This window comes from Hemicordylus capensis, chromosome 1 (genome assembly GCF_027244095.1).
Source record: "Hemicordylus capensis ecotype Gifberg chromosome 1, rHemCap1.1.pri, whole genome shotgun sequence".
Lineage (NCBI taxonomy): Eukaryota > Metazoa > Chordata > Lepidosauria > Squamata > Cordylidae > Hemicordylus > Hemicordylus capensis.
Genome location: NC_069657.1, coordinates 97,064,568 through 97,352,925, shown reverse-complemented (window position 1 = coordinate 97,352,925; position 288,358 = coordinate 97,064,568). Strand labels below are relative to the sequence as shown.

General features: G+C 43.5%; 3 protein-coding genes and 2 long non-coding RNA genes across 12 annotated transcripts in view; 4 read left to right on the top strand and 1 right to left on the bottom strand.

Moving 5' to 3' along the window:
• LMO2 (LIM domain only 2) overlaps positions 1-9,272 on the bottom strand; it is a 12,349-nt gene extending 3,077 nt beyond the window's left edge. The window contains exons 1-3 of one of the 2 annotated variants that reach the window (XM_053286791.1): positions 8,955-9,083; positions 7,031-7,110; positions 2,802-3,017 (exon numbers count right to left, since the gene is read on the bottom strand). In XM_053286791.1, coding sequence (XP_053142766.1) covers positions 2,802-3,017; positions 7,031-7,032 — 218 coding nt within the window. In that variant the 5' untranslated portion in view covers positions 7,033-7,110; positions 8,955-9,083. Of the gene's footprint in view, positions 1-2,801; positions 3,018-7,030; positions 7,111-8,954 lie in introns of both variants that reach the window. The other variant, XM_053286792.1, reaches the window with a different exon arrangement.
• A 132,511-nt stretch (positions 9,273-141,783) lies between these two features.
• LOC128339883 (uncharacterized) lies at positions 141,784-146,562 on the top strand. The gene is made up of 4 exons (XR_008313311.1): positions 141,784-142,060; positions 143,328-143,363; positions 143,874-143,917; positions 146,355-146,562. It is a non-coding gene; the product is annotated as an uncharacterized LOC128339883 (long non-coding RNA).
• A 5,128-nt stretch (positions 146,563-151,690) lies between these two features.
• On the top strand, positions 151,691-223,997 carry CAPRIN1 (cell cycle associated protein 1). Of its 5 annotated transcripts, XM_053283980.1 has the most exons (20): positions 151,691-151,916; positions 152,331-152,543; positions 167,639-167,701; positions 168,547-168,633; positions 177,029-177,267; positions 177,388-177,470; positions 183,993-184,130; positions 185,123-185,175; positions 185,260-185,346; positions 196,195-196,350; positions 197,253-197,361; positions 197,780-197,841; positions 210,742-210,852; positions 211,383-211,532; positions 211,733-211,886; positions 212,336-212,383; positions 212,951-212,977; positions 213,475-213,575; positions 221,390-221,453; positions 222,829-223,997. In XM_053283980.1, the coding sequence occupies exons 2-20, from the start codon at positions 152,337-152,339 to the stop codon at positions 222,891-222,893; spliced, it is 2,004 nt and encodes a 667-aa protein (XP_053139955.1). In that variant the 5' UTR covers positions 151,691-151,916; positions 152,331-152,336; the 3' UTR covers positions 222,894-223,997. The 5 variants fall into 5 exon arrangements, with proteins under 5 accessions (XP_053139955.1, XP_053139878.1, XP_053140035.1 ...); XM_053284060.1 differs by lacking the exon at positions 212,951-212,977 and having other exon boundaries at positions 151,692-151,916; XM_053283758.1 differs by lacking the exon at positions 212,951-212,977 and having other exon boundaries at positions 151,692-151,916; positions 212,336-212,530.
• LOC128339935 (uncharacterized) lies at positions 168,667-170,284 on the top strand. The gene is made up of 2 exons (XR_008313355.1): positions 168,667-169,563; positions 169,596-170,284. It is a non-coding gene; the product is annotated as an uncharacterized LOC128339935 (long non-coding RNA).
• A 6,337-nt stretch (positions 223,998-230,334) lies between the features above and the next one.
• NAT10 (N-acetyltransferase 10) lies at positions 230,335-282,233 on the top strand. 3 transcript variants are annotated; one of them, XM_053285304.1, is made up of 29 exons: positions 230,335-230,452; positions 235,705-235,827; positions 236,817-236,908; positions 240,802-240,973; positions 241,695-241,817; positions 244,687-244,748; positions 248,970-249,084; positions 250,282-250,389; positions 250,526-250,659; positions 252,108-252,201; positions 254,074-254,172; positions 255,350-255,486; positions 257,847-257,971; positions 263,283-263,433; positions 264,569-264,665; positions 267,655-267,771; positions 268,500-268,601; positions 268,718-268,792; positions 269,989-270,105; positions 270,281-270,414; positions 272,250-272,298; positions 274,210-274,306; positions 274,625-274,735; positions 275,393-275,565; positions 276,819-276,938; positions 277,862-277,960; positions 278,907-278,980; positions 280,816-280,899; positions 281,813-282,233. In XM_053285304.1, exons 2-29 carry the CDS (start codon positions 235,720-235,722, stop codon positions 281,901-281,903), a joined length of 3,060 nt encoding a protein of 1,019 aa, XP_053141279.1. In that variant the 5' UTR covers positions 230,335-230,452; positions 235,705-235,719; the 3' UTR covers positions 281,904-282,233. The 3 variants fall into 3 exon arrangements, with proteins under 3 accessions (XP_053141279.1, XP_053141280.1, XP_053141278.1); XM_053285303.1 differs by lacking the exon at positions 230,335-230,452 and adding an exon at positions 230,487-230,552; XM_053285305.1 differs by lacking the exons at positions 230,335-230,452; positions 277,862-277,960; positions 278,907-278,980; positions 280,816-280,899; positions 281,813-282,233 and adding exons at positions 230,480-230,552; positions 277,492-277,851.
• The last annotated feature ends 6,125 nt before the right edge of the window (positions 282,234-288,358 follow it).

Sequence of the window (288,358 nt, the reverse complement as noted above, 5' to 3'; positions counted from 1 at the left end):
AAAAATCCCAACCCCAGGAATCTTGGGATTGTGGTGGACAGCTTGCTGAAAGTGTCAACTCAGTTTGCGGCAACTGTGAAAAAGGCAAATTCCATGCTGGGAAGGGGGTTGAAAATAAAACTGCTAATATCATAATGCCCTTATACAGATTTATGGTGCAGCCACACTTAGAGTACAGAACTGCGTACAGTTCTGACCACCACATCTCAAAAGGGACATAGTAGAACTGGGAAGTGTGCAGAAGAGGGCCAGCAAGATGATCAGGGGCCTAGATAATCTTCCTTATGAGGCAAGGCTACAACAACTGGGGCTTTTTAGTTTAGTTTTTTTAAGATGACTATGGGGAGACAAGATAGAAATCTGAACTATTATGCATAGTGTGGAGAGAGTGGATAGAAAGAAATTTTTCTCCCTCTCTTATATCACCAAAACCAGCAGTCAACTAATTGCCAGGAAATTTAGGGCCTACAAAAAGAAGCACTTTTTCACACAGAGCATGATTAATCTATGGAATTCTCTGCCACAGGATGTTGTAATGGTGACCAGTTTAAATGGCTTTAAAAGAGGCTTAGATTACTTCATGGAGGACAGGCCTATCAATGGCTGTTTGTCTTGATGGTTATAGGCAATCTCCAGGCTCAGAGGCCTGCATGCCTCTAAATACCAGTTGCAGGTGAGCACAGTGGTGGATTAATGGAGAGGCAGAGTAGGCATTTGCCTATGGCGGCAAAATTTGAAGAGCAGCAAATTTTGCCCCTCAAATTTTGCCGCTCCTCTCTGTGGGCAGCGGTGGCTGCAGCAAGGGTGGAGTGGGTGAGGAGAAAGTCCCCCTTTCACCTTATATTAAAAAGGCAACCCATTTTTGTTTAAGGTAAAAGGGTGACAAAAAGCTTAATCTGCCCCTGGGTGAGTAACAGCAGGCAAGAGGGCATGCCTTCATCTCTTCCCTGTGGACTTTCCAGAAGCATCTGGTGGGCCACTGTGTGAAAAAGGATGTTGGACTAAATAGGCTTTGGGCCTGATCCAACAGGACTGTTTTTATGTTCTTATGTTCTAGGCTAGCTCTTTACTTTAGCATTATCTCAGCAACACTAGGACATACCCATAAGCTACAGTGCTTGCACTAGGTAACATGCATGTTATACAGTATATTGACTGTGTAGTTCATATTATGTGTTATAATGTCAAGTTAATAAGCAATACACGGCTGCCTGCTAAATTTATAAACTAGTATAATCTTTCAGTAGCTATATTTTATCATACATTTACTGTATGATAAAACAAATGAAATGAGTATATTTTTGCAATATACAGAATATAACAATATAGCAGAAATGACAAAATTTGTGAGATGACATTTATTTCAGAGTGGGTTTGTCAGTTTTCAACACTGCTGCTATTGCTTATTGTGCCTTCTAAAAGCAGCCTGCTATGTTTGGAAATAATCCTTTGCAAAACAAAATCTTTGCTTCCCTTGCCTACCAGGAGATGTCGCTGTTATTTCTCTATAACAAAAATAATATAAATGCTAGCTGATGGGCTCTTTATGAGTGACACTAACAACACCTTTTAGTTTGAAATGCATCACTTGCAAGATGTTGGATTAAAAAAATGGAAGAGAGCCATATATATATTCCTAGCCAATGTAGGCTTTATATTAGAATTACAGATGCGGGAAATGCAGAAGCCAATTTAACAGCCTACGTCTATGAAATTCTTCATTAGCAGACACAGATAATTAACACATTATACTGTGAAAAGACGGAACGCATCCAATTACAAGGCACAGAAAATGCATTAATTTAACAGCTCATATTTTCTGCCATTACAGTGAGAAAATATTCAGTGAGTAGAACTAGGACTGAATCCTTTCAGGGAGTTGTGCGTACATGAGAGATTTATTACATATTACATTACACAAAACCAGCCCTACTAAAAGAAAACTGCTGTTGGAAAAAGCTCCAACATGGGATAATTAGGTGGGCTAACATTTTATTTCTTTCCTCAGAAAATGGAGTTTGAGTACGGCAACAAAGCTGTATCAAGCTGTAAATACAATGGAGTTCCCCCCCATCACTTAATAGTATCACAAAACCGAAGATCAATATCCCTGATCTGTAACAAAAAATAAAAAAAACCCCACACTCTCCTTATTAGCATCCTACAGAGAACAAAGTAGTATTGATATTGGCTGAAATCCTGACTAAATTACTGAACAGAAGTCTGATTGAAATTAAGCAGTCCTTTAGAAGAACTCCTGAGTAGTACTACTGAGTAATTTAGTCTGGATGTCAGCCACTGTTTCTGCATAGAAAACACAGAGTAACCGAACTCTCTGAAGAAACACAGGTTTAGCTAAAGTTTATCTTTAAACTGTTGCATTGGTATGTCTGCCTGTAATCATGGCATAATTCTTTCTTCCTCTGTCCCATACCATATTTTGACTTTAGTACCAGTGCTTGGCCTACAAAGTGGGACCTTGTATAAGAGCTGAAACTGTAACTTGTTTCAAGGACAACAGTGGAGAACAGCTTGCCAGGCCCTCCCCACGATCCTTGCCTTTAGCAGCATATCTGCAGACTTTGCCTTGAGGTTCTCCCTGCTCAGGCTAATCTCACAAGAGGCTTATCCAGTCTTGGCTTGGAGACTCATCAGTTTCAGCTATCATGCATATCCCTCCTGTGCAGGCATAAACCCACTCCTTGTGTCCTGTGCTACAGTTTAATGGCTAGACCTTAGCTTTGTTCTAAATATTTATGAGGAACAAAAACGAAAGGTGAAAGGATAAGGAGATAGTATACCTGAGATAGTCTCTTCGACAGAGTTTTCTTCCCAGTTTATAGTACAGCCTCCTTCCCACCTCTCCAAGTCTACACCCACACAAGTCACAGCTGAGACAGTCTTCGTGCCAGTACTGATCAATGGCTTTGAGGAAGTAACGGTCCCCAATGTTCTGCTGACAACCTCCACATGTTAAGAGGGAAGGGGGGATTTGGAGCACCTCATCCACCGGCTCCCTGGTAGAAAGAAACAGTCTTTAGAAAACACTTGAAAACCAACAAAAGCAAACATTCTAGCCCAGTAACAGATTAAGTAGAAGAGGAAAAGCTGTAATGACAAGAAGGAACTAAAATCCTACTCAAGAGACTGAATACTCCACAATCTATCATGCAAGTGGTGGAAATACAGAAAATAGATTTGAGTGCAGAATTCAATATTCTGAGTCTGAGAATCTCAACTTTAAACGTTTCTCCAGATGAAAACTGAAAATGTGTGGGGAATGCTTGAGAAAGTTTCAGATGTAAAAGGGGGTTGTGGTCTGAGTAGGCAAGAAGTGGCAAGAAGGCCAGGCTTAAATGACCTGAGTGGCTCTTTGCCATTTCTCTTACCAGCAGCAGCAGCAGACTAGATTATGCAAATAAGTAAATATATGCAAAATTGCTTACTTTGTATAGCTTATACAGGCTATAGAATCTAACCTTTCTCAATGCAGGGTTTTTTAAGGACTTCAGAACAGAGTATATATGCTGTACATACTGTATTTTCTTTTTATTAATAGAAGGATACATGTCAACAAGAATGAGAAAAGGATCTATTTAACAATAAATTCTTTAATTTTTGTTCCAAATCAATCCAACACATTTTGCTAATCTTTCCTGTGATTACCATTAACAAATTGCAAATGCTGTGCCCAGATACAGTAGTTTCATTTAACTCAGGTGTCATTGTCCTATGAGTCACAGCTTTGGCCAGTGTTGCTATTACTGATACAAGATTCCCCGTTGACTCAGTTTCTGTATGAGGTCTGGTGCTCTATTCTTTATTAGTGCTCAGATAATAAATTTGTGGGCAGTATAAAGAAAAGTTACAAGGCCAGTCTAAAGAAAAGCCAGATCTTTAATATTTGGTTTTCCTACTTCACCAAATATAGCAATGTTTTCATTGCCACTAATATTTTTTATCACTTTTAATTAGGAAGCATATTAGCAAACATGGTGATCATCATCATGTATATCACACTTCTAATGCTGTAATGACAGCATTAATTTACAGTCTTAGTCTTGTCTATCCCTGCAGCCCAGTGAGATAGCTAACTTTTATACCCGTTGTACAGATTAGTCAGAATGAGGCAGAAAGTTACTTGCTTGAAGCCATAAAGTCAATCCACAGCTAAACTGAGACTATGTCATCAAACCGTCTGGGGGAGAAGGACCATTTATTTTTAAGCATATGTCCCAGTCTGTGCAGGGTGGATCCTACAGTCCTCTTGGCCAGTACTCTTTCTGTTGCAGTCAACTTTGAGCCTTAGTAGCGGTGCAAGGACTGGAACACAGCCCACTTCTGGAGATTCTGAATGCTGCTAATCTTCCTTTGAAGGCCACCACCACACACCATATTTTTAAGAATATGTCTAGTATGTTTTATCCAAACATACAAAATGTGAACGTGACCAATAAATATCTGCAAACATATCACACAGGTACAAAGATTGGCTGCAACTCCCTGAAAATATAATCAGTAGCAAACCTGAGTTTGCCTCAGTATAATGTGTGAAATGTTTATGAGAAATGTTGTGAGTTTAAGGCAGCAGTGCTATGCACATATACTTGGAAATGAATCCCATGGAAGTAAAAGGGACTTTTCTGTGAGAAGACAGACCTAAGATTGCACATTTGATTAAAGTAGCTATTTAAAATAAAGAAAAAACAAAACAATAATTTATTTTAGATCTTCCTTTCTCTCATTTTGGCTCTACCTCCTCCTGAATCCCACTTAGATGTGATAATTTAAAGTACGGGAGTTAATTTTTTGACGTAGAAGGTGCCTCTGTTCAGGGGTATAGTATTTTCAGTGTTACAGCCCCCACCCCCATCATTCCAGCTGGTAGATAATTTTGTGTTAAGAAGAACTCATGCAATTAGCTTGGCCCATATGGCTCCTGGCCTTTAAGCATTGTATTCACTCCATGTAATGAACCCATGGATGGAAAAGCAGCTCCCCCATCCTGCTGTAATATTTAAATGGCCGTTTCAGAGGTGCTTCTGTGGGTTTGTCCCACATATTATTTGTCCAGATGAATTCATGTGCTTCTTATGAATTATTCACTCTTGTACAAATTTTAGCTTAATTAATACTATTCCTCTTTTGTTTTATTTCAGAGAACAACGTGAATTCCATCATATGAATGTGGGGAGATTCAAGCCCAAATAACTCATTTTAGCAATTACCATCAAGAAGTAGCACACATTCTCTTTCCCCAAGGCAAAACCATATTATTTGGGGGGAGGAAAAGCTAAAATAATGAACTGGATAAAATAATAGAGAGGAGAAAGCCATTTCTTAATGTAAATGTATTATCTCCCTGAAAGCCTCTTTGTTCCCTGGATATTCCATTTTGCAACTGCTGTTGAGAATTACTCCCAGCGAAACACTGACAGCCTGCACAGTCAGCAACTCACAGTAAGACATTTTAGCACATGTTTAACCTTAAGCTCATAAACACTGCTACTGAAGTGGGGGAAAGAAAGCCTCTCACATTTTCAAACTTAAGCATGTGATTTACATTATGTATCTTGCTCAAATTGTTCACTCCATCCTTTGGCCTGATTGCTCAGGATAGTTTTTCACATTAAATAAGTACATTTGAGTCTCTCTCACACCATTTGCACAAGTTAATGATTGTAATGGGAAACAGAATTTGGAAAATAAATTATGTTCTAGGCAATGTTGGAGTTACATTTGCCTTATAGATCCAAGCGCTAACTGATTTAAGCCTGTAAAAATGTCCAGTGGAAGGGCACACTTGAAACTTATCAAGTGACAAGGGTGTTGCCAAGAAAGAGTAACTCTAGTTAAGCTCCAGACAAGGTCTTGGCAAGCCCTGGCTTCACCAGGTCTTGCCTCACCTACTTCCCACTAAGCTCCCATCCTAGACTAGATCATTAAAAAAACCAAAAACATCTGAAATAATCCTCTTCCCCAAAATGATGTCCTACCCCAGTACCTTTAAATTTGGTAGCCTCACTCACTTCCTATTCAGCTTTGTAAAAATTCTGAAGCAAAGGACTGTCTTCTACCCAGATCAGAGACCTTAGGGCCTGGCCTCTAGTTGTGGTTCTGATAGGTCCCAAGAGTGAGGCGAGGAAGCCATACTCTTTCCAGGTCCATGCTATGGGTAGTTACTGCTGGCTAATGTAAAGGTGAGCAGACAATACCTCACCACATCTGAATGTGAGGGAAGAATGTGTCCCATCATGTTTGTCCCTGACATTAATTACATCCCTGGTTACCAACAGGCTACAATAGCTGCTGTTTTTCTATCATTCGTGATGATAATAATAGCCCAAGTACTGCAGCTGTGAGAGGGCTTATACCCATGCATACATTATGCTGAAGGGAAAAAAGTAAGCAGTGCTATTGGCTTTCTCCAGCCTGTGCATTCTCACAAGGAACTCACTACAATGAAAAAAAATTAAGCTGCCTCAAATTTTTATTTGAGGAAGTAAAACTTCCTCAAGCTGTATTTAGCTGAAAATCTTTTAGTCAAATTGTTTTCTCCAACACCTAAGAGATGATCATGTTCTCCAGGTGTTTTGCATTGAATCCTGTTTTGCCATTATGGAGAAATATCTACTACCAATTCCATATTTTTATAATTGTATGAAAGGCCAGATAAAATGTTTTACTCTTCACACTTCCTACTTCTATACTAATTTATTTGGCTGGGTGGGGGTGGGGAGTATGCTTGTATGTATGCCACCAATGAAGTCAGTAGCAACTTATTCCTGAACATATTCAAACTGGAATCCTCCGAATATAAACATCTTCACGTCTTGTCATGAAAGCAATCATTTACTTAGAAATGCATAAGACTGAGCAAAGCATTATACCAGCCCATGAAACCAATATTCAGGAACAATCTGCATGGTATCCTAGAGGTAAATATAAATAGCTAAGGAACAGGAAGAGACAAAGAGCTTTCTTCTAGTAAGTTTATTTTCACATTTCAGAAGCACTCCCAATAACTTACATTGTTAAAGTTTGTGTTTGTATATGGCTGTACTATGCAGCTTGGGGGTAGTTCTTTAAAATCAATTGCATGGCTTTGGCCTAAAACAATTAATACAAGAAGAAAGAAAGAAAGAAAGAAAGAAAGAAAGAAAGAAAGAAAGAAAGAACTATGAAATAATTGTTGATATTTGGGGATTTTGCATGCAGTAAGTATTTACTAGGATATAAATTGCTTGATTAATTTTGCACTTTTTGTAGTTGGCAATGACAAAAATCCTTATAAAGTGTGAATAGGATGACTAACATATTAGCTGTCAAAATAATAAGGGTGACAAATGTATAATGTTTTCATCTATGCATGTGATGTGTAGGTCTGTGTAAAAATGTTTTATCTGAATAAAATTAACAACTGATCCTAACTGAATTTACTCCTGAGTATACTCAGCTGAAATAATTTGCTTTTCAGACAGCTTAGGTAGAATTGGATGGTAAAGTTTACCAGGACCATAGTGGTTGCCACTTTCCGTCCAGTTATCCACACTTTTTATTTCAGTGTACTCAAGCTTGAATAACAGACAAGATCATATCCTACTTTTAACCTCATAGGAACAGGTGATAGATTTAATCATATCCATATGGTTTATTTTTTTAAAAGGGGGACACTGAAAATGATACGTTTGCTCTGCAAGATATCATGAAGCTACTGTGACCCAGGCAAATAAAATATGCCCATCATAAGCACAACTTGATCCTGTGCATTGATTGCTGCTTTACTGGTGTTGTCTTTGCCCTTGAACTTTAAGGTTGCAATACTATACACATACATACCTGCCTGGGAGTAAGCCTCACTGATCAATGAGACTGCTCTCCCATGCATAGTACTGCAGCCTTAAAGCTCAAGTGCAAAGACAACACCAGTAATACAGTGAGTTGATCATGTCTGTAACAAAACATACATGCATATGTTTTAGAATACAGCAGGCAATTCACATTCTAGAATAGCTTCAGATAGTTTTTACTAACATGACTAAAGAACTAAAGACTTTACTAAAGAACTAACATGCCAGCTAAGGGAGGGAAAAAGCCAACACTGATAGCGTTCTGACTCTTACAAAGCGAGTTCTTTTTTGCTTGACATTTTGTTATAAACTTCACTGGTGGTTTGCATTATGAAAACGTGGAAGTTGAGCACACATCTGATAAGAGCCTTGACCTTTTAGTCTAATCAGTCAGTTTAGCTGGGCAGGGAGGGGAGAGAGAGAAAGACTGACTAAACACAGCGTAGGTTTTTGGAAAGTACTAGGCTACCAACCCTATCCCTCTGAACGACTTCCATCTGCATCACCTAATCTCTAGATCAGAGGGAAATGTATCGATCCTAGTGGCCGATCCTTTCCCTTCCCACTCCCTCTTTCAACAGGAGCTTGATTGGGAATCTGATGATTCTGGCAATTTGTCTCCAACTCAAAATGGGGAACTTTGTGCGCCTCTGGGTTTTAGCTGCCATCCTCACAAGTGGCAGGCACGCACGCACACTTCAGAGCAGACTAGTCTAGGACAAGGCAAGCTGAATGAAATCTGCTAACACAGACAGAGAAACACAGAGGCACTGCACAATCCATCCATAATAACAGTGTGATCGCAGTCCAGGGGCTGGGATGGGGAAGAAGGACTCTCGAGCAGCGCATGAACACGTCTATGAGCCCGAGGGAGAAACGCAGCCTGATTGTATTTCTCCTCAGCCTGCACTTTCTGCGAGCGATCTCCCTAGAAGCTGGCACCAGGGATTTTTTTTAAAAAAACAACAACAAACAAACCCCAAGGTGCCCCCCCCTCCCCCGCACCCGCAAGCCCTTCGATGGCCGAGAATATCTATCCTTCTTCCGAAGGCAAAGTTGGAGATAGCTGGGAAATGAAAAGAGAGAGGCGGGAAGGCCACTTACTCGGAGGGCTCGAGGCTTTTCCTTTCGATGGCTGATGACATTGGCAGGTCTTGGTCCTTTGTAGTGTGTGCGGATGGTTTGGTCTGTGATGAGATCTGCCCCCGGGCGCTGCCCCCACAAAGGCTGCCTGCTCCTGAATGCCTTCTCACCACCACCCCCAGCAGCAGTGGCACCTCCACCCCCCACCCCCCACCCCCAGTGACATTCGCAGGATTTCCTCCTGTAACACCAAAGGAGGGAGCCAGAAAGGAAGAAAGGTGGGCTGTTGCTGCTGCTGTGTTGCTGCTACTGCTGCTGCCGCCGCTGCCGCTGCTACGTCTCTGCAAGCCAGGCTAACCCTTAGGATCTAACCTCCCATTCTTGCAATGCTCCTCCTGTTCGCTGGGCGAGTGACTGGGCAGAGGCTTCTGCTGCTGCTGCTGCTGCTGCTCTCAGCTGGGCTTATCCCGGCGTCTCTCCTCTGCCCGGCTTAGGTTTTCTGCTGATGCAGCTCAGGGCACGCTTGAGAGAGGGGTCCCTGCACCGCAGAAGCAGCTTCGGCCACCCTCCGCTCTTCCCTCACCATTCTTATGGTAGCGGCTGCTGTTATTACGATTATCCTTGAGCCCGCTCAGTGGTCTCCTCCGAGTCTCGCTGGTTTCACATCCTCTTTCCTGATCACGATTCAAATACAATAGAAGGAAATGACACTTAAAGAGACAGCTGTCTATTTCTTAACTGGACTCCTGGGGATTTAGCAAGCTAGAACTGCAGCATCTCTCACGACTGAGCTGGCTCCTTAAAGGGACAGTTCTTGACTCACACACAGCCAAGACTGGGAGGGAGGGAGCTGACTCTGCATTTTTATTTTATTTTAATTTTCACAAAATAGATTATATGTTGGTACTTTTAAAACTGAACCGTGTAGTCATTTGCTATGCAGCAACGAGGCAAGCGCATGGAAAGTTGCTTTATTGGTAAATCCAGTTTCAAGTGCCTGGTATTTCATTAAGTACAGAGCACTTTGAGATCAAAAGAAAACACCAAGAATAATTATCATCTTCCAGCATTACTTCTCATGAACTGTATTGTGCTTTGCTCAAAATACATGTTTAAAGTATTTGCACACTTCCCCTTCTATATCTTCATCATGAATAGCCATTTAACAAATCAATTCCTTGCACATAAATGAAATCTTGGAATGGGAAGCATTATTGATTGGGTATTTTATAGACAGATATAGCATATAGTAACAAGTAATGGAAAGAAACAGCGATCTCATCAACTTTTCTACTCTCCTCATCCCTCTTCACCTATAACCTCCCATCAAGGCAGGATAATTCAAACTGTGAAGTAATCTGCATGATCATTAAAATGAAACTTCATTTCATAAGTGCAGTGATAGCAGCACCAGATTCGCAAATGGACTTAGAGGTGAACCTCAACTAGAATGGCGAACAAGATGAGTGAACTGCTCTGGTGATTCCTAGATAAGTACAGACCCCAAAAGAAGGAAGAGAAGACTCAGAACACAAATGCGATATACAGGACATTCTCAATGTTCATATTTATTCCTTAAAAAACACACCAGACACTCATTTGTAATTGCCTAATTTTAACGACCTTCCATCCCCTGAGCTTCTTCCAGAATGAATGGGGAATAATGTCAGAGGTGGTGGCAGGACTTCCCCTAAAGGCCAGTGGCACCAGGTGTATGAAGCTCTCCTCTTGGCTTCGGTGGGCATCAGGTCAGGCCCTGATGCTTCTTTGTTCCAAACAGGATCATTAGGAAACAGCTGGCGTTTCACTTCTATAATGAGAGGTGTTGGGGCTCAGTGCTGTTGGAGGTTATACGTTCTGTCGTTCTGTCCTGTCGTGGAAACTCATCCCTATTAATTCCAGGCATTTGGTGGCTGCTGATGGGTACTACTCACTAGTGAGGAAAGGGGCATTGTTCATCCTCAGAGCTGCTATCATTGGTTTCATGTAACTATGCTGACTGTTCTTTGACTCTAGTCATCCACCAACGCAACCTTTACACTATACAATCACAGCAACGTTTGGAAAGTTCCTATTCAGTCAGTTCATCTGGTCCCATTGCAGCCTGTTATCTATGTGATTCCTTGATGAGTTCACCTTTCCTCCCTTGATCTTCTGAAATACTGTACTGAATGCTATCTCATTTCCTGCATGTTCTTTGCAATGACTTCTTCCAGCACCTAGGTTCTGAAAGTTAATTATTCAGTTAACTAAATAAACAATCTTTTACAAAATGATACTCCACAAAAATGATACACCACAATAATTACTCATAGTAAAAAACAACCCAAAGTCCAAACATATTCTGTTATAAGTCAAATGTTGGCATAGAGACCATTTACATATTACCTTTTCCAATACAGAAAAGGTACCATGCATTGGCTTTCTGAATCAGGGGTGTAACTATAATAGGGCAAGGGGAGACAGTTGTCTGGGGGCCCACTGCCTTGGGGGGCCCCACAGGGGCAAGTCACATGACTGACTCCCACAGCCGTGCACTCGCCTGGGTTTCCTTCAGTTGTATTCAGCCTCCAAAGTTGATGTGAGTGTTAAGACCTAGAGCTACCAGAACAGCATGTCTTTCTCTAGTACCATTAAATGACCTGCATCGTCCACAATTTGCAAAACCTTTTAAAAAATAATTTAGGATGATGTTTTATTGTGGCACAAAGGAGAAATTCTGATACATGTACCTGAAGCAAAAGGAGAAGACATTCTAAGATGCAAATATAGGCCATGTTCTCATGGCCCACACAATCATAGCTAAAGAGTTAATTATTATTGGCGAACTGGGTGTGCTTTCATGGTGTGTGATGTGAGAATCAGAATGTAGTTACTGACAGTATTTTAACCCTAGTTAACTACAATGATGGGACTATGACTGGTGCTAAAGAGCACATCTCACATCACGCTCTGCAGGAGTGTACCTGACTCGATGATAATAAAAACTAACTAAGATCACACAGGTCATGACATGAGGACACATCCATAGCGGTACAGGGTACCACTATACCATATAGGTGTTTTGACCTGCAGTGTTAATCCAGCTTTGCAACTTGTATTACAGACATATTTACCAGCAAATTCAACACTGGTTCAGTGAGTTGCTTCCCATGCTGACCTGTGTCAGCTAAGTCTTGTTCAAGTGCATTATCATATGCCTTTTTAAAGAAGGCATCACATACGCATTTATGTGTATACACCACATTCATCCTTCATCTTACCACATTCCGCAACAGCATAAACAATTACCATGTCCTTGGTGATTGAAGAGGTGTGTTGGTGACGCTGCAGGCACTAGGCAATAGGCGCACATCATAACTAGCTTTTCTGCAACCTGCTGCAAACTCCCTCCACCTTTTTTTGGAGGGGAGTAAAGGCTAACACTCTTAAAATTTCACATCTGATTTCACTCAAAGATACACACATACATATATACATTACAGAGCACACACAGAAAAGGTTACAAGAGAAATTTAGCATGAAAAGCAACCCCAAGTTCAAGGGGTGATTCACATGACCTACTGGGTGGGTGGGCAGGCGGGTGGGGAGGAAGGCTTAGCAAAACGTGCCTCACTGCCAGATGAGCATCCTGAGCTTGGTGGGACACTCCCACACAATCCCCACTGCTCTGTGCAGTGTGAAGCAGGGTGGGTCACTCTGAGGCCGGAACTCGTTATCTCAGCCTCCAGATATCCCACAGTGCACTCTGCGCCAAGCGTAGTGCACTGGGGATTCCCCCAGGGGATGGGTGCTCTAGGCTCCGGTCTCTGTGTCTGTGCACTGTGTAAGCAGTGAGGTGGCCAAATTTGCAGATGATACCAAAATCTTTTGGGTAGTGAAATCCAAAAGGGATTGTGAGGAGCTCCATAAGGATCTCTCCAAACTGGGGGAGTGGGCAACAAAATGGCAATTGCGGTTCAGATTTGGCAAGTGTAAAGTGATGCACATTGGGATGAAAAACCCCAACTTCATATATATGCTGACAGGATCTGAGCTGTCAGTGACTGACCAGGAGAAGGAACGTGGGGTAGACAGCTAGTTGAAAGTGTCGACTCAATGTGTGGCAGCTGTGAAAAAGGCCAATTCCATGCTAAGGGTCATTAGGAAGAGGACTGAAAATAAAACTGCTAATATTATAATGCCCTTATTTATTATTATTATTATTATTATTATTAATTTATTAGATTTATATACCACCCTTCCAAAATGGTTCAGGGCGGTTCACAACATGATAAAAACAATTAAAACAAATTAACAATTAAAATCAAACTATTAAAACATAATAAAACCAATAAAACAGCTAAAAGCCCTGAAAATCAGGGCAACAGTTTAAAACAGTTTAAAACAATTAATCATTTAAAAATCTGGAAGGCCAGGCTAAATAAGTATGTTTTAAGGGCTCTCTTGAAGGACAGCAATGATCTCAAATTACGAATTTCTGCCGGGAGTGCATTTCATAGCCCAGGGCAGCTACAGAGAAGGCCTGCCTCTGTGTCGCCACCAGACGAACTGGTGGCAACTGGAGATGGACCTCCTCAGATGACCTTAACGTGCGGTGGAGATCATGTAAAAGAAGGCGCTCTCTTAGATAACTCGGACCTAAGCCGTTCAGGGCTTTAAAGGTAATAACCAGCACTTTGTATTTTGCCCGGAAACATATCGGCAGCCAGTGTAGCTATTTCAAAACAGGCATAATATGGGCTCTCCGGCTTGCCCCAGAGACCAATCTGGCTGCTGCATTCTGAACTAACTGAAGCTTCCAGACTACGTACAAAGGCAGCCTCACGTAGAGCGCATTGCAGTAGTCAAGCCGGGAGGTTACCAGCTGATGCACCACTGTTTTGAGGTCATCCTCTCCGAGGAATGGACGCAGCTGTCGAATCAGCCAAAGCTGATAGAAAGCACTCCTGCCCATGGCCTCCACCTGAGATACCAGGGTGAGGCCTGGGTCCAGGAGTACTCCCAAGCTGCGTACCTGCTCCTTCTGGGGGAGTGTAAGCCCATCCAGCACAGGGAGATCTAACTCATCCCTCAGATTCTGAGTCCCCACAATGAGCACCTCCGTCTTGCTTGGATTCAGCTTCAATTTGTTCTCCCTCATCCAGCCCATTACGGCCTGTAGGCAGGCATTTAGGGAATGAGTGCCATTTCTTGAAGATGAAAAGGAGAAATAGATTTGGGTGTCATCAGCATACCATCATCATGCACCCAGCACCAAATCTCCTGATGACCTCACCCAGCGGTTTTATGTAGATATTAAAAAGCATTGGTGACAGAATGGAGCCCTGGGGGACTCCATATAACAGCTCCTGTTTTGATGAGCAACTGTCACCAAGCTCCACCATCTGGAATCTACCTGAGAGATAGGAGCGGAACCACAGCAAAGGAGTGCCCTCTATCCCCAACTCCCCCAGGCGATCCAGAAGGATACCATTGTTGGAGATGAACTTCCAGTGCATTGACCTTTTGCACCAACTGTCCTAATGACCACTAGGGGCATTGGGAGTAGAGACAGTGAGTCAGGGTCTCCCTATCTGTCCCTACTCTATGACCCCTGAACTGACTCTGCAGCACTTCCTGTGCTGAGTCACAATCCTTCCTTTCCTCCTAGAGAGCAGATGGAAACATCTCTCTCTCTCCTTACCTATCCACTATGTAGTCCTTTAGATTAGAGATAGGTCTTTCCTATCTAAGTGTATTTAACCAATAAATATTTAGTGTTTAGTCATACAAGGATCTCCATGTGTTTTCTTTAAATAGCTGCAATATCCAAACCATCCTCTGCTACCTACTCTGTAACTAGAGTGTGTGCTCATTCCTTAGTGCTCTGCTGTTTTACCTATTGTGGGTAAAAATCAACAACCTCTAACAACCATGGTCGATGGTACTGAACGCTGCCAAGAGATCCAGAAGAACCAGCAGAGTCACACTCCCTCTGTCAATTCCCCGGTAAAGGTCATCCATCAGGCCAACCAAGGCTGTCTCAACCCCATAGCCAGCCCTAAAGCCAGTTTGAAATGGATCTAGATAATCAGTTTCCTCCAAGACTGCCTGGAGCTGGTCAGCCACCACCCTCTCAATCACCTTGCCCAACCAAGGGAGACTGGAGATTGGCCTGTAACTGTCCATCACTAAGGGATCCAAAGAAGGCTTCTTTAGGAGTGGTCTAATCAATGCCTTCTTCAAACAAGGGAGCACCCTCCCCTCCCTCAGTGATGCGTTTATGATATTAACTAGGCCATCTCCAACAATCTCCCTGCTTGATAGAAACAGCCAAGTCGGGCAAGGATCCAGAGAACAGGTGGTAGGGTAGGCTCACCACCCCAAGCAGCTTGTCCACATCCTCAGGAGTCACAGTTTGAAACTGATCCAATCTAATACTGCAAGAGGGATTGCTGGATACCTCCTCCATAGACCCTGCAAAAACAGTGGAGTCCAAGTCGGCCTGAATACAGGAGATCTTGTTTGCAAAAAACCCATTAAAGGCATCACAGCAGAACGACCCCAGGGACTGATTTGAAGTAGAAGGAGCAGAAATCAAACTCCTCACAACCCGGGATAGATCTGCTGAGCACGAACCTGCAGCCGCAATGCACGCAGACCAAAAGCTCTTTTTTGCCGCACACACCGCGACCGCATAACTCTTCAAATGGGTGACATGCTGTATCCTGTCAGATTCTAACCGAGTTCTCCTCCACTTGCGCTCTAGTCGCCTACCCAACCGCTTCAGCCCCTGCAACTCCTCAGTATACCAAGGGGCCATTTTTGCAGCAGGTCGGAAGGGACGCTTAGGATCAATCATGTCTACTGCCCTGATGATTTTGCTGTTCCAGGTTCTCACCAGGGCATCGACAGAATCACCGGCCACACCAAAGTCAAAATCCTCCAAGGCCTTTTGAAATCCCACTGGGTCCAGCAGCCTTTTCAGACGGACCATCCTAATAGGTCCACCACCCCTGCAGGAGTGGATTGCGGCTGTGAGACCAACCTTAACCAAGTAATGGTCAGTCCATGACAATGGGGAAACCACTGGATCCCCCACCCACGGAACACCCCCCTGATCCAAACAAAAGACCAAATCGAGTGTGTGGCCGGCAACGTGAGTTGGTTCAGAAATTAATTGGGATAGGCCCATAGTTGTCATGGCCACTATGAATGCCGCACCAGACAAGCCAGTCCCAAAGTGGATATTGAAGTCCCCCAGCACTAAAAGTCTAGGAGACTCCAACACCTACTCCGCGACCAGCTCCGTCAGCTCAGTTATGGAGTCAGTTGGGCAGCGGGGTGGATGGTACACCAACAGAATCCCCAATCTATCCCTAGTTCCCAGCCGCAAAAATACACACTCGATATAAGTCAGCTGTCTCACAGGGGCTGACCTGAACTGACCTGGCATTACAGAGAAGCAAGGCCAGACTCTGCAGGTCGTTGGGGCTGCTCCCCGAGGCCTGAGAGTTGACAGCACAGTTGGAAGTGGAAACAGTCACTAAGTTACTAATTTCCCTTCCCCTGTAATGGCCAGCTGCTCTGCCTGCGCCAATTCTTCTATTCCCCACCACAACAGTAATAGCTGCTCCAGAAATGCTGGGTGCACTCCCAGAACCATCCCCCTCAAGAGAGCCTAAACACATACTTGATAAAGGCCTGGCACAACCCAACCCCCCAGCCCTCAGTCCCACCCTCGAAGGCCCAGCCCCAAAGACCAGCCCCCTCTGTCGGCCGGCTTTGTCGGCCACCTACAGGCAGCCCGATGGCTACGCCAATGGCTATGCCTTTGGCGAGCCTCCCTGCTTTTAAGCCAACAAGCCCTTAGAGCCACACTTCTCATGTGTAGCTCCCAGAACAGGCTCCAGGTGGATCTCCTCAACAGTCTGGGGGCTGGCAAACAGCCAGCTAGAACTTGGCAGCAGACAAGCAGGTTGCTCCCCATCTGGGCTGGAAGCTCCACAGGAGGCAGAGGGACCAGTTGGTAAGTCCCTGCAGGCAGATGGAATGGCCTTGCAGCTCCTTGTCCCTGCAGGCAGATGGAATGGCCTTGTAGCTCCTTGTCACCTCCGCCACACAAAACTATGGTGTGGCCACACTTGGAGTACTGTGTACAGTTCTGGTCACCCCATCTAAAGAAGCAGAACTGGAAAACACATTGTAGAACTGATTGAAGAGGTGTGTTGATTGAAGAGGTGTGTTGGTGACGCTGCAGGCACTAGGCAATAGGCGCACATCATAACTAGCTTTTCTGCAACCTGCTGCAAACTCCCTCCACCTTTTTTTGGAGGGGAGTAAAGGCTAACACTCTTAAAATTTCACATCTGATTTCACTCAAAGATACACACATACATATATACATTACAGAGCACACACAGAAAAGGTTACAAGAGAAATTTAGCATGAAAAGCAACCCCAAGTTCAAGGGGTGATTCACATGACCTACTGGGTGGGTGGGCAGGCGGGTGGGGAGGAAGGCTTAGCAAAACGTGCCTCACTGCCAGATGAGCATCCTGAGCTTGGTGGGACACTCCCACACAATCCCCACTGCTCTGTGCAGTGTGAAGCAGGGTGGGTCACTCTGAGGCCGGAACTCGTTATCTCAGCCTCCAGATATCCCACAGTGCACTCTGCGCCAAGCGTAGTGCACTGGGGATTCCCCCAGGGGATGGGTGCTCTAGGCTCCGGTCTCTGTGTCTGTGCACTGTGTAAGCAGTGAGGTGGCCAAATTTGCAGATGATACCAAAATCTTTTGGGTAGTGAAATCCAAAAGGGATTGTGAGGAGCTCCATAAGGATCTCTCCAAACTGGGGGAGTGGGCAACAAAATGGCAATTGCGGTTCAGATTTGGCAAGTGTAAAGTGATGCACATTGGGATGAAAAACCCCAACTTCATATATATGCTGACAGGATCTGAGCTGTCAGTGACTGACCAGGAGAAGGAACGTGGGGTAGACAGCTAGTTGAAAGTGTCGACTCAATGTGTGGCAGCTGTGAAAAAGGCCAATTCCATGCTAAGGGTCATTAGGAAGAGGACTGAAAATAAAACTGCTAATATTATAATGCCCTTATTTATTATTATTATTATTATTATTATTATTAATTTATTAGATTTATATACCACCCTTCCAAAATGGTTCAGGGCGGTTCACAACATGATAAAAACAATTAAAACAAATTAACAATTAAAATCAAACTATTAAAACATAATAAAACCAATAAAACAGCTAAAAGCCCTGAAAATCAGGGCAACAGTTTAAAACAGTTTAAAACAATTAATCATTTAAAAATCTGGAAGGCCAGGCTAAATAAGTATGTTTTAAGGGCTCTCTTGAAGGACAGCAATGATCTCAAATTACGAATTTCTGCCGGGAGTGCATTTCATAGCCCAGGGCAGCTACAGAGAAGGCCTGCCTCTGTGTCGCCACCAGACGAACTGGTGGCAACTGGAGATGGACCTCCTCAGATGACCTTAACGTGCGGTGGAGATCATGTAAAAGAAGGCGCTCTCTTAGATAACTCGGACCTAAGCCGTTCAGGGCTTTAAAGGTAATAACCAGCACTTTGTATTTTGCCCGGAAACATATCGGCAGCCAGTGTAGCTATTTCAAAACAGGCATAATATGGGCTCTCCGGCTTGCCCCAGAGACCAATCTGGCTGCTGCATTCTGAACTAACTGAAGCTTCCAGACTACGTACAAAGGCAGCCTCACGTAGAGCGCATTGCAGTAGTCAAGCCGGGAGGTTACCAGCTGATGCACCACTGTTTTGAGGTCATCCTCTCCGAGGAATGGACGCAGCTGTCGAATCAGCCAAAGCTGATAGAAAGCACTCCTGCCCATGGCCTCCACCTGAGATACCAGGGTGAGGCCTGGGTCCAGGAGTACTCCCAAGCTGCGTACCTGCTCCTTCTGGGGGAGTGTAAGCCCATCCAGCACAGGGAGATCTAACTCATCCCTCAGATTCTGAGTCCCCACAATGAGCACCTCCGTCTTGCTTGGATTCAGCTTCAATTTGTTCTCCCTCATCCAGCCCATTACGGCCTGTAGGCAGGCATTTAGGGAATGAGTGCCATTTCTTGAAGATGAAAAGGAGAAATAGATTTGGGTGTCATCAGCATACCATCATCATGCACCCAGCACCAAATCTCCTGATGACCTCACCCAGCGGTTTTATGTAGATATTAAAAAGCATTGGTGACAGAATGGAGCCCTGGGGGACTCCATATAACAGCTCCTGTTTTGATGAGCAACTGTCACCAAGCTCCACCATCTGGAATCTACCTGAGAGATAGGAGCGGAACCACAGCAAAGGAGTGCCCTCTATCCCCAACTCCCCCAGGCGATCCAGAAGGATACCATTGTTGGAGATGAACTTCCAGTGCATTGACCTTTTGCACCAACTGTCCTAATGACCACTAGGGGCATTGGGAGTAGAGACAGTGAGTCAGGGTCTCCCTATCTGTCCCTACTCTATGACCCCTGAACTGACTCTGCAGCACTTCCTGTGCTGAGTCACAATCCTTCCTTTCCTCCTAGAGAGCAGATGGAAACATCTCTCTCTCTCCTTACCTATCCACTATGTAGTCCTTTAGATTAGAGATAGGTCTTTCCTATCTAAGTGTATTTAACCAATAAATATTTAGTGTTTAGTCATACAAGGATCTCCATGTGTTTTCTTTAAATAGCTGCAATATCCAAACCATCCTCTGCTACCTACTCTGTAACTAGAGTGTGTGCTCATTCCTTAGTGCTCTGCTGTTTTACCTATTGTGGGTAAAAATCAACAACCTCTAACAACCATGGTCGATGGTACTGAACGCTGCCAAGAGATCCAGAAGAACCAGCAGAGTCACACTCCCTCTGTCAATTCCCCGGTAAAGGTCATCCATCAGGCCAACCAAGGCTGTCTCAACCCCATAGCCAGCCCTAAAGCCAGTTTGAAATGGATCTAGATAATCAGTTTCCTCCAAGACTGCCTGGAGCTGGTCAGCCACCACCCTCTCAATCACCTTGCCCAACCAAGGGAGACTGGAGATTGGCCTGTAACTGTCCATCACTAAGGGATCCAAAGAAGGCTTCTTTAGGAGTGGTCTAATCAATGCCTTCTTCAAACAAGGGAGCACCCTCCCCTCCCTCAGTGATGCGTTTATGATATTAACTAGGCCATCTCCAACAATCTCCCTGCTTGATAGAAACAGCCAAGTCGGGCAAGGATCCAGAGAACAGGTGGTAGGGTAGGCTCACCACCCCAAGCAGCTTGTCCACATCCTCAGGAGTCACAGTTTGAAACTGATCCAATCTAATACTGCAAGAGGGATTGCTGGATACCTCCTCCATAGACCCTGCAAAAACAGTGGAGTCCAAGTCGGCCTGAATACAGGAGATCTTGTTTGCAAAAAACCCATTAAAGGCATCACAGCAGAACGACCCCAGGGACTGATTTGAAGTAGAAGGAGCAGAAATCAAACTCCTCACAACCCGGGATAGATCTGCTGAGCACGAACCTGCAGCCGCAATGCACGCAGACCAAAAGCTCTTTTTTGCCGCACACACCGCGACCGCATAACTCTTCAAATGGGTGACATGCTGTATCCTGTCAGATTCTAACCGAGTTCTCCTCCACTTGCGCTCTAGTCGCCTACCCAACCGCTTCAGCCCCTGCAACTCCTCAGTATACCAAGGGGCCATTTTTGCAGCAGGTCGGAAGGGACGCTTAGGATCAATCATGTCTACTGCCCTGATGATTTTGCTGTTCCAGGTTCTCACCAGGGCATCGACAGAATCACCGGCCACACCAAAGTCAAAATCCTCCAAGGCCTTTTGAAATCCCACTGGGTCCAGCAGCCTTTTCAGACGGACCATCCTAATAGGTCCACCACCCCTGCAGGAGTGGATTGCGGCTGTGAGACCAACCTTAACCAAGTAATGGTCAGTCCATGACAATGGGGAAACCACTGGATCCCCCACCCACGGAACACCCCCCTGATCCAAACAAAAGACCAAATCGAGTGTGTGGCCGGCAACGTGAGTTGGTTCAGAAATTAATTGGGATAGGCCCATAGTTGTCATGGCCACTATGAATGCCGCACCAGACAAGCCAGTCCCAAAGTGGATATTGAAGTCCCCCAGCACTAAAAGTCTAGGAGACTCCAACACCTACTCCGCGACCAGCTCCGTCAGCTCAGTTATGGAGTCAGTTGGGCAGCGGGGTGGATGGTACACCAACAGAATCCCCAATCTATCCCTAGTTCCCAGCCGCAAAAATACACACTCGATATAAGTCAGCTGTCTCACAGGGGCTGACCTGAACTGACCTGGCATTACAGAGAAGCAAGGCCAGACTCTGCAGGTCGTTGGGGCTGCTCCCCGAGGCCTGAGAGTTGACAGCACAGTTGGAAGTGGAAACAGTCACTAAGTTACTAATTTCCCTTCCCCTGTAATGGCCAGCTGCTCTGCCTGCGCCAATTCTTCTATTCCCCACCACAACAGTAATAGCTGCTCCAGAAATGCTGGGTGCACTCCCAGAACCATCCCCCTCAAGAGAGCCTAAACACATACTTGATAAAGGCCTGGCACAACCCAACCCCCCAGCCCTCAGTCCCACCCTCGAAGGCCCAGCCCCAAAGACCAGCCCCCTCTGTCGGCCGGCTTTGTCGGCCACCTACAGGCAGCCCGATGGCTACGCCAATGGCTATGCCTTTGGCGAGCCTCCCTGCTTTTAAGCCAACAAGCCCTTAGAGCCACACTTCTCATGTGTAGCTCCCAGAACAGGCTCCAGGTGGATCTCCTCAACAGTCTGGGGGCTGGCAAACAGCCAGCTAGAACTTGGCAGCAGACAAGCAGGTTGCTCCCCATCTGGGCTGGAAGCTCCACAGGAGGCAGAGGGACCAGTTGGTAAGTCCCTGCAGGCAGATGGAATGGCCTTGCAGCTCCTTGTCCCTGCAGGCAGATGGAATGGCCTTGTAGCTCCTTGTCACCTCCGCCACACAAAACTATGGTGTGGCCACACTTGGAGTACTGTGTACAGTTCTGGTCACCCCATCTAAAGAAGCAGAACTGGAAAACACATTGTAGAACTGGAAAAGGTGCAGAAGAGAGCAACCAAGATGATCAGGGGCCTTATGAGGCAAGGCAACCAAGATGATCAGGGGCCTTATGAGGCAAGGCTACAACACCTGGGGCTTTTTAATTTAGAAAAAAGATGACTACAGGGAGACATGAGAGGTCTATAAAATCATGCATGGTGTGGAGAAAGTGGATAGAGAAATTTTTCTCCCTCTCACATAACAATAGAATCAGGGATCATTCCATGAAATTGATTGCCAGGAAATTTAGGACCATCAAACGGAGGTACTTTTTCACACAACGTGTAATCAATTTGTGGAATTCTCTGCCAGAAGATGTGGTGACAGCCAACAAACTTGATGGCTTTAAGATGGGTTTTGATAACTTCATTGTCTACTAGTTGGAGGGCTATAGTCCACCTCCAGCCTCAGAGGCAGGATCCCTCTGAATACCAGTTGCAGGGGAGTAGAGAGAGGGTATGCCCTCAGCTCCTGCCTGTAGGCTTCCAGCGGCATCTGGTGGGCCACTGTGTGAAACAGTATGCTGGACTAGATTGGCCTTGGGATCTAGCTGAGCTGTTCTTATGTTCTTATGCAGTGCACTGTATAAGACAAATGTAATGGATTAATTACAAATAACTGGATAATTAGAAAGCAAATAAAACTAATTATCAAGCTATTTGTAATTAATTTGATTTGACTGACCTATTTTTATCTCTAGGAATTAGGACTATTTTAATGCTTTTTGTTCAACTACTTATTACTAGCTACTTTGCTGTGAGCTTAAGGAGCATCTGGATTTTTAATACATTGCCACTGATCCAGTATGAGGATGCATTCAGATGTACCTAGCTACAGAAGTTACAGGGTTTTCTACTCTGCTTTGCCATGCCTTTGCTCCTTGAAGAGCAGGTGTACATGGTTCTGAATCCTACACTGGTTTTAACTCCTTTCCCTGCTCCCATTTCAGGCAGCCATTTGGCTTCCCTCCTTATTCAAAACCAGACACTTGGGATGTCTATCCATTTAAATGTTCATTAATGCATTAAAAAAAAGCTATAACCTTCACTCCAAACACTGAAGTGGGGAAGGAGAGAGTGGCTTAGAGAATGGCAGAAGGGTCAGCCAAACAGCCCTCTGTACTTCTGTCTTCTGCTGGAAACAGAATGTTGCTCCTGTCCTGAGCTTGATAAATCTGATAAAAGGGGGCGGGGGTGGGTGCTGAATGCAGATCACTCAAACTATGTATGTATGTCCCCTTAGTTGTGCCTAAGCTGGACTAGTAGCTGTGATGGGGCTGCACATTCCTATTTGCATCAGCAGACACAACAAGTGTTCAGAGGGCCTCAAACATTGCAATGCAAGTGTGTGCCTTCATCAACTGCAACGTGAATTTCCCTTCATGGACTGTGGCAATTCTATAAAACTAAAAGCCATCATTACTATAGTATAATCCTATGTTCCACTGATGTCCACTGGATAAGGATAAAATACAGGTAAGTTTCCTTCTGCTGGTGGATCCCAAAAGGATGCTGGCTGACGTGCTGTGTAAGGCAAGGGAAGTGGTAGGAGTCCTGCCTGGACTGCGGCACATCATGTGTAAACAACAGTGGAAGAGGTGCATTACAAGGCTGTTCCCCTGCAGTAAGGCAGCTCCCCTGCACTGAAAAGGCGCACAAACAAAGCAAGGTAATAGCTGGCCGGCATGCTTCTCTCTCACCGGCTGGCCGAACTGCATGCCTGCGCAGTTCAACTATGGATGTCGCATGCCCATGACACCACAGACCTACGACTTCCATAGTCGAAATGTGCAGGCACACAGTTCGGCCAGCCGGCAAGAGGGAGAAAGGCACGCTGGCCAGCTGGAGAGGCCCAGCCCAACCACAGCACCACACGGGGGCAAAGATAAGAAGCAGTGGCAGGGCAAGGGCAGGAACGGGGCAGGGGTGGGGAAGGGGCGTGGTGGGATGGTCTGCTTGGGAGCCCCCCTGACCTTCTGGGCCCAGAGACATTTGTCCCTGCTTGTCCAATGGACACTATGCCCATGCTTCTGATGCTGTTTATATCCATGCAGTAGCATGAGTTGCTTTGTGCAGTTTCAGCCACTGGCATCAGGGATGCACAGCATCATGGTTAAGCAAGCATTACATTGCACTGGTGTAACATAATACCAGCTCAACTCCACTGGTGCAAGGGCAAAAATAGGAAGTGGCAGGGAAGAACCAAAACATAATTGGAATTCTAGATGTACTCTGCTCCTGGTGAAAGTATAATATCATGCTGGTGAAGGAGGTAGAATAAGTTAAAACACTCATATTGAAATTAGTGGAAAATCCAAAGCCTCTTCCTCCCCTGCTTCCACAAATCACAACAGACAGAGGATAGGAGTCTAACTAACTCTTGCCAATCACAGCACACCAACAATGGTATATAAATCCCAGCCAGGATTTAGCTTTTCCTCCTACCTTGCTTCCACACAATCACTTCCACCCAGGTTTTCCTCCTACCTTACTTCCACACAAACCAAAATTGGGAGCACACACAGCTCCCAAACCTGGGAAGAACACTGTGCCATCTCTAGCTACCACTGAATCCGAAAGCTGCAAAAAAAAAAAGAAAAGAAAAAAAAAGAAAAAGAAAAAAGGGAGAGCCATCTAGATCTATCTCCTGGAGTAAAGTGAGGCTACTGCAAGGTTTTGCTGACTTTCAAGATTCCAGTGGCACTAAAAGGCCCATAGGTCCATGCAGTCCCAGCTTGCAGCAGCTCTACCTTCTCTGTTCCTTCTGCTGCCATACTAACTGTTTGTATCATATTAGGAGGAAGGGATCTACCTATGGCTGATGCAGTGCAGATTTTTCATAGGATCAGTTCACAAGTTTGCCAAATGATAGAGCAAGCTGATAAAACTTTAAGACAAGTGAGGAATGGAATACAAAATTGGTCATTATACAGATTATTAATAGTGTGTGCTGAGGCAAAATTTGATTTTTGAACAGTCCACCCATGTGTGCACATCACACAATATTCTATCACTGTGGGGATGGGATCACACTTATGTCCTGCACATGTATTCCTGAAGACAGATGCAATGCATTGTGTGCAACCACTGACCTAGCTATTGATAACTTGCAGTTACATGTGTATGCAGTATTCACTTACAATTATTGTGTCTTGAGAGAATATGAAACTTATAGTGTTTGGAGACAGCTCTTTCACATATACAAATTATTTTTTAATGTTGCAGTCATCAAGTGATGAATGTGCATGTGTGAGCTGAGCCTCAGGTCATGGGCAAATTGGCAAAAAATGCTAGGGTGTATATAGTCAAATAAAGGCTGTGGCAACTTTTAGGGTACTTCAGAATTCTTAGGGTATTTTCAAATATTGCAAAATCAGACTCAGAAACTCCCATGCAGTGGTCATTCGATGGCATGTGAAAATATCTTCGCCCATATTTTCTATAGAGACAGCTTTGCAATGATTGAGAAGGCTTTTTATTGCTCTCTTTACTTTGCAGGTACAATGCAACAAACTGAAAAAAAATGTGGTGCAAAACCATAATCAAATGGCCAACACCTTAAAGAATCAATATGTCATTCTGCTGTGTTTGGTACCTGAATTAAATCTGGTTAAACAAACAGTTATGCAGGAAATATTGCATGAAGATAAAAGTTGTCATGGAGCCTTAAGTAATCTGTATCACAGATAGACAAAGCAACATTTGGGTTTCATGTGGCAGGTGGGGTTTTAAACCACACACCATAAGGAGGGCCTTTTCAAAGAGACGCTGTTGTGAAACCAGAAGGTATGCTTCAAGCTGCAATGAGCACAAATAGAACTTTTCTGAGTGGAATTTCCATTCATATCTAAAATAAGCTCTTTTCTCTAGACTTTCAGTGGCGGCACACATGTCACTTCCGAATGGATTAAATAACAGGAAGCAAAATAAGCATTTTTACAGCATTCTAAAGCTGACATGGATTATCTGGCTACTCTTTTCATGTGGAGAAAAAAGGACACTGCAATGTAAGCATGATTCCCAGGAATAATGTAAGGTTTATCTTATGAGATCAGGTTTGTAAGTACTGTAGTAATTTTAGAGCTGTGTTTTTTCCTTATCCCAATCTTCACTTTTATACCAGTTCATGACTGGTATAAAATATGGGACTAAATTCTCCTTTCCCATCACTTGAAGAAACCAGTTATTCTGTCTCAAAACAACAAAGCAAGCATCTATCTTCCCTGTTGGTGTATTTTATTTTATTTTTAGATTCTGTGTTTGCGGTGGGTGGGTTCTTAGGCTGTAGAATCAACTAAGAAGAGTTTTAATTAGTATTCATTAAGATGGATGATACTGAGGCTGTGCATATGAGCAGCCCTACTCTGGTTAGGGTAGCCCTAGGCTGATCCCGGTGCTGCCTCCCCCAGCTGCCTGAATTTCTAACCTGGGCTTTTACACCAGGTGGGGTCATGTGTATACTTGGACTGCACACAGCCTGAGGATACACAGAGCTGGGTAGCAAGAGCACCTGGCTGAGGGAGGATCCCTCAATGCACTGTGTTCCTGGCGTAGTGCATTGAGGGATGCCTGAAGGTTCATGTGCTGTGGCAAGTGGCAGAGCAAACTTAGGAGGGTGATTATGACAGGATTGTGACAGGGGCCTGCCTCCCTGCCAGCCCTCCACCCCACCGGCAATTATGGTCATGTGCACAACCTTACTGTCTATTGTCTTTTGAAGCAAATCCTAGATCAGATCCTGGGTTATTCATTTGCTTTTCCACATGCATGCTCTGACCCAGCAAGGACAATCTATGAACAGAAACAGGACCTCCCCAACTGACAGCGGGCAAGGCATTTTGTGGGGGAAGCCCCCATATTTGGCACCCGGAGTATGCTTGCAGAGCCCCCTTCCTCTGCTCATCAGATCATCAAGAAAAAGAAGCTCTGTTAGTGCTGACTACTCTATTAGCTAGAACAAGAAATAGATGCTGACTTCAGCCAAACAGGTGATCAGAACTGTCCTGGCTGGTTAGGAAAAGGCAGACTAGAGTGACTGCCTCCTGCTGCTTTTCAGTTTTCAAATGAAGAAGCTAGTATAATGTCCAAACTAGAAACTCATGCAGCTCCCCTGTGGACATATGCACAACTTGTCCTCTTAACTGGAGACTCTGCATCTCAGTTTGATGGGGACACATGAGTTCCACTCTGGAGGACATTATATGGTCCATAGTGCCAAAAGCAGAGACATTGTAACTCACATATGCATCTGTTTCTTGCTGCTTCCTGTGAAGCTGTGAATGTGTGAAGCTGCCATATTTGAACTGGCACTCTTATTCACAAGATATCATATTCCCTGATAGAAACTGGAAATCTATTTTCCAGTTTCTGGAAAATAAATGTCCAGAAATAGGAGCTGCTTTTATAGCAAGTCTGTATTTAGCCTTTTGCACTAAAGTAAGAGCTCTGGGAGCCAGATATTTAAATGACCAATTTCTCTTGTTGAACCTACTCATCTTCTGAGAATGTCATCTGAGGTCCAGATATCCTCACCCAGGGAGATAAATCAGGCAGGGGGCTACCAGAGACAGGGTCTTTTCTGTGGCAACAGTCCAATTGTGAAACTCCCTGCTCCAGGCACATTCACTTGCTGCCAACCATGTCTGTTCTTGTGAGCCTTTAAAGGCAAACAAAATGATCTCTTTATAATCGTAATTATTGTTTACTACTGCTATTCTGTATATCGTGAATTTTATATCACCTTGTTTTAGTTTGTTTTAATGTGTACTTAGGAACATAGGAACACAGGCAGCTGCCATATACCGAGTCAGACCATTGGTCTATCTAGCTTAGTATTGTCTACATAGACTGGCAGTGGCTTCTCCAAGGTTGCAAGCAGAAGTCTCTCTCAGCCCTGTTGTGGAGATGCCAGGAAAGGAACTTGGAATCTTCTTCATGCAACCATGCAGGTGCTCTTCCCAGAGCAGCCCCATCCCCTAAGGGGAATACCTTGCGGAGCTCACATGTCATCTCCCATTTAAATGCAACCAGGGTGAACCCTGCTTAGCAAGGGGACAATTAACGCTTGCTACCAGCTCTTTAAAAAATTACTTTTAAAATGTATAATTGTTCTTGGGAGGAAAAGATATGGAATGAAATTTCACCAAGGCTGCTGTCAGAAATAATGATCGTTGAAATATTTCAACAGACCATTGGTCCATCTAGCTCAGTATTGTCTACACAGACTGGCAGTGACTTCTCCAAGGTTGAAGGCAGAAGTCTCTCTCAGCCCTATTGTGAGATTGTTGAAATTCCACTGCTGTGTGCCATCGCCTTTATGCAGTGGTGATGGAGTGACTCTCTTGGGATCCATCTAGATAAGAGGAGGCCCATGGAGGGCCGTTTGCTAAGAACCCACTGAAATCTGGAGCCAGCCCTTAATTTCATCATCAGTTGTTATTGAGGCCCATTGATTTCTCTTTCATGTAGGTTAGGGCAGAAGAAAATCAAGCATCTTTTAGGACTTATTGGCCCAATAATTGCATTTCATTGGTTATGTGATGGGTTACATCATAACAACAGCCCTGCTGGATCAGGCCCAAGGCCCATCTAGTCCAGCATCCTGTTTCTCACAGTGGCCCACCAGATGCCACTGGAAGCCACAGGCAGGAGTTGAGGGCATGCCCTCTCTCCTGCTGTTACTCCTCTGCAACTGGTACTCAGAGGCATCATGCCTTTGAGGCTGGAGGTGGCCTGTAGCACTCCGACTAGTAGCCATTGATAGACCTCTCCTCCATGAAGTTATCCAAACCCCTCTTAAAGCCAACCAGGTTATTGGCTGTCACCACATCCTGTGGCAGAGAGTTCCACAAGTGGATCATGTGTTGTGGGAAACAATACTTCCATTTGTTGGTCCTAATAAGAACAGTCTTCACATGTAGACTGAATTTTTTTTTTTTAGTATAAACTGCATGAGTAAAGGTACGATTATAGAGAAAAGTAGTGGGATCCAGGATTCTCCAGATTTCAACAGGGAAATGTACATATCCTGAACTGAAACAAACATCTTTTCCCTGAGCCTGCTCCTGTGCATGTTTATGCAAAAGAAAGTCCCACTGAATTCAGTGGGATTTACTCCCAGGTAAGGACTGCAGCTTAGATATAAATAATTCTGTGCCAGTGCAAAGAGGAAGACTAGATGACCCTTAAAGTCCTCTGGAATGCTATAATTCTAGTATTCTGTTGTTGGCTGTATACTGGCTGGGGTAAGTTATTACACCACCAATATCTCTCACATTACTCTGAACAATGCTGCTTTGGGGTCTCTCAAGTGTGAAAGGCAACACATAAAAACAATTCTTTCTTTTAAATCCTGCTATCTTTTTCAAGGCTCCTCAAAGCTCTTTTATCTGGTAACTTGGTGGACTACTACATCATTCCAAGTGCTCTTTCTTTCATATGTGGGAACATATACGTTTTTGCCTGCAGCTTTACAAGGAAAGAGCAGCTATGCATCATTCTTTACAACCTTAGTAGAAAAGGACAGCCTGTTATGGAACCTTGTCTAAGTAAGAAGAGTAGTATCTAACACTCATTGCTTTGAAATTTTTTGATGAATCATGATTCAGAGGATTTAGAAACTTTTCCAGTTATTTAATGATATATATATCAGTTTGTCTATTCATTTAAAAATCTATATCTCACCTTTCTCTGCAGACTCAAGGCAGGTAACAAATATTAAAATAATATCACAAATTAAAATAATAATAAGTCATGAAACCACCAAACAGCATAAAAACAGTGCCAAAATGATGACTCCTGATGATGTGGACAAGCTGCTTGGAGCGGTGAGGCCTACCACTTGTCCTCTTGACCCTTGTCCAACATGGCTTGTTCTATCTAGCAGGGAGGCTGTTGTAGGTGGCCTGGTAGAAATCATAAATGCTTTTCTGAGGGAGGGCAGGATACCTCCTTGTCTTGAGGAGGCAATTATTTAGACCTCTTCTAAAGAAGCATGCATTAGATCCCTCAGAGTTGAGCAATTATAGGCCTGGTTCCAATCTCCCATGGCTGGGCAAGGTAATTGAGAGGGTGGTGGCCTCTCAGCTCCAGGCGGTCTTGGAGGAAACTGATTATCTGAACCCATTTCAAACTGGCTTTCGAGTGGGCTATGGGGTGAAGACTGCCTTGGTCAGCCTGATGGATGATCTCCAATTGGCAATGGACAGAGGAAGTGTGACTCTGTTGGTCCTCTTGGATCTCTCGGCGGCTTTCGATACTATCGACCATAGTATCCTTCTGGAATGTCTGAGAGTCTTGGGGGTGGGAGGCACTGTTTTACAGTGGTTCCGCTCCTACCTCTCGGACAGATTCCAGATGGTGTCGACTGGAGATTGTTGCTCTTCAAAATCTGAGATTAAGTATGGTGTCCCTCAAGGCTCCATACTTTCTCCAATGCTTTTTAACATCTACATGAAACTGCTGGGAGAGATCATCAAGGGATTTGGAGCTGGGTGTTACCAGCATGCTGATGACACTCAGATCTACTTCTCCATGTCAACTTCTTCAGGAGTTGGCATATCCTCCCTAAATGCCTGCCTGGAAGCAGTAATGGGCTGGATGAGGGAGAATAAACTGAAGCTGAATCCAGATAAGACAGAGGTACTTATTGTGCGGGGTCGGAACTCTAGAGATGATTTTGATCTGCCTGTTCTAGACGGGGTCACACTTCCCCAAAAGGAACAGGTTCGCAGTCTGGGAGTACTTCTGGATCACCGCCTCTCCTTGGTTTCTCAGGTTGAGGCGGTGGCCAGGGGTGCCTTCTATCAGCTCCGGCTGATACGCCAGCTGCGCCTGTTTTTTGAGATCAATGACATCAAAACAGTGGTGCATTTGTGGTAACCTCCAGACTGGACTTCTGTAATGCGCTCTACGTGGGGCTGCCTTTGTATGTAGTCCGGAAACTTCAGTTGGTTCAGAATGCGGCAGCCAGGTTGGTCTCTGGGTCATCTCGGAGAGACCACATTACTCCTTTGTTGATGGAGTTACACTGGCTGCCAATAGGTTTCCGGGCAAAATACAAAGTGCTAATGCTAAAGCCCTAAACAGCTTAGGCCCTGGGTATTTAAGAGAGCGTCTTCTCCGCTATGAGCCCCACCGCCCATTGAGATCACTTGAGGAGGTCCGTCTCCAGTTTCCACCAACTCGTTTGGTGGCTACACAGAGACGGGCCTTCTCGGCTGCTGCCCTTAGATTGTGGAATGCGCTCCCTGCTGAGATACAATCCTCCCCATCTCTGGCATTTTTCAAAAAACACCTGAAAACACATCTCTTCAACCAGACTTTCTCAGCTTTTTAAAACTTGTTTTTAAATTCTTCTGATTATTTAATTTTTTTAAATGGTGTTTTTAATTGTTAAATATTTTTTGTGCTTTTTAATTTTTGTTTTAATTGTTAATTGATTTTAATGGTGTTTTAATGTAAATCGCCCTGAGCCTTTTGGAAGGGCGGTATAAAAGTTTTAACAACAACAACAACAGACCTTGAAGAGCACCTCAACACCATAGGGGTCACAGAAATCACCATCAGCCAATTACAGAAAGTAGCTTTACTGGGAACAGTCTATATTCTGCGACGATATCTATAACAATTGACAATAAGATTCAGTCATCCCAGGTCCTTGGGAAGGACTCGATGTCTGGATAAAACAAACCAGTCAATAACACCTGTCTGACTGTGTAAACAAGAAATAATAAAAAATACAGAGAGGGGAGAAACTGCTTTATCCTACCCTATCACCTCCACTTAGAGCAGTTAATATCAATTCCTTATTACTTTAAGGGTGTTGCCATAGGTAGCCTTTTCTGTTTGGATATGGGACACTTGAGCAGAAATCCCTGCTTCTGCATTGCAACTCATTGGATAGCCTTGGATAAGAGTTGATCTTCGTGTACACCCAGGGGCATATCTAGGATAGGGCAGGCAGGGCACGTGCCCTGGGCACCACTCTAAGGGGGGCGTCATTTTTAAAAATCACATATATTTAAAAATGGCCGCCAAAAACAAAATGGCCACCGTGCATGCTCAAATGGCCTCTGTGAGGCCCTAGACCATGCCAGGCCTTGCAGAGGCCATTTGGGCATGTGTGGTGGCTATTTTGTTTTTAGTGGCCATTTTAAAAAAAGACTATTTTAAAAACTGGCCACTACACATGCTCAAATGGTCCCTGCAAGGCCCTAGAGGCCAGTGTGGGGAGAGGGAACCTTTGCAGGATGTCCCCCCCACAACCGGCCTTTAGGAAGTCCCCTGAAGGTGCTACAGGTAAATTTATATATATATATATATATATATATATATATATATATATATATATATATATAAAAATATGTCAGTGTACACATATTTAGTTTGGCACTATGTACAGAGAATCAGGGCTTGAGAATACTGAGCTGAAGCTTATGAGCTAGGATTGTATTAATTTGCTCTTACTTTGCTTCTTGTGATAAGTGAGTTAAATGTGGTCTTAATAATATGGCTATTAATGATGAGTTTGTCTTTGAATCAGTGTGAAATCCTTGATATTAAGTCCTATTGGGAGTTTCTTGCTCTCTTTCTCTCATTTTAACTGTCTTTCTGAAATACAGTGGTCCCTCGACTTACGAACTACTAGACATCTGAATTTTTCGACTTATGAAAGGAAAAAGTGGCCGCACACTTACGAATTTTTCGACATCCGAATGGAAAACCGTTGGCGGTTTTAGATGTGGTTTCCTCGACTTACGAATTTTAGATGCAGTTTCCTCGACTTACGAATTTTGATAATGTGGTCGTTGCCCCATGGCGAGCAATGCTCCGTAGGAATTTGCAGAGTTTGTGGAGTTTGCATTTTGCATGCCTTTAAAGTGCACTTGATAAAGAGTTTTGCACATAAAACTGGGTGTCTGGGTCTTTTTCCTAGGCTCCGGAACGAATTAATCCGTTTCCAATGCATTCCTATGGGAAACCGCTTTTCGACTTACGAACTTTTCGACCTACGAATGTGCATTCGGAACGGATTAACTTCGTAAGTCGAGGGACCACTGTACTAGAATATATTCCAAGCAGTGGCACAGTTTACTCTGTATATCCTTTAATTATTTTCAGATTATCTGGGAAAAGTCAAATTCTCCATTTATTTTAAAAACTTATGTAATAGTGATGCTACACTGCATAGTAGAGAATTAGACAGGCACTTCTGTTTAGTTTTCCAAGTACACCTCCACATAGTATTTGGGTATTTCATGAGCTCCAGCATACTGAAATGTGTAGTTTTCCAACATTTTTTCGTCTGGCTACATCCACTGCTAAATAGTTTTTGAAATATTAAAAGATTAACGAGCTTGACTTGTATTTTTGAGCTGATATTATGGTAAAGTTATCCGAAAGATGGGTGTCAGATGTTTGGACAGGGGGTGCAATTTCAGTGTTTGCCCTAGGCACTATTTTCTCTACATATGCCTCTGTGTACACCACATGATAGAATCCTTCCTGCACTGGACTGTGGCTCTCCAGATGGTAGATGGGGGAATCCTCCTTCATTTAAAAAGGGTCTGTGCCTAGAGAAAGTGGTACATTAGGGCTAGGCTAGGCTAGAAGTAATGTGCTCATTTTCTACATGCACAGTTTTTTGTTTTTGTCTTTTAACAATTCAAAACTATTCAGCATTGCAGTTCTTCACATTCAGTCTAACTTGTACACTCTGAAAATTATATTCTACCATGTGATATTGCTGAATGTATAGCTGTGCTCTGGGTCACTATCTATTAACCTCTCTTACCTCTCAGCCTCTCTTACCTCTCATGCATGGTGTCCACAGTGGGAGCAAGGGGGGCAGTTGCCCTCTCTGGATTCATGGCTGGATTACATTCCTATATACAGAAATTATTTTTATGTATATAATTTGCCCCCACCGTACCCCAGAAAAATTATTGCAAATGCCCATACTCTCATGATGTCTTCAAATGTGCCAAATTCCAACACAGAAAGCACTTCAATGCAGGAAATAGAATCCAATCTGCATGTAATGTGTGACTGTGGCACATATGTGTATTTTTCTGTGTTACACACATTAAAAAGAAGCAGTTTCCCCATGGATGTAGACGTAGCATAAATAATACATGCATATATGTGTGTGACCATCATATGACATCTTACACACAGATTCCATGCCATTTCCTAGATTTCAGGTGGAGCTCAGTGGAAGAGCATCTGCTTTGCATGCACAGTGCCCCATGGTTCATTCTAATCAGCTAGCCACATATATGGGCTTTACTAGGAGCTAGGTTCTTTCTTTAAAAGAAATAGATGATAAAAAGGGAAAAGATAACGAGAAATAAAAAATGAAGATGGAATATTGTTTCTTTACAATCTTCATAACTTTATAAAAATAGTATATTATGAGACCTGAAGGCATTTATTGACTCATGCTGAACTTTACTAAAACAGTCTGTCTAGGTTTACAGCCAGGGGCGTCGCTAGGGGAGAGGGGGCCTGTGTTCAGTCCTCTCTCTGGCGGCCCCTCAGAGTGAGGGAGATAATGAAGAAAATAGGGATGGGTGGAGCTGGGGCCCCCTCAGGAGCTGGGGGCCTGTGTTCTTTGACCCCTTTCGCTCAATTATAGCTACACCCGTATACAGCCATTACACAGTAGTACAAAATAAGCACAGAGAAGAATAATTTCTCATTTTCCCTTCCTTTGTTATTTTTCTTCCAAAGAGTGGGGTAGGTAGTATTCTGGCAGCTGCTTGTGCAGTGACTTAGAATAAAACTCTCCTATGTCCCAGATTTAGTCCCTGGCACCTCCATGTAGGGCAGGAGAAGATTCTTGTCTGAAACCCTGGGAAGTTGTTGCCAGAGAGAGTGTATGCCCTAAATGGACCAGTTCTCTGGTTCAGTATAAGGCTTAGTCATGTGTTATCTGAAAGAGCCCTCACAGTATCATCAGATAAAATAAGATAAAGCTATTGGAATCCTCCTGTGTTGTTAAGATAGGGCATGGAATTGGAAGGACTCTCAGCAATGTACTTAACAACCCTGGGGAGGATGTTGTTTTACAAATAGGAGGACTTGGACTGAAAGATGGTGGTTTCAAGGTAAGCTCTGAACCCAGGGCTACAACTCACCTTACAAAATATAGGGACATATTGGCTGATCATGGCAGAGTTCTGTCTTTCAACAGTTGAAGAGCACCAAGATCACAAAGCTAGGGAATAGCACAAATACAATGCTAATACCACCTTTAGTATTGAAGAACTTAGCCTTCTGTTTAAGAAGACTAGTGTATAATGATTTAGGGCAAGTCAGTACAATCTGATAGGCCATCAGAGGAAACCTCTCTTTGGGTTATTTGTTCCACCAAAATTTGGTAGTCAAGATTTAGGTGGCCAATAGCCACACCGACCTTAAGTTAAACCATCTCTGCAAAATTTCCTACATTTCCCCCCTTCAAGGTGTATGTTAAAGATTTGTCCCTAGAATGATATTTGCATCCTGTTGCTTTAAGAGTTGTAACTTTCACACTTTTTGCCTAATGTGGGGCCAAAAGTATGCAGAATGACAGGATTAGATCAACAATACACCAAAATAATTAGTGGCAACTTCATTCAAGAAATGCAGAGATGCAATGCCTGTGCACAAGTCCTGTTAAAATGAATGGGAGTTGTGGAGGAGAAAATCTGGAGGGCTGAGCACCCAGTAAACAGATTGTTTGCCTTATTTCTTTCAACAGCCAACCAAGATGAAATCAGCCTGTTTTTATAACCAAGAAAGAGGATCCACTTCTGCCCACACTACAGATAATGAAAAGTAAGTTATAAGACCAGGAAAATGGAAGGATGTTTTACTAGTACCATATGTACCGAGTCTCCCCACCCTCATCTTGCCTTTATCTTGTTTCATTGATTTCTTTTGCTCCCATCAAGACCTTTCTGCCTTGCACGCAAGTGGGATCCAATTATTGCAGACTACCTCCTTCCAGAAGGCCATTGCTCATCAGTGTCAGCCTTCTAAGTGATTTGCACTTTCTTTGTGCCAATACTTTTACTCTTTTCCCATTGCCATCTCTGTCAATGAATAAGGGTCAGGTTGCTGGTTACAATTACCATACCAAGGTGTGAACAGGATGTCAAAGCAAGACAAAATATCTGGCTTCAAAAGGGCCACTAACTGCAAATACAGACAGTGGGCTTTACTCCAGGGGAAATACAGACAGGAATTATCAGGCAATTAGAGACTCAGCAGAACTTTTTCACCCTCTTGGGAGGTTTCTCTGCTATAATAGTTATTAGGACATATAAAGCAGTTTCCATTTTCCAAGTGCTTTATAAACAACTGGCTAATATTAATGCAAGAAACACCAGCAGAGTTTTTAACATATTCCTTTTACCAGAAAATAGATTTAAGGGATGATCAGGTTGTGGTTTAGTATTTTTGGACTACTGGAAGTGTGGGAATTGGAAACTGGAAATCAGAAGTGTGGGAAATAAAGAAAATGAATTTTTTTTCATGTAACTCCTATGATTTTCTCTTGTGGCAGGAATGGTAGACAATATGGACTGAAGTAATGGGTGCCTATGGACTTTGAGAGTTGTGTATACACTAGATGTACAACTAGTCCCTTTAAAGCTGTGATATGGATTGGTCTGCGTAACAACTTTTAGTGTACATAGGGCCCATGATGATAGATGCTTCTATTAATAGATACATCCTATTTTCATCTTGACTTCAGCAGTTTGGCATTTTAATGTTGTCATCATATGAAAGTAAGAAAATAAGAATTTTCCTTCTGTATCAGGCCAAAAATCCATCTAGTAAAATCCATCTCTCTATCTGCAGCTTTGGAATGCGAATGCCAGAGAGTTCCTGAAAATTCTCAAGTCTCATGGCAATGATGGTAGCCCCAGACATTTGTCCTCAGCATATTATTACTTCTGCACATAAGTTATATGATATCTCAAGTAAAATCTTGGGCACCATCACCACTTCCAGTTCATTAGCAATATATGAATATTTACATGCTATACTTAGGAATGTCACAAAAGAGCTTTTGTAAAGAGAAGAGATAGGTAGAATAGTTATACCAGGTTGCAGCCAGGCTCGGACTGGCCATTAGGTCAACAGGGCATATTCCCGGTGCGCCCTACCCACGCGGTGCCCCTGCGCCCCAACTCTCACCCTTAATTACCTATTCTGCTCAAAACCTGGCGCCCTCCCCATATACATTCTGGCGCCCTCCCCACATACATTCCGGCGCCCTCTCAGTGCCCCCAGTCCGGCCCTGGTTGCAGCACATGCTTACTGGCATTATTTTCAAAGCAGGATCTCAGTGGGCTGGTTAGCATGATCATTCCAATGTTAGTTCAATAAAAACTCAAGATCCCCACCATGTGCACATGCCCAGTCTGGCGCGAACTCAATGTTTTTCAGCAATCTTGGATGGCACCATGACCAACCAATATTGAGCCAACATCAACCAATTTCAGATCCTATATTATAGATCTCGGTTGAATGTTGGCTAAATGTCAGTCAGTCATGGCACCCATCCAAGATAGCTGAAAATCCTGAGTGCACACAACTATGTGGGAGGCAGAGATTTTGAGTTCTTGTTAAACTATAATTGGAATGATTGCGAGAACCAGTCCATACCCATAGTAGTAATTTAAGTTGCTTTTACTTAAATATATGACAATATCCATATTTAAACCAGATACTCTGAAATTGCATTTACAAAATAACACTTTTTGGTTCTGAATTAACTAATCTGGAGCCCTCCTGGTTCTAGCCTCAAAAAATATTAATACACATTGAATTTGCATTTTCCATTCTAAAGCAGATTAACCATACTCACATTACGTTTATTCCCCTGCTGCTTATGCACAGCTTTTCTTAGAAAATTTTCTGTTCCAATTTGTCCTCTTGTTGGTAAGGTGACAAGATATACAAGAGAACAAGGCTTTTAAAATTGTAATAGCTGCCTAGAAAATTTTGAAAGCATCCTTGCTATGCCACATTGCAACAGAGAGGAGAAAAGCTGCACGTGACAAGTTTTCCTTTTCTAAACAAATATTCAAAGTAGGAAATCTCAGAGCTCTTGAGTATCTAATGATTCTACTGGTTGGCTTCTTACTGGGAAAAATGTGGTTATATTTTCTACAGTTTGATTTCTGGTTGGCTTGTTTTTGACAGGGCAGTTTCAATTGTGCCTAGCAGGGGCGGAGCCACCATTGAGCAGATGGGTTCAATGTCAGATGCAGTGTCACATGTCAGGTGCAGGGGGCGTCACATGTCACATGCAGGGGGCATGGCTTCACTCCTAAACAGGGCCACATGGCCCTCTTTGAGAGCAAATACTGGCCAGCGCTGCATTTGCAGCGTGGCTGGGAGCTGTTCTCCCTGCCTTTAAACACACAGCTGTGTGGCCCCGTTTGGGAGCATATTCCAACCAATTTTAGGCTGCTAGGTTGCATATTGAAGTCCCAGATTAGCTTTCTCTGAAGTGCTACCTGTTCCATGCTCAAAGCCTGCAAGAGGTGGAACTGCTAAATTGGCAAAAATGCACCTTTTAACGTGGTGATTGTCTTTATTTAGCAGGGGGAGAATAACTGGCCCTATCCAACCACAGCACAGTACCTCCTGTGACTGTTGCTAGTGTCTATCATGTTTCTTTTTAGATCGTGAGCCCTTTGGGGCCAGAGTTCCATCTTATTTGTTTGTTATTTCTCTGTGTAAACTGCCCTGAGCCATTTTTGGAAGGGCGGTATAGAAACTGAATGAATGAATGAATGAATGAATGATAACTGAGGTGCCTGGAGAAGGAGTTTAGATTTGTTAGGCACTGGCATACATTTTGTGGCAAGCAAAGCCTGTACATAAGAGGCAGGCTCCATTTGAACCAAGATGGAACCAGACTGCTGGCGCTTAAAATCAAAAAGGTCACAGAGCAGCTTCTAAAATGATGCCTGGGGGATTGCCTACAGGACCTGGGTAGTAGAACAGATGGAAATACATGACAGCTGGTCAAAAAGGTCACGTGCAGTAAGTGACTTACTGCACACGCCAACACCAGGTAGGGACTCGGCATATAGGTGTTTATTTATCCAATGCCAGAAGCCTCCAAGCCAAGATGGGTAAGCTGGAGTGCTTGGTTGCTAACGAAAACATAGATATAGTGGGCATGATGGAAACCTGGTGGAACAGTGAGAACCAGTGGGACACTGCTATTCCTGGATACAAGCTCTACAGAAGGGACAGGGAAGGGAGGATTGAGGGTGGAGTAGCACTGTATATTAAAGAAGAGATGGAATCCAACAAACTAGAAAACCTAGGAGGACTGGAGTCCTCCACAGAATCATTATGGGTGACAATACAAGGAATTAAAGGAATTAGGTAGGACTGTAGGACAGGAGGGGTAGGTTAACTTAGGAGGGACAATCACCTGTCTCTTGCTTTCCCTTAGACTTTCCCCATTTGTTGCTCACTTCCATCCAAAAAAAGCCCCACCCCTCCATAAATCCTCTCTATTGGGAGGAGATTTAATTTTTCTAACTTCTGTGTGTACACTGTGCACTACAGTTCTATAGATAGCACTGTGTGGCACACTCAGCATAAAAAGACTATAAATAGACCACCCCAAACCCACACCTCTTTTTAAAATACCCATCTTAAAGGCACTTCTTCTTCCCCGCTCCCATCAGAAATAGGGCTTGGTTTTTAAAACCCCAAGATGTCCTGGGGTGTGCGCGGCAGAGCCAGGAGCAGAGTGGCAGGCAGAGGGAGGTGTGATGCTCGTTGTGGTGGACGACAGCAAGAAGGGCCTTCTCCCCAAGTTGTCCCCATTGTGCGCAGGCTCTCCTTTTGGGAGGAGCATGGTCCTGCATCACAGGTCTTGCCAGTGGCAGTTGAGCTAGTACTATGCAGGATGTCCTCCCCTGTCAAGGAAGCATCTCTTCCTGTGACAGCAGAGGAGATTATGTTGGCTGCTGCCCAGTCAACACAGACTCACCATCCTTCTCTCCAACCTTCCCAGTCTGAGACTGAGAAAGAGCAGGAGAGCAGGAGGAAGTCATTCCAGTTCCTGAACCTTCTCAGACATGGACTGAGGCTGGCGGTGGCGGCGGCCCCCAGAAGGAACCAGTAGTCTCAGTACCACCACCACCGAACAGGAATGGACCGGCGCTGATGGCAGAATGGTGTGGGACTACTTTTAGGTCTACCATGGTGACCCAACCCATGCTGTCGACATCTACTGCAGGGCACAGGTCAGCAGGGGGAACGACCCTACGTGTCGGGGATGCTGAAGCACTAGCAATGGCATCACCTGGGGCCCCTGATTCTGCTGGCAGCATTAGTCCTGGTGTGCCCTCAATTATCGGCAAGGCACCTGCTCCCAATGAGGAGAAGTTGTCTGCGTGATGGGTGCAGTTGGTGGGCAAGCAATCTGGTTGCCCAAAGCCTCATCTCATCACCCAGACCATTGCTGAGATGATCGCTTTTAATGACCAGTCATTCCAGGAGGTAGAGAATGCCAGCTAACCTCCTACTGTTTGCCCCCCAACTATAAAATTTCCTCACACACCAGCAGGCAGGTGGTGCCATTGTTGTACTGGGCATGCAGGGAGATCATGTCAGGGCTGCTGCATGCAGCAACCCCTGACACCAGTGTGCATTTCATTGCGGATCTGCAGACCAGCAGGTGTAGGCTGCATACTGCTTTCCTGTCCCTCATGCTGCACTGGTGGTGGCAGGAGAGCAAATGGACATCTGCTGCTGGACGTATGGCCAGCCCAGCCTCTCCCATGCAGCAAATCACAGGTGGGCAGTATTGCATGTGCAGGTGCTGGACACTGACCACTGACCACATGGCAGATGAACTGTTGGTGGCCATGGCTCACCGGCCAAAACTTAACTGAGAGTTCATGGTCATCGACAATGCTCTGAACATAGTAAAGGCAGCAGAGAACTTTCATTTTGTCTCCATCTGTTGTGTGGTGCACACTCTGAACCTGGTTATGTAGGATGCGCTTGGCCTTCCTGGGGCTAAGGCCAGGTGAGACATCCCTGCTGAAAGCGTTGGACGCCAGTCTGCTGCTGCCATGGCTGCTCTTGAGGACAGGTGCTGCAGGATCACAGCTTACTTCCACCGGAGCAAAAAAGCTAGGTGGATGCTCAAGGAGAGGGAGCTTGAACTCAGTCTACCACTTGCTTCAGGGCCTGCAGGAGCAAAAGCTGGCCATCCATGGCCTGGCCATAAGGCATGGCTTGGAAGTGTGCAACCTATCCACCCAGTGACTGGGAGCTCATTTCTGAGGTTGTCTTGACACTCAAGCCTTTCGTTGTGGGCACTAACAGCTTGTGTGCCGGGACAGCAATGCTGAGTCAGGCTTTGCCCACTGCTCTTCTCCTCAAGAAGATGATGAGTGAGCTCCAGTCCATGGTGACCACTTAGGAAGCAATCACCTTGCCAGTTCAGTTGAGTACTGGAGTGGTGGATCAGCTCAGGACACCCATTTGTGAATTGGCAGAGCATGTTTTTTTTTCTCCCTATGTGACCCAAGGATGAAGGGCAAAGCTGTCACCCCTGAACAGCTGCCCAGGTGGAGGGCTCTCCTTGTTGAATAAGTTAGGCAAGCCCAGGAGAGGAGACTGGGGTGCAATCAGGAGGAGGGTGCTGAGTGCCTACTGCTAGTGCACAGACCACCACTAGCAACAGCATCAACCCTGGTTCCCAGTCCAGCAGCATTGTGTCCCTGGCAGGGCCCAATGAGCTGCAAGTTCCACCAAACTTCATAGAAGGCTTCCTTGGCACTTTACCAGGGGTAGGGAGGAGGAGGAGCCTACCGATCCCTCTAGCAGTGCTGAGCAGTATGTTCTTCAATACCTGCAGGAGCTGGTGGCAGGCTGAGAGATGGAGCCGATCCAGTTTTGGGCAATGCATTGCCAGTTCTGGCCGGACTTGGTGGTGGTTGCCGGATGGTTCCTCTAATGCCCACCAAGCAGTGTCCAGAGCAAGAGAGTGTTCTCCATGGCCGGGGATGTGCTGACACCCAATCGCTCACACTTGGAGGGTGACTTGGTGGAACGACAAGTGTTCCTGAAGACCAACCTCCCCCTGATTGGTTTCTTGTCAGACTATTGGTCCATCCAGCTCATTATTGTCTGCACCAGGCCATAACTGCTTTGTCTTCCTGTCTCTCTGTGGCAGGCAGGATGGAAGGATGGAAGGTTCAATTTTGTGGTTTTCTTTTCTCACCACTGAGTATAATATGCTGTGCTATTGTTGCTATAACGATCTCGTTTTGCTGGATCTCAGATTGACAAAGACAGAACGTGGGTGCCTTCCTTCCTTGAATTGTGGTTTGGTTGTTTGGTGAGATAGTGTTGTGGCAAGAAATAGACAGTGATGGCTCTCTCTCTCTCTCTCTCTCTCTCTCTCTCTCTCTCTCTCTCTCTCTCCTATTTCTTGGTGGTTGCAGTAATGACCTCCATGTCTGGCCTTGAGTTGAGACAAACTTGTGCTTCGCTCACTGCTCTGGTGTGCTCTGCTATCTGCATTGCAAGGTGTACTCATTCAAAATGTGGCTGAAGTTGCTCTAGTTGAGCTTATGGCTGTGCTTGCTGCTAAGGATGCTGCTGTGGCAGCTGTTGCAATACTAGGAAGTAATGTATTAAGCGTCATAATTGTGTGTTAGAGAGCAACTTGTGCCAATGATGTTACTGCAGCGTAGGTGGTGTGGCTGGCAGTGGATTCAAAGTCAGTGATTCTTTTTTGACCATTTTGGGGCTGTGTTTGAAATATGTGCTGTGTTGGGATGGACAGATTCCTTTTTACTGTGTGCTTCTGCAGTGTTTTTTCAAGGCAGGATTGCAAAATGCATTGCAAATTGCAATGCATAATTGTTCCAGCCATAGGGAACAATGGGGAACTTGAAACACTCCATTGTTTCCCATGGGTAGGTCCTAGGGACACCAAAGTGAGTTGTGTGATAGGGCATGATAGGTGCTACCTAGCACAACCCACAACAGAAATGGTCAAGTGGGTGACCACATTTCTTTTGTAGGTTGGGTGGTAGGTAGCAGCCATCATGCCCTACCACCCAACCCACTTTGATGGCCCTTGGAGCTACCCATGGGAAACAATGGAGTGTTTCAAGTTCCCCATTGTTCCCCATGGCCAGAACACTCTAAATGTTTCAAGTTCGTTCTGTCAGAGCCGGCTGTTTCAACTGAACAAACTCAAAACATTTTGGTCATCCGTGTTTTGTTTCAAGCTCGAAACAAAATGTGAAATCCATTTCATGCACATCCTTAGTGCAATCCAGGCAGAATCAAATAGTCCCTTGCTCAGCACAGTCCTTTTACAATTATACAAGACATGTAAGTTTCAATTAATATTAATGCTGTCAGTTACAGTGTTTGTTTTAAATCTTCAGTGTACCCTACTTCTATATGAAATAGGATATTGGCATGTGTATCAGGAGAGTGTCAAACCAGAGGCAGATGGAGCAAGCAGGCAGGAAAGGAGACACCATTGATTTCACTCTTTCAGAAAAATAACAGGGGATTGGACTTGAAGCAACTTCCCCCTTACCACCATCACCCCAACTGCTATGAATGAGGTTTACAATGCATTCAAGCTGCCTGCAGCACCTGGTAGCAGAGGAAAGTATGCAGGCCACAAGACATAGATGGGACTGTGTTCAACTTGTCCAGGCTGGGTTAGAATAACCTTCCCACTCACAAAAATACTTGGAAAGACTGAGAACACCACAGCTGATTGCTGCTTAATTACCTTGACTGTATGGATGAAGCAGGGTGGGAGGAGTTCATGTGTGTGAGGAACTAATATATATTAAGTAGGTTTCTGAATGTGTCCCAAGCTACCTGCAGCAAAACAAAAGAATGACCTCTTGATTTTTCAGTTTCTATTTCCCATTATTTGCTCACTCATTCACCTTGTTATATAACTAGTAAAGAGCCATCATTATGACAGAAGATGGATAGGAGGTTGCAAGCAGAGAGTCCTTATACTGCAGCCAGGACATACAGTGTTGAGATGAGGGAGGGAAAGTTTTCCCACCCCTGCAGTGGTGTGGCCAAGTTCAATGTCATAATTTCCTCATAGGAATGGATTGCAGCAATTCCTATTGAAAAAAGCTAATGGGAATATCATTAGGGTAGAGCTAAACTCATTCCCCATACCTGGTGTCTGAAACAGGAGGCAGAATTCCTGCCCCCTCAGTTGTATCCCAGATGGTTGCCTGCTTACCTTACCATATTGAGCACAGTGACAGATACTGAGAGCTGAGGTTGTACATAGCTGCATAAGCCTACCCTTTCCTTTGAAAGGGGTTCCATTTCTTGTTCCTGCCAGAATGTGAGAAAAGAAAATCTAGGAACTTTCGTATCTGTATCATGATTCAGCTACTATATTTCTTTAATATAGTAGTTCTTTAAATTGTTTAAATTGTGTTAATGTTTTAATTGGTTTTATATTATAAACCACCCAGGGACCTTTTTGTATGGGGCGGAATATAAATGTACTAAATAAATAAAATAAACTATAAAACCTGACAACATTTTGGCCTTCGGACACTAGGTATAATCCCCTAGTTTTCCCCTCCCCCAAGTCCTTTCAAATGATCTTCCAGCACTTCTTAACAGGACAGAAATCTCCCCGCATGGGAACACTGGGTGCGTTATTGGAGTTATTTTTTGTACATAACAAGGTTGTGTTGCAGGCATTCCAATCCCTTAATTATTATCCTTGACCTTGGGAAAAATAACCGAAAATAACAACCCCAGCGAGATGAAGCAGCTTTGCAATTACATTGCATAATGTTGTCACACGAAGGGGGTTGTCAGGGAGATAATGGTAAACACCAGCCTGGGTTCTGTCTGAAAAATAATTGGAGTCAGCTCCCTTTGTGGCTGGTGTGGAGAAGCAAAATGGACGAGTAAATTAGCAGTTACTGGAGGCATTAGCAACAACATTGTACTTACCAGTGACCAGAACACTGGCTGCCTTTAACTACTGTGGCATGAAATTGCCTGCCTTCCTTTTTAATGACAGCCAAATTTTCAAATGGACGACCTCTCAGTTTAAGCAACCTGAAAGCTGGCTGCAGGATGGTCTTTGTTTCTTATGCCGTTATTTACAGCAGTTACAACATCTAGTGCATCATTTGACAGAGATTTCATTACCACCCAGAAGACGAAGAGATACATTCCTGGGATGGCTAGTGTGTATGATTAGGGACTGGCTTTTCCTTTCAGTCTGGCTGGGTGTCTCATGGACTTCCATGAGGTCAGACAATGTCCCTGAGGGGAGAATTTAGCTCTTGGCAATTCCCTGTTATTTTGCCTCCTTGCTTTCTCCCTAATTGCTGGCGTGCAACACCTGTTTCATCTCAAGAGACCCTCTCCAGCTGTTGTCAGTGCCACCACTCTGCTCTGCAAGCAAAAAGGAATGCTGTGTGCATACCAAAGATAAATGTAAGCACTCGAGGATTTCTGTCAGGGAGCAATGGGTCCTTTACAAGCAATACTTGACCACTAGCAGGCACTCCCATTCCTCCCCCCTTCTCTGATATTCACAGAACCTGGGCCCTCACATGAACATACAGAGCTGCCTCATGTGTAGTTTCACCATTGGCCCATCCGGCCCTGTACTCTCATTGGCAGTAGTAAGCTCTGCAGCAGGCACCTTTCCTAGCCCTGCCACTTGTGATGCTATTAACTGAAGATGCCAGGGACCCATTTCAGCCTAGGACCTTCTATGTGTAAAGCATGCGTTCTGTCACCAAGCTACTGTATGGTCTATGCTCTAAATATAAAGTCTAGGATAGGATGGGAGAGGGGAGACCACAATGCAGCAACTGTCTCCACTAAGAAAATTGCTCCGATATCACTGCATGAAGTGATATCACTTCATGCATGCAAGTGGCCTCAAAGATTGGCAGTGGGTCCTTCTGAGAGGAACCCTGGGCCTTCAGCTGCTGCCTGATCATGCCCACCCTGATGCTGCTGGCCCTGAACAGGAAACACAAGAAACTTGCACTTTTTGATCCCTTGGCATCATTATAATGGCCGAAGTTGCTCAGTTCTTATGTATTTATGTTTATAAACCGATTTCCTGAAAGCCTTCCTTACCCTTTCTAAGTTTCACTCAGGTTTCTAAATAGAGGTTACGGGCAAAAGCGTGTATGTATTTTTATCACATTTTTATACTGCCCAAAACAAAACACATTTTAAAAAAAAGAAGATTCCTAAGGGGGAAGAATTTAGACCAGAAAAGCAGCCAGGGAGACAGAGTGTGCTTAACCTTTTCCTTGCTTACCATTTCTCTATGCTAAACATCTCTCCTTCCTCCCCCACAGCTTTCCCTACAGAGTTCCAAAAGCAGCCACATACTGTAGTGAAAGGGCTAAGTACCACCTTCCTCTAACTTCCTCCCTCCCAAAGTGATTTTTTTATTTTAAAAAATTATGTCAGGACTCATTTACACGTATTTGCATGTCATGTGTACTTGTTGCCTCAAACAGAAAAACGGTGTGAAAGAAGCCCCTCCCCCTGCTGCTTTTCATACTTTTTAAATTAGCGGTGTCTGATTGTATGTTTTTTAACTTTTGTAAACCTCCTTGGGATTGTTTTTAATGAAAGGCGGTATATAAATTTAACAATAAATAAATAAATTGCTTCTGTACTGAAGTGCCACAATAGAGGGAATGCAAAGTGACTGAAGATTTGTTTTAAAACTCTAACATTTTAAAAACTTCACAAAATGGCACAGGAGTTGTTTCACTCATCGGTGATGCAAAAGGTACTATTCGGTCAGTGCCTGAACACTCAACCACATCGCTAACGGCAATAGCAATGAATGTGATGTCTGAGGAGTGGGGAGATATTTACATTTTTCAGTGGCTTTATTTATTTATTTGTTTGTTTGTTTGGCATATCTCTATACCACCCAAAACTCACATGTCTGAGCGGTTTATAATAAAACAACACAGATTAAAACAACATTAAAACAATTTAAAAACAATAGTGGATCATATTGTGGTTTGAGTACAGGGAAACCGTGATTCCACCAAGCAGAAGCACTTCATTGCTGTGCTACGAACGGAACATCCAGAAAGTCCCTAGAATTGCTTCCAAGAAATGCAGCCCTTCTGTATTTTCTCAGTCCATTTCTCACAAGCTCTCTTTCTTGGTGTTGGCAGCACTTGTTGGCACAAATACATCTTTCCACGCTGTTCTCTGCTCTTCTCAGCTACTGTCCAATTAGAAGGCTGTCAGCAAGAAGGCCATCACTCATCCAGCAGTGCCTGACAGAGCTGGACACAACTGTACTGCTTCAGAAGATTAAAGGACTCTTTATTTTGAATTATCCACACTAGTCAAAATCTAATGCCTTTTCCCAATGACTGTGTGTGAGTGTGACCGACTGTGTGTGCAAGTGTGAATGTGGGCTTCCCATAAATCATATCTTCAGGAACATTGCATTCAGCTCATGCAAATGGTCTATTTGCATGAGCCACAGAAACTCATGTAATACCTCCATGGCAACTTAACACGAATGGGCAACAGGCATGGACTAATTAAAGCTTATAAAACTGAAATACATTTGCATTTTACACAACCATAGTATGTGGCTTTTTTAAAAAATGCATTGAAGCAGTGGCCCACTTCAGAGTTTATTCTGGAAGCACATGGCCACAAGAGACCCAAATAATGCTCTGCGCAATCTGAAACCATGCCCACGCAGTTCGAACTGAAAGTATGTGAGCAAACCTCTCATTTTAAACTGGCCTCAATTATATGGAAACTCACTGGCAGGTTAAAGGAGAGGCAACTGAGGCAACTGCCTATGGCAGCAAATCTTTGACTAATCTTTAAGCTAAAGAGCTTAATCTGCCCCTGCGTAAACTTGGCCCAGGTCTTGCTTCACGTATGGAATGGTCCCTGTGCAGTTTGGGTCCCCAACATCAACCATGCTGTTTGCATAATGTATAAACTGGGCCAAGTTGTTTAAAATCTGAGGTAATCCAGAATTTAATAATCAAAAGCTGCCACACAATAATAGCCACCTAATGGCGCAGCAGGGAAATGGCTTGACTACCAAGCCAGAGGTTGCTGGTTCGAATCCCCACTGGTATGTTTCCCAGATGATCGGAAACACCTATATCAGCAGCGGTATAGGAAGATGCTAACAGGCATTGTCTTATACTGCATGGGACAAGGCAATGGCAAACCCCTCCTACATTCTACCAAAGACAACCACAGGGCTCTGTGGTTGCCAGGAGTCGACACCGACTTGACAGCACACTTTACTTTCACCACACAATAGCTGCCTCATTCACACATTATGTTAAACACTAGTATACACAGGTACAGATCTGTACACAGATACAGTTATTCAACACAGCAGTATACTTCCTATCTGTATCATGCATTTGAGGGGCCTGTACCCAGGATCACTTTTAAAATGAACACAGGTACAATCATTCTCACAAAAACTTGTAAGAATATACAGACATCTGTACACATTTGCAACATCATGTCTGGATGTGGCTGCTGGGAAAAGGAGAAGCTGGGTTTAACACTTTCTCTGTGCCCACAATGAATTGGGGGATCTGAAATGTAGAATATACTTTATTACAATAATACTCCAGAGTCAAAATGGCTCTGCATACTAGACAAGTTCAAATAGTATGGGAGGCCAAGTTTTCAGTATTGTATTGGCACTGATTTCTGCTGGCCACAGGTTGGTTCAAACATCACATGGAACCACAATTAAATCTTAGTTCTGTGCAATGTCCCTGAGCCTGGGAGCATGTGCTTTCCACTTCTCTGGCTGAGCTGGCTTCAGGAGAATTCTGCTAAACAAAGATCTGAAACCCACTACCGACCTTGGGTTCAGATCTCAATTTGTTTCAAGGAAGTTGGTTAGAATAAACCAAGATTGGTTGGTTCAGACATCACTACTGTATCAATGTAATCAATCAATCTTTATTACGGTCACAGACCAGCATAAAGTACATTTTAAAACCTAAGTAGCAATAGATCTTACACTCTAAGACTACCATAAGATGATTTAAAATAGACAATAAGAAATATAAAATACGCTAAAATACATTACTAACATACCATGATTTATGTTCCGTGGGTGGAGGACTCCTGTGATTTCCCCATTGTCATGGACGGACCACCATCTGGTTAAGATTGGACTCACAATCACGCCCCACCTTCACAGGGGTGAGGGGCCCATTAGCAATATGGCCACCTGAGAGGGAAGTCTAGGATGATAGTTCACAAAAGACCAAACTGGGTTGCAGAAGTGAAACATGGCTCGGCAATATTTCTCTCTCTCTGGCTCAGGCTGAAAGCTGTCGACACTAGGGATGACATACATTGCCTTCCAGTGGCTAACTGCAAGCTGTAGACATGCTTTATAGTCCAAGCTGAAAACTCTCAGCTGGCAGGGATTCAAGGCTTATCAGCCCTCTGCAAGAGGCGCTTACTTCTCTTGGGAACCGACTGCCGGGCTCTGCCCCTCAGGCACCCCTGCATCAGCTGAAGGGCTGTCAGCATACCCTTCCTCCTTGCTATCTGAGAGTGAGGGCGTGACACTTAGAATGGTCCGCCCGAGAAGGTTATTGGATCCAATAGGGTTCCAAGAAGCCTTGGAGGGATTTAGTGTTGGCTCTGCTGGTGATCCTGTTGATGCCCTGGTGGAGAACAGCAAGCTCACCAGGGCAGTAGATATGATTGCACCTAAGCGTCCTCTCCAACCCACTTCAAAATTGGCCCCCCGGTATATGGAAGAACTATGGGGGCTGAAGTGGCGAGGTAGATGACTGGAGAGCAAGCGGAGGAAGACTCGGCTCGAATCTGACAGATTACAACATAGAGCACGTCCGAAGATCTATGCTCTGGCAATACAGGCGGCAAAGGAGCAATTCTTTTCAGCCCATATTGCATCCGGAGGTTCATGTCCGGCGGAGTTATCCAGTGCTGTGAGAGGGCTAGTGAGTGCCCCTCCTCCCATGAATCAGAATTTGGAACCATCTATTACTCGCTGTGACGTGTTTAATGATTTCTTTGTGGATAAAATCTCTCATATTCGGGCCAACTTGGATTCAAACTCCACAATTACTGCAGTGTCTGAATCGGTGTCCAGCAACTCCTCTAATGTAGTTAGGCTGGGTCAGTTTCAGTTTGTGACTGGTGAGGAAGTTGACAAGCTGCTTGTAGCAATGTGGCCTACCACGTGTTCTCTTGACCCTTGACCGACTTGGCTAATACTATCTGGCAGGGAGGTTGTTGTAGAAGGCCTGGTAGAGATCATAAATGCTTCTCTGAGGGAGGGCAGGATGCCTCCTTGTCTTAAGGAGGCAATTATTAGACCACTTCTGAAGAAGCCTGCCCTGGATTCCTCAGAGTTGAGCAACTATAGGCCTGTCTGTCTCCAACCTTCTGTGGTTGGGCAAGGTAATAGAGAGGGTGGTAGCCTACCATTTCCAGGCAGTCTTGGATGAAACTTGATTATCTATTGTAGACCCATTTCAGACTGGCTTTCAGGTGGGCTATTGGGTGGAGACTGCTTTGGTCGGCCTGATGGATGATCTCCAGCTGGGAATTGACAGAGGAAATGTGACTCTTGTTGGCCCTTTTGGACCTCTCGGCAGCTTTCGATACTATCAACCATAGTATCCTTCTGGAGCGTCTGAGGGGTTGGGGGTGGGAGGCACTGCTTTGCAGTGGTTCCACTCCTATCTCTCAGGCAGATTCCAGATGGTGTCTCTTGGGGACTGTTGTTCTTAAAAAACTGAACTTCGGTATGGTGTCCCTCAGAGCTCCATATTGTCTCCGATGTTGTTTTACATCTACATGAAACCGCTGGGAGAGATCATCAGGAGATTTGGTGCAGGGTGTTATCAGTATGCCGATTACACCCAAATCTATTTCTCCATGTCAACATCATCAGGAGAAGGCATAACCTCCCTAAATGCCTGCCTGGAGGCAGTGATGGGTTGGATGAGATGTAACAAGCTGAGACTGAATTCAGATAAGACGGAGGTACTTACTTATTGTGCAGGGTTGGAACTTGGGAGATGAGTTTGATCTGCCTGTTCTGGATGGGGTCACACTTCCCCAGAAGGAACAGGTATTCAGTCTGGGGGTGCTTCTGCACACAAAACACTCCCTGGTGTCCCAGGTTGAAGCAGTGATAAAAGGCCAGAGGTGCCTGCTGATAAAAGGCCAGCTGATAAAAGGCCAGAGGTGCCTTTTTTCAGCTTCGGCTGATATGCCAGCTACGTCCATTTCTTGAGATAAATGACCTCAGAACAGTAGTACATCTGCTGGTCACCTCCAGACTTGACTACTACAATGTGGTCTATGTGGGGCTGCATATGTACGTAGTCCGGAAACTGCAGTTAGTCTAGAATGGGACAGCCAGATTGGTCTCTGGATCATCTCGGAGAGACCATATCACTCCTATCTTCCATTCCTGTCATCCACATGGGACTACAGGAGACAAAAGGAGTGGGGTGGGGAATACCCCTGTCAATCTATTGACATCCCCAGGAATCTTAGTTGCTTCTCTCTTTCTTATAACCATGATCCATGGTTTTGCACTTTCTTAAATGCAGTGATGATAAATCTCAACAATTCTGAACAGTAGGCTGATTTGTTTGGGCTACGGCTCACTCCACTTCAGTTAAATGAACATTTGAAGCTGTTCCATAGTACCAAGGCAGTTCATTGGTCTATCTTGCTACAGTATCTCAAATGACCTGTGGTCACTGTTCCATGGGGAGGGAGTGTTTTTATTGGAAGATTGCTTGAATCCACAAATGGGTTGTGCTGCTGTGCTAATGCTACAGGGACAGGCTCACACCTGCTGCACAATTCTCAAATAACTGTGCCAAAAAATTAAGTGTTGCTGTTGTTCATCATTCTCTTCACTCTTTCAGCTTGTTTATGTGGAGCTTCAGGGGCAAAACAGTGGGTTGGGTGGCACTGCCCCAAGGGTGGTGCACCCAGATTCCAAATAGGGCAAAGGGCTGATTTCTTAGGAATTTTTGAGGTTTACGCGTCTTTAAGATTTTCCTCCCATAGGGCATAAGGTAAGTTTCAGCAGCTCCATAACTCCACCTGGGGGGCACTGGGATGGCCCGAAGCAAGTGGTGGTGTAGTGCACATAGGATGCCAACCACCCCTTTGGATTGCTAACCCATTGGGTTCCTGAGGTGTTGAGTTTAGATTCTCTGGTAGCAAAGGAGATTTTTAATGAAAAACCATAAATCTACTCTCATATGCTACTAGAGAATCTACTCTCAGAACACCTCTAGAACAACAAAACCCTGTACTTCATGGGTAGGCAACCCATGTGGATGGTTGGCACCCTATGTGCACTACACCGCCACTTGCTCTGGGCCACCCCAGTGCCCTCAAGTAAAGTTATGGGACTGCAAAAACCTCCATTATACTCTAAGAAGAAAATCTGAAAGACGCGTAACTTCATTAATTCTTTAAAAATCAGCCCTTTGCCAAATTCCTCTGAAAAAAATTGTGGTAGCTTCCTTGTACCAACTGGGCACTACCACCAACCACACTCCACTCTGGGCCACCCCTCCGCCACGTGAAGCTATACTTTCCCTGAAATCTCCATCATACCCTATGGGGAAAATCTGAAAGACGTGCAAACTTCAAAAATTCACCAAAAATCAGCAGTTTGCCCAATTCCTTTGAAATTTTTGTGGTAGCTTCCACTCATTGGGCACTATAACCCCCACCCACTCTTTTGACCACGTGTCCCATTTTTTAATCTGAATTAATTTGGATTCAGATTCGGATTAATTCGGATACAAAACAAAACTGGGGTGATTCGGAAGGCTTAATTTAGGACCAAAAAAAATGGGGTTGATTCGGATTTGGTACAAATCAAAACAGAAAAAATACAAACACGCAACCCTACTAGGAAGTGCTTGTTATTACAACATGCAATAAGAGCAGGAGGGACTCAGATAGATGTTGAAGCTGATTTCTCTAATAAAAGACTTTTCTTACATATTCCTGCTTGATCCATTAATGAGCGCAAACTCCACAACAACTCTACAATCGTGATTGTTTTTAAACTTCAAGTAGAATTGTTCTGAGACTCGTGCAGGCAGGGGAGGGAGAAGTTCACACTCCTGAAGTTTCGGGTTGTTACATGGAACCAAGATTTAGCTGTAGTTCTATGTGATATCTGAACCAGCTGACTACAAGCTTCCTTTATCTGTGGTTCATATTACTAAAAGGACAGCAATAGTGGTTAGATCCTGCTAGCTTTGCATATAGCATATTTATAGGGTGGAGAGGATTCCATCAAAATCAGTAGGAGATGGAGGAAGACAGAATACTTGTACAGCTTGCACAACAGTATGACCTTGGATATCAGCTCCACAATTAATCAGGGGCCAAATTTTCATATTAATCCTAATTATATAATAGTAACCCTATAATAGTAAATTTGGAGTACTGCGTACAGTTCTGGTCACCATATCTTAAGAAGGGCATTGTAGAACTGGAAAAGGTGCAGAAGAGGGCAACGAAGATAATCAGGGGTCTAGAGCACCTTCCTTATGAGACGAGGCTACAACACCTGGGGCTTTTTAGTTTAGAAAAAAGACAACTAAGGGGAGACATGATAGAGGTCTATAAAATCATGCAAGGTATGGAGAAAGTTGATAGAGATAAATTTTTCTCCCTCTCGCATAAAACTAGAACCAGGAGTCATCCCGTGAAACTGATTGCCAAGAAATTTAGGACTGACAAAAGGAAGTACTTTTTCACACAATGCATAATCAACCTATGGAACTCTCTGCCACAAGAAGTGGTGACAGCCAACAGCCTGGATGGCTTTAAGAGGGATTTATATAAATTCCTGGAGGACAGGCCGATCAATGGCTACTAGTCTGAGGGTTATAGGCCATCTCCAGCCTCAGAGGCAAGGTGCTTCTAAATACCAGTTGCAGGGAAGTAACAGCAGGAGAGAGGGCATGCCCTCAGCTCTTGTCTGTGGGCTTCCCAAAGACATTTGGTGGGCCACTGTGCAAAACAGGATGCTAGACTAGATGGTCCTGATCCAGGCTGTTCTTAAATCCCCAGTGAGTTCAACTTGGCCAGATCTGGGGGTTCTGCCAGTGTGGAATTATAGATTTTTAGGGGAACTTACTGGAATCCCCAGAGGTTACCACTTAGTTTTGGGACTTCCCTCTCTTCAAAAGTCTAGTAAGGCTCTTATTGCCTAAGAGAAGAGATTCCCATAAGACCCCAGTTTCAAGAAGAACTTGGATTGTATTTAAACATTCTGTGGAAATCTGGCCCCCATGATTGGGTAAGGGGGTTATTCATGAGCAGAATTTCTCCTCTAGATTTTTACAATCTCATATGTTCTTGATCAGACACAAACATGAAATAAAAACAGAATCCCCGTATATGTGTATGCTGCATGATTTGGCATACTGCTTTTAGAATAAAGCAGCTAAGAGCAGACTATGTTAATTATTAGATTATTAATAAGTCTTGTGCAGAGAAATGGCTTGGCTCTCAGGTTAAATGAAACAGAGGGCAACAGTTCTATATATTAACTTTATCACACAGCATAAAAATCACCAGGTAGTGCAAAAGAAATGCCACTTTAATCTCCTGAAGCAAGAGAAAGACATTCTGCTTTGTCAGGTGCTGAAGAAGGCGTGATGATCTGCCTCAAAGCATAGATTTTAGTGGAACTGAGAGTTACCAAAATTCAGTTTGGTTTGTTCACTTTCAGACTATGAGCAGATTTGACTGGTAAAATAGCTGAGTCTGAAAAACAGGCTATATTGACTCATGTACAGAGCAAGTTGACATGTACATTGTAACATGGTGTCCACACAGTTGTGCAAGTGCACTCTTTCACATGTAAAAATTACACAATGATGCTGCACAGTTTTTGCATCTGCACAAGAGCGCATTGTACAACTGTGTGCATGCTATGTTACAACCATGCACAGCATCTTGTGCTGCGTGTGAGCCATTATTTGCAGACCAAGTCTGCCCAAGCTGTGACCAACTAAGCCCAATGCAGCCTAACGCTGCCGGACCACCAGAGGCTCAGTAAATTTCTTATTTTTACTATGTGCCTGTAACTGGGAATCACAATATGGGGTCACAAGCTGGGCAGGCTTGCTGCAAGTTAGTGCTATGTTGGCACCTGCTAATGTCCATAAAGTATGAATCATAGGTGCTGACTCCTGAGGACCACAACTATGGATATATTTGGAGTGTGGTGTGCTGTGGCTACTTTTAAATTCATTCTATGGCAGGTCTAACCACCTGTAGAGAAGAGCAATCTAGAGAAGTAGGGTTAGGGAGGTGGTAATGTTTCATTCAGAACCAGGGGCACACTTAGGTAATTTCGAAGCCCAGTCCTGAAGGGGCTGGGCTTTGGAGTCCCCCCCCCCGCCCAGCCACACTTGAGGGCTTGGGGGGCAAGTTAATTTTTTAAAAATTGCTGCTGTGTGGCGGGGAGGGCCACTCGAGGCGGAAGAGGCCAAGGCAGAAGAGGCAGAGGCGGCGGCAAGAGCTCCCTCCCTGAGCCACCTGCTTCCCAAATGACGGATCGGGCCTTTTTCAGTCCATTTCAGGCCTCTGCACATGTGCGAGAATGTCAATCATTCTCAAAATGATTTACATAGAAAAATAAAAATAAATAAATAAGATGGTTCCCTGTCCCAATAGGTCTCACAATCTAAAAAGAAGCATAAGGTAGACACCAACAATAACCACTGGAGGAATGCATGCGTGCGCCGAGAGCCCCCAAAGGACCCTAAAATGGCCCAATCTGTCATTTGAGAGGCAGGCGGGCTCAGGGAGGGAGCGCTTGCCATTGCCTCTGTCTCCCCCGTCTTGGTCTCCTCTTGAGTTGCTGTTCCCGCCATGCCAGTTAAAAGTTTTTTTAAAGGATTTAAGTGGTGCAGTCACAGCGGCAGTGGGGTAGTGGCAGGGCGAGCGTGGGGCAGCGATGGGGCTCTGGAGGCCCCCCGAGACAAGAGGCCATGGAGCTAATCCCAAAGGTCCGCGGCTAAATCCTCCTCTGTTCAGAAATTAGCCAGAGGATAAAAATGAAGGGAAAGCCACCACAAGGGGGGAGTATATGAATCTACCCATGGGACTTTTGCATCCAGAGATCTTTAAGTATTCATACATCATGAGCAGATGGCCTGGGGAGAACTCTCTTACTTTTACTTGTCATTGTAGAGCGCTATTTTCAATGGTAGAGAACATACTTTACACGTATAGGGTCTGTGGTTCAATCCACATAATTTGCAGATAGGATTGGGTAAGATCTTTGTCTGAAATTCTGGGGAGTTGCTGCCAGTCAGAGTAAACAATACTGAGGTAGATGGACTAATGTCTGATTCAGTATATGTCAGCTATGTTCCAAGATCTCCGCTGGATGATGACGAATAATACTTATCATATACTGCTTTTCAACAAAAGTTCTCAAAATGATTTACATAGAAAAATATAAATAAATAAATAAGATGGTTCCCTGTCCCCAAAGGGCTCATAATCTAAAAAAAAGCATAAAGTAGACACCAACAACAACCACTGGAGGTGATGCTGTGCTGGGGCTGAATAAAGATAGTTGCTCTCTTCCTGCTAAATACAGTATAAGATAATCACTCACTTTACTCACTCCTAATTACTCGCTTAGGAAAGGACTATCTCAAAGATCTCCCCTGTTGAAAGATCTCCACTGACTAGCCTTCGGATTGGACCGGAGCATTATAAAGACCCTTCCAGGTCACAGTCCTGAACCTTCTGTTGATGGCCTGTAAGTTTGACCTGCCGGACCCTTATTCCTCAACTTTAATCTTCCTTTGCCTAGCCTTCTGAGACACATCTTGTTTTGGCTACAGTTGTCCTTGCAACTGTACTTGGTAGAGTGCAGAGGGGATATTTGGGTTCAATCTCTGCTCAGCCATGACACATAGGGACAAATTAGATGTTATGGTACGTATGTCATTGTGTGTCTTCCCCCAACCCACCCCCAAAATAACAGCTGCAGATGCCAGGGATCCAGATCAAGTTGTAGGTGGAGTGGGGGTTAACTGCAGCCCCAATGAAAATTGCCAACCCAGTTTGGTATCATAGCAGCCTTATTCCAGGTCAGTAGGAGCTTGGGGAGAAGTGTTAATTGGGACCAGAGTCTGAGGAGTCACACTGTAGTCCTTATCTGATCCCCCTGATCGCTACTTTTAAAAAATCAAATGGAAAGATGATTACATGTTGTTAGAGATCCCCTGATGGGCCACAGGCCGCCGCAAGAGATTGGGCTGGCACTTGGGAACCTACCTTCCCAGGGTGGCCGGTGTCGGTCCTTCTCGGTCCTGCAGACCTTGAGGTAGTTGCTTACTCCAGCCAGGGAGCATCTGCCTGGCCCGCACAGGATAGCAACGTGCCATCACTTGAAGATGGCAAGTCATTGCAGGACGGGGGCAACTCATGCAAGATCTTGGCCTGAGTTCTCATAAGACTTGCCCCACCTGCCAAGGGCTGGCCAGCGATGAGGGGCCAGTCCAGGAGGAGAACTGCCAGGAGAAGGAGCTCTGTGACTCCCCTGGAGAGCTGGAGTCAGCGGTTCCTTGGGGCAGTATGTGAAAGGAACAGATTGACAGACAGTGGAATAGTGCTCCCCCAGTGGCCATAATTCTGAAGCTGTCTGGAACCCTCTACACAGGAGGAAGTGGGACCTTACACATGTGTAACATCACCTCTGCTTTGACACCTATTGGAGGTTTTAAGTAAGTTTTTGGGACCATTCACATGACCCACCGAGTGGTCAGGGGGAAGGCTTCCCAGACATTGCCTTCCCCCCAATCAGTTGTTCCTTGGTGGGAGTGTGGAGTGCGCTCTCACATCATCAACCCTGCTCTGTGCAATGCGGAGCAGGGAAGATTGATCTTCTATCACACACAGTCTGCACTGGGGGATTCCCCCAAGAGATGGGCACTCTAGGCATCCATCTCTGTGTGTGGCTAGACTGGAAGCAGTCCATGCTCACACACAAGCAGGTAGCCAGGGGTAAGGGAGCTAACAGCCAGGCTAAGAAGCGGGCCTAGGTGGTGCTACCCCACCAGGATTGGTTCTGATCCCGGCAGTTCTCACATGCAGCCTAGCCCAGGCTGGGTGTGCCTAGTTCAGGTTAGGCTTACACAGCTTCCATATCTCTTAGCTAACCTACCTCAAAGGGTGTTTGAGAATAAATTGGATAATCTCATATTTGGAAAGTAAGCAAATAAATGCAACTGCCAACCTCCACATCTCTGGCTCATAGGGTACCTCTTGACAAGGACTTCCTGATTGGTTCCATAGCAGTCACATCTCAAGTAATGTGCAAACAGGTACTACAGGGTGTTAGTACGGCGTGGTACAAATACTGCTGGGCCTTTCCCAGACGGTGGGCTTAAGCGTGGAATTAGGTGGGGTAAACTAGAGTGAGTTATGAAGTAATATATTAGCTGCGTATAAGTGCACTAAAGATAATTCTCTGAGGGAGGGCAGGATGCCTCCTTGTCTTAAGGAGGCACTCATTACACCACTTCTGAAGAAGCCTGCCTTGGATCCCTCAGAATTAAGTAACTATCGGCCTGTCTCCAACCTTCCATGGCTGGGCAAGGTGATTAATAAGGTGGTGGCCTCCCAGCTCCCGGCGGTCTTGGAGGAAACTGATTATCTGGACCCATTTCAAGCTGGCTTTTGGGCAGGCTATGGTGTGGAGACTGCCTTGGTCGGCCTGATGGATGATTTCCAATTGGGAATTGACAGAGGAAGTGTGACTCTGTTGGTCCTTTTGGATCTTTCGGCAGCCTTCGATACTATTCACCATAGTATCCTTCTGGAACGTCTGAGGGGGTTGGGGGTGGGAGGCACTGCTTTGCAGTGGTTCCGCTCCTGCCTCATTGGCAGCTTCCAGATGGTGTCCCTTGGAGACTGTTCTTCCAAATCTGAACTTTCCTATGGTGTCCCTCAGGGCTCCATATTGTCTCTGATGCTGTTTAACATCTACATGAAATCGCTGGGAGAGATCATCAGGCGATTTGGTGCAGGGTGTTATCAGTAGACACCCAAATCTATTTCTCCATCTCAACATCATCAGGAGAAGGCATAACCTCCCTAAATGCCTGCCAGTGTTTCTCTAAGGCGTGCACACGTGCGTGTACTCACAAATTTGTTGATGTCTGCTCAGTTAATTTTAGATCCCACTCAGGATGAAGGAGAAAGGCCCCACTCTGAATGCATGTGCACACACACTGCCTTGATACTGCTGCCCAGAACAAAACTCATTCCGCACACAGATGAAAAGTGATGCCTGCCTGGAGGCAATAATGGGCTGGGTGAGGGATAACAAACTGAGGCTGAATCCAGAGAAGACGGAGATACTTACAGTGCAGGGTCAGAACTCGGGAAACAAATTTGATTTGCCAGTTCTGGATGGGGTCACACTCCACCGGAAAGAACAGGTACGCAGTCTGGGTTGCTTCTGGAGCCAAACCTCTCCCTGGTGTCCCATGTTGACCTGGTGGCCAGAGGTGCCTTCTATCAGCTTCGGCTGATACGCCAGCTGCGTCTGTTTCTTGAGATGAACGACCTCAGAACAGTGGTACAAATGCTATTAACCTCCAGGCTGCACTACTGCGATGCGCTCTATGTGGGGCTGCCTTTGTACATAGTCTGGAATCTGTGGTTGGTACAGAATGTGGCAGCCAGGTTGGTCTCTGGGTCATCTAGGAGAGACCATATTACTTCTGTGTTGGAAGAGCTATGCTGGCAGCCGATACGTTTCCGGGCAAAATACAAGGTGCTGGTTATTACCTATAAAGCCTTAAACAGCTTAGGCCCTGGGTTTTTAAGAAAACGTCTTCTTCGCCATGAGCCCCACCGCCTGTTAAGATCATCTGGAGAGGTTCCTCTACAGTTGCTGCCAACTCATCTGGCAGCTCCTTGGGGACAGGCCTCCTCCGTTGCTGCCCCTGGACTTTGGAATGCACTCCCTGTTGAAATAAGAGCCTCCCTGTCTCTGGCAACTTTTAAAAGGGCACTGAAGACATATTTATTCACCCAGGCTTTTAATTGGTTTTATAGTTTAAATACTTTTTAATGTTGGTTTTTACCTGATTTTAATGTTTAAATGATTTTAATTGTAAACCGCCCAGAGACACAAGTTTTGGGCGGTATAAAAATGTGGTAAATAAATAAATAAATTAAAGAAACCTGGGGGCCATTCACATAGGGCTGCTTTAATTGGGTTCCTGTTGGTTTCTTCCAAATTTTTTCCAATCACTAAGCTAATGCTTTTTTTAAAATAGAAAAAAGTGAGGCTTTAAGAAAAGCATATTCTTATGTTCATCATAAAGTACCACTGGGTCAGGACGCTTTTCAAAAGGGAAAAAATAAAATAAAATAAAATAAAAGACGAAAACAACATACACCATGCAGGTGCATAGAATGATGTTCCGCAAGATCACTATGCAATTGTTAAATATATATATATATATGACAGAACAAGTGTGGCTTTAAGAAAAGGTGCTCTATCAGCATGGCCCCTCCATACATCTCAGAATAAACCGGTGTATATTGGATACTATCCCAAAAAGTCACTGTAAAAAGCATGGAGATAATGCAGGTTAAGCTCCAATGCATAGGGAAAAACCCAAAATGTGTATGGAGTGCTTCCCAATATTTCACATGGACTTCAACGTAAATCCGCCTAATGTCTGAATACACATGCCTGCACTTCCTGTGGTGAAGCAAAGTAAAATAATCACGAAACGGCCCTGGTCAGATGTGCAGACAACCTGCAGGAAAACCACAGCATACATATAATTCTAGATGAACCCCAAACAATAAAAATAAACATATATACAAGCCACTTTCAGAAGGAACATTTGTTATTAATTCATTTGGAATCAAATTCTGCTACAACAAGTCAGCTCCACCAAAGCCAGGAATGCACAAAGAAAATAAATGTAGCCTGGCATTAGAGCAATGTGACTGAGAATAGAATTTGGTTCAGGAAGATTTAACGTTAAATTTCATTTGGAATTACTGAAGTCTCTTGGAGGGGTGTGTGTGCGTGGGAATTTACTATATTATGGTATTCTCCAGAACGGATAGAAATCTTTGTCAGATCGCTTTTCTTTGTCTCATTTAATCAAATCCTTGCACTATAATCAGCTCTGATTCTAAGCTTCTATCCGTAAGAAACAGAGTAAGCTTAGAAAATAAAATGATTTAACATGTTTCCTTCCTCATTTCTGGGATGGTTTATTTCACAATTTTGCCACTCCTTTTTCTCTAGAAAGGTGTTGGTGAACATTCTATGTTGTTTCAGTTCAGTGGCTTGTTAGGGCCTTTCTGCAAAATCATTTCTGGGCGCCCATCTTCTTTTTATATTTCACTTTTATTGTGGGCACACTACATTTTCCAGCATTCAACCACAATGTACCTGAGAATGTGTGATGCGTCCTCCAGATTGCTCACACTTTACTTTATGAAATATGCATGTGTTAGAACCATAGGATTCTATTGGAAGGTTACCTGTCACATCATTAGTGATTAGTGCCACATTTTCCCCACTCCTCCGATGTCAGCACCACATAGTGAGATCCATCCTTTTTTCATTTTATCCTTCTTTTTGTGTTTTTTGGGGAGTTTCCTTGGTGGTGATATGCTCCCTCACTCTAAGCCAGGCATCCCCAAACTGCGGCCCTCCAGATGTTGCTGAACTACAACTCCCAGCATCCCTAGACACGATTTTTTGTGGCTGGGTATGCTGGAAGTTGTAGTTCAGCAACATCTGGAGGGCCGCAGTTTGGGGATGCCTGCTCTAAGCCATAACTGGAATGCCCATCTAATCGATTCGTACAGCTTAGTCCTAAACAAATTTCTCCAAAGTAGGTAGGATGGCCAGGTCCACATCACCAAAAAGGAGAACCTAGAAGATATTTATTGCCAAATTAGAGGATAAAAAGAATGAAGAGGACACTCATTTGCATTAATTTTGCAAGTTAATTTATGTTAATTTAATCTTTCAAGTTGATTTATATCTTTCAAGACCCTACAATATCTGAACACCCCATATAGACACAGATAACTAAGTTGCATAAATATCCTCTAGTATGATCTACAATTTAGCCTCATGGTCTCTCCCCCCCCCCCCGCCATGGTAATGGACTTGCAGGTCAGACCTGGTCCTCTTGGACCACCTGGCCCAGGTAAGAACAGGCTAAATCAGGGGGAGAAGGGACAAGTGCTCTCTCTTGCTCCCCTTCCCCCAATGCCCATGGTGGTAACATGTCCTAGATAAGATTATGGATCCAACAGACCTGAAACAGAGTAGAAATAAGCCATTACCAAATTATGGACAGAGTTAAAAATAGCACCCACTGTTAAATTAAGACCATGGAAAGGAAATTTTGCTTGCCTCTTTTGGGCATATTCATCTCCAGGATAAATTCAGCATTGAATTTTCTTTTTCTTTTTAGTTTACAAGTGTGCTATTGCAAGAATAGATTTCTCATGATCTTGCTGAGATTATGCAAAGGAAATTACTTTGTAGACTGCAACACTTCCTCTTTTTGGCGAACAAATTTCTCTTTGATTTATGACCAATATGAGATAGAGGAAAGGATTAGGATATCACTTCTTGTACAATCGCTAAGAAAGAAAGTACATTAAGATCTACAAGCTTTAACTGGAGAGAGAAAAAAACTCCAAGTTGAGTATGTCCTATAATACATTTGATCTGAGTAACAAATAATCCTTTTCATTCTCCTCAACTTCCTTTTTTAACAGTTTTATATCCTGTGACACTGAAGCTCACAGTTGCAAGAGACATGGAAAATCCCACAGGATCTAGAATAGAGGTAGACAGTACATTATTTTCTCAGAAATTTGAAGACAATTTGGAAGAAGAATTGCTGCTGAAGATTTACTTATCTCACTTTCCCCTCTTTGATATGCAGGGTATAATTTCAAAACATTGCAAAACTTGATGGATCAAAGGTGACAGTGGAGCAAAGGAATGTGTATGTATATCATGAGAAGCCAAGTATCCCTTAAAATTATTTCAAGCTTTTAAAACACTATTGTCTGTGTCATCTGGCTTTACATTCAGAAACAAGATAGACTAGATGTTCACCTTCTGGAAGATGGGTCTATCAATGGCTACTAGTTATGACTAAATGGAATGAACTTCCATGCTTAGAGGCAGTATGCCACTGAATATTAATTTGGAGGAGAGTTGGTCTTGTGGCAGTGAGTATGAATTGTTCTTTTTTTAAAGCAGGGTCTGCCTTAGTTTGCACTTGGATGGGTTACTACATGTGAGTATTGTAAGATATTCCCATTAGGAGATAGGGCCATAGTTCAGCTATGTATCTGCATGCTTGCATTGCAGAAGGTTCTGGGTTATATGCCTGGCATCTCCAGTTAGAGCTGGGAAAGATTCCTGCCTGAAACCTTGGAGAGCCGCTACCAGCCAGTGCAGAGAATCCTGAGACAGGTGGAGCAATGGTCTGACTCAGTATAGGGCAGCTTCCTATGTTTCTATGCTGGGGAAAAACATAGGGAGCAGGAGCTATTCACTAAGTCTTGCATGACTTTCTGGAGGATTTTGGCTTACGTCTTTTGGGACGTAAGATGCTGGGCTAGATGGATATTAGTCCGCTCTAGCAGGGCTCTTCTTATGTTCTGTTATTTTAAGAAAGCGGGTTCATTGGCAGTATGAATTCTGGCAATAGCTACACTTCTCCTGCACCAGTTATTTTCTTCTCTCCCCATTTCTTTCACTGCAAAAAGTTATCCCAACATTTTTTCTTTGATATTGTGATTTATGCAAAGCTACTTCTAATGAGTTGAAAATTCTTCTCTCAAGAAAAGGCCGTCATCACAGCATTTTAAACAAACTGTTTCAGTTCTGCATGAATATCCTGTAACCACACCCTACAAGAAATAAGCCAAAACCTGCAATTCATCAGGCTGTCTGCTAACATATTTCACATTCCATGGCAAATAATAGGTGATGGTTTTCAATAGGCAGCCTACTTCTGCCCCAAAATGGACTTATGGACAATGTTAAGGAGGAAACAGGAACAGAAAGTTATTTGAACATGCAACTGGCCAGGCATCAATCACCTCTGCTTGACTTCCTGTATGCCTGACTTCCTGCCCCCTTCCCCCTTCCCTAACTGTAAGCCACACATAGATAGGCGGGCTTTTTACAGATGGCTTCCTGTGATAGCTCTTCCTGGTCACCACAGCATGCTGGATGGAGGAATGTGTCTTTTTATTTTCTTAACACATTCATCCTCTGAAAACTGTGGTGAGTCTAGTGCAATTAATGTATCTAGAAATCTTAATTAAAATTCATCCAGTTACCTTTAGGAGACAAGCACTGAAATGTTAAAATGTGAACTTCAGAAAGTTTTTATAAGAAGTTCAGTCTTCTGTGACTTGTGCTTGCTTGGACTAGAGTTCACCCACACTCAGATAAATCTTTGTAATGTACAAAGTACCATATTTTCCAGGGTTGCTGTCATTCTGCTGCTTTCAGTCACAGCAATTTGAAAATCTGGAACAAACTTACCAAACTCACTATTCCTGACTTATGAGACATATATATTGTTATGTTCACTTCCCAAAGTTCCAGGGATGCAGTGCTACTCAGATTCTGGCTTCCTTTGGAGGAGAGATCACTGAAGACTTATAATATTCTTGTAATATTTGATTTATTTACAAATGTACAAGCTGAGCATTAGATGGAGCTGAAATAGCAGAGCACCTTTGCAAGCAATAGGCTACATCCAAAGAGAAAACCCTGCCTAGATCCATGGCAGGGGTGGGGGCCCCCCCTAAATTTTCCTGTGCCCCCCTAAAGTTTGTATATAGACATATTTTTAAACGGCTATATTGTGATGTAATGGAGAGCAACTAAGGTGGTAAAACCTGCCCCCCCCTTAACTTTTTGGTTCCCCCCCCCCATTAACTTTTAAACTTTATGGGCCTGGCCCTGCACTATAAGGTGCTTCAGTGCTCTGCGCAGCTTCTCCATTCCAGTCTCTCTGTCACACACCCAGCCTGTGTCACTCAGAAGCTTCCTGTCTCTACCCGCCCGCCACCCAGCACAAAACACTCATTAAAAATGTCACAGTGAGTAATTGTTGGTTCCAAGTACCGATTCAAGGGGGGAGGGGTGCACATTAGCCCGTTCACAACCCTGAATAACTCAGCCGGACATGAACTTGCGGACGCGATACAGGAGGAAACGAATCGCTTCTTTGCCGCACATATCGCCTGAGCATAGATCTTCAAATACACTCTATGTAATAAACTGTTGGATTCAAGTTGAGTCTTTCTCCAATTGCGCTCTAGTCATCTACCTTGCTGCTTCAGCCCTCGTAGTTCTTCCATATACCAAGTGGCCAATTTCGAAGTGGGTCGGAGAGGACACTTAAGAGCAATTGTGTCCACTGCCCTGGTGAGCTGATTATTCCAGTTCTCCACTAGAGTGTTGACAGGGTCACCAGCAGAGCCAACACTAAATCCCTTCAAGGCTTCTTGGAATCCTGTTGGATCCAGTAACCTTCTCAGGTGGACCATCCTAATGGTCCCTCTGCCCCTGCGGAGGTGGGATGTGGTCATGAATCCAACCGTAACCAGATGGTGGTCCATCCATGACAGTGGGAAAATCACCGGAGTCCCCACCCACGGAGCACCACCCTGTTTAGAGTTAAAGATCAGATCAAGCATGCAACCAGCAATATGCGTCTGTCCCGAGACCACTTGGGATAGGCCCAAAGTTGTCATGGCTGCAATGAATTCATGAGCCGCCCTGGACAAATTGGTCCCAAAGTGAACACTGAAGTCCCCCAGCACCACAAGCCTGGGACCAATGCCAAGCCCGAGACCAAGTCCATCAGCTCAATTAGGGACACCATCGGGCAGCAGGACGATCGGTACACCAACAGAAGTCCCAGTCTATCCCTGGTCCCCAAACTTAGGTACACACATTCAATATGGTCAGACACTTTGACAGGGATCCTGGAAAGGGAGATATTGTTCTTATAGACCACAGCCACTCCACCTCCCCTCTCTTCACCTGCTCCTCAACAGAGTACCCTGGAGGGAGAAGCCGGGACCAGACTGGGCCACCAGACTCCCCCAACCAAATCTCTGTAATACATACCAGATCTGCCCCTTCACCCAGAAACAAATCACAGATGATTTCAGGTTTATTCTGGACTGACCTGGCATTACAAAGGAGCAAGATGAGGCTCTGTGGGCGGTTGGCATTGCTTTCCACTTGGGGTGTGTGTGTGTGTGCGTATAGGAAAACTCAGTTGATTATTTTACTGATTTTTTAAATTTATTACATTTATATCCCGCCTTTCTTGCATTATGGAACTTAAGGTGAAGTACATGGGGTTCTCAGGCAGTTGTCTATCCAGGAATTGACAGGACTTACATCTGCTTAACCTGCTGTATTATATGCCCTCAGACCATGCCCTCTCAATTTCCTCTCAAAGGAATTGCAGAACAGGTTTTCAAAAGTTTGGACAGCTGCTGCCAGAATAGACAGAACTGGGATAGATAGGCTGATTTATGGTTCAGACTTTCAGAGTAGAAGTTAATTGTTCAGCATAAGGCAGATTCTGCCCTTTTCTATTTGGATACAGCGCAGAGAAGCCATGCTTCCACAAAAGATAACAGCACAATTGGACAGATGCCAACAGGGAGCTACCCCTGTATAGTTAATCTGCCATTTTTCCTCCTGAAAAGGTCTTATAAAACTTAGCAATAGCAGGCAGCTTGCCCGGGCATGACTCTTGGATAATGAGGAAGATTTGCTAATGTACATCCCATCAGAACCAATAATCACCTACCCTACCTAAGCTTTAATAAGCTTTGAGAGTTCTGAAATCTCATATTGATAGGCTTAAGGTGAAATTTGCTTCATTCATTTATTCAGATTAGTTCATATGTTCATATTAAGACCCTACTGAGGCTTATAATATGTGAAGACATTCTTCAAGCAGTCTTTCTGCCAAGGATCTTCCAGTCTAGCAGCAGTACAGAATTTAGGTAGAGAAAATTGATGTTTTGCAGCCCTCTATTAAACTGATTAATCCTTTGTAGATACAGAGCCAAATTCTGTTCACGTAGGTGAAGCCAGATGTAACATTTTTTTGGAGTAGCAAAAGTGATTTTGCTGCTCTGAAAATAAATGTACCTCTTTTTTTTTTATTCAGGACAAGCTCTAAAGGTTTCTGAAGATTTTTAGAGTGGTGCAGCTTGAGTGGCAAACATTGGGTTGTGGAGGGCACCCACTGGCTAGTATCTGTGAATGCACTAGCCCACCTCCCTCCTCGTACAATCCATGGAACAGTTTTGCTCCTTGTGAAGAAATGTTTATGTTTTTTCAAGGATAAATGCACATACATTTGTGTCTCTACTTTTTTTAACGGCAGACATTTTGTGTGACTCACAAGAATGGGGGATAATCCAGCATTTTGTGTCCTGTATATTATGTTTGTCATACAAGTTATTACACTGGATATATGGGTCAGGTGCACATCAAAAGCAAAGAACTTTGCTTATTAGTCAAAGAACTTTGACTATTTTTTAAACATTACATTTGTCCACCCTAATTCTCATGAAATCACAAAAGTCGGGAGATCTAATTCTCCTCCCACATCTAGTTTACACAAATATATTCACTGATTTCATTTATTATGTACTTTAAGAATGAGAAAGGTTTATTGCCATGATGTAGCTGCCTAGCAGAATATGTCAGGCTCAGCTATGGGCAGGCTGAAGATGTCATCAGACAGACTAATCTGTTCTCAGGGATGTAATATTAGGGTGAAGAGGGAAACAGTAACTTAGGCTATTCCCACAATCACTGGAAAGCAGGCTAAGGGTGCTTAGCCCACTTCCTAGTGATCGTGGGAACCACCAAGCTTGCGGGCAAGCCCGGTGCTCCCAAAGCAGCTAGCCCACTTAAAACACCCTCCCCTTAAACGAAGTTAATGGAGCAGGCACTCCCAGTATCAGGGGTCCCAGTATCGGGGGGGTTAACAAAGCAGGCCTCCCAGTATCGGGGGTCCCCCCCAAATGCCCCATGCACTCACACAGGGCATCCTGGGACTCGTGCCCCCCGATCCCTGCACCCTCCACTGGCTCAGAGACAGAGCCGGCAGTTGTGTGGGCGGCCGATCCGGACGCCCAGGGCTACATGTTCATACATCTGCGGGGAGAGCGGGCTAAGCCCACTCTCCCCACAGACCTACTAGAAGCTCTTCTCAATGATCGTGAGAAGAGCTTCAGTTTCTATGACAGGGTAAGCTCAGGAGCTGTGCTGGGGACGGATAGAGCCAGTTGCTTTCCCTCTGCTAGATATACAAGAATCACCACTTTAAAAAGGTGCCTCTTGGCTCAGTTAGCAGGGATATTGCTAAGTCCATACACTCCCTCTTCCCCTTTCCCCTTCCTTTGCTTGCACGGATAGGAATCCTGTTTAAACCATGGCTCCTCAGCTCGTGCAAAGCTGGAAATGGCTTGTGCAAAGCTAGTTTAACTCTGATTGACAATCCAGGATATGAAACCAGAATTCAAAGTTGTTTGAAGATCCAGATTTTTAGCCAAAGTTAAACCACAATTCCTGGCTTTGCTCAAGCTGTGGAGCCGTGGTCTAAAGAAACTAGAAAGTAAATGCCCTTCTCTTTCTCTCTCTCTGTAGCTAGCTAGCTATTTCATTTCTACACCACCCCATCCTTTAGATGGGGTCCTTTAGATTTGTCAGTTTGCAAATGACAACAAAATATAATCATTCAAAAATCAGGCTTAAAATAATAAAACCAGAACAATTAAAACAGTTTAAAACAATTAAAACAATTTAAAACAGTTTAATGGCTCTGCACTGGAGCTGAGGAAGTAAGGGGAGAAAGAGGAGGGAGCTCACAGTTTCATTAGGCTTACGGTCATGTTCCCAGGCCCATGTTTTTGGATCTCAAACGTTTAGAGCTTGTCCTGAATAAAAAAAGAGGTACATTTCTTTTCAGAGCAGCAAAATCACTTTAGCTTCTCCAAATTTTTTTACATTTGGCTTCACCCTACAACAGAATTTGGCTCTGTAACTACAAAGGATTAAACAGTTACATGATCATATGAACTAACACTTAAAGGGGATCAGTCTTAAAGGCAAATTACAGTTGAGGGACTGCTTTCCTGAGCACTGCCTTGGGGCAATATTATATTGTGTTTGGTTGATAATTAAAATGTAGGAGGGTTTACAGCTCACAATACTTTCACATTTTTATTACTATATATTGTATTTTTACACTGATCTTATAAGGCCCATTCTGTATCCAGGTTCACTTTTAAAATGAACACAAGTACAGTCATTCGCAGAAAAACATGTAAGAGTGTACAGATATCTGTACACTCGTACAGCATAATGTCTGAACTGGGCTATAGTGACATGTTAAAATGTTGTCTTGCTGTCTTGGAGACTTTGAAATACAGCTGTTGCAGCATCATGACTGCAAATTAACTGCAGAAAGTTTTTAATCTCAGACATAATGTTTTTCCATTTTTCTAGTGCTCTATCTGGAAAACTGAAACAGAAGATAGTTGTGAAGGGTGCACAGATTTCACCTACATTTACAGTGGATGGCAAGGCACTTACATTGGCAGAAAGGTAAGCACAGGTACTTGGTGACAGTCTTTATATCCTCAGTGACTGCAAAGCCTTCAACTACCAGATTAAAAAAAACAGACTCACACCACATCTTCAAAAATAAGGTGATGGGGTCAACACATCTTCAAAAATAAGGTGATGTTACTTTGAGCTTACTTTCTTTCTCCAGCTCTTCTTCTGCTTTTTCCTCTGCTGCTACATAGGATTGCAACAACATTATGCTAACATGAGTCCTGGCATCAGCCTGGGAAAAATTATGGAAAACTGATTTAAAGTTCACTGCATGTTATCTTTTAAAAGAAAATTATTATAAAATGATGTATAGGTGGTATTTGACGCCTAAAAAATTGGCATTAATGTATAAAAATGTTTCAAACAAATGCTGGAAATGTGGACACTCTGAAGGAACCTTTTTTCAAATGTGGTGGTCTTGTAGGAAGGCTAAGGCCTTTTGGGACATGATATATAATGAGTTAAAGAAAAAATTTTAAATGACATTTCCTAAGAAGCCAGAATCCTTCCTGCTGGGAATAACGCAAGGAGTGTTTTCTGCAACCAATTTAACATTTTTAATGTACACTACTACGGCAGCCAGAATAATATATGCGCAGAAATGGAAGAGTAATGAACTGCCTTCAAAAGAAGATTGGCTGATAAAAATTTTGGAATATGCGGAGATGGCAAAACTCACAGTACTGATAAGAGATCAAAATTTGGAATGTTTTAAAGAAGATTGGAAACCATTCTTATTGTATTTAAAGAACTATTTCCCTAATATTGATTTTACAACAGGGTTTGAAATTTAGTAATAATAGCAGGTTGGGTAGATCAAAATCGAGTTTGTAAGGTTTAAGATATATGTTTTGAATTACTATTATAGCAAGGGTTAATTCTACAGTTGGTGATTCATGAGGAGGTGTGAGTGGGAAGTCAATATTTGTTTAATATGATGTGAATGTTAAGATATTGTTAAAATCAATAAAAATTTAAACATTAAAAAAAAAACAACCACGAGTCCTGGCATAAAGGCCACCCTACATCTCTGGACCATAGGCTCACCCTGTAAAACTTTAGGCTAAAACTAATGTATTCTCTGTGATAAGATTATGAGCTGATTCAGATGAACACTTGCTTTTTCATGTGCTGAGGCACATTACCGGCAGATGGGCAGATGCAGTGTTGGCATATTCTTTAGTTGCATGAGAGGGGTAATTATTTTATTTTATTTTATTTTATTTATATACCGTCTGACTCCAAAGGTTCTAGGTAGTTCACAAAAATAAACACAATAGAAACAGAATAAAATCAACTATTAAACAACAATTAAAAAATTTAAAACATTCAAACATTACAGCAATGAAAAAATTTAAACAGCAATTAAAAATTTAAAACATTCAGAGATTACTGCTTACCCCTTTATATATGAATTACCCCTCTACATATGCTACAAACCCCAGATTAAACAGGGTTTTGAAGTGCGTGTAGAGTGGCAATTCAGATGAACACCCCTCTCATGCAAGTACAGAATGCCCTAAGAGCATGTCAGCACACCTGCCAGTAACATCAGGTCAGGCACATTCTCAGGATACCCCTAGCATCATCACGTGAAGAAGCCTGTGTTCATCTGAACCAACTCTATGAACACCATTGAAAATATAATATTTCAATGACATGAATATGACCTTTAAAATTATGTTAATATTAGTGATAGAGTCTGAAAAGTTAGAAAACAACAAGAAGACCTCGTTACTCGTGGATCTGGCATCCGCAGTTTTGCGTATCCGCAGTTGGGTAAATGGCACCCGAAAGGGGTTAAATCAGTGTATCCGTGGATCAGGGGTGGCTGGAAATGACCTCCGAGGTAATTTCTGGCTGCCATTTTGTGCTTGGAAGCCAGTTTGTGGCTTCTTTCTCAAGGAACAAAGAAAAAACCCTGCAATTTTAAAGCCCCCAAAAGGCAGAATTGGGTCTCTTGGTGGGCATTGGTGGAGACTGGGTGGCATTGCTGGACTTGTGGAACACAGCAGGGCACTTTCCCTGGCTTTATTTTGTGTTTTTTGCCCCTTCAGAACCAAAGCCCCAGTTCTTCATTGCCCCAGTGCATCAGTATTCGTAGTTTCAGTATCCGTGGCAGTAGCAGAGAACAGAACATCCACAAATACCGAGGTTTTCCTGTACATTTCTAAGAGGTTAAAGACCTCTCAAAATATAAAAACATATTACAATTTTTAAAATTTCAGTTAAAAGCCTGGGAAAACAGGTATGTCTTGAGATTCTTCCTAAAAACAAGCAGAGAAGGAGATGCTCTTCTCCTAAATTTTCTCTAAATTCTCCTTAAACTTCATTCATGTTCTACTAATGGAGCTCACATTAAATGATATGAAACCACTTCCTTACTCTAAAGTGAAGTATAGTGTTCAGCCACCCCTCCCCCTAAAGAGTTAACAGGGAGTGAACCCTTCTCTTGACTGAAACGCTGGTGAACTCCAGGGTAGCCAGGTGGCTGGGACCTAAAGAGTAGGGATGGGAACAAGAAGGGGAGGTCTTTGTTAGTTAGAATTTTAGGCAGAGAGAACTGCTCCGGCTGTGCTGCGAACATGGTGCTGGCTGGGGGATTTTGCCGGCAAATGGGGCCACGGGACCCCATTTGTAAGCAAAGATATGCCACCTGCATCTGCTGCCAGATGCAGGGGCAAGGCTTAGCATCTGACATCAGATGTAGGGGACGGGGCTAGGGGGCCACGGTGGCGGACTAGACGCAGGCCGCCACTGGCCTCTCTCTGCCCTTGGACACTATGCTAGTTTGTATATGGACAATTGCTATCCTCCTGCTAAATACAAGAGGTCTCTTTGCCCAGTTAGCAGGTGTTGTGATTCATTTGGCTATTATAGTTGAGAAAACAGCACAAGGACTTTTTAAAAAAGTTCTACTACTTTCTGGATCTGAGCTGAGATAGTTTGTGCTTGCCATATTTTAAAATGCTTTTCCTTCTGAAGAAATAGACTCTCATTGTGAAATGGCAGCTAAAAATTGTGAAAGATTTCATACTACATAGTGAAAAATAAAAAGCCCTGGAAAAGAATGAATCAGGGTTGAAATCATGCACACTGAATCAGGAGTTAGAACGCTCTTTTATCCTCAGAGCAGAGTTTATTAAAATCAGATGGACAGAGCATAAGCTGATTCTGTGTTGATGAAGGAGTTTCCCATATAATCAAGCAAAGAATGTCACAAACACATCTTTGTGGATTAGTTTCACAAATCCTTACAGCATGATATTCCTTGCAGCACATTAGATGAGGAATAGGACAGGAGGAAGGTAGTCTTGCTATACATACCCTTTTAGCATGGGCTGGGAATTGTTGTGTTGCCTTTTGGGGGGTGGGTGGTTGTGGGGGAAGTCTGGGTGTTGTACAGTCCAGCAGAGGAAAGATGGAGCATTGAGACTTCAAACAGGGGAGTCCACCTATAATTGTTTTTATATATACATTTTAATTTGTTTTATGTTGTTCTTAACCACTCAGAAATGGAAGTTTGGAGCAGTCTAAAAATAAAATAAAATAAAATAAAAGGTTAAGAGCCTTAAGATGTCATTTTGAGTGACTGCCAGTTTCACTTTATCAGAGAGAGTTAATACAGGTGGGAATTACAGTTGCTATATTTTTACATTATTTAATGATGATCTTGGTTTCGTTAGTTTTTCAAGCTTTAATTAGTTTCTCATTTATTTTAGTTTTATTTGTTACTCATGCAGTTTAAGGTTAATTGTTATTATAGCTTAGTTTTTTTCCTCTTTCATATTATTTATTAAAGTGATTTTTAATTTTTTACATATAACACTTTTTAGCCTACATTCCTATAGGAAAATAAGCTTATGAGATCATCTGACATTCTATGTGTGTGTCTGTGTGTCCATGTGTTCTTCCACCCGCTATCCATGAACTTTTTAATGCCTAGACCAATATGAACCTAACTGGGTACAGTTGTAGGGACACACAGGGTAGTTTGTAATGATGTCATCCACCCAGATTCAAGATGGCAGATATGTAAATGTTTGAGAGGCAAGTGGCTAACTTGTGAACTACCTAACTGATTTACACCAAATTTGCTACAGCTGTCGGGACACATAGGGATACCTCAGTGGTGTAGTTTGTGACAATGTCATCCTCTCCAATTCAAGAAGGCGGATGCACAAACATTTGAGGCGCAAGTAGGCTAATGTGGACTGCCTAACCTATTCAAACCAAATTTGGTATAGTTGTAGTGAGTGACACATAGAGACACCTCAATGGTGTAATTTGTAATGATGTCATGTACCCCAATTCAAGAGATTAAGTTTACTGCAGTATAAAATTCTGTAGTCTACATGCTGATTTTAGTTTTGGAAAGGATTACCATGGACAGTCATTAAATAAAGACTTAATGCACACATTAAGCAGTGCAGCGGAGAAGCAACTTGCCTAGGGAGCAAGAGGATTTCAGTTCAAATCCCCACTGGTGTATTTCCCAGACTATTGGAAACACCTATATCAGGCAGCAGGGATATAGGAAGGTGCTGAAAGGCATCATCTTATACTGCAAGTAGGAGGCAATGGTAAACCCCTCCTGTATTCTGCCAAGAAAATCACATGGCTCTATGGTCACCAGGAGTTGACAATGACTCGATGGCACAATCTTTCCTTTCCTTTAATCTGGGTTTGCCACTTAATGTCCAATTGATAAGGAGCCACAGCCAGCTTTGACCAATGTATGTATTATATATGTATTTGTTGCCAATCTTGATTAAATTACAAAAATTTCTAGGTTCTTAAAATTGGGAATGTGTGCACCACACACATCTCCCTGTTCCTGGCCAGGAGTCTTTGGGTGAGTCAAGAGAATCCACCCTAATATAGTAGGGACTATGTAATGTAAAATCATCATAAAATTATCCTCAAGATAACTTGGCCTATCTGACCTGGTCTATTATTATGGGTTCATAATAACAGAAAGCAAATCCTTTACAAAGAACCTTTAAATAATAATTGAATTCTGAACTGACACCTAGTTTTCTGTTCAAGTGTATCCACTGTTCATTTGTAATCTTAGTGTAACTATAGGACAGTCTATATTTTAAGCATCTGATGGGTGGATCAGCGCTTTTTGATGCTGAAGTACATGTATAGGGCAGCCAATATATACAATAGATATGCAAGCAGTATGAAAATATACTTGTACTGCTAGTCATACAATGCAATATATATTTTATCATCTATGTAGGAAAATAGTTCCATATGAAGCAGACCAAATGTAGGCATTATAATGGTGGTCCTGAGGAAAAGCTGGTAGTATGGAGTTGATTGACTTGAATTTTGGAAGTAAAGGCATGACTGAAGAAGCCTGGATACTACAAACCTAGGGGTCCAGGAATCTGGTTCTAGTTAGCAACTGCGTTAAATGCTGGTTAACTGCAGCTATTACTGGGATTGCCCAGAAATTCTGGATTCTCATGACATGCTCCATGAGAGTGCATGGGGCTGGCTGATCATGGTAACTCCTTAAAGGTGATTGTTCTGGTTGTGAGAATGTGACCAAATCTCAGTGTTATGGAATTCTAGCTGATACAGCATGCTGATTTCAGTTAGCAGTATTCTAAGCTTGTTAGTAATATTATTCTGTTTGTAGTAGGTCTTTTATGTAAGGGAAAAGATAGACATAACATTGTAGGTGAGTGTAGTAGAAGCTGCTTGAATGAACTTTTACTCTCCTGAAAGCACATGGACACTTTTTGGTCCTGGAATGAGTTCATGAAACCACATTCTTCATGAGCAGCACATTGACCTGTCACGTATTACAGAGACCTTGTTGGATGAGGGGGAAGATATAAATCTCTCCCAACTGTGCCCACCAGGTTTCCGAGGGAAGCATCAGCCAAGGCAGGGTGGGTGGGGAGGTGGGGTTACCCTGGTCCATCAGGAGACCATTTATTTATTGAGACAAAGTTGGGATTCTGTTGGTATGCTGCCTTGGCTGTTCCATGTAGCAAAGACATTGCTGCACACATCCCCCCATGTAATGGGGGAGGAATAATCTACAGCCTGCTGTGATCAGTTTGCGTGTCACTTTGTGGATAAAGTAGCTTGCATCCATGCTGATTTGGACTCCAGAGTTTTGGCAGTTCCGGCAGACGTGCCTCTGGTACCATTTGGCCCTATTGTGTTGGATTCTTTTCAGTTGGTGCGGCCTGAGGATGTGGACAAGATCCTGGGCAGGCGACATGGTATGCTCTTGACCCTTGCCCTTCATGGCTAATAAAAGCTGCCAGGGAGGGGACAGGTAGATGTTTGGAGGTGATTATTAATGCCTCATTAAGGGAGGGCAGGATGCCATTGTGCCTCAAGGAGATGGTGCTAAGACTATTATTGGATGATATGGATTATCTGGACCCTTTTCAGTCTGGCTTACAACCCGGATATAGGACTGAGACTGCCTTAGTCACTCTAGTGGATGACCTACACTGGGAACTAGACAGGGGGAGTGTGTCCCTGTTGGTTCTGCTGGACCTCTCGGCGGCTTTCGATTCCATTGACCATGCTATCCTTCTGGGCCGCTTCTCGAGTATGGGAATCAGAGGTACTGCATTGCAGTGGTTCCGGTCCTTTCTTGGGGGGAGGGTCCGGTGCTGAGGGATTACTGCTAGGCTCCGTGGCCATTGGCCTGTGGGGTCCTGCAAGGTTCGGTCTTGTCCCCCATGCTGTTTAACATCTACATGAAACCGCTGGGAGAGATCATCCGGGGACTTGGATTGAGTTGTCAGCAATATGCGGATGACACTCAGCTCTATCTCTCCTTGTCACCTGATCCTAGTGAGGCGGTGGATGTCCTGAATCGGAGGCTGGAGGCCGTGATGGGTTGGATGTGGGCTAATAAACTGAAATTGAATCCAGACAAGACCGAGGTACTGTTGGTCAGTAGGAGAGCCAATCGGGATGAGGAAATTTTACCGGTTCTGGGTGGGGTTGCACTCCCCTTGAAGGAGCAAATACGCAGCTTGGGGGTCCTACTGGATGCGGCTCTGCTTTTGGAAGCTCAGGTGGAGGTGGTGGCCAGGGATGCCTTCAGGCACGGCTCGTGAACTCTCCTTGGAGGGGTGGCGGGCGGCTTCTTTAAGGTAAACGGAGCTGGTGCTCCATGCCACTCAGCAGTAGTGGTGTGCCCGAACCGGTCCGGCGGCCATTCCAAAGAATGGCCGAACTGCCGGACCGGTCCGGCCCTGCCTGGTTCGGGTCCGGGTGGGGGGTATGCCCTTAAGGGCGGGAGGGCTTGCTTAGCCCTCCCGCCTCCTTGTCCCCGCCAGCGCCCGTATTTCCTAGTATAGGGGCGCTGGAAACCAGCCGCCCCCCCCCGCCGCCGCCGCTGTGGCGAAAGAACTCCCCATGCCAGCCCTCCCTCCCTCCCAGCTAGCTGGCCGCCCGCCCGCCCTCCCGCCTGCTCGCTCACCGTTCACCGGATAGAAAACGAGAGGAGCTCCGGCACAGAGCTCCTCTCGTTTAGAAGGCCTCCCGCAGAATGGTGTTTTGCGCGCGTGCGCATGCACGCACCACAAAGCACGCCGTTCGCCGGAGGCCCGGTCTACCCGCCGGGAAAGGGCCGGGTAGACCGGGCCTCCGATCGCTGGGTAGACCGGGCCTCCGATCGCCGGAGGCCCGGTCTACCCAGCGATCGGAGGCCCGGTCTACCCGGCCCTTTCCCGGCGGGTAGACCGGGCCTCCGGCGAATGGCGTGCTTTGCGGCGCACGCATGCGCGCGCGCGCAAAACACCATTCTGCGGGAGGCCTTCTAAACGAGAGGAGCTCTGTGCCGGAGCTCCTCTCGTTTTCTATCCGGTGAACGGTGAGCGAGCGGGCGGGAGGGTGGGCGGGCGGCCAGCTAGCTGGGAGGGAGGGAGGGCTGGCATGGGGAGTTCTTTCGCCGCGGCGGCGGCGGGGGGGGGGCGGCTGGTTTCCAGTGCCCCTATACTAGGAAATACGGGCGCTGGCGGGGGCAAGGAGGCGGGAGGGCTAAGCAAGCCCTCCCCGCCCTAAAAACAAGGCCCCCCTTCGGTGCCAGTCCGGACTTCTCCGGACCGTGCACATCACTACTCAGCAGCCCCCATGGCAGGGAATCGCCTCCGCCACTCACCTGGCCGCTGGCAGGGGCTCGCCTCCGCGGGAGCCAGGTGAGTGGCAGAGGTGATTCCCCGCCGCGGGGGCTGCTGGGCAGCACGGAGCACCGGCTCCATTTACCTTAAAGAAGCCACCCACCACCACCCCCGGAGGCGCGTTCACGAGCCACGCCTGGGTGCCTTTGCACGGCTTCGGCTAGTGTGCCAGCTGCGTCCCTTTCTCGAGAAGACAGATCTGGCCACAGTTACCCATGTCTTAGTCACATCACAGCTGGATTACTGTAAAGCACTCTACATGGGGCTGCCCTTGAAGAATATCCGGAAACTGCAGCTCGTGCAAAATACGGCAGCTAGGGTTATATCTGGAGCCGCCTGGTGGGAGCACATCACACCCATTCTGAAAGAGTTGCACTGGCTGCCAGTTCGTTTCTGGGTGCAATTCAAGGTGCTGGTTTTGACCTTTAAACCCTTAATGGTTTGGGCCCGGAATACCTGAGGGACCGCCTGCTCCCAAGAGTTGCTGCCCGCTTGACGAGGTCATCTGAGGGGGCTCTGCTCCGGGTGCCAACAATGAGGGAGGCTAGGTTGTTGTGCACTCGGGACAGGGCCTTCTCTGTTGCTGCCCCCAGACTCTGGAATGTTCTCCCGGTGGGTATCCGCTCCTCAGTCCATCACAGTTTTTAGAAAGCATGTCAAAACGTGGCTTTTTACCCAGGCTTTTATATGATTGTCTCCAGTGCTGTTTCTTGTATTTTGTACTGTTTTTATGCTAGTGTTAATTTAATTTTTTAAAATCAGATTTGTTTTTATATTTTTTAGCTCAATATTTTAATGTGTCTTTTTTAATAATCTTGTTTTTAAATTTTATTGTGAACCACCTTGGGATTTTCTTAATGAAAGGAAAGGTATAAACAATACATACATACATACATACATACATACATACATACATACATACCCCACTGTCTAACAGTCTCTTTGCCTGAGCTGCTTGAGGTGGCACTGAGGACTCCAAGGCTGTAAGTCTTGGAGGACTCAGATGTGGCACTGAGGATCCCGAGGCGGTAATTTTTGGGAGACTTTAATGTCCACGCTGGGGCTGCCTTGTCTGGTGCAGCTTGGGACTTCATCTTCTTGATGATGACAATGAGCTTGTCTCAGCTGATTTCTGGTCCTACACATGTGGCAGGCCATAGGCTCAACTTGGTCTTAGGGTCTTCACTCAATGATGGTGCTCCTTGGATAGTCTAGAAGGATTTAATACTGTTGTCATGGGGGATCAGTTAGGATGGTCTGTCCTTGAAGGCTTATGGATCCTAATGGATTCCTGAAGGCTCTGGGGGCTTTTTCTGCTGAGAGAGTGGACAATTCTGTTGAAATCTTCTGGAATAAGGATGCAGTAGGGCAATGGACACGATTGTGCCTAGGCATCCTCTTCCGACCTGCCGAGTCCATGTCAATCCCTGGTATACAGCTGAGTTGCTGGCAATGAAGTGGGCTGGTAGATGGCTTAAGCGTAGTTGGAAGAAAACACACTAGAATGAATGTGACTGAACATAGGCTAGAGCCAATATTAGGGCTTATTCTATGGCAATGATGGCGGTGAATAAATGCTACTTTTCTGCCACCATCACATTGCCTCAATGTTGTCAAGCAGAGCTTTTTCAAGTCGTTCAGGGCCTCGTATGTGAAGGCTCTAAAGACTATCAAATGGAACCCTCAGCAGCCTGCTGTGATCAGTTTGTGTTACATTTTGTAGATAAAATTGTTCATATGCATTCTGATTTAGATGCTAAGGATTTTGTAGCACTGGAACGGAATATTAGCAATATACTGTCTGGTCTGGTTATATTGGATTATTTTCAGACCGTGTTGCCTGAGGAGGTGGATGGACTCGTTGGAAGGCTGAGGCCTACCACATGTATACTTGACCCTTGCTCTTCATGGTTGGTGAAGGCTTCTAGGGAGGGACTGGGTTCATGGTTGGCAGGGTTAGTGAATGCCTCTCTGAAGGAGGGGATGTTGCCTCCTTAGCCGAAGGAGGCAGTCATTAGGTCCCTCCTAATAAAGTCCTCATTGGACCCAGACCATATAAATAACTTCCCACCATTTTCTAGTGTCCCCTTCTTAAGCAAGGTGGAGAAAGTGATGGTGGCCTCAGCTCCAGGCAGTCCTGGGTGAATCTGATTACTTAGATCCTTTCCATTCTGGATTCTGGCCTCAATATGGAATGAAAACTGCCTTAGTTGCCCTGGTGGATGTCCTACATTGCAGGATACACAGAAGGAGTGTGACTCCGTTGATTCTCCTGGACCTCTCTCAGTGGCTTTTGATACCATCAGCCATGGTATCCTGCCCGGTCAGCTCTCTGGATTGGGACTTTGGGGCATGGTTATGCTTTTGTGGCTCTGCTTCTACCTGGAGGGTAGGTGGTAGCTGGGGGACACCTGCTCCATCCCTTGGCCTTCGGCTTCTGGAGTGCTGCAGGGATCTATTCTGCCCCATGCTGTTTAACATCTACACAAAACCTTGGGGGACGTGGACTGAGGTGCCATCAATATGTGTATGAATCCATATCTACCTTTCATTTAAGTCAGCAGATACTAGGGATGCAGTGGGTGCTCTGAACCAGGATTTGGAGGCTGTTCTGGGCTGGATGGTGCAAACAAGCTGAAACTTAATCCAGATAATACGGAAGAGCTCTGGGATGGTAAAACTGATCATCCGAGTAGAGAGGCAAATCTGGCCTCAGACGGGGTTACACTCCCCCTGAAAAGACAAAGTCCACAGACACTGAAGGAGAGAAAGGGAAATAAATGCTGTCAGGCAGCAAACGCTGCCTGAAAAGACAGTGGGGAGAGCTCGCTCAGCTTTGGAGCCCAAGCCACGCTCCCGTGAACTGGATGTTACTGGAAGGGCTGCCAGCAGGGCCAGAGACAGGCCATCACCACTCCTGGTAGTTGAAAAGGGGCACACACTTCCCTCCTCCCCTCCCTGCAGCCAGCCACCGACACCACGCCCCATCCTGCCGCCGGTGGCAGCGATATTTAGAGGCAAAAGGAGGGGTTTCCCCTCGTGCCTCCCCACAGCAGCAAAAGGTTAATACGCCCCTGGATCCGGTTGGCAGGGACTAGAGATAGGCCTTTTCAGTTGTGGCCCCTCCACTTCAGAATGCCCTTCCAGAAGACCATGCTCCCTTCCTCAGTGCTTTTAACCCTCATCCAGATTTTTGGGTAATTTCCACTCCCAACCGCGTAAAGGTGGGTAAACAAGCAAACCACTGCACTCCCAGCTATGTTCTCATTGTCAAACTCTTACCTGCACTCTGGTACATGATATATCCACAAGTATGGCACTTATGATATTTATGTTATTAATAAAAATATATATGACACAGGGTAGAAAACTACCCCAAAATGAATCGGCTCCCTATGGTGGGCTGATTTCTATCCCATTCCCATTATGTCAGTTGGAGAAAAATCACCCAAGGAATTAATGGAATCCCTATGGTGTGGTGGTTTCTATCCTATGCCCATGTTAAGCCATTTAGGATGGGGCAGATCATCCTGTTTCTCTTTGAAAACTTCAGTTTTGTTTCCCCTGATGATGATAGTGTCTCAAAACTATCCTGAGGCACTGCTCCTGAGTTAGGACAAATGAAACCAACCCCTCCCACAATGTCAGACCTAGTGCATCTGACTTCACAGAAGCAGGGATTTTAGCCAGCAACAGCAACCACTGCATGTCAGCTTCAGTAAGCCTTGTATCAGTGGAGCAATCTCTGGTCTTTTCCCATTTCCTAGTAGGATACAGCCCAGAGTGGGATGGGGATGGATTATGGAGCTTGGTTCCAGGTGGAGAGAGTGAGATGTAGAGGTGGGATGTGTGGTACTGAGCAGTCTGCTGAACATCAATCACCTGCCAGTGAAGGTACTGAGATAATGGGCTACATGACAAGCAGAAATTATCATCTACAACCAGCCCACTGCACATTGGGGGTCTGGGTCCTTCAGTGAGAGGCCAGACCAAGAGAAGTTTAGTCCAGCAGAAGGAGGCAGTGAGCAAAGCAACTTCCTCCACTGCAATCTGAGAGTGAAAGAGCGGGGTGGGGACCATGATGAACCCTGAGGGAGGAATCCAAATACTGCCTGAACTCCCAGAGAGCCACTGCCAGTTAGAGTGATCAGTGCTGCTTTAGATAGACCAAAAGTTTGACTCAGTAGGCAGTAGGGTTGCACGTTTTGTATTTTTTCTGTTTTGATTTGTACCAAATCCGAATCAACCCCATTTTGTATTTTGTCTGAAATTAAGCCTTCCGAATCACTCCAGTTTTGTTTTGTATCCAAATCAATCCGAATCAGAATCTGAATTAATTCAGATTAAAAAATAGGTCACATGGTCAAAAGAGTGGGTGGGGGTTATAGTGCCCAATGAGTGGAAGCTACCACAAAAATTTCAAAGGAATTGGACAAACTGCTGATTTTTGGTGAATTTTTGAAGTTTGCACGTCTTTCAGATTTCCCCCATAGGGTATGATGGAGGTTTCAGGGAATGTATAGCTTCACGCAGGGGGGAGGGGTGGCCCAGAGTGGAGTGTGGTTGGTGGTAGTGCCCAGTAGGTACAAGGAAGCTACCACAATTTTTTCAGAGGAATTTGGCAAAGGGCTGATTTTTGAAGAATTAATGAAGGCACGCATCTTTCAGATTTTCCTTGTAGGGTATAATGGAGGTTTCTTCAGTCCCATAACTCCACTTGAGGGACACTGGGGTGGCCCAGAGCAAGTGGCGGTATAGTGCACATAGGGTACCAAACATCCACATGGGTTGCCTACCCATGAAGTACAGGGTTTTGTTGTTCTAGAGGTGTTCTGAGAGTAGATTCTCTAGTAGCATATGAGAGTAGATTTATAGTTTTTCATTAAAAATCTCCTTTGCTACCAGAGAATCTAAACTCAGCACCTCAGAAACAACAAAGCACAGTACCCCAATGGGTTAGCAATCCAGGGGGGTGGTTGGCACCCTATGTGCACTACACCACCACTTGCTTCGGGCCATCCCAGTGCCCCCCAGGTGGAGTTATGGAGCTGCTGAAACTTCCCTTATGCCCTATGGGGGAAATATCTTAGAGACGCGTAAACCTCAAAAATTCCTAAGAAACCAGCCCTTTGCCCTATTTGGAATCTGGGTACACCACCCTTGGGGCACTACCACCCAACCCACTGTTTTGCCCCTGAAGCTCCACATAAACAAGCTGAAAGAGTGAAGAGAATGATGAACAACAACAACACTTAATTTTTTGGCACAGTTATTTGAGAATTGTGCAGCGGGTGTGAGCCTGTCCCTGTAGCATTAGCACAACAGCACAACCCATTTGTGGATTCAAGCAATCTTTCAATAAAAACACTCCCTCCCCATGGAACAGTGACCACAGGTCATTTGAGATACTGTAGCAAGATAGACCAATGAACTGCCTTGGTACTATGGAACAGCTTCAAATGTTCATTTAACTGAAGTGGAGTGAGCCGTAGCCCAAACAAATCAGCCTACTGTTCAGAATTGTTGAGATTTATCATCACTGCATTTAAGAAAGTGCAAAACCATGGATCATGTTTACAAGAAAGAGAGAAGCAACTAATATTCCTGGGGATGTCAATAGATTGACAGGGGTATTCCCCACCCCCCTCCTTTTGTCTCCTGTAGTCCCATGTGGATGACCTGTCCCTGCAATGGCAAAAGTTGTGAACCACTGGCTTAGACATCATGTCCCACCAAATTACATTGTGGCCTAAATTACATTAGACCGCTCAACTTGGGCAACAAAACTTAGACACCACTATAACTCATAAAAATCAGAAGAAAAACAAAATAGCTCTTCAAAAGACCCCTCAACAAGTCAAGAGATTCTTTCTAAACCTTTGGAAAGAAAAACCTGTGTAATTTCAGAACTTTCCTAACCAGCTTCTCGAAAAGCTTCTCCACACAATTTATACCATGGCTTTTAGCAAGAGCTTTGGAATTGCATTTAGCTCCTAAAGATATTTGGGTATTTCTGTCTCAAAATGCTGTCTCTGTTTTTTAATTCTTGATTTTGTTTTGGTTACAAAACCTCCGAAATTGCCATTTTCGGGCACAAAATGTTTTGTACCCAAATCGAAATGCACAAGCCTAGTAGGCAGCAGGTTCCTATGTTCCAATGGAAGCACTTTGACTTAACAGAACTGAAAGCATATCTTGACCTGCTATATGACAATATGACAAATATTTATATACCACATTTCAACAAAAGTTTCCCAAAGCAATTTATGCAGAAATAAAGCAAATAAATACATCGAATGGCTCCCTGAACATAAAGGGCTTACAATCTAAAAAACTAAAAACATAAGATAGACACTAGCAACAGCCACTGGAGGGATGCTGTGCTGGGGATGGAAAGGGCCAGTTGCTCTCCCCCTGATCAATAAATAAAATCACCACTAAAAAGATACCTCTTTGTTGAATTTGCAGGGGATTGGCTGGTGCTAGTCCTCATGTTCTCTCTAATTACTGTAATGCGCTCTATGTGGGGCTCCATTTGGTTCAGAACACAACAGCCAGGTTGGTCTCTGGGTAATCTAGGAGAGACCATATTACTCCTGTGTTGAAGGAATTGCACTGGCTACCAATACGGATAACATACAAGGTTCTGGTCATTACCTATAAAGCCCTAAACAACTTAGGCCCAGGGTATTTAAGAGAATGTCTTCTTCGCCATGAGCCCCACCTCCTGTAAAGATCATCTGGAGAGGTTCACCTGCGGCTGCCACCAACTCATCTGAGGGCTATTCTGGAGCAGGCCTTCTCCGTTGCAGGCCCTGGACTTTGTAATGTGCTCCCTGTTGAAATAAGAGCCTCCCCATCTCTGGCAACTTTTTAAAAGGCACTGAGGAGACATTTATTCATCCAGGCTTTTAATTAGATTTATAGTTTTAAATAATTTTAATACTGGGTTTTAAATGATTTAAATGTTTTAAATCTTTTAAATGATTTTAACTGTTAATTGATTACATATTTTAAATGATTTTAATTGTAAACCTCCCAAAGACACAAGTTTGGGGCGGTATTGAATGAGTCTTGTTCTGGGCAGCAGTATCAAGGCAGTTTGTGTGCATGTGCATTCAGAGTGGGGCCTTCCTGATTCAACCTGAGCATGGTCTAAAATTAACTGAGCAGACATCCAAAAATGTCTGAGTGCATGCACATGCACATGCCTTAGAGGGAACACTGGTCCTGGCTGGTGTGTTTCATGCCAATTATTAAGAGCTGCAGGGACTTTGGGAAGTACATTTGCAGTCTTCCTAGTTCTGTGCCATGATGCAGCTGAGATTATTAGAGATCACAAGGACCATGCAGCAAGGGGACCATGCAGCAAGGAGGGGGGCATGGAGCAATACTCCTCCTTGGCCAGGGCATCCCCTTGCCCCCTCCCGCACCAGCTGGCGAAGAAAGCACTCGCTGGATGGGAGCGTGAGGTGCACCCTTCTTCTCCCCAGCCAGTTTCTCACTGAAGTGTTGGCTGTGCTGGGGGGAGAAGCCCAGCCAGCCAGCATTTCAATGAAACATTGACTGGGGAGGGACGGGAGAGGGTCCAAATCAGAGCAAACACATTTAACTCTTTCTTAATGCACTGAGAGCCCAATGAAACTCCACTACTGAATCTGCTATTAGCCCTGGGAGGAAAGTTTCCATCTGCACTACTAGAAGCTTCCTTCCCATGGCTAATAGCAGCTTTGAGGCACAGTTTTCATTTGGTCCACGACAGGAAGGTGTTAAATATCCCCTCCCTGTAGTTCTAGTCTTGATTGCCCCCTGTCTCAATTGCTATTTAAGTTTTGAAAAACAAACAAAACAGAGGGCCTATAATGGAATGCACAGTTTGGCCCTAAGCTCTTAATGAGTTACTAGAGTTGCAAGACATGGATGCATCTAAGGCAAATTGTGAAGCTAACTTCTCACAGAGGGGGGAGAACGTCCTGCTGTGACTGCTGTTGAGAATGTTACCTCTGTCTTTAACAAAGGATGCCTAAGGGCTCAATTTAGGTTAAGATACTGGTCAACTTCCTGACCAAAGACGTACCGATGCAGCAGGGTTGTGTTCCAGACTGCGGCAGGGGGAACAATCTGCCTTTCCTTTCACAACTGCCTGTGCCACCCAAAAATATGTCCCTGAGGCTCAGAGACATATTTTTGGGTGGCACAGCAGCTGTGGATGAAAGATGGGATGGTTCCACCCCACTGTGTGTATGCACTGCTACAACCTTAGTCTGGAATGCAGCACTGCTGCACTATAGCTTGGTTAGTCATAATGTTGGCCACTGTCTATGCATAACCACCAAATGGAGATTTATTCACATTACCCTGAAAAGGAACCCCAAACAACTGCTCCAGGTCCACTATTCAAATACCATTGTAAGCACCATGACAGAGTTCAAATCAGCTGCGTAAGACATCTGCTGGTCTGTCACGCAATTCCCCCCTCGCAGGGGGAAACGATTTGACTAGCAAGTCAGAGGTTGCCAGTTTGAATCCCCACTGGTATGTTTCTCAGACTATAGGAAACACCTATATAGGGCAGCAGCGATATAGGAAGATGCTGAAAGGCATCATCTCAGACTGTGCGGGAGGAAGCAATGGTAAACCCCTCCTACCAAAGACAACCACAGGGCTCTGTCGGCGCCAGGAGTCGAAATTGACTCGACGGCACACTTTATCTTTAGCAGCTACCTATAATTTGATACACCAGGGAAAGACAAGGTCTCTCTGAAGTCCTCACTCCCTTCTCTTCCTCCAAGAGGTCACAGCTGTTTTGTTTGGGGGTTTTGTTTTGTTTTTTGCTTGCTTTCTTCCTTTCTGGTTCGAATTATCACTTCAAAAGCAGAGTCTTCTCATGAAAACAATTGTCCAATTATATCTCTGTAAAACAGTCAATAATTGATTTCTTCCCTGCTAGATAAAGCTGAGAGAATCTGCTGAAGCTATCAGGGGTGTATTGTGGGTAGGTGATACTTGACAATGAACCTTTGTTGGGCAGCGTAGAAAGCGGTTATCCCTGAAGGACAGCAACTAGCAATCCCACAGGGCAGTGTTACCTGAAGTCTGAGATGAGTCCTGTGATGGGCTTATTTATTGAAAATAGGTAGGCCACAGGAACTGTACTGGGAGATAATCACTTATGTATCACAGCTGCATGCTGGGTGCAGCTAACTGCTGTGGAGTGTTTCTAGAATTGCAAACACTGCAGTCTCCTAATGGGTAGCATAAACCATAGCATGGCCTTTGCAAAAAGGGGCTACTTGTTTTTAAAGTGTGTTTAGCTCTTAACTAGGCTCAGGAGTAGGAAATTACACAATGGATGTTGAAATGCAGGCTGGGTGAGGAGTTGTCATTTGAGTAATGGATGCTTTATTTCCTGTTTTTCCTAAAAGCAAGAGCTCAGCATAATTAGCGAGCAAAAAAGCCGTCTTGGCAGCCAAACAAAAAAAGCACATTTTGGGCTCCTGAGCCAATTAAAATTGTTTATGCAGTCACTGAGCAATATTTTTCACCAAACAATTAGAACTCGGAGTATTCATCATAACAAAGTTAGGCCAGATGCTGAAGGACCTGAGATTTTGTGAACAGCAAGCTAATGCCATCGGGGACGCTGAATAATATGTGGCAGGATACAATCAGCAGCCCCAACTTCTTATGAAACGTTTGTGCAATTTAAATTGAGGCATATCTATTTAGTGTCATCATTTCAAACACAAGCCCCAAGAGTTGACTAACCAAGTGATAACAGCTGAAGCAATGTTAATGCATGTGTGAACTAGCCCTGAATCTTGGTATTTTGCAGAATTTCAGGGTAGAAACACACAGGAATCTTTTCCAAGAGTCAGATGTCCACACGTTATCCACATGGCCTGTCCTCAGTTCACACGGAAGCACATACAGGAGAGGGGCAAAAGGGTTAAGGAAGACCCATGAGGATAACTGATATGAGACTAATTCAGATGTTCAAAAAATGCCCTTCACAATGTATCCCAACTGTCTTTGGAAATGTAGTCAATCAGAAATTATAATTTGTGACCGGATGCCTCTAAATGCAAAGCTTCAACCTCCAAGTATTATGCAATTATCGTTCCGGTGCTTTTGCTTTGATCATTAAAATCTCTTTAGGAGTTTCTGTGAATATTCACTTGAGGGTGCTTGCAGTACATTGTGTGGAAACATTCGGAACTAGTTTTCAGCTGTTTGTGTGAACTGCCTCCATTGAAGCATATTGGACTGGATCCAAATAACTGTTTTCAAAAAGAAAATAGCTCTAGCACAGTTCCACAAATGCTTGTGCAAAAGGTTGCACAAGAATCTATGAAGTGCTACAATGATGGTTCGGCATGTGCAGGAGGCTGTGTTAGCTCTTTATTTTGCAATACAAAGAAAACAATTATACTTTGTTTCACTTTTGTTATGCAGTGTTCCAACACAAAGTGGAATTAAACAGCCCTTCCATAGCAGACAGCACCTTCCACATGCATCTTTCAACCTGGGGGATTTGGCTTTTTAAAAGCTAAATTCTGGGTTACGGCCCCTATTTCACACGAGTATGCCCCTCAGGTTCTGGCAACTTGAAGATAGCTCCTTCCATCCTCAACCTGTAAATCAACACTTGATACAGTTGCTGAATGGTGAACTTGCAAGTGTGAGCAGAACCTCCAATATCATCACAACACTGCCCCATGTTCCTATTTCTATTTGACAATATAAAAACAAACAGTACTGTGGAGGTTTCAGTCCAGTTTTCTCAGTCTGCTGCTGTCCCAAGTGTGTTGTGGCAAATCCTGTCCTCAAAGAAAGCTACCATATCTGTAATGGTTGTTTGATTGTTATATTACTTAGAGGATCAGGCCATGAGCCTCCTTCCTTGGTTTGTCTTGTAGTCTGGTTCTGATTGCAGACCTAGAGACCAGCAATGGAATGATAGTACCCTGTTGATCTTGCTGGACCTCTCAGCAACATTTGACTATCAAATATCATCAGAATGTCAAAGAATTTGATGGCAGTACAAGGGAAGTCCCTTCAATATTTCACCAGTGAAAATAGGGACATATATGTGACTGTGTAGGGGACATGGCAACCTGAGAGGCATGGTGTACAATAGGTAGGTATGTGGCCAAGCAACCTGGAGGTGTGGCATACCTTTCTGACTGCAAGTATGCCACAAATGGATAGCAGATAATATCTATCTATCTATCTATCTATCTATCTATCTATCTATCTATCTATCTATCTATGTATTGTATTCATATACCACCCTATATGAAATTTCAGCATAGTTTACAATCCAAACAATCAAATATAATAATAATGTGCATGCAGAGCACATTATTCCTGATTACCAAATAAGATGAGCCAAGCTCATACCCTCCAACATTTCACCGGTGAAAAAAATAGATACACTGGTAACAACAAATTATCATATTAAGGATTACTGCCCAAGTGTGCACGCGCGTACAGACACACCCCATTATTACACTTTAGGGATGTGCATGAATCATGGTTTGAGCACATTTCAGGAGCGGAGCCAGGGAGCTTAAAGAAAGAGGAAAGCAGATCCTTAGCTGCTCACCGCTGCCCCATGCAGCTTCCTGCTGGGGTGGTGCAGGTCCCAAGAAGCTCCATGAGGCATCAGCGTGCACATGGCATCCGTGCATGCGTGGGTGCCATTTGCATGGTCAACAACACCATGTGACCACTCAAATGGTGCCCACGCATTTGCAGATGCCATGTACGTGCTGATGCTACATGGGGCTTCTTGGGACCAGAAGCTGCATGAGGTGGCGGAGAGCAGGTAAGGACCTGCTCTCCTCTTCCTTAAAGCTCCCGGGCTCCGCTCCCAAAATATGCTCTAACTGTGGTTCGTGCACATCCCTATTACAGATCGCTGAAGACTAGATTGCACCCAGCTATATGCTGTGAACTACATAGTTCCTGACTGTTGCGTACCCATTAACATGTTGGTGCACAAAAGACACAATGCATGCACCCACTCACTTGGGGATTTAATTTCTAAAGACTCTGGCGAAGAAGCTGAATCTTGAAGAATGTAACTCACATAAGGAAAAACTCACATTTTTCTACAGAGAAGCACATACCACTGAATGAGGCATCCCCAAGAGGCAGACACAGGGACAAAATAGGGACAGTGATTTACTGGGGAGAGAGTCCAGAAAAAGGGGACTGTCCCTGGTAAACCTGTGTGAATGGTTTACCATTCAGATAGTATATGTTAGTGGATTAGAATTCTCTCTCTCTCTAAATCAGAATACCAGGTGAGCATTTTTGTCCCCTTTCTCCACATCTAATCTATGGAATTCCTAAGCAGCCCATCTTTTCTCTATTATTATTTGGTGGTGGTATGAAGATAGTGGCACTGGGCAGATTGTGCAGAAATTTGGAATGAGGTATCATTAACTATATTGATGACAACTTGCATTCATTTCCTTGTGCTTCCAGTCCAGGAGCAGCCCCAGTGGTGGTAAAATTTGTGAGAAAACAACAATAAAAGACTATTCTCTTGATAGGAAGTGGTGGGCAAGGTTATATTGTCCACTAATTTTAAGACAACAGAACTGAGGATCTCTATACATTTCTGGATGCTGTTCAAAGTGCTCACTAGGGATATGTAAAGTGATTCAATGAGGATCTGGGTGATTTGAGTGATTAAAATTTGAATAAAATCACTCCTTAAAAGAACAATTTGATTCAAATTTGAAATGAAATTTCAGAATTTGATTTTAATTCGATTTGAGAGCCATTTGGCACCTTTTAAAAATCATTCAGTCCCCCTGATTGGATGTCAAAGAGGGTCATCATGCTAATGATGACATGCATTGGTTCCACATTGCAAGTGTTTCATAGATACTGCAAAGCTTTTTAAAAATTTACTTAGTTATGCTTTTAGTGAGTTTTAGATTTTGTGATTTCATTTTGTTTTTGTCAATTGCTATCTTATTCTTTTTATTATAAGCCACTTAGCATATGTATAAATTAATTTATCTAAAGTTAAATATAAAAATAAGTGTAAAGATTAAACTGCCACGTGGCAGTAAAAATTAATTCACACCTACCTTTAAGACACCAAAGGCTACTGTTTTGTAAGTATGGCATGCACAAACACACACCATACAGGCTCATGTATGAAGTGATTATTTCTGGTGACAAGCATGGGCATACCACACCATAGTAGTAAACCCCCAAGATAGTTTAACACATATCTACTTTTATGAAGTGTCAGAACAACGAATGTGTACTAATGTCAAGATAGGACGAATGTTGGATAATTACATTCTTTAATTCCTGGGGAGCAAACAGATATGTATCTCTGTTTTCTATCACTGTGCTTGTTCTTCTTTTACAGTATTATATGGTATCAATACTCATTCCGTTGTCCTTTAATTCCTCGCTTTCACACTTATTTAGTTGATGTACTCAACATACGTGCTTTATCCAATATATATTTTACCTGTGCTTTTCTAATATGCTTTATGTGTGTGCTTTGAATGTGCTTTAATTCTTTCTTTACTTTTGGAAAAAATGAAACAAAGCTATAAGCATGATCATTCAGAGGTGTGCTGTTACGGCATGTGTTGAGCGAAGCACATGTAACAAGGGGATCTTTAGACCTTGTGCGAACAAAGAAAAAGAGCGAGGGAGATCAAGGAAGGGGAGGTGGAGGAAACAGAGTGACAGATGAACCACAGAGTTTGTGGGTGAAACGGTTTAGATGGGAGAAATAGGCACAAAAAGAGAGTCTCTGGAATGCTGAACAGTTGTAGCCCAATTCAGATATTATTCTGTACAAGTTTATAGCTGTATGTACACTCGTACATTTGTTTGTGTGAATGACTGTACCTATATTCATTTTTAAAGTGAACTTGAATACAGGCCCTTCAAGTGCATGTATAAACAAGAAGCGTACTTCTGTACCTGTGTTCAACATAACATATGAATGACTGCAGCTGTGTACACGGTACACTCGTATGAATCTTGAACGTAAAGTGTGAATGGGCCTTGTGTTTAACTGGAAGAGGTGTACTTATTCTGCAGTGGAAGAGTGGGCACTGAGAAGGGAGGGGGAAGGAGGAATAGTAGAAGAAGACAAACTCTGGGAATGCTTTTCTGAGATCAAAATGTTGCTAATGAGAAAGAGAACAGGGATTTTGGCAGAGTGGTTCTGGGGACAGAAATAGTAGGGACCCTTGCTAACTTGGCAAAGAGGCACCTTTTAATGTGGTGATTCTCTTTATTTAGCAGGGGTAGAGTAACTGGCCTTATCCACGCCCCCAGCACAGTACCTCCAGTGACTGTTGCTAGTGTCTATCTTGCATTTCTTTTTAGATTGTGAGCCCTTTGGGGACAGGGGTCCATCTTATTTATATATTATTTTTCTGTGTAAACCGCCCTGAGCCATTTCTGAAAGGGCGGTATAGAAATCGAAATAATAATAATAATAATAATAACAACAACAACAACAACCCCCAGTGAGGCACCACCTTGGTGTGGTTGTGGGGCTTGCGTGCTCTGAGGAAGGTGAGAGCTATGCCAGAGGTCCAACCATACTGGACAGGTCTCACCAGAGGAGCCAGACGAAGACTTTAATAAATCTATATAATAAATCTGTAACTTTAATAAATCTATACCGGATTGGTCATCGCCCAGGTCAACAAGGACCGTGCCAGGTGCTGGAGTCCCTGAACGTCTGGTGGCAAGTGGGCAACAGGACTCAGGATCTTCAGTTGAGCAACCAGGGCTGGAGACTGCAGGACTACTGGAAGAAACGTCGCTTAACCAGAAAAAATATACAAAAAATGCCAACAAGGAAATAATGATCTGCTATTACAAGTCTAGTCCAACTAGAAGAGGTTATTTTAAAAGGATGTACCAAATTTGGAAAGAGAAGCATCCAGATAGAGAAATAACAGAACAAAGGCTAGCAGACCAGAGAAGATTCATAATAAGAAATAAAGTATTCACAGGAGTTGAGCTGGAAGAATTGCAAAGAGCAACACAGGCTCAAGATATGGAAGAAGAATTACCACCAACTGAAGAGGTTGCTCAGGCGCAGGTGGAGGAGGTGTTGGAAATAGAGGATGCCACTGTTGCTGAACTGTTTCAAAATCAAAACCAGGCAACCTGGTTATATTGCTTGAGTTCTTGTTGCTTTTCTGTTAAACGGCATTCAGGTTTTTGAGGTGAAGGCAAAGGGGAGGTTGCATGGTTTTGATTTTGAAACAGTTCAGCAACAGTGGCATCCTCTATTTCCAACACCTCCTCCACCTGCGCCTGAGCCTCATCAAGACCTGGCAATGGCTTAAGAATGGCAACTTGAAGAAAGAAACAGAAGGTTTAATACTGGCTGCACAAGAACAGGCACTAAGAACAAATGCAATAAGAGCAAAAGTCAAAAAATCAACAACAAACAGCAAGTGCCGCCTTTGTAAAGAAGCAGATGAAACAGTGGACCACCTAATCAGCTGTTGTCAAAAGATCACACAGACTGACTACAAACAAAGGCATGACAAGGTAGCAGGGACGGTACACTGTAACATCTGCAAAACATACAAGCTACCTGTAGCCAAAAATGGGTGGGACCATACAATTGAAAAAGTTGTCAAAAATGAAGATGCAAAAATATTATGGGACTTCCGACTACAAACAGACAAACATCTGCCACACAATACACCAGATATAACTATAGTCAAGAAGAAAGAAAAACAAGTTAAAATAATCGACATAGCAATACCAGGGGATAGCAGAATAGAAGAAAAAGAAATAGAGAAAATCACAAAAAACAAAGATCTACAAATTGAAATTGAAAGGCTGTGGCAGAAAAAGACCAAAATAATCCCAGTGGTCATTGGCACCCTAGGTGCAATTCCAAAACAACTTGAAGAGCACCTCAACACCATAGAGGCCACAGAAATCACCATCAGCCAATTACAAAAAGCAGCTTTACTGGGAACAGCCTATATTCTGCGATGATATCTATAACAACAGCAACAACATTGACAATAAAATTCATCCATCCCAGGTCCTTGGGAAGGACTCAATGTCTGGATAAAACAAACCAGTCAATAACACCTGTCTGATTAATTAATATTAATTAATTAATTAATTAATTAATAATAGGGAGTAAGGGGAATGGAGTTTTGGGCCTTAATGGTGGCCTTTACAGATGAAGAATTTCTGTTAATGACTATGCAACCTTCACTGTTTCATAGGGTTAATACCATAGGATGTTCGTTTATTTAGATGTGTGGTTGGGATTTCCACCAGCATTTGCAAAGAATGGTAATCTGTGAAACCACTGACTAACTGGTGTAAAAAAAAACAGAAGGGATTTTGCTTCTTGTTAGTAAAGAATAAAGACTCAAGGAAGGATCTTCAGATGGCAGTAAAGGAAGGAGGAGGGATTTTCCCAGGACACTTTATAGCATCTTTTCTTGACAACAAACTGTTCCTGGGTTTGAGCTCTTGTAGGGGGGGAAAGAGGGAAGCAGCAAAGGGATAGCAAAAAGAGCTTTATCAGTTTAGAGAAGAGGAGATGGAGTTAGGCTGAATCCACAAAATGTCGGTGTAGTGGGCATAATACCTTTTAGTTTACAAGCACTCCTGGAAGTGGGGTTGAGGAACAGAGGGCAGAGACCCAAGGCAGCTGTTGCGTCTCTGAGAAACAGTTATTGTATTCTCTCTGGGATGACTTATTGGTTATCAAGCTGTACTCAAAGTGACTGGTCTCAAGACCTAGTTCTTATGCCCTAAACTGGATGATTTTAGCAAAAGATGTCTATGGATTTTATTGTCCTGTAAAGTTAGATTATTTGAGACACGAGGAAGGCATGAGAAAAGAGCCTCTCTTTGTTTCTGCTGGGGTTTTCTGATAATTAGTTTAGGAATTTTGGTTTTCATGCTCTGAGTTAAGGTGCTTTGTTTTTCTGATTAGGCTGGGTAAGTATCCATCCTTCCTAATTAACCAATGGTTCCTGCATCCTGGGAAAGTTCCAGAGCCTTGATTAGACTGGTGCACAGTCTGGTCTGCATCCATATTTGGTTTTCTGTGTTGGTGGACTTTGTCTGGGGAGTCACCTACTTCCTAAGTTAATTAGCTGAATGGAAGGGAAAAAAACATGCCCGGCTGGGAGCAGCACTGGAATTCTATAAATACCTAAGATGTGTGTCGGGGGTTCTACTGAGGACAAGGACACACTTGCCCTTCCATGTTTTCCCAGGTTTAGAAACCTTCTTAGCAGAGGCGTAACTAGGGAAAACGGCGCCCGGGGCAAGTACTGAAATGGCGCCCCCCCGCCCCCCCGCCCCCCAACATACTACATTATACTTAGGTTTTTCCTCACAAGTGCCCGCCGCTGCCAAGCCAGGCCACTGACTGGCCACCATGTGCCAGCAAAGCAATGGGGGGGGGTGCAGGCGGCGCGGAAGGGACCGCTCATGGGGGAGGGGGTGCCGACGCGCTCCCTTGACTGCTGCAGCGCTGCTGCACTGAGCAGGAAACATTTGTATTGACAATTTTTTAAAAAAAAAATTTAAAAAATATATTTTTTGTCATGGTGGCGCCCCCCATGTGACCAGAAAAGATGGCGCCCGGGGCACGTGCCCCCCCTGCCCCCCCTATAGTTACGCCTCTGCTTCTTAGCTCTTTCTTAGTTGAGAGAAAGGAGGTAGGGAACTATGTGTATGTGTAGGGAACAGTATCTGTGTAATTGCATCCATGCCTTGTTCAATTTTTCTGGTCTGCTCTGTATAATTGGACTTGAAGTCCTTCTTTTAGCTAGCAGAAGGGGTGTTGAAATAGTTGTTTCTAAGAGTACCACAGCATAAGCAAATAAGGAATTTTCTGCTTTAAATCAGTATCGGTCAAGAAAACCAAGAAATGGAGTGTTTAGGTACAGAGTTATCTGAAGACTGTGCTGTAACCTTTCCTCATGCAAGTGTACCCATAGACTCTAATTCCTGTGTGTGCACGGTCTCCAAGTGTCTGACTAGGATTGACTGGGTTTGTGCTATCTTTTGGAATCCTTTTGCATATTTTTGATCAAATACAGCATCTTGTGTGACTGTGTTGCTGATTTTTGTTTTCAGACTTGTGAATACATTAGATCCTGGGAAACTTTGATAAACACAAAACACCTGGTGGATGTTTGTTTTGACTTGTTTGCCTGGAAGCTTTTAGGAAGAAAAGAAGTGGGGAAAGCAGTAAGGTTTTGCAATGTCTACGCTCATTTTACAAGATTTACATGCATATATTAAATCTGCTGAAAGCCAAACCCAGAAGATACGATCACTGTAAATAGTCTTGCTCTAATTTGGGAATTCCTGCTCTGTGGCATCACTATTACTGATTTTTAGCAGTCATGATATATCTAATTATTCCTCACTAACACTCCATAAAATAGGCCACCATACTGTTAAATGAAAGAGCAATTTCCCCCCCCATATTTTATTATCTTATCTGAGAAGATCATGTATGGCAATAATACAAGGAAACTACAAGGGCTTTAAAAAAATAAGTCCATTGCCTGTCAGTGCCAGATTCAAAAGATACATTGACAATGTTCTTAACTGAATGCTTTCAGTTGTCACTTGTTTTTATAGTTAGAACCAAAGCCAAAGTAGTTTTGTTATGAAATGCAAAATATCTGCTAGTTTTGCATACAAACAAGAAGAAAGGACACATTTAAGTTTCTTTTTCATTGTCATTTCAACAGAGGTTGGGGGCAGGGGATTAGTGTGTCTGTGTGGCCTGCACAGGTGCAAACCCTTCAAGACTCTAGGAAACCAGAGTTTTTATCAATAATCATAATGGGGCCCCCATTGTCTTTAACATGCCATTAACATTTCATTAGATTAATTGCACCAATCAATCAAAGCTTGCCGCTTTGATTATTTCTGGACTAAACTATACAATGTGGAATTATTAAAATTGCATTTAAATAGTTTAAAGAGTGATTACACGATTGCTGTTTTCATAGCTATTTGATGTATTTGAGGATTACTGAACTGCCGATTACTGAACTCAATTCGACAATTTATAGCAGGGATTCTCAAACTTGGGTCCTCAAGTGTTATTGGACTTCAACTCCCATAATCCCCAGCCTCAGTGGCCTTTGGTTGGGGATTATGGGAGTTGAAGTCCAATAACACCTGAGGACCCAAGTTTGAGAATCACTGATTTATAGAATTATTAATAGAATAACATGTTTGTTTCCAGATGTACAGTGCAGAAAAGAGTTCAGAATCTGAAGCCACTGCTTCCTCCTCCAGTAGTTAAAGATTTATGCCTTGGGAGAGGATTTATTCCAAAGAGGTATGTACATTTACTTAGTATTAATATGGGCCTGATGTAATCCTTCTCAACCATTTTCAGTAAAGGAGTCTACACATAGGATGGGGGGGGGGACCCCACATCCTCATATATCATTTTTACCAGGTATGGTGATGGCCTCTAATATTGAAAGGTTTTTATTTCTGTTTAAAAGAAGTCCAGTCAATTTCACTACAGTCAATCCAGTCTTCTAGTTCCACTTATCACATACTACAAGCACATTAACTTTTACATGTTGTATATTAGCCAGGCGCGTAACAATGATAGGGCAAGGGGAGACAGTTGTCTGGGGGCCCCACTGCCTGGAGGGGCACCCCAGAGGCACCTCATGTGACTCCCCATTGCCCCCTGCCCAGCCCCATAGCCTCTCAGCCACTTGCCCTCTTCGCCGTCTCTCCTGCTTGTTCTGCTGGCCCGCAATCGAAGCAGCAGGGAAGCTGCAAAGAGCTCCTTTTCTCCCGCCTCTCAGCTGATCGGCGGGTGGGTGGGGCTTCCACGGAGGCCTCCGTGTAGGCCGCAGTGAAGCCTGAACTCGAGTAGGGCCCAAGCAAGCCAGGAAGGAGGAGGCAGCCAGAGTGTTCTCTGCAGCAGAAGACCCCTTGCTGCCCTGCTTAACCCAGACCAGCATTTGCCAGGTAGAGTGTGAACTCCTTTTTGTGGTTACCTTTCCCGCCCCCCCCATATATAGGGATCTGCTTGCCATAGGGCTTGGATATGTGGGGGGGGGACCGAGAAGTCTCTGAATATTTATTTTGAAACAGCTTGGAAAATTTGCTGACTTAAAAAAAACTATCTAAAAAGTCCTATAAGTGGCTTGTTTCATGGCAGAAAATTGCAAAAACTTCTGGAACAGTATTTTATTAATTTTATTTATTCATTCATTCATTTATAAATGCACTTATGTTCAAGTTGTTTTGCAACCCAGAAGGTCTGAGTGAGAACTGTGAAGCATGTGTGGTGCTTTTATTTTATTTTTCTTGTGTGTGAACTGCTCCCCAATAACTTGCAGGGACTTCAGGGTAAATCTGGCCAACATGTGAATGCAGCACCTCCATTCCAGAGGAGATGTGTCTTAAAGGGCTTTAAAAGCCTCCTGTGAAAAACCTCCTGCAATCAAACTTGACTGAATTGGTTCAGAATTCTGAGAAAACAAACATAGGCTCACCCTGCATGGTTGAAAGTCTCCTTTGCTAATCTGCAGCGAGGGGCCCATTTTAATAATTCATCTTTCTAGTGTGTTCTAGGCATTAAAAGTAATACAAATGTATAGTACTCAATGTATATCACTATATATTGTGACGTGTGTGTGTGTGTATTCAGTGAAATGTATTTGCAGGCAGCATACTTATTTTGGAATATCAGACTTAAATCCTTGGGGGCCTGGGGTGTGCGGAGGCCCTGGACTTTGGGGGGGGGGGCATTTTAAAATCTTGTCTCTGGGCCCACTCCAACCTTGCTACGCCCCTGATATTAGCAGGTAACATACTATTCTGTAGACTTCTCATCAGTTTTAACATGCTTGATCATCATAGTCTTCTGGACCAGCTGTAGGTGTCTGGGTGGGAATTAGGGACAAACCTAAACGGACCCTGCTCTTTCTGAACAGCCCCAGAAAGTAATTCTGGGGATAAGATCCTTGAATTACTGAGATATATTTCAAGAAGTTCTGTACTACTACTACTTCAGCTATAGAGTTGCATAGTATTTCCCTTTTATTTATCATCTCTTGAAGTCACTGGGATACATCATATGACATGAGGTGTCATCACTATCTTGAAGACATGTAGCTCTATTATTCTTTTACATCTGAATAAGGTACGTTTTATTATATATGCAAAATATGTTGCATATTTTGCAAGCAATCAAGAAGCACCTATGAATATATTGTTGCAATTACCTTCTTGCTTGTTTTGCAGCTTTTCGGTAAAAAAACATAGTAAGAAGTTTAGCTTTTGAAAAAGCTGAAGAAAATGTACCTCTGTTTCAAATACTGAAGTGTGTCTGATTATAATTTTAAAAAACCCAAACGTTTACATCCCTGGTGATAATCGGACATTTTCCCCTAAATATTTCACCATCCACATAAAGGGTCCACCAACCAATTGGATTATAGCACTGTTGATTACTCACGATGCCCTTCCTGTGAGGACAGGCTCTGATGTGTTGTCTTTTGATAACACTGGCTCCTTTAGAGCAATAATGCTGATACAGCTTCCTGTCTAATCGTGAAGCAATTACTGCACTTCTAGCGGGAAAGCACTTTGAAACATCTAGGCTTAGCTTAGATGTGATAGCCAAACCTTTCCTTGCTGGCCTTAAATGTCAGTTTTAAAGTGCCCATTTACAAAATGTGCGACAACCATGAAGCTGTGTGGATAATGAGCATAATATCAGAAATGATAAAATAAGTCTTCCTGCAAAGGTTATTGCAGCAAGACGTTGTTGGGACTCGCTGTTGCTCACTTGGCTCATGTAAAGCATCTGACATCTATTCTGGTGCCTGTACATTCGCACAGAAACCATGATTGGCTGAGGCTTCTAAGAGTGCATGTGCAGTTAAAGAGACATAAGATGATTGGAAATTTGCATGGAATTCAGGGGCGTAACTACTATTAGGCAAGGGGAGGCGGCTGCCTGGGGGCCCCCACGCCTCAAGGGGCCCCCCAGAGGCCAGTCACATGACTCCCCAACACCCACAGAGCTTCCTTCATTATGATCCTTCCTTTGTATTTCTTCCTTCGACCTGGCTAGTATCTCTCTCTCTCGACTCTCCCTCCCTGCCTCCCTCCTTGTGTGTATGTATCAGTGAAGGGCCCATTTTAAAATTTTGTTTCTGGGCCCACTCCAGCCTTGTTACGCCCCTGATGGAATTTGCATGGTTGGCATGGAATTTCCTACACAGAACATTGTCTATGTACCGATTTGTCATGTGTGAAATGCCTGAGAAAACAGCAAGCTCAGTACAGGCTAAGTTTTACCCAGATTCCTATTTTTCGGAGTGGAAGCCAGAGGCTGCAAAGAAGCCTGCCCACTCTAGTGCTTAAATAGGATGGGCAGGGGTGTCACCTTCCTTATTGCTGATCTACCACTCTATTGCTGATTACTTTTATTTAGCATGTAGTGTTCATTTATTCACTAAAGCTTCCCAACCAATCAATGTTAATAATAAAATTTATTGGCATGTTAGCTAATCAAGTTAAATTCTCAAAAGGTGATTTGGCTAGATAAAAGCAGCACCCTCTGCAAATAAATTAAAATAAGCAAGATACACTGCCTAATAGCTCAAAAAGAAAACAGCAAAGACTTACAAAATTTGGAAATGTTTTTAATATTGCAAACGGATGTGGTTAAATAATATTGTGTGCTTATGTGACCATGTGTTATTTGGGCCTATGGTGTTCTGGAATAAGAGATAGCTCTGTGTTAAAAATAGTGAAGGACGCTAGGCAATTCTACTGTGTGATGATACCAAGAACATAATATACACACGTGGACAAATGTGTTGGTACCATTCAACGAAAAAAGAACTCACAATTGTCTCTGAAATAACTTGAAACTGACACAAGTAACTGGCACCCATCATTGTTTATTCCGCATTTAACAAAAACCAGACTTTGCTTTAAAGTTTTGATGCAACAGAATATTTCAAATAATAACACAAATGAAAATGGCATGAACAAAAATGATGGGACCCTTAACCTAATATTTTGTTGCACAACCTTTAGAAGTAATCACTGCAAACAAGCGATTCCTGTAGCTCTCAATGAGACTTCTGCACCTGTCAACAGGTAGTTTGGCCCACTCTTCCTGAGCAAACTGCTCCAGCTGTGTCAGGTTTGAAGGTTGCCTTCTCCAGACTGCATAGTTCTTTCCACAGATGTTCAATAGGATTCAAATCAGGGCTCACAGAAGGCTACTTCAGAATAGTCCAATGTTTTGTTCTTAGTCAATCTTGGGTGCTTTTAGCTGTGTGTTTTGGGTCATTATCCTGTTGGAGGATTCATGACCTGTGACAGAGACAGAGCTTTCTGACACTGGGCAGTATGTCTCACTCCAGAATGTCTTGATAGTCTTGAGATGTCATTGTTCCCTGCACAGACTCAAGGCATCCCGTGCCAGATGCAGCAAAGCAGCCCCAAAACATAACTGAGCCTCCTCCATGTTTCACAGTAGGTATGATGTTCTTTTCTTTGAAAGCTTCATTTTTTTGTCTGTGGGCATAGAGCTGATGTGACTTGCCAAAAAGCTCTAGTTTTGTCTCATCTGTCCAAAGGACATTCTACCAGAAGCATTGTGGCTTGTCAATATGCATTTTAGCAAACTCCAGTCTGCCTTTTTTTATATTTTTCTTTCATCAGTGGAGTCCTCCTGGGTCTTCTTCCATTGAGCCCACTGTCACTCAAAAAACGACTGATGGTGTGTTCAGACACTGATGGACCTTGACCTTTGAGTTCAGCTTGTATCTCTTTGGAAGTTGTCCTTGGCTTTTTGTCACCATTCTCACTATCCTTCTGCCCATTCTGGGGTCAATTTTCCTCCTGTGGCCACGTTCAGGGAGGTTGGCTACAGTCCCATGGACCTTGAACTTCTTCATAATATTTGCAACTGTTGTCACAGGAACATCAAACTAGGGATGGGCCCGGACCGGTCCAGAGGCCATTTAAAAAGCCTCCGGACCGGTCCGGACCTGGGCAGTCCGGTTCGGGTGGGGGGGTTTCTTTAAGAGCGGCGGGAGGGTTTACTTACACCTCCCGCCGCTTTCCCGCTTGGCGCCCAAAGCCCCAGTTCGGGCCGAGACCTTGCAGAGAGAGGAGCTCTGTTTGCGAGCTCCTCTCCTTTTCGAATTGTGGGGCCCTGATCGGCCCGACCGACGCGGGCCTTGTTGTGGTGAGGACTCGGGCGGCTGGAAGGGCGGGTGGGTGGGCGGCTGGCGGCTGTGGCGGCTGTAGTTTGGGCCGATTCGGCCCGTCATCGGCCGTGTGAGGGGTGGCTTCCTTGGCCCGAAATCAGGCCTTGTGTTGGGCGGTTGGGTGGGTGGTCGGCGGCGGCGGCAGTAGTTTGGGCCGATTTGGCCCCTAATCCGGTCACGGGGGGGCGGCGGGGGCGACTGGTGTCCTGCCGCCCCAATTATTCTAAAGATTACGGGTGCCAAGCGGGAAAGCGACAGGAGGGGTAAGTAAACCGTCCCGCCGCTCTTAAAGAAACCCCCCCACCCAGTGCCGGACCGCAGTTGGCGGTTCCGTGCACACCCCTACATCAAACTGCTTGGAGATGGTCTTATAGCCTTTGCCTTTAACATGCTTGTCTATAATTTTCTTTCTGATCTCCTCAGACAACTCTCTCCTTTGCTTTCTCTGGTACATGTTCATTGTGGGACACACGATGATACTAAACAGCAGAGTGACTACTGTTCTCCATTTAAATAGGAGATAAATAGGAGATAAATAAATCAGAATGACTGACTGCACAATTGGAGACATGTGTGATACTAATTAAAGAAAACAACTAATTTGAAAAATCACTCTGATCTAATTATTTATGATCTTTTCTAGGGGTACCAACAAATGTGTCCAGGCCATTTTAGAATATCTTTGTAGAATAATCAATACTTTATCTCTTTTTACACTTGCTTTGCTTTACTCGATGACATATCAAAGGCATGCAGATATACATGGGACAATTGCTTTTCATTTAATCGCTTTTCAGGAGGCATAAAACACTTTTTCAATGAGCTGTAAGGGTACCAACAAATTTGTCCACGTGTGTAACTATTTAATGGAAAAGGAACATAGGAACAACATAGGAACATAGGAAACTGCCATATACTGAGTCAGACCATTGGTCTATCTAGCTCAGTATTGTCTTCACAGACTGGCAGCAGCTTCTCCAAGGTTGCAGGCAGGAATCTCTCTCAGCCCTATCTTGGAGAAGCCAGGGAGGGAACTTGAAACCTTCTGCTCTTCCCAGAGCGGCTTCCTCTCCTGAGGGGAATATCTTGCAGTGCTCACACATCAAGTCTCCCATTCAGATTCAACCAGGGCAGACCCTGCTTAGCTATGGCGACAAGTCATGCTTGCTACCACAAGACCAGCTCTCCTCTCCTAGACCAGCTCTCTTCTCCTGAAAGGAGAAGGAAAAGGAAAGGAAAGGTTATGCCGTCAAGTCGGTGTCAAATCCTGGTGACCACAGCGCCCTGTGGTTGTCTTAGGTAGAATACAGGAGGAGTTTCCCATTGCCTTCTCTTGTGCAGTATGAGATGATGCCTTTCAGAAACTTCCTGTATCGCTGTTGCCAGATATAGATGTTTCCCTGCAGGGATTTGAACCAACAACCTCCTGCTCTCTAGGAAGGTTGCTTCCCCACTGCACCATTAGGTGGCTTAACAATTTAACAGACTTGAACAAATTAATTAATTGTAAAAGAATCTGAAGTCTTTGGGTCCAATGTTAATCAGAAACCGTATTTGTTTGTTTGTTTGATTTCTATACCACCCTTCCAAAAATGGCTCAGGGCGGTTTACACAGAGAAATAATAAACAAATAAGATGGCTCCCTGTCCCCAAAGGGCTCACATTCTAAAAAGAAACATAGGACACACACTAGAAACAGTCACTGGAAATACTGTGCTGGGGGTGGATAGGGCCAGTTACTCTCCCCCTGCTAAATAAAAGAGAATCACCATGTTAAAAGGTGCCTCTTTGCCAAGTTAGCAGGGGTATTATTATATGTAAAGTGAGCACCTGGATATGTGGTTTATTTCAGCTGATCTTTGCTTCATTGCTTTTTTCAGGAGTCATAAACTCAACCATCTTTTCATCAGTTCAAGGCATGTAGTCCTGAACTCTCTGCTGGAGGACTCTTTGGACAGAAGGGGTGTGTATCTGTGGTGAACGGAGCACTGTCTCACTGAAGCAGAACAGAGAAAGGAAATGACTCAATCATCAAAAGGCCCTCCTTCCTCAGGGAACTGTCTCTAATCAGTATTAGCCCCTTACAATAATACTATTTCAGAGGCACTGTGAACCAGAGCACTGCGTAGCCATGTAAACTGCTTCCTGGATTTGCCAAACAAAACAGCATTTAGCAATTAATAGAATTTAACTATTAGCCCTGCTATGATAAAGCAGCACAAACTTTGCACAATAATCAGCCATTCTGTCTTAGGAAGATGTGCGTTAGGCTCTGTAATTTTTCCCCCTTTGCCATGCAAGAATAATAAATAGAGCTGCTTGCATTTTGTTTGGCCTAAAACACCATAGCTATGGAAATTGTCCTTGTTACCCTTGCAAGAGCTATTACAAAGCTTCCTTGTGGGGATTCCCCGATTAGTCACTGCTTTAGTATTAAAGCTTGGGCAGTTTGTAGTACATGCCAAGGATCTAGTAAAAGCTCTACCTTTTTGTGTTTGATAATGAAACAAGGCAGTGCCAAATGTTAGCAATAAATGCAGCAGAATAAGGCAACAAGCGCAGCATAGCTCTGGGACGGGGAATATGACTTATAATTAACAGTGATTAGACACTGAAACAGATGTGCAACACCTCAGAAACAAATGAGATGTTTGTCCTTTAATGCACTGGAAGGGAACCTCACCAAAGGGAAAGGAGCAAAGGCCTTCTAGCTTTTGCTCCCTGTTCCTACTTCTTTCCCTTTTTTGTAATCAACAACTCCTCCTACTGTCAAAGATGACACTCAGAAACTTTTTTTGCAGTTCATAATACTCATCTGAAACCAATAAGGAAATCACCTCTGTAGTCATGCTTTTGGCCTGTTGCTGTTTACTGCAGTGGAGCTCCCAGGTCAGGAACTGCTGCAAAGAGCAATGTGCAGTAGCAACATTGCTACGTGGAAAACAAAAGGCCATAATTGCATACATTATTTGTTTGTTTGTTTGTATATATACTGCCTGACTCCAAACACTCTAGGCGGTTCACAAAAATAAATGCAATAAAGACAAAATAAAACAAACAATTTAAAATAATTATAGGAGTTCCCAAACTGTGGTACTCCAGATGTTGCTGAACTACAATTCCCATCATCCCCAGCCACAATAAATTTGATGGGAGTTGTAGTTCAGCAAAATCTGGAGTACTGCGGGCAGTGTTCTTTCTAATTTTTTTCATCTGTGTGTGGAATGAGTTTTATTCTGGGCAGCCATATCAAGGCAGTGTGTGTACACGTGCATTCAGAGTGGGGTCTTCCTGATTCAACCTGAGCGGGATCTAAAATTAACTGAGCGGACATCAGCAAATGTGTGAGCGCATGCACATGTGCATGCCTTAGGGAACAGTGACCACAGGCCCTGGTATATAGCAAATGAATAGTGTAAAACTAGGATAAAAATATCCCTGCAAAAGAATGCTTATAAACCCATTCCAGTAGTCTGGAGATTCTACAGAAATCTTTAATGCAATCTGTACATGAGGTAGGCTATTCATTTACACTAATTCAGGCTGCCCCAAAATCACCTTTGGCAAATACGCACAGTGGTCTGGCACTCTCTGAGCCTTGCTTCACCCAGTTCAGTTCATGTCTAGCAGCTGCTCATGTCAAAATGAAGGATTGTTCAGATATAAATTAAAATGGATCTTAAATATAAATTAAAATGAAGATATACATTAAAATGAATTTTCAGGTACGTTATGTGATTTTGACAAATAAGTTGTTTTTCTTTGCTTATTTATTTATTTAAGCTGTAAACCCCACTTTGCAAACCCCACAATCATGGTCCCCAACGTGTGTTGTAAATGCTTCCACATGTGACCAAATTCCCATTCACAAATTCAGACATCATGCCAAACAAAGCATTGAATTTCCAAACATACAAACTAAGCTGTTTGTCTCTTTTTCTTTCCCATTGATCAGGATTTCTGTTTCTGTGGTGAAGTGGCATCTGGAAATGGCCATAACTGTGGTTTGTCAGTGGTTGGTCAATATTATGGCCCACTGTTCTCCATCAACAACAGTTACAGAACCCCCAGGACAACTGCCCAGTTGGGTTCTCAAACCATTCAAGAAGATTTGGACCAACAAATATTGTTTATAGTATTCTGTTCCTGCTCAATTCATAAATAAAACATTTCTGATACATCCTCCCATGGCCAAGCTCAACAAAAGTAGCCACAGCCATTCCGTTCTCAGAGGCTCGAGTCTCTCACCTCCCAGAGCTAAAAGACATGCCCGCACTTTACACATACAGATATTTGTCCAAAGCAACCAGTTCAAACATTTCACCAAAGCCTAGTTAAAATTCAATGACTGTGTCTTGCCCGTAGCAGAGTTGAACCTGTAGCATCAGTTTTACAGGTATTTTTCTTCTCTCTTTTTGTGTTTACCAAAGTGAGCATATCATTTTCATAGACTCTATGGCTGAATCCAGACTAGCACTGCACTGGTACAACATTGCCTGACATCCATACTAATGCTGCATGTTGTATGGGAGTGGGGAGCGCAATTTTTTATTCTCTCCGAAGCCTACCATGCCTCCTAAAAATATCCCCTGAGGACTACACAACCCTCAGAGACATATTTTCAGGAGGCACAGTGGGCTTTAGAGAGAAGAGAAGATTGTCGAAAAAATTCCCTCCCCAGGTTGTACAATAGCACAGCATTAGTCTGGATATCAGGTACTGTTGCACCTCAAAATGCAAGTCTGGATGTCACCCTGTGAAAACTGTGCCTACTAATACAAGTTTTAGAGCTAATGCAGATCTCATTAAGTTAAACTGTGAATATCTGTTGTTTTTTATCACCAGAGATATAAACATAAAAATGATAATACTCTGTTCCAGAAACTCCTGCTTCAGAAACACATCAGGACTTTAGCAAAAGCTTGTGCGGAAATGAGATTACCATAAAGACTGGTCCAGAAGAGATTAAACAGCAACAAGAATATTGTGCACTCGATGGAAACCTGAATGGAGAGCAGCAGGAAAAATCTGGTGAAGCAGTAACTTCTTTCATTGTACAGAGACTATAGACAACTACCAGAAATGAAAGTGGAGACTACTCAGAGTCTGTGTTGAAACTGACATGTTTTCACAATGAAACACCATCTTTTAAAAGACATATAGCCTGTGTTATTTTGAGGACTCAATGAGGGATGCACTAGAGCCTTATTTTATTTTCACAGCCCTGTGATGTAGGTTAGACCAAAGGAGAGCTGTGTGCCTAATGATAAAATAAAATTTAAAAATTTCCAAGCCCATTGTTTATTCAAGAATGCCGGTGCATTTTGAGTAGGAAACATTCTCATTAGAATTAATAAACCCAGATAATAGGACTGTCTTTTGAATAAAAAAATTTATCCCTTATAGAAAATCATTGGCTCAATGCATTGGGGCTCTTAAATAAATATTGGTTTGTTCCATTTTGGATTTTTCCTTTGTCACTGTCTGTGATTGATAGGTGCCCCCCACCCCCTGATTTACATTGCTACTTATAGTTACATGCCAGTGTCCTTCATTACTGAGCATGGGAACCCAAGGATTTTTTTCCTGCCTTACATTGGCTGACATCTAGAGCAAGAAAGCACCAGTGAAGCAAGAGGAGTGGACTGAACCAGTGCACAAGGGAAGGGCAATTTTTGGCAACATTCCCTCCCCAGAAAGCTCTCTGTGCCATCTGAAAATATGTCCTCGAGGAGTGTACAACACACAGGGACATATTTTCAGGTGGCACAGTCAGCTCCCTGGGAAGAAGAGGTAATAAAAAATTGCCCCTTTCCTGGTGCACTGGTGCAGTTGGTCTGGAAATGCTGCTAGTTTGCAACTCTAGCTGCACAGATGCTTCCTTGCTCTGGATGTCAGCCATGGGTTCCTTTGTCTTCATGAAATTTCTACTGATCAGTGCTATTTGTGGCGTGTACAATATGCAATCTGAATTACATCATCTAGAAAATATATAATCCTGATTGAAATAGGAAAATTGGACATTATAAATTTGTTTGATTTAATGATAGGATAGTCTGGAATTAGTTGCTGTTTCTTCCTTATTTAATTGGCAAAGCCACAAAATTGGTGCCATTATCAGGGAGTAGGAGCTTCTCTTTCCCAGAATTGTTTCTTCAGCTACAGTGCATATGAGAAAACATATTAATTTTCAACTTCACAACTATGTGACACTTAAGGCAAACAGAACAAAAAAACAGGAAGAGTAGAGGCTTAACCATAAGAAAGACATCTTGGGTAGATTTGGGTTTTGGACATCCCTTTCCTGAATGCCATCCTTCAGTTTAGGAAAACATCTGGGAATTGGTGGAGGCCTGCAATTACATAAAAATTATAACACCAACAAGTTGTTCTGGTAAGAACTAACCTATCTACTTTCCTTTCATTATAATCTTAATTAATAATTACTATCCTCACAAATTAACTCACTTCAGCCTTGAACGTTCACACATCCACCATCTTGAATTGGGGTGGATGACATTATCACATACTTTCACCATTCATGTGTCCCTATGTGTCACTTGATAGAGAAATTCTGAGAATTCTGGGTTCATTTAATGAGCAGAGGTCATCACCATCCATCAGGTTCAAGCTTTTATTGGTCACGACTTGCCAGGTGTCTCTCTTTCAAGAGCACACACTCACTTGGTAAGAGTCTTGTATACTGTTTACATACAGCTATGGTATACATCAGTCATACTATTACAAGCAGAATAAAGCTTAGCCATTGGTAGACAAAGTGAACCAATTACAAGGCAGAAACCAGCACTAATACACCAATCAGCTTTAGCTGTGCTTATCCCTAGTCAGGCAGGGCAAGGTATGGTTAATTGGTGCCTATCTCTAGAGAGGTTTCCAGGAAAAGGGGCCCTGTAACCGCAAGGTGCAGAACCCTGTGACCTTTAGGGCTTATGTAGGTCACACAACTAGGTGAAAGGGGATAGTGGAATTTTCCTTCATCACACTGCAACTGTACCAAATTTGATTCAAATCACTTAGGTGATTCACAAGGTGCACCTCAAACATTTATGCATCCGCCATCTTGAATTGGGGTGGATGACATCATCACAAATGATGCCATTGTGGTGTCCCTGTATATCCCTACAACTGTATCCAATTTGGTTCATATTGGCCCAGGCATTGTGAAGTTGATAGGGACACACACACAATGCTGGATGATCTCATAAGTTTATTTTACTTAAGGAAAGTAGGCTAAAAATGGTACAAATTCTTAAACAGGAACTAATTTTCCAACCTGAATATATTCCACTATAGATCTAGGTTTGGATGAAAATGTATTTCAGACTTTGAAGCTGTTGCTTATGGGTTTAAAATGTAGCATTATCTCTGTAATAAAAAGTAAAGGTATGGAGAAATGAGGCCTAAACCGCTTATTTTTGTAAATAAGATTTTGTATTTTAAATTCCATTGCTATTCAATGCATTAAGAAAGCTGTGCAGGGGTCAAAAGTTCATGGCTTCTGTTCAGCATTTTTATTTTTGAGGGTGATGAAGTGTACTGGTTTGATATTGGAGGGAAATTGAGCTTTTATTTTATTGGTCATGGTTTGAAAAATTGAGGGAACTTGAATTTCTTTGAAAAGCTTAGTACAAAAACAGAGACCAAATAAGCTTAAGAAAAATAAATGTGATCAAAATGCATCAAAACTGTCTAACACTAGGCCCTAACTCAGAGTCCTTTGCAGTCACCTCAGTTTTTCCAGCAACCCAACTTGTCCTTGTACAGCCTCAGGTCTTCTCCTTCACAGTTCTGGGGGTTCAACACCAGACTGTTTCTTCTTGCGTGTCAGTGATTTTAGCTCTCTGCCAGTGATTTCATAGCCCCTTTTACCTCCAGTTCTGATCCTCTCTCAGACTGTGCCACCAATCATTTAATCTGTACTTCTTCCTGAACTCCTTTTACAGCTTTATTCTGGACTCTCGGCTTACACTCCAAACTGTGTCTTTGTTCCTCTGAATCTGAATTTACACTCAAACTCTGCTATAAAGCCTCCTATCTATACACACAAACTTCCCGCCTATATTTTTCAAAATATCCTATCAGCATAACGATTGGTTTAAACTGTTTTAAAAGTAAAAAATCTTGTTATATTTAAAAAATAAGTCACTTCTGTTTGTTTTCTCCACCCCACGCCTAAAGCCTTTTACCATTCTACCAAAACATTTTTGTTGTTGTTAATACAACAGAGATTTGGAAGGCTGCTGTAGTAGACTCAGCCAGAAAAAGCCTAAAAGGCTGCTTGGTGTTACAGACCAGGCCCGATTGGTATACCAAATATGCTCATTAGCTAGTATACAAAATTGGGTCTGGCTTCAAGTTCTTTTATATGGTGACCGTGTATGATCTGGATGCAAAGAAGAAAGGAGACCAAACCAGTCCTCAAGATTCAATGGGCTTTATTGAGTATAACAGCATAATCTAGCAAGCAGAAAGCAGAACACTCTATCAATATTGCTAACAGTATTTCCTAACCAGCATCAATATTCACCCGTGTGCCTAACTACATATGTGTGTGTATTTAAATCTTCCTAGATCCTAATACATTTCAGATACAGGCAGAAAAGAAGGGGGGGGGGAATGAAGGCTGCGGGCTGGCATGGTTTGGGGGTGATTAGTGGAGGAAAAAGGGGGAGGAGAAGGGAGCAGGGAAAGAGGAAGGGATGAGGGGATCCCAAGCAGCATATTTACCCAGGATCCAAGGCTGGAGAGAGAAGAATCACTTCAGTTGAAGGAGTGAGGCGCTGGCGGAGACAGGAGCTGTGCAGTTGCTCAGATCAGGCAGCTAGGGCAGCAGAACTCAGGCATTGCTGTAGTTTCTGTTCATGAACAGAGTTCGTGCTTTGCCCCGCGGCTTTAGCAGCAAACTCTGGGATCTTGTGAGCAGCTTTGCTGTAGGCAAAGATTGCTGAACTCTCTGTCTCAAAAGCCTCATTCTTATAGTGATTTTCTCTTCGATCCTTGAATAGAATCTATTCAAAGATCTCCTCTTTTCCTGTGTATCCAAGAGGTGATAAGTTGCTGCTACCTTCTGAACAAAATCTTAATTATTCAGGATATCGACTAGTCCAGAGAGATCTCTGAATCTCATCTTCTGTAAACTCTGTGCGCTCAGGAAGGGAGGGAGGGGGACATTGCCCACAGCAAATCTGCATCTAAAATGCTGCAAATTACATCTTGGCAGTCTGTCCCCCAGAAGGTGTTAAAAAGTCAGCAGTTAGTAAGGGGATTCAGGATATTCTGTGTGAGACAGCTTGTGTACCTCTACCCAGTGTTTTTCTTGTAATTGAAAACAAGAGAATATTTACATGTGTGGGACATTCAATACATTTTGGCTAGGACAGAATCATCAGTGAGAAAAGACTTAAAGCCCACAAGTATTTTCTCAGTATCCACTTGGCTATATTGAATTTCTATAGACAGCAATTGTGCTAATCATTTGGCAAGGATTAGCATGGATCTCTGCAGCAGGAAAGGAGTTCATTCCCTGGCCTCTCTCACAGACACCTTGGTAGTCAGTTGCAATTTAGCATATGGATTATAGCATTCAGCATTCAGACCTGGCTTCATTGTGTTTCCTTGCATATCTATTAACAACACAATGCTGGATTACCTCCTGCTCCAGAGAGCAGTTTGACCTGGGTGCCAGTTCACCTGAGTTCAGGTATCATTTCTTAATATAAAAATGAAATCAGACACAGGCCTATATTTCACCATTCTTCTGAGTTGGTATCTCTGGTTCTGATAAGTTATGACTGTTCATAACATTGGTGGCAGTGGTTAAACTTGAAACTCATGTGCTGGTTGAGAGCGGGCTGTGACAAGTAGCAGCAGCATGGGACGATCTGCCACAAAAGGTCTCGATTTTTTTCTTGCCTATGTTCCGTGTAAGTTCTATCCTTGAATATTATCTTCTTTTTGAATATTATTCTTTTTCATTGTGGAGACTATCCAGGCATGCCTGGATAGTCTCCATAATGAAAAAGAATATGCAGAATGTAAAAGATGCACCTACTGTCAATGAACATTGCACAAAGGCAGCCAGGCTATTTAAAAAATGAAAACAACAACAACAACACACACACACACCCAATAGGTGGAAGATGGAAACCATACAAATTCCTAGTGGCTGATAGATTCCAGGGAACCACCCTTGTAACAGATGGGTTTACAGTAATTTAAAACTTGAATCTTTAATTTGTACATCCTCTCAAATTAGACATAAATCCAACGTTAGACTAGCTTACTGGTAGATTACTTTGCTAGTTAATTAAACTGAAGGGTTTGGCTTTTCAACATCCACAGAGAATGGATTTCAGTGGGGAAAATGTGTATAGAGCCTTGCCCACTTTCTTGCCCAATAAGCTATCGGCTCACTCTGTCCATTCAGACTAGTCAGGTCTGCCCACTGAAATGCACAGATGCACCTCTTGCATCTGAATTTGGCTTATTCTAGAAAATAAGCCAAATTCAGACACAAAATGTGCTTCTAACTGTGGGACAATGTCAGCAGGAGCTGTAAGAAGCCTAGCTATGAGGGGGACTGTTACAGATAGAGACCAGATCCAAGGACCATTACTTTTGCACCTCAAACACAAATCTAAATGCAATTGTGAGAAAGGGAGAACCCTGAGCTGGCAGATACTCAGATCCTATGAGATCACATACTTCAGCCTGTTTGAGGATACACAAACTCTCTAGGCAAGCAAGTCATACTAAAGGCAATCAGGAGTTATGGAGAAAGCTCCTCCCTCACTCTGGCTGCTATTGGCTTTGCAGGCTGTCCTTCATGAAAGAAGGAAGCCTGCACAGCCAGCTCCCCTGCCTCTCTGCAGTCTCAGTCCAGTACATCCAAATGTGGTCAGAAGAGCAGGGGGCGGGGCACGAGGAACTGCAGGTCCATTGGACCCATGACATTGGACGCATTACATCCGAAGGTGGTCCGTGTCTCTTGTTGAACTTGCAGCTGTAAGCCCCGCTCCTCCATGGAAAATCCTCCCAAGGTCCCTTGGAATGCCAGCAGAATAGAAAAGCTTCAGAGTTTCCTATGACTGGTCACAAAGGAGCAGCAGGTAGGTGTAGTCCTAATGCAGCCGCTCCAGTTTCAGGGTCATAGAATGTGCTATGCAGCGTGGCATGTCAATGGATAGCAGCTACTGTAGCCACAGCTGCTCTCCATGGTTCCTGTGCAGGACGAGGGCATGTTCTATGATAGAAGAGCCTTGTGAGTTCTCTCAACCACAGAATCAAGGTAGCAAAGCTCTCCTCTCCTCCACCCTCAGTTAAAAGCAGGTTAGAAAAGCTGGGTTATCTGGCTTGGAAAAACCTGGCTGGAGGGATTTGCCTGAGTTCTCACAATCATGCAAAACAGGGTAACCAGCTGTTATCCTAATTTTAATGGTCGCATGAATCAATTTAATATTAGTAAAGTCAAATATCTTTTTTAAATTTTTTGTTCCTGATGCTGTGGTGATCCTGCTGTGAAAGTTCTTATTGGATGTTTCAGATTTCAATTCTTTCCAACCAAGATCCTTGCATTGTAAGTGAGAGCCTTCCATTGTTGATGTTTGGATCATATGTTATGTTTTCCTTGCACAGAGAAAATCTTTGTAAGAAAAACTATGTACATTCTCTGCCACCATAAACAGTTAATTATTTTGTCTGTCAGGTTTCTTAATGTGCAGATTAAGTAACATAGCGGTTTATAATAATGGTTTGCTTGCAAAATTTGTTCTATAGTCCAGTATTTGGCCCTCTATATGCTATAGTCTTGTATATAATTAGAGGTTTTTCTAATAAAGGAAATATTCATTGGCTGACATCCAGACTAGCACTACAACAGTGTAGCAGTGCTGAGATCCAGAGACTACCATTGCACCACATGGCCCTCGTGAATATATTTTTGCGATGCACACGAAAGGGGAGATAGGAAAGGGGAGATAGTTGAAAATTGCCTCTTCCTCCACTTGTGCAACAGTGCAGTATTAGTCTGGATCTTGGCACTGCTGTATGAGTTCAGTGCTAGTTTGGATATCAGCCATTATTTCCAAAATGGCTTCTGGATTAAGTATACTGTATATTTATCATTTTCAAAAATCAAACTTAATATATAGATATGATAAAGAGATACTGATTTAAAGTTATGCTATTGAGTCAAATTGGTATGAATAAACTCATAATTATAGAAAAACAAATAGCACAGAGGTTCTCAAAGTATGGGGCTGACCCCCTTGTATAGCACTGGACACCTGAAGTGGGGTGACGTTCCAGAAATGAGCACAGAAAGTGTGGACTTTGCAGTTGTTGGTTTGAGAATGCATATGAATGAAAGTGGCTAGAGATCATATCCTTTTTCACACATTATGTTCAATGCACATACAGGAGTACATGTCCTATCTGTATCCTGCATTTGTGGGGGGCTGTATCCAGGTTCACTTTTAAAATGAATGCCTGTACCAGTGATTCACACAAAAATATATACAGCCAGTGTTGTGTAGTGGTTAGGGAGTTGGACTAGGACCAGGGAGACCTGAGCTCAAGTCCCCACTCAGCCAAGAAACTCACTGGGTGACTCTGGGCCAGTAAAGCATATCTCAAGTGGGATATAAATGAAAAATAAATATATATATAGAGAGAGAAAAGTAGAGCACTGGAGAGGCAGGGTATAAATATTTTAAATAAAATGTGTACAGACACCTGTATACAGGTAAAATGTAATGTCTGCATAAGGCTCATGAGTGATGGCTGTGCAGGGCAAACAAAGCTTCCCTAACACTCTTTGCAGATCCTGAATGCATGTTTTCAAAACTGTTTCCATCTTCTATGTGGCTTAAACATTTATTGGAGCTAGAGGAAATTAAAGAGCCAGTCCCAGACAGTGTGCCACCTCTCAGCTTCCATGTAACATCCCATATGTGTAAACAAAAAGCAGACAAACAGCCCTGTTTGCCAGCATATTTATGGCATAAGAATAGCTAACCAAGTGTAAAACAGTCTATGTCAAAGCGTACTGTAAATAGATGTGTTGTTGCACAATGCAATGCTATTTTCTGTAGCAAAATGATAATGAGGTGAGAGCTATCCCTCCTCCCATACATCCTGCCATCCCAGGACAGAGGATAAGAAAGCAACAAAGGAAAGGAAAAGGGCTGTACGGTCAGACTGGGAGTGGTAATTCCACTGGCCATCGTGTCATTATCAAGCCTCACACAGATACACACTTAACGTGAAAAGAGTGGGTTGTAAAATGATAGGAGCTGAAGTGGGACAAAAATATAACAGCATCATTTTGTTGTCATGCTTGCACAATGTATATGGGACAATGTTGGTCTCCTTCAGCTTCAAAGTGGAACTGAGCAAACTAATGTTGGGAACTCTGTTTACCTTGCTGTCTTTCCCACACACATTGTGCAACTGAGACGCAGGATGTGTGTTAGTAAAGGACTGTACTGAGCATACTATATAATGTAGAATAACCTATGTATGTGGATTGGCAATAAGTATTTTACAAGTGAAAGGGTATCTAAATGTGGATGGTAGTCTAGTTGTCCCTCAGTTTCAAAGGTATTTACTGTGTAAACAGTGTGGTAAGGAGACATGACCCTGTTAAAACAATAAAAGAAATCAGAACCATCATTGGGTTCCGTCAAGCTATATTGACAAAAGATTTGGGGTTTAAACTTCCAGGAGAAACCAGAGGCCTAACTGTGTTCCGTCGAGTAGTGTCAGTGGGAATATGCAGGCTAAGAACCACTCCCTATTTAGCACATTTAAGTAGGAAAATAAGAGATTCTGTCAAACTGATCATGAGCCATCTTCTGCCTCCAATGAGAAAAAAGCCGCCAGCTTATTTGGGAGCCTTCATTATTTATTTATATAGGAATTAAAAACAAGAGAGAAATTATCAGGTTGTTTAAAATTGTCAAGGTAGCTTCCCCACACCCAACCCAATGGACAAGATGGGATGTTTCTTCAAAGGTGCAGATTAAACAGTTGCTATAGATATTAGTATCCGTTTATAAAGCACTGTGAAATCTTTAGGATAAAAATGTCATATAGATGCCACATTGTTTTTGTGGCATCTATAAATAAATGCCACCTTATTTATAATGCCACTACAAATAAATAATAATGCCACTACAAATAAATGCCACTATAAAAATCTCAAGGCGGTTAACAAGCAAGTAAAAACAGCAATTTTTTTTTTAAAAGACCAAATCATTCAAAAACAATTTAAAACAAAGAAACAGTAAACATTCAACTAAAAGCCTGGCTGACCAGGTGCGTCTTTTGTTGTTTCCTAAAAGCCATCAGGGAAGGAGAGAATCTAATTTCAACAGGAAGTGTGTTCCACAACCCTGTATAGATGTACAACACAGATGACATAATATAAACAATATCTGTCAACAGTAGTCTTGCATTATCTTCATATTCTGTGTAATATTCTTGATCACGGTGCAGGTATAAAACCACACATTAGTCTCCTGATAGATGTAAGATAGGAGTCTCTTGCTGCAAAAGTGAAAGGTAGCTAAAAAGAAAACCGGATTTTAAAAAGCCTTGTTATCAACATGATGTATGGCACAGACGATAACACTAAAGCAAAAACCATGTTTGCTACAATAAAAGTTCCAATCACTTTTAAAATCTATCCATTTAAGCCGGAATCTGCTTTTACTGGCCAACAGAAGAATTGCTTTTTATCTTACATGGTGCAAAATCAAGGCATTAAAATATTCTGAACAATCCAAAGACAACGTCATATGATTTAAAGTAACTGGGATATGAAACCCATGACAATTTGCAGAGTTTGGACCATCTGCATAAAAACTGGAAAAAATATTAGAGGTGCCAGCTTAGGAAAAAGAATAGCTTCAGGAAGGTGATTTTCATCAGGACTGCAACACGAGTAAGCAAATTGGGAGTTCTTTGAGAGTGTCAGCAGGCATGTGGACAGTGATCCAGCTGACCGTTGGGAGGTGATACGTGTACTTTCAAAAAGCTTTTGACAGGGTCCTTCATAAAAGACTCTTGAGTAAACATAGTAATGGGATAAGGGGAAAGGACCAGGATTGCTCATGAATTAGTAACTGAGTGGAAGATGGGAAACAGAGGATAGGAATAAGTGGACAATGTTCACAATGGAGGGATATAAGAATTGGAGAACTGAGACCAGTGCGTTTTAATTTATCCATAAATGATCTAGAACTTGGGGTAAGCAGTGAGGTGGCCAAATTTGCAGATGACTCAAAATTATTTAGGCTAGTGACATCCAAAGCAGATTGCAAGGAGCTCCAAAATGATCTCTTCAAACTGGGTGAGTGGGCAACAAAATGGCAAATGCAGTTCAGTGTTGGCAAGTGTAAAGTGATGCATATTGGGACCAAAAAAAACCCCAGCTTCACATATACACTGATGGGGTCTGAGCTGTCTGTGACTGTCTAGGAGAGGGATCTTGGGGTCCTGGTAGACAGCTCACTGAAAGTGTTAGGCAAATTCCATGCTAGGGATAATTAGGAAGAAGATTCAAAATGAAAATGCTAATATTATATATTACAATTATGTATGTATGTATGAATGATTGTGGTATGGCCATAATCCAAATCTATGGTGCAGCCACATACAAATACATGGTGCAGCCACATTTGGAATACTGTGCACAGTTTTAGTCACCAAATCTTTAGAAAGATGTTGTAGAACTGGAAAAGATGCAGAAGAGCGACCAAAATGATATGAAGGAAGTCTACAACATTTGGGGCTTTTTGGAGAGGAAGTATCCCACCCGCTTCACAACACTAGAACCAGGGCTCATCCCATGAAACTAATTGCCAGGAAATATAGGACCAACAAAGAGTAGCACTTTTGATGCCTCTTAGTATTAGTTGCAGAGGAGTGATGGCAGGAGAAGAGACATGCCTTCAGCTCCTGGTTGTGGACTTCCCAGAAACATTTGGTGGGCTATGGTGGGAAACAGGATACTGGAGCAGATAGGTCTTGGGCCTGATCCTCCAGCAAGGCTCCTCTTATGTTTCCCAACTCCCCACCGCAGTTCCCCAGGAGCTCCTATGACGGCTATTTTTAAAAAGAAGAAGGACACAAATGCAAGGGCTGACATCCTAACTATTGCTGCATGCATGCTTCAGACACAGGCACACACACACAGAGCTAGCCCTGATGCTAGTTCTCATACTCAGTGGTGGCACTGGGGAAAAACTTAGAGGGGCATAAAAGGGGCAAAGTGGATTTCTGGGTGGGCAAGCTGCGCCCCACTTGTTAGATTTCTAAAACAAAATGGAAGGCAATCTACTTGCCAGAATGGGCGCTTGCCCACCTTTTTGCCCACCCTCTGCAGCCACCATTGCGCAAGAACACATCTATTTTGGAGCTCTCTCCCTCCCCACACTCCAGAAGTGCTTCTGAAAGTTTCATCTGAAAGTTGTTCAGAGCAGCGGCGCACTGCCCAGAACCCGCTGTGGTGGAAGATCAGCTCCACCTCTCAGCTGGCCTCTGCAGTGCACATGCATGGAGGCCATTTGCCGGCCATGCAAATGACCTCTGTCAGCTGAGTGGTGGAGCCGATCTTCTGCCTCAGCAGGTTCTGGGAACTGTGATGCTGCTCTGAACAGTTTTTAGGTGCAGTTGGAGGAGAGGTAAGTACCTACTAATTTACAGTTAAAGGTGTCTCCTGCCGTCCCCCCGGTGGCACCTGTACCAGGCACCGCTGGAAGAGGAAATACGTCCCTGACCCTTGGGGACATGTTCTAATTTTAAAATTTTAATGCATTTTAGAATATTGAATAGATCTTATAAATTCTTTGGCTGAGTACAGAAACTGTGCCTGACAAACTCAGAAATAGCTCCCTGAATGTCTAAAAAAAAAGTAGAAAAAATAAAAGCCTTGTGGCACACACCAATGCTTATGTTTTCAAACCTCAGATTAGAACCATTTATTGAGTAACTGGTACAGCAGAGAAGCAAATCCATGTATTACTAGTTTGACCAGGATATATGCCCATTTATGTAGGTTTGGGATTTAGTCCTGTGTCTGCAGATCTGCAAGAGAAGCTGTTATGTGCAAAACTGAATTTCAAACGGAAAACATGTCTTTGTTGTTGTTCTGTTGGTTGGTCTTCATATTGGTATAAACAGGATGTCTGATATGAAGTCTAAAGTTTCACAGGCAATTGCTCTTTATAAATATAATGTTCAGAGTCGAAGAAAGACGAGGAAACCTTCAGATACCTCACAGAGGTCTTTATGGAGCCCAGCATGTTTTGGATAACTTTCAAGGACACTTTCAGGACTTTAAAACATTTTTAAAAGAGGGTTAAAAAAATTTCACCAAACTCTGCTACTGTTTCCAGAACACTAAAATAAGGACAGAACAGTGCAATTGTAAGTAACAAAGTGATCCATGAACCAAACAAGAGTAAGAGCCCTTCCTACCTCCGTTTTGGACAGCTTTCAACTTGTTTCAGCCGCTGAGGCAATTCTCACGATCAGTGGAAAGTGGGCTAAGAGAACTTAGTCTGCTTTCCACGGACTGTGGGAACCACTGGGCTCAAAGGCGAGCCCAGTTTCCTCAAAGTGGGTAACCCTTAAATACCCATCCCCTTAGCCCAGGTTAGCGAAGCGAGCACTCCGCTAACCCAGGTTTTCCGATCGTGTATTGCTGTGGCATGGCTCCATGCCGCAGCAACACATGAGGAGACCCCCTTCCAGAGGCTGCAAGCAGGCTCCCGGGCTTGGGGGTCTCTCCAATATGCCCTGTGCACTCGTGCGGGGCATCTTGGAAATTCCGGGGGCTGTGTGGGCCCCGATCCCCGCAGCCCCTGCCAGCTGCCCAGGGCTGCAGCCTTGATAATCTACGGGAACAGTGGGCTAAGCCCGCTCTCCCCGCAAACCTCCTTTCGGCGAGTCTCACTGATCGTGAGATTCACCTCACTATGAGGCTGATCAAAAATAAAATAAATTGCATTAAAAACCTACTGGTTGGGGATGCCTCTGGGGCAAGGATGCACTTAACAGCAAGAATTAACCGCTTCTCTGTCTTGCTATCAATCAATGCAGTTTTTAACACAAAGAACACTGGGCTACAGGCATACACATCTGCATGCTCTAAATCCACACATCTGAGCACAATGTGTAGTTTTGCCAGAAGCTGAATCCAGTAAGTTACCTAGTGAAAATAAATATGCCATGTTCTCTTAAGGGTCAAGACTTGATTTTATCATTTAAACACTGGTGCCACCTGGAGGCCATCAGAAATAAATAAAGCTTTTGATAGAGAATAAATTAAACTCCCCTGCTTGATTCATTAATGAGGCACAATACTACCAGCTGCTTTCACTATGCTGATGATTGCAGCTGAATTTCAAAAGCAAAAGACAATATGGTGACACAAAACAACTTGTTTACATTTCTTACTTTCCCTCATTATTTAACACAAAACCTATTTGCAACCAAGGATCATTTTCAATAAAGCTTTCATACAAATTATTTAATCATATGGCAATATACTTCCTTAAATGCAGAATTAGGACATAAGGGTAAGACAATTTAAACAAGGATGAACAGAAGATAGATTATAGTCAACTGGTGAACCACTGGCCACTTTCTAGTGGAACATCTAGATTTGCTGGTTTCTAGGATTCTTTTCTTAACTTACTACATCTGTATACTGCTCTTCCTCCAAGGAGCTCAGGGTGGCGTACATGGTTCTCCTTTCCCCATTTTATCTTCACAGCAACCTTGTAAAGTAGGTTAGATTGAGAATGACTGGCCCAATGTCACCCAATGAGCTTCATGGAGTGTGGATTTGAAACCAGACCTCCCCCTCCCCAGGCCATAGTCCAACATTCTAACTATTAATTTTTTTAAAGGTAGAACAGTTATCAGGAGCAAGCGAAGAGCATAGTCAGGGGAAACCAAAGATAAGGAACCAGGGATCAAGACAAGCTAGGTATAATAGGGAGCCTTTGCAAGGATGTTGCTTCAAGCAATTGATAACTGAGCTCTTATATAGCCCTGCTGCTGGGTATAGTCCTAGGTTCTGCCCACACACCCAGAGACAATGGCTAGTTAAAGGGCTAAGCCCTATTTTTAAATTGCACACTTCTATGAAGCTGGGGACAATTCTTCAGTCTCTCTTCTGAATCAGAGGATGGGGGCAACGGTGTGTCCTCAGGGTGAGGTCTGGGTGGTGGCTCTTCCGGACTTGGTGCCTCTTTGGTTCCCTCATCCTTGGAGCTCTAACCACTAGGTTCAGTGGGATACGGATACAGAACATTCCCATAAGGGAACTTCGGAGCCAGGTTGTGCCAGGAAAATCAGGAGAGTAACTTTGTTCAAGAATGCATGGAGTTTATTTCAAACCACAATAACAGAAGCCCAGTTATTTATTTAATTGTTTGTTTGTTTGTTTGATTGATTGATTTATATACCGCCCTTCCAAAATGGCTCAGAGCAGTTTACAATTAAAACAAACCACTAAAACAATAAAAAGCTAAAACAAATTAAAAACAGTATAGCAATTAACAATTTAAAAACATTTTAAAACCGCAATTAAACAATTTACATTAATTAAAAGCCCCAAAATCAGGTTAAATTTTTTTAGAATGTATACAAAAGGAGACAAGGTACCACCAAGTCCAGGAGGATGCCAGCATGGCTAATAAGTAAAGTTAAGGAAGCAATAAAGGGGGAAAGTACTTCGTTCAGAAATTGGAAGATCTGCCCAAATGAAGAGAATAGAAAGGAACACAAACTCTGGCAGAAGAAATGAAGGAGACAATAAGGGATGCAAAAAGAGAGTTTGAGGAACATTTAGCCAAAAACATCAAGGGGAATAACAAAAGCTTCTTTAAACACATCAGAAGCAGGAAACCTGCCAGGGAGGCTGTTGGACCATTAGATAATGAGGGAGTGAAAGGGATTATTAAGGAGGATATGGATTTTGCAGAGAAACTAAATGAGTTCTTTGCATCTGTCTTCATGGTGGAGGATACTGAGCATATACCTGTGCCTGAACTGAGCTTCTCAGGGGCAGACGCTAAAGAACTGAGTCAGATAAACGTAATGAGAGGTGACATTCTACGCTGTCTGGAAAATTAAAAAATTGCCAGGTGGCATCCAACCAAGAGTCCTTAAAGAACTCAAATGTGAGACTGCTGACCTCCTATCAAAAATATACAGTCATCCCTCACCAATCATGGTTTTACCAATTGCAGTTTTGCGTATATGAGAAAGGGAAATTGTGGTAGGTCCTGCCAACCACAACCCGAGTATCCGCAGTTGGCGAGGTTTTTTAGTGATTTGCGGGGAGGGGGTTCAGTGGTTTTGGGGGGCTTCAGAAGTTAGACCTGCTCTTTCCTCTTGGTGACCCTAGCTGACCTTACTGTCCCTTGCAAATGTAGAATGCCTTTGAGTGATTATGGAGGATTAAAACAATTTCCAGAGGTTTCGTCTGCTCATTCTTCTTGGTGACACAGGATTTTTTGGTGATTTTTTGGGGCAAAAAAACCCAACTTCACATATTTGCTGATGGGGTTTGTGCTGTTGGTGACTGAGTAGGAGAGGGATCTTGAGGTCATGGTGGACAGCTTGTTGAATGTGTTGACTCAATGCATGGCAGCTGTAGAAAAGGCCAATTCCATGCTCGGAATCATTATGAAGTGTGTAGAAAATAAAACTGCTAATATTATAATGCCCTCATACAAACTATGGTGCGGCCACATTTGGAATACTGCATACAGTTCTGGTCACCTTACCTCAAAAAGGACATTATAGAAGGTTCAGAAGAGGGCAAACAGGATGATCAGGGGCCTAGAGCACCTTCCATATGAGACAAGGTTACAACACCTGGGGCTTTTTAATTTAGAAAAAAGACGACTGTGGGGAGACATGAGCGAGGTCAGTAAAATCATGTATGGTATGAAGAAAGTTGATATTTGTTTGTTTGTTTGTTTGTTTGTTTGTTTTACATATTTTTATACTGCCAAAAACGTATGACTCTGGGTGGTTTACAACAAGATAAAAACAACATTAAAACATTAGTAAAAACAAAAACAAGAAATTTAAAACACAACAATTTAAATTTTTTAAAACAATATTCTAAAACAACATTAAAAACAATCAAAACAGTATCAGTTAAAAGCCTGGGTGAACAGATGCGTCTTTAAAGACTTTTTTTAAACTGTCAGAGAAGGGGAGGCTCTTATTTCACTAGGAAGCGCATTCCAAAGCCTCGGGGCAGCAACGGAGAAGGCCCGTCCCTGAGTAGCCACCAGACGAGCCGGTGGCAGCTGCAGATGGACCTCTCCTGATGATCTCAATGGGTGGTGGGGTTCATAACGAAGAAGGCATTCTCTTAAATACCCAGGGCCCAAGCTGTTTAGGGCTTTATAGGTTATAACTAACACCTTGTATTTTGCACGGAAACATATTGGAAGCCAGTGTAACTCCTTCAATACAGTAGTAATATGCTCTCTCTTAGATGACCCAGAGACCAGCCTGGCTGCCACATTCTGAACCAACTGTAATTTCTGGACTACATACAAGGGAAGCTCCATATAGAGCACATTACAGTAATCCAGTCTGGAGGTTACCAGCAGATGTACCACTGTTTTGAGGTCATCTGTCTCAAGAAACGGACACAGCTGGCGCATCAGCCGAAGCTGATAGAAGGCACCTCTGGCCACTGCCTCAACCTGGGACACCAGGGAGAGACTTGGATCCAGAAGCACCCCAGACTGTGTACTTGTTCCTTCCAGGGAAGTGTGACCCCATCCAGAATAGGCAGATCAAAATCGTCTCCCGAGTTCCAACCCCACACAATGAGTACCTCCGTCTTATCTGGATTCAGTCTCAGTTTGTTATCCCTCTTCCAGCCCATTACTGACTCCAGAAAGGCATTTAGGGAGGTTATGCTTTCTCCTGATGATGCTGACATGGAGAAATAGATTTGGGTGTCATCAGCATACTGATACCACCCTGCACCAAATCTCCTGATGATCTCTCCAGTGGTTTCATGTAGATAAACGACATCGGAGACAATACGGAGCCCTGAGGGACACCATACAAAAGTTCAAATTTTGAAGAACAACAGTCTCCAAGGGACACCATCTGGAACCTGCCCATGAGGTAGGAGCGGAACCACCGCAGAGCAGTGCCTCTCACTCCCAACCCCCTCAGATGCTTCAGAAGGATACTATGGTTAATAGTATCGAAAGCTGCTGAGAGATCCAAAAGGACCAACAGAGTCACACTTCCTCTGTCAATTCCCAGTTGTAGATCATCCATCAGGCCGACCAAGGCAGTCTCCACCCCATAGCCAGCCCGGAAGCCAGTTTGAAATGGGTCTAGATAATCAGTTTCCTCTAAGACTGTCAGATAGAGAAAGCTGATAATTCTCCCCCCTCTCATTACACTAGAGCCAAGGGTCATACCATGAAACTAATTGCCAAGAAATTTAGGACTAACAAAAGAAAGTACTTTTTCACACAACACATAATTAACCTATGGAATTCTTTGCCACAAGCTGTGGTGAAAGCCAACAGCCTGGATGGCTTTAAGAAGGGTTTAGATAAATCCCTGGAGGACACGTCTATAAATGGCCACTAGATTGAGGGCTATAGGCCACCTGCAGCCTCAGAGGCAAGACACCTCTAAATACCAGTTGCAGGGGAGCAGCAGCAGGAGAGCATGCCCTTGGCTCTTGCCTGTGGGCTTCCCAAAGGGGATCTGGTGGACCATGGTGTGAAATAGGGTGCTGGACTAGATAGGCCTTGGACCAGATTTAGCAGAGCTGTTCTTATGTACAGGTATCTCCTGGGGACCAGAAGCTTCATTCTCAGAGCTCTCACTGTCCATCTATTATTGGTTTAGCGATAGGTCCTGGTCCATAAAGCAGCTACGAAGGTGGAAGCAGTGGAGAGCTAGGTGAGACTAGGAACTCCCTCCTGTGATCTTTGCAGGTGCCTCCACTGCTGCACCTTCTTTCTGGAAAGAAAAGGAAGAGGAGCACATCCTTGCTTAAAGGGAAACCATTTGTTGGCCTGACTGGCCACCGATGGTTGCTATTGCTGCCGCCAGACTATGTCTGACAATACTACTACTACTACTACTACTACTACTAATAATAATAATAATAATAATAATACACAATACACCAGATATAACTGTAGTCGAGAAGAAAGAAAAACAAGTCAAAATAATCGACATAGCAATACCAGGGGATAGCAGAATAGAAGAAAAAGAAATAGAAAAAATCACCAAATACAAAGATCTACAAATTGAAATTGAAAGGCTGTGGCAGAAAAAGACCAAAATAATCCCAGTGGTAATTGGCGCCCTGGGTGCAGTTCCAAAAGACCTTGAAGAGCACCTCAACACCATAGGGGCCACAGAAATCACCATCAGCCAATTACAAAAAGCAGCTTTACTGGGAACAGCCTATATTCTGCAACAATATCTATAACAACTGACAATAAAATTCATCCATCCCAGGTCCTTGGGAAGGACTCGATGTCTGGATAAAACAAACCAGTCAATAACACCTGTCTGACTGTGTAAACAAGAAATAAGAATAAAACAACTTGGTCAGGCATTAAAAGATGTCAGTGCTGCACTTGCAGAAATAACAACCAATAATTTGCAAGAAACAAACCAACTAATGTACAGTGCAGCAACAATAACAACACAAGAGCTCGGATATAAGATCAGTGGACCTGTAAAAAAAGAAAGTAGTACATCACCTAAATGGAAGATTAGATTAGAAAATAAAATCGCCAGGCTTAGATCAGATGCTAGTAAATTGAAAGATATGAAAGACAAGAAGCTGAAGAATGAAAACACCAAACACTATCTGATCCAAAAATACCACCTAGATTCAAGGAAAATTAGAGAGGTCCTGGAAATAATAAAACAGCAAATAACAGCAGTGTCAAAGAAGATTAGCAGATACAAAGCCAGAATTACACAACACAGGCAGAATCTTCAATTCCAGTCAAATCATAGACATTTCTACCAAAGCATAGAAGGAGAAACTGCAAGAAACTTAGAAACACCAAATAAAGAAGAAACAGTGCAATTCTGGGGGAAATTATGGGACAATCCAATAGATTATAATTAAAAAAACAGGCTGGGTGAAAGAGGTCAAAAAATGTAACCAACAAATGCAAGATCTAATAATAACACCAGAATTAATAAGTGAAAGAGCAAAGAAAATTAAAAATTGGACTGCACCAGGCGACAATGAACTGCATGGCTTTTGGCTTAAACAACTAACAAGCCTTCATAAACAACTATCAAAACAGTTCATCACATTTTGCAAGGAGGTGATATTGAACAATGGCTAACAACTGGGAAAACTCATCTCATCATGAAAGACTCAGCAAAAGGTGCAGTTCCAAGTAATTATAGACCGATCACCTGCCTGCCAACCATGTTCAAATTATTAACTGGAATAATAGCAGATGAAGTAATGCAACACTTATTAACTAACAAACAGCTTCCAGTTGAACAGAAAGGAAATTGTCCAAAGACCAGAGGCACAAAAGACCAGCTGCTGATTGACACAATGATTTTAGAAAACTGCAAGAGAAGAAAAACAAATCTAAGTGTTGCATGGATTGACTACAAGAAAGCCTTCGACTCATTGCTTCACACATGGATACTAAAATGTTTAGAAACAACTAGTGTCAGCAAAAACATTCAGATATTTATTTTAAAAAGCAATGAGCATGTGGAGTACACAGTTAACAATCAATGGTGAGACACTTGGACAGGTTAGCATTAGAAGCAGGGGCGTAACTATAGGGGGGGCAGGGGGGGCACATGCTCCGGGCGCCACCCCGGCAGGTCACGTGGGGGGCGCCAAAAAGTGGCTCAAAAAGTGGCAAAAAGTGGATTAAAAAGGAAGGCATGAATAAGTAGTCTTTAGCACTATCACCCTAGTCCCTTGAATTACTCTGGAGTCCTTGGTTTTCGGTTTGTTAAAATACAGTCACTCACAAGGGAAAGTCAGGAACAGAACCAGGGCGTGAGGGAGGGGCATCATAATCATAATCATCATCATCGCATCATAATTCTGATGTTTGAGATACAAGCCAACTCCACAGGGTTGTTGTGAGGAAAAACCTAAGTATAATGTAGTATGTATCATCATTGCATCATAATTCTGATGTTTGAGATACAGGCCAACTTCACAGGGTTGTTGTGAGGAAAAACCTAAGTATAATGTAGTATGTATCATCATTGCATCATAATTCTGATGTTTGAGATACAGGCCAACTTCACAGGGTTGTTGTGAGGAAAAAACACATGTGTGTCAGTCAGATGTATGTTGGGGGGGCGGCAGGGGGCGCAATTTCAGTGCTTGCCCCGGGCGCTGTTTTCCCTAGTTACGCCTCTGATTAGAAGAGGCATTTTCCAAGGGGACTCACTATCCCCTCTGTTGTTCGTAATCGCCATGACTCCACTTTCACAAATACTAAACAAAACAGGCCTCGGATACCAAACATCTAAAACATCAAGTCAAATCAACCAACTGCTGTACATGGACGATCTGAAGTTGTATGGAAAGTCCCAGTCAGAAATCGAATCACTGCTAAACACTGTCCGTATATTCAGTAGCGAAATAGCAATGGAGTTTGGACTAGACAAGTGTGCTGCATTAATAATGAACAGAGGGAAAATAAGAAAAACAGAAGGAATAGAACTGCCCAATGGAAGCAAGATCAAGAACCTGGAAGAGAAAGAACATTACAAATACTTGGGCATTCTCCAGGCTGATAACATCGCACACACTGAAGTTAAAAGAAAAATGGGAAGTGAATACATCAGGAGAGTTAGAAAATCCTCAAGTCCAAACTCAATGGCGGGAACACCATACATGCCATAAACACCTGGGCTATACCTGTTATCAGATACACTGCAGGAATAATAGACTGGACCCAGGCAGAGCTAGAGACGCTAGATCGTAAGACCAGGAAAATAATGACCATCAATCATGCTCTGCCCCCCCGCAGTGATGTCGATAGGCTCTACCTCCCTCGCAGCTCAGGTGGAAGAGGAATGCTGCAAGTCTATCAAATAGTAGAGGAGGAGAAAAGAGGCCATGAAGAATATATAAAGGACAGTGAAGTAGATGCACTTAAAATGGTCAATAACGAGAAACTATTCAACACCAATGAAACCAAGCAGGCCTACAAGAAAGAACAAGTCAAGAAGCGAGCAGAAAAATGGAAAAATAAGCCACTGCATGGTCAATACTTGCACAATATAAGTGGGAAATCAGACATCACCAAGACCTGGCAATGGCTTAAGAATGGCAACTTGAAGAAAGAAACAGAGGGTTTAATACTGGCTGCACAAGAACAGGCACTAAGAACAAATGCAATAAGAGCAAACGTAGAAAAGTCAACAACAAACAGCAAGTGCCGCCTTTGTAAAGAAGCAGATGAAACAGTGGACCACCTAATCAGCTGTTGTAAAAGGATCGCACAGACTGACTACAAACAAAGGCATGACAAGGTAGTAGGGATGATACACTGGAACATCTGCAAAAAATACAAGCTACCTGTAGCCAAAAATGGGTGGGACCATAAAATTGAAAAAGTTGAAGAAAATGAAGGTGCAAAAATATTATGGGACTTCCGACTACAAACAGACAAACATCTGCCACACAATACACCAGATATAGCTGTAGTCGAGAAGAAAGAAAAACAAGTCAAAATAATCGACATAGCAATACCAGGGGATAGCAGAATAGAAGAAGAAAAAAAAGAAAAAGAAAAAAAATCACCAAATACAAAGATCTACAAATTGAAATTGAAAGGCTGTGGCAGAAAAAGACCAAAATAATCCCAGTTGTAATTGGTGCCCTAGGTGCAGTTCCAAAACAACTTGATGAGCACCTCAACACCATAGGGGCCACAGAAACCACCATCAGCCAATTACAAAAAGCAGCTTTACTGGAAACAGCCTATATTTTGCGATGATATCTATAATAACCAACAGTATTGGTGATAAACTTCAGCCATCCCAGGTCCTTGGTAAGGACTCGATGTCTGGATAAAACAAACCAGTCAATAACACCTGTCTGACTGTGTATAGAAGAAATAATAATTCGATTTCTATACCACCCTTCCAAAAATGGCTTAGGGAGGTTTACACAGAGAAATAACAAACAAATAAGATGGAACCCTGTCCCCAAATGGATCACAGTCTAAAAGAAACACCAGCAACAGTCACTGGAGGTACTGTGGGTGGCTAGGGCCAGTTACTCTCCCCTTGCTAAATAAAGAGAGTCACCACAGTAGAAGGTGCCTCTTTGCCCAGTTAGCAAATGATGATGAACAGGGATGTTGTCCCATCCCTGTTCCCAGCTGGGCTCATGGGTGTAGGTTCTCCTGTGATGTTTCCCAAGCTGAGGATGTGCTAGGTTGGGACATGGGGACACTGGCCATTCGCCACATGACTTGGGCTCAGCTGCATCCTTACAATGACCAACACAATGACCAATTTAACTAGGTTTAAATCCAGAGTAAGTACTCTTGCTTTTTAAATTGAAAACACACTGGTAGACCATTAGGATTCTTCCAAAATAAAAAAGGAGATCAAGCAATATTTAAGTCAATTTGAACAACCAAAAGGCAAGGAACCGCAAATCGAGCAGTTTCAGACAGTGCCCTAATGCCACTTATGGTATTTCAGATGAGATAGTAAAAGAACAGTCTCAAAACTATGAATACAATGAATATTTATATTCCAATTTTTAACAAATATTCCCAAAGCAATGTACATAGACATACATACATACATACATACATACATACATACATACAATGGTTCCTTGTCCCCAAAGGGCTCTCAGTGTAAAAAACAAACAAACAAACAAACAAACAAACATAGTTAGACACCAGCAACAACCACTTGAGGAATGCTGTGCTGGGAATGGATAGGGACAGTTAAGAACATAAGAACATCAGTTGCTCTCCCCCGCTAAATAAAGGGAAATCACCACTTTAAAAAGGTGCCTCTTTGCTCAGTTAGCAGGGTGAACTAAATGATCATAAATGATTAACTTCCAGTTGCCTCCACGAAATGATATGCATTATTGTCATAATAGGGTAATTTTGTATCTCATAATAACACAATGAGGCTAACACTGATCACTAATAACACTGATCGTGAGACCCGGTTCATAAGAGTGAGCGGGAGCCCTGGGCGGCCAGATTGGCTGCCCACATGATTGCCGGCTCCGTGATGGAGCTGGTGGGGGCTGGGGAGCTCAGGGGCTGTGTGGCCCCTGGAAGCTCCAGTATGCCCTGCGCGAGTGCGCAGGGCATACTGGGGAGACTCCCGGAGCCGGGAGGCGGCTTTTCACCTCCCCTCGGGGGGTCTACTCATGAGTAGCTGCAGCGCGGAGAGCTACTCACGATCAGGAAGCCCAGGTTTGCGGAGTGCTCACTCCGCAAACCTGGGCTTAGGGGAGGGCTACAAAAGTGGGCTAGCCGCTTGTAAGCCACTGGGCTCACCTGCGAGCCTGGTGGTTTACACGAGCAGCAAAAATCAGGCTAGGCTCTCCTAGCCTGATTTTTCCTGCTTGTGAGAATAGCCCCAATGTTGCTATCATTGGGGTTATTTTGTTTCCCACCTACATACCCAATCAGAAAACACTGACAGTATTATTAACTGCAGGTGGGGGGCACTGTTTATTAAGCATTAATGTTGATAGGTTGAAAGCATCTATTTATGATGCAAATTTATAAGTATTTCTCTTTGAAACAGAAAGGACCATGAATGAACTTTCCTAAGGGCAGCGGTGAGGCAGGAGTGAGATGACTTTGCATCCAGAAAACAGACATTTTTCAAAAGCGCAATGTCGATTTTGAGTCAGGGTTGGCCCAATTGCATGAGTGACCCAAGGGGCAGCTTTGTTATCTCTGAGGTGTGTCCCATGTGAATGACTTGCAGTGTAAGGCTGCAACTCTAGCTGCATGCAGTTGGGCCTCAGCATCTTGTGACATGATTGCAAGGGATCTTGACTTGGCTTTTTAAATGTCACAACAGGAGGAGCAGGAAGGGTCATTGAAATGGGATGTATGTGTATACACATGTATGCCTAATGAGTATAACTTTGTAGGATTAGTAGTCACTGAGGTGGTAAACCTGTGTCTAGGCACTTAAGACTGTATGCAGGAGGCGGGCTAAAAACACCCCTCCAAAAAATCTACTAAACACAGAAAACTAGATGACAAGAGAAGGGTTTTATCCCAGCATTCTCACTGGTATGCTAATTCCCTATGATATTTATTATTATCATTATTAAGAATATGTATATATCACATTTAAACAAAAAGGTTCTCAAAATGGTTTACACAGAAGTATGGAATGTTCCCATCATCCACCAAGTTCAGTCTGTGTCTGGTACAGCCCAGACACAGGTTTACCACCTCAGTGACAAGTAAGTTATATATATGGTGGTGTGTGTGCATCCAAAGACCCATGACTCCTCTGTAAGGGGAGAGAGTCTCTTACATTGCTCTATCTGATGAGGTGAAAGTCCATTCTAGAGCACTCTCAAATGAAGATGGGATTCTTAATTTGCACACTTTGGGTCTTCTCTTAATTTGTGCACACTGCTCCCCTCTGTTTCCTAAAAGCAGTTCCATCACCACCACCCCTTGAACCATTATGGACCTCTCCTAGACAAAATAGCAAGGCTGACATGTTGAGGGAAGTTATTCATAGTAGTCCCATTTAAATTTGAAGAACAAGTTAGGCTAGTGATCTTCACTATTTTTCAAATGGGGGCCACGTTGGAAAAAACCTTTGCAGTGTGAGAGTCATTTCCCACTGTGTTGACTTCTGCACAGTGCTGCACTTTTCTTAGTGACAGGAGGGCCCTTTAAGAGAGACGGAGCCCACACTTAAGATCTCTAGGAGGAAAGTGCTGCGAAGGGCTAGCACTTCCTAGCACTCTGTGCATGCCTTTCAAGGATAAAATGTTAAAAACATAGAAGAACAGGGCTTGCTGAAGGAGAATCAGCATGGTTTCTGCAAGGGTAAGTCTTGCCTTACCAATCTCTTTGAGTTCTTTGAGGGTGTCAACAGGAATGTGGATAAAGGTGATGAAGTTGTGATAGTATACTCTGAGGTCATTCACATGACTGGATGGACGGGGTGGAGGATGAGTTGGGGGAAGGTTGGGTGAATTCACCTCCCCCCCAGAGGAGCACTGGACTCTTACTGGGAGTGTAGATTGCGCTCCCAGATTATTCGTATTGCGTGCCATAGCACGGAGCTCTGGAGGCCGGTACAATGCTTCCCGGCCTCTGGGGGTCCTGTAACGCGCTGTGCAACACGTGCAATGCATTGGGGGATTCCCCCAGGAGATGGACACTCTAGGTGCCTGTCTCTGTGTACGCTGGGGCTGAACATAGCCCCAGCAAAAACATGATCCTGGAGCCCAGGTTAAGCTTGCTGGAGTTCTTAACCCGGGCTAAGAACCGGGTTTGAAAGCGGCAGTGCTGCCCCGTCAGGATCAGGCCCGATCCCAGCAGTTCTCACGTGCAGACTAACCCAGGTTGGGCTTCCTGGGTTAGGCAGCATGTGAGAATAGCCTCTTGGACTTTCAAAAAAAAGCTTTTAATAAACTTCCTCATTAAAGGCTCTTGAGCAAACTTAGCAGTCATAGGATAAGGTTCAACTGGGGATCGAAAACTGGCTAAAGGACAGGAAACAGAGGTGTAGTGACCAGTCTCTCCACCCTATAAAGAGTTAACAGGAAGTGAACCCTTGTCTTGACTGAAAGGCTGGTGAACTACAGGGCGCAACGAGAGCTGTTGCTGGGAATACTGGGAACAAGGAGGAAATTGAAGAGAGAGAAGCACATGCAAAAAGGCTTAGTGAGGAGCATGGAGTTTTGTTCTTTCATGGCAGAGGCCAGTAGGGAGGTTTCTCTTACAAAGTAACTCTGCAGATCCCTGGGAGACAGGACTGCAGGAAGCTTGATCAAAGAGTCAAAGACTCAAAAGAAAGATAGCATACACCAGGTGAGAGATTCAGTGTATAGGTGCTTATATGCCAGTGCCAGAAGCCTCCGAGCCAAGATAGGTGAGCTGGAGTGCTTGGTGGCTAACGGAGAAATAGACATTGTGGGCATAACAGAAACATGGTGGAACAGTGAGAACCAGTGGGGTGCTGTTATCCCTAGATATAAACTCTATAGAAAGGACAGGGAGGGGCACCTTGGAGGTGGAGTAGCACTGTATGTTAAAGAAGGGATAGAATCTAACAAGCTAGAAAACCTAGGTAGACTGGAGTCCTCCACAGAGACCCTGTGAGTGACAATACAAGGCCTGAAAGGAAATGTGCTACTGGGGACGTGCTATTGCCCATCGTATCAAAACACTGACAGTGACTGGGAGTTGCAGCAGGAAATCAGAAAGGTGTCAAGGAGAGGCAGGGCAGTAATAATGGGTGACTTCAGTTACCCACATACTGTATAGACTGGGTAAATTCACAGTCAGGTAATGACAGAGAGGTCAAATTTCTAGATATGCTGAATGACTGTGCCCTAGAACACTTAGTTGGAACCAACCAGAGAGAAGGCGACCTTGGACTTAATCCTGAGTGGCACCCAGGACCGGGTGCATGATGTCAGTGTCATCGACCCTTTAAGGAACAGTGACAGTAATGCGATCAAATTCAGCATACACATGGGGAGAGAATCACCAAGGAAGTCTAAGACAGACATTTTGAATTTCAGAAGAGAAAACTTCTCCAAAATGAGGAGTATAGTGAAAAGAAAGCTGAAAGGGAAAATCAGGAGAGTCACTTCGCTCCAGAATGCATGGAGTCTACTCAAAACCACAATACTAGAAGCCCAGTTAGATTGTATACTCAAAAGGAGGAAAGGTACCACTATGTCCAGGAGAATGCCAGCATGGCTAATAGGTACCATCAAGGAAGCTATAAAAGGGAAGAAGACTTCCTTATGAAAATTGGAAGGCCTGTCCAAATGAAGATAACAGAAAGGAACACAAACTCTGGCAAAAGAAATGCAAGGGGATGATTAGGGAGGCAAAAATATAGTTTGAGGAACATTTAGCTAAAAGTATCAAGGGGAAATAACAAAAACATCTTTAAATACATCAGAAGCAGGAAACCTGCCAGGGAGGCGGTTGGACTATTAGACAATGAGGGAGTGAAAGGGATTATTAAGAAGGATATGGAGGTTGCAGAGAAGCTAAATAAGTTATTTGAGTCTGTCTTCACGACAGAGGAGACTGAACATATATCTGTTCTTGAACCAGGCTTTTCAGGGATGGAGGCTAAAGAACAGAGTCAGATAGAAGTGACAAGAGACGATGTTCTAAACTGTCTTGAATAACTAAAAACTAACAAATCGCCAGGGCCAGATGGCATCTATCCAAGAGTCCTCAAAGAACGCAAATGTGAAATTGCCGACCTCCTTGCCAAAATATATCAATTATCCCTGCAATCAGGCTCTGTACCAGAGGACTGGAAAGTAGCCAATGTAGCACCGATTTTCAAAAAGGGACAGGGGTGATCCGGGAAATTACAGGCCGGTTAGCTTAACATTCGTTCCAGGCAAATTGATGGAAAGCATCCTCAAGGATAAAATTGTAAAGCACATAGAACAACAGGCCCTGCTGGGAGAGAACCAGCACGGCTTCTGCAAAGGTAAATCTTGCCTCACAAGCCTTTTGGAGTTCTTTGAGAGTGTCAACAAGTGTGTGGATCAAGGCGATCCAGTTGACATAGTATACCTGGACTTCCAAAAGGCTTTTGACAAAATTCCTCATCAAAGACTCCTGAGGAAACTTAGCAGCCATGGGATGAGGGGACAAGTACATGTGTGGATTGCTAACTGGTTGAAAGACAGGAAACAGAGGGTAGGTATAAATGGAGAGTTTTCACAATGGAGGGAAGTAAGAAGTGGGGTCCCCCAGGGATCTGTACTGGGACTGGTGCTTTTTAGTTTATTCATAACTTATCTAGAAGTAGGAGTAAGCAGTGAGGTGGCCAAATTTGCAGATGATACCAAACTCTTTCGGGTAGTGAAATCCAAAACAGATTGTGAGCAGCTCCAAAAGGATCTCTCCAAACTAGGTGGGCGGGCGACAAAGTGGCAAATGCGGTTCAGTGTTGGCAAGTGTACAATGATGCACATTGGGACGAAAAACCCCAACTTCAAGTATATGCTGATGGGATCTGAGCTTTCAGTGACTGACCCGGAGAGGGATCTTCGGGTCATGGTGGACAGCTCGTTGAAAGTGTCGACTCAATGTGCAGCAGCTGTGAAAAAAGGCAAATTCCATGCTAGGGATCATTAGGTAGGGGATTGAAAATAAAACTGCTAATATTATAATGCCCTTATACAAAACTATGATGCGGCCACACCTGGAGTACTACGTACAATTCTGGTCACCACATCTAAAAAAGGACATTGTAGCATTGGAAAAGGTGCAGAAGCGGGCAACCAAGATGATCAGGGGCCTAGAGCACCTTTCTTATGAGTCATGGATACAACACCCGGGGCTATTTAGTTTAGGAAAAAAAGACAACTGTGGGGAGACATGAGCAAGATCTATAAAATCATGTATGGTGTGGAGAAAGTGGATTGAGAGAAATTCTTCCCCTAACACTCGAACCAGGGGTCATCCCATGAAAATGATTGGTCCAGGATATCTAGGACCAACAAACGGAAGTACTTTTTCACACAACACATAATCAGCTTGTGGAATTCTCTTCCACAAGATGTGGTGACAGCCAGCAACCTGGATGGCTTTAAGAGGGGTTTGGATAACTTCATGGAGGAGAGGTCTATCATCGGCTACTAGTTGGAGGGCTATAGGCCACCTCCAGCCTCAAAGGCAGGATGCCTCTAAGTACCAGTTGCAGGGGAGTAACAGCAGGAGAGAGAGTATGCCCTCAACCCCTGCCTGTGGCTTCCAGCGGTATCTGGTGGGCCACTGTGTGAAACAGGATGCTGGACTAGATGGGCCTTGGGCCTGATCCAGCAGGACTATTCTCATGTTCTTGATCCTCACCAGGAGTTTGCATGAGTTCATAGGAAAAAAGGAGAAACCAACGCTTTTGGCTTTGGGAACCCAGCTTAGGCAAGCTTAGTTGGTGTAGTCAGATGTTGTGTCAGGAAATTTGTTATGATTTGTGTGTGTGCTTTGCGTTTCCTATATATCTGTTCTTTGCAGCTGAGTATCTAAGTTCCAAAGTGTGCTATCTGAACACTCTGGGCACTGTTGAAGTAATTATTGTAATCTTCTAAGTATTTTTAATTGTATTCAAAAAACTGAGGAGCCTAATACAACCTATTTTTGTAGGCTTTTAATAAAACATTTTCTTGTTTTTCTTCTTCCAAAGCCTCACAGAGTGGTTGGTGAATTCTGGGAGGGAGGGGGTGCTCCTTTGGTGAAAAACCACTCTCCATAGATCACTTGCCAGCTATGCACATGGAACTAAGTTCCTCATACTTTGCTTGTTAGCAAAGTTAAGAGAGTTTTCCCTGGGATATTCCACCCCAAGCCCAGGGGGTTCAGACTCTGCCAATATGGGGGTGGCGGGGTGGCGGCAGCATTGTAATCTACTGCAAATACAGAAGGGCTTTATGAGAAGCCCAGCCAGGCTGCTCATCAGGAGTGACTCAGCATTTTTCCCCTCTCATGTGAGTTGGCTCTGAGACAAAGGCTTAATCTGCTACAAGGGGGTAGAAATGGGCAGTTTTCACACTGGAGGGAAGTAAGAAGTGGGGTCCCCCAGGGCATCTTCCTTATGAGGCAGGCTACAACATATGGGGCTGCTGAGGGGAGACATGATAGAATCTATAAAATTATGCATCGTGTGGAGAGATTGGATAGAGAAAAATCTCTCTCCCTCTCTCGCTAGTGGTGTGCATGGCACCTGCAGATTCAAAGGTAGGGGCAGATATCTTTAAGAACAGGGGAGAGTGCTCTAACCCCCTGCTGCGTTCCCCTCACTACCACTGTCTTTTAAAATGGTCCAGCAGGGCAGCAGCGTACCTCCTTGCCTCCCCAGTGCCTCCTCAGACCGGAAGTGCCCACTGCGCATGCGCATGTTGTGTATGTGCATGTGCACATCACACACATGCTCACATCACACAGATGTATGACGTGCACACTCTCAATGTGCACTTCCAGCCACTTCTGGTCCGAGGAGGCAAGGACGTATGCTGCCACCCTGCCGGATTGTTTTAAAAGACAGCACTGGCAGGGAAATTGCAGTGGGAGGGTCAAGAACACCCTCCCCCGCCCTTAAAGATATCCCACCCACCTTTGAATCGGCCAAACTGCCAGACATTTGAACTGGTTTGGAGGCCCATAAAAGGGCCAAACTGAACCGGTTCGTGCACATCCCTATCTCTTGCAATACTGGATCCAATTGATGGAATTCTTTGCCATGGAATGTGGTGATGGCCACCAGTTTAGATGGCTTTAAAAGGGACTTAGACAAATTCCTGGAAGATAAGTCTATCGATGGCTACTAGAGCATCTTCCTTATGATAGTTCTCTTGATGACTATAAGCTTTTGTTCCAGCAGCAAAATGTGACTTCAGGGAGGCTTATATGGGCTGTAGCTGATGACTGGGTAATGGTTTGTGAGCTCTGCAGCTGGAGCCAGCTTGTTCATGAGTAATCCCCTGCTCTTGAGGAGACCTTATCCCGGGAGACCCTGTTGAGCTGCCAGATGGGTGCGCCTTCACTACTAGAGCTCCACCCATGTTCTTTGGTGTCGGTGCTTACAGCGTTTCTCCTCCGTGGTTGCTCCGTGTCAGAATCCTCAGGTGGCCCTGCAGGGTCGAGCTAAGGCGACCACTTCCAGATGACCATTCGTCTTGGGTCTGTACTGCTCATGCCTTGGGAACCCTGGCTCAAGGTCCCTGTGGGATCTTCTAGGGTTATGGCCTGGGTGTCAGCTACTCCCAAGTCCCTGTTGGGGGATCTCAATGGCACCCTACTTTGATTCAGACACTTCTGGAGCTGTCCCACTCAGGTGGGGTTTACACCTTGGCTTCTTCTAGACTTGTTTCTTTGAAGGCCCCTTGGAACTAATCTTGGAGTCCTCAGCCCAGTCCGCCCCTAAGCACTCATCAGAGTCCACTTCCTCCACTGACTCCCACTCGAGGAAATGGGAGGATCCGGACAACAGCTTATTTGTCCAGAAGAACACATTTGGTTTTCCTATCTTGAACCAATATCTCTAACACTGGCCCTGGGCTAATTTTAATGATATCACATTCTCCAGGGTTTAAAAATTGAAACTTAGTATAAAATCATCAGAAATTTCCCAGTATGCTTTATTAAACCTTTGAATAAGCCACAAGATCACATGATTAATTCCAAGCAAATATTTGAGACCAAATTAATGTAAAACATCTTGTGTGTGGTTAGGATGAAGGTTACTCAGGTTTCTTGAAAGGTAAACCATTGAGCCTGCAAAGTAATAAAAAACTGCATCGCTATCTTGTTGAATATTCTGAAGCTTAGCCACCTGTTTGGCTGTATTAGACCCATGTGCATGAGCAAATATTTGTGCTGAAATGCAAATTAATGAGCCTTGAATAAATTAGAATGTGGGATTATTATTTTCTTCACAGAATGCTCACCCTCTAGTGGCAGATTGGTAAAATGTATTCTGTTTTGGTTTCTTCCTGTTTCAATTAAACCAGACACAAGCAATTGAGTCAATTGGTTGTGGGTGAAATTACTTTTTAATACCTTGTAGTTATTTATTGGGCATCTAAATAGAGCTTAATATTGTATTAAGTACAGGCTGTGTGTGTGTGTGTGTGTGTGTGTTTAGAACAAAACCATGAATATATAGTGCAATATGCTTGCCAGTGACTTAGGCCAACTAATGAATGCTAGTTTAATGAATGCTGATATTCACGTTTGTACAGCGCACTTGTCACTTTGATGCGCATTACTTGTTAAGGTTACTTTTTCTTATTCACCCATTAACTGGATGTATTTATTTAACTATAAGTTACTCGGTGAGGGTGGGGTTTTTTTAGGAAACGTGAGTAAACTAACCCAACCCAGCAGATCTTTGAGAAATTTCATTAGTGTAATAGAAAATGCTAATTTTCACTGCTCAACAAAAAAGCAGAGTCCAGAGAGAACTAGGTGACCCACTTCTGAAAATCTGGCAGCTTCAAAACCCAAAGACAGATTAAAGCTGAAAACAGGCAGGAGACAGTAATAACAAATGCCCTTATTGTTTTAGGCATGATTAATAGCTAAGCTGGCCTATCTCTGAGTTTGACTGTCAGAGTATTTTCTTAGAGCTTCATTCACAGCCCCCTTTTAACCATTAAGTAAAACAACTATTTAAAAGCTACAAATTCTGCTCATTTTATTCCCCTCTGAAGGCTTGTCTTTGTGATTTGTCTTCATTTTCATTTGGAGACAGTGTGACATACTGCTAATGTGGTCACAAATCAAATTACCTACGTCAAGTGTATTTGGCTTCAGTGGAAATCATAGCTTTACATTCTGACTACAAACTTATTCATAAATAAGAAGAAAAAAACAGAAAGATGTTTTAGTGCCTCAGTACAGAAGCACAAAAGATTTTGAATATGGTATTATGCTTATAATTAGGAATTTTGAGACATAAGCTCATCTCTGAAGGGGAAAAAAGACTACTATGAACTCAACACTAAGTGAGCATGGAACAGGAAAGCGTTCACTGACTTGTTGCTGTGTTTGGTGGATTAAGGCCTTCCCTTCTTCCTGACAAACATCAGGAAGTGTATGAGAGAGAGAGAGAGAGAGAGAGAGAGAGAGAGAGAGAGAGAGAGAGAGAGAGAGAGAGTCATTTTGTGGCAATGAATTAAATTATAAATCAATTTACTCATATGCTACAAATAAAAAATATTAATTCTGAAATTTCCTCCTGACACACAGCTGGCCTGTTTAGAAATTAAAACCAATGGATGACTGTCTAGAGAAGGGTTGCCAATTTGCCAAAAATTATTTTGTCCAATTTTCCCCACTCCCCCCTTCAGGCAGATTAGCTGAAAGTAAGTATTAGGCAATTTTGGAGCCACAGCTAAGCTCTATTACATCACCACCAATACCACCACTACTACTGTACATATATTGCTCTTCAACAAAGATCCCCCCACCTCAGTTTTGCAAGAGTTGGTAGTCTTGTGGCATCACTATGCCCCATCTCTGAAATCTCAAGATTTTGGATGCATCAAATCTGGCTGCTCTTGCTGGCAGTAGGAAAACATTTTATCACATTCATATGAACCCCAGAGCATGAGACTATGGGCCAATTCAGACATAATGCCAAATTGCGGGTAGGCGTACCTGAGGTTAAGCACTGAAGCGGAGAATCACACCACAGACAATTCAGAAAGTGAGATTTCATTACCTCTTCCCACTGCCTAGAGTCGTATCTTCCTAGTCCTGCTAGGCTCAGTCCCAGCACTTGCAACACTGCTTATGTTGCCAGACTGTGGGCATGGCATCAGTGTGTCACTCACATAGCAACCATTGGCTATGATGTGAGCGGGGGCATAATCATTACACTCAGTTTCCCTTTCAGCAGGGCAAATTAATCCTTTCCTTCCCCCCACCAACCATCACATGGCTCTGCTCCAAGGATGAAACTGTTTCCCCCGTGTATCAAGCTGGAAACCACATCCGAAGTCTGGCCACCACCCCCTCCAAATACTGGTTAAAAAATCGAATCCAGATAAATATGAAAAAAGCTTTAAATGCCATTGTTCCAACAACCCCTGCTGAGCAAAGAGACACCTTTTAAAGTGGTGATTCTCTTCTATTTAGCAGAGGGAGGGCAACTGTCCCTATCCGACCCCAGCACAGCATCCCTCCAGTGGCAGTTGCTGATATGTGCCTTATGTCTCTTTTTAGATTGTGAGCCCTTAGGGGACAGGGGACCATCTTATTTATGTATTATTTATTTTTCTGTGTGAACCATTTTGAGAACTTTGGATGAAGAGTGGTATATAAATATTGGTCGTAGTGGATTCAAAAGCAAAAAAAAAAAAAAAGGAAAAAAAGCAAAGGGTGGAGGGGAATGGCTGCACCACTTCCAACTAGCCCTCCCTCAATCCTGCAATGGTCCTCCCACTCCCTCAGAACCCACCCACTTTAAAGGTGCCTCTTTGTCCAGTTAGCAGGGAATATCAAGCAAGCAAGCACACTTGGGACTTTTCCACCTTCCCTGTGCCCTTATGCCCATTTCTGGTTCTGTGCCCTTAAATGAGGAAAATATAGGAATGCAGCGTGCCTGTTGCCAGGCAGCAAAAGGAGGGGTGAGGTGATGAGTTGCTAGGCAGCAGAAGATGGAGTGTTCGCTCTGAGAAACAGCCAGCAAAAGACACGGGCTGCCTAGAGCTAATGCATTTCGGAACTGCTCTGAGCCTCCCTCTCTGTGGTCATGGGAGGAGCTTCAGCACAAACCCCAGATTACAGCGGGCACAGAATTCAAATGTCACAATGGGGCCAGTGGATCCATGGTTTCAGCAACCTAACCAACTTGGAATTGAGGGTTCAAATTGAGGTTCTGAGGCACTAATGGAACCGCAGTTCGGAATAAATTTAGCATTCAGATGGTCAGGAGCATCGACCTCAGGTATGTTTAACTGTGGTTTGGTTTTATGTCCAAAATTGGGCTTATCTTGGTGTCATGGAGCTTGTTCCAGTTGACAAGTTGATAACTGAGCACCACACAAAAGTTTGGTCACCATCTAAACTATCACTCAACTGCTTCTTTGCTAAGCATTTTCTGAATATATGTGGCATAAACCTTACCCTTTTGTTGGACTAAGTTTAGGTCAATTCTGCATATTAAAAAAGTATATGTAATAGCTCGCCTTAAGTATGGTCTTTAGCCTGCCACCTCATTGCTACACCATATATTGCCTTGCCTAGAGGCCTTGGCTAGAGGGAGAGCCAACGTGGTGTAGTGGTTAGAGTGTTGGACTATGACCAGGGAGACCCAAGTTCAAATCTCCAGCCATGATACTAGCTGGGTGACTCTGGGCCAGTCACTTCTCTCTCAGCCTAACCTACTTCACAAGGGTGTTGTGAGGAGAAACCTAAGTATGTAGTACACCACTCTGGGCTCCTTGGAGGAAGAGTGGGATATAAAATGTTAAATAGATAGATAGATAGATAGATAGATAGATAGATAGATAGATAGATAGATACCAGGTTGGGAAGTCACGTTCAGCCTGCACTAGCAAGAAGTGGAGGGCCAGAATCACGTACAAGGATACAGTCAAGCAGCTGGTCAGAAGCAGCAAGAAGAGTTGGGCTGGGCTATGGTTGAGAACGAAGTGAGTCAGTCAAGCAAAGGCAGGGCAGGGAGAGGCTGCTCTGCTACTCTGATTAACTATTCAGAATGCCAGGCTGGCCTAGAGGCAAGTATTCTGTAGAATCAAGGGGTCAGCAGAGCAGACAGTGCTGGGCCTGGCATTGCACCCAGAGGGTCCAAGAAGTTTAATCCCTCTAGCCCAGGACTGCACAATGTTGGCCCTCTAGCTCTTTTTGGACTAAGGCTCCCATCATTCCCAAACACAGTGGCCTGTAATCAGAGTTGATAGGAGTTGTAGTCCAATAACTGCTGGAGGGCTGAAGTTTAACAGCCCTGCTCTATCCTGTTGATAGATCAGGTTGTGGTGGGCATAGGAGGTAATGCATCCAAGACCAGTTGAACGGTGTCCTAGTTTGAGACCCCTGTGCTAGCAACCTTACACATCATAAAAGGTACAGGTGAAGTTCTCATTGCGAAGGTTTTCAGACAAAGGGTTGTATCTTAAGTTGATCCTCCATGAACAGAAGTGTCTTCTATTTGTAATAGGGTGGATAATTTTCACTTATTCTCCTGCCCTCTACAGCCCCTGAAAATGTGCTCCTGAGAGCAGTGGGAGCAGGTAAGCACACAGCATGAGAGCTTGAAGCAGGCGGTGGGGGTAGGACTAGGAACCCCCTTCCCCCGGCCAAATGGAATTCCTTCTTATTGTGGAAGAACAACTGAGGAAACAATCTAATGCTGACATAATTTGGAACAATACTATACCACACTGGACTTCGTTCACAGAACTAAGCACCAAGCAAACAGATATTGTTCTCCACAGTTTCTATGAAAATGCATGGGTGTAGCGCCAATTGAATGTGTGTGTGTGGGAGGGTGTCCACCAGCTGGGTGACAACTTGCTCTCCTTTTTGCACCGCTATCAGGGCCCATCCTCACTTTTATCTCAAGGTCTACTCCAGCCTTGCTATGCTCCTATGATATACTTGAGATTAATTACCACACTAACTGTATCTTTTAAACAGTGGTCCTGTTGGGCATTACCAAACTGTTCTTAGTAATTTTTGTGGAAATCATATTAAGTACCTCTCTCTGTTTCTGATAAAACTTCATGTGGAATTGATTACAGAAGGTTGACAAATGGAAATGTGTGATGGAGCATAAGAGAAGCAGGTCAGTATAAACAAAGACACAAGAACTAGACCTTAGAGCAGTAAGTTCTCATCTGAGTGCACAAGGACTTACACGTGTCAACACTGATTGTTTTAGTCTCTTACAATGAGAACGCTGGTGGCATTTTAAGCTCATAGTACAAGATGGCAGTAAGCATGCAAGAGAGTCTGTTCATACACTGTAGTATTCTTACACAGAGATAATTGTTATGCAAGTAAGATGGGAGTAGTTCTTTTTCGCCTATGCCTATATTCTCCACCATCATACTGGAATTCAGACCTCAAGGGGGCAGTTCCACATTAAATGGCATAAGATCTGTCATTTCAAGGACCAGGCTGGCACTGTTTTAGGGGGTTGTTATTCCTTTAATGCAGTACGTGCACGGTTATAGTTCCACTCTGCTATTATCTTTGCTGCTGGGAAGAGGCTGGTTTGTTACCTCATGGTCAGCTTGCCCTTCCCTTCCCCATAGTTTTTAACAGGAAGCCCATTGTCCCATGTTCTGAGTTGGATATATCCCTCCTGGATATACTCCTGAGCCAATTGGCTATCTCTTCTTGCAGCTATTCTGAAGCTCCTACAAAGGTGTGAACCTCATGCACTCACTGCCTATAAAGGAAGGTAACCTGCCCCCTCTCATTTGCCCAGCTTCTGGGATGTCAGCCAGTGCCATAGCTCTCTGGAATCCTAAGGCCTGCTCTGCCCATTGCTGCTCTCTGTAACTAATGTACAGACCTACTCTTCTTTCCTCAAACTTCATGATTATCATATCTCCTCCACTTCTTTGGAGGAAGTCCCATTACTAGCAGTGAGGCATACATCTGAGTAAACATAAATGGGAATGGGCTTTTATTAAAAATAATAATAATAAAGCGAGTTGGGCAGAAGATTATAATCACTACAAAACTGGCCTTGGTTAAAAAGAGAAGAAAGAACTATAAAGAGCAGTTGACAGAAGTAAAGGTGTGCTCAGGTGCAGAAGAATGGGGCATACTCTAGGAAGTCAATTCTCTGATACATCAGGACCTGTGTGGAAACCACTTCTGTTCAAATTGTGCTATGGTTCATCTACACCTTTCCTCATTGCACAAGTTGCTTCTCTAGCATTCTTACTAGCAGTATGGGGGAAGTGCACATAAGCTGTTAATTCTAAACCACATAGGACAGGACCATATCAGTCTGATCTTCAAATATGAAAGAAAAAGACAGACTAAACATAATAAGGTACATAATAATTCAATTCACAATCATGTAGTGCCTTTAATGCTAGTGGCATTTCTGAAGCAGAGCAGCTATGTGGGAGGGTGAAAGACCTCTAATTTTGTGACAAGCTGAAAACAGTTTAAAGTAATTGGCTGTTGACAACAAAAGCATCAGTCCCTAGATCTTACTTAATATTTCTAGACACTGATGTCGCATCATCATCATCATCATCATCATCATCATCATCATCATCATCATCATCATCATCTCTTTCTGCTATTTATATACTGCTCTTCAACAAAAGTTCTCAAAGCGGTTTACATAGAAAAATACTACATTTCCCATAACTAGGCATCTAATAAAGTTGTGAACTATGGACGCATCAATTAAATAAGTAAAGGCAAAACCCCTGTAGGCAATTCAAACTTTGTGGACCAACATTAAGAAGGGCTGTGCTGAATTCCTGCTCTATACACTTTTCTTTTAATAGCTACATAAACCAAGGCCCCAGAATGAGCGGTAAGTGAACTTGGAGCCAGGTGTCCTTCGTGAGCCAATATGTATTATCACAGGACTACAAGTATCCAGCAGTACAAAAAAGATACTCAGTTCAAGTGAATAGATTGCCTGTGCCATTCAAATGTTACTGACAAACAACGGCATGATTTGCAGGGATCCCAATTAGACTGGTACAGATGTGTGTGTGTCGGGGGGGATTCATTGGAACTGTTCTTTTCTCATTCAAGTTCTATGGGTCCCATAGACTTGGAAAAGTGATTTTTTTCAATTTACCGTGTGGTCCAATTGCAAGATGGCCACCTTAATTTAAAAAATGGCTGAGGAAGTAACTTTCACACTTATCTGCTAGTGCAGCATAGGAACAAATAATCAAATGTTTTGTTCTTTATTTATTGCCACACTTCTTTAAAAGCTGTTAACATTTTATATTTCAGCAGCAAACCTAATTTTCTTCCAAGTTATGCCTTGAATGTCACAGAATGCAATTGACTGAACTTGGTGAAAACCATTGTGAGTAGCCAGAGAATGGAATAGAATTAACAATTTCTGCTGAGACAGCTGGAACAAACTATCACAGTAAAAACCACAGTAAAAATATAGTAACAAATCCACAGTAAAAATCAAATTCTATGAGAGTGGCCCAATATTTTCAGATCTATTTTCATAGATTTATGTTCTATTAACCTGAAACTTCTCTTCTGCATTTTTCACCCAGCCAGACATCTCTACCAGGAGACAATGAATCAAGCTGTTTGTAAATGATATTTCCAATTTGCAAAGAAGACCTCCCCACTCTCCAGCAAATTCTTGCTGTGTCTGAATTACCAGGCTGACTAACTTTTCATAATAGAATTATACTCAAACAAAACAAGCCTCATCCTTTGAATAGGGATTAAAAGCTTGAGAGTTCTGTAAGTTAGAATTATAATTATTCTTATGTGACTGTGGATGTTAAACATTAATGTGCCAGTGCACAAGAGCAATAAAATATTCAAGAGGCTACCCACTGAGAAAGACAGATATAGAGGCACACATGGCAAAGTAGTCAGCAACTAGGTATTTGAATCTCACTGCCTGATACTATATGAGGCTGAAGCTGGTTCCCAATTTCTTATTAATAAAGAGCTGCATGAACAGTCTGAATAAGAAACAGAAATGTATCCTCCTTTCCACCCAAAATAAGCTTTAGGTCATCCCAAATCATATACGCCCCCCATAACCAGCCCATTATCATCATCAGCCCAAAGCATTATTTCTGTGCAAGGCATTTAAACATGTTATGTCCTCAAGCTGCACTTTTGCAACCTTAGACCATCCTAATTAATAAGACGCCCCACTGCCAGTAATTTCAGACTACGTTTTATGGGCACAATGCCTGACCCAATTCTTTATTAGCACAAGTCACTCTGAAGAGTTATGCCCCTGCACCAATTATGTCGTCCCTCCCCTTGCCCCAGTATACCCACAAATGAAGAATTAAGTGGTTTTTGCTCCAATGTACATTTGGGACTTCCTAGAGACTATATACCCTCATAATTGGGTGACTGGCCCTTTAAGATACTCCAGCTTCCAGCATAATCTCTGGCAAAAAAAAATGATGATACATGACATAAGTAGCTGTCAAATACAGCAGTACTTTGGCAGGGTAGATCATGCTGGGATTTCTCAAAGAAGACAGACTTTCAGTCATCGGGATGTATGATTTGGGTTAGCCCAAAACTTATTTTGACATGCAGAGAGGTACAGATGTTTCTTATTCTGTTTGTGCTGTTGAATAAGGAACATGCTGAATTACGAACAAAAAACCAACTGCACAATTAGGTATACTAAGGCCACTGAAATCAAGAGGTTTAGGCTCACCTTACTCTGCATAGGACAGACTGTTCATAACTGTATGATGCAGGGTTAATATGGGGAGTGCTTAAATACACTGGAGTAAAGCAAAGTATCTGTTCTCTAGAATATTTACAGAAAAGAAATTGAGGCCCTCTAACTGCAAAAGGATATACACTGAGACGATTAAAAATCTTTCTGATTAATAAAGCCTCTCTAAATTAGTTTTGAATTATAATCAAATAAGCGTCAAATGAGACTTAAGAATGAATTCTTAGCCCTAACATATTAATACTTTAATAGTCATAATCTCCAAATCAATTACTATATTTGCCAGTCTCATACTAGGCTGGTTCACATGTCACACAGAACCACAGTTAAATTTTGGTTCTGTGTGATATCCCTAAGATTCAAGAGTATGCCTGCCCAAATGAACCTTATGAAATGAAGAATTTTACTTTTGATTGTGTTTAAAAACAAACAGAGAGTGGTCAGGAGCAGTGTTCCCTCTAATAGGGATTCCCAGATGTTGTTGACTACAACTTCCAGAATCCTCAGCCAAAGGCCACTGCAACTGGGGATGCTGGGAGTTGTAGTGAACAACATTTGGGAATCCCTGTTAGAAGGAACAGTGGTCAGGATGATGTCTGAACCAACCAATCTTGGTTTATTCTAATCAAATTACTTGAAATAAACCGAGATCTGAAACCCACTACAAAACTTGGGTCCAGAACTCAGCTGATGAAGTTGGTTGGAAAACACCAAGCTCACTCAGTTCAGACAAGTGAACTTGGTTTGTTTTTAACTGCAGACGGAAATATAATTCTTCTGAGGCTTGCTGAGATAGAGGAAGGGGAGAATGTGCTGCTGAGGCTTAGTGAAGCTGCACAGAGCCAAGTGATTTCATGTGCTTTCTGAACTGGCCCACTGTTTGCCCATGACATTTTGCTGCCTGGAGTTAGGGATGTGCAGGAAGATCTTCGGTGCTGACGGGGGTAGCACTTTAAGGGTGGGGGAGGGTGTACTCACCCCTCCCACCGCATTTCCCCCGCCGGCGCGCTGTCGTTTTGAAGCCCCTCAGGGCGGCAGCGTTCCTCCCTGCCGCCCCGTTTCCCCTGTCAGCCGGAAGTGGCTGGAAGTCGCGAGCGCGCGTGCGCCCGTCGTGCGTGCGCCCTTCTGCTATGTGTGCACGCACGCACGACGGGCGCATGCACGCTCGCAACTTCCGGCCACTTCCGGCCGACAGGGGAAACGGGGCGGCAGGGAGGAACGCTGCCGCCACGAGGGGCTTAAAAAAAACAGCACGCCGGCGGGGGAAATGCGGTGGTAGGGGTGAGTACACCCTCCCCCACCCTTAAAGTGCTACCCCCGTCGGCGTTTCGGCGCCGAAACTGACCCCAGCGCCGAAACGTTTCGGAGGCCTTCATAATGGCCTCCGAAATGTTTTGGGCACAAGCCTACCTGGAGTGGCAAACAGCATCCCTCCCTTCCCCTTAAAAAAAAATTAAATCACAAACATCCCAATTCCGTTCTGCTTTCAAATATCTTCCCCTTACTAACAGAAAAGGAAGTGGATGAATAAAAGCAGTGTGGTGCCATTTTGCTTTCCTTCTGCTGTAAATCATCCACGGAGAGGGTGAGAACAGGTGAGAACAGGTCAACAATCTGCAGCGTGAAGTGGCATGCATGCTTCATGGTAGGGCTGGCCCTAAGCCTCAAACCAGTTATAATTATGATGGATTATTAAGGCTTGATTGTAAGAGTTTTGTGTGTATCTGCAAATATATGTGAAGGATAAAATGTGTCAACATAATGACCAGTGCCTTGTCACAGACTGCTATTCTGTAGCTGTAAAGTCCCTATGTTAACATTCAGGCTACTGAGCAAACACTGAAGCTCAGAGATATTCAAATTCAAATTGCCCATGCATCAGAGATATTCAAATTGCCCATGGATCAGGGAAGTAAGCATGCATAGGGCTGCAGCATAATTTGCTGCTGCTGTTAAACAACTAGAAGTCAGAAGTCCTTACTGCTCTATTGCATGCCACCTTGAGTTCTATCAGTAGATCCCAATCTGCTTTCTGCATGTCCCTGATGTAGAGGATAGGGATGTGCACGAACCTGTTCGGAGGCCCTAGTATGGGTCTCCGAACAGGTTCGAACACAGGGCAGTTCGAAGGATGGGGTGGGACAACTTTGAGGGCAGGGGATGGTGCACTTATCCCTCCCTCCGCTTCCCCCCTGATGCCGCTCACTTGAAAACAGGTCCAGTGGGGCAGCACACATGCATGAGCTACTTCGACCTACTTCCGGTCCGAAGAGTTGACCTGCCGCCCCACCAGCCTGTTTTTCGAGCGAGCACTGGTGGGGGGAAAACAGAGGGAGGGATAAGTGCACCCTCCCTGCCCTTAAATTTGCCCCACCCCCCGCCTTTGAACCAGCCCCCACTGGTTCCATGCACATCCCTAGTAGAGGAGCTCTTACTACTTTGGGTCTGAGCAAGTAAAGACATTTTGTGGCTGGGTCAGGAGGAATGGGAGACAAACCCTCTGTGAGAGTCCTCCTCATCTCAAAGCACTCACTATTTATGGGCAAAGGATACAGCAACAATAAACTCTCTGGGCATACAAAGTGTGACTCTGTATGTGTGTGTAGCAGGTTTTAACAGAGTATCAGGGTGTGTCATCCTGAGAGGGAGTTTCTAGGGTTCAATTCCTAAACTGTATACACCTTAAGAGTTCAGGATGTTTATCTGCCCAGAAGGGATTTATTTTTAAATTATGGATATAAAGGATGTTTATCTGCCCAGAAGGGATTTATTTCTAAATTATGGATATAAAGAAGATTGAGGTTCCCTTTGAGAACCACAGGCCACCACTGACTAGAGAATGTCCACACCTAAGTCACAACCTACCACAACAAAAACTAAGACCCAAACTACTGCAGTCATTTATATATTAAAGGAACATCTTTAGTAAGTGCAGTCATCAAGTGCATTATGCAATATAATTTATTTCATAATCTTTGGAAATCTTCACAATCTCTAGAAAACAGGAGTACCGTTCCCAAATATGTGTAGTTTTTGAAACTTTTATTAGGCAACTGCTTACACCACATCTTGGCTTTTCTATTTTTTTTTTAAACTTGGCCTGGCTGAATCATATTTTATTATTTTTATCAGTAATTTACATTTACATACTACTTCAAGGAGGCCAGTGCAACAATGTTGAAAACAAATTATGCTGAGATAGTGACTTGCACATAATCATGGATTCCATAGTTGAGTGAGAATTTTGACCTGGTTGCCTACATTTAAACTCAATACTCTATGTGTTCTACGTCTTAGTGATTATGGTCCCAATAGAAGGATATTTTTGCTAAGAGGTTTGCGGAAGTCCGAGGTAAAGCTACAGCACTTTCCCGAAGACACGAGAATACACACTTGGCTTTAAAAGTCCCTTCGATTGTCCTTCGCGACCCGTGAGAAGTCCATCTCCCTGCTACCGCTAACTGCTCTCCGATTATTTCACGAAAAGGAAAGGAACTGCAATTCATGTAACGCTCTCAAAGAATTCGTGCAAATATTTTTCCAAAAGTATCGAAAAACGGCTGTGTGTGTTTGCGATCAGCCGAACGTAAGCACTTTAAAATCTATTCTAAGTGAGTGAAATGGGAGGAACTCCAGTATACATTCAACTCTTCTTTAGGACTTAAAGGTGCCTAACTTTGGTCGATTCGTGCTCCTGGGGCATGTTGGAGACTAGCACACCCGTAACTTCCAGAAGAGTAGCGCTGTAGAAGTTTTGCGGCACCTTCAACATTTATATATACTCAGCAAAGCTTCTACCACAATACATGCGTTAATCTTGGGGGGTCACAAGACTGTTATTGTTTTAGCACTTTTCTAAGAGGCTCATCTCCAACCAAACACGTTGAACACAAGCCTGCGACTCTCCGAGAAAGGACTAGTTGCCCCGCCCAGACCTCCCCTCCCTTCCCCACGGAACCCCACCCCGGGGTCCTTCAGGGCACGCAGGCTTTCCCCCCCTCACCATTGTGCTCCACGCCTAGGTGTCTTCCGCGCCTGAAAGACGAGCATCTAAAGACTCAGGCTCTAGCTAAGGCACACGCGGATGATTGCGAAAAGCTGGCCTGGTTGGCTTCCCTCCCCTCAGTCAGGCATTTGGAATGGACAGGCCCAGTACACGAGGACCCCTCGCTCGCACCCTGCCCTGTCCGCCTCGCGCGCGCGCCCTGCCTTCTCTCTCTTTCCCCTCGTATCTCGGTACAGAGGTAGCAGGAGGAGCGGTGTAAGTGACGGGCTGGAGTGGGCAGAGGCGGCCATTCCCCCACCGGCAAGAGTGCAGGACCCGGAGTTATCCTTTCGTCCCCGCCCCACCGGGATAATAAATTCCAATCGCGTGCGCGCACTCACACACACGGTGAGGCCGGGGGAAGAGAGAAAAGCAGCACTGGGAGGGAGGAAGGGGGTGGTGATATTTCTTAGAAGACCATTGATTCGGGGGGAGGGTGGAATCGGGAACAGCGATGCGGTGAGGCTGACGATCACGTGGGCATCGGGCGCGCGCACGGTTTTGCCGGCGGAACGTACGAATCAATCAGGTTGCCTAGAATCGTTGGGCGCGCGCTGACAGGTGCGGTCTGGGCCGTGCGTTCGGGGGGAAAAAAAGGGGGTGGGGCGGAGCGGGAAAGAGGTTTTTGAAGGAATAAAAGGGATTCCGGTGCGCGCGTGCTCTTCCCACCCACTCCCGCCTCGCGTCGTGTTCCTCTGGCGGCCCGTCCGTTCCTCCGCTTCCTTCCTCGGAGTCCCATAACGCGCTGTTCTCTCCTCTCAGTAAGCGATGCCCTCGGCCACTAGCAGCGCGATGGCGAGCAGCGGCAGTAAAGCGGGAAGTGAAGCGGCTGCGGCGGCGGCGACAACAGCGGCTGCGGCTGTTCCCTCTCAAGTGGCAGTTCCCGGTGGTAGCACGAGTTCGGTGCAGACCGAGGCCATGAAGCAGATTTTGGGTGTCATCGACAAGAAGTTGCGCAACCTGGAGAAGAAAAAGGTTCGGAGATATGGCACCCCTCACCCCGGGTTCTCAGTTTCCTCCCCGCTGTAGGAGGAAATTTGGGGGGGGGAGCGGGAGCCCCTCCGCGGGACGATTCCTGAAACGCCGGAGAACACGAGGGAAGCCCTTTCCCTTGATGATGTCTTTGCGTCTCCTACTCGGCCTGCTCCGCCTCCCCCCGCCCAGGCCGTAGGGGGAGGAGAGGCGGCGTGCCTCCTTTTCTTTGTTCTGTGGGCCTGAACGGCATTCCGTTAGGTCATTTAGCCCTAGAGGCTCCCCCACCCCCCGCCAACCGCCCCTGGTTTGGAGGGGGCTTGACTGCAGCGTGCTACAAGCGGCCTGCTCTGCTCCCCCCCCCTTGTGCACATGGAGCCGGCCAGGACCCAATATGGCGGCGGCGGCGGCGGCAGCGAGAAGCAGCGACTTTTCCTAGGGAGGGAGTCTCATTGTGTGAGTGGCGGCGGCGGCGGCTGCTGCTGCTGCAGCACAAAGGCCCCGCAGGCTTCCTTCCTGCCCGAGTCGCGCAGCCTCAGTTTTGTGAAAGAGCATGGGGGCAACACTTTTCTCCAGTTACCGTTTCTTCTGTAAGAAGGTGCACAAAATAAAAACATGACCTCGCTGACCCAAGGAGGCGGATGCGCCCCCGTGAACGGAAATCTTAAAAGGGCTTCTGCATCTGTTAAAGGCCTCCAGCGGTTTAGTTGTTACTGTGCTCTGGGTGACACAAGCTCAGGCTTCTTTTAGGGGAGATTCTGGGTTACATCATCAAGAACCTTTAAAGAGGTTACCACTGAGTAGCAAGCTGTTCTGTTAGGATTGTAGCCATGAACCAATATACAGGAACACTTACCCGGATTAAATCCTTTGAACACAGTGGGACCTGTATCTAGCCCAGTATACATAGGATTAATCTGCACAATTCTAAGCACATTGTGAATGGTACATTAGAGTTCAGCCTTGCTGTAGACTTTATACAACTGGTCACAGTGCTAAGGTAAACTCCATCCCGCCATACACGTTTCTAACACAGGTGCATCTTGGAAATACGAATGAGGTGCACACTTGCATTGGGATAACTGTATGGGGTCAGAATCCAGAGAATCAACTAACTCTGCAGGTTTGGTGGAATTTATTTGGTACCCTTATCTTTGAATTATTGGGAAGTTCTGGAAGTGAGATGTGGCCAACATAATAGAAATTCCACCTCTGCATATGCCTTTTGGCTTATATATTCTGAGCAGACTTTCTGCTAATGCAGTTGTTTAAATTTACATGATGGGTGTGGGGCCCTAGGAGGCAGACTACTAGATTCAGTGGTGCGCCCCCACCCCGTGTATGGATGTGCATGAACTAGGGATGTGCATGGAAATTTTTGGTGCCGGCAGGGGTAGCAATTTAAGGGTGGGGAAGGGTGTACTCAGCACTCCTGCTGCATTTCCCCCGCCGGTGCTCTGTTAGTTTTAAGCCCCTCGAGGCGGCAGTGTTCCTCTCTGCCGCCCTGTTCCCCCCATTGGCCGGAAGTAGAGAGTGTGCGTGTGCCCATCGTGTGTACGCACACAACGTGAGTACACCCTCCCCTGCCCATAAAGTACTACCCCCACCGGCACCGAAACGCTGGAACCCCCCCACACACACACGCCGAAAAGTTTTGGAGGCCGTCATAATGGCCTCTGAAACGTTTCGGACACATGCCTAATAACAACATTAGGTAAAATGTTTGAGTTGTAGAATCCAGTATCGCGTTATGTGTAAATCCTGTAAATAAATGAAAATAGTTTGATACCTTGTCAGCATCATGACATTTTAGGCTTGGAAATGTTTCTTGGACTGGCTTTTAGGTAAAAGGCATTCACATGTTGGGAAGAGGTATAGACTATATGTCTCCTATGGTCTGAGAGGAGAGCTGGTCTTGTGGTAGCAAGCATGACTTGTACCCTTAGCTAAGCAGGGTCTGCCCTGGTTGCATATGAAACGGAGACTAGAAGTGTGAGCACTGCAAGATATTCCCCTCAGGGATTGGAGCTGCTCTGGGAAGAGCATAAGGTTTCAAGTTTCCTCCCTGGATTCTCCAAGATGGGGCTGGGAGAGACTCCTGCCTTCAACCTCGGAGAACCCTCTGCCAGTCTGTGAAGACAATACTGAGCTAGATAGACCAATAGTATACGGCAGTTTCCTATGTTCCTATGTCAGTTTCAGGCATCTTCAAATCCACTTTCCAGCTCACCAGTTGTGAGTGCCCCCAGCAGTGGTCCCTCTAATTTTTTTCATCTCTGTGTGGAATGAGTTTTGTTCTGGCTGGCAGTATCAAGATAATGTGTGTACCTGTATTCAGAATGGGGCCTTCCTGATGCAACCTTAGTGGGATCAAAAATGAACTGAGCAGACATCCAAAAACTTGTGAGCGCATGCACATGCGCACTAGTGTTGTGCACGAACCGGTCCGCAGGCCATGTTAGAGGCCTGTGAACCGATTGGCAAGTGGCCCGGTCCGGTGGTCCGATGCCGGGGGTGTGTGTCTCGCTTTAAGGGCGGGGGGGTTGTACTTATCCCTCCCGCCACTTTTTCCCCTCCGGCACTCCATTTTTCAGAGAAATTTTCGGGGCGGTAGCGTTCCTCCCTGCCGCCCCTGCCCCCTTGTTGACTGGTAAAAATGGAAGTAACTTCTGTGCACGCGTCTGCTGCTGCCGCGCGTGCGCCCACCACACACATCACATGTAGTACTTCTGTTTTTACCCGTTAACAAAGGGGCAGGGGCGGCAGGGAGCAATGCTGCTGCCCCGAAAACCTCTCTGAAAAATGGAGTGCCGGAGGGGGGATAGTGGCGGGAGTACTACCCCCCCGCCCTTAAAACAAGACACACACGCCCTGGCGTCGGACCGCATAGCCGCGGTCCATGCACAGCCATAGTGCGCACGCCTTAGAGAAAACAGTGGCCCCATCAGTGTTCCTTCTAACAGGGATTCCCAGATGTTAACTACAACTCCCAGCATCCCCAGCTGCAATGGCCTTTGGATGGGCATTCTTGGAGTTGTCCCAGATCCCACATCTGGGAATTCCTGTTAGAGGGAGAACTGGCGACCAGCCCTCGGACAAGCAGGACACCTAGCACCACACAGATCTCCTCACAGAGGTCTCATTTCCACTGTCATTTTAAGATTAAAATGGCAGGTAAGAGACAGCAGGAATCCTTTTTGAGCACTAGGAGAGGACTGCTACTGTTTTTTATTATTTTCATATCCCAGTGCAAATGACAGAAGACCTACTTCTCTCCAAAATGGTCTGCCTGTCTGCCAGAAAATGATCTGAGGGAAGAGAGGAAATTGGTGGCAACCACAGATAATGACTGGCTAGAGAGCTAAGCCTAAATTAGTGGATCCCCTGTCAGTTCCAAATACTTATTAAACCTCAAGTGTTCAGTGTCTGCCCCAATTGTACCTCTTCAGGAGCATGTATACTCCTGCTGTTTTAATAAATTTGGGGTCTTGAGCTGGCATTTGCAAAGCCTTTTTGGAATATAATACAGGTGCTGTATTTCTGAAATAATCCAGTAAATAAGCTTGGTGCAATTATGAAGTTATTTGCAAAAGTACCATTGAATTCAAACATATAGTATGGTCCCCATCCTTTATTGCTTCCTCTCTTTCTGCTGTTTGTGCATTCTTGTATCTGGTAGTGGGAATTGTCATTGACATATCTGCATGGACCCATCTTGAGAGTCCTACACAATATCCTAGGTCAGTTCACAGTGCTGTTCAGAGTCTAACATGATTTATTTTGACATTGTGTTGGCACAGCAGTCATTGCTTTATTGGAGCTCATTTTTGTTTGATTAACCTATAGTTGTGATCAGACATGTATGGAAGTGAAGTCTATTGATTTAAATTGATGTCAGTAAAATGTTTGGGGTTTGTTTAGAAGATTAGAAAACTGGAGCCAAATTCTGGAGGCCCACATGTAAGATCTGAATATCTTTTGAGCATGACCTTTAAATATTCTGATGAAAAATATTGCCCACCAATTTGTCAAACATGTACAGTATACGTGGTACATAATTTTTCATAATTTAGATTGCACAGATAAAATAACTTTGGTTAAGTTACAGAAAGGTGCAAAACTTCTATATATTTGTAGATATATACATTTTTATGAACTTCTACAGAGAAGATTGAAAGTGTCACTCAATGTGTGGCAGCTGTGAAAAAGGCCAGTTCCATGCTAGGGATCATTAGGAAGGGGATTAAAAATAAAACTGCTAATATTCTAATGCCCTTATACAAAACGATGCTGTGGCCATACCTGGAGTACTGCGTACAATTCTGGTCACCACATCTAAAAAAGGACATTGTAGAACTGGAAAAGGTGCAGAAGAGGACAACCAAGATGATTTACTTAGTTATTGATTTAGGCTATTTAGTTTAAGAAACAGATGACTGCGGGGAGACATGATATAGGTCTATAAAATCATGCATGGTGTGGAGGAAGTGGATCGAAAGGAATTCTTCTCCCTCTCACACAACACTAGAACCAGGGGTCATCCCATGAAATTGATTGTCAGGAAATCTAGTACCAACGAACAGAAGTACTTTTTCACACAACGCATAATCCACTTGTGGAATTCTCTGCCACAAGATGTGGTGACAGCCCACAGCCTGGATGTCTTTAAGAGGGGTTTGGATAACTTCATGGAGGAGAGGTCTATCATTGGCTACTAGTTGGAGGGCTATAGGCCACCTCCAGCCTCAAAGGCAGGAAGCCTCTAAGTACCAGTTGCAGGGGAGTAACAACAGGAGAGAGAGGGTATGCCCTCAGCTCCTGCCTGTGGGCTTCCCAGCGACATCTGGTGGGCCACTGTGTGAAACAGGATGCTGGACTAGATGGGCCTTGTGCCTGATCCAGCAGGGTTATTCTTATGTTCTTATAAGATCTCTAAAGATTTTGCTTGCCCACATAGTGGTTGGCTATAGTCTGGAAAATTCAAATAGTGGTAAGTAGGTTGGGTTATCCAAAATAATATAGAAATTGCATGTGTTGGGGAAAATTTTGTAACACTAATCATGTTTACTAGATGTACTAAATACAAGAGCTAAGCAAATGATAAGTGAGGACTCCACTATGCATGCAGAGCTCCAAGTTGCAGAGGAAGTAATTTAATGTAATTTGGAAGTAGGTTAAGATATGGAAATATGTTATATTTTATTAGTTATTTTCAAGATACCAGTTATCATGACTTTACCTGTCCTCTGAAGCATATTCTGAAAAAGAGGTATAAAGAATTAAAGAGCAAAAACAGTCACATATGCTATCTTATTTAAGAAGATAGGTTGTACCAAGAGCCATTACAATATATTTCCTTAAATAGATAGTAGTAAGAGAGTAAAGAATAGTCATTTATGCTTGTAAAGTCAAGTTTTATAGCTAAATTGCTGCTTTTTATCTTAACAATTCACTTTTAAAGATACATATCGGTAGTTATAATATTAAGAGTACAGTAGCTTGGCGGTTATCCAGAATGCTTGTATGCTCCATTGGAGTAAAATCTAGACTATCTGTGTCCTTTCAGTAGCTCCCCTGTTGAACCTCCAAATCAGTAGTTGAAGGATTCTTGTGGGACTTATCAACGTAAAACCTCTTAGAATAAGTTTGTGCCAATACTGTCACTTACAGATGTGTATATTGGCTTACTGAATAATGCCCATTGTGTGAGAAATGGTATGTAATCCAGTGACAGTTATAAATAGCACCCTGATCCAGTGGAACATGAGTAGAGTAGCAAAGACTGTGTGCATTTAAACTAAAAAAAAAAAAATGCTGTTGGTCAACTGACTGTCATGGAAGAGAATGGGTCAAACCTGTTAAGCAGCTGATTGCGGGAATTTAGCTCTTTTTTTTAAAAAAAAGGGCTATACATGCTAAAAGGGCTGCATAGTAGGGATGTGCATGAACTGAGAGACAGCCAGTTCGTCAGGGTGTGTGTGTACCTTTAAGGATCAGGGAGGGTGCACCCCCGTATGTTTCCTCTCTGGAGTATATTTGTTACTCCTGTTTCTGCTGGCCAATGGCCGTAATAAAATTGATGATGATGTTTCCTCTCTGCCCAAAATTGCTGGTGGGGTGGCACCACCAGCAATTTTGGGTACAGCACCAGCGGGGGAAACTGCGGGGGGTGGGGGAGAGCATCCTCCCTGCTCCTTAAATGTGAAACACGCCCTGCTGCCAGACCTCCAAACTGGTTCGGAAAAAAACGCCAAACTGGTTTGTGCACAGCCCCAGCTGCTAGATCAGAGAGGGAACCCAGTTGTGCACACAGTTGCTCAATGAAATACGGATATACTAGTAGTGTGATTGTGTATGCAGCACCAAATCATTTGGTTTGCAGCATTGCCCTGCAGTTTTCCATCATTATTGCCATGCATATCCTAATCTTAAATTGTTACTAAATCTGAGTCTGAGTACTAAACTAAATTGAAAATGATATCTTGCTTTGTACATGTTGAAGAGTTAATCCAAAAAATGTTTGCTAAACTTTGAAAAGTGAACAAGTCTTTCACTCTTGAGAAGGCTGGATTTTCCTGTAGCCTCTGGATTACTATGTCTCAGGTTGTTAAAGGTTGGTGACTCGATTCTCATGAATTTTGAATCTGTATAAATGTGACATTCCAGATAGTTGTTATTCAGCCCTCTTGATTGTCCATCTGAGCAGAAAACACCTTTTAATAACAATGTTGACATGAAAAGATGAGGCGGTGAGAAGGAGATTGTTCTGTACAAATAACCCCAATATGTGTTCTAGAATATCAAATTCAATTATCTGAGTGTTTTAGAAACATTGTATTATGAAAGAAAAGCTGGGTCCTAGTTCCTCTTAGAATGGGAGTGTAATTGAGCATATTTTATAAGTTTCTGTTAGCATTCAAGCACTGGAGAATTTTCTAGCCTAACACTCATCTGATGCTTGGTGTCTAAAATAGTTTCACCTGTTCTGCTTAACAGAACAGAGTTTTTCCTCTGTGTGTTTAAAAAAAATTGTGGTAGATTTTTCATTAACACAGCCTTGAGACTACTTTACAATCTTAATTTATTCTGGCTAAAAAGCATGATTTATATAAATATAAAAGTGATGGTCTGTATCTTGACAACCATGTATGAAAGGAAGTTTGTGCAATCAAATTTCTCTACCCCTCCTAACCACATCAGCACCCCCTAAGCTGCTCCTGAGAATGGGCAACATAGGAAGTGCCATATACTGAGTCAGACTATAGGTCCATCTAGCTCAGTATTGTCTACACAGACAGGCAGCAGCTTCTCCAAGGTTGCAGGCAGGAATCTCTCTCAGCCCTATCTTGGAGATGCGAGGGAGGGAACTTGGAACCTAGTTACTCTTCCCAGAGCAGCTCCATCCCCTAAGGGGAATATCTTACAGTGCTCACACTTCTATTCTCCCTTTCTTATGCAACCAGGGCAGACCCTGCTTAGCTAAGGGGACAAGTCATGCTTGCTACCGCAAGACCAGTTCTCTTCCCCTAAGGCAGACACACCTTTTGGGAGTGGGACCTGCTTTGGGGGATCCCCATCTTTTTTCTGAGGGTAGCCTGCTTTTAAGGGGGCTGCTGTGGGGAAGTGGGACTGAGGAAGTTTGCTTGTGTAAATTTCCTTCCGCATACAGTTTTTAGGATACCCACCATTGTAGTCTATATTTAAACCTTTGCTTTTATTTGTATATCTTCTATTTCTAGATAGTTTTCCTAAGGAATAGCAGAGGTCAAAAGTTCATATTGCTGCTTGCAAATGGGAAGGAGCTTTGAGACCTCATGGAAAAGAACTGTGATCATTCAGGAGCTAGGTGGACCTATCAGGGATGCAGTAGGAGACTGTAATAAGTCTGCAGCCAAAGTTGTGTTGTTGGTTTGGCTCTAGTGTAGTAAAACTTTCCTAATTTTCTAACTGGTTAAAAGATCATCCTGTAAGTTTACATGCTTCCTCTATAGCAGGGCTGCACAGCTTCGGCCCTCCTGTAGATGTTGGACTAAAGTAAATTGTGCTGTAGAGTTGGTGTTGGACTACAGCATCTGTAATCCCTAGCTACTGGCCATTATGGATGGGGATGGTTGGGATCCAAAGAGCTGCTTTGGCATGGCCAGTATATATATTTTAAAACTATTTCCCTTTGGATGAGAAACATCCCTCCCCCACCCAATACCTTTTGTAACATCCCTCATTTTCAAAATAAATTTACTTTGTGTGTGTTGGAAGCGGTGGGGCTGCTGTTCAAGAAACACAGGTCCAATGTGAGGTTCTTTGGATCCAGACCTGTGATTACAGAAAACATATCTTAAACTGCAGTGCTTCTGGACTGCAGAAAGATTGGACCTAGCATTTAAAGAACAGGTTACCTATAAAATAAAGTGGATTCTGAAAATGACATCACCCATTTTTAGATGGTTTTGATTAGTTATGCTCTCTTTAGAGCAGGGCTGTACAACTTTGGCCCTCCAGCTGTTGTTAGACTACAATTTGTATCATTCCTGGCTTTTGGCTGCTGTGGCTGGGGATGAATATGAGTTGTAGTCCAACAAGATCTGGAGGGCCAGAGTTGTGCATCCCTGCTTTTTAGGGTGTCCTAGCATACTGGTTCATAAGGGAGATCTTGTTTGCCCTACCTCTTGAACTACATTGCAAGTAAATGTTGTCCATTTGCTTCCCCTTCCCCTCTCTGCTGTTGCTTTCTTCTCCATTTTTGTTTTATTAAACTAACTGAAAGTTTAATAAACTAATTAGTTTCAGGGTTTTTAATTAGTTTTAATTGTTTTAATGCTAACCTGGTTTTCAGGGTTTTAATTGTTATAGTTTGTTTTTTAAGATATTTTTTAATTGATGTTAATATTTATATCTGTTTTAATTGTTATTGGTTTTAATGGTTTCTGTTTTTAATTGTAAACCGCCCTGAGCCATTTTAGAAGGGTGGCACAAAAATCAAATAAATAAATAAATAAATAAATAAATAGTTTGATTTATTTTATTAAACTAACTAGTGAGCCTTTGGATTTCAGACTTATTTCTCCTGACATAAGGGAGATGCTATCCCCTGCTAACTGGGCAAAGAGGCACCTTCTTAAAGTGGTGGTTCTCTTTATTTAACGGGGGGCCCTATCCACCCCCAGCAGAGTATCTCTCCAGTGGTTGTTTGTCGTATGTTTCTTTTTAGATAGTGAGCCCTTTGGGGACAAGGAGCCATCTTATCTTATTTATATTTATTATTTCTCTATGTAAAAGGCTTTGGAAATGTTGGTTGAAAAGTAGTATATAAATATTTGTTTTAGTAAGGAACCTGTAAAAAAAACAGAATGAAACAAGTCTGTGACAAGGCTACTCAAACAATGGATATATAGAGGTGGTCTCTCATATACTTCATTTGCATAATGTTGGTTCTGATGTGCTAACGGGGCTTTGTTCATTGTTAAATTGTGTTTTCTTTAAAATGAAAGTATTCAGGGCTTCATATTAGCCTTGTTTTAATGCTTGTTCTATGTATTTTCTTTACACTTTGAAAATGGGGAAGTATAGCATTGGGCTAGTTCAGATGCAACTTGGACGAGCCATTATTAAATCCTGGCTTCTTGTGATGTCTCCTGACCTTGCGTATGTGTGTTCTTCCTTCCCCTTTACATGAGATGTAGAATAATTTTTCTGATTCTGGTTCATAGACATCCAGGATTACTCATGTCCAATCTGAGCAATCATGGCATATTGTAACCAGAGTTCCAAAATAAACCAGAATATGAATCTGCATTTGAATCTCAGGTTCAGATCCTAATTTGTTCTGAATTTCTGGTTAGAATAAGTCAGGCTTGCTGAGTTTGGACATAGTGAGAAGTAGAAGTCTTGAATCTCATGCAAGAAGTGGAGAGGGACCAGTGTGTTCTCAGGCTAGGGTTTAATTCTGGGTTTACATTGCATCTGAACTGTATCTTGTGCCTTTTCTGTAACCGTGTTGGGGAGTGAACAGATGTTATCTATGCTTACTGGCTGACATCTTGATTAACATGTGCATGCATAAGAGGAGGAATGACTTTCCCAGATCTCCTCTTCTCAATGCAGTTCACTCTGCCTCCTAAAAAAAAACCTGCCCCGTGGGTCACACTATCTTCAGAGGCATATTTTTGGGAGGTGCAGTGGGAAGGGGAGATTAAGAAAAATCACCCACCCACCCTCACATTGTAAACACATAGTCAGGATGCCATCAATTCCACATATTGTATTTTTCTCTTTTTTGTAAATTCATAATGCTGGATGAAAAATAAAATCAATCATCAAATGAAATTCAAACAAATTCCTCTAGCAAATGAAGTAATGGAAATGTTGGTTGAAAGGAACTGAAATATATAGGATAGCATCTACAGTTGTCCTTAGTTTGGAATAGCAGACCTATTCCAGAGTAACCACTCCTGTCCCGGACAAGGATGCTATCCAGTATCTATATATTGTATGGAAGGGCTTGCTATTAAAGTAGCTCACCAGTGTGAGTATCTCTGGGTTATAAGTGACTAATATAGTCCAAAATAAAAATTCCATGAGGCTAAGTAAGAAAGCAGTTAGACTGGGCTCCAATCCACTTGATAATATTTCATAGGCTTTCTGCAGGTGAATAAATGCATGAAAGTCTCACTTCTGGAAAGAGACTGTGGAAATATATATTACTAAAGTACATTGCATTTTAATGTCTTCCATCCCCTTGGAGACTTTTTAAATCAAAATTTGAGTTTAAAATGTTTTAGTGAATAATTCAGATTATTCATTCTGGATTCTTTATTCTATAAACTGGTTTATGAGCATAATATTTCGGAGTACTTTGCCTTTGGAGACTAAAGTTCCCTTCAGAAATGCCTCCCAGCTGCATGGAACCTGCTTCTCAATAATGTGCTCTTTGGTGGCTGGGGACTGCATATGAGTGATGGAGCATTCCATGGGAACAGTTCACACGATCAGTTCAACCCATGTGACTCTTCATTCAGTTGTAGCCCCCAGGAAAAGTGGCTTTCATTGCTGGGAGCTTTTTCTAAAAGGCACCTGAAGATGGGGCTTCAAAAAGAAAAATGTGCTTGTTTTTAAGGCATTGCAGCAAGCTGATGAGATCATTTGACCTCTCACTTATTTCACAGTACCTGCTTGCTAAAGACCTTCCAACAGTTCAAACAAAGTGAATTGAAGTCATTTTGTGGTTATTAACTTTTCTGCACAGTAGTAGGGCTGTAATGCAGTATGATGATCCTTATTAAGGTAACTTGGACTATAGGTAAGAATGATTGGAAATTAAAATGTCTGATTCACACTGCTTTTAGCTACAATCATTTTTTGCTGCAGTGCAGCTGGCAAGTCTGACAATTTGGAGAGTTTGTGAAAATCAATCTTCAAAATATTGTAACAAGTTTTAAATGAAAAGTAAACACAATCTTTGGCTTTTGTACATGTTTTGGATGTGATGTAAGAACAATTAAAATATTTTGCAGCAAACAATATAAGATCCCATATGAGGCTATTGTGGAGTGTTGGAACACCTTATATACTTCCAGTAAACATGTAGAATGCAGCTTCTTGTGTTAGTAGCTGTTGCAAAATACCTTTAATTTTTCTGTCACTTTAACATTTGAGTTGATATCTTAGATTTCATAAAGAAGAAAAAAAAGACACTTGCCACAACATTTCCAGTGAATAGACATTTTCTATTAATATATCTTCTACTCTAACTTATTCAATTTTTGGTCTTGCTGAAATACTGCACTCCAGTCCTAAAAACATTAATTTCTATTGCATGTATTTACAGAAACTGATTGATCTAGAAATAGGAATGGGGAATTGTCAATTTTGGAAGAAGCTTTTGCTGAGTGGATGCTTCTGAGGAATATTTTATGGACTAATTAAAGAATTAAACGTCCTTACAGATATAGAAATATTTTAACCGCAATTATCTATTCAGTAGAAATACTGATTTCAAAAAGGATAATCTCACCAATAAATTATGTGCCCCTGAATTTCCAAGTTTAATTTGGGTCATTTATCAATAATGGTTTAGCAACCTCTGGCTTATAGTTGATGGGTACATAATATGTCTTACTTACAGAAGAGTATACTGTGGTCCATGGAACATAGGCTAGTTATGCAGACTTCAGGATCTATGAATATAGTACAGTAAATACTGTGTAGTACAGACCAAAGCCTTATTTGGTCTGTTGTATTCTGGACGTTTTGAGAAGGAAGGCTAACAAACTGAAAGCATTTTTGGGAAGAGGATATGTTGTATGTGAAAGGCTGCAGAAAACTGGTGTGCTAATCTCTTGAAGATGAACAGCCTGCTTGAGTCTCCTACATGAAGGCTTCTGTGTTGCCATATTCCAAAGGGCAGGTACATTGTTTTGAAGCCTCTTGCAGCAGCTGTCATGTGTATCATCATGCCAGTGTGGTTTATTCCTGGCAGCATCTGATGCTGGTGAGGAGCACTGCATATGATTAGTGTAACATACATAATGTACCTGCAGTGCATAGGACTGGCACACAGAAACATTTTTTGACAGCTTCCCTGAGAAGACTGCAATGTTTAAACAGGGATCAAGTAATCAAGAATGGAGGTATGAGTACATATTGGATTCACTAAACCAAGAGAAAAGCTATTGGGTTCAAGTTATGGAAAGGAAGATTTTGTGTATTAAATCTTTGCTGTCTGAGCAGTTCAGCAATTGAATAAGCTGCCTGTCTAGGAAGACTGTAGAATCTTTTCTTTGGCGACTCATAAAAGGTTGGATAGGTGTCTGCTGAGAGTACTATAGGTATAAGCAACTGTGATTAGTGAGAGTCCAGTTGACCTATGGTTGGGTTGTCTGTCTTCATTCTTGCATGGTCTGCTTTAACATTTTCCCTAGAATTCCTTAAAACAAACAATGTGTGCTACATTTCCAAAACAATAGTGTTTACTGAGAATGTATTTAATGCTAAGGCATAACTTAACCATTAAGGCACAAGTTAGTATTGAACTGCCTGTCACGAATGACATCAGGGTCCCCAATTCAATTTCCCTCCTTATGTAGGTATGCAGGTTTTGTGGGGTTATTCTTTGGTTATTCTTTCCTGTAAATGCTCCACCCACCTAGACAGTTTTTTTACTGGAGGTCTCTCCCCCCCCCCATTTGTTTTGCTCAGCTGCAGAAGAAAATGACCAAGAGCGGGCATTCCTTCAAGGGACAATTACTTGGTACTAGTAATCTCTTTGGAGAACCACCCACCAATACTCCTACAAATGCACTCCTGCATTCACACTAACTGGAGAACATGTTTCCTAAATGTGAATTCTGTCCATTATTGTTAAACAACCCTGATCGTGCACTCCTGTTTTGGATCAGCTAGTCAGCATTCCTCACAAGATTCTGAGCAGCTATCAGGCACTAAGTGTTTTGTCAGAAACTGGCCAGTAGAGCCCGGTCTAATTACTGCCAACTTGCTTTTTCGGATTGCTGGCAAGGTTAATTTTGATTTCTTTGAGATGGTTGGCACAACTTAACATGGTTAGATACACATTTAAACTTTGATCTTGGTTCATGCCTCTTTAACACTCCATCTTGCAAACTCTTGCTGTCTTCAGTTTTTTTGTTAACTGAATTGATTACTTTGCAGAGATGGAGAAAGCACCCATACATATCAGGGAGTACCCATAGTTGTCCTTAATCTGGAACAGAGTGCCTGCTTTGGGGGACAATTGTGGATGCTACTCAGCATATTGTGGGGGAGGAGATAAATGTTTCTAGCTTTTCTGTTTTAAAATAGGTATTAAAAAGTGTGTAAATGAATTGAACCTTCCTACTAAATCCTGCGATATGTATATCCTTCATTTCATTCTTGCATCATTTTAGTTAGTTTCCTCATATCGGCAATGGAAAACTGTTCTTGTGTATTCTACAGAGTTTCTGGAGGAAATGCGGATGAGGCTCTTATAATAAAAGTGAAGTGTGGGAAACCCAAATGGCTGGTTTGACACTCAGAATGCTGCTGTGTTTAATAAACCTAGGATTACAACTTGGCATTTTCCCTAGCATAGTGAGTGCTAAATCAGAAAGTTGTCATATACTGCTGTAAGGAATAATTAGTTTTAGCTACCATTCTGTTAACTTTATTTTCGTGTACTGTATATTTTGCCTTTTCCCAGAGGCTCAGGTTGTTTATACTATTCTATTTTCTCCCCCCTTGGTCTTATCCTACCCCCATTCTTTCCCTTCCTGCAACTATCCCTTGCAGTCTTCTGACATTTTAAAAATAAATTTAATGTTGTCTTTCCCTAAATCAAGGCTAAGCCCATATAGCTGTTTGACTCTGCTCCTAAAGTGACTTGATGAAATGAGAAAATGGGCATCAACCTACAGTCCAAACTGCAATATAGCAGCATCTAGAATGGTATTCTTTATTATAGACTGTGTGAACTTGGTTATAAGCGCAATGATCCTGACATTAACCTTTCCTCTCTCTGATGGCTTAGCATCTTCATGATCGCTGCTAGCTGAATCATCTAAGTAACATTGCTATCTTCATCTGAAGATCCATAAATAAATGTTGGAATAAGTGGATGACAAAGCAAATTGAACCACAACTTCTGTGTTCAGAAGTGTATTTCCACACATAGTCAGCTAGACCTAGCATTTAACAGGCTGATATACGGGGAAAACAGCACACTCAGTAGTAGAATTGCAGCTTGTATTACCTTAGTTGGATTGCTAGGCTCCTGCCTGTACTTGGTAGCTGAGAAGTAATATGAGTAAGCAGACGGTTTTCTGCTATAAATGGGTTATTTGGCCTGTCTTGATTGACCTACTGGAACAAAAGATAATTACACCGGGCCCTGGTATAGTGCGTGGTGCCTGGGCCTGTAGGAGGGCCTTCTCTGTGGCCGCCCCTCTTCTTTAGAACACCCCCCCAGATCCTTCCAGCCCCCTCCTTAGTGTTATAGCAGGATGAAAAGACAGTAATAGAATACATATATAACATAATCATCTAAATCCATTAAGCTTGTTTTGAGATGTACACGTATTGTGAAATATGTTTTTCTTCCTTTCCAGAGCAAACTTGATGATTATCAGGATCGAATGAACAAAGGAGAACGCCTTAACCAAGATCAGCTGGTAAATGTTTTCGTGGTTGTATATTGCAAGTACTTCTATATATTATTGGTTTATTTTAGGCCTTAATCTCTCATTCTGTTCTAGCTACTGTAGTATAATGAATAGTGGAGCCCTTGATAACTGGGCTTGTTCATTATTTTTGGTAGAGGTGCTTTATAAACAGATGTTTAGATAGTTTCCCTTTCACTCCCTCTGCCATTAAGAAAATAGAGAGACTATTCCCTGCAAACTATTAGTAAAAAAAAAGAGAGAGAGAGCAAGAGCAGTATGTGTAGTTCCTTTTGGTGCATCCATTTGAAACAATGGAGGTGACCGTTTGGCAAGTAAACATTGTAGGTGCATGAATGTTAGGAAAAGAATCCAATGTTCTCATCATGTGATTCTTGGGTCCTGCTAAAAAGCTGATTTGTGATGCTGTGGGGATGCAATTATGAATCAAGTGATGAGTGTACTTTTGTTAATGGCTTTTGATAGTTGACCTTTGATCATTTGCTAGGCACTCACCACCTGTTTGGGTTGGGGGCTAAAAGCACTTTAGTAGCTTTGAATGTTGCAAGAGAGAAAAAAGAAATGTGTATCTTAGCAGAATGGCCAGAGCCATCTTTGGCAGAACTGCATGGGTTTTGCTGTTGTTTTAGGGAGCTGGCTTGCTTTGAAGACTAGGTCTGTCAGTCTGTTTTGACAGTTATATATGAAGAATGTTATTGCTTTGATAAAGTTGTGGAAAATTCAAAACTAAATAAATACTAGAGGTGAACATTCAATATCTAACATCTGTGGAGATTAAGGTCTCCAACTTCAGTTTCTAGCAATTTAAAGAGAGAGAATTTAATTTTTCCCCTTAGGATGCTGTGTCCAAATATCAAGAAGTCAGTAACAACCTGGAATTTGCTAAGGAACTGCAGAGGAGTTTCATGGCTTTGAGCCAGGATGTAAGTAGAAAGCAGAAGATCCATTGTAGGAAACCCCTGGGTGGTGGGTGGGGTTAAGGTTTCTGTTGGACACTAACGATAAAGTTTTTGTAGAACTGTGTGAGTCTTGTTCTTGGTTCATGCATATGATTTTTATAAATCATTTACAAAGTGCAAAACAGTTATTTAAAAATATACTTCTAAGGCTAAGTATGAGTAGTACAGAGAATATCTGCAGAGACAATGATCTTATTTTGGTACCACAGCAAATCATGCTTACTGCAAATGACAAATTGGAAAACAAAATCGCCCCTGCTAACTAACCAAGAGACACCTCTTCAAAGTGGTGATTCTCTTTATTTAGCTGGGGGAGAGCAACTGGCCCTATCCAACCCCAGCACAGCATCCCTCCAGTAGCTGCTGCTGGTGTCGATCGTATGTTGCTTTTTTAAATTGTGAGTTCTTTTGGGACAGGGAGCCATTTTATATTCTGTCTATCTATCTATGTATCTATCTATGTAAACTGCTTTGGGAACTTTTGTTGAAAAGCGGTATGTAAATATTTGTCGTATTCATATTCGTATTGTAAGAGCATGGATGAGACTGCAGCACATCAGCCAAAGGATGATGTGAATGTGCATAGAGATGTATTATTATTATTATTATTAATTATTATTAATTTGATTTCTATACCACCCTTCCAAAAATGGCTCAGGGCAGTTTACACAGAGAAATAACAAACAAGATGGAACCCTGTCCCCAAAGGGCTCACATTCTAAAAAGAAACATAAGGTAGACACCAGCAACAGTCACTGGAAGTACTGTGCTGGGGGTGCATAGGGCCAGTTACTCTCCCCCTGCTAAATAAAAAGAATCGCCACGTTAAAAGGTGCCTCTTTGCCAAGTTAGCAGGGGTCACAGAAGCATGTACACAGGTTAGCATGTACACAGGTTAGCATGTACACAGGTTAGCATGTACACAGAACCGGTTCTATACATTCCAGGGAGGTGGGGAGTGGATGCTTTAAGGCACGGGTAGGGTGTCCTTACTTCCCCTACCACGTTTTTCCTGCCGGCACTGCTGCCAAAACCACTGACTGCGAATGAGTCAATTAAAGCAACCACCCTCCGCATCTGAACCGGCTCGAACACTGGCATTTCGAACTGGTTTGGCGCTTCAGAAAAGGACCGTCAAACCGGTTTTGTGCACATCCCTAAATGTGACATCTGAAGTGAACCATTGTCTCTGAAAATACTAAGCACATGCTTAAGGTATTGGGCAAGATCCTGTAATTTGAAATACTTGGTGAACTTGAAATTCCTAGAAATATGATAGCTGTTAATCAAGGTGTGCTTTGTTTTTGTTTTGTTTGGATGGAGGTGGGGATACAATGAGTTAAGGTTGCTGGCCTGTGCTTGAAATGGTAAAAGTTTGAAAGTGTCTCCTGACTGCAGTAACTGCTTTTATCTCATGTACTATGCAGATCTCAAAAACAAGCTGTACGTAATATCTTCATTTAGACCAATATATACATACTTGAAAAGTTAACTACAGTGGCTTGATCAGCTTCCCCTTTCTTTGTAATATTCTTAGTCATGATCTTTTAGCTCACTTAAGGATTATTACTATGTATGTTTTAAAAAAATAAATATTAATGAGATTCAAGACTGATATGGCTGGATTACTGTAATGTGCTCTGTGTGGGGTTGCCTTTGTATGTAGTCCGGAAACTGCAATTGGTTCAGAATGCGGCAGCCAGATTGGTCTCTGGGTCATCTAGGAGAATCCCATATTACTCCTGTGTTGAAAGAACTACACTGGCTGCCTATATATTTCTGGGCAAAATACAAGGTGCTGGTCATTACCTATAAAGCCCTAAACAACTTAGGCCCTGGGTATTTAAGAGAATATCTTCTTCGCCATGAGCCCCACCGCCTGCTAAGATCATCTGGAGAGGTTCGTCTGCAGGTGCGGTCAATTCATCTGGCGGCTACTCAGGAATGGGCCTTCTCCATTGCAGTCCCTAGACTTTGGAATGCGCTCCCTTTTGAAATAAGAGGCTCCCCATCTCTGGCAACTTTTAAAAAGGCACTGAAGATGCATTCTCCCTCAGAAGAGGGTTGTATCCGCAAAAGATCCTGGGCTGTCTCGACCTCCTGCTGCTAGACAAGGCCAATCAAGAGCTTTGGAGGAGCAAGCCCCTTGGTCTCCAGTTCTTCACCCTGTCTCGCTCCAGCAGGTGCTATTTCTCCATGCTCCATTTACCTCACATCTATTCTTCTTCTTTGTATTTCTGCTGTTGCCTCCATGCCTTTCCTACCCTTTGCTGACTCACCTGCGACCTGGTATCAGTTAGGGAGGGTAGCAGGGAGACAGAACGATAATGTTGTTCCTCTGCTGCAGCTCTTAGCGTGCCCTTCATATGGCATTGTAGCATCTACATGGTGAGAGAGAGGTCTCACCCTCTCTCTCAGAGGACTCGGTGGCACACCCAGAGTGTCAGGCTGAGTGGGTTGTGGCGACCACTCCTGCACCCATCTCTCAGTCCCACAAGGCAGCCAAATCCTCGAAAGTCAAGAAGCGGGATAAAACCTTGGCGGAGGCCAAGTCTAAGGGTAGCCAGCTGTGCCCAAGGCCTCCTCTTGAGGAGGCATACCTTTTGAAGGTGTAGGTGCTGCTGCAGCTCCAGTACTGCAACGTGAACCTGAGGCTGTGGGTCCTTCAGCAGGTGAGCCGTCGGAGGCGCTCGATGAGTCCTTGGCTCTGGGCAATCACTGCCATGCCCTTCCCTCTAAGCGTTTCTCTTCTGCCGCGGGGCCCCCCACCCCACAGTCCTCTTCATTTACGGGGGAGGACTACATTCCCCTGGCGTTTGTGGCCTTCCTGCGCCGCATAGTCACGGAGGAATTCAAGAAATTACCATGGTCTCCTGTGCCTGTGGCCTTGCCGCTCCTGCCTTCGGCTCAGCCTTTTCCCACCCCAAACTCTGCGGCCGCCATTTTGGGTGTGGCTAACAGCCCTTCACACACCGATCTGGAGGCCCGAGCCACAGTACCTACAGCCCCCGATGGGGACAGAGGGCCTCTTGCCCTGTCTTCTTGCCACTTGCCCACCGGATCCCTTGCTCCCTCCTCATTCGGAGCCTGATGCGCCTTCCAAGGCTTCCGACTCCGATCCGGAGGAGGGGGAGCTCTCTGGGGACCGTGAGGAGCCTGCCACTTCTCAGCAGGCACCCTTCCGGCTCTTTTCCCAGGCCGATTTTCTGGTTCTCCTGCACAAGGTCAGGAAGACTCTGCGATTGGATGGGGTCGTTCAGTGCGCTCCCAAAGGTACTGAATTGTACCTGGCTGTGCTTCCTTCATGAGGTCACCTGAGGTGACTGTTACCTGCCCTTAATTGTTTTGTTTGGTGTTTTCCAAAACGAGTGGGACAAGCCCACTGAGTGCAGAGGCCCTCCTCCTGCGGTGGAGCACCTGTATAATTCTAGCATCGCCCTCATGGGGAAACTCAAGGTGCCCCCTGTAGACGCTGAGGTGGTCGCCTTAGTGATGGGCTGTGCTCACCAAGGATAGAGGTGACATCCTAAAAAATTTGGAGGACAAAAAATGCGACACTGTCCTCCACAGGTCTCATGAGGCAACTGCTCTGTCTCAGGGCTTCCACTGCTAATTCAGTTTTTTTGCATGGGCTGCTATCCTTTGGGTTAAGGAGCTCACTTCCTTGGTGCCTCCTGAATTGACCAATCTTAGGCAGGGACTCAACAAGCTGGGCAAAGTGGTAGCTTTTATGGCAGATTCATCCTTGGATGCTGCTCAACTTTCAGCCCAGGCACTGGCATCAGATGTCACCGGTAGACGCCACATTTGGCTTAAAAATTGGAAGGTTGACCAAAAGTCTCGGACTAACCTTGCCAATTCCACGTTCAAGGGGGGCAAGCTTTTGGGGGAGGTGTTAGACCCCATTTTAGTTGAAACAAAAGAGAAAAAGAAGGCTATTATGCCTTCTACATCTCAATGTCAGTACTGTTGGAAATTTCCCCCTGCAGTTTCTGGTTCTAAGGGATACAGACTGCTTTCGCTCCATCCAGAACAGATAAGATAGTTCTTACTAGCCCAAGTCCCAGTCGTCTTTTCAAGACAATTCTTAATGCAGGCCTCAGCAGTCCAGTCAGCTGGCTAAGCCCGGCTTCAAACGCAACTCTGCCCAGTGACTATCCCCAGGGTCGTCATCCCGCTCAGGTGGGGGGCAGGCTGCAGGCCTTTGCACAGACTTGGTCCCGAACATGTTCGGATGCCTGGATACTCCAGACTGTATCCCACGGGTACTTTCTGGAGTCTGCTGAGCAGCCTGGAGATTGGTTCCTACCCTCGCCTTGGTCGTGCAAGGAGTTCAAACATCTAATGCTGGAGGCTGTTTGTCACCTAGTCAGTACACAGGCCATTGAACCTGTTCCCCCGGGAGAGCAGGGGAAGGGGGTTTACTCCACCCTCTTGCTTGTCACCACGAAGAATGGGGAATGGAGGGCCATCTTGGACCTCAAGTTTGTCAACAAGTTCCTCAGGCGGTAGGGATTTTGTATGGAAACCCTCCACTCAATTCTAATGGCTCTGCAGGAGGGGGACTTCCTAGCCTCGGTGGACCTCAAGGAGGCGTATCTACACATCACCATCCATGTGCAAGACAGGCGTTTCCTGAGGTTTGCCTACCAGGATGGCCACTTTCAGTACCGGGCACTTCCCTTCAGTCTCTTGACTGTGCCTTGAGTGTTTACCAAAATCATGGTGGTGCACTTGAGGACCAGGGGCGTTCACCGTTACCCGTTTCTGGACAATCTGCTGATCAGGTCCCCTTCCCTCCTCAGGGACCAGCAGGATGTCCAGTTGACCCTTTCCACGTTGGAGGCACACGGTTTCATTGTGAACTAGCCCAAGAGCTCCCTTGTTCCTCAGTCCAAGGTTCTCTACCTGGGGGTACGCATCAACACTGTCCAAGGAACAGTGTGTCTGCTCCCGGAGCGCAGGAGGAAGATGACTTCCTGGTGCCGTTTCCTAATCTCACGCCCCAGGTCTGATGTCCTTTTGCTGAGCCAGCTACAAGGACTCATGGTCTCCTCCATAGGCATAGTGCCCTGGAGCCGGTTCCACTCCCGCCCCCTCCAGTGGCTTATGCTCAAGTATCAGGACGAAGTGCTCAGTAGGTCCAGGCTGAGAGCCAGCCTGCTGCCTCGAGTGGTTTGGTCCCTTAGTTAGTGGGTGTCCCCAGCCACACAGAAGGGTGTCAGATTCCTCCCGGTGGACCACATCCAGGTGATGAGAGATGCCAGCCTTCAGGGCTGGGGTGGTCATTGTCAGTGCCTCGTGGGGCAGAGTCTATGATTCAAGACCCAGCGTGCCAACTCCATAAATTGGCTGGAGTTGCGTGCGATCAGGTTCTCACTCATGGAGATTCTTCCGGTGGCCCCAAACCAGCATGTGCTGGTTCGTACAGACCGCGCAACTGCCAAGGCCCATGTCAACCGGCAGGGCGGGACAAGGTTCAGGTCCCTGATGCGGGAGGCCACGCTCCTGTTATCTTGGGCAGAACAACACCTACTATCTCTGGAAACCAATCACATCAGCGGGGCCTTAAACATGGTCATGGACTGGCTGAGTTGATCGCAGATCGACCCTGTGGAGTGGTAGCTAGATCCCCAAGTATTCCAACAGATTGTTCTAAGGTTCGGTTGGCCAGTCATGGACCTATTCGCCTCACCAGGAAATGCCAAGCTGGATCACTTTCTGACCAGATACCGGGGTGGAAGGGGTGGATGCTCTGACCTTTCCGTGGCCTCCTGATCTGTCCTGTGCTTCCCCCCCATTCGCCATCATTCCACAGATGATCCAGCGGGTTTGTGTCTTGTGGGCGGAGGTCATCCTATTGGTGCCACACTGGCCGCGCCAGCCCTGGTTTTTGGACCTAGTGGAGTTGTTCAGTGAACCACCTCTTCCTCTGGGGAGCTGCAGTCATCTTCTCAGCCAGGGTCTGGTGTTCCATCTGGAACCGGGGGGCTCACTCTTCGCTTGGAGATTGAGCGGGGCTCTCTAGCAGCTTGTGGGTACCTCAGATACCAGGGCACCATCCTGGCTTCCCAGCATCCTTCCACAGTCAAGGTCTTCCAATCCACCTGGAAGGCCTTCTTGCATTGATGCGATTCTGCGGGAGTTGAGCCACTTTCTACTTCTGTGGCTCAAGACTTGGGGTTCTTGCAGAAGGGTCTGGATCAGGGGCTTCGTCCTAATACTTTTCACCATCAAGTTTTTGCAATCTAGTCAGTGTTGCAGTTGTAAGGGACCCCTTCCTTAATTCAACATCCTCATGTTCAGAGGTTTCTCAAAGGGGTGGCTATCTTCAAGCCACCCACGGTTCACAGATTCCTTACTTGGGATTTGACCTAAAGCGCACTAAGTCATTTCGGGTTTCTGAGTCCTTCTTTGTTTCTTTCAGAGACTGTTCTTTAGGTAAGAAGGTTTCGATGTCCACCTTGTCACAGTGGATCTGTCAATGTATCCTGTTGGCCTACTCTGCCACCGGTACACCCGTGCCTGAGGGTGTTACAGCCCACTCCACAAGGAGTGCTGCCTCGCCAGCTGCTCTTTCTAACTTGGCACCATGGGTCGATATCTGTCGGGCCGCCACGTGGGCCTCTCTGTCCACCTTCGTGCGGCACTATAAGATACACGACTGGACTTCTGTGGATGCAGCCTTCAGTAGGCGAGTGCTGTAGCAGGTGGTCCCCTCTTGAGTCCAGACCTCACAGCTCCCGCCCAGTGTGCCATAGGGGCTATGGTAGGTCCCAGGATCCTTTGCGGATACAACCCTCTTCTGAGGGAGAATGAATCGTTGGCACTTACCTGAAAGGTCATTCTCCTCAGAAGCATGGGTTGTATCTGCCCCCACCTGCTTGTTTGGCCGTTCTGCTTATCCTTCTTTCCTGTTCCCTGACTCCCCGTCTGTCTCCTATATGCCTGTGGGGCAGTTTCCTTTCTAGGGTAGTCTGTTCTCCCTACGAGCTGTTCCGTTAGTTCCAGGTTATGTTACTGATGGTGCTTCTTGCCTATTTCATGGTTGTGTCTTGCTTGCTTGCCTCCATTTCTCACATAATTGTTTTTGGAGCACCTTAGGGCTGGTTGTGAACTGGAGACCAAGGGGCTTGCCCTCCCTCCTGTTATAAGTCAAAGCTCTTGATTGGCCCTGTCTAGGAGCAGGAGGTTGAGACAACCCAGGATCCTTTGTGGATACAACCCATACTTCTGAGAATGACCTTTCATGTGAGTGCCAATGATACATTTATTCACCCTGGCTTTTAATTAGATCTATGGTTCTAAAAAATAATAATTTTGTTTTTCTGTTTTTCTTTTTCTCTCTCTTTAATATTGGGTTTTAAATGTTTAATTTTTTTAATGTTTTAAATGTGTTTAACTGTTAAGCGATTTGATGTGTTAGATTATTTTAATTGTAAACCGCCCAGGGACACAAGTTTTGGGTGGTATAGAAAAGTAATAAATAATAATATTATAATAATATATGAAAAATCAGTAATGTAGCTCTTATTCTGACACTTAAGAAGATCTGGCACATATTTAAACAGTTACCTAAAATTTCTGAACTGGTAATGCTCAAATACTTAATCTTAAATATTTTAAGATTTAGACTGCTGTTTAGGAGCTTTGAAGGGTACATGGAGCTCCATAAATCCAAGGTTTTCCCTGCTGTAAGTTGAGGAATGTTCCATGAGCCAAATTCAGAGCATCTCTTGTGTAAGTAGAAGGCACTTCTGCTCACGCAAGTGTGTGCCTCACCTACAGCTCCTATACCATATCATACAACATTCCAAAGAATGTGTCAAATCCTCAGGAGTGTCTTTTCAGCGGGAGGGCACAAGAAGCATCAGTGAAAATGAAGCAAACCAGCTCAATTGAATGAATAAGAACATTGCTTATGCTTCCCTAGATCCCACACCATGTGTGCAATGGGAAATCCTGCTCAGTTGTGAAGCATTGCATGTCTTGGAAGTGTGGATGATGGTGAGATACAGTGTGCAAAGTTGAGATCCCAGTTTTTTCAAAACTGCAAAGTGAATAAAGAGAAAAATGGAGGGAAGAGGAGGAGCAGATTATAGGGAAGAATAGGTGCGCGATGACGACTGTTGGCACAAACAGTGAGACTCTAAGGGTTGATATAACATACTGTGAACCTTTTAAGGAAATATTGAAAATACTTGAAATGCTCAAAATATAAAGATGATATAAGATGTTAAGAGTTTGGTTCTCTCTCTTGTGTTGCAAAGATTTTGGATTTCTCATACATAAGTCAAAAGAGGCAACCATTTAAACTGAACTTAAAACTATCCATTAACTGACTGTACCTTCTTACTAGATTCAAAAAACAATAAAGAAGACAGCTCGACGAGAACAACTAATGAGAGAAGAGGCTGAACAAAAACGCTTAAAAACAGTGCTTGAACTGCAGTATATTTTGGACAAGTTGGGTGATGATGAAGTGCGCAATGACTTAAAACAAGGAACAAATGGAGTGCCAGTATTAACAGAGGCAGAACTGTCAACACTAGATGAATTTTACAAACTAGTTGAACCAGAACGGGACATGAATGTGAGGTATTGCAATAGATTACCCTGCAAAAATATTTCTGAAAAGCCTGAAGTGCAGCAGTTTAGTTCTTTTGCACCATAGGAGTTTTGAGATATGTTATGCTTTCATTACTATTTTTGTTGAAGGTTGAATGAACAGTACGAACAGGCATCTATTCATCTTTGGGACTTATTGGAAGGGAAGGAAAAACCTGTATGTGGAACAACCTGTAAGTATGTCCCTCGCTCTCTTATTAAAAATAGAGCTAAAGTAAGCGCATCAAATACCAAGCTCTTAGAATATTCAGGCTGATTCTTTTACTTACTATTTCCAGTGTCAGTAGCTGAATAGCTGACAGCATGCTAATTTAAAGCACACTGTATTCTGTACTGATGCAACCTTACTCAGCACTGGAAGCCATTTGCTGGTTTCTGCTTGTTCATCAATTTGTGTGGCTGATGGTGCTTAGCAACACTTTGCTTTCCAGAAACTGGGTTAGCAAAAGAGCTTTTTGAATAACTTTTTTTCACATAGAAACTTAATAAAAGTTTCATATGCCTTTTGGTGAGGAAGAGTAGGCATTGATAACTGGAGCAAAATCTCATCGCTAGAGAAATATGTTTGGAGAACTAGGTTGAGTATTATTCAGTTGCATGGGCTATTCTATGTACTTTACAGCTTTTAGATGCTAAACATAAGATAATGTTATATATGCAACGGGAAAGGAACTGTTGCTTCTGCATTTTGTAAGTTAGCATAAGAACAGTCTTGCTGGATCAGACCCAGGGCGTACTTAGTCCAGTATTCTGTTTCCCTCAGTGATCCACCAGATGTTTCTGGGAAGGCCAAAAGCAGGTCCCCTTTCTTGCTGTTGCTTTGAACAGGTATTCAGAGCTAATAAAAATCCAGATCCTTGTAAAGACTTAGTCACAATTAGGAAGAGGAAGTTGATTTTTTAAAAAAGAAAAATTACTACAAAGCTTTTGAGGAAATTAAAGCTGCACAATTGTAACTCAAGGTAGCATAGCTAAGAATCAAGCATAAATAATACATTTATTTTATCACTTTTTTGATTTAGGATATTTCTCTTAAGTTATACTACATGTGGTGTGATCTTAGCAGTCTACTGACTGGGTTCAGAGTGGTTTTTGTTTTTGTTCTGCTTGATACATGGTATCTCTCCTAGAATTTTCTTCTGCGTAGTCACTGTACCTCATTTGCGCACACGCAGAAGCCCAACTTGGGAACCTTACAAGTTTGCTACAGTTTGGCGATAGCCCCGCCCCCTAGCCTACATGAGACTGAGGCTATCTCCCTCTATCCATTTCTTTGTTGTCCGCCGCATGCTTCACACAGCCTTAGACTCGGAGGACTTTTTCTGGCCTGCTAAGTCATTTCTCTTCATTTTTATTTTCTTCCTTGCGTGTTTTCTTATTTCTAACTCTCTTCTTATTGATTATCCTATCTTTTGCCTTAGCATTTTCATTTTACTCAGTCACCCCACAATTCTCCCCATTATGATTTCCCTCTCCTTGATGATCACTTAGCAAGGCATGTGTGTGCTCAGACAAAGTCTAGAATAGGACAACTTTTGATAATGTTTTCACTCATTACATAAGAATGTAGGAATTGCCATGCCGGAGCAATGTGTCCACATAATTCAGTGTTTTGATTTCTTGAGGGTAGCTAGCTAGTTTTTTTTGGAAGTTGCCAAGCAGAATATGGTGATGCTACCAATCTGGTTGTTAATTTTAAATGCTAGACATTGTTGCTTTGTGGAAGTTGTTTGGCTGTTGTGATTTGCTGTCAATGATGCACCTACCCCCTCCATATATTTATCTAACATCAAAACATGTTTACTGTTGACCATTCTGTAACAGTACATTAGTGCTACATGCAATTTTTTGTTTACATGAGGGTGTGTGTTTTCTTGGATCTGAATCTGTTGCCTGTCTGTTTCATTGGTGAAATCCAACAATACTATTTGTGAGCAATTTGGTCTTAATGCAAGTTTTTGAGCACTTCTGATTACAGTACCTGTTTGAATCTTATTTATTAGATATTCTGCTAACATGCTTCTTGTTCCCATTCACTGCTCTAAGAGTGCTATTAGTAGGAGTTCGAAATTTTGCAGGGCTGCATACCATATTCATCCTACTGTAGTTTCAGAGAAATGATATCAAAGAGATCAGAGTATATCTCTTTGTTTCTGCTCCTTGAATATGCACAGTAGTTATCTAGTGTGCCCAGGTGACTTTTGAGACTGTTCAGAGTGCAAAGAAAATTTGAGCAGAGCTGTCAAGATTCATCAGATAAGGCAAAATCCACCATCTATGCCCACTTGTCACATCTACCAAAGCATACTGTTGGCATGAAAATATCAAGACTAGGAATGTACTCCTAATCTCTTTTCAAAGGGCTTTCTAGAGCTTTTAATTAGGCGCCCCATAGTGACACTATCCATAGTGCGGGTTGGTCAGACTGGCTTGAATAGATCCCTTCTGCTGATTGAAAAGTTAATTGGGATTCCCTGCTTATCTCAGAGCAGGGGTGTCAAACTGTGGCCCTCCAGCTGTTGTTGGTCTACATCACATCCATTCACAGTGGCCATTAGCCAGGGATGGTGGGAGTTGTAGGCCAATAACGGCTGGAGAGCTGCAGTTTGACACGCCTGCCTCAGAGGATCCTAAGGATAAACTTGAAGGCCTTAGAATTTGTGGTATCTTGTCTCTCTAATGTTTGGGCAACGTTAAGGTTTCCCAATGGAGAACAGTACAAATAAGCTATGTAACGACTTACTCATGGGCTTTTCTGCAGAATCTTCTCTGCACTGTTTTGAAGCGCTGGTCTCTTCTGCTTCCCTGTGTGCTCCACTATATGTGTGCCTGTCAGCTGTCTTGTCTTGCATGGGGCTATAGGTTCATCTCCTCCTCCTCAAAATGTTGTTGAGTGATTTACAAATGTGGTCTTGGTCAAACATTCAATTTTTGTTCTAGGTCTAGGCCAGGGCTGCACAGCTTTGGCCCTCCAGCTGTTCTTGGACTACAACTCCCATTATCCCTTGCTATGGTGGCCAGTAGTTGGGTATGATGGGAGCTGTAGCCCAGCATCTGTAGGAAGGCCGAAGATATGCAGCTGGTCTAGACCAAACTGCTCTAATCTGGATCGTGATCTGCTGCACTCATAAGAGTGGGTTCTGTGCCTGTGCAGGACCATTCGGACAGAATCGACTAGCTCCTTGAAGTGCTTAGCCCCACCCCTTGCATGTGGTGCGTTCCCTCAGTTTGGGTGCACTAGCATTTTTTCCTCAGTTCCTTTCTGACCGCCATGGTGTCAGAACCTTGAACAGTGAGCTCCTCGGATCAGAATAATTTCTGTGTAAAAAAAGAATAAATATAGTTTAGTTTATTATGTGTAATGACTTGGACTGGACCAGACAATTCTTACTATAAATACTTTTAACTTAGTCGAAATGGATGGACAGTTAATTCGGTTACGACCTTGGATTGGACTCGGACTTTCATTCATACTTGGAGCACAGGACTATCACTGAGGAGGCCTCCACCACGTCCCGAGCCTCTCCGATGATGCTCCAGTCAGTGCCAGTGATGCCTTGACCTCACCCTGCGACCCCAGGAGTTGTGGTCCTGGATCGTCCATCACCAACAGCTCAACTCCAAGAGTCAACATTGACCTAGACATTGAGAGTGGTACTGACCACGGCATCATTACCTGGCTTTGAGAACATTCACTCTCGCCTGCCATGACACGGCAGCCTTCACTGGCAGCCCACCTGACTCCGCAAGCTTCGCGTCACGCACTGGTTTCCTTCAGCACTGATGTTGAAGACAATGACATGGAAGGCAGTTTGGGACTGGGCAATGTCCAGCGACTATTAGACATGCTTGACTCTGGTGAAAGCACAACACCTAGCTCAAACTTCTATGGCTTTTGGAGCCACGGTCTCGATGCCGAAGGCATGACATTCTCGATATTGAAGACGCCAGGTGCTTCAACGTCTTATGCTTTTCAACCTTTCCATTCTGTGGTTAGCCACCTTTTGACACCACAGCCTTTTTCGTTGTCACGTCTAGGGTAGCGAGAGACTGTCGCCACACAAGGCTTGATTCCTGAAGGGGGGTTGCAGAGATGCAGCACAAAAGCATATACGTTCCCCTGGACTTCCATCAGACTATCAGGACTATAAACTTTGGAAGGCTCGATGTCAGTTCTAAATGTTGATGGTTCCGTTGTTTATGCAAGTCACTCCTCCAGACTTGCCGGCTCCCTCTGTGACTTCAATATCAATGCAGGTTGCTCTTCCAATTTTGGAGACTGACATGGTACTGCAGCATCCTGTCTTACGTTCTTGCATCTCCACTCTGACCATGGAGGTACTTCGACCTCAACCTCAAAAGAGCCAGCCTACACAGACTCTAGTCCTGGAGATAACTTCCTCTCCACTCAGATGGTGTCCAAGAAGAAGGTCCCTGCCCCTTCTGGAGCACGAACCGTGATACTAACCGAATACTATGAATCTGATTCATCTACATCTTCAACTTTGATTTCACCTGACCACCCTAATGATCCATCCACCTCTCAAAGTGGTACCCACCGATAACATTTTACCAAATGAAGAAATGCGTTCGTACCATTGCCAAATCTTTAAAATGGCAACTACACTTGGACTAGAACTGAAGAAGCAAATTTGACATGGAAGATCCTGTCTATAAATTCTTCGATGTGGTCTCTGTGCTCTACACTATTTGGCTTTGAGCCTGTGCAGAGACCTCGTTGGATTTTCCCCAAGCTAAATTTCTTCTGTAGCATTTGGGCGGTAGCCCTGCCCCCTCTGGTGATATGCGGCTGTGCGTGATTTCCTCTTCAGTCTGTCTTTGTCTGTGGACAGTTTGACAGTTTGGGGCTCAGGGTTTTTTCTTTTCCCTTGCCTCTTAAGGAGAGCAAGGTTGTCTTTAAACTCTGTGTCTGGTGCAGGGCTAAGATCCCCTCTACTGACGGACACAATTGCTGCCTTTTCTGCCTCAGCGAGGCACATAAAGTAGGCACCTGCACACACTGTGCGAAGTTCACTAAACAGGCCAGGAAGAACTGAGCCTCCTGTTTAAGATCTTGGCTTTGGGAGCAGGTGTTAAAATCCTCTATGGCACTCTCTCGGCCTTCTACTATGCAGGCGGTGGCCCGCACTTCCCCGCCAGGCTCGGGCTTACAGCCCTCTGCATTTACTGACTTGTCAGACGCTTCGGCGCCTGGACCCAAGCTGCCTCTAGAACCTATGGCTCCTACCATCTCATTAGCTTAACCCTTTCAAATAGCATTCTACGACAGCTAAATGTTTTTATTATACTCAAATGTGAAGTGAAAGTAAGTAAAAATCAAATTTTATAAATAGTATAGAATTCTTCTCTCCAGACCTTTTAAATGCGTAGATTAAAAGAAAATTAAAAGCTACAAATAAAGAACAGATGTTTTGACGTACAGACTAAAACGTCAGTGTTCCATGTCTCACTGTTTAAAATCCACTCTCTTATATCCCAGATACTCTCTCTAAATCTGATCAGGCACTTGATTACCATGTGAAAAAACAGGGAGAGTAGGGGACGATGAAATTGATGACTCACAGCTTTGCCTGCTTGATATTAACTCTGACAGAAAATGGGGGGGAAGGGGAGGGTATAAACTAAATTACTGCTTATCCTTTAATAGCTTATATACTTTAAGATTTCTTTCAGTTCTTCCTTACCATTGACCCACGGCTGTAACATGTCTAAACAAAATGCTTCCCTTATCTATCTTTTGAGTGTACACTGTTCAGACTCTTAAGATGGTTACTTTAAGAGGCTTGTTTTTCCATTGTGATTATTTTTCATATGAACTGACCATGGCCTTTCCCTATTTATATGTTTGGCATTTGTGAGGTGTTGTATGAATCTAGTAAACAAATGTCTTCCTGTTTCCACTATATAATTTTCACTACATTCTGTACAGGTAATTTTGTAAATAACTCCTCTTTGCTTTCAGATCCCTTCCCCATTTTCACAGATTGGGCAGGCTTTAATTTCACACTTATTGTTGTATAGTCTAGATCTGTAGGTCGAAACATCGGTTCTTTATTTGTTATTTTTTAATTTTCTTAATCTATGCATTAGAAAGCTCTGGAGAGAATAATTTGGTGTAGATCCATTATGCACATTGCATCTCCAGTATCTTATTTCTTTATATATATTTCTCCAAGGAGTACCCATCGCTAATCCCTGTGTGGTAGCTTTCACGAGAGTTCGCAAGCAGCTGCCTGGATAGCGATGGGGATCGGGGAGAAAATGGTGGTGGCCGAGGAGGGAAAGTGCCGGCGGTGGCCAGGGAGGGAAAGCAGATTAGGAGGGGGAGAACGGACTGGGGCTGAAGGGCATGGGAGAGAATGTACTGGAGCTGAAGTGAGCGGGGGAAATGAAGATGGGGAGGAGAGACAGGGAGAACTAGGGGCGCAGATGCTCTGTGCTGGATCAGCTAGTATCAACTAATTTAGTATAGAATTGTTAAATATACTTCTTTCCTTCCATATTTATGGTGTGTGTTGTCTGTCTGGCACATAATAATGCACATGTGCACACACTGCCTTGATACTACTAGAACAAAAATTATTCCGCTCACTGATGAAAAAAATTATGGGGAACACTGGTGAGGAACCACTCTAAAACATTTGGCAAATGAAACTGTGTTGTTTTGTTTCCAGATAAAGCCCTAAAGGAAGTTATTGAACGCATTCTTCAAACAAGCTACTTTGATAGTACTCATAACCATCAGAATGGATTATGTGAAGAGGAGGAGTCGGCCCCTGTTCCTGCAGTGGAAGATCCTGTTGCCGAAGCTGGTAATGAAAATATTTGACTTGCAACATGAGCTTGTACATGTGTTCAGAAATCCTATTTCGTTGAACAAGAGTTACTTCTCAGTAAATATGCACAGGATTGCAATTTCAGTTTCTTTCTGTAGACTTGTAAACCTTGGCTAATCTTGCTTGTTGGAATGAGCTATGGAAACAAAAATGGAAGAACTTTGTAGATCTGTTCATATCTGTGAGACAGACTTTGATCTTGAAACTACTTCCTTGGCTTTTCTGAGGAAATCTTTGGGTCTATAATGCCAGTGAACTTTGTAGGATAGATATGTTCAAATTACATTGTTATCTTGGCCAGCCTTGCTGAACATACAGAGGTTGGTTATGTAATGTACAACTTAATTCTTAACTACAGGTGGCCCTTGATACTTGCAGATTCATTTCTTGCAGTTTCAGCTATTCACAGGCCATCTGCCTCTTTACCAATTTAGTTGTTGTGCGGGGTAGTTTTGCTTATTTGTAGGTCTACCCCCTGTCATAATTAAATTGTCCCAGCCACTTGTGCCACCTGAGTATGGAACCTAAGCCCATTTTGGGGGTTAGGTAAAGTTCTCCAATATCGTGGATTCACTGTTTGCAGGACTTTCCCAGTACCTAACCTCTGTGATAGTGGAGGGCTTCCAGTATTTTACTTAGATATTAAAAATGTAAGAGTGATTGATTCTCAAGATACACCGCTAAATATGGATGATATCTTAAAAGTTCCACGAACACCTTGTGGTTCAAACTGCTGCTACAGTTGCAATATGATTCCACTTAAGTAAAAAAAAACAAACCCTGGGTGTCTTGTCCTATGAACATATTGCAGTACTAAGATAGTTTATAACATGGCTAACCATACCGTTTCTCAGTGCTGTGGTTCAGACTTCTGCTTTTTCTCATAATGGATTGAAATATGATAGTGGGAGAGGGTGTATCTGTAAATATGTTACAGCTTCATCTAAAACATTGTATTTTCCTCATAGAACCAGAGCCAACAGAAGAATATACTGAACCCAGTGAAGTTGAATCAACAGAGGTACTATTCAGTGGAAAGATTGTAGTCACCTTTTAAAAATGAATGCTGCTGTCTTACTGTTGTACTCTCTCACTTTTATTTTAGTATGTAAACAGACAGTTCATGGCAGAGACTCAGTTCAGCAGTAGTGAGAAGGAACAGGTAGATGAGTGGACAGTTGAAACTGTTGAGGTAAGGTGTTCTGTATGCTGTAGGTAAAGTTGCAATCTATTTTCATTCCCTCGTCTCATAACGCATATGTAGCTATTTTCTAAATAGACTTGTGGTCTTTCAGCCGGTTTGAGCTAAATCTTGTAGGATGTCCCAATGAGAACAAATGCCATTTTCTAAGTATTATTCTGCTTTGAATATAGATTCAAATTAGCAGTTCCTTACGGTGAAAATCTGGAGAACTAAGATTGCAAAACTAGGTTGTTGGCATTGAAAAACTGTTGCTGCTTCATTGTTCACATTGAAAAATTGATCTTTAAAGTGAGTTATGCAGTTATTGGTAGTTTCCCACAGTTGTTACTAATATGTTCTTCTTTGAGGTCTCTGTGCATCACACTTGGGTATGCGTCTGTGCTGAACCACAAATTGGAATTTTCCAGAGCTTCATCTTATGATGAAAAAAGAGCGGGAAAACTATCCCCCTTTGTGGTTAGACCATACCTCGGGCTTTTATCAACCGCCGTTCGAGCAGGTCTTTGAATTTCCCCCTCTGCTTTACTTATTGAGAAAACAATAAGTTGTACAATAAGTTGTACACCTGTTTACTTTATTCTTTATTCTGTTTACTTTATTCTTTACTCTCACTTCTGTCATTTTCATTATAGTCCTTCTACCTTTGAATTGGCATCCATGTTTTTATTGGCCCCTTCTCCCCTTCCCCTCAGGCCGGGGTGCTCTACAGTGCGCCTTTAAAAGTGACTTTCAAATGGTGTGGGGAGTGTGGCTCTAAAATGCCCCCCACCCCAGACATTCAATATTGGTCCAGCGTGGCCATCCTAACACAGCCTTCATTGATTATGGGGTCAACTGTGGCAACACAGCTCCAACAGCAGACTCTTCTAAACTCACTGCTTCTGCTACACATGGTTTCTAGGTCATTGAACTCAAAGGGAGCTTCAGGCCATGTGGCTTCTAAGGGTGCTTTGAGCTCTCTCAGACTGCTGAAACTGAGTAAGAGCTCCGCTTTGGTTCCAGAGGAGGCGGTTAAGGAGCACCTTAAAATGAAAGGTCACAACAAGCCCAAATCCTAGACGTCAACTCATTCTAAGCTCTAGTCTGCTACAGGGGCAGGACAAGCCACAACTGTGCATAAAGTAGCAAAAAAAAACACCCCTCACTCTGGTCATAAGGAACGCGTCACACTTTATTATGGAAGTAGAAGACATTGGGGCTGGTACAGACTCCAATCCCTTGACACCTGTAGCTCCCGCTCCTCTCAGTGCTTGAGACTAAGAAGAATTTTACAGACCTAGATGGTATAGCGACCCTTAAGATTTTTGTGCACCAGAAGCTTGCTGCTACCCCTATGGCTACCCCCCCCCATATCTACCAGGATAAATATAGCTGCCACTGCCATTGTCACAGGTCTAGATCCTACACGTGTTCTAGGTCTCTTTCTAGAGCCCCTCGGACCAGCTCACCTCGAAGGAGTCCTGATCATAGAGGAGAAAAGCCACGTAGCTTTGCAGGATAAATATGCCCAACTTCCTTCTAATCCAATTGCCTCAACCAACCCAAAGGACCAAGCACTGCCACTAAAAACAGCTGACTCACCCAGTAATCCTCTGGAGGATAACACTAAAAACTCCCAAGAGGGAATTTCAGACTCCAACTCTGATCGTGCCAATGGAAACAATCAGCTCTGGAGGAGAGAAAGTGGCTGAAGACACATTGGACAAAACCCCATCAGAGGACTTTAACATATACACTGAACTACTATTGCACATGGCATCTTCCTTAGGGCTGGAAATACACCAAGCAAGCTCCCTGGAAGACCCAATCTTTGGATTAATTCAATCTGATTCACAGGACACTGTGGCATTAGCTGTCATCCCAACATTCTCCCATATTAAGACAGCGTGGGAAAAACCAGACTTCATGCTCCCCATGTCAAAGAAACTAGAAAACATGTATAAGATACAGCAAACTGACTCTCAATACCTTACCATACACCCCGTACATAATTTGATGGTTGTAGAGTCAGCACTGTCAGAATCTCGTCAATGGCTTCTGGCAGCATCTGCAGATAAAGAAAGGAAGAAGTTATATGCTATAGGCAAAAAGATCTGTTCCACAGCAAGTCTCTTGTTGAGAGTCATTGCTTCTTGGTATAATGGGAAATTGCCTTGGTAGTGGGATTTGGCTTGGATTTGGATGAGGAGGACTTCATTCTAGAAAAACTAGGTCCTTTCCTAGGCAGACTTCAACAATAACAAAGGAACACAGCACAGATGCTCTTAAAAGAAGGCTTTCGAGTGACAAAGTAGCAATTGCACTCCACCTGCCATTGGGCTGACTCTGGAACTCGCTCTATGGGTTGTGGCACTCTCCCTTAGGAGGCATGCCAGGTTACACTCCTTCTAATCACAGGAGGCAAAAACTCAAATTGAAGATGGGGAAGCATTACTCAGGCAAAAAAACAGAAGACACGCTAGAGAGGGTCCAAAAGCTCAGCTCCATGGCCCACTCTATAGGCTTCGCCCATTCTTCATCCTTTATTTTTGGGCACCAGAAAGAAGTTATGGCCCTGACAAACAAGGCAACCATCATACTATTCTGGTGACTCCTGTCAACAGCAACACCGTTACTACCAGCAGAAGCCTATATTTATTTATTTATTCTATTTTTAGACTGCCCTTACAAAATAGCTCAATATATCCTCCTCATCCACATCCCAGCCAAATTTCCCTACCAAGCTAAAGCCCCATTATAAACCCCTTCGGCTGATACACCAGCTGCAGCCATTTTTTGAGATGAACAACCTCAAAAGGGTGGTACATATGCTGGTAACCTCTAGGCTGGATTACTGCAATGCGGTCCATGTGGGGCTGCCTTTGTACATAGTCCAGAAACTGCAGTTGGTCCAGAATGCAGTGGCCAGGTTGGTCTCTGGATCATTATTATTACTTTACATTCTATCCTGCTCTTCCTCTGAGGAGCCCAGAGTGGTGTACTACATACTTGAGTTTCTCTTTCACAACAACCCTGTGAAGTAGGTTAGGCTGAGAGGGAAGTGACTGGCCCAGAGTCACCCAGCAAGTATCATGGCTGAATGGGGATTTGAACTCGGGTCTCCCCGGTCCTAGTCCAGCACTCTAACCATCTAACTCTAATAATCTAGGAGAGACCATTCAACTCCTCTGTTGAAAGAATTACACTGGCTGCCGATACGTTTCTGGGCAAAATACAAGGTGCTGGTTATTAGGGGTGTGCAATTCGGATTTTCTGTGTTTCGATTTGTAACCGAATCGAAACAGCCCTGATTCAGTTTGGATCCGAATCTGACCCAGCCAAATCACCCAAATTCGATTCGGATCCGAATCGCGGCTGATCCAAATCGAGTTTTGGATCTGTCCTATTAATTTCCCCAGATTCCCAGCTTGCTTTCTTTTTTTTTTTTTAAGCTAAGCTCTAGCCCTTATAGAAGTGGAGTTATGGAGCAAAATGTGTGGTCACTATTTTTCAAGTGTTCGGATTCTTTGGTGTATAATAACTTTCACTCAATGAATCCTTATGAGGATTCATTACACACCTTCATTTCTTCTATTCATTTTGACTGTCTTTTAGACAGTGCCAGTTGTCAGCTGCCATGTGCCAACTACACCCCACTCCCACCCACAAGGCAGTGAGGTACTACTCAGTTTAAGTTAAGTGCCTAATGGGTGGAGGCTACCACCCAAATTGCAGAGGAATTGGACAAAGGGCTGATTTTTGGTGAATTGTTGAAGGTTTAGTGTCTTTGAGGCAGATTTGGGACATAAAGTGGGATCTGGGGTGGAAGAGTTTAGTGAGGTGGTAGTGCCTAATGGGTGGAGGCTACCACCCAAATTGCCGAGGGATTGGGCAAAGGGCTGGTTTTTGGAGAATAGTTGAAGTTTACTCATCTTTAAGGTTTTCCCCTATAAGGTATAATGGAGGTTTCAGCAGCCCCATAGGGCTGCACCCTCCATAGCGCCCTCCATAGCACTTGGAGGGCGCTGGGGTGGCTCAGAGTGAGTGGTGGTGTAGTGCACATAGGGTGCCAGCCAATCCCATGGGGTTGCTAACCCATGGGGTACAGGGTTCTGTTGTTTCTGAGGTGGTCTGAGTGTAGATTCTCTGGTAGCAAATGAGAGTGGATTCATGGTTTGTATTGAAAATCTCATTTGCTACCAGAGAATCTACACTCAGAATACCTCAGAAACAGAACCCTAAACTCCATGGGCTAGAAACCCGGCGGGGGGTGGGGGGTGGGCTGGCACCCTCTGTTCACTACACCACCACTCACTCTGGGCCACCCCAGCACCCCCCAAGTGCAGTTATGGGGCTGCTGAAACCTACATGATTTCCTATAGAAAACTTCAACAACTCACCAAAAACCAGCCCTTTGCCCAATCCCTCTGCAATTTGGGTGGTAGCCTCTACCCATTAGGCACTTAACTTAAACTGAGTAAGTACCTCACTGCCTTGCGGGTGGGAGTGGGGTGTAGTTGGCACATGGCAGTTGACAATTGGCACTGTCTAAAAGACAGTCATAATGAATAGAAGAAACGAAGGTGTGTAATGAATCCTCATAAGGATTCATTGAGTGAAAGTTATTATACACCAAAGAATCCAAACACTTGAAAAATAGTGAACACACATTTTGCTCCATAACTCCACTTCTATAAGGGCTAGAGCTTAGCTTTTTTTTAAAAAAATGAAAGCTGGGAATCTGGGGAAATTAATAGGACAGATCCGAAACCCGAATCGAATCAGCTGCGATTCAATTTGTACCCGAATCTAGCCAATGGACCACAGGGGTGATTCGTTTTGTTTCTGAATCACCCGAATCAGCTAGATTCGGGTACAAATTGATTTGTATCCGAATCGATTCGCACATCCCTACTGGTTATTACCTATAAAGCCCTAAACTGCTTGGGCCCTGGGTATTTAAGAGAACGTCTTCTTCACCATGAGCCCCACCACCTGTTGAGATCATTTAGAGAGGTTCGCCTGCAGTTGCCGCCAACTCGGGAACGGGCCTCCTCCGTTGCTGCCCCTGAGCTTTGGAATGCGTTCCCTATTGAAATAAGAGCCTCCCCATCTCTGGCAACTTTTAAAAAGGCACTGGAGACACATCTGTTCATCCAGGCTTTTAATTAGATTCATGGTTTAAATTTTTAATGCTGGTTTTAAATGATTTTAATGTTAATGTTCTTAATGTTGATTTAGTTTTGATTTTAATTGCTTCTTATTTGTTGTAAACCGCCCTGAGCCATTTTTGGAGGGGCGGTATATAAATCAAATAAATAAATAATAATAAATAATAATAAATTAAAAAAATTATACCAAGAGGCAATGACACCACCATGCCCAAACTGGAACAATACTACCAAGTCTGGTCAGTCATCAGATCTCACACGTGGGTTCACAACAGCTACAGGATAGAATTTCAAATTCTTGAACACCCCTCCCCCCCAATTCTGGAATCCAGGTTACACCCTCCATGAGGAAGTAAGATCCCTTCTTCAAAAAAGGAGTAAATAGAAGAGTTACCACCTATCAGTCAAGATATATTATTCTCTGGGTATTTCACAATTCTAAAAAGAGATGGATGCCTACAGCCAATTCTAGATCTGAGGGGTGTGAGCCAGTTTGTTCATTACAAGTGATTACAGATGGTCCATCTTGCGTCTCTTGTCAGGAAACATTTGGTTCTTCGGCGTGGTCCCTGTCTTTTTCACTTACGTGCTCTGCACATGCGCAGAGACCACATTGGAGCCTTCTTGGCTGTTTTTGGCGGGAACCCCAAAATTGGTGGCATCTAAAATGGAAAGATTTATCACCCTGCTTCCACTAAAGGACAGATGTCTGTTTCAGGTTTCTCCAAACCACTGGTACCAGGGGATGCTGGAGGGAAAGATCAGGGCACTATTCCAGTAGAGGCTTTGCTGGAATACCTTCCTACCTGGCCACCTTCCCCAGAAGGGAGCCCTATGGGTTACTTGGACAACCCGCTTTCGGACAGCTATGTTCCAGAGGATCAGGAATGCACGCTGCCTCCAAGACAGCTAATGCGCTCTCCTCTGAGGCAAAACATGCTGTTATACCAGAAATCCCCCAGCCTCTTGATTGAAGCACGTACAGCTCTGTGCGAAACCCCTCGCTGGATCAACACTACTCCTGGGGCTGTGACAGATATGACAGATCATATGTGGATCGGTACCCCACCGATTCTCCACGGGGCTCCCGTTACTCTGATGACTACAGAGGTGCCTTTTGCCGAGAAAGGTACAGGGAGGGCAGCAATTTGGATCTATATGGAGGAGGGAACAGGCACCAGTCCTTGCATTGGTACAGAGAAGAGCCTCTGTTCCAAGAGGAGTGGTATGACAGGGGCAGAATGGATTAACATGGAAATTTCATTAGGAGCTGATCAAGATCTCTTTCGCAGGATTGATCTTGCTCTTGTTCATAGGGTTACAGACCTACAAGACAACCCTCTCTGGAACAAGATGGGCAAGACAAGGGCATGGGCTCTTGAAAACAACACAGGAAGTCCTTAATGGTCCCTACTACCTCGACCATAGTGGAGCCAAAGTCCACTACCCCAGAGTCGGCGCAACAAGCAGTTCCCAATACTGTGCAGTCAGGTTAGAGTGGTGAGGAGGACTCGGAGAAGGAGGAACCCCAGTCTGTAAATTCGGAATGGATTTCTTTTGCGTCATCCCCACAAAACCTTCTTGCGGACTCTAAACCAGTTGTACTCTAAATCAGTTGTATTGTATTCTGTAGTTTCTCTCCCCCCTCCCCTTTTTGCTCTGTTACGATTTGATGTGTGTTTTTATCTCATGTTTTAATGTTGTATTGTAAGCAGTGTTCCCTGTTAGAGGGAATCCCAGATGTTGTTGTTGACAGCTCCCAGAACCCCTAACTGCAGTGGGTTTTGGCTGAGGGTGCTGGGAGTTATAGTCAAGAATGTCTGGGATTTTCTGTTAGAGGGAACACTGGTGGTAAGCCACCCAGAGAACAATTAGTTATGGGGTAGTTAACAAAGTTGTTTTTATATCATCATCATCATCCATCATCATCAATTTCTCCCTCAGAGGATCTCAAACTTTACTCTGTCTCCAAAATGGCTACTGCACTAGGGGCTAGCCTGGACCAACAACAAAATGGGGACCTTAACCCTTTGTTTGGACTTATTGATGCTGAGGCAAGGGTTCCAGCATCACTGCCTTTAAACATGGCACTTGTGGACATAGCTGAGAGCTATTGGAAGAGACCCTCCTTGTTGCTTGTTCCTAGATCTCCATGGGTTCTAAACCAAGACAAAGGCATCCTGACCTGGACTCCCTTTGGCAATCTGGAGAATAGAAGGAGCAACAGATTTAGCGAAAGCACAAGTACAATATTGGAAGCCTCCAAAAAACCATCCACCCAAAAAGCTATGCGATGAAATGGAAAAGGTTCACAGCCTATGTCACTAGCTGTGACATAGCCCCCCGGGAGGCACCTATCCCTGTAGTGCTAGACTACCTTTTGCATCTAAAGGAAACTAGTCTAGCTCACTTTTCTGTTAAAGTTCATTTAGCGGCTGTTGTAGCACATCATACAGTTACGGGTCTGTTCTGCAACCCTACAGTTAAGCAGTTTTTAAAAGGCTTGTTAGATGTTTTCCCTAGTGTCCTGAAGTTATTGCCTTCATGGGACTTACGGCTTGTGCTGACTCAGTTGATGAAGCACTCTTTTGAACCATTGGTCTCATGCAACCTAGTTGCAATTACGTCAGCCAGGAGGGTGAGTGAAATCAAGGTCCTGAGAAGTGACTCTCACTATATTATATTTTACAAAGATAGGATTGTGTTAACAACCAGACATCAGTTTCCGGCTCAAGGTTGTCTCTAGCTTCCACTTGGCTCAAGACATCTGCTTACTAATCTTCTACCCATACCCTACGTTGGCCATGGATATAGCTTATTGCACTCTGGATGTCAGGAGAACCCTAGCTTTCTATCTTAAAAGAACCAAGCCATTCCATAAAACTCATTTATTATTCAGATTAGATTACTTTATTATGACCATCAATTAAATATCTATCATCATACAATTTATAGCAAACAAAAAGGAACTACTGCAAGGTAAGCATCTCTTGTCATATTTTACAGGCTATAAGGCAAAATTTAGCCACATTTAAGGAAATTGAATCATCGTGATCAGACAATAGATGTTGCAGATGATAAAACATGTCAGTATGGCTGGGATAACTTACTAAAAGAGAAGTAATTGTTCATCAGCTATGCAGGCCATTCCAAGGGGCCTGCGATTTCCACTCAGAGGATTGCAGTTTGGGTCAAGGAAGCCATCACCCTTGCTTACCAGCTAGCCAAACAGACTTTGCCTAGCCCAGTTTGGGTTCACTCAACCAGCGCAGTATCCACTTCTATGGCTTTGGTTCCAGGGTTCTCTACTCAGTTTGCCAAGAAGGCTGCTCCCTCTGTTCAGGTAAGACTAGCTTGCTACTATCCCAAGTGTGATGCACACAGACCTTGAAGAAGTTACTATTTATCTGTAACTAGTTCTTCGAGTTGACTTCTGTGCATTAACACTTCCCTCCTGACCTCCCCACTACAGCCTTACTATTAAATTCCGAGGTTGGTTGTAGTGGTCTCTTAAACTGAGGTAAGGAGGTAGTCTAATCACTAAGGGGATTGTTTTCCTGCTCCCCCCCTTATAAGGTAAAGTTAAGGAAAGTTTCGATTCGTGGTTCTGCACAGGCACGTACCCAAGTGTGAATGCACAGAAGACCACTCCAAGAACTACAGTTACAGAAAAGAAACCTGTCCTCCGACCTAGCGGTACATTTGAAAATCTTACATAGGAATGAAATCACAATTCATATACTAGTATATAATCAAGAATAGACTATCGGAAGATAATGTCTTCTATCATAAATGGTTCTAGTTGAAGTTTTCTGCAATATCTCTTGCTCTTGCAAATCTTCACTAAATACTTCCAGCATATGCAAACTAATTGTGATGTGATTTGTACTTTTGTTTCGAGAAGCATTTGCTGTGGTGGTGTGGAAGTAGGCTGTCCTTTCATTTACAATGGATAGCATACTTTTTCAGTTTTCAAATTATTGCTGTAGACCCTAATAGGAGTGAACCTACTCATTAGGTAGAACAGATGGTTTTCAGGCCTTGATCACAGTAGGAACTTTGATCACTTTAATCTAGAATAGGAACTCATTGTAGAATTGCAGCTTTGTTTACTGCTGTTTAAATGCTTCAGCCTTTGGAAAGATGGTGCATTTTGTCTTTTGATTCAAGGGAGCAGATTTGTAGCAGTTTTATTCAGCACACTTTGTAAGTGATATAGCTAGGATCTTGAATTTTATGTGGAACTTGAAGGTCGCAGGCATTTGACATCTGTAGTTTCAAGAAACTTTGTTTATGAAGTGATTTCTTTGAATAATGCAGCTGTGTTTGCATTGATAACTGTGTGTGTTTGTTCGTTTGTTTGTGTGCATGCATGCATGTGTCCTTGTCCTGAAACAGTAATTTCAATTTTGGATGATCAGTGCAGTTGAGTTAGATTGACTAAAATAAACTACTATGGACTACAAATGCAAGTTAGGTTGTCCAGGCAATATTTGTACACTGTTCTTCCCCCAACTCCCCACCAGCTGTACATGTTCAGATTTTTAAGTTTGGGATTTCTTTAGATGTTTGCCTCTTCATAGATATGATTTGAGCAACATTGCCCCATCTGTCTAGAAGTTCTGAGCCACTGGGTTTCTTAAAAACATGTAAATTCACAACATAGTCTAATAATAATGGCTCCTTCTAGCTGCAGAAATAGGGTTGGAAGGCACTCCTGTTTTGTCTGAGGATGGGGTGAAGGCACTTCTGTTCTGTTCATGCAAGGGGTGATTTTAACCAATTCCCCACACCACCCGCTAATACTTTAGGAGCAAATTTTTGGGAAGACATAGAGGGCTGCAAAGGAAAGGGAGAGGTGAAACTGCCCCCCCAGTGTCTTGTGTGTGACCTTGTTCCCATGGAAGTCGGTTATAAACTTCCTGTTGATCTTAATGATTTATTATTGTACCCATTAGCTTGAAAGATCATTCTAGAAATAGCCTTAAAAGTGAATGGAAATAACTAGAAAGAAGTGGTGGGTGGGTGGGAGTCAGTTATTTGGCTGCATACAAAGGAAATGCCAAATCTGCTGGAATTGTGCAAACAAAGTACTGTAATGTTATGAGTTGCTGTGTTTGGTAGTTTGAGAGTTCTGCACCCCCACCAAAAACTGCGGGACCTAGGATCCATTGGAAAGAATGGATCTAAACAGGATGGAGCAAGCAAGCAAGCAGCACTGAAGAGACTACATAGGATAATGTGCCAGTCCCTTGGGGGTAAATTCAGTCTGTCCTAGTAGAGAGCAAAACCATCGGCCCTGTCTGCCTCAGCATCAGATTACTCTGTTTCAGTGCCCTTGACTTTTATTGCAGCCAGATCTCATGTTTCTCAGTCTTTAGCTAAAAGATAGATAACATCCTTGTGGCTGGGACTTATAGGAGTTGTAGTCCATAAACAGCTGGGGGGGCCAGAGTTGAGCAGACCTAGTCCTTCTTTGCAGCTATTGTAAGTACATTTGTTTACGAATGATGATAATTCTTAACAGAGCTTTTTCCAAGTGTACTTGTTCTTAGAGGAAATACTTTCTTTTACATATCTGTTACTGTGAGTTTAGCTGTTGTGATAATAACAATAATAATAATAATGGGCCAGTAACTGAAGCATCAGACAGGCTGACTCTGACTTTTGATCACTTCCAATGTAGGTGGTAAATTCACTTCAGCAGCAGCCGCAGGCTACATCTCCTCCAGTTCCAGATCCCCATACGCTTCCTGCTGTGGCTCAAGCGGATCCTCTTGTTAGGAGACAACGAGTACAGGACCTTATGGCACAAATGCAAGGTCCCTACAACTTCATGCAGGTATGCCATTTCTACTGCTTTTATGATTAAACAAGTTGTTCTAGTAAGAACTAATCTGCCTACTTTCCTTACACTATCCTGGACAAAAACTTGGTTCAAATCGGTTAGGTGGTAAACAAGTTAGATCTCTTGTCTCAAATATTCATGGGTCTGCCATCTTGGATCAGGGTGGATGACATCATTACAAACTACACCATTGAGGTGCCCCTGTGTGTCACTCATTAGAACTGTACCTAATTTGGCCTGTTCAACTTTGGCCCCCCAGCTGTTTATGGACTACAACTCCCATAAGTCCCAGCCACAATGGCCAATAGCCAGGGTTTATGGGAGTTGTAGGCCAACATCTGCAGGAGGGCCGAAGTTGAGCAGCCCTGGGTTAGACAGTCCACAAGTTAGCCCACTTGCATTTCAAATGTTCATACACCATCATCTTGAATTGGGGTAAATGACATCATCAGAAACTACGCCATTGGGGATCCCTATGTGTCCCGACAGCTGTAACAAATTTGGTTCAAATCGGTTAGGCAGTTCACAAGTTAGCCACTTGAGCCTCCAAAAATGTACATGTCTGTCATCTTGAATTGGTGGATGACATCACCACAAGGTACTGTGTTGAGGTGTCCCTGCACTTGATTTGGTTCATATTGGTCCAGGAGTTGCAAAGTTGATGGGGGTAGGGGGTTGGGAATTGACAGATGCACACATACATGAAATGCCAGGTGATCTCATAAGCCTACAGAAAAGTAGGCTAAAAAGGATGCTCAACTAGAAAAATAGAGTACAGTTGAACACCTTCTCACTCGCATAAATTCTAGCTGGAGAGTTTGAGTCTGGGTTGCTTGGGTACTCTTGAACGGATTTTGTTTATAGTGTAGAATGCTTGAATTTTCTTAATTATCTAGGACTCCATGCTGGAATTTGAGACCCAAGCACTCGATCCCGCTATTGTTTCAGCGCAGCCTATGAATCCAGCACAAAACTTGGACATGCCGCAGATGGTTTGCCCTCCAGGTTGGTAAATATAAATTGTGTCTAAGTGGAGTGTAGCAAGATTTTTAATACAGCTCAGGTATTCAAATTTTTAAGCATTGAGAAAGCTAAATCCATATGATTTTAGAGTTGATGAAAGCTGATTGTTAGAAACATCTCTGATCTTATAAGTTGGGTCCTGGACTACCAGTATGTGAACTACTGTTCAATATATTTGCCACTGTAATTAGCTTATGAATACTCATCAAAGTTCAGTTACTGCTACATAAAAAGCTTGATAGAATCTGAAGCTGATCTTGTAGCTATTTTCCTGTAGGAAAACTAATGTCTGTCAATCTAATACAGAATTCTAAGCAAACATGTATTAACTGATGTTAAGCAATATTTCAGAAAAATAGTGCAAACTCTTTTAATACAGATAATATTATTGTATTTCCAGTTCATACTGAATCCAGACTTGCCCAGCCCACTCAGGTTCCTGTACAACCTGAAGCCGCACAGGTCAGAACTATATTTTGCAAAATATTTGCTGAATCGCTTTCCTCTTCTCTGCTTTGTGCCCCGCTCCCTGAATAATGTTAGATTCTATGAAAAATGCTTCATTTGAATGTGTTTAATAGTAGGTAAAAATAAAAACCTTGAATATTAAAGGAAATTTGTCTGTAGAGATTCTATTTTTCATATTCACAGGAAAATTAGGTAATGATCATGAACTTTTTTATTGCAGTTCAAACTCTTGTATTTTTCTTCAGTTACTCCATAGATGTAAATACTGTATAACTTGAGGACTTGACGGGGGAAGTTGAAGTTCTGTTTAGAGTAGCGAAAGCTTTCACTGATGACCATAATAGAATACAATATTATAAGTTTTCATTAATATTATTGATTACATTGGTCACTAGAACTGATTATTACACAAAGGCTTTTATCATGTATGAATACCACATCAAATGGCTCCCAGTGAATGGCTTGCTAGGCAAAACTGATGGTGGTAGTCTTGTGGGGAGGAATAGGTGAAGAATTCCTGTTCATACTTTTAAGTGCTGAAAGGTGTTCATGGAGCAGGTGGTGCTGCAGCTCGTAAGCACCAGGTTTGTTTAAAATATTCCTTCCCTCCAGCATAATGCTGTTCACAAACAATAATCTTAACAAAACAACATTCACTTAAAAATAATCAAACAGCAAAGCAGTGTATAACAGGACTAAAAATAGGAACCCCAATTAAAACCCAAAGGTCACTGATACAGACAGTGGAGAGGAAGCCCAGGGAAGCTCTTCTAGGAAGGCATTCCAAAGCTGAAGGGGCACAACCGAAAAGGCCCTGTCCTTGTCAACTGAATCTCAGTGGTAGGGTTATGAGCAGGGTCTGTGACATAGAATGGAGAGCCTCGGGACATTCATAGTGTAACTACACCCTGAAAATACCTTTGTCCCCAGCCATGTAGACTTTAAAGGTTAGAACCAGCACTTTGAATGTGCACTGGAAGCAAACTAGCAATCAGTGAAACTGCAGGTTGGGTGTGGTACTCATGAAGTGACTAGCTCCCATGAGCATCCTTGTGGGAGCATTCTGGACCAGTTGAAGCTTCTGAACAAAGGCAGCTTATGCAGAGTGCATTGCAGTAATCCAGTCTGGATATAACCAATGCATGGGTGTCTGAGGTCAGGTCCGACTTTGTCAAGTAGGGTTGTTGTTGTTGTTGTTTGTTATTATTTTAGATTTATATCCCGCTCTTCCTCCAAGGAGCCCAGAGCGGTGTACTACATACTTGAGTTTCTCTTTCACAACAACCCTGTGAAGTAGGTTAGGCTGAGAGAAGTGACTGGCCCAGAGTCAACCAGCTAGTTTTATGGCTGAATGGGGATTTGAACTCGGGTCTCCCCAGTCCTAGTGCAGCACTCTAACTTACTACACCACGCTGGCTAGTAAAAGACTCTCGCAGATATGCCATCCACCTGAGCTTCCAAAGAAAGTGTCAAGTCCAGGAGAATCTTGAAGCTGTGACCTTTTGTCTTTCAGTTGAGTGCGATCACATCCAAGACCTGATTTACCCTTCCATTTAGGTAATCTGTTTTACCCATTGATTTAGGTAATCTGCTTTACCAACCATAACCTGCCTTATGTTTCAGCCCCACCCCTGGCCAAACAGCCTCCAAACACCTGTTCAGAATGTCTACCACCAGGTACCTACCTGGTATCTGTTAACTTATAGGTAGAGCTGGATGTTGTCAGAATACTGACAACACTGCATCCACTGATGACCACTCCCAGCAGTTTCATGTATATATTAAAGAGAATAGATCCCTGTGGTAGCCCATAGACCAATGAGCAAGGGGTAGAACAAGTTGTCCTTCAGCACCACCTTCTGGGAACAACATTCCAGTAAGGACTGAAGCCACTGTATAGCAATGTCCCTCAGTCTAACCCAGAGAGGTGATTCAGAAGACGTGATGGTCTAGGGTATTAAAGCCTACTGAATAGTCCACAAAAATCAATAGGGTTATACTGCCCCTGTCTATTTTCCAGCTTAGGTGATCCACTAGGGCAGCCAAGGCAGTTTCCATTCTGCACCCAGGCCAAAAGCTGCCTTGGAAAGAGTATAAGTAAGCAGTTTCATCCAAGGCCATCTTGAGCTGAGATGCCAGCACGTGCCCCAACACCTTGCCCCCCAAAAGAAGGTTAGATACTGGCCAAAAGAGGTAGGGTGGTGGGTTTTTGGGGTTTTTTTGAGGGGCCACAGATCCTTTTTGGCCACCTTCACCAGCCATGAAGGATAAGCATCAAATGCACATGTAGTAGAACTTGGTCTTTCAGGCAGCCTGTCCACCACCTCAGGCAACACAATCTGAAAGACAGCCAATATTACAAGACCAGGCGAGTGCATTGTGGCAGCATTCAGTTCCATTCTGCAAAAACTTGAGCATTGAAGCATAGCTATGAATGATTTTATTCACAAAAATTGTTCATAGCAGAAAGAAGAAAATTTGATTTGATGGTGTAGTGGATTTTAGCCTTTGTCTAAGATCAAGCTCACGTGAGAGGAAGGAAAAATGCTGAATCATCCCTGCTGAGCTTTCTGGCAAAGGCTACTCCTAAAACTCTTCTGTATTTCTGGTAGGTTCAAAAATGGCTGCCACACCATCCCTCTTTTCATCAGAGCTTGCTCTCCCTGGGCATGGGGTAGAATCCCAGGGAAACACTGTCTCTTGCTATTGGAACAGTACACAAAAATCCTCCAGGTGCAAGCCTACATGTGGTGAGAAAACTGGTAGTTGCTGAAAGTCTGAGGACATGCTTGCATCAGTTTAAGACCCCCTTCCAGCCCCACCCTTTCTCCTGAGTTAAAAATCCACTTGGAGAGGCTTGTAAAAGAAAAGAACAAAAAGAAAAACAGTTTTATTCAATGCTACAGGCTGCTTCCATCTGAGGCTTTCTCAGCTTTAGTTACAGGTAAAAATACTCAGTAGGTTACAAGAATATTTCAAAAAGATTGATGTTGGGGCAGTACACTTTAAAAATTGTGGTTACCCAGTTGCAAGGAACAGGTATGTAGGAAAATACAAACGCACCTTTAAAAGCTTACAGAGTCTTTTGCAGTGTCCTGGCTGGATGGGTGAAGGCTAGTGTTTCTTAAGTTAATTACGTTACACATAAACAATAATAGAACAGTATCAGGAATATGCAAAACACACACAGAAAATGAATTTAACTTGTAATGCAAAGTCTGACTAAACAGACTTTCCCCTAGACTAAACTTCCCAAAGCCAAAGCTCAGGTTTCCCTCTTTCTTGAACTCACCCAGCGCTGGTTGAGAATTCAAGCTCTTGCAGTTCGACCTTCCAAGAGCTGCAGTAATCTTCCTGCAGCCATCCTCCATAGCTGCATGTATTCTCCTGCACCTCCAGCCCAGTTTCTTCTAACAAAGAAACTCTCCTTCCTCCCAACAGCTCTCTAGGTCCCACCCACCTGGTGTGCTGAATGACTGAGCCCTGGAGTTCACCAGCCTGTCAGTCAGGACAGGGTTCACTTCCAGTTAACTCTTTAGGGGAGGGATGGCTGATCACTACAGATGGTCTTTGCACTTCATTTGATTGAGCCTCTGAACCACTCAAAACAGCTCTACAACATGACATTGAGCATTGAACATAGTTGCCATATAAGCATATGGTTAATGACTGGATTGTTGCTGTCTAGAGATATTGGCAACATGCACTGAGACATGTCCAGTCCTGTGCTACCCCCCACTTTATTTCAACCAAAACAATAAATAAATCAATAATAATCCTCATTACATAATTGGGTTTTTTTTAGTGCTGACAAAAGGAAACAAAAAACCCAACCCTAAATCGTAAACGTAGTTGCTCGGTTGCTGAGCTGCCAGGGACATGGGTTATCCTTCTCAGGAGCTCAAAGGCAGGACAGAAACGAAATAGTTAAGAAAAGAAGATACATCTACCCGAGCCTGAGGGGGATAACCCCACCCCAGTTCTTTCTGTCATCCCCAGTTCTTTCTGTGCTCAGCAGTTCCAAGCAGCTTTTTTCCTCAGGTCTGCACCTTTAATCCTTTTTCAACCACCCTTTTTCCTATTTTCCTTGTCCAGCCTCTTTTCTCTTGGATCTTTCTTCTCTCATAACTTTGGTACCTTGAATTCTAAAAAAACCAAACCAACAAATAAAAAACACCCGGCTGTTATTTTGTGCCTTTTCTTTTCTCCACCCCACTCCACCACCTCCCTTCGTTGCATGGAGCAAGGGGACAGGGGTACAATTATTGTCTTAGTCCTGAGGAGATAGCAAAAGAACTTTGGGCCAGGGCGTTTGCGGCCTTTTCAAGGCCCACCTCCCGCCATTGGCAGTGAAAGCGCAGTAACAACGGTCACTGAAGGATCACCCGTTTGTCCTGCTGCTGTGCTGCCGGCAGCGCTTTCAGCCACTGCCCAGTCACCCGAAGCCTCTGCCTTTGCAGCGTCGGTGCCAGCCACTCTTCAGCCTCCCTCGCCACACGCTGCCGGGTCCGCTGCGCGTCTCCTGCCCCTGGGCCAAGAGATGTGATCCTCTGCAGCCTGCTGCTCCGCTGATGCCACAGTTTTTGAAACCCCTGAGGGAGAACTCTGCTTCACCAGGCGACCAATCCCAAACCCATCACTGACATCGGAGGAGATAAGGCCGTTCGGCCTGCAGGCGCAGCACAGTTAGTTCCCCCAAATGGAGGCTTATTCCTCCTTGGCTTCCAAAATGGTGCACTCCTCTGGGAAGGCCGCGAATTTGGCGCGAGTGGGGGTTGGGAAGAAGGGACAGTCCTTATCCTTCCCAAAGTCAGCAGTTTCTCGATCTGTACAGGAAGGAGAAAAATTTGCCCCTAAAAAATCTGTAGCCTCTACTGGGGCATTTTCTGAAGCAGCTGCTGCCCGCCAGGGCCTGGCCCTTGCTATACCCACGGTCATACCACCCGAATGGCAGGCCTGTTTTAGGAACGCAATAGTAGATACCATCCACCAGGTACAGCCTCCTAAAAAAGCAAAGAAGTCCAAGAGGAGAACCAGACAGAGATCACCTAGTCCTAGTTCCTCCTCCAGCGCCTCTCCCAGTCCACCTCCTAAGAAAGCTAAAGCCAAACAAAAGCATGTAGAACTTAAGTCCTCTATGGCTACGAGAAGGGAAATGCATTCCTCAGAAGCCTCTGACTACTCCTCTGACCATCAGGACAGTATACCTAAACCTGAAGGCCCTGATCCGGACCCGGATGCTCCCCTTGACAGGGAGGAGGACGAATGGTCAGAAGGGGACAAGGGAGATACTGCACCAGTGTCCAGTGTTTATTTGTGGCAGAGGACTTCTCTCCTCTTATGAATCATTAAAACTGTTGGCTTGAAATCTAAGGATGCTCAGGACTCTGAACCTTCATCGAAAGGGGACCTGGTGTTTCCCAGGGCTAGGGCCAAGGAAGGACATTTTATTACCTATGCCTGACCAGTTTACTGATGTAAACAGGTCAGTAAAGGAGGAATAGCTCCAGCTGGCATCCAATTGCAAGCTTATGTCCATTGCTAATAGATACTATTCCTTTCAGCAGGGGGCTTCTGATATGTTAAAAATCTCAAGTTCAGATGCCCTGATCGCCCAGCTGGTGTCGGGATCTTTGGTCCCAAAGGACGGCCAGTAGTGGTGTGCACCGGACCGCGGAGCTGCGGTTCGGAGCTGGGGTGGGGGGTTCCATTAAGGGGGGGGGGGGCTTTACTTACCCCTCCCGCCCTTTGCTGCTTTGGCGCCGTAAATATTGCAAGAAATCCGGGCGGCAGGATCCCTCGCCGCCCGCTTCTATTACTAATTATGGCTCTGCTCCTCATTTTAAACATTGTGGGGCGGCAGGGTGCTTCCCTGCCGCCCCCTCGAAGCCCCCTGCTGCCGCTGAAGCCCACTTAAATCTCGCCCGGACCGGAGGAGAAACCGCGCTCGGGCGGGCGGCAGCGAGACGTCCGTCCGCCCGCCCGCTCCCTGCCTTGCCGAGTGCGAAGTGCAGGGAGCCTTCTGCGCACGTGAGAAGAAGGCTTCCTAGTTCCTTCTTCGCGCGTGCGCAGAAGGCTCCCTGCACTTCGCACTCGGCAAGGCAGGGAGCGGACGGGCGGACGGACGGACGGACATCTCGCTGCCGCCCGCCCGAGTGCGGTTTCTCCTCCGGTCCGGGCGAGATTTAAGTGGGCTTCAGCGGCAGCAGGGGGCTTCGAGGGGGCGGCAGGGAAGCACCCTGCCGCCCCCCGATTTTTAAAATGAGGAGGAGCAGAGCCATAATTAGTAATAGAAGCGGGCGGCGAGGGATCCTGCCACCCGGATTTCTTGCAATATTTACGGCACCAAAGCAGCAAAGGGCGGGAGGGGTAAGTAAAGCCCCCCCGCCCTTAATGGAACCCCCCACCCTAACCCTCCCGAACCAAAACCACCCCTTCTCCAGACCGGTTCGGAGGCCAGTAGAATGGCCTCCGAACCGATCCGTGCACACCCCTAACGGCCAGGCCTACCTGGGAGACAAGATGGCTGAGCTTGCGTTCAAGCATGTCCATGATAATTCTGCACTGGTCACGCGTGTAGCAGCAGCGGCAGCAATTATGGCAACCTGAGCCTCTCTGCTCTGGGTGGACGACTTACTCAGCGACCCAATTTCCGACTCCGTTAAAAAGCGTCAACAATTACTGAAGTTAAAGAAAGCGCAGGCTTTTATGGCCGATGCCACGTTAGATGCCATCAAATTTTCGGCTCGTGTCTCTGCTTCCTCAGTTGTTGGCCGACACCACCTATGGCTCAAAAACTGGCCAGTAGACGCTAAATCTAAGATTCATTTGACCACTGTACCATATGACTCCACTAAGCTTTTCAGAGACTCAGCCTTGAAGGACATTTTGGTGGAGTCCAGGGATAAGCGTACGACGATGCCTTCTTCCTCTAACAAGCCTGATAAGCTTCCTTATCAGAGGTCATTTCAATTTAACCTATCTAACCAACAGTCTAATCAGCCCTTTCGTGGGTTCCACCCCTTCCAGGGCAGGCATAGAGACAATAGAGACCAGAAGGGCTTCTGGAACCATCAACGCTACCCTTTCAAGGGCTCCGGAAATTTCAAGCCACCCGCCACACAGTCCAAGTCCAAGTCACAGCAATGACGAGAGGCCTACCTGGCTTGGAGGGCATTTGTCCAGTTTTGTCCACGCATGGAAGTCATCAACATCAGACAATTGGGTACTGCAGGTCATCCGTCGCAGCTACAAAATAGAATTCCACATTCATTCCTTCTACCGATTTCTTCCAACCTCAAGGTCTTGAGTCTTCGCAAAACATTCGGAGATGCTCCAAGCCATTCAACATCTACTAGACATCAGGGCAGTGGAGCTGGTTCCCACCCCGCAGGAGGAAGAGGGGTTTATTCTATATTGTTCACTGTGTCCAAGAAGGATGGAACCAGAAGAGCCGTGTTGGATTTGAAGTTTCTAAACAGATGGGTTTGGCGGGAACACTTCTGCATGGAGACCCTGAGATCACTCTTCAAAGCACTGCACCATCTGGATCTTCTATTCTCCATAGATTTAAAAGAAGCATACTTGCACGTCCCAATTCATCCTGACAGCTGGAAATTTCTGCGTTGCAAGTATGCAGGCCGCCACTTTCAGTATGTGGCACTGGCAAACGTCCTCTCCTCTGCCCCCTGCGTATTTATAAAGGTGCTAGCACTACTGGTGGCACATCTCCGGCTACGTGTGTTCGCGCGTGCGTTTTTGCATTTTTGGACAATCTGCTTATTCAGTCTTGCTCCTCGCAAGAGGCTCAGCTCGACCTACAATGGACCTTGTTGACTCTGGACATTCACAGGTTCCTTGTGAACTGGGAGAAAAGTCATTTGACATCATCCTACAAACTTCACCATCTAAGAGTGATCTTAGACATGGAAGTGGACACTCTCACTCTGCCTCCAGATCGTCTACACATTCTCCAGTCAGAGTTCAGGTTCGGTCCCAAAGTCCCCTCTAAACGTCTTGGCAAGGCTGCTAGGCCTGATGGTGGCCACGCTGGACTTGGTTCAGTGGGCATGGTTCTACTTGCGTGACTTTCAATGGTTTCTGCTTCCTTTTCAGAAGGCCATCGCAAGGAAAAAGAAGCTGCTGCTTCCAGTACCGAATCACACCCGTGCCTCACTTCGCTGGTGGCTGATGACCGACAATCTTCTACGGGGCAAGCAGCTCCTGGATCCGCCCAGGATCATACTGTCTACTGATGTCAGCTACAGGGGCTGGGGGGCACACTGTTGCAACCTGTCAACTCAAAGTCTGTGGTCCCCTCAGGAAAGGGCACACAGTATCAACTGGTGTGAGCTTCATGCCATCTGGCTGGCTCTGTTAGCCTTCCAGTCAACTCTGCGCTCCACTCACGTGTTAGTCAAGACCAACAACACAATGGCAAAGGCTTATGTCAAAAAGGAGGGAGGGACTCGTTCCCGCTCACTACATCAGGAAGCTGTGCATCTCCTATCCTGGGCGGAGGAGGACCTGGGGGCAATCATGGCTCATCACATCGAAGGAGAATTGAACGTGATAGCGGACTGGCTTAGCCTCTCAGACATCTGCCCGGGAGAGTGGTCCCTACATCCGAGAGTCTTTAACAAGATCATGGACCACCTGGGGGTCCCAGTGATGGACTTATTCGCAGCTCCCAACAACATGAAACTGCCTGCGTTCATGTCCAGATTTCCCAGCCAAAGGGCAACAGCCTTGGATGCTATGTCAAGCCCTTGGCCACAGGGCCTGTTATATGTGTTTCTCCCAACTCCTCTCCTGGCCAGAGTTCTACGCAGGGTACGCCTACTACGGGCCAACGTCCTGCTCATCGTGCCATTTTGGCCCAGGAGACCGTGGCTCCCGGAACTACTTCTTCTGTCAGTGGAATCTCCCTGGGAGTTACCCACAGACTATGATCTTCTCTCCCAAGGTCTAGTATCCAGCAAGCCATAACCCAGTTTGGTTATAGCTTGCCATTTGGAGACTGAGCAGCGGCTGCTAAGTCGGCATGGGTACTCTGGGGGCATCCTGAAGACCATGCTAGCATTCCTCCGAGCGTCTACTGAGAGAGTCTACCAGTATACCTGGAGAACCTTTTTGCTTTGGATTACCTGTCACTCCATTCCCTGGGGTACTGTGACTTTGCAGCATCTCCTATAATTCCTGCAGCAGGGCCTAGATAAAGGTCTACAACCGAATACCCTTAAAAGAGAAGTGGTTTCCTTGGTCACCCTAATACGTCTACACAGATCACCCAGTCACATCCACATCTACAACGCTTTCTGAGAGGGGCCTCTCTACTGTCTCCACCAACGGCTCATAGGTTCCCCATGTGGGATTTGCACACCGTCCTTTGTGTTCTGCAGTCTCTCCTGTTTGAACCAGTTAAAAGCATTCCTATTAGAGTTTTATCGTCCAAGTTGGCTTTCCTTGTGGCGGTGACATCCGCCTGGTGTGTTTCTGAGCTAAGGGCCTTGTCGGTCAACAAGGCATTCTGCATCTTCCTAAAAGTCGCTGTCAGACTGATCCCCAATCTGTTCATACGTCCTAAAGTATCGTCGACCTTTCACCTCTCACAGGACATTTTCCTCCCTTTGTTTTGCCCTAAACTGTCTCATCCTAGAAAGACAGTGGCACAGATTAGATGTCCGGTGCTGCCTTAAGGCTTACATCAAGAGGTCAGCTTCTTTTAGAATGTCAGGCGCCGTATTCGTTTCCTTCCACCCACAAGCTATGGGAATGGCTGTTTCGTCTGCAACAATTGCTAGATGGATAAAGGCCTGTATTGCCTATGAGGCTCAGCATCTTCGGTCACCCGCTCGCATCCTTGCACATTCAACAAGGGCAGAAGCAACTTTGGCAGCCTTCTCAACGAATGCATCTGTGGAAGAGATATGCAGAGCCGCTACTTGGGCCTCTCCGTCCCCTTTTACGAGGCACTACAAAATAGATGATTATGTCTCTGCCAGGGCCTCCTTTGGTATGTGGGTTTTGCAGCAGGTTCTTCCTCGACAATAGGCCAGAACGCTCCTGCCCAAGTTGGCCAGCTGTGGTATGTCCCATAGAGATGTCCCTGGCAGCTCAGCAACTGAGAATGGAGTATTGGTTCATTTACTGCGAAGGTTTCTTCTGGTTGCTGAGGCCAGGGACATCTCAGCCCACCCAGCTAATTCCGATGCTCTGGCCTGATACTGACGAGATCTGTTCAGCCCTAGTCTAGCCACTAGTCCAGGAACCATTCTGCTCCTGGTGCCTGTTTTTCCGCTGTACTGACTCTGTCTTACGTATCTGGTGCCTATGTTCTTCTGCTATCTTGGCCCAAATGAACTGGGGTGGTGTTATCCCCCTCAGGTTCAGGTAGGCATGTCTTTTTTTCTTAACCATTTAGTTTCTGTCTTGCCTTAGAGCTTCTGAGAGGGATAACCCATAGAGATGTCCCTGGCCTCAGCAACCAGAAACCTTCACTGTAAGTGAACCAGTGCTCCGATTTACATGATACTGATTTTAATACTGGGGGTGGGGGTGGGGAGGGTCTTTCAAGATTTTTTCATTTAACTGCAAAATATTCATTAAGGTCAGATCAGATTGCTAAAACCTCATCTTTGCCATTCCTTCAATACAAAAGCAGTTCAAAAGCCAACAGGGAACACATATCAACTATCCAGAGTTTGAAGGTCTGGAGTAGATCTGGCCTTCCAATGTTGTGTAATAATCATTTTGGCAACTGTCCATGTTTAAAGGATCCACAATTCTTGATGTAAAGATAAATTCCATATACTAGGAATATACCTCCAAAGCACATGAATATCCTTAACAACCACTAATATTTATATGCTGCTTTTCAACAAACGTTCTCAGAGTGGTTTATGTAGGAAAATAAATAAAGATGGCTTCCTGTCACAAAAGCGTTCACAATCTAAAAAGAAACTCAAGGTAGACACCAGCAATAACGAATGGGGAGATGCTGTGGTTGGATAGGGCCAGTAGATCTCTCCCTGCTAAATATAAGAGAACCACCATGTTCAAAGGTGACTTTTTGCTGAGTTAGCAGGGTTGCAGAGTAATTGTTGGAAAGTAATATTAAGTCTTATGAATTTTGCTCCAAAATGAAGCAATAATAGGACATGTTTCTTCATTACATCTCAACAAACAGGGAGACTGTAACCATCCCTTATCAAACATTTTCTGAGGTGTCTTAATAGATGTGAAATAAGATTGTTTGATCAACCTCATTCTTATATCAAACAAGTACCACTTTACTGCCTTCAGTGCTAATTGCCATCCATTTAAAAGAAGAAGTGGTTCAAGTTGATTGTTCTGAAGGTCTCAAACATAACTAATATTGATCTTACTTAATTATTTAAACTTTGATGAAGAACAATTACTTGGTTTGGAAATTCTGATAAACATTCCAACTCCAATAATAAGGGTGGAGCTTCAGAGGCCGCAAGTGCATCAGGGCCAAATAGTCTTATTAACAAATGCTTAAACTGAATAAACTGCCAACTAGCATGATATATACATTCTTGATTGTGTGCCTGCATGGGCCTGGCTGTGGAACCTTGTCACCCCCTCTCTATATTTATAAGGTATAGGCAGGAATTCCGCTCCTTCCTTGATCACCAAGCAATAGCCACTGGTGGTTTTGCCTAACTGCTTTATTGCTTATTGCTATCTTGTTAAACTGACACGTTCTTTAAAATGTATAATCCTGGGCAATATATGAATACTTCTTCCTGCATTAAAGTAACCTTTCATCTTGGAAATTAATGGCATTTCTTTCCAGTAAATTAAAATGAAGACTAAGATCTATTCCATACATACAACCACCCAAATGATGGTCAGCTTGCAACATAAATATGTGGTTAGACCCAGGCAGATTTTATTGAGACTATGCCATAAGATTGGACGTATTAGATGCCCCCCGCGCCCACTTGCCTGTTTCTTAACTTGGTACTATATTCTTCGGTCCATTCTTGCCCTGCCTACTTCTGTGAATAATGCTCAGCAACATTCAACTCACCACTATTTGCATATGGCTATTAAAGCAATTTCTTGTAGCACCAATTATCTCACCCACAGTGGACAGTATTTCCTTAGCTATTCCTGGTGTGGTAGTGGATCAACTGAATCCTACTTTGCTGATCCAGTGGATTAGGCAGAAATCAGCTAAGTAACATTACTTTTCAAAAGAGAGTGTTTTAAAACTTGCAATCTATGTCCTTCTTTCAAACTACCCAGAAAAGAGTAAAGTGGACACTAGTAATAGGAAAGCTTGCTTATTGTTGTTACCAGCTTCATGAATGGGTAGTAAAACTTTGATTATGGTCCCCATGCGACCTCATGCCTTATATAACATGTCTGCTGAATTAGTTGTTTGTCTTTTACTTGATTCAGATGTCAGTAACAACATCCATGGTAACATCCTCCATATGTTCCTCAGATGCTCATAGTCTTGAGTCACCCTTTTGGGCTACGCAATAATAAATGGAAGATTGCAGGAAGATGAACAAATACTGAAGCAATAAAGTTTGTTTAAATAAAAATTGCATTTATTCATCTGGACTTGATAAGATCTAGTCCAAATCATGTTGTGCACTGCCCAGAGCCTCTGGATAGGGCAGTATAAAAATGTAATAAATACAATAATTACAAAAGACAACTTTTGGCCATAGCAACAGCTATAGCTGGGTACTGGGAGAATTTTATGCTAAAGACAGCCCATCTTTTCATGTTTCTAAACATAATTATTCAGAACAATTGCTAGCATAGATGTCAGTAAAACTTCATGAGATTCATAGCAAGGATTTACCCAGCACCCCTGGTAGGAGATTCTGCTAAATCTGAAAACTTTGACAGGTCCCCTTGGTTTCTTCCACAAGTGAGGGATATACAGCATCTCAGCCCATGTATCAGCCTTCTCATTCAACAGAGCAGCGGCCTCAGAAAGAATCAATTGACCAGATTCAGGCAAGTTTTGAGACTTCATTTTGCTTGGGAAAGGGGACATGTACTTCATTCCTGCAGATATATACATAAAGATACTAAGTGGCCCTCTAAGACAGACTTGGAGATCAAGCTTTTAACGTTGCCTTTCAATATCATTTGGCCATTTTTCCTTATGTTTCGTCTAATGTTGTGCATCCCTTTTTATTACAAGTAGTTTATTTAGTAATTCCTTTTTTTCTTTACATAGAATCACAGGATGGCTAGGTGCAATTGTTTTCTGGACAGGGAGGGAGGAACATTGCAGGTGTAGTGTGATCTGTTCAAGAACTTATTTCTTGCAGTCATTCCAAGCACAAAGGCAATGCGGGAGCAGAGAGAAGCTGCAGGTGTCTTTTCTCCTCATTGTAGTATGGAGTAGGACAATAAGTGTTCGCTACATGGGAACCATATAGTTTAGCAGCACTTGATCACCAGTAAATTCCACTTTATAATATAGTATGGCTTGATGTTGATGCAGAGCTTTTTAACATCAGATTCAATTTATTTGTCAGGCTTCAATAACTTTAAGTGCAGACCAGACTCCAACAACATCACCGCTTCCAGCTGCATCCCAGCCTCAGGTATTCCAGGCTGCCTCTAGCAAACCTTTGCATAGCAGCGGAATCAACGTTAATGCAGCTCCATTCCAGTCCATGCAGACAGTAAGTACTAAGCTTAATAGTGAGTATTTATTCTGTATGCAAACTTCTTAGAAGTCATCCTGATGAAGCAGTAATTGACTGCTATGAATACTGTTTGTCGTTTACAACTTAGTCAACATTGTATGAGTTCCTTGAGAGTTGTTGGTAAGGACTTAAGGGAAATATTGATTATGTTTGGGTCTTATTTATTTCTCTTATAGGTATTTAACATGAATGCACCTGTTCCTCCTGTGAATGAGCCAGAAACTCTAAAGCAACAAAATCAGTACCAGACCAGTTACAGCCAGACTTTCTCCAACCCGCCTCATCAAGTAGAGCAATCAGAACTTCAGCAAGAGCAGCAGCTTCAGACAGGTAAACTTCTAAAGGATAGAGCTTAAAGGTGGAACTAAATAAAATAAATCATTGTTATGGAGCTTAGTTTAAACAGTATTTCAGATATGAATGGTGAAGAGCAGAATTTTGTAGAACTGGCAGAGCCTAAAAGGAGAGCGAATGCTGTGAAATATAATTGGTCAATTTAGTGTTGGTGTACCTCATCAAATAAAACCCACCTCCCTATTGGTAAAGGAAAAATAATATACAGAAACACAGTCAAATCAGTGTAGAATATGGTAATTCAGACTGCCATGTTGGATTTAATTCTGCAAACAATCTTTCTTTAGATAGGTAAACATTTACTGTCCTACTTGGTGGCTCTTAAGCTGAGTACATTGGTGAGTTAGTTTGATATTCTTTGTATCTTTAGGAAGTTGGAATTATAAAGCTAAACTTCTTGTACTTTCTTGGTTTTTTCATTCTAGTGGTTGGCACCTACCATGGTTCCCCGGACCAGTCCCATCAAGTGGCAGGTAACCACCAGCAGCCTCCACAACAGAATACTGGGTTCCCACGTAACAATCAGCCTTATTATAACAGCCGGGGAGTGTCTCGTGGTGGCTCACGTGGCACTCGAGGCTTAACGAATGGATACAGGGGACCAACCAATGGGTTTAGAGGTAAAAACATAACCTTTTGAGACTAATTCTGAATGTGTTTCAGAAATGCAGAATGTCCAGAAGCTTAAGCATTTTATTGGCATGCTTTAACTTTTTAATAAATTAATGTGCTGCAGAGTTACTTTAGCTAGTACTACATTTGCTCTGCTGTAGAGCAACATCCAGACTGGTCATAACTAAGCACCACTGAAATCAGACAAGTTAGTAATGTCTAACTTAAGACCCATGAATTTCAGTGGGAATTAGTCACGGCTCATTTAGTCTGGATATTGTCCATAGTATTCAGTAAATAAAGATGAAAAGAATGAAGAAGACAGTAAAGCATAATATTAGCATTGTTTCAGTGGAGAGTTGTCATAATGTAATGTGAAATTGACTTTCCATCATCTATAACCCGCTAAATGGCTACATCTTTTTCAGGGCTTGTTGCTTCCTTGATTTACAAAAGCAAGTCTTTCACTTATTCAAACTTTGACATTTGGTGGGATTCTTTATTTTGGTGCCTGCATTAATTAAATCACTTAAAGTAATGGTGTTGCTAAATATATATTATATACAGTGAAGATGCTGAATGGCGCAGAGGAGCCCAGGTGCAGTTTCAACACTTATCCATTAATTTTACACAAGAAAGGGTTAAGTGTGGCACAGACAGAGGAAGACTACTCTAATTTCCTACCATCCTATATTATATCGTGAAGGCCTACTATATTCCCTTTTTTTGAGAAATGTTGCCATCGTTTTGTATGCGAAAAGCTTACCATCAGAAGAACCTCAGTATATCCCAGTGTTAATTTTCTTGGTCTCAGTAAAATGATAGGTTGACTGCTCTTTTAATGCCAAAAACCATTTTTCTTTAACTTGAATATTGCCATAGTGTTTTGAATATATGCGTATATCTTAAGGTATGCAATACTTTTCAATAAGGTTTTTATCCTGATTTCTAGGGAGCTATGATGGCTACCGTCCTTCATTTTCCAACGCTCCAAATAGTGGTTACACACAGGCACAATTTAATGCTCCCCGGGACTATTCCAACTACCAGCGGGTAAGTTGATTTGAACTTTGAAATGACTTCACTACATTAGAGCATTATGAAATGAAACTGGGTTAGGTTTTTCAATGCAATATATGAATATTTCTTAAGCATAAAATTTAATTTTGATACAAAATTAATATTCTGATTGGTTTTTAAGCAACAGCAGGAGAGAGGGCATGTCCTCACCTGTGGGCTTCCAAGAGGCATCTGGTGGGCCACTATGTGAGACAGGATGCTGGACTAGATAGACCTTGGGCCATTTTAGGCAGTTTTAGTGGAAGTTGAACACTGTATGCAACTCTTTTGACCCCAGCGAGGAACATTTAAAAAGTTATAGTTGTATATTGGTCTGTAATATTAAAATGTGAAATGTGAAATAAAAGCTGCTTCTTCGTAGTATCTGCGTATCCCACTTCTGGGTTTATGCCTGCTCAGAGCCCTGTTGCTAACTTTTCTAGAGCTTTACCTTAAAAGGAATTTTTGGCAGGAACCCTAGCTCCCCCTAGAGGACAGTGTAACTCCCTCAGTCTTTCATTGAGCACTGCAGCAGTTGTGGCATCGGAGCTTTCTCTACACAGCTTCTCTGTGAGAAGAAATTGACACGGTGTGAATAAACTTTATATTCCTTCTATATATTATCCTTTTCTATTGTATTCATTTTTAGTGGATTCTAACTTACCCATTTTATGTTTTTATTTTGTAAAGGGACCCACTCCCCACTCCTCGTTTAGTTCTTAATACCAACTGTTGCTGTCAGCTCTCTTTTTTATATTTAAAAAACAACCTTTTAAAAGTGCACACTGTGTGGCACGAAGATACACTCCACGGATGACCATAAGAAGTGTTTGGTTTGGGGGAAGGACGCAGAACAGATGCTTGTTTGATCTGCCTTTGCTTTACTAAAAAAGCAAACCATAACAGAACTTCCCAATTACAGGCACTCTTTTGGGAGAGAACTCTGCAGACCAGCATGGTTGTTGCTGGGACAAAGTCCACTGAAGCCGCCAATACCTTGACCAAGGGCCTTATTGGCATGGTGCAATCAAGTACAAACCAGTTGGTGCCAAGTGAACAGGCAGCAGCAACCCTGGTGGCCAAGCCCTTGACATCAGATTTGAGCTTTAGCTTTAAGCCTTCTAGTCCAGCTGCATCAACACCCGTGATTGTTTCATCAATATTGCCTACAGATCCTGACCTGACTCTGGGTGTGGCTGTGTCACAATAGCTACAACCAGCAATCTCTCTCCCCAAGATTAAGTTGGCCTCAATCTCATCAACTTCTAAAGCTTTGATTTCAAAAGACAAGTTCAACCCGAAACTCACCACCTCAGCAGAAGGTGTTAAGGCTTTGAAGGAACCTCAAAAGTCTGCTGTCTTCACTCAGGGAGCTAAAGAGACCCAGTCTTCTGCAGAGCAGCCTAAGAAAAAACATTATTTGGTGGACACAGATAAAGACAAGATCGCTCCTTTAGAACTGCTGGCACAACTTCCCTGTTACTTCTAAGACTGGGACGATTCATAGATGCAATTGGTAGCCCCATTGGATTTGGAAGAGGAGTATGTGCTGGACCAGGGCATGCCCCTGACTCCTGCTGCTAGTCCTGCTGCATAGGTTTTCTCTGGACAAAGGTAGGCATCCCCTGTACAGTTGGGATCGAAAGAGGGGGAGGTCTATGTTCTATTCCTATCTCAACCACAAGTCTATTTCTGATAGAGGAGATCATAGGCATGAGGATAGACCCTCATCATTTCTCCCTCCTCATTATCAGCTCTACACTGATTCTCCTTACCCCGCCTACAGATAACTACTTATCCATATGCTGGGAGAGATTGTTGTTCTAGGGTTTGGGAAAGGACTACATTGTGCTTGCCGTGAAAAGACTATAGATCACATTCCTGCATTCCTTCTAGGAAGTTTGACTGCTTCTATTAGAAGCTGCTCCCACTCTAGATCTCCCGGTACACTCAGGAGCGTGGAAGTTGACACACTCCAGAGCATCAAATGCCAGTTAAGGCTCATGATCTGCAGCTGGAACAAGAAGCCTCTTCTGCACCAATGCCTATAACCCCACCCACCTCTATCAAACCCGAGTCCATCACAAACTGCTTCCCAAAAACCAGCTTCCTCTCCATTGGGACTGATGAATGACTTCAAAGTGAACCATTCGGATTCAGAACCAGATGAAGTTTTATCTGAACACACTAATCTGTCAGATGTTGTTTTTGCTTTCACTCCTACCAATACTGTAGGGAACCAGAGAGGGAAGCTGCCTTCAGAAGAGTTCAAACTTCATGCTGAGCAATTATTGCAAATGGCCTCTGTTTTGGTCTTGAGGTGCAATAGCAAGCAACTACTGTTTCTGACCCGATGTTTGGATGATCCAGGCGGATTCCCACAGGCCTTGCCCTTGCTCCCCACCTGATTTGAAGTGGTTCATTTTGCCTGGGAGAAGCCAGCAACCATAGCCTTCACAGCAAGGAGGCTAGAGCAATTCTATAAAATTCAGTAAAAGGATGCTACCTTTCTGACAAAGCACCTTGGCCAAATTCAGTTGTGGTAGCATCAGCGCAGTCGAAAGATAAGACATTGGTTGTGCACTACTCCTGCTGATAGGGATGGCAAGAAATTAGATGCAGTGGGCGGAATAGTTTATTTTACTGCAAACCTAGAATTGAAAATTGCTCTTCACCAAGCATGCTGGCTAGATACCAACATTTTCTTTTGGAAAAACTAGCCCCATTCAAAGTTCTAACTCCAGTAGGAGCAGGACGTGGGTGAAAGTCAATGAAGGTCTTCATGTTGCTAAACAGCAACTTCACTCTGCTCGCCACTGAGCTGATTGTGACTCCTGGTCTATGGCTGCATCTATTTATTATGAGATGCTATGCCTGGTTACATTCCAGTACTCTGCCCAAGATCCTGTATAGAGGACCTTCCTTTTGATGGGGAGATACTGTTTGGCTAGAACACACCCTCGAAAGGATCCCAAAACTGTGTTCTACAGTAAGTCTATGGGGATGGCACAACAACCTGCCTCATAAACTAGGAAAATGTTTTGGCACAAACACCAGCAATCCATGCAGTCCACTTACCATTCTTCTGATTCATTTCAATGGCAACACAGATTCCAACAGTGAAAATACTCTACATCAGCCACTTCCAGGTCCCACTCTGCTTCTAAGTCTAAGCAGTCCTACTCTAAGGGCCAGTGACTCAGTAGCACCAAGCACTGGTTACAGACTCTCCCCCTATTATGATGCATGGACTTCTTTCAAAAGGACTCATGGGTCCTGCCTTCACATGGATTGGTTACAGGATAGTTTCGATCCAGTCAACAGAACCAGCCTCCAGTTTTATGGAAGAGGTCTCTTTTTCTCTTTTGCTAATGGGAGCAATCCAAAGAGTACTTCACAACCTCCATATTGGTTTTAATCAATGTGTTTCACGGTCCCGAAAACGGATGGTGGACTGAGATCTATCCTAGATATAAGGGAAGTCAAATCTTTTCTTCAGATACTGGAAATTCCAAATGATAATTCCTGTCATTTTGGCACTTTTCAGAAAGGTGTGGTTTGCTTCCAATGATCACTTGTATCTGAACGACACTTACTTCCATATTTCAATTGCCTTGCACCATCACAAGTATCTCTGATTTCATATAGGCCAACATATCTAGCAATATATGGTCTTCCCATTCGGGTTGGCTTCTGCACTCCACATCTTCATGAAGTGCATGTCTGTTGTAGCAGCCCATCTTTGTATCAGAAGGATAAGAGGCTTCATGTACATCGACTGGTTACTGGTAGCAACATAAACATCCCAGTTGCTTGCAGATATAAGGACCCCATTGCATCTACTCTAGAACTACAAATAAATAACAAAAAGTCAAATCTGAATCCTTCCAAAATAATATTATTCCTGGGGACAATGCTAGACTCCACAAGGGCAGCAGTGTTTCTGCCATACCAATGCATAAAGACAATCTGGGCTACAGCTGAAAGAATTTGCCTCAGAAAGTACCATTCCACCTTCTTTGTACAAAGGATGCTGGGGCTCATGGCCTCCACCACAACAGTACTAGCATGCAGTGGTCCCTCTAATTTTTTTCATCTCTATGTGGAATGAGTTTTGTTCTGGGCAGAAGTATCAAGGCACTGTGCGCACAGATGCATTCAGAGTGGGGCTTCCTAATTCAATCTGAGTGGGATCTAAAATTAACCGAGTGGACATCAGAAAACTTGTGAGCATGCGCATGCCATAAAGGGAACTGTGCTGGCATGCCTGCACATGAGACCATCTCAAGCATGGTTCCTCAACAATTTCAAACACCAGTTCTATTCCTAGCCCAAAATTCTGAGAATCCCAATGGGGTACAACTGTCAGTTCACTGGCGGACCCATTGGAGAGCTCTCTTACAGGATTACTCTCTTTCTACCCTCACTCTCCAGGGTTGGGAGGCTCATTTCAGATCTATGGTAGTGGTGGGCAAATTGCCACATGAAGAAAGGAGGGAGCATATCAATTTCCTGGAACTCCTGGGCATTTACAGTGCCCTAAAAGCCTTTCGCTGTTGGATTCCCCCTGAGAAAGTATTAGTCCTTTCAGCAATATGACGGCCCAGTCATATCTAAATCAGCCCGCTGGGGCAGGTCATCCATCGATTTGGGGTGAGATTCCAGAAGTATGCTGATGATACTCACTTGTATATTGCTGTGCCAGGCCATTCCAGAAATGCCATTTCTGTGCTTGCCCAGTGTCTGGAGGCTGTCAGGGTCTGTCTGGATGGGCCCAAACAGGCTCAGATTTAATTCCTCCAAGACTGAGTTGCTTTTGCTCACTCCTTGATCTGGCCAATTGCCGAGTCTGAGTTTCTTCCTGGATGGGGTTGTGCTGCCCCAGAAGGAGGTGGTCCGCGTCTTGGGGGTCCTCTTGGACTCACGGCTTCTGCTCATGCAGCAGGTGGAGGCTGTGGGCAGGGGTGCCTTTGCCCAGCTTCGGCTGGTCCGCCAGTTGCGGCCCTATCTCAACCGGCAGGCCCTGGCAACAGTAACTCATACCCTCATCATCTCTCGTCTGGATTACTGTAATGCGTTCTACGTGGGTTTGCCTTTGAAGACAACCCAGAAGTTTCAGTTTGTCTAGAATGTGGCAGCCTGCCTGCTTATGGGCGCTAAGAGATATGATGTTGTGAAACCACTATTGCGATTGCTACATTGGTTACCTATTTGCTTCTGTGTCCAATTCAGAGTGCTGGTTCTCACCTTTAAAACCCTTCAGGGCTTAGCACCTGCTTACTTTAAGGACTGCCTCTCCTGGTCAGTTGTGTCGCGTCCTTTGAGATCTTCTCAGGTTGCCCTTCTTTCGGTCCCTGGTCTCAGAGAAGTCCATAGTACTAGGGCCCATGGAAGGGCTTTCTCTGTTGCTGCCCCTTGCTTTTGGAATTCTCCCCCCACCCTTCAGCCTTTAAGACCTTATTGAAGACGTTTCTTTTCCACCAGGCATTTGCCCTTTAAATCTCTCTGTTGCCTTTTTAAAGGAAAAAAAAATGTCAGATGCTGTTCTTGCCTTGTACACCACCTTGAGTCTGTGGACTGGGTGGTATATTAAATCTTTTAATAAATAAACAAGTAAGTCTAGACAGAATCCAAGCTACTCTTGTACCTTACTCTCAATATATGGCATTGGTGCACCTTCCACAAGATTTGGTCAGTAGCTCTTCATACAGAAGGGAAGTTCAGTATCCTAGCAAATATCCTGAGTTGATGGAACAGTACATCTCACAAATGCAAATTAGACTCAAAGGTCCTGTCACTATGTTCCAGAGATGGGGTAGCAAATTTTGGATCTATTTGTATCAACAGAAAACAAGTAGTGTTACCTCTACTGCAGCAGAGTGGGCAGGGATCCCGGATCTCTGGGAGATGCCTTCCTGCAGAATTGGGGATTGGGTCTAGTGTACATTTATCCGGCGATACCCCTCTTTCCAAAAGTGCTTCAAAAAGGCACTTGGACAGTTCCCATTGCCTACATATGACTCCTTGGTGACCTAAGCAACCATGGTATGCAACCTGTCAAACTACATATCAAACTATATGTTTATATGAAACCATATGCTTGCAACCTGTCAAACCATATGCTTATCTACTGCTCCACACCTGATAACACTGGACTTGGCACTTGTCGCCATCTCACAATCTGGAATATAATGATGGATTTTCTGTCAGTGCATGCGTTAAAGTATACTGGAAGTAGGAAGGAAGCCATCTGCATGGAAGTGTTATACTGCCAAATGGAAGAGTTGCTTCACATGCTCTGCTTCCGTTAATGTGCCTCCTCGCAGAGTACTGGCAGCCACCATCCTAGACTACCTTCTCTCTTTGAAAGATAAAGGACTTGCCCTAACTTCATTAAAGGACCACTTGGCAACCATACCTGTTTGCATTGTTCATCAGGTTTGTTTTCAAACCATACAGTGAAAATATTTTTTTTCAAGGGTCTGAGGCATGTATACCCACCTCTCCCTAAACTATTCCCACACTGAGATCTGAACCTTGTTCTGACCCAACTAATGTATAAGCCTTTTGAATCCCTGACCACTTGCAATTTGAGATTGCTATCTCTTGAGACTGCCTTTTTGGTGGCAAACACATCAGTAAGGAGAGTGAGTGAACTAAGGGCTATTAGGGCTAACCCATCTTTTTTGGTTTTTCACAGGGACAAGTTTGGGCTGCATCCCAGTATTTCCTTTTTACCTAAGATTGTGCGAGTTCCATGTTTCTCAGGAGTTGTTTACCTGTATTTCCCCCCAACTTGATTCTGAATGAGTCTGTCGTTCCTTGGTCTTGAGAAGAGTCCTTGTCTTTCATATAGACAGAACTAAATTATTACAAAAATCCCAAGCTTTGTTTTCCATGCAGGATCTCACAACTATCTAGTCAAAGATTATCTAAATAGCAATAGCAATAGCACTTACATTTATATACCGCTCTATAGCCGGAGCTCTCTAAGCGGTTTACAGTGATTTAGCATATTGCCCCCAACATTCTGGGTACTCATTTTACCGACCTCGGAAGGATGGAAGGCTGAGTCAACCTTGAGCCCCTGGTCAGGATCAAACTTGTAACCTTCTGGTTACAGGGCAGCAGTTTTACCACTGCGCCACCAGGTGAGTGACAGATACTATCCTTTGCTTATTATCTAGCGAAGCAGCCTTTTCTAGCACTGTTGAGGGCTCATTCCACAGCCTTTTGTCATGAGGTCAATTTGGACAATGTCTGCAGAGCAGCCTTTGACTTTCATTCACTGTTATGCTTTAGATGTCAGGGAGAGGTCCCATGCTTCCTTTGGGAATGTAATTCTTCAGTCTGCCCTTCCATGAAGTTTTTTCATTCTGTTTAAGGCTGCACCCTCCAGCCAAGTAGGAAGTCCTGGGTATTATCCCAGTAGTGTGATGCACAGAGACTATGAAGGAGGAGGGCAGGTTTCTTACCTGTAACTGGAGTTCTTTGAATGGTGGTCTGTGCATCCATACAACGCTCCCATCCTCCCTGCTGTAGTAGCCTATCACCATATTTTTGGCTGGCATTGATCACTCGGACTGAGGAAGGGACTTAGATAATCCTCTGGGGGAACTAGGGTTCTGCCAAAAATTGATTTTTAAGTGAAGCTCTAGAAAAGTCTGAGACATGGCTCTGCACAGATGCAAATCCAGCAGTGTGATACACAGAAGACCACTCAAACTCCAGTTACAGGTAAGAAACCTGCCCTTTTGAATCATAACTTCACATGTTAAATGAGATTTTGCTGTTCTGTTTTATTCCAGGATGGATATCAACAAAATTTCAAGCGTGGCTCTGGACAAAGTGGTCCTCGGGGAGTCCCTCGAGGTAATATTCAAGTGATGAATTTCTGATTTGAATCTCTAGAGAGGTTCAAGCGGGTTGTAGACTTCCAGATATTTCAACTCAAATGTTTCTAACTGTCCCAGACATTTGTTGGAAGTTGTTAATTAATTTGGCATTTGAACTAAGTATACTGTTAAACTTCCCTGCTAAGCTTTATATTTAAAGCTACTAGGTTGTTCTTTATTCCTTGCACAAGCAAGTCCTGAAAATGTAAGCTTAATCCAATTGTGAGGTGTGCACCTTTACTGTGAAAAATGTTTGGTAGGCTCCTATGGTTTTTATAGCTCCAATAATTTTTGCATTTGTATCTTGCTATTGCTGCTTGAGTTTCAATAAAGATCTTTCATTATTTGTAGCCTGTTGTGAAATTTTGTTTTCATCTATTTATAGTTAAACTCTGGTATACCTTTGAAATGTACCTATTCAATTTCATACATAATTTGCATATTTACAGTTTTTTCCTGTTATGCTACATTATTCTTGTATTCACAACATAGTTTACAATGATATAAGCAAAGCAAATGGGCCCACTCCAGTTGTGTGTGGACACAGCACCCCACATATGGAGCTTTACTCTGGACTCAGTAGAGCCCCCTTTTCCACCATCCCTACTGCCAATGTGGGCATAGAATAGGAGCTGCATGAGGATATGGGAGGCACACATAGACCTCTCATGCCCTGCAGGTATCCCTTATGCTACTGGATGTGTGTGCCTATGCGCTTGTTTTAGTGAGGGAGGAAAAGCTCTCTTCTGGGACTCCTCCAAGCACTGGTGCTGGGCCTGCACTTGAGTGGATCAAGGCCAATATTGTTGAGGCAGGAAAAATACCTAATCTTAGTTGTATATAGTACAAGGCTGTTAATACTGTTGGAAAATATGTTGAGCAGTAGGAAAATACAGGAATATATGCTTTCTGTAACTCAAAACTGAAATTTGAATCACCACTGAAAGATGTTCTAATAAAATACTGCCCTTTTAATTTATTGTCTGGAACCAGCCCAGCAGCAACTATCTATACTAAACTAAAACAAAAATTATATGTAGTAGAATACAAAACTATTCTTCACTGACTACATTTTAGTAATACTTTATAGTTGTTGAGAAATTTTAAAAACATTTTTTGGTAAAGTGTTTTTGAAAACAGAACTTGGGACTCATGTACAAAGGTGAGATTTAAAATGTGTACATACAAAGTCTGTTTTCCCCTGGTGAGTGAACAGATATTCAGACTACTACTTATTGTCTCTAGGCACATGACACTCATGCTGGGAGACCAGTCTTGTGTGAGAGAGAGCCATTCTGAATATCAACGGATCTCACTTGATCCAAAAATAAAATACTATTTTTATTTTCTAGGTCGTGGCGGGCCCCCGAGACCCAACAGAGGGATGCCTCAAATGAATGCTCAGCAAGTGAATTAAACTAATTCACAGGATTACATTTAAACGCCAAAAACACACTGGCCAGTGTACCATACATGTTACCAGAAGAGTTATCTCATAGTAAAGGGATTATTTTCATTGCCCATAAGGAAAGGACTACAATTGTCAGCTTTATATTACCTGGATATGGAAAGAAACAATGTTTACTCTGCATGTTCTATCCTAAACATCATCTTGAGCCTTGCACATGAGATACAGGATTTTTACCCTTGCTCTGATTAAAAGCAAAAATGGCAATTTCAGGGTGACAAAAACTTCCATAGTTAACAGGCAGAAATAACCCAACTGACTCCACTGACATTCTATAGAGGTGCAGCAAATAGAGGTGCAGCAGATTTTGATAAAAATATGTAAATCCCTAAATGTTTTACTCAGACAATTGGTATATTTAAACTTTTACATGAAAGGAAGATGGAAGAAGTGAAGTGTGATTTGACAGAGCAACTGCAATTCAGTACTGAACATTTACAAATGCATAATAAACAATGCCTATGCCTATACCCTTAACTAGATTCTAAGCTAATTGACAGCTTGGGCATGCCCTTAGTTACAGCATGTTCCTATTAGGCCTGTCTTGCTGTGACAAAGGGATGCATTAATTGTTTTGTGTAACTGTTGATATAATTGTGTAAACCCCAAATTAGGCTTTGATTGGCACTTTAAATTTTTTTGTTAGATGCAATCTGAATGACCACCTCATTGTGAAGTGTTGAGTTCTCGCCGAACACATTTCTTGGATAGCAATTACATTTGTAAGGATTGGTACTCTATCTTTCCTTATGACTTGCACATTGTCTGTCACTAATACTTTATCTTGCTGTATTTTCACCTAAATAACTGATGCAGGTACTGATGGAAATTAATGGATATTCATTACACTTTGGGTCACATGTTCTTTTCTTCTGCAGCCTGAAGGTTTTAAGAAATCTCAAATCCGTGCTGCTGCTGCTGCTGCTGCCCTTTTAAATTGCTCTCTTTTGAAAAGCACCAGTATGTGTTTGGATTGGTTTCCCCTTTTAAAGGAAATTACAGCCAGCAGTTAAAAATCTAAGCAAGATAAATAAAACATGTTTATAAAAAAAATCTTTAACATCTTCAGTGATTGATGCAAATTATTAGATAGAAACTTCACAAGCACATTATTTGAACTTTGAAGGTTGTTATACTCAAAGCTATTTAAATAGTTAGTAAATGGTCCCCAATCCAGAGGTGTATGTTGTGTGTATCAAAGATAATTTCTCATTGAGGAGCTGCAGTTGTCCCCCACCCAACAGAGTTGGGTTTTGACTCATTGGGGCTGTGCATACAGTTTTAGACAGTAGGAACTGTATGCATGTCACCTGATGCTGGAACTGGGAACTGCATACAGTTTCTGGATGAACAGGAGTTGTGTATATGGAAATCTGCTTCTGCATGCACAGTGTCATTGGGTTGGAGTGGTGATCCTCTTAATGCTATCTACACAAATTAAGATAGCTTCTGCTCTGTGAAGACTGAATTGAACTGGGAATTGAGAATTGCTTATTATCTCAGTTTAGCAAATGATGTTATTTAACATCTTTGCTTGACCCCATATATCTTCAAATATCACCATAGAGAGTTATTAAAACATTGATGTGGTAGGAGGTGGTAGGCTGTAAATATCAAGTACTACTAGGTTATTAAAAGTAATAACTCTTTTTAAAAGTTATTAAAAAGAGACCACTATTGGTTTTTAAGAGGTATTAGATCTAACAGTTTGGACATAGCATTTCAATCAAAAGGTGAATTAGGAACCAAAAAAAGCAGGGTTCTTCTCTGTACTCCATGAAATTGTTCTAGAGAAGCTACAACAGGGATATATTATGTGAATACTTACCTATTGGCTTATTTCACATTGTCTGTCTCTGCTAGCTATGGAGTGAGAAAGCCATGCAGCAAACTGAAGCCCTGCCTTTCAGGGCTTCAGTTTTCTGCATGGCTCCTTTCTCACACCATACTTCCACGATACTTAGAAATCCTCTCAGCTCTCTTCTGCTTTATATTGCACCTGACTCATCTCTGCGAGGGATGTGCACGTACCGGTTCTGAAGTCTTCTTACGGACCTCCAAACCAGTTCGGCGGTGGGAGTGTTTACCTTTAAGGAGCAGAGAGGGTGCTCTCCGCCCCACGATTCCCGCACTGACGCTGTTTAAAAGTGGTCCCGCGGGGTGGCAGCATACCCTGCCATCGAACTGGCTGCCGGTGGTTCCGTGCACATCCTTAATCTCTGCACTTCCAAAGCTTGTATTTGTAGCTGTATGGGCCCATTCAGTACTGAGATTCTCAGGCTGTGGAATTCTACCTATCTGTGATGTTATAAATTATTTCACAGAACAGATTAGAAATCAATTTGGGTAGTTTACTTAGAAGTTGGCATTATTGTAGCTCTTCAGAGTCTGAATTTAAGAAAACTAGAAATTTTAAATGGATTTGCTTTGCTAAACTTTCAGAATTCATTGTTCTCTTCAGATTGACTGAATGTGAACAAAAGACTGTGGTTGACATCTAGACTAGTGAAGAGCTGATGCTTCTGAAGAGTTCAGCCAGCTCCTCTCTACCACTCATGCAGCAAGGGAAAAGAAGCAAATTGTAGCAACCCCTTTCTCCTGAAAGTGCTCTTTTGCCCATAAATATGTCCCTGAGGGATATGCAGCCCTTGGGCATGTTTTTTTATATGGCATGGATTGCTTCCAGAATAAGGGTAGGTTGTCAAATTGTTCCCTCCATGTAAACACTGGTGCAGTGCTAGTCTTGAAGTCCTGAAATTATGGTGCTAAACCAATGCTTTATCTGGATGTCAGCCTACAAACTTGAGATTTGTTTGGTTCTGTTCTGGGGCCTGCTCACATCATGACTTGATCAATAGGCATTAAATAACCCTGAGTGTGAAGTTGTAATTTCAAAATTTGGAGGAAAGTTGAATAGTATGTAATTGAGGTCTACTTGTGAATGAAAAGCTACAGTTTGCCCAGCTTATGAACAATGAAGAAGTTGTATTTATTTGTCTGATTCAGACCATTGGTTCATGTTCTTCAGCGTGCTGTTTCCAGAAGTGACCAGCAATAACCTGCTTCAGAATTGTCCAAGGAAAAATACAGTGTGCTGTGTCAGTTTTTCATCTTCCAACATTCAGAGGTTTAGGAATTCCCTGTCTTGGAGGTTATCTCCGAACCCATATAACAAATATACTGATAAAATGAATGAAACTTGTTTAATACTTGTTTGAATCCAGCTAATCTACTGCCCTTAACAATCTGTACTATAGTAATAAGAGCTACAGATGTATTGTGAATTGCGCAAGAAAGATGTGTGTTTTGTTCTATCTTTGCTGTAGTTACTGCAATAGAAGATAAAACAGAGATCTCCTGTTCAGTATTCATGGCCAGCTTAGAGAGTTCATCTACATCCTTTTAGAACATTTTCACAAGTGAAGCTAAAAATCTCATTTGAATGCTTAAAATTGGGCAAGCCATAAAGGAGAGATAGGTGCATACTGAAGCCAGTGTAGATATATTTGCATTTTAAGCCGATTTAAGGAAAAGTAGATGTCTTGAGTAGCAACTGTCATAGGCATGAATTGAGCAGATCTGCCTGCCTTGATATGTTACTATGCTGCTTAAACCAAAACTACAGCAACTTGAGCTTATTTCTTTTTTTTAAAAAAGCAAGTCCATATTTTCAAATCAATTTAGAATCTACACAGTGTATGTATAGCCACCATTTTTTTAAAAAGATATCCTTTGCTACACAGCTGTGATTAGTAAACATTTCCTAATCTTCAGTTAACATTAAAATGCTGCTGGCATCTATATATCCTTCACCCTGCTGCATATCTCTGTGCACTGTAGGCCATTAAATAACACTGGCTGACATTCAGACAATGGAAGTGCATGAGGAGACTGTGGGAACACACTGAATACACTTGTGCAGCTCCCCCAGTTCTATGCATGTGCTGTTGCACCAGAGGGCTGCTACTTCTGAGCAATGCTCATGATCCAGAAGCATCCTGTACGGTTCTGTTGAGGGCCAGTTCTTTGGTAGTCCAGGATATCAGAAACTTTGCTAATATGCCCTTAATACATTTGGGCCATTTTCATTTACCTCTCACTACTCACAAAAACTTCACTTGAAACTCTGTCTTGGTAGTTCCTTGGTTTTGCCACTGTAATTTAATCTCTCAACACATAGAAAGTTACTATTGCAGCTGGTTTGAGGAATTCTGTTCAATTAATGTAGCAACAAATGATCTTCAGCATTTCCAAGAATTTTACTTCATTTTAAAACTACACATTCCATTTGAATGGGAAAGGGTGCTTATAAGTAGTAATATTTCCTCTACATTAAACATATAGTAACACTTGTGAGTATTGCGTTAATGTGACTATTAAAATGCATGTTGTGTTAGAATTGTTCAGAGCCAAGCTTGTAATACATATCTATGCAAATATTGTGAGTTTTGAAGATTACAAATTTGAGGTTGATGATTGATTTGGATATTCCTGGCAGAAACTAAAATTAGTGCCTATGCTGCTGTATTCTGGACTTGAAAATACTGCAGATCAGGTTGGTAAACCATTGCCTTTTACTGCTCCAGTCTAATGTGGCATTTATTTTGTAGTTCTTGTATGGCAAAAGCTTGAGAACTGGGATTTTTATTAAACAATGACATTTAAATTAATAGAAGCTTTATTATTTGCATATGGATATCGCCACCAGTGGTAATTTTACATGGGATCTTGCCACTAGACTCTAAATATTTTTTTTGCCAGGACAGATAATTTGGGTTCTGGATAATAGAAGTAAAGATAATGAGGCCTAGTTTAAATGTCATAGTGGGTGAGTGTTTTTTATGTGTTCAAAAAACCACACCTCTCTGCCTTGTTCACAGTGTACACACAGGCACCAGCAACTTTAAGTTGACTGCAACCTCAAACAAGTAGGGCAAGCATTCAGACTGAATTAGTAATAACTAAGACCAACTGAAGCTAATGGGACTTTGTAATACCTCATCTGTTTCCATGGTGTTTAATCATGTGTAACTTAGTCTGGATCTTGCCCCTAAAGTGTTTGTATACATGTGGTATAGCATTTAAACTGCACCTGGAAGAGATGAGTGAACAGTTTAACTTTAATATATTTTATTGGTAATTATTATGAAAAAAGATCAAAAGTACTTTCAGTAGTGAGTGAATGAAATTGCAGTCTTGCATTTACACTTGTGCTGAAATAAAGTTACCAGACAAAATAAGGATGCAACTAACCTTGAGTTCTGTTACTATTGTGATTGTTTTTCAAATATAGCTTGTTTAAAAAAATTGCCAAAATGCCAAAAAAGTGATACCTAAAGTTAGAACTAATGTTACACTGATGGGAAATACGAAACCAGGAATGTTGTTGCAATTATCTATGAGTGACTAAAATGAATGCTCAATGACTCTCTGACTGACAAAAATCCAGGGTATCCCAACCTTGCAAAACGTTAAATAGCTTAAAATGTGACATTTGCAAAGAGTTAATACATGGGGTTGAGGATAAACACCCTCTTACCACTCTTCTTTAGAGTTGTGCATTTTTAAGTCGCTTCTGGTGATACACTGAAGTAGAAGTAGGTGTATGAATAATTGCACATTAAAAGGGTTAATATCTGAAGCAGTGAGCTATGGGACAGTGTGCCTTATGAAGAGGAAGATGCTGTACTTCATCGTAGATGTTAATCCACTCGCTTCTGCATAACAGCCAGAGATATCTTTTCATTGCACTATCTTCATTTAGTACCTTTTATTAAAATATATTTCATGGCAGAATGTCTAAATCAAGGCAAATACGGTTTCTTGATCGGTAGAAACGTGGTAAAGCCTTTTCTGTTTTGAATACTACGAAGAAACAGTGTGGCTATTGGCAACGTCAATTTAAGTTTTCAGAGTGGAAGGACAGCTTGTTTAAATAAAGTCTTAAAGTGTACAGTGTTCTGTGCTCGAACGCCGTAATCTACCGGTTTTTAAAGTTAAAACTAAGCAACAAGTTGAATTCTTGATCTATATGTTTGTCTATTTGCATATTCTGCAGTTTGACAACTTGTGCAGCGAAAGCAGGGCTCGAAGTAGCAGCTCACCCATGAACGAGGAAATGAAATTCAAACCGTTAACTTTTCGCTCAGTCTCTCCCATCTGTACTATGCTACAAATAAATAATGGAAGGTTGTAAGATTTGATATAAAGTGTGGGAAATGCCTTGAACATTTGAAATATTCTCCATAAGCTTAAGAAGCAGAGCTCTCTCTTACTTCCGCCGAAGTGTGCTTCGGAGTAGTTGTATTAGCAGTATAACCACCAGATCCAAGGCAAGTTTATGCGGAAGTCAAGCCCCACTGAAGAAAGTGGAGCTTTCCAGTAAACAGGAATAGTAGCAGAGCTCTAAGGCTACAAATTGAGTAAATGCCATCGAACGAAATGAGACGCACGGCTAGATCTGGATAAGATCGGATTGCAGTGCGAAACCTGGAAAGATGTCTCACTGTAGGGCATATTTCTGTGTAAACGTGTCGAGGGTCAGCCTACAGCGAGCTCTTCGCATACAGGCAACCAAGGCGAAGAGTCCTAACTTGCCAAGGCAGCCTCTGTATCGGCATTCTCGCCTTCTCAACGGCCCCGGTGTAGTATCACTTCGCCCTATCTGCGCACCTGGGTACGATGCTAATACACCGCCTCTAGCCTATGAAGGGCAGCCTGTGCATTTCGCCCCGCCCCCCCTTCCTGGCTGTGATGAGCCAAAGGAAAGGGCGCGCGCCACTAAAAAAGACCCCGGGCTGATGGTGTAGCACAGTTTTGTTATACTCATCGACGAGTGGTACACTGTAGGATTTTCTGATAGGCACCATCAGATTTCAGTACTTCCTCCTCCTCTTCTTTCCTGATAAACTTCCGTGTCGTTGCTCATGCTCAGTCTCCCTGTTTGTAGCCACTCTCGCCCACAGTCGTTGCTCATGCTCAGTCTCCCTGTTTGTAACCACTAGCACTCTCTTTGCCCATGCATCTTTTTAAAAATGATGTTAGAGATAGTAAGAAACTTGGTTATCAAATTAAAAATTATGCAGCATTGTTGAAAATTACATGTCTACAATACAGCATTGTTAAATAAGTTGTTAAAAATTACACGTCTACAATACAGCATTGTTAAATTAAAAATTATACAACATTGTTAAAAATTACATGTTCGCTGTGGTTACAGGGTTCGCTGTGTCTCGTTTCTCCCCCACGGCCCGACTGGTGACTCGCGGGCGTGGCGGGAGGAGGTGGCTTCGTTCTGCAAGAAATCTTCTAGTAGCTACAGTGGGTGGTTCCGCTGCAGTAGCCTTGTCGCGCGCCTGTAAAGGCATTTTCGTGGGCAGCAGGCAGGCAAGGGTCCTTTCTCGCCGCCGCGCAGCCCACGTGGTTTTGCACGTGGGAAGTTCGTCTCGGAGTCTAAAGACTGCTGCAGCCTATTCCCTTGTAACGTGGATCTTTTTTTAAAGTGAAAGGTGAGGACCTTACAAATTATGGGTAGATGGGTGTGCAAGAGCTCTTGGATTTGGGTATTGCGGGGACGTGCGGTCTGATTCCGTGAATGTTTATATGGAAGTAAGTCCTGTTTGAAGTAAGTCCCAATGGATTTTCTTCCAAGCATAGGATTGAAATTGTAAACTGACTCGGTTTTTTGCCTTTCCCTTTTATTTGAGCGTTCTCCCTTCCGTCCAGAGATCTGTTTAGTTTCTCTCCCTATATTTATAAACATCTGCAGCTCTTTCGTTTAGTGGATCTCTTTTCCCACCCACTCGCCTGCCTGCCTTCTTTCCCTTTTTTGTCCGACCCTAGTTGCATTCCTGGATTCCCAATGAAAATTGCATGCTGCCTGTGTAAGGGCATTCATCTTGGATTTGTGGCGTGCACCGTTTTATTATTACTGATTTTGTTTGAATTTGTGAGTGCATATTTGACTCACAAATTCAGACCACCATGATTGCTTTCAAAAAGGGTGGAGCAGACTACTTCTCAAATATTCATAGCAATAGTAAAATTTGATGATAAGAGTGTAGCTTACTTTCACATACATTTTTTTAAAGACTTGTAGTAGTAGTAGTACTTTCACCACCCTCATACTGAGTCTGCCGTCCTTGGGAATAAATCCCATTAAAATCAGTTAGATTTACTTCTCAGGAAACCTAATGGGATTGTGACGTTAGTGACACAAGCCTTATTCATATGTTGTTTGTGGATCACGGAAGTACCCGCCATCACACTTACAGCATTCACGACCCGCTGGAGAGGATGAGGGGATGGATTTCTGATGAGCTTTCAGACTGTACATGAGTACAGCCTCCACAAACTAGCATCTGGATGGAGCTACAGAATCAAAACTTTGTATATAAGAGACACAGGGCTGGTTAGGATGATCATTTCCCTACAGTCACCCCACATATGATGATAATGATCACCCATCTCACGTGAGTAAAAGTCATGCTGCAATCATGCCTGCACATTCTCGAGTGAAGTCAGGGCAGGCACATTTGTGCTTGCAGCCCTGGCACTATCGCATGTAGGGGCGACTGAGGAAAAGTGATAATCTGCACCGGCCCATAGTAGATATGTGAATGAAGGAACTATCTTTAGAATGTAAATTGCAAATGAAAAGTGATTTCACACTCATATTTCCTTTGAATTTGTTGTGAGCTCAGAAGGTACTTAGAAATATCCATCAATTTAGCAGATCTGACTTCTTTTTGTTGTTCTTTTGAGGCTGACATTTGAGTTGATACCTGCACTAGAAGTGAATGTATACCATTGATTCTGGATCTTTTAGGCGAAGATCTAAATCTAAGACTAAATCTTTAGCATACTATTTAGAGAGTGACTTCTGCTGAACTCTGTGAAACTTCTGAGTAAGCATGATTAGGTTTATGTGTATCACAAGCGACTGGTATTTCTCATTGATAAATGGTTCTTCACCACAGTATCTAGGCCAGGGAATCTTAACCAGGCATCAGTGGGGTAGGTCCATATGGTCCATGGAAAATCTTTGCCGTAGTTAATTTAATTTGCTTCCTGGTGAGCCAGAACAGAGTTCTGTAAAATACTATCCCCAGTACGTATATTTTTCTCTAATTTTTCTTGGAGCCTTCTAAAAATAGGGTGGAGGATCCATGATACTTGAAGATCTGGAGGGCTCTTAGGTGCATAAACGTTAAGAATCCCTAATCTAGGCATTTCATGGTCATATCTGTTCCCAACAATTGTCTTGGGTATTTGCAAGAAATTTTATGATTGTTCTAGGAAAAATGTCAAGCATCTGCTTGCTGGATGCCTAAACATTACAAAATAAGGGCAAGCAAGGACTCCTGATTATTTGAAACTTTTTTGAGTTATTAAAAATATGTTTGGGTGAAGGGTGAGAACATATTCTTTCCTGTATCTACCATGTTTTACCAAAAAGTGTCTCCATATGTCTGAGCTTAGGACGTTTTGAAAAATTCACAGCATTCCTGTATGGAAAGCATCAGCGTATAGACCTTTTGACTGTTTCAGAGTGAAGTGTCTCTAACAAGTTATGCTTGAATGTCACTGTTAAATAATAATGGTTTGTTTTTCTATTTCATTCTCCAAATTGAATTCTTAAACAAAACTTCATGATATTGCAATCTAGCTTCCAACAAGTTAGAAAACCTAGGAGGACTGGAATCCTCCACAGACAGTATGACAATATGAAGATGGAAAGGAAATGTGTTAATAGTGACATGCTATCACCCTCTAGATTAAAACACTGAGAGTGACCTGGAGTTGGAGAAGCAAATTGGAGAGGTGTCAAAGAGACAGAGCTGTAAGAATGGCTGATTTCAGTTATCCTTGCATAGACTGGGCAAATTCATGTGTGGGTATTGACAGAGAGGCCAGATTTCTAGACATGCTAAATGATTATGCCTTAGAACAGTTGGTCGCGGAACCAACCTTGAACTTAATCCTGAGTGGTGCCTAGGACCTAGTGTGAGATGTCAGAGTTGTAGAACCATTGGGGAACAGTGAACATAATGTGAGCCAATTCAGCTTATATGCAAGCGGAGCATTACCAAATAAGTCCAACACAGATACAGACACAGACTTAAGAAGAGGGAGCTTCTCAAAAATGAGGAGCCTGGTAAAAAGAAAGCTGAAATGGAAAGTCAGGAGGGTCAAATCACTCCAGATTTGAAATCATGGAAACTTATTCAGAATCACTGTAATAGCAGCTCAGTTGGAATGTATACCAAGAAGGAGGAAAGGTACCACCAAGTTCAGGAGGATGCCAGCGTGGCTAACAAGTAGAGTCAGGGAAGCTATAAAAGGGAAGAAGACTTCCTGCAGAAAATGGAACTCCTGCCCAAATGAAGAAAACAGGAAGGAACATAAACTCTGGCAAAAGTAATGCAAGGATACAATAAAGGATGCAAAAAGAGAGTATATAGCTAGACGTGTCAAGGGGAATAACAAAAACGTCTTTAAATATATCAGAAGCAGAAAACTTGCCAGGGAGGTGGTTAGACCCTTAGATGATGAGGGTGTGAAAGGGATTATTAAGGAGGATAAGGAGAAAGCACAAAAGCTGAATGAGTTCCTTGCATCCATCTTATTTGTATATTATTTATTCGTCTACATAAACCACTTTGGGAACTTTTGTTGAAAAGCAGTATATAAATATCCATTGTTGTTGCATCTGTCTTCGCGGCGGAGAATACTGACCATATACCTGCTCCAGAACTGAGGTTCTCAGGCTTCAAGACTGAAGAACTGAGCCAATTTGAGGTGATGAGAAGATGTTCTAAAGCAGGGATTCTCAACCTTGGGTCCCCAGATGTTATTGGACTTCAGCTCCCATAATCCCCAGCCCCAGTGGCCTTTGGTTGGAGATTATGGGAGTTGATGTCCAACAATATCTGGGGACCCAAGGTTGAGAACCCCTGTTCTAAACTGTCTCAAAAAATTAAAAATACCTTGGCATCCACCCAAGAGTTCTGAAGGAACTCAAATGTGAAATTGCTGAACTCCTAGCAAAAATATGTAACTTCTCCCAACAATCAGGCTCTTTACCAGAGGACTGGAAAGTAGCTAATGTAACTCTGATTTTCAAAAAGGGATCCCGGAAACTACAGGTTGGTTAGCTTAACTTCTGTGCTGGGTAAATTGATGGAAGGCATACTTAAGGACAAAATTGTTAAATATATAGAAGCGCAGGCCTTGCTGAAGGAGAATCACCATGGCTTTTGCAAAGGCAAGTCTTGTGAAAAACGCCAATTCCATGCTAGAGATCATTAGAAAGAGGACTGAATATAAAAATGCTAATATTATAATGCCCTTATATAAATCTATGGTGTGGCCACATTTGAAGTACTGCATACAGTTACTTAAGAAGGATGTTGTAGATCTGGGAAAGATGCAGAAGAAGACAACCAAGATGATCAGGGGTCTGGAGCACATTCCTTATGAGGCAAGGCTACAGCGTCTTGGTCTTTTTAGTTTGGAAAAGAGGCAACTATGGAGAGACATGATCGAATGGATATTATATGCATTATATAAAATAATGCATGGAGTAAAGAGAGTGGACAGAGATAGATTTTTCTTCCTCTCTCACAGCACTAGAACCAGAGGTCATCTCATGAAACTGAAGGCCAGGAAATTTAGGACCAACAAAATGAAATTTTCACACAGCGCATAATTAATCGATGGAATTCTCTGTGACGGGATGTAGTGATTGTCACTAGCCTGGATGGTTTTAAAGGTGGCTTAGACCTTCATGGAGGACCGGTCTATCAATGGCTGGCCACCTCCAGATGCAAGATGCCTCTAAATACCAGTTTCAGGGGAGCAACAGCAGGAGAGATGGCATGCCCTCACCAGTGTTCCCTCTAACAGGTATTCCCAGATGTTGTTGACAACTCCCATAATCCCCAAGCAAAAGCCATTGCAGCTGGGGATTCTAGGAGTTGTAGTCAACAACTAGGCATGTGCCCGAAACGTTTCGGAGGCCATTATGAAGGCCTCCGAAACGTTTCGGCACTGGGGGCGGTTTCGGCGTTTCGGCGCCGGTGGGGGTAGCGCTTTAAGGGCGGGGGAGGGTGTACTCACCCCTCCCGCCGCATTTCCCCCGCCGGCGCTCTGTTTTTTTAAAGCCTCTCGGGGCAGCAGCGTTCCTCCCTGCCGCCCCGTTTGCCCCGTCGGCTGGAAGTGGCCGGAAGTCGCGAGTGCGCGTGCGCCTGTTGCGTGCATGCGCGCCCTTCTGCCGTGTGTGCCGCACGACGGGCGCACGCGCACTCGCGGCTTCCGGCCACTTCCGGCCGACGGGGCAAACGGGGCGGCAGGGAGGAACGATGCCGCCCCGAGGGGCTTTAAAAAAACAGCGAGCCGGCGGAGGAAATGCAGCGGGAGGGGTGAGTACACCCTCCCCCACCTTTAAAGCACTACCCCCGCCGGCGCCGAAGATTTCTGTGCACATCCCTATCAACAACATCTGGAAATCTCTTTTAGAGGGAACACTGGCTCTCACCTCTTGCCTGTGGGCTTCTCAGAGGCATCTGGTGGGCTACTATGTGAAACAGAATGCTGGACTAGATAGGCCTTGGGCCTGATCCAGCAAGGCTGCCCTTATGTTCTTAATCAGAGTGAAAAATAACATTGAATGTAAATTTGTGATATTTGACCACTTACTGCTCTCACCATCAATTGAAATAATGCTGCTATTTGCTGTAATCTCATATTATATTTACAGGATCTCTCACTGAAAATGCAGCGCAAGAAGGTGGATAATCGCATACGAATACTGATTGAGAATGGAGTGGCTGAGTCGCACCGGACACTCTTTGTTATAGTAGGGGATCACAGCAAAGATCAGGTGAAGACCAGCCCATGACCTTTAGGAGTAACTCTTTGTATAGGAATAACTCTGGACAATGCAGGATTTGGCTTGCGTCCCCCGATGCCTTGGGCCACAGTGGCCTGGTTCACATGGCGCTTTTCCTCTGTGATTACAGGCACATGTGTACCTGAGGACATTCCTTGAAAAATCGCAGTTGCAGAAATTACGTTGTGAATTGTATTTTGCGTTTATATTTTTATATGTATATCTTGCTCTTCCTCCAAGGAGCCTCGAGCAGTGTGTACATGGTTATGTTTATCTTTGTAACAACCCTGTGAGGTAGATGAGACTGAGCGGCAAGTGACTGGCCCAGCTGGCTCTTAGCTTTAATGGTTCAGTGCAAGGTCAGCCTACTGAATGGTCTGGGAGCATCTGCATGGTTGAAGCTAACTTGGAGGGGATCAGCGCCTGGATGGGCACCACTGGAAGTCTCAGGCAGGCTTCTTTGTGTTTTCTGCAAGCAAGCAGGATGTTATAACTGGTAATTCTAATGATGGAAGGTGGGATATAAAATGTAAAAGCAAATAATTATGCCAATGTTGTATACGTATAAAAATGTTTCTGTTGGATGAGTTCTAAAGTACCCTTTAGAAAATGAGTTTGTAGGTGGTTGTAACTTTTCAAAGAGATGCTGGCCCTGCCCATTTGCTCATTTCTCAAAAGTAACAATGGGCAGCATCCAGACTTTAGCAGAGCTGTCCTCTGTCAGTAAAAGCTCCTTCCATTCATGGCGAATGAAAGCATTTGCTCTGAATGTGGAACCGTCACTTGTACTGAGCTGAAAGCAAAAGCGTTCATTTTCCTCGATGCATGAGAGAAGGGGGATGGGTGGGCGTGTGAGACTCTGGCTTCCTTAGGCTCATCCACTGAGTGTTAAATTGGGTCAGCATCAGCATTGCATCTGAACCTGGCCAGTGTTGCATTCTACCGAACTAACAATACGCTTATTTGTGTTCACTTGACAGGTGGTCATACTCCATCATATGTTGTCTAAAGCAGCTGTCAAGGCTAGACCATCAGTATTATGGTGTTATAAAAAAGAGTTGGGCTTTAGCAGGTAACATGTTCATCCTTTTTTCTTTTTCTTTCTTTCTTTAAAAAAATGTGTGTGATAGCTATGTGGCATAAAGCTCTTCCGTGCCTTCCACTTCTTTGCTTGTTGTAGTTGTTTTGACTACGAATATTTGAAGCAATTTACATAGAACACGTTAGCATCTCTTTCACCCAGCCTGCCTGAGCACGCAGAGTCTGGCCTCAGAGTAGGGACGGGGAGGGGTTAAAAGTCACCCAGAACCTCCTCCGTCCCAGGTTGGTTGCCCCTTTGTGCCGGCCTCTCTCCGGAGGACCCAGCACTCGCCCTCTGCCAGCCTCTCATCCCTGGCTGGCTCTTTAAATGCCGCCTCACAGGCTGTGCACCTCCCACTCCCAATTATGGTGTCAACGCTGCTCTTTGTTAGCCCATTATCCCTGGCAGCTGTGCTCCCCATCATCCCCATTCCTCCCTCTTTCCCTCCGCCCCCTCCCTTTTGGAGGCGTGCTGGTGATGTCACTCCCGCATGCCTCCCATGGAGCTCTCCCCAGCCTCGGCCTCAGCTACCCATCTGCTGCGCTGCTCAGCTGGGGGACCAGGAGGCCAATCAGGTCCGGGGTCAGGTCTGTCGGCGTGCTGCCCTCCTCTCCATCCCACCCACTGCCGGCTCCCAAGACGTGAGACAGCCTCCCAGCCTCGCCCTCAAAGGTAAGGGTGGCTGGTGCGGCCAGACAAATGGTTTCCTGTGGCTTGCAATATAAAAAGTTCTGATTTGAGTGAGGTGGAGGAAATTAACCACACCTTTGGCCTTATTGATGTCAAGTACGGTCCTGGGAGCACAGGCACAATGATCTAATTCTGATACTTTCTCCGTCTCTCACTTTGAACAGATATATATTTCTCTCTTAATTTGTCATGTTGTTTGCTTATCAGTAAGTGATTTATTCCTTGCTTAAATAATAATTCTGCCCATTCGGTACAAAAAAGTCCATTATTCAGTGTGTCTTTGTGTGGTGATAGAGTGGTTGAGTCAATTACTCATATTTTATTATACTGTAAATTTTATAACGACTTTAAGGTTGCTCTTATTGATCCATATCTAAGAAATTGAGAGCCAGCGTGGTGTAGTGGTTAGAGTGCTGGACTAGGACCGGGGAGACCCGAGTTCAAATCCCCATTCAGCCATGATACTAGCTGGGTGACTCTGGGCCAGTCACGTCTCTCTCAGCCTAACCTTCTTCACAGGGTTGTTGTGAAAGAGAAACTCAAGTATGTAGTACACTGCTCTGGGCTCCTTGGAGAAAGAGCGGGATATAAATGTAAAAATAAATAAAATAAAAAATAAAAATAAATAAATTGTTATGGTCATTCAGATCAATCTTGTATTAGCTATTTATTTTCAGATTGAGACTCTGAGGCAACATATAATGTGGCCAATGTTCCCTCTAACTCTTTTCATCAATGAGTGGAATGAGGTTGGTTCTGGGTTGCAGTAGCAAGGCAGTGTGTGCACATATCCATTATTATGTGCCACTATGGATTACACACACACACACACACACACACACACACACACACACACACACACACATGGAAAGAAGTGTGTTTTACAATTCTATTCTATTTATAAAATTATAATGTAAAATATTAATTCTATTTATAAGATTGGATTTATAGCTTTATAGTGCCAAACTAAGTATGCTAACTCTGGGGTTGAAGGTAAGCTCTTAAAATGCCATAAAGACAAAAATTATTCTGTCTGAGCTTTGCTGAAAGTAGCACCTTGATATGGCAATTTGTTTTTCACCTATCTTGGCAGACCCATGCTTACTGGGCTAGGCTCCTGTTGCTCTACTCTATTATCTAATCTGTCACTTATCAAAATCTGATAATTCTTGGGGAATAGTGCTAGTAGATTCTCCTAGTAGATTCCCCTTGTGATTTGGAATAACTGGATAACATACAGAACAAAAGCCTTCAATTTATTAACTGGGAAATATAATTATAGCTGTTTTCATTACTTAAACATGAGTCTTTAATTAAAAAAACCTCTTTTTCAGAAAAATTCTGAGTATCATATTTTAACTATTATTGTGATCATTATTGAGTGTTAAATCAGCTGAGAACAATAATAGTTAAAATATGCTATTCATGATTTTTTTTCTGAAAAAGAAAGAAGTGTATCTTACAATTCTGTTTTATAAGATTGGATTTTTAGTTTCTTTCACTTCACATGTAAGTATAATAAAAACATTTAGCTTAGCATCACAACAACCTGATTTATGCTTAAAGTTATTATTGGACGGGATAATAATGCTGAAGTGAGAGAGGGAGATAGGAAAGAGAAAGAAATAGGGGCTTGGACATAGTGGGCGTGGGGGATCCATTATATTTAGGAAAAGTATGTTATGTCCAGCGCCATTTATATTTATCATAACATGATCAGGGATTAAAAAAACACTATCTCAGATAGATCTAAAGAGGAAGCACACAGTTTAAGCTTCCCATTCCACTCTTTCCCATTCTGCTAAAATAAAAACAGCTTGGCTAAACCTGAATACATGCAACACAACATCTCCATTAATGTGATCATCTCCTCCTGTTAACAGTCCACAGCAGGGCAAAATAATGAGCACAAAGTCAAGGAATTGTTTAAAAACATTCAGGTCATTTCAGCTAAAGGTTACAACAGTTTTTTGCCAGGATTTCCAACAAATTATGAAGACCCTTCCCCTGTACAGTTTCTTATTTCTTTTCAAGCTTCTCTTTATGCATTTTGCATTTATACATGTTTACCCTTTTCAAGAGGTACCCCCCCCCCCGCTTGTGCAAACTGACTTTCAAATGCACACAGCAGGCACCTACAAATTTTCAAGCTGGGAAGAAACACATACATGCAATGGAGATTTTCAAGGGTTTTGTTTTACTTTTCTTGAGGGAGGCAAGCCAAGCCAGCGTCCACCTTTCAGCTGCTCCTGACTTGATCACTCTGCAATCATTGCATTCAAATGCTGCGAGCAAGAGCAGCACAAAAAGCAGGTGAACCAGTTAGGTTCCGGCTGGGAGAGGAAACTCTCCTTGCTCTCTCCTTGCCGGGAGAAAGCCTCCCGCTTTCTCTCACTCCTTCACAGGGACTGAGGGAGGAAGGAGTGGTTCACCCAGCTGTGGAAGAAGGTCCTATTTGTCTTTTCCTCCAGGTATGCACTTGGTGCATTGCCCAGTGGAAGTGGGGAAAGGAAGGAGCGACTGTCTCCGCTTGACTCTGGGAAAAGGAAGAAATGGCTCTCGGTAGGGGGAAGGTTCAGGTCACCTTTCCCCCTCCACCAGTATGTGGCAAGAGAGCTAATGTGGTGGCAGCAGGGGAAACGTAGTGGGGAGGGACAGGAAAAGGCAGCACGAGCAGCAGTGCAATGTGACAGAGTGGTTGCTAAAAACAACTGCGTGGTGGGCTGGAGTCGTGTGTGCATGTGCCCCCCTTAGAGGGAATATAGAATATGGCCAAATTGATTGCTAATAGGATTAGACAACTTGTGATATCTTCTACAGCCCTTTAACCTCTCTGTATTATAGCTGTTGCATACTGTTGTTATGCTCTGATGTTTTTTTGATGTGTCGTCTCCCACTTCCCCTGCTCCGTGAGCGAATAAAGATTTGTCTATCTTAACTATGCTCATTCTCCCTTGCTGCTCCTCATGCTTGGAATTCATATCCAGGTCTGATCTTCCCTCGATGTTCTTCTCTAATCACAATGAAATCTAAATAGGTATAACTGCATTTGCTCCCATTCATTCCTCACACATAAGGTTAGAACAAGGTTGATAGCCTGCATTCCCGATCTAAAAACATCATTTTAAACATAATTATTTTCCTCCTTTTTTTTTGGTCACCTCTTTTTTGTGTTTTTTCCTGTTTAATTCTAGCCACCGTAAAAAAAGGATGAGGCAATTGCAGAAGAAGATTAAAACTGGAACGTTAGATCTGAAACGAGATGACCCTTTTGAATTGTTCATAGCTGCCACAAACATTCGGTACTGTTACTACAATGAGACACACAAAATTCTGGGGAATACCTTTGGCATGTGCGTGCTCCAGGTAGGAAGGGTTCTCAAATTTGCATCTTCTTTCACTTGTTTAAGTCACTTGATTGAATTACATGTTTGTTACATCCATACTTCACCAGACTTTCTGTGCTGTTCGAGTAGCTGATGGCTTTCTTTAACATGCTTGGTACAAAATTCTATGCGGTAGAATTATACAACACTGCGTTACTAAAAATTCCCAAAGTTATTTAAGCCTTCTGTGGAAGACAGGGTTGCACATTATTGCTTGTGACTAGCATGAAGTCGCATTTAGATTGACAAACCACAACTCTACTTGCACAAGAATGATAAAAAGGGCACATTTTGTCAATTGCATGTTAACACAGGCAAGATGTCAATATAGAGTTCCACTGGCTTAAATTTGGGTGTGTTGTATTTCCTTCTGTATTGTTAAAACAATTATTTAAGCCATCTGTTCTAAACAAGCAAATTTGTATAGGCTATCAAAGGGCTTTAGGAGTAGCCTACCAATAGGCAGATGGGGATGATGCATCTTGACAGAAGACCTCCAGGAAGAGGGAAGCATGCAACCCAAGTGGCTCAGGCTCAGTGCTGCCCTCTAGCACGTTTCCTGCATTATACATTACTTGTGAGCAAAGCCTAAAGTGGTGGCATTGGGTATCTTGACAGCATTTGCATTCTGGCTGATGATATTTATGAGATAGGAGACACATAATTGACCTGAAGACAATTTTCTGTGCCATCTTTTCCAGGACTTTGAGGCCTTGACACCAAATCTGCTGGCTAGAACTGTTGAAACTGTGGAAGGTGGTGGCATAGTTGCAATTCTTCTGAGAACAATGAAGTCCCTGAAGCAGCTCTACACAATGACCATGGTATGCCAAATCATAGAGTACTTAGCACAGGGCGTCACAAACTTGGGTTCCCAGATGCTGTTGGACTTCAGCTCCCCTAATCCTCCAGCCACATTGGCCACTGACTTAACATTTAAGTGCTTTAGGTATATCACTTGATTACTTATTTATTTATGTATTTATTTAGCATATTTATATACCTTCCCAAACTCCGGCGATTTACAATAAAATAACATAAATTAAAACAAGAATTAAAACACTTAACATTAGAATAATTTTTAAAAGTGGAAGATTCTATAAATCTCATTAAAAGCCTGGATGACTAAATGTGTCTTAACAGCCCTTTAAAAAGCTGTCAGGAAAGGGGAGGTTCTTATTTCTTCAGGGAGTGCATTCTAAAACCTCAGGGTGGCAAAGTAGAAGGCCTGTCCCTGAGAAGCCACCAGACAAGCTAGTGGCAACTGCAGATGGACCTCCTTGGATTATCTCAATAGGTGGCAGGGCTCATAACGGAGAAGGCATTATAACGGGCTTGTCCATACTTGACTTGATTTATTTGTTGCTGTTGAAAGGAAAATACTTCCATCAGTGGGTTGGATCCTAAGAGCTTGGTGTGCATGCAGTAGGGAGTCAGGTGATCTTCAGAATCCTTCCCTTCCCTTGTCAGCCTTGCAGCCCTCTGAAATCTGCTCTTGAGAATTCAAGGACCTGCAGGAGCCATTTTTGTGGGGAGGCGCAGAGGGAACATGGATTCCGCATGTTTCCATTTCGCAGAAGTTCTTAGATACTGCCTGCTGCTTGAGGGTTTAATGTGAACAGTTCTAGAATGCGTTCAGGGTACTAGGACTCTGCCCTGCAATGGGTGAAATCAACCCTGGGTAGCATCCAGAGCATCGCGCTGCTGCAATGTGCCCTCATGCAAAGGTGTCCCACCTGTCCCACCACTTTCTCCTTGTTGAAGCTCCCTGAGCCCTCCAGAAAGCCATGGCTGAGGTCTGGGTACATTCAGCACTGATGTGGGATGTGGCACAAGGGAGTGCAGGGGGAAGAAGGAATACTCAGAAACGAATGAGAGGAACTGCTATCAGAGGCATTTCTCTACTTGAGGTTGTCAGATGTTTCCCTTGCAGTTTTCGTTGCCACGTCCCGTGCTGAAGGCCCCCCAGACATAGGAACATAAGAAGCTATCTAATGCCAAGTCAGGCCATTGGTCTGTCTATGTTGTCTACGTATTGCCTACACGGACAGGCAGGAGTCTCTCCCAGCCATATCTGGAGATGCCAGGGTGGGAATCTGGGAGTGAACCACGCAAGCAGATGCTCTACCACTGAACTTACGGCCCCATCCCCTAAGGGAAATATCTTAACAGAGACAGTGTTTATATGTAGTCAGTCAAACCACGGCAGACCCTGATGAGCCAAGGGAGCAATTCGGGCTTGCTATTCTAAGACTAAATGTAAAGCAGACTAAACTAATGACAATGGGTATAGCAACCAGCCTCAGAACTGATAAGGATTGAGGATTGACCATCAACAGTAAAGGATCCAGCAGTCAAGAAATATGCCATAGACTAAGGGTTGCAATGATGGCCATGGAAAGGATATTTAGATGCTGTGACGTGTCTACACCTACAAAGATTAGAATCGTTCAGACAATGGTTTTTCCTGTGACACTATGGATGTGAAAGCTGGGCTTCCAAGAAGCAAGATAGAAAAAGTATGGACGCTTTTGAACTTTGATGCTAGAGAAGACTTTTGAGGATACCATGGACAGCCAGGAAAACAAACAAATGGATCATAGAACAAATCAATCCAGAATTTTCACTCGAGGCACAAATGACCAGGCTCAAACTCTCATACTTCGGACCCATTATGCGAAGACATAGGAACATAGGAAGCTGCCATATACTGAGTCAGACCATTGTTCCATCTACCTCGGTATTGTCTACACAGACTGGCAGCAGCTTCTCCAAGGTTGCAGGCAGGAATCTCTCTCAGCCCTATCTTGGAGAAGCCAGGGAGGGAACTTGAACCCTGCTCTTCCCAGAGTGGCTCTTTCCCCTGAGGGGAATATCTTACAGTGCTCACATGTGGTCTCCCATTCAAATGCAGCCAGGGTGGACCTTGCTTAAGTAGGGGGACAAGTCATGCTTGCTACCACAAGACCAGCTCTCCTCTCCTCAAGGGGCTTCCTCAAAGACCCAGCTCCCTTGAGAAATCCATAATGCTGGGAAAAGTTGAAGGAAAGAGAAGAAGACGACCAGCAGCAAGGTGGATGGGCTTGATCACAACAACAATGAATGCACCACTGTGAGACCTTAAAGGCCAAGTTGAAGACAGATCATCCTGGAAAGAATCTATCTATGTGGTCGACACTGACTTGATATCACTTAATCAATCAGTCAATCAATTCTAAGACCAGCTTTCAACTAAGGTTACCAGGCTTTTTGTTTCTGGCAGGGTTTCTGTGCCTGTAACAGCTACGGAACAATCTGCAGTTCAGCAAGTGGAAGTTTTCTAGGCATGGAGATGCAGTGCTAGGGAAAGTTTTACTTGCTGAATTTCCTCCAGTCATGCAGGTACTAATGCTCTGCCAGAAACAATAAGCTGGAAGCACAAATTATGACTGAGTAACTGTAGTCTCTTGAACTCTGCATAGTTGAAATTTGCATATGAATAGCTTTCTCTATTTGGGCTTTGCTTTAGAAATCAGAGGAGACATTTAGAGTAAATCTGGTGAGATGTTAGCATTAGTGTAGCAAATCAACCTAGAGTTGAGCCTTGATGGCTTTACCAAGTCTTATCAAGCTTTACCACATCATACTCTGTGCAAGTAGTTTAGTTTCAAGACATCCTTCAGATTTCCTATGACCAACATTTCTCTATTCCAGGATGTACATTCTCGCTACCGGACAGAGGCACATCAGGACGTGATAGGCAGATTTAATGAGAGGTAGGTTGTGCATCCTTTTTATACACACAAACTCACAAGTACACATGTGAAGGAAAATGAGTATTTCTATCTGTCTTAAGTGATCTGTACATTGAGCCTATTCTTGTCTGATTCTGCACCTGCCAAAATGCTTGCTCCTCTCTGGTGGAACTTTTGAGAAGTCACACGAGTTAAGAACAGTCCTCCTGGCTCAAGGCCAGTCTAGTCCAGCATCTTGTTTCACACAGTGGCCCAGCAGATGCTTCTGGGAAGCCCACAGGCAGGAGCTGAGGGCATACCCTCTCTTCTGCTCCTGTTCCCCTGCAACTGATATTTAGAGTAATTCTTGCCTCTGAAGCTGGAGGTGGCCTACAACCCTCAGAATAGTAGCCATTGATAGACCTGTCTCCCATGAATTTATCTAAGCCTAAAGCAATCCAGGCTGGTGGCTGCCACCACATCTTGTGGCAGAAAATTCCACAGATTAATTATGTGTTGTGTGAAAAAGTAGTTTCTTTTGTCAGCCCCAATTTCTTGGCAATCGGTTTCGTGGGATGACCCCAGTTCCAGTGTTATGCGGGCAGGAGAAATTTATCTCTGTCTCCACTCTGTCCACACCATGCATGATTTTATAGACCACTATCATGTCTCCCCATAGTCATCTTTTTTCTAAACTAAAAAGCCTCAGGTATTGTAGCCTTGTAAGGAAGGTGATCCAGGCCCCTGATCACCTTGGTTGCCCCTTTCTGTACCTTCTCCAGTTCTATAATGTCCTTTTTGAGGAATGGTGACCAGAATTGTTCACAGTATTCCAATTGTGGCCACACCATAGATTTATATAAGGGCATTATGATAATAGCATTTTTATTTCCAATCCCCTTCCTAATGATCCCTAGCCTGGAATTTGCCTCTTTCACAGCTGCTGTGCACTGAGCCTGCACTTCCAACGAGTTCTCTCCTGGTCAGTCAGTGGCACCTCAGACCCCATAAGTATATATGTGAAGTTGGGGTTTTTTTGGCCCAATATGCTTCACTTTACACTTGCTAACATTGACCTGCATGTGCTATTTTGTTGCCTACTCCTTCAGTTTGGAGAAATCCTTTTGGAGCTCCTCTCAATCTCTTTTGGATTTCACTAGCCTAAATAGTTTGGTATCATCTGCAAATTTGGCTACCTTGCTGCTTACCCCAACTTCTAGATGATATATTAATAAATTAAAAATCACTGGTCCCAGTACAGACCCCTGCAGGACCCCACTTCTTACTTCCCTCCATTGTGAAAACTGTCCATTTATTTCTACCCTCTGTTTTCTATCCTTCAACCAGTTATGAATCCACACATTAACCTGTCCCCTTATCCCATGACTGCTAAATTTTCTCAATTCTCTGATGAGGAACTTTGTCAAAAGCTTTTTGAAATTCCCAAGTTCAAATGATGATCATAAACTTTAGGGACATAGGAAGTTGCCTTATACCAAGTCAGATCATTGGTCCATCCAATAAGGCTCAGCATTGTCTAGGGTTGCAATGAAGGACTTGGAAAGGCTATTTAGATGGCGTGACAGGTCTAAACCTACAAAAATTAGAATCGTTCGGACAGTGGTTTTCCCCGTGACACTCTATGGATCTGAAAGCTGGACTTTGAAGAAGCAAAATAGAAAAAGCATTGACGCTTTTGAACTTTGGTGCTGGAGAAGACTTTTGAGAATACCATGGACAGCCAGGAAAACAAACAAATGGATCATAGAACAAATCAATCCAGAATTTTCACTTGAGGCACAAATGACCAGGCTCAAACTCATACTTCATGAGTTTGACACATTATGTGAAGACCCAGTTCCCTTGAGGAGTCCATAATGCTGGGGAAAGTTGAAGGCAAGAGAAGAAGAGGATGATCAGCAGCAAGGTGGATGGACTTGATTATGACAGCAATGAATGCACCACTGTGAGACCTTAAAGGCCTAGTTGAAGACAGATCAACTTAATGGCATTTAGTCAATTAATTGTCTACCCAGACTGGTGGCAGCTTCTCCAAGGTTGCAGGCAGGAGTCTCTCTCAGCCCTATCTTGGAGATGCCAGGAAGGGAACTTGGAACCTTCTGCATGCAAGCATGCAGGTGCACTTCCCAGAGTGGTCCCATTCCCTAATGGAAATATCTTACAGTGCTCACACATGTAGTCTCCCATTCAGATGCAAGCAGGGTGGGCCCTGCTTAGCAAAGGGGACAATTCATGCTTGTTACCAGCCCTCCTCCCTTTCTGAGTCTAGGAAGCACAGGTGCAGCTAGACTTGGACTTAATCACAATGTGGCAGATCACTGTTGAGGTACATCAGATGTCAAATTATCTATCTATCTATCTATCTATCTATCTATCTATCTATCTATCTATTTAACTAACATATTTTTATACCGCCCAAAACTTACGTCTCTGGGCAGTTTACAAGAAGATAAAAACAACATTAAAATATTAGTTAAAAACAAAACCAAAAAATTTAAAACAAAACAATTTAAAATTTTTAAAACAATATTCTAAAACAACATTAAAAACAATCAAAACAGTATCAGTTAAAAGCCTGGGTGAACAGATGCATCTTTAAAGACTTTTAAAAAATTGTCAGAGATGGGGAGGTTCTTATTTCATTGGAGCGCATTCCAAAGCCTTGGGGCAGCAACGGAGAAGGCCCGTCCCTGAGTAGCCACCAGACGAGCTGATGGCAAATGCAGACGGACCTCTCCTGATGATCTCAATGGGCGGTGGGGTTCATAGCAAAGAAGACATTTTCTTAAATACCCAGGGCCCAAGCTGTTTAGGGCTTCATAGGTTATAACCAACACCTTGTATTTTGCCCGGAAACATATTTGTAACTTAAATGTGAGATTTTGTCATAGTAACACACACTCTCTCTCCCCCCCCTCTCCCCCCCCCCCATATATTTATGGGCCTCTTGTGTTTGCAGGGACTTTATGTAGTCTTTACTTGTGCAGATGTTTTGTGTTAGCATTTGTACCTTGGTTGTACAGAATGCCTGTCTAATTATTTGATTTGTATACTGCCTTTCAGGCCAAGGCCTCTCAAAGAAGATTACATGCCATGTAAAACAAACACGCAAACAAAATATTTAGGTTTCTGGCTACGGCTGCTTGCTCATTTTTAAAGCTGCAGCAGGCCCTGTGTAAATAGTCCCCAAGAAAATTGCCACCAGGAAGAACCAGGACAGTTGCAGGGGCTGGGGCTTCTCCTTCAGGCTGCTGATGGAGCGGCTCCTGGCTGTTGTCTCTTTTTTAGCCTGCTTTCCAGTAGGCTTATGAGATCACCCGGCATCTGTGTGTGTGTCTTTGTGCCCCCCACCCCACCCAACTTTGCAACGCCTTGACCAATATGAACCAATTTGGGCACAGTTGCAGGGACACATAGGGACACCTCAACGGCTAGTTTGTGATGATGTCATCTATCCTGATCCAAGTTGGCGGATGTGTTAACTTTTGATGCGCAAGTGGGCTAACTTGTGAACCGCCTAGCCGATTTGAACCAAATTTGCTACAGCTGTAGGGACACATAGGGATGCCCTGATGGCGCGGTGTGTGATGATGTTATCCACTGCAAATCAAAATTATGGCCACGTGAACGTATGAGGTGCAATTGGGCTAACCTTTGGACTGTCTTAACTGATCTGAACCAAATTTGGAAGACACACACAGGGACACCTCAGTGGTGCAGTCTGTAATGATGACATGTACCCCAATTCGAGATGGCACACATGAATGCGTCCCATGCAGTTAGTCTGTGGGATGACAAATTCCCGATGGCTCAAGTCCGTCAGTCCGCACCAATTCAAGATGGCGGACGTCTAAACTTTTGAGGTGCAAGTGGGCTAACTTGTGAACCGCTTAACCAATTTGAACCAAATTTGCTACAGCTGTAGGGACACATAGGGATGCCCTAATGGTGTGGTGTGGGATGATGTCATCCACTCCAAATCAAAATGGTGGCCGTGTGAACATCTGAGGCGCAAGTGGGCTAACTTGTGGACTGTCTAACTGATTTGAACCAAATTTAGAAGAGCTGTAGTGAGTGACACACAGGGACACCTCAGTGGTGCAGTTTGTAATGATGACATCCACCCCAATCCAAGATGGCACTCATGAATGCGTCCCACGCAGTTAGTTTGTGGGATGACAAATTCCCGATGTTTCAAGTCTGTCAGTAATAGCAATGCTTGTCCCTTGCCTCATTGTGCAGATTCATCCTGTCTCTGGCCTCTTGCAAGACCTGCATGGTGGTTGATGATCAGCTCAACATCCTGCCAATCTCCAGTCATGTTGCGAACATAGCAGCTGTTCCGCCCCGTTCTCAGGTAAGTACGTGTACAAGAAAGCTGAGGTTTTTGGACTCAGTCTCAGACTGTTAAGTCTGAGAGAATTTAAATTTCTATTGTTCTGATTTTTAAACAGATGTTTAACTGGCAATAGGATCTGGCATGCTCTTTCTATAAGTGCTTGATAACATGTCTGAGTGATTGCTTTTTAAAATCTTAGCAGACCCTGTTGGGTATGAGGGGTGGCTCCATGACAACGTGGGCAGGAGTTGACATACCAGTCTACAGAAAAAGGAGAGCAGGTCTTCATCATTTCTGTTTGTTTGCTTCTAGCAGTGGGGTATCAGCATTGCTCTGCTACCCTTGTTTGATCCTTCATTACATCATGACGTTCCAATACTTCTGACCCTGGTATCTTTATAAGGATGCCCACTGATCCACATTCTGGGTGTAGTCCCTCCTTGAAAAGCTCTCTTGCCTGTTGCCTGTTTAGCAGTTCCAGCTGACCCCACTAAGGCGAGGTCTCTGGCTCTCACCTGAGCCCTGGTGGGGCTCTTTAACCCCAATGCTTCCATGGCTCACCAAAATCCTATGGTTTTTTCTTCTTGGCTACAGGGGTTACTTCTAGGTCCTCGAAGGCTTCAGGAGCCAGTGTGCCTCGGTTCATGGTGACACAGGGTTCACAAGACCCTATTTCTTCATTTTGTTTTGTGAAAGGAGAGCACTGTGTTGCTTTTTTACTTCAGAGGGGTAGAGCTAGAAACTGTCTCTTCAGTAACACATCATACTTCTTTAGAGCGATGCTGAAAGTCCACCCATCTTGATTTGGGGGGCAAAAAATGAGAGCTGCTATATTTCCCCCAAAAAAACTTCAAATGATGAGTGTTTGCCTTTTTTCATTCCTGTTTGCTGCTATTGTTTCCCTTATCTTTTGCTACTTTAGTGCTTCTATTTTTTGTATGGCTACTGGGATGTTCCTGGGAATAGTCACATGGGTAATCCTGCCCATTAGGGATCATGGAATGAAGGGGATGATGCCATAACAGATTTGACTATGTGCATACACTGATCATGGCAAATGAAACAACCTTCAAAGAGCATTCTCAACGGACAAGCACTTTTACTTGCTTTTGACACAGTGTCCACCCAAAATCGTGCCATTCTTGGTGTTGCCAAAAATATTTGCAAACCTTGGCTTTCCCTTGGGTTCATCCTGGCTCTTTCCGTTGCTTATAGGAAGATAGTCTGAGCCCTCAGGATATGGAGCTGAAGGAATTAAAGGACAGCCTCCAGGATACACAGCCTGTAGGAGTGCTGGTCGATAGCTGTAAAACCCTGGATCAAGTAAGTCTTGTCTAATAGAACACTTTAGCACTCTTATTAGCAGCTTTTCCTTTTATTATAGTTTAATCCTCCCTTTTTATAGTCTTGTCTTTTTGCCAAAATAATACATCCTGGTTGCTTGTGTTCTTGTTGCTAGGCAAAAGCAGTTCTGAAATTCATTGAAGCCATTTCTGAGAAAACGCTGAGGAGCACTGTGGCCTTAACAGCTGCCAGAGGCCGTGGGAAATCGGCTGCCTTGGGATTGGCTATAGCTGGAGCAGTGGCTTTTGGGTAAGTTGCTTCGTAGCTTTTGAAGAACGTATTTACATTAGGGGTTCAAACATAAAGATACAGAGAATTAGAATGTTCAGATTTATCAGAAAAGAACTCATTCATTAAAACTTCAAAGATTGGTCTCTAAGGTAAAGTTATGAACTAGGCTTGTGCCCGAAACGTTTTGGAGGCCATTATGAAGGCCTCCGAAACGTTTCGGCGCTGGGGTCAGTTTCGGCGCCGAAACGCCGACTGGGGTAGCACTTTAAGGGAGGGGGAGGGGGTACTCACCCCTCCCGCCGTATTTCCCCCGCCGGCGCGCTGTTATTTTGAAGCCCCTCGGGGCGGCAGCGTTCCTCCTTGCCGCCCCGTTTCCCCCGTCGGCCGGAAGTGGCCGGAAGTCACGAGCGCGCATGCGCCCGTCGTGCGTGTGCGCGCACATGGCAGAAGGGCGCGCGTGCATGCACGACGGGCGCGCACGCGCTCACGACTTCCGGCCACTTCCGGCCGGCAGGGGAAACGGGGCGGAATGACAGCACGCCGGCGGGGGAAATGCGGCGGGAGGGGTGAGTACACCCTCCCCCGCCCTTAAAGTGCTACCCCCTGTCGGCACTGAAGATCTTCTTGCACATCCCTATTATGAACCATGGAGGATGCATTGATTAGCATATTTGTGCTTATGTGGGAATTTGGAGTGAGCCTAACTACCTCCCAATGCTTCTGTGAGGATAACATGTCATATTCTGAACTTCTTGAAGTAAAGGCCACATACAACGGTTACAAAGATCAGTGTTTTGCAGTGCTTTCTGATTTGTGGCCTATGGGGTCAAAGCACAACACATGGTAAACAATTTCTGGTTTCAGTCTCTACTAGGTAAACATATTGCCCAAGCGCTGATCTTCTTAGACGGCTTGTTGGGCATTACTTGCATTTCTAAATCTTGCACATGACTCAAATGTGAGTGATTTGAACTGATTCCTGGAACTTGGGATCATCCACATTCAAGTAATGTAGTTGACAAGATAGTATGCAGCTCCATACAAGAAAACTACATGAGCCCCCATCTGCAGTTTGAAGTGGTGGGATAGCCAGCCAGTCAGTCAGTCTTTATTTCAGTCTTTGACCAATAAAAGTGGGATAGCTGAAACAGAGATTACTGCTTTGGTTGAAGAGCAGGCCAAAATCTACAAAACGCTACCTTGAAAGCTTACAGCCTTTCTGTAGTGCGTGTACATGTAGTCAGGGAGTATTGTTCCTTTATCCAAGAAATATTTTTTGTTAATTCAAACCAAACATTTAAAACTCCAATTTCTCTATGACTTGGGATACTTCATAACAGTGCTAATTTTTAACTGATGAAATATTTAAAGCTGTTATTGTATCGTATGTTGAATAATTGCTTTTATTGTTTCAGTATATGAAAAGATTGTCAGTTCTATTTCCATCCCTCTCTGTTTTTTTGTAGATATTCCAACATTTTTGTTACATCTCCCAGTCCAGATAACCTAAATACTCTGTTTGAGTTTGTATTTAAAGGCTTTGATACTCTCCAGTATCAGGTAAGATGAGCAAGCATTGGCTGGGATTGAGAAGGTCCTTTGAGCCAGTGGCAGGCATTGCCTCTTATGCAAGCTGTCTCTCCCCTTCCCCGCCCCCCTACACAATTTATGCCAATGCCCCTGTGTCATATCCCACATTGTCCTTGAGGATCTCCCAGTCCTCGGGAGCAGAGTCTTGGGAGGGCGCAAGAGGCTGTAGTGGGCAAGGGGAGGAAGGAAAGCTCCATTGTGCTAGCTGAGTTCTACTTAGACTTGGAGGCTTGGATCCAGAGAAGAACATATATAGAACAGTTTTCAGATTACCCCCCAAACCCATGCAAGGCTTGAAGTTCTTTTGTATGTCAGCTATGTAACATAACAGCCATACAAAAGAATACATAGTGAATCACAGTAGCTAGAACCGCCACTGAAAACAAAAACATATCTTCAGTTTATATGCCATCCTGTTTGTTGCAAGCACATAGACTGAACAGCTCTTTTATGTCTGGTGGCTGGCCTCTTTTACTCTTGTGTAAGCTACTTTGTAAGCTCATGATGCTTAGTATAATTCAGATCACTTAACATGTTACCTTCCTGATGGAATTTCATGAATGAGGAAGCCTTAAATTATAAATCTGTGACCATTTATGGTACGTTTTTAGCATGCTTAGCCTTCAGTTATAAGCTTTTATTGTAAGTAAATTGGCCGCCAAGGCTGTGTGAGAAACCAAAATGAAGTTAGTGGTAAAGCTAGAATGCGTCATTTATTTAGGAAATTAACTTGGTTAAACTGATTATCCAGTTGAAGTGAGTATTGTAGGCAGCTGATTCAGACAATGCATCTGGACCAGTCCTGCTCACATGTGAGGCAGAGCATGAGCACACATGCCTCGTGTGTGAACTTTCATCATGTATATGTGTGGGGGGTATTACACTAGTAAATAGTTTAAATGTTCCTTGACTAGTATTCCAATTACAATGTGTGATGATGAGGCTGGTACTCATATGAGTACCCGGGTACTCATGTATTATTTATTACTCATGCAAACTGGCCCAGAATCCCTTTAGAGAAGAGAGGTTTTTTTTCTCCATCATAGGAACATAGGTAGCTGCCTTATGCTGAATCAGGCTATTGGTCCATCTAACTCAGTATTGTCTACACTGACCTGCAGCAGCTCTCTGAGGTTTTGGACAACTCCAGGATGTTATCTGGAGACATCAGGGATTGAACCTGGGACCTCTTGTATGCAAAACAGATGCTCTACCGCTGATGATACCACTGTAGATGCTCTACGGCCTCATCCATTGTGTCGACTAGTGGACACAGTCAAATGTTGCATGATTTGGAAGGCTGTTTTGAATTCATTGCTTGAAAAAGTATTCCTAAACTTCTTGTTGCAGAAGGTAGCACTGATGACCATTCATTGAAATATTAACACCTTTTAGCCTAGGAATTAACCCATTGAGTGCTTTCAGTCACTAGAGCTGTGTACATGTTCGGCACAGGACAAACCAAATCTACAGTCAGGTGGCATAATCACCGCCTCCAGAGTTTGCGATAATGTATGAATTGTGCAAAGATATGCACATTCCAATGTGTGTTTGCCAAATCATACTTGAACTACTCCTTCTCAAACGGAAGACTGTGTGTGATATGTCTCTATCGACTGGGCCTACTCACCTTAGAATGTGTGTGTGCTAGTTTACAGAAAACACGCAGCTAGAGTAGGCAGATGCGAACCTGCTGCTTCCTCACTCACTCACTCAGTGTGCATTGCTTGCCAAATGGGTTGCAGTTAAAATAGCAGGTACAGAGAACACACATACTCTCCCTTTTTACTGCTGGGCAATCATTTCTTTGGTTCTCATGCTGCCTTTTTTGTTGTTTTTCAGGAGCACTTGGACTATGAGATTATTCAGTCTCTCAACCCTGAATTTAATAAAGCCGTTGTCAGAGTGAATGTGTTCAGGGAACACAGACAGACTATTCAGGTATATCATTTTTGGTATAATTTTTCTTCTGTTTTCTCTTGTTTGTGGATATATGGCTGATTTCTGGGACTCTGCAAAAAATTATAGTTATAGCTTGAAATGACAGTCAGTCTTGCTTATTCTAGCTAGATTAGTTTGCTTATTTGAGTTCTGTATCCATTTTCATTTTTAAAAAAAACTCAAAGAGATTAACAGTATAATTAAAACTGCACAATTAAAATTAAAAAGTACAGATATTAAATATAAATATAAAATATCTCTGTTTAAAAGTTAAAAAACCTATATAAAACAGTAATACACAAAGCAGCATGAGTAAAAAAAACAGCTTTCATTTCCAAGCATGCGTGAAGAGCCATGTCTTTACTTGTTTCCTAAAGCTGTCATGGTGGAGTGGATGTCAGCCAGGAGAGCATTCCAAAGCCTGAGGGCAATCACCATCGGCATGCAGAGCAGAGCTCTCTCCGATAATTTTGTCAAGAGGGCAGAAACTCTTGGTTAACCTCTTCCTTCCTCTTCAGTGGTTTTTATACATGTTTTGGAAGCTTGTAGGTTACTAACTGTGTTGCATCCATTGCCAATTTCCTGCACCCGTTTCTTAAATAGATACACTCCTCTTGAGAGATCGCAAACCTTGATGTGAGACTAGTCGCGTTTCTGTGCACTGTATGACGGAACAGTAGTGTAAAGTAAATAATAGTATGCATTTATATAATTTTTTAGAGTGATCTTCATGTATATTATCACATTTACAACAGCCCTTTTAGGTAGGCCAGTATTATCCACTGGATCTGGTTCGAACTCGGACTGGTCACCTTTTTTTCTTTTTCTTTTTTCTTTTTTTGAGGCCAGTCCGGTTTGAGTTTGAACCAGTCAAACTGGACTGGTTCAATTTGAACTAGTTCTGCACACACCCCTATAGAGTAGTGGTTCTGACAAGCTCCCCACCCCACCAGCATGCGATAAAGAAACATACCAAAAGATGTCGGGATGTATGCACTCTGAGTGTGTTTTCCTTTTAATTGTGTGAGTCAGAAAACGATTGCTCAAACCAGCCCATGGTTCTGTATTCCTTTCAGGTTGGTTTAGCTCCCAGAAGAACGATCTCTCTCTCTGTGTATGTGTGGTTTGTTATTAGAAAACAACAACTCATTTTCCCCTTTCTCTCTTTTTTGACAAGTATATACACCCTGCCGATGCTGTGAAACTGGGTCAGGCCGAACTTGTGGTGATTGATGAAGCTGCTGCTATCCCCCTCCCACTGGTGAAGAATCTGCTAGGCCCTTACCTTGTTTTCATGGCTTCTACAATCAATGGGTAAGAATTCTGTCCCAGCTAGGTGTACACACAATGCTTTTCTTGAATTCACTGTAAGGACTTGTGATACTTAAGATAATAAATCTTGATGACTTGGGTTTGTGGATTCCCACCCACCCCTTTATTCACAGGCCAGTTGACTCATGAATGGGCATCACATGGTTACTGTTTCCACTGAGTAGTATTGCGCTGAAGTTAACATCCCATGATATAAAAATTGTGTCATCTGTCATGGCTTACCCACACATGTGGAAATCGTCATTTGATGCTATGGATCCTATTCTGCCACCATCCTTCCATGGAGAGCCAGTGCATGAGGGGAGAGAGCAGGGGTGCCCTCGTTGCCCGTGCCCTTGGACCTCTTTGCGTCCAGCACTGCCCTCTGCAGACCGGTGCCAGATGTGCAGAGCCCAGGAGGTGTGCTCAGCAGCTTCTTCTTAACCACTCTCATGGAAATGCTGTCTGGAAATGCTGTCTGAACATTCTCCAGCTCAGTCTCAGCTTAGAATGTCGCAGACTGCTCAAGTCACCTCCTAGGTTTGGCGGGTGAAGAAAACTGGCAAGGATTTGTATTCTGAGCCCTGGTATTTGGATCTTTAAGTGCTCTTTTCGTACCATTTAACTTCCTGCTCTTTCCAGGGCAACCAAGAGTTCTTGATAATCTTTCAAGGACAAGCAGTATCAGCTGAGGAGGTTGCATTACCTTGGCATTAGAATCAGGTTCTGAGGGGAAAGTCCCCATTGTGGGACAAGAGCACCGAGCAATAGACTTGGGCCCCAAATATCTGAACCTAATCAAGTTTACTCAGAAGTTACGTAAAAATGAAGATGTGTTCCCAAGTAACAAATGCATAGATTAAAGCCTTTAGAGCAGCTGCTTTTTGTATCCACTGAGCTTACTAGCTACTGAGGATATGGCCTAGAATGTGGAACTGACAGAAACTCTGTGGGATATGTTGGCATAAGGGAACAGAACAAGGGCAGATTATTGTGTTGATACCTCTGGCATTCTAAGGTTTGGTCAGCCCCTTTCAGTAGAACTACTTGGTACAGCCTTTTTGTGCCTTGAGAAAGCAGGTGGATGATCACCTTTTTGAGTGCTTCTTGAAAAAATGGTGTGGTTACATCTAGAGTACTGTGTACGGAAGAACTGGAAAAGGTGCAGAAGAGGGCAACCAAGAAGATCAGTGGCCTGGAGCACCTTCCTGATGAGGCAAGGCTGCAGCATCTCCTCTACAGAGAGGAGAGCTGGTCTTGTGGTAGCAAACATGACTTGTCCCCTTAGCTAAGCAGGGTCTAGTCTGGTTGCATATGAATGGGAGATGATGTGTGAGCACTGTAAGATATTCCCCTCAGGGGATAGAGCTGCTCTGGGAAGAGAAGAAGGTTTCAAGTTTCCTCCCTGGCATCTCCAAGATAGGGCTGAGAGAGATTCCTCCCTGCAGCCTTGGAAAAGCCACTGCCAGTCTGTGAAGACAATACTGGGCTAGATAAACCAATGGTCTGACTCAGTATATGGCAGCTTCCTATGTTCCTATCTAGGACTGTTCACTTTGGAAAGGAGGCGACTAAGGGAGACATGATAAAGGTCTATACAATTATGCATGGAGTGGAGAGAGTGGACAGAGACACTTTTCTCCTTCTCTCACAACAATAGAACAAGGGTTATCCCATAAAACTGAAGCTTGGGAAACTTTGGACCGACAAGAGGAAGTTCTTTTTCACACAGCACACAATTAATTTATGGAGTTCTTTGCCATGGGACGTGGTCATGGCCACTAGTTTTGATGGCTTTAAAGGGGGCTTAGACAAATTCATGGAGGATAGGTCTATCAATGGCTGTCTGGTGGCTGTGGGCCACCTCTAGCTGCAGAGGCATGATGCCTCTCAGTACCAGTTTCAGGGGAGCAACAGCAGGAGAGAGGACATGTTCTTGTCTGTGGGCTCCCCAGAGGTATCTCGTGGGCCACTGTGTGAGACAGGATGCTGGGCTTAGATAGGCCTTGTGCCTGATCCAGCAGGGCTGTTCTTAGGTATATTCTTAAATAAATAAATTCATCCATTCATCCATCCATGTCTATATGGAAAGCTAGATAGAATGTCAGGGAGAAATATGTTTTCTCAGATGTGCTAGTTTTCACAGGGAGTTTTTAGATAGGAAGCATTGGAACATGAAATGCACCCCACACACACTCTGCCTCCATTCTCAAGTGGCACAAAGCTGGGAGGGTTATACATTGATTCATTTAACCCCATAGCTTGGTTGTAAGTTCTGTTTCTCCTATTAAGTTAATAGCCATGGGTTTGGCTCAGCCTTATTCCTCTTCTTGTTTGACTGTGTTTGTGGTTATTTTTCACAGATACGAGGGCACTGGCCGTTCCTTGTCGCTGAAGCTGATTCAGCAGTTACGGCAACAGAGTGCACAGGCACAAGCCAGTGTGACAGCAGAGAACAAAATAACAACAACAGTTAAACTCTCTTCAGGTATATTTTCACTTGAAACCTCTGACTGCATAATGTGAAATCTGTTTTTGAGCTTTCACAAAAACTCAGCCCGTGTGTTCTGTGATTTCATAAAATCATAGACAGCGTGTGTTTTCGAATCTTTGCAGAAGATTGTTTCTCAAAATGGGTGGTGGTTTCTCTGGAGTGCTCCAGGAAGCAAGAGCTCGGAGCATCTTTGTCACCCCTTCCTACTAGGTGTCTTGACTGGTGATGTAGTGGTTAGAGTGCTCAACTTGGACCGGGGAGACCCGAGTTCAAATCCCCATTCAGCCATGATGCTAGCTGGGTGACTCTGGGCCAGTCACTTCTCTCTCAGCCTAACCTACTTCACAGGGTTGTTGTGAGGAGAAACTTAAGTATGTAGTATACCTCTCTGGGCTCCTTGGAGGAAGAGCGGGATATAAATGTAATAATAATAATAACAACAACAGCAACCCCCAGTGAGGCACTACCTTGGCGTGGTTGTGGGGCTTGCGTGCTCTGAGGAAGGTGAGAGCTATGCCAGAGGTCCAACCATACTGGACAGGTCTCACCAGAGGAGCCAGACAAAGAGTGCCTCTCCCATCAACAATATGGTGAGACGTAACTTTAATAAATCTATACTGGATTGGTCGTCGCCCGGGTCAACAAGAACCGCGCCAGGTGCTGGAGTCCCTGGACATCTGGTGGCAAGTGGGCAACAGGACTCAGGATCTTCAGTTGAGCAACCAGGGCTGAAGACAGCAAAGTTACTGGAAGAAACGTCACTTAACCAAAAAGCCAACAAGGAAATAATGATCTGCTATTACAAGTCTAGTCCAACTAGAAGAGGTTATTTAAAAAGAAGCATCCAGATACAGAAATAACAGAACAAAGGCTAGCAGACCAGAGAAGATTCATAATAAGAAATAAAGTATTCACAGGAGTTGAGCTGGAAGAACTGCAAAGAGCAACACAGGCTCAAGACATGGAAGAAGAATTACCACCAACTGAAGCAGTTGCTCAGGCGCAGGTGGAGGAGGTGTTGGAAATAGAGGATGCCACTGTTACTGAACTGTTTCAAAATCAAAACCAGGCAACCTCCCCTTTGCCTTCACCTCAAAAACCCAAATGCTGTTTAACAGAAAAGCAACAAGAACTAAAGCAAAAAATAACTGAGCACATGAACCAAACAACCACCAGGGTACGACTTCCAGCTCTAAAAACAGTTGCCAAAAAACAACTTGCTCAGGTATTAAAAGATATAAATGTTGCACTTGCAGAAATAACAACCAATAATTTGCAAGAAACAAACCAACTAATGTACAGTGCAGCAACAATAACAACACAAGAGCTCGCATATAAGATCAATGGACCTGTAAAACAAGAAAGTAGTACATCACCTAAATGGAAGATTAGATTAGAAAATAAAATCTCCAGGCTTAGATCAGATGCTAGTAATTTGAAAGATATGAAAGACAAGAAGCTGAAGAATGAAAACACCAAACAGAACTACACAACACAGGCAGAATCTCCAATTCCAGTCGAATCAGAGACGCTTCTACCAAAGCATAGAAGGAGAAAATGCAAGAAACCTAGAAACACCAAATAAAGAAGAAACAGTGCAATTATGGGGGAAATTATGGGACAATCCAATAGATTATAATAAAAAAGTAGGCTGGATGAAAGAGGTCAAAAAATGTAACCAACAAATGCAAGATCTAATAATAACACCAGAATTAATAAGTGAAAGAGCAAAAGAAAATTAAAAATTGGACTGCTCCAGGCGACGATGAACTGCATGGCTTTTGGCTTAAACACCTAACAAGCCTTCATAAACAACTATCAAAACAGTTCAATCACATTTTGCGAGAAGGTGATATTGAACAATGGCTAACAACTGGGAAGACTCATCTCATCATGAAAGACCCAGCAAAAGGTGCAGTTCCAAGTAATTATAGACCGATCACCTGCCTGCCAACCATGTTCAAATTATTAACTGGAATAATAGCAGATGAAGTCATGCAACACTTATTAACTAACAAACAGCTTCCAGTTGAACAGAAAGGAAATTGCCCGAACACCAGAGGCACAAAAGACCAGCTGCTGATTGACAAAATGATTTTAGAAAACTGCAAGAGAAGAAAAACCAATCTAAGCGTTGCATGGATTGACTACAAGAAAGCTTTCGATTCATTGCCTCACACATGGATACTAAAATGTTTAGAAACAACTGGTGTCAGCAAAAACATTCAGATATTTATAAAAAAAGCCATGAGCATGTGGAGTACACAGTTAACAATCAATGGTGAGACACTTGGACAGGTTAGCATTAGAAGAGGCATTTTCCAAGGGGACTCACTATCCCCTCTGTTGTTTGTAATCGCCATGACCCCACTTTCACAAATACTAAACAAAACAGGCCTTGGAAACCAAACATCTAAAACATCAAGTAAAATCAACCATCTGCTGTACATGGACGATCTGAAGTTGTATGGAAAGTCCCAGTCAGAAATCGAATCACTGCTAAACACTGTCCATATATTCAGTAGCGATATAGCAATGGAGTTCGGACTAGACAAGTGTGCTGCATTAATAATGAACAGAGGGAAAATAACAAAAACAGAAGGAATAGAACTGCGTAATGGAAGCAAGATCAAGAACCTGGAAGAGAAAGAACATTACAAATACTTGGGCATTCTCCAGGCTGATAACATCGCACACACTGAAGTTAAAAGAAAAATGGGAAGTGAATACATCAGGAGAGTTAGAAAAATCCTCAAGTCCAAACTTAATGGCGGGAACACCATACAAGCCATAAACACCTGGGCTATACCTGTTATCAGATACACTGCATGAATAATAGACTGGACCCAGGCAGAGCTAGAGACGCTAGATCGTAAGACCAGGAAAATCATGACCTTCAATCATGAGCTGCACCCCCGCAGTGATGTCGATAGGCAATACCTCCCTCGCAGCTCAGGTGGAAGAGGAATGCTGCAAGTCCATCAAACAGTAGAGGAGGAGAAAAGAGGCCTTCAAGAATATATCAAGGACAGTGAAGAAGATGCACTTCAAATGGTGAATAATGTGAAACTATTCAACACCAATGAAAGAAAGCAGGCCTACAAGAAATAACAAGTCAAGAACCGAGCAGAAAAATGGAAAAATAAACCACTGCATGGTCAATATTTGCACAATATAAGTGGAAAATCAGACATCACCAAGACCTGGCAATGGCTTAAGAATGGCAACTTGAAGAAAGAAACAGAAGGTTTAATACTGGCTGCACAAGAACAGGCACTAAGAACAAGTGCAATAAGAGCAAAAGTCGAAAAATCCACCACAAACAGCAAGTGCCGCCTTTGTAAAGAAGCAGATGAAACCGTGGACCACCTAATCAGCTGTTGTAAAAAGATCGCACAGACTGACTACAAACAAAGGCATGACAAAGTAGCAGGGATGATACACTGGAACATCTGCAAAAAATACAAGCTACCTGTAGCCAAACATTGGTGGGACCATAAAATTGAAAAAGTTGAAGAAAATGAAGATGTAAAAATATTATGGGACTTCCGACTACAAACAGACAAACATCTGCCACACAATACACCAGATATCACTGTAGTCGAGAAGAAAGAAAAACAAGTCAAAATAATCGACATAGCAATACCAGGGGATAGCAGAATAGAAGAAAAAGAAATAGAAAAAATCACAAAATACAAAGATCTACAAATTGAAATTGAAAGGCTGTGGCAGAAAAAGACCCAAATAATCCCAGTGGTAATTGGCGCCCTGGGTGCAGTTCCAAAAGACCTTGAAGAGCACCTCAACACCATAGGGGCCACAGAAATCACCATTAGCCAATTACAAAAAGCAGCTTTACTGGGAACAGCCTATATTCTGCGACGATATCTATAACAATTGACAATAAAATTCTGGCATCCCAGGTCCTTGGGAAGGACTCGATGTCTGGATAAAACAAACCAGTCAATAACACCTGTCTGACTGTGTAAACAAGAGATAATAATAATAGTGTGCCAAATCAAGGCAATCCGGTATGGCTTCATGTTTAGACTTGGGCTCTGGGCTGGTTTCCAGTAGTTGTAGACATGTCTTCAAGCACCAGGCAAGAGGGAAGGCTTTAGGTGTTATCTACCTAATTGGAAGGCTCACTTTTATTACAGCGTGAGAGCTCATGACAGGGAAATGTTAATAGAGCCTTTCTGTTTTCACATACTACCACATGAATTCATGGTAGTTTAATATGAAAACATGCTCCATCTAGGATGACTTATGCAGAGAGTGGTTAGTTCTTTGGACAGCATGTTAAGAATTTTTTTGTTCTGCCCAGAATGGAGATAAGTCAGCTGCTATCTTTTCCTTTTTTTGAATAAATATGAACATTGGGTGTGTGTGTGTGTGAATCCAAGAGGTTGCAAGATGTAGCGGATGCCCCACCCAAAATATTTCCTGCTCTCTCATCTGCTGGACTGGAACTTTATAGCAAAGTGTCTGATAATACAGTCATAGTATATTATGGCCCTAGAACTTGCATTAGGGTTTTTTTTTTAAAAAAAGGTTTTCATTGTTTAAAGAAGTCTTATTCACTCACTCCTCTACCTCTGGACAAGCAGCAGAAGCCAGCCCAACCAGGTAGGTAGGAGACTCCTCCAGTCTTCCAGGATCCAGGCTGGCCCCTTAACTTCATTCCCGGCCAGGAATTGGGCTGGGTGAGACCATGTGTGCTGGGGAGTGCTGGGTCATCTGCCTTGCAGATTTCAGCGGGCCTGATACTGATCTCTCTCTCTCTAACCTAGTCTTTTCTGCCACATTGTATTGGACAGGTATTGAAAATTAGCCTGGAAAAGACTGGAAGGTTTGGCTTAATCCAGTGCTTGCTGAACTACAATTCCTGTCTTCCCAGGTATCATAAATTGTAGCTGGGGCTGATAGGAATTGTAGTTTGGCAACATTTGGAGCCCCCGCCCCCCCAGGTTGGGAAGATAGAAACCACTGGCCTAATCCAAAAAGACAGTATTTTCTAAGAGAAATCTAGCCCTAGAAAACCACCCAGAGATGCAAGTTTTGGGTGGTATAGAAATATTTTAAATAAATGAATAAATTTTTCTAAATATCTTTGTCAGGCAAGCTTCATTATTAAAGTAAATAAACGATAACAACATCAGTTACCTTACCGCTTATGTATAGCAAAATCCTTGCTCCTGTAATATTTTTTTGCTACACCTTTGCTCCCCCAAACTAGTTGTTCTAGAGTCTCTCCTTATAAACTCACCATGGATTTAGCTTTTTGTGTGTCATCTCTCTCTAGCCCGTACATTGCAAGAAGTTTCCCTCCAGGAATCCATTAGATATGCCCCAGGAGATGCTGTTGAAAAATGGTTGAATGATCTGCTGTGCTTGGATTGCCTCAACATCACGAGGATTATATCTGGCTGCCCACTACCTGAAACCTGTGACTTGTATCCTTGCTGCTGGAGCTAATGTTCATACTGTGTGTGGTGCCTTAGTAGTTACAAGAGGACGGGAGCTTTGTGGTGGTGGTGGTGTTTTTGGCTCAATTAGTGGGTCAGGTTGCACATGGGCCTGCTGGGTTGACATCTATATTTCATTTCATTTATATGCTGCCTTTCCCATATTGTGGAGCACAAGGTAGTGTAGTAGATCACATTCTCAGGCAGACATCATCCAGTTGCTTACCAGCTTAGATCTGCTTCTCTTCAGCTACATGGCTACATCATTGTGTCTTCAAATCGTGCTCTGGGATATGGCAAATGGGGTGGGGCACAAGATTGAATCTCCAACTTACGTGCAGCCTTAGCATGTTTAGATTGTATCATGTGCATCTCTTCATGTACACTCTTTGCCTGTGTAATGTGTCCACTATGAAAGGGAGTGTGGATGGCTTGCATGGCTGAGCATCTGCATATAGGCACGTACAATGCAGTCTGGTCACACATCATATTTGGCACACAGGAAGGGGGCACTGGAGAGACCAAGCCTCACTGCTATACCCCACCACTTGGTGTGATGTACTGTGTATATCACCAACATCTTTAAGCCAGTTCACTCCCCTTCATGGCAGAAGACTGGACAGTATCCCATTTTTGTTAAAAGGGGCTTGATGTTAGAACTTAGCCTGCACTAGTTAGAATGCCTGTCAGCCTCCTTTTCAGTTGTCTTAACTATGAAGGGCACTACATAGTAGGTGAAGGCACTGGGACCTTCCAGTAGGGGAGAAAACATTGACTGTGTTCCTCTTAGCTTTGGAAGACTTCAAGGAAAAGCAGCCTGGGGCCAGTTGTGACACCAACCTTGAGCTACCCCTTATTGCAGACCATTGCTCTTCTGTGTGCATGCACGCACTCTTTCTCTTGGTATTACTTCTGTCATCAAGGAAAGGTAAAAAGAGTCATTACAGAGGAGGCCATTAGGCAGGTTTGTAAAGGAGAAGATCAACGCATGCTCTCCTGCCACTTAGTGAATGTGCTAAAGCCACTTGACACAATCTAGCAGTACAGAGAATGTAGCCTGCAGCCTGATAAGTCCCTGGAGGTCCTCTTTCTGTGTCTTTTCCTCTTGACTCCTGGCATTTAGATATTACGTGAACAGAGACACCCTCTTCTGTTATCACAGAGCATCAGAAGCTTTTCTTCAGAGGCTGATGGCTCTGTATGTGGCCTCACATTACAAGGTTGTTGGTGGTATTGATCTTGTTGTCAGTCTTAAATTGGATCTAGCAAGCATAAGTCCTTCCAATCAAGCTCTATCTGAGCTTAAGTACTATGTTAATTTTGCCATGGTAGTGTGTGTTTGTCAGCCCCCTCTAATTACTTTTTATTCAGATAACACAATGACTTCAATTTGAGGTTCAATGACACAGCTCAAAATCCTTTTTAACAGAATATTGTGGGTTTTAAGAATAACTATGGAGAACAGAGAATGATGCTCTTTCTTCTTCTGTACTGGTGTGCTATGTAGGAGATGTGGTTTAAAATTCAGGAAAGAAGTTAAATGACCATAACATGCTGCTTGTGATATCTAAATGGAGGAGATAAATATTGTATATGGTGTTGCATTTCATTCTGAAGGCAACATCTGAGTATTTTATGGGCATTTAGATAGAAACTAGAGAAGAACAGTATGCTTAATGGCTCAGGGAACAATGAAGGTGTATGCAGCATGAATGCACTGGTCACTAGCCCTTTCTCTAACTCCCCAAGTTGATATTATGAGCACAACCTCTTCCCTGCAGCCTTGAGACTGAAATCAATGAATATAAAGCCCTCCTAGTCTTGTTTGGAATTCTGACCCGAGATGATTTCTTGGCTTCCTGCGTATGGGGATACTTAAGGGAGGCGTAGTGCCATATTTTAATAAGAATGGGGTTTGCTAAATGGTTTTGTCTAGGAAAAGTTGTTGCAAAGAAAAAGCAATGGGTTGGTATTTTGTTGGGATCATGGATCCTAATGCTCCTGAGCCCATATTCATTCATTCATTCTCTCCCTCTCCCTACAATTCCCCTTACCTTCTAAGCTCCGGTGCAGATTTCTGACGTGGACACCACAGCTCTGCTGTTTGTCTGCTCTCGAAGCTGTTATTTAAACCATGGCTTACAAACCGCAGTTAAACCAGGATGGAAAAGCACAGTTGAATCTTAGTTGCATATCCTGATTTAATAATTGTTTGCAAACGACAGTCACACAACAGCTCTGGGTTCAGACACATTTCCAGAACTATATTTTAACAAACCAGTCAGGTGCACGATCGGAGGTGGTAAAAGGTGGAGACACTGTGCAGGCTTCAAGCTGCATTTCCACCCAGTGAACCCTGATTTATTGGGAAGTGGCCCAGTGAGTCAATATATTGAAATTTTGATGGGGGGAAACATATAGTGGTATGCACGGAACCACTGTGGTGCAGTTTGACGCCCGGGGGGTGTCTTCCTTTAAGGGCAGGGGAGGGTGCACTTATCCCTCCTGCCACTTTTCCCCTGCCAGAGCTCTGTTTTTAGGAAACTTCTTGGGACGGCAGCGTACCTCCCTGCCACCCCTTCCCCCGTTCGTGGCCGGAAGCAGCAACTGCCTGTGTGCGCGCGCATTACACGGATGTGCATCCGTGTGACGTGCACAGGCAGCAGGCACACGCACAGTCACTGCCTCCTGCCAGGAACGGGGGAAGGGGCGGTAGGGAGGTACGCTGCTGCCCCAAGAAGTTTCCTAAAAACGGAGCGCTGGTGGGGGGGAAGTGGCAGGAGGGGTAAGTGCACCCTCCCCCGCCTTTAAAGGAAGACACACACACCCTGCACCCGGCATCGAGCCGGTGCCTGTGTGAACCAGTTCAGGGGTTCCACCACTAAAAACATACTATATTCAGTGCTACAGTTTTGGATAGCTGCTGCATCAAAATTAAAAATTGGCATTGTGAGTTATCTCTTTGTATCTGTTTTGTTGATGTTGTGAGCTACCCCGAGCAGTAGTGTACTGGAGGGATGGGGTGTAAATATTTTTATTATTTCTTGTTTACACAGTCAGACAGGTGTTATTGACTGGTTTGTTTTATCCAGACATCGAGTCCTTCCCAAGGACCTGGGATGGCTGAATTTAATCGTCAATACTGTTGGTTATTATAGATAGCGTCGCAAAATATAGGCTGTTCCTAGTAAAGTTGCTTTTTTAATTGGCTGATGGTGATTTCTGTGGCCCCTATGGTGTTGAGGTGCTCTTCAAGTTGTTTTGGAATTGCACCTAGGGTGCCAATTACCACTGGGATTATTTTGGTCTTTTTCTGCCACAGCCTTTCAATTTCAATTTGTAGATCTTTGTATTTTGTGATTTTTTCTATTTCTTCTTATAATAATAATAATAATAATATAGATGAAACAGTGGACCACCTAATCAGCTGTAGTAAAAAGATCGCACAGACTGACTACAAACAAAGGCATGGCAAGGTAGCAGGGATGATACACTGGAACATCTGCAAAAAATACAAGCTACCTGTAGCCAAACATTGGTGGGACCATAAAATTGAAAAAGTTGTCGAAAATGAAGATGTAAAAATATTATGGGACTTCCGACTACAAACAGACAAACATCTGCCACACAATACACCAGATATAACTGTAGTTGAGAAGAAAGAAAAACAAGTTAAAATAATCGACATAGCAATACCAGGGGATAGCAGAATAGAAGAAAAAGAAATAGAAAAAATCACCAAATACAAAGATCTACAAATTGAAATTGAAAGGCTGTGGCACAAAAAGACCCAAATAATCCCAGTGGTCATTGGCGCCCTGGGTGCAGTTCCAAAAGGCCTTGAAGAGCACCTCAACACCATAGGGGTCACAGAAATCATCATCAGCCAATTACAAAAAGTAGCTTTACTGGGAACAGCCTATATTCTGCGACGATATCTATAACAATTGACAATAAAATTCTGGCATCCCAGGTCCTTGGGAAGGACTCGATGTCTGGATAGAACAAAACAGTCAATAATACCTGTCTGACTGTGTAAACAAGATAATAATAAAAATATGGTGTGTTATAGCTTCAAAGAGAGTTTCCAGCATACCAAAAGTATAATACACAAAAAGTCAAAAGCACTGTTGTTGCTTGTCAAATTATAAACTGATGAAGAAGCAGGTATGGTAGAGGACTAATTCTGTAGCACTTGTGGCCTTCCAGAATTCTCCCAATGACCTCCAGATGCTTTCAGATGCTCCTGCCCATCACCTCTTTTGCCTTCTGCCACCTGTTCCACCTACCCAGAATTCCTTGCCCGAAGTGCTTGCTGTTGTTCAGGTGAGAGAGGCAGAAAGTATTTTGTGTTTTAAATAACCCTAGTGCATTTATCATGGAAGGAAACAGCAAAAAGATGTCAGCACCTTTTCCTCTTTTCTTTTCAATATTGAGGGGACTGTGTCGCAGACATTTGTAGTAAGCAAAAATGTGTCCTGCTGCTCTCTTTCATGGAGCTTTTTAGTTTGAATATTCAATAAAGACTGCAAAGCCTTAAAGAGGAGTCTCATCTCTTCAGCATTGGTTCCTAGGGAAAATTGATTTCTAGTGCATGTAAAGAACTGGGGAAACTTCTGCAATTGCTTTGTTAGTTGCTATGGGTCTATAGTAGTGTGAGAGAGTATAGGAGTGTAATAGTAAAATAAATGTTTGGACAGTTGACAGTATTGCATGCATTTTATTGAGGGCTCAGATTAATGTAACTTTGCAGTACTGTTTAACTTCGTAAAATATGCGATAGGACCAGAACTCTTGCTTCATGTAAAGGCTGTTTCAAGTGGCTTCTATGTTGCTGTGCTGTTTGGAGCAGAGAGTTCTGTTGTATGGAAGCACAACAGGAGTCTAAACTACCTGAGACCTCTAGAATATGCTGCTGTTGTGAATGCAAAACATTACTACTTTTAGATGAGATGTATTTTGATAAATGGTTTTAGAAGTCTATTTATTTAGTGCTTGATTGTAGCATAAGGATTTAATCTCATCTTTCTTCATTCTCTCTGTCCTTTTGGTAGGTGTGTCTGGAGGGTGAAATCTCTCGCCAGTCTATCATGAATAGTCTGGCTAGAGGGAAGAAAGCATCAGGAGATCTCATTCCATGGACTGTCTCAGAGCAGGTAATGAATCAGCTGCTTGCCTGTACTGGAGGCGTTTTTAAATTGTATGGCTCTTTTTACATTGTGAATGCTTCTCGGTTCAGTTAGTGACTTTTTTTTTTTATTCTTGTTTATAGTTTCAAGATCCAGATTTTGGGAGCCTCTCTGGTGGGAGAATTGTTCGCATAGCAGTCCATCCTGATTATCAAGGGGTAACATATATAATCTCCTGTAACCATCCTGCAGCAAAACACTGTTGTTGCCTTCTCACTCTGAATGATCATTAGAGGCCTCCTCAGTTACTGGAGGAAATGCAACTGCTTTGTACAGAAATATTACACAACTTGAAGGGCAACAGGACGGCTGGATGTGAGATGTTATTGTTCATGACAATTAATGAGTTGGATCCTAACTTTTTGGTGGAGCAGGGCTCTGTCATTGGAAAGAGTTGTACACATGTGAGGAATTTGTACATGAGTGGAAGGGATCATTAGATAAATGCAGTTCTCCTCCTGTTCATGGAAGGAGCTTCTGATGATGGAGTGCCATTCCACCAAAGGTTGGGATCCAACCCAAATAATCTACTCTGTGTTGTAAGGGTATGGGTGGTTCAGTTAGGTCATATCTGCAGGTGAAGCAGAGGAAATGCCCTTCACCCAGTCTGTCTTCTACACACTTTCATAGCCCCCTGACCTGCTGGAGGGTTGGAAAAGGATCTGAGAGGAGAATAGTTCAGCGTGTGCCCTTCATTGTGTGTTTGCAAACCCCATATTATGGAGACAGGTGGAAAAGGTGGAAAAACAAGGTAGAAGCAGCATGAGTAAATTAGGGGAGGGGCGGGGAGGGGAATAGATAGTTGCGAGGACCATCATGCCACTCACACACTTGAGTGCAGCTGGTGAGGGCCTGGGCACACTGAAGACGACCTCCTCGTATGTTTAGAGGTTTTATATGACAACCACCATTTCTTGAATTATTATTTCCGGCTTCAAAAGGCCTTAAATGCACAAGAAAAATGGGTTGTAGTGAATTGTTCACTGAAGATCTACAAGGTGAAGTTAGGCCTATAAGTCTCACTGCAGTCAAGCGGTGAATGCATCCTTCTGTAATGTATTACAGCTACATCTTTGAGGTTTCCTGAGTGACACTGGCTGACATCCAGATCAGCCTCAGCACCTGCCTGCACAGCACTAGTCCCGGTACTGCTCTGCACTTTCCCCAAAGCACAAGTGGTCTGGCTCTCTTGTGCAAGAGCACCAATACTTTCCGGAACTCACCCTTGCTCTGGAAGTGCTTTGTTGTTGTCAGTTGCCTGTCAGTGCCATGTCTCCTCTCTCATGGTGCATATCTTTCAACTTTCAAGAGCCTTGCTTCTCTAATGTGCCTCTTTTCATTCTTGTCTTTGCAGATGGGTTATGGCAGCAGAGCTCTGAATTTGCTGCAGATGTACTATGAAGGCAAGTTTCCTTGTTTGGAAGAAAAAGTTACTCAGAAGCCGAGAGAAATTGCTACTGTGAGCAGTGAGGTATGAAGCTTTGTGTGATAGACATTTTCTGTTGCAGTGTGACCTCAGGGGTATGGAGAACTACAGCGGAGGGTTATCATGCCTCTCTGGATAGCCGCCCAGTAGATGGGCAGGTTTTATGCCCTTGATTGGCTGCTCTCATCCTGCTAAGCTGACTGTTCCCTTGTTGCCATAGGCTGTGAGTTTATTAGAAGAAGCCGTGATGCCTCGGAAGGACTTGCCGCCCCTCCTTCTCAAACTTAGTGAGAGACAAGCTGAGAATTTGGACTACCTTGGTGTGTCTTATGGCTTGACCCCAAAGCTGCTCAAGTAAGAATTCAGCTGTATTGGGGTGTTCATGCTAGGAAAGTCTCAGGGAAGTATGTGCCAAGACTATATTTTTAGCTGATACATTTTGCAAAAGGAACAACTTTGTTGGTTCAGACCAGTTGTCTGTATGGTTAATGTCTTGTCTTGGGACACTTGCCTGTACTGGATTTTATGAAATAAGCTCACAGCCCATCATAATCTGTTCCCTGGTGCAAGTGCTATTGGAATGAATGAATGCAAGCAGTGTGAGAGCATGGTGCTGCACAAATGGGCAGTAGGGCTGCTTCAGCTCCCCCCCCCCCCCCCGTTCAGCGTGCTGTTCTGTATTTATCTGGAGATTATAATCAAGGCCATGCTGAAATAGTCTCCATTTTGGGGACAAAACTGCCTATTTCTGTGACCTTGAAATCTTTACTTGGACAATGTTAATATTTATCTTTTTCTCTAACCCTATTCAGCACTAGGGATGTGCATGAACCAAGGTTCGTGCACTGGTTCGGTGGCGCGGGGAGGAGAGTGGTGAGCAGGATCTTTAAATAAGAGGAGAGCAGGTCCTTATCTCTTCACCGCTGCCTCCCTGCTGCAGTGGCACTTGTCCCAAGTACCTGTGCATAGCCCCAGCATGCATATGGTGTCCACGCATGTGTAGGCACCATTTGTGTGGTCAACATGGTGTTGCTGGCCATGCAAATGGGTCAGTGCTGGCGCCATGCTCAGGTACTTGGGATGAGCGCCACCGCAGCAAGAAGCGGTGGAGATAGGTAATCGGCTCTCCTCTTAGGCTTAGGTCTGAGTTACCTTAGAGAAAGCCTTCTTCTGCATGATCCCCACCGCGCGTTAAGGTCACCTGAGGAGGTCCCTCTCCAGTTGCCACCGGCTAGTCTGGTGGCGACTCAGAGGCGGGCCTTCTCTGTAGCTGCTCCTGGGCTATGGAATGCACTCCCGGCAGATAGCCGTAATTCGAGATCGTTACTGTCCTTCAGGAGAGCCCTTAAAACCTATCTGTTTGGCCTGGCCTTCCAGGGTTTTTAAATTGTTGTAAACTGCTTTGAATTGTTTTAAATGTTTGCCCGGGTTTTCCAGGGTTTTTAAATGTTTGAATGTTTAACTGGTTTTATTCTGTTTTTATAGTTTTGATTTTAATTGCTAACTGGTTTTAATTGTTTTTATTTTGTTGTAAATTGCCCTGAGCCATTTTTGGAAGGGCAGTATAGAAATGGAATGAAATGAAATGAAATAATAAATAAAATAAATAAATCCCACCTGTTGTTCCCCTCCCCATGGTATTGAACCAGTTTGGACCTCTTCCGAACCAATTTGGCACCAAACCAGTGCACTAACCTCAGTTCGTGCACATCCCTATTCAGTGCCATGGTTTTGTCCAGTAGCTTTTTCTTCAGTTCTGCCTCTTCTCCCCAGATGCTCCTTCTGCCTACTTCCTGGATATTACCCAGTGGTGATTGTTAGCTACCTTTAAAAAATAAAAATAAAAAATAAACCCACCCAGTCAGGGATCACATAGTGAAGTGGCTGATCTCACAAGGCTGCTGCTATGTAGCCAGTCAGATCTGGCTATGCAATGATGTCAGTGAGGACAAATGAAGAAAAATGTGAACAATCAAACATCTTTGCAAGAGATGCTGTGGGGGAAATAGTAGAAAGCATGTTCTTTGGCCCTGTTACAAATGTCTGTGAAAAATAGTGTGTTGTTTATTTATAAGTCTTGCACTCAGCAAGTGTTCTGAGATCCCTTTCTATGCATATGTCTTTAGAACACAGTCAACTTTCTTTTGACAGATGGTAGACAAAAAATTTTTGTTTCTGTTTTCTACTAGATTTTGGAAACGAGCTGGATATGTACCAGTTTATCTGAGGCAGACTCCAGTAAGCTTCACTTCCTAGCCCGAGACTCCAGTGTTATGTTTATTGATGTTTATTGATCATTACTTTGATTAAAATTGGATAGTGCAGGTAGATTTTATTAAGAGTTGATGACGATTTGGTATGTTTCTTCTTTGATGTGGTGAAAAAAAGATAGATAGCAATACTGTATATATGTGTTATAAATACACACTTTAAAAAGTATCTTTGCACGCGCGTGCACATACATACACACACGATTACCTGTGTAGCTCAGTTGCTGACTGCTCAGTTGATTGCATCTAGGGCCTACTGAGGCCCTATTCAGCCATAATGCAGGATGCTGTAGTTGAGCACTATGCCTCTAAGAATGTACTTGAAAGCTCTGCCCCCACTGTGATGCATGTGAAAACCCTGTGCACCCCGCACCCCCTGCTGTCCATGCTTACAGCATTTGTCTGCAGAGTGCTCATAGAGAGCTGAGCTGAGCATACCTGGCTTCCAGCACCTCCTATCATCCATTCCAGCCTCATTGCTTGGACTGCCTCTAACTCAACCCCGTGCCCCGTTTAGACTCACTAGACATCCGGGTTTTTTTTGGTTGGTTCTTTGTTTTTGAAGTTTGGCCAGCACTGCAGGTTCCCACATTAGTGTGAGGAGTAAAGGACATTGGAGGAGAATGGATCTCTGCAACACAGAACTTGCATCTCTTTCCTCATGCTAGCTTAATTAGACTAGAGGTCCAATAATCCACATTAGCAACTCTAAGGTTCATGTTGGGGCAGCTAGTATTACATTTCCGACTCGAGAGAGCCACATGTATCTTGTCAGATGCCTGATTGGCTGCCGCTGTTTATTGCATTTCTATTTTATGATCCACAGTTTAAAGAGAAATATATTGGAATTATTCAGAGGTGTGCAGGAGAGACTCAAATCTCATTTTTCTTATTGGCTCCAATCTTTCAAGACTCTCTACACACACACCAGTACCTGCTGAAGGGGCAGGCCCCATCAGTATCTCTGCTTTATAGGGTTTCTCTGAACCAGGGGTCAGAAGGTGACTTTCTCTGCACTTGTACTGCACGTTTGGGGTGCTACAAGCAGTCTTGGAGTGCAATGCAGTTGGGGCCAGTCGCATCCCTCCTCCTGATCTTGGAGCTGAGACATATAATTGTCCATCCCACACAGCTCTTCCAAAGCATTTGTTTATTGGGTGAATCAATAGACTATAATCATCAAAAGATTGTATTGATTAATCAGTGAGACTAAATCTTAAGGCATATCTGCTGCTTTTTTCTGTTATTTTGGTTCTGATATATCTCTCTGATGTAGCATCCTGGCTTGTAAATCAAATGAGCTGCACAGCTGTGGTTTAAATAACCAGGATGTTGATGCTACAGCTCTATGACAAAACTGAGGAGATAAAGGGAGGGGCAACAAGGAATTGTGTGGATTTGGACCATGTTCACGATCCTAACTATGGTTAGATGGTATCAGTCTGGTAGCTTTGGTTTATTAAAGGATATCTACTTAAATACTGTATCTCAAAAAGGCAGGTGTTCTGAGGGATTGGTAGTGTGTAGATGTATTTACATGTAACTGACTAATCAGCTAAAGATGATTTAAGTAGTTATTGGCACTACCATTGCTCCAAGAAGGGTTGATGGCTTGCTTAGTTTGGGTTGTCTCGTATACATAAGGTGATCTGTTTTAACAATGTTCTCTTTTGATCACATTAGTGGAAAAGTGTGAATTGTTCTTTGTAGTTTTCAAACATTTATAATGAAATGTTAGCTAGTTGTGTTTGCTTTGAAATACCTTTATCTCAGGAACGTACAGCAAGGAGTCAGCATCTGTAAAAGCAGACTGCTTATGGTTGAAAATACAGCACTCTTCCTACAGTTTTTCAACGTTAGGTGATGCCTTTATTCCTAGAATGATCTGACTGGGGAGCACTCCTGTGTCATGCTGAAGCAGCTGAATGAAGAGGAAGAGGAAGAGCAAGAGAACTGGCTGGCTGCTTTCTGGAAAGGTGACGTGTTGGGACAACATTTCATGGCTAGTTGTTCTAGGGCTTTAAAAGGTCTTGCATGGTCACTGTACCACCTCTGTTTCAGCAAAGAGTGGTGTTTTCTAAAATTATTTCTCTTTGAAAAATAGCCTTTTCATATTTGGGGACCTTTTAACCATGGTAGAGATTTCAGAGCAACAGCTCTCCCTGTGAAACTGAAATGGTAAAGTCACCTTAGGGGGATTTGATCAAATCACCATAGTAGAATTTTCAGCCTTCAGGTATGATCAGTTTATCCTAGAAGTAGTAATTCTGGTTTTTCCACACTTTCTTCTGCAGATTTCAGGAGGAGATTCCTGTCTCTTTTGTCATATCAGTTTAGCACTTTCCCCCCTTCATTAGCTCTGAACATTTTGCAAAACAGAAATATCAAGCAACAGTTGCAGCCCCGTAAGTATGTGCCTACAGGCATTGTGCAAAGTGTTTCAAAAAGTAAAATGACTAAAACAAAGCCCAGAAAAGTGTGTACATCAAGGGAAAAGGTTGTAGGTCTTCATAGTACTTTTCTTTCTCTAGACCAGACATCTTCAACCTTTTCTGACTCGGGGCCATTGTTTTTTAACCATGTATCCTTCTTCCTTCCCTCTGCATATCTTTCACTCTGTTTCTTCTTGCTTTCCTCCTTCTTTTTGTCTTTTTATTTAAAAACACTTTTATTTTAAAAAAGAGCCAGCTTGTGTAGTGGTTAGAGTGCTGGACTAGGACTGGGGAGAACCGAGTTCAAATCCCCATTCAGCCATGATACTTGCTGGGTCAGTCAGTTGGGTGGTGGTGTTTTTTGTTTTGGTGTGTTATGGTTTTTACTGTTTAACTGATTTTAAGGTTTTTAATAATTTTTATGGAATTTTATTTTATTTTAACTCTTGTAAACTGCCTTGGGATGCATTATGAAAGGCGGTATAAAAACTGAATGATCATTCAATCACTAAAATAGTTTGGTGCCAGAATAAATACTAAGTATAGGTAATATGAGTTAGAGTCTCTGCTCTCAGCATAAGTGTAATCTTCCTCTCCCTCCATTCCTCAAATAATTAATGACTTGCTCAGCAATCAGCCGTAGTGAATTAGAAGCTGTGTTTATCCCTTATGACCTGAAGAGGCTAGAGATGTACTCGAGGAACATGGTGGACTATCACTTGATTATGGACATGATCCCTACTATCTCAAGGATGTACTTTCTCAACCAACTTGGAGATACAACCCTTTCTGCTACACAGTGTGTAGGTACCATATGTTTAGTTACTTCTTCAGTTACTGTGGCCATGTTAATTTAATTCTTCGTATTTATTGGCCGATTTGCAAATCTTCAGCTGACATTCTGTGTTCCCCTCAATGGTGACCTTTTGCTTGTGTGGTTGTAATAGTTTGTTTATGACGAGTGCTTCAGTAGTACTCAACTCTTTGTTACCCTTGTGTCCTGCCCTTCCTTTTGGATACATGTCGCATTCCCAGATGTCCTTTTATCTAGAAATTGCTCAAGGTCAGACCTGCTTTGAATTGGAGTTGGAGGAAATATGTTAGACTTGTTCAGACCATTATCTGCTCCAGGTCTGCTCAGCTTCGGCCCTCCTGCAGATGTTGGCCTACAGCTCCCATAATCCCTGGCTATTGGCCACTGTGACCGGGGATTATGGGAGCTGTAGTCCAGAAACAGCAGGGGAGGCCTAAGTTGAGTAGGCCTGATCTAGGCCCATTCTTGGGGTCAAAAGATAACTATCATTTAACTGTGAGCTGTGATATTTGTGGATGGAAAATAGAAGAATGGGTAGCAGGTGGTGGTGCAGGTCTGTGGGGGGTATAGAATGTGTGTGCAATGCGTGGGTGTAGAGCACACACTGTACTGTAGGGAAGAAAAGCAAGGTTAGCAGAGAGAGGGGAGATCATGTTGTGGGGTACAGAGAGACAAGGGGGGTTAACCAAGAATGGATTTTTAGAAGCATGGAGTTTAAAATAGTAACATAAACTATTTTCTGTGATTCTTGTAGCAATGTGACCCTCTTGAATTAACACCAGTGTAAAAGTGACCACTGCAGAGTTTTGAATTACAAACCTTTGAGTTTACTCCAAATACAATATGGAAAATGACTGGGTTAAACTTTTTTATCTATTTCATTTCATTTATTATTTATTTAATAAATTTGTGTACTGCCCACTACCGAAGTCTCTAGACAGTTTACAGCATAAAACAAACCGAGAATTTTAACAGTTAAAACATATGAAAACCAGATTAAAATATCCATAAAACCACCAACTAACTAAAAAGCTTGGCAGAAGAGATGTGTCTGCAGATGTTTCCTAAAAGCCAACAGGGTTGGAGCAGCTCTAACCTCAGCAGTAAGTGCATTGCACAGTCCTGGGGCAACCACAGAGAAGGCATCTCTAATATGGAACTTGAAGGCCTCCAGTATTTCCTGCCCAAGGGCAGAGTTTTTTCTAACACTGAATTCAAGCAATGAAATACTCCTCCTTCCAGGCTCTTCTTCTTGGGATTGGTCTGCAACACAAATCTGTGGATCAGCTGGAAAAAGAGATAGAACTGCCTGGCGGCCAGCTGATGGGCCTTTTCAACAGAATCATCCGCAAGCTTGTCCAGGTAATCTTTTTCTTCTTTTTGCTGCATTTAGGAGGGTTAACCTCGTGCTACAATATTGTCAAGTCCAGATCTTGTATTCAAGAATCTATCAGACATCCATGGTAGAGAAATACCTTCAGTATATTCGCTCTGAACTTGCACATTTACATGAATGGTCTATTGTAGGTTTTCCCAGGGCTGCTCTTGGGACCTGGATGAATTGTTTCTGAGGCTCAAGCTGTACATAACATTCTACTACATGCAACTTTCTTTTAAACAGGGTTAAACTCCATCACAGTTTTTAGGAAGCTTGTTAAATCTTGACTTTTTATCCAGGCTTTTACATGATTGTTTTTATTGCTGCTTCTTTTTGTTTTTACCTGTATATAGTTTTTATGCTTGTATTTTATAGATTTTAAATTTGGTTTTTATATTTTTAGCTTAGTATTTTTATTGTCATTTTATTGTATTTTTTTTAACTTTTGTAAACCACCTTGAGATTGTTTTTAATGAAAGACAGTATATAAAAAGATTCTGATCTCCTGAAGCTGCCTTTCTTTTCTTTTTAATAAAGGCTCAGGGGAAATTGTACATATTTACAGTAGCATCTGCCATTTTGGATGCAAATGAGAGATGGAGAGCAGGGCTTCTTTTTACCAGTTCATGTGACTTGAGCTTGGCTTTCTGATGCACAGAGAAATGCTGCATGGACACAAATTAGCAACTTCTAAAGGACTGTGGTACTACGGTAGTATGTATTTAGACATGTTTTCAAGCTTTATAATATCAAAATTTAAAAAAAAAACTTTTTTGAGATACACTGCAATGGGGCGAGAAGGGGGAAACACTACGGCAGTTTCATAATAGGTGGTCAGTATCCTTACTAAACATGTTACTAGGAGGAAAAAGTCACTGCCTTCACTCATCAATGATTCTTTCCCCAGTTGTTCAACACTGTCCAGGAAAAGGCTGTGGAAGAGCAGATGGCAGCAACAAAAGAAGTCGTAATGGAGCCAACCCTGAAATCTTTAAATGAAGATTTGGTAACTTTGTTCTCATATTAAGATTACTAGTGCTGTGTGTTAAGGGAGCTCTTCCCCCAACCTATCATACCAGTGCAATATTCCTTTCTTCACAATTCATGGAGGGGAGAGCTAGTCTTGTGGTCCATGACTTGTCCCCTTAGCTAAGCAGGGTCTGCCCTGGTTGCATTTGAATGGGAGACTTGATGTGTGAGCCCTGTAAGATCTTCCCCTCAGAGGATGGAGCCGCTCTGGGAAGAGCATCTAGGTTCCAAGTTCCCTCCCTGGCATCTCCAAGATAGGGCTGAGAGAGATTCCGGCCTGCAGCCTTGGAGAAGCTGCTGCCAGTCTCCGTAGACAGTACTGAGCTAGATGGACCTATGGTCTGACTCGGTATATGACAGCTTCCTATGTTTCTATGGAGGATGGGTCTATCAATAGCCATTCACCACAGAGCTAAATGCAACCTTGAGGTATAGAAACGGTTAGTTTCTGAATATCAAGCATTGGAGACAAATTACATGGAAGGCTGCTGCTGCTGTGTTCTGACTGTAAGTGCCCAGAGCTGTTTGGCCAGGCTCTTGGAAACAGATTGCTGGGCTAGAGGAAACTTTAATCTGGTTACAGAAAGACAATTTTTATGCGACTTCCATAGAAAGTATTACAGTAACTTGCCTTTTTGCTATAAAAGTTCTAATGTCTAAGCTACCAAGGCATATGTGATTGAATTTTCCAAGGAAAATTATCCAGTATTGTGGTGGACAGCTTTCCTTGGAATTATCAATTTCTGTTTAAAATGTATAGACATGCTTTGTGGTATGAAATACACCAAGAAGTAAAATGCTCTCATGGCTTAACATGTATGGTTAACTAGATTTTGGTGTGTGAGGGTGTGTGTGTGAGAGTGACACAGACACAGGCAATACATGGTTCCTATTGTGTATAACAACTTATTTTCCACATCCAGGAAGAAGCAGCAAAAGAATTCCAAGAAAAACACAAGCAAGATATTGGGAAGTTGAAAGATCTGGACCTTTCACAGTAAGCTTTCAAATAAACCCATAGGGCAGGATCCAGGCAGAGTTAGTCATGACTAAGCATCATGACAACTAACAAGCCCTATTAATTTCAGTGGGACTTCATCATGACTAACGTAGCCTGGATTCTGCCTGTAGTCTGCAGGAAATAAGTCAAGTGGTCTAAAGTGCTTAGACAGAGCATGTACTGAAGATTAAGGATGCTACAGGAAAATTAATGGGTTTTTAAAGGTTTGCATAGAATGGCTTTTACCTAACAGCCAATGGTGGAGATGATCCATTGTGTTGGTAAAGGAATAATGCTTGACATTATACAGAACATGTTGCTAATATGTTGTAGAGATGAGGAAACTCGTGGCTTCATTCAACTAGCCTGGCAGGTTAGAAGCAGTTTTTCCACCCAAGAGTCACTGGGAAGGGGATCATTTAGGGTCAGCTTGCTTGTGCAGAACTGTTGATTGAATGTATCTCTCTTCTGACTGCTGTGACATTTGGTGTAAAACTTGTGGTGCTTTTGGTTAGACTCCTGGATTGTTGTTGGCTTCTGAAAGGTCAACAAGATGAATATTGGGAGGACCTTGACTGATTTATGTGACGATCACCCAATTCTAAAGGCCAGTGAAGTGAAGTTTAACAACTTCCTAGCTGATTGGGCTTAACTATTCTTTTATGGTCAGTCAATATGGAGAGTGAAAACAGATTCTTCTGAATCTCGTGACTCTTCTGCAACTACTCACTGAGACTGTTCTCATGAGCAGCCAAGACTGGACTTGGCTGCCCGTGAGAACTGCCAGGAGTTGACCGGCTCCCGGCAGCACCTCAGCAGCAAATGCCAAAGAGACCTGGCAGTTAGCTGAGGTTGAGGGTCCGCTCACACCCGTACCCCTGTCTAACTGCTTGTTCATTGGTTTCCTTTTCCACCCCCTGGTGGCTTGTCCTAAAGCATCTGGTTTAGGATGCTGCAGGGCTCCTGGCTGGAGCCAGGGGTCAGTGGGTGGGGAATCCCCACAATGCACCACGCATGTGCACGGTGCATTGTGGGATTTCTGTGGGACAACGAATCCAGGCCCCTGCACCTCTGTGCAGGCTGGGACAGCCATGTGCTGTGTGGGCATGTGATCCGTGCGCCCAGGCGCTTCATGTTGCTCATCTGCAGGGAAGGGAAGGTTAACAAACCTTCCTCTCCACCCACCTGCCCACCGCCCTGGCTCATGATCATGAGAAAGGGGCCACCCTGTACAATATCTCCGCTTTGGTGGTGGTCATCATAAAGGAAGTATATTTCACTATGTAAGGTGCGGATGCTAACCTTAGAGTTAACTATGGAGTATGTCAGCAGGCCCAAAAGATTATATGCTCCCTCCCACTCAGTTTCTTCCCTTGGTCTACAATTTCTGTCCATCTTCCTTTAATCATGGTTGGGAGACTTCCTTCCAGTGTTCCCTCTAACAGGGATTCCCAGATGTTGTTGACTACAACTCTCAGAATCCCCAAGCAAAAGCTGTGGATTCTGGAAGTTGTAGTCAACAACATCTGGGAATCCCTTTTAGAGGGAACACTGCTTTCCTCATCCAGTTATTCAAGCTGACATAGGATCCCATGGGCTGATAATGGACCAAAAAACAAAACAAAAACCTTATTGCAAAGTTTTCAGCAGTGTTTAGATTTTCACCTTGAAGGTCTCCCTTTCAGCTGAACGTATCTGATCTGGCTCCATGTCTAAGTCTAATGCTTACAGCACCACTAGCATTTCAATCAGGGTCCTTATTGTTAGACAGCAACATAAATGAATAATTTCTGAAGAGATTGCTCCATTTGAATATCCTCTTCACGCTTCAGGTATATAATCCGAGGTGATGATGAAGAATGGAATGAAGTGCTGACCAAAGCAGGACAGAAGGCTTCTGTTGTGAGCCTGAAAAGGTTAGTGCAAAGAGAAGTTCCCGGTGCAAACGTTTTGAAGGTTCTGCTCTGCCTGCTATATCCAGTACATTGCAACAAAGTGAAATTAAATAAGTAATTTAATCTTCTAGTTAGTTCTAACTAGACTTCTAACTAACTAGGACTTCTAGTTAGTTTCGCTAGCCAATGTAAATATTGTAATTCAGAGTCTCTCTCTCTCAATCTCTCTTTCTTTTGTGTTAATTTCTGGACTTGCCCAACAATTTCTCTCACTACTTCTAAAATTCCCAATTGGGTGCAAGTAGCTCATCAGTGTTGAGAGCCATCTGTCTAATTTCTTCACATCTGTAGTAAGATCAATGGGTTTTTTAAAAATTAAGGTTGAAATACCATTAAAAATAGCAATAACCTAAAATCCAGCAGCATTGCATACAGCACAAAAAGGATTGGAAGAGTTATAGCAGCAACTTATTGTTGCTTGAACTACAACTCTCACCATCACTAGCCACAATAAGTTGCAGCTAGGGATGATGGGAGTTCAGCAACATCTGGAGTACCACAGGTTGGGGCCCTCTGAAATAGAGTGGTTTCCACCTGCTCTGTAAAGCAGATTAATGAAAGAGCTGGGCAAGTCTCCCTTGGAAGGGGTTCCACAGTTCAGGTACCGCTGCTGCAAGAGCCCCATCTCACATTGCTGCCCATCTCACAGTCATGCTGGTGCTCTGCTCTTCTTTGAATGGACCCAAAGCAAGATGTGCGGGGGGGGGGGGGAGAAGAGTAAGATTTTCTAGGTTCAGAATCTTGGTTCTTTTGATGTAGAATTTTGACTGTGTTTTTATCCTTTGCTCTACGTGCAGAATAATCAGATGGTAGTGTATTTACGCTTGTTACCAGTGTTTTATGGTATTCCCATGGTGTGATATTTTTTCCTCAGTGACAAGAAGAGAAAATTGGAAACCACAATAGGACCAAAACAAGAGAAGAAATTTAAGAAAAAAACCCCAAAGCAAAAATGGAAGAAATGATCCAGAAATCAACATGTGGACTTCTGTTTGGGGAGGAATCAGATTTCTTTTCCAAAGCAAATTACTTTGGGCTATGAGGAAACTATACCTCACAGTAGAAAGGTCTGAAATATTTTTAATACAGAGGCAGCATGGAGCAAAACTGTTTGGAAGATTTTTTTTTTTTTTAATTGCTGCCAGCTCAGCATTTATGTTATGTTAAGAGACTGCTGTAGAGCAGGGCTAAATAACTGGATTATTACCAGGAATCATGACTCTTTACTGTTCAGCCCTCCAAAACCTCTGTTTTGTGTGCCTAAGAGACCTATAAACATCTTTCCCTTCTCTTTATGATTGTTGTTCTTACTGGTGATTTTGGAGGATGGCCTGAGGCTTAGTGCTTTGGGTTTTGCTTTAAATTAAAAGCTGGGATTTTTAGAGGTGTTAATACAGTAAAGTATAAAATGCTTCGTAGAACCTTAGAAATAGTGAACTTCCTTTAGGTGTCCACTGTACGTTAGTTTTTGAATGAAAATTACTAGCCCAAGGTTAGATTAAATTTTCTCTTATTTAATACGATCTGTATCTTGTACACAGAGTTCTGTGGTCAGTTCTGAACACTCATCGCTCCAGGCTGCCTGCTGGCATTGTGCAAAATGGAGGATGTGGTGGTGACAGAATTAATGCTCCCACATCCTGTCCCTGAATTGCATAATTCCTGCTTTTCAGTTTCTAGTGGAAAATACTCCAGTTATTGTCATGTCCAAAAGTGCATCAGCAAAGAAGTGCTTATGATTGTGTGTGATTCTAGGTAGATACCCCAAAGCAGTGTGTTTTGTTTATGGAGCAAACCCAATGCCAAGTTGGAGCAAACCCAATGCCAAGTTGGTTATAGCTTTGCCTTTTGGGGGATCCTTTATTTCTATGCATAGTGGGTTTACACGGTTTTTTATTTAGGAGATTGGATTCTGCCTTAATGCAAATGCCTCAAGTTACTTACAGAATCAAAGTTAAAATGCTACAAGTTTTTCTAATTAGAACTAATCTGCCTACTTTCCTTTCACTATCCCTACAACTGGACTAATTTTGGTCCAGATTGGTTAGGCAGTTCACAAGTTAGCCCACTTGCGCCTCAAACATTCACACGTTCGCCATCTTGAATTGTGGTGAATGACATCATCATAAACTCTGCATTTGAGGTGTCCCTATGTGTCCTACAACTGTACCAAATTTGATTCAACTTGGTTCCCACGTGTACCTCAAATGTTAATGTTTCCGCCATCTTGGATAAGGGTGGATGATATCTTTACAAACTATGCCCTTGAGCCGTCCCTTTGTGCAGCAAATTTGTTTCAAATCAGTTAGACGATTCACAAATTAGCCCACTTGCATCTCAAATGTTTATGCATCTGTCATCCTAAATTGGGGTGGATGACACCATCACAAACTGCGCCGTTGAAGTGTGTCCCTACAACTGTACCCAATTTGGTTCATATTGGTGTAGGCATTGTGAAGTTCATAGGGACACGCACACACAGAGACAGGGGCACACACAAATACGGACAGGGATGCACACACACGGACAAAGATGTGCGTGTGTACACACGCACACGTGGATGGACAGACGGACGCGCGGAAGGACAAGGAGGCACACGGACACGGACGGGCACGGAGGAACGGACGGGCACGCGTGGACAGACGGGCAGGCGAGTGGGCACGGACGCAAGCACAAACTGACACGGGCGGTCAGGCATGCGCGCACACGCATGGACGGACAGACAAGCACGGACAGACATGCACGCACGCACGGACAGACAGACACGGAATGCTGGGTGATCTCATGTGCCTATTGGAAAATAGGCTAAAAACAACAAGATCAGCAGACTGCTCCAGGTCCCATGCTTGAGCAGGCTCTGTGGTGGCAGCAGTGGCGCCACCGTGAGCAGTGAGCACCTGCTCGCTCGGCAGCCTCGTGCCACGTGTACGTCCGCCGAATGAGCAAGTACTCACCACTTGCGGCAGCGCCACTGCCGCCACCGTGGGGCCCGCCTCGGCTCTCGGCAGCACAGTGACTAGCTGCCATGTGTGCTGGGAGGGAGGAGTGGCGGTGCACCGCACACCAGCAGTGGCCAAGTGAGCGGCGAGCAGCCTGCCTCTCCACTCACTTGGCAGCCTTATGCTGCCACTCGCCTGCCTTGGCTCCCGGCAGTTGCCATGTGTGCTGTGGGGAGGTGCGTGTGACACCGTAAGCAAAATCTCTCTCTTCAAAGAGGCTCGGCAGCCTCGCAGCTGTCTCCAGCCTCTCCAAGACTTCCTAGCCCAGGCCAAATGCAGCGGGTGCTGGAGGTAGCGCGGGAGGAAAGCATAGAAAACAGTGGTGCTGTTAGCTTTCTTTGCAGAATTATGGACCAAATGCTCCTGCCCCTCTCTTGAACTTCGCTACTTCCCCATGTGCTGCCTCCACCAGCCCAACTTGTTCTGATGAAGCAGCTCCAAACATCCAGGCTGGAAGGTCCCACCTTCCCCCGCACGTCCCCCTCCTTCCTCCTCCTATTCCTCCAAGCCTGCATCCATTCATTCCCACAGGCTTGTCCAGGAATTGTGACTCGCTTGGTTTAACTCTGTAGGCGGCCAAACAGCAGGCACTCTTGCTGTGGCTAGAAATGGGCTGTTAAGGTTGCCAACTTTTTAACCCTTCAGCAGCAGTATGATCTGCTGCAGTCCCTCCTATGAACCGGTCATAGGGGCGCTTTTTCAAGTGGTGAGTGGCCCTCATGTTTAGCATGGGGAGTGCTGTTCAGCGCAGCATAGCAGCTTCCTTCCAAGTGGTTGTTTCTGGTGTATTCTTTGTGTTTTTCTTTTTAGATTGTGAGACCCTAGGCTAGGGGACTGGAAATGAGCTACTCCTGCTATCTGGGCACGGAGGCACCTTTTCAAGTGCTCTCTTACATTTAACAAGGGGAGAGCAACTGTCCAGCCCAGTATGTATCCCTCCCAGTGTTGCTGGTGTCTCCTTTGTGCTTTTCTTATTATTTGTGAGCCCTTTAAACCATCTTCAACCCCTCTTGTGATACATGTTTGAGAATCATCCCTGCTGGAGAGCCGGAATGTAAACAAGGGGCTAGTAACCGACGGGGCTGTGGGAGGGAGGGAAGAGACGGTGGAGGGTGGGCCTAGCTTTCCAGGGGTCACTTAAAAGAGCTATTTTTTAAAAACGTGCTGATTGCAATGTTGTATGTTGAAATGTTTCTGTTAATGCTATTTACATAAATATACTTGTTTTTATATTCTTACATTCTTGTGAGTTCAGTTGCTGTCTGTGCCCTCAAGAATCTTCCTTGACAATGGGTTTTTAAAAAAAACAAAAACTTGCTAAGGGAGGGAACTAGCCAAGGCAGGATCTGTACCAAAAGCTATTTGTGGTTTTTAGTCTCTTTGGGTGCTCAGTCTTCTTCCCTTGTGTTTTGAAGATTGTTCTTAGCATTCTGTTGGAACACTTGAAAAGCCCAAATGGTTTTTGAGGCATGCTGAGGTTGTTCAAGTATATCACGTTGAGAGAAGAGCTGAATTTCCGTGCTGCTCTGCACTACAAATGTTATTCATTTTATTGAATAGTGGCCATACATGGCAAATGTGTGTATGTTTGTGAGTGTGTTTTATATATGGTGATCACAATGTTAAGGGGGCCCCACACATGCTGATTCGCCCCTAGCCCCGCACTCCGCTAGGAACAGCCGTAGTTGGAGTCACCCAGACTTAGTGCTGGGTGACTTCAATATCCACTTTGAATCTTACTTGTCTTGTACGGCTCATGAGTTCATAGTGGCCATGACAACTATGGGCCTATCCCAGGTAGTTGCAGGAACAACTCATGTTGCTGGTCACACACTCAGTTTGGTCTTTTGTTCGGATCAGGGTGTGTTCCATGGGTGGAGGATTCTGTGTTTTCCCTATTGTTATGGATGGACCACCACCTGGTTAAGGTTGGTTTCACAGCCACAATCCAGCCCTGCAGGAGTGGTGGATGGTACACCCAAAGAGGCTGCTGGATCCAGTAAGATTCCAAAATGCCTTGGAGGTGTTCAGTGTTGGTGCTGCAGTGATTCTGTTGATGCCCTGGTGGGAACCTGGAATAGGGAACTTACCAGGGCAGTAGACATGATTGCTCCTAAGCATTCCTTCCGACCGGCTTTAAAAGTGGCCCCTTGGTACACAGAAGAGTTGCAGGGTCTGAAGCAGCAAGGTAGGTGACTGGAATGCAAGTGGAGAACTCCAGTTGTGTGTGGCAAAAAACCAGTTCTGGTATGTGCACATTGCTTCTGCAGGTTTGCATTCAGCAGAGTTGTCCCAGGTTGTGAGGAGTTTGATTCAGGCTCCTTCCAGTTCGAACCAGTCCCTGGAGACTATGTTCTGCTGTAATGCTTTTAATGGGTTCTTTGTGGACAAAATCTCTTGTATTTCAGGGCCAACTTGGATTCCACTGTTTTTGCAGAGTCTATTAAGGTGGTGTCCAGCAATCTCTATTGCAGTATTAGATTGGATCAGTTTCAGTCTGTGATGCCTAAGGATATGAACAAACTGCTTGGAGTGGTGCCAACTACTACTTGTTTTCTGGATCCTTGCCCGACTTGACTGCTTCTATCTAGCAGGGAAATTGTTGGAGATGTCCCAGTTAATATCATGAACTCATAATTGAGGGAAGGTAGGATGCTTCCTTGTTTGAAGGAAGCAATGCTTAAACCACTTCTTAGGAAGCCTTCCCCAAATCCCTCAGAGACGGATAGTTATAGGCTATTCTCCAATCTCCCATGGTTGGGCAAGGTGATTGAGAGAGCGGTGGCTAACCAACTCAAGGCAGTTTTGGAGTAAACCCATTTCAAACTGGCTTTAGAGCAGGTTGAGACAGCCTTGGTCAGTCTGATGGATGACCTTTACCAGGGAATCGACAGTGTGTGTCTCTGTTGGTTCTTTTGGCTCTCTCGGCCATGTTCAGTACCATTGACCTTCTGGATCTGCTGGGGGAGTTGGGGATAGAAGGCACTGCTTTGCAGTGGTTTTGCTTCTATCAGGCAGATTCCAGATGGTGGAGCTTGATGATGGTTGCTCTTTGAAATGGGAGCTATTATATGGAGTATCTCAGGGTTCCATTCTGTCATCAGTGCTTTTTAACATCTACATGAAACCACTGGGTGAAGTCATCAGGAGATTTGGTGCAGGGTGTTATCAGTATGCTGATGACACCCAAATCTGCTACTCCATGTCAGCTTCCTCAGGCAATATGCTTAACTTCCCTGAATGCCTGCCTATGGGCGGGATGATGGATAACAAATTGAAAGAGAATCCAAGCAAGATGGGGGTGCTCATTGTGGGGGATGAATTAGATTTCCCTGTGCTAGATGGGGTTACACTTCCCAGAAGAAAACGGTCTGCAGCTTGGGAGTGCTCTTGGATCCAGGTGGGCCCACCAGGTCATTTGAGTTGTGCAGGCCTGCTGTAGATGCTGGAAAAAACATACATATAGAAGTGGCTACCAGTTGCTTGTGCAAGGAAGGCCTATTTTAACTGTATCCCAGTCTCCATGTTTCTGCAGATGTTTTAATTCCATGTTTTAATTCCACATGAAGCTCAAAGTTTATTCCCTTTAAAATTACATTTCCTATCTCCAAGAGCATTAGAAGGAAGCTAAGGGGGAACCCACAACCACTTAAAAACCTCAGGGTAAAAAGCAGCACCATTGAAAGAAATATTTCTTTAAAAAATCTCACACTACAAGCTGATTTTATTATTCTGATCTGCGGGTTTGGAACATTTGGGGTTTGCAATCACATTTAATCCTTGACAAACCTGTTTTTTACTATGAAAAAGCCAGACCTCAAACCCTAAGTGGCTCAAGTCAAGGAAAAGAGGCTCCATCCAACTAAAATGGGAAAATATGCTTTAAATGCATAGAGCGGTAAAAGGCATTGGTTGGTCCTGCTGTATCAGCCAGCATCTACAGGTCAGGATCTTCAAATTGCATTTCCCTGATCTGAAGCATGGCAGAAAGCCAGCAAGGGAGGTAAAGCCAATATGAAGATAAAGCCAATCTCATTTATCTGCTTATTTTGCAGGTTTTATTCTTCTTTCATGATCTAGGTTTTTAACGTTCCGGCAAGTACTAGGAAAACAAGGCAGTAGCAAGAGGGAAGAATAAATCTAAGCAGAGAACTGAAGTTATGCCCCTGAAGTCAAAGAATCACTGTCCAATGGCATTCCTGCTCAGTCAGTCAGACTCCAACTTTTGAGGTTTCTCCACGCACTGCTTAGACATCTCCTAGTTTATCTTTACAGTCATAAAGACCATAAACTTGCATTTTATTGGGAGGTGGGCATGGGAGTAACAGAACTTGAGGTTCTCACGGAACTAAATTCCACACCAAATTCATGGTATTCATTTGCTCTTACTTTGCTTTTTGTGATAAGTGAGTTAAACGTGA

Coding starts and splice junctions, on each gene's coding strand:
- CAPRIN1 (XM_053283758.1), top strand. CDS start 152,337: ATGCCCTCGGCCACTAGCAGCGCGATGGCGAGCAGCGGCAGTAAAGCG. Junction 152,544..167,638: donor GCAACCTGGAGAAGAAAAAG/GTTCGGAGATAT, acceptor CTTCCTTTCCAG/AGCAAACTTGATGATTATCA. Junction 197,842..210,741: donor TACAACCTGAAGCCGCACAG/GTCAGAACTATA, acceptor AAACTTTGACAG/GTCCCCTTGGTTTCTTCCAC.
- NAT10 (XM_053285303.1), top strand. Junction 244,749..248,969: donor ATAGGCAGATTTAATGAGAG/GTAGGTTGTGCA, acceptor CTCATTGTGCAG/ATTCATCCTGTCTCTGGCCT. Junction 272,299..274,209: donor TTTATCTGAGGCAGACTCCA/GTAAGCTTCACT, acceptor CTTTATTCCTAG/AATGATCTGACTGGGGAGCA.